Source organism: Salminus brasiliensis, chromosome 2 (assembly GCF_030463535.1).
Source record: "Salminus brasiliensis chromosome 2, fSalBra1.hap2, whole genome shotgun sequence".
NCBI classification, from domain to species: Eukaryota; Metazoa; Chordata; class Actinopteri; order Characiformes; family Bryconidae; genus Salminus; species Salminus brasiliensis.
The window spans coordinates 37311139-37563938 of record NC_132879.1 but is presented as its reverse complement, the minus strand read 5'-3'; the positions used below and the strand labels follow the sequence as shown (position 1 = coordinate 37563938).

The 252800-nt window shown below is 42.2% G+C and overlaps 4 protein-coding genes and 1 non-coding gene across 5 annotated transcripts in view; 3 read left to right on the top strand and 2 right to left on the bottom strand.

Annotated features, from left to right (window-relative positions):
* Window positions 1-16593: 16593 nt before the first annotated feature.
* On the top strand, window positions 16594-154676 carry cacna2d1a (calcium channel, voltage-dependent, alpha 2/delta subunit 1a). The gene is made up of 38 exons (XM_072672571.1): window positions 16594-16969; window positions 39407-39488; window positions 40123-40239; window positions 69316-69375; window positions 86263-86298; window positions 86878-87001; window positions 101492-101623; window positions 102529-102598; window positions 103140-103190; window positions 105729-105828; window positions 110009-110167; window positions 111764-111868; window positions 111971-112049; window positions 112352-112401; window positions 113114-113203; window positions 113308-113385; window positions 115936-116022; window positions 116208-116282; window positions 116794-116865; window positions 117654-117725; window positions 118039-118100; window positions 118240-118316; window positions 125448-125508; window positions 126067-126167; window positions 129768-129849; window positions 130886-130951; window positions 132929-133041; window positions 133882-133953; window positions 134096-134163; window positions 135298-135336; window positions 136314-136385; window positions 139058-139210; window positions 140733-140785; window positions 142399-142454; window positions 144142-144259; window positions 144480-144592; window positions 146216-146298; window positions 147909-154676. The coding sequence occupies exons 1-38, from the start codon at window positions 16875-16877 to the stop codon at window positions 148023-148025; spliced, it is 3240 nt and encodes a 1079-aa protein (XP_072528672.1). The 5' UTR covers window positions 16594-16874; the 3' UTR covers window positions 148026-154676.
* A 25733-nt stretch (window positions 154677-180409) lies between these two features.
* hgfa (hepatocyte growth factor a) lies at window positions 180410-212966 on the top strand. Its single transcript, XM_072673845.1, has 18 exons — window positions 180410-180473; window positions 185122-185266; window positions 187332-187444; window positions 187934-188048; window positions 191656-191798; window positions 192387-192507; window positions 194400-194518; window positions 197189-197354; window positions 199199-199329; window positions 199813-199906; window positions 202519-202655; window positions 206317-206346; window positions 207341-207443; window positions 207750-207824; window positions 210301-210438; window positions 210545-210651; window positions 210902-211044; window positions 211146-212966. Exons 1-18 carry the CDS (start codon window positions 180410-180412, stop codon window positions 211326-211328), a joined length of 2127 nt encoding a protein of 708 aa, XP_072529946.1. The 3' UTR covers window positions 211329-212966.
* Window positions 185554-185711, bottom strand: LOC140550429 (U1 spliceosomal RNA). Its single transcript, XR_011979131.1, has one exon. It is a non-coding gene; the product is annotated as a U1 spliceosomal RNA (small nuclear RNA).
* A 5089-nt stretch (window positions 212967-218055) lies between the features above and the next one.
* Window positions 218056-226291, bottom strand: pax4 (paired box 4). The gene is made up of 8 exons (XM_072673843.1): window positions 226223-226291; window positions 224534-224658; window positions 223908-224123; window positions 223545-223614; window positions 223228-223377; window positions 222486-222568; window positions 219284-219356; window positions 218056-218384 (listed from the first exon to the last, which is right to left on the bottom strand). Exons 1-8 carry the CDS (start codon window positions 226254-226256, stop codon window positions 218056-218058), a joined length of 1080 nt encoding a protein of 359 aa, XP_072529944.1. The 5' UTR covers window positions 226257-226291.
* A 7025-nt stretch (window positions 226292-233316) lies between these two features.
* The window catches only part of snd1 (staphylococcal nuclease and tudor domain containing 1), a 165126-nt gene continuing 145642 nt past the window's right edge, over window positions 233317-252800 (top strand). Inside the window, exons 1-10 of the mRNA XM_072672570.1 lie at window positions 233317-233551; window positions 235533-235682; window positions 235902-236022; window positions 237453-237534; window positions 240441-240601; window positions 241424-241515; window positions 242629-242787; window positions 243503-243609; window positions 243807-243897; window positions 247475-247579. Of these exons, the coding sequence (XP_072528671.1) occupies window positions 233474-233551; window positions 235533-235682; window positions 235902-236022; window positions 237453-237534; window positions 240441-240601; window positions 241424-241515; window positions 242629-242787; window positions 243503-243609; window positions 243807-243897; window positions 247475-247579 (1146 nt within the window). The 5' untranslated portion in view covers window positions 233317-233473. The remainder of the gene's footprint in view (window positions 233552-235532; window positions 235683-235901; window positions 236023-237452; window positions 237535-240440; window positions 240602-241423; window positions 241516-242628; window positions 242788-243502; window positions 243610-243806; window positions 243898-247474; window positions 247580-252800) is intronic.

Sequence of the window (252800 nt, the reverse complement as noted above, 5' to 3'; positions counted from 1 at the left end):
AATTAACACTTACACTTGCAGTGCTTTGTAAGACAAAAAAACATAATTTCACTTGCTAAGATTTGTTTGCCAATTGAGTCAGCATGTGGCAGTGACCCAACTCTAGAGGGAGCCATAATGCTCCCTTTCAGAACTTGGGTTCTTTTCTGTAGACGGTACTAGTCATAGCGACCATACTTTAGATACTGTATAAAGCCCAAAGTGACAATGCTTCATATATTTCTGTTAGTAAACATGGACAAAAGACACAGTATGGGTACATTTGTGTACAAGCAGTACACAAAAGTAAATGAGGCCCTTAAATGTGCAACAACATGGTCCCCCTATAGTCAGTGTTAGAGGTTTACTGCATTCGCTTTACCAAGGAAAATTGCATATTTGTACAGTCTGGGTGTGCAAAGTCAATGCAATGTCAAAAAACATGACAGAAAAGGGAACAATCATATTTTCTAACAAAGGATTCTGAAGACTTCTGATATACTGATATACTTTTTCATTTTTCATTTTCCTATTTTAATCCGAACAAGTCTTGTCTTAGGTGAGAAATTAAGATATGAATTATTTCTGTAAATATGACTGATGTAAACCCATCAGTTAGGTCCTCATAATATACAGTAGTTCACTTCTAATGTAATGACTGACATTGTAAATATGTTATTTTAAAAAGTACGTACTTCCTGGGCTCTTCATAACGCTTTTACGTGCACTTTGAAGTCTAATTAAGCATCCTGTGTGATGTGGCCGCTACTGTTCGGTCAGTACCCTACGTCACTTTTGGAGTTGTGTCGCCACAGACTTGGCAAGGCCTTGTTACAGTTTTTTTCTGCTCAGCTGACCGTGACTAGAAACCTGACACATTTGGACACAACACACACACACACAAACATATTCACGCTACCCTCCACTCTCGCTATGTGCGTCCCCGGGCCACCATTGGCTTCCAAGCCACTATCAATGAAGCTGAAGAATATTTTGCAGAATGATTTGCTGGACAGAGCCGGGTTACATAATTAACAAACAATCCCCCCTCAGACGTTTGGAACAATGGGGGTGATTGACTTGTGCGGCACTCTGGGTTAGTTCTCTAATTGGTAGGCATCTTCTTTTAGGCCGAATGGAGGCAGGCTGCTTAATGAAGAGAAAGGAAGGGGTTGGGTGCACTATGTGTATGTGAATATTTTACTGAGGGTGAGCATGCACAAGCACACAGCCACACAAATGTGCTTCAAGCAATTGCTTTAATCAGCTAATGAAGGAGGATGTGTATTAAAACATCTCCAGTTGCATAACTGAAGAAGAAAACCCAAGTTTGAACATTTAAGTGGTTTGCATTACAGACGTCTCTTTAGCAGCAGCAGAATTAGACTGTAAAGTCCTTTTAAGCAGCATATTAGAAAGAGACAATGTGCTGCCTCTATACTTCACTATTGGCAAGTATATACTCTATTATTGAGAATTGTTTCAGTAGATATCTGTATAGGTGGGTTTGGGGGTTTTCAATCCAACATTCGTGAGTGTGTGCGTCTCCGATTTAGTTTTTATCGCTGCTGCTGGGCAAAGCCCTTACTTTTTGATATCATTTAAATCTGACAGTTGTTCTTTATATAATGTCACATTTTCAAGAAGAATGGGCCAATACAAATGCTCCAGAATTTTTCTTCAGTGGAATTAAATCTTTACTTTGACTTCCATGCAATTTAACCCCAAGCTTAGGCCCGTTGGTGGGCCAAAAGTGTTATTACAAAGTTCACTTACTAAAGAATAGCTCCATCAGGTAGTACTGAAGTCCTTTTAGTTACTGAATAACACACCTTAGTGTTTAATAAGCCATTTCTGTATTAAGTGGTATAAAGTTTTTTTCCTCTCCCTGAAAAGTTGCCCTTTTTGAGATAGAAGGTTTGTATGTAACAGTGACAGAGTTTTTGTATAGCTGTGTAATTAAAGAACTAGGTGACACATAAAAAAAGGTTGCGTCAAGAAAGGTAATCAATCTAGATGTATAGTAGCTGTAGTAGGGACTGTAACTCACTGTCAAGTATTACAGTTGTAAACCCATCCCAAGAATTGCTTGTGCAAATGACCACCGGGTCAGGCAGATTCCAGTAAAACAGATCCAAATGCTACTATTCACATGACACCACAAGGGCCGTTTGGATTATTGAGCGAATTGGGTGAAGTCAAATGTGAAATCAAGAACATAACACACACACAAAAGTATTTCCATGTGAAATCAGTCACCTCACATATAGGTATATGCTGTATATTTGTATCTTGACTGCTGCCTAACTATTGCCTGTAATAACCTCGCTTACATTCTCATTAACCTGAGTTGAACCAAATGGTGGAACCTCTAGCAGACAGGTGTTGGTCTGAACTCTGGATGTGCTCAGTCGCTGAGTTCCTGTGGCGTTGCCGCTCCATGACAGATGTGTCAACGCACCCCTTCAGGACTGCAGCCTGCCAGTCCACCGTGATGGATTGCATCTTTCCTTCCACCTGCCGAGGCCCACAAGCCTCACTTGTTTATTTCCAGCACCTGCAGCTGGAGCTCCTCACCATCTGTGAACATCCAATGAGCCTGCTTTCATCAGAAAGAAAACTTTCTGAAGTTCAGCCCAAAATGTGTCTTAGGCTATAGACTGGCTGATGCTTTCCTCGCAGTGGTACTCAGCCCAAAGCCTGACCAGAGCTAAGCTCTTTGTCTCTTGGCCAAAGGCACAAGGGCCAAAAAGACATAGCACTATGTCATCAAAGAAAGTAAGCACGTTTCAGATCTTCGCTTTGAAATGTACGCTATAGTTTGTGACCGAAACACTTTTCAAATACAATACATTTCGGCCCAATTACGATACGGCACATTAAGCTTTCAATGGAGGTCAATGTAATGCAAAAGCCCATTTTGGAGCATTTCTATTGGTCCATTCATCATGAACTAATATTGTGTGACAGCGGCAATATGCTTGTTCTCTCACTGGGTGAGAGGGTAGGGTTAGAATAACTCTTCGGCAGGCCAAATCTAATGTCCAAAAGAGCCAACTTGGGGCAGCCCTGATCTAAATCAAGAAGCCGGCTATTTGGGACAGGACATAGAGTATGAGTAACACTCAAGATGGTGTCTCATTAGTGTGTGTGTGTGTGTGTGTGTGTGTGTGTGTGTGTGTGTGTGTGCTCATGCTTCTCAGTCAGTGTGTCTCTGACACATACCCAAGATGGCTAGAGGGAGGACAATGCTTATGTAAGAGTGAATCAGTCTTCATCGAGATCTGTGTTATTCAAATCCAAGGGCTTAAAATGTCATAGAACATCTGCACAGCACTGGCATTCTAGTATGTCTGTTCATAGTTCAGGCACCTCTGGTGGAATGGACTATGAACAGAACCTAGATGCTGTGATGTGTAGCAGTTCCTCTAGTGCTACGCTTTGGCTGTGAATGGGCTTCAGAATGCAGTTAGGCCCTCATAGAGAAACCACTCAGTAGCATTTATAAAAGGACGTTGTGAAGAAATTTCACAAAGGCGTGAGACATGAGACGTGAGCAAGGATTTAGTGACTTTCAAAAAGACGATGTCTGTCTTTTTATAACTTTGATTGATTCCGCATGAAAAGAAAGCTGAGCCAGTGACCACGTTCGGCACTTGTAGTAGTGTCGCAAGGTTTTCTTTGTGTTGCAGCCACATGAAAGAGCCTGAAGGCCGTTGAAAGGACTTAAGAGAGCGAATGTGTCCACTTTGATCAGTGGACATCTGTCTCTCCTCTCACTGTATGATCACTCTCTTCCATCTACATTGTCTCTGCCCCTCCTCAGACCCTTCCATCTGGACTTCAGAAGAGCTCCTGGTGAATCAGAGGGCTGCTTCCCGTTGCCGCTTCTGTTGGGAGGTCTCTGTGTTTGAGGTTGCCGGCTTGGTTGCGTTCAGTGTAGTTCGAGCACTTTTCATGTTGGAACACCTGGTGCTAGCTATCAGAGTAAGGCACAAAAAGCAAATTCATGGTGGCCAGCTTCTGTTGCTAAGCTGAGCCCATAATATGTGCAGCTTTATTCCCCCTCGCACAAGCCAACATTTCCAGCTGATGTCACGCCACGGATGACATGTTGGAAGTCCTGCTGGCTAAGGCTGCCCTTAAGAGGACGGAGAGACCGAAAGTGATGATCTTACAGATGAAGAACGCTGTCTGTAATCCGGAGAGCATGTGGGGAGATGTCAGTATCACACACCGTCCACATTACCAGAGCCTCGCCAGTCTGGGCGCTATTCCTTTTCTTGTCAAAATGACGTTTAAAGCAGCAGCCAGATCGTGTTTGTGTGGTGTGATGGGGCGTTCTTTTACCATGCATCTGCTCTCACTCTTTCCTGGCCAGAGATAAGTTGCATGAAGCATTAGAAGCAGAAACACAATTACACCCTGGCTGTGCAGATAAAGGGCCTGTCTGCCTGAGCCTGCACTGAATGAGTGGACCTTTTTGGGGCCACACTATATTTAGAAGAGGAATCAGTCTTGAAGGTTCTGCTGTCAGATAGCAAAGGGTGTGCTGTCTTTTACCCCAGACTGATGTCGGGGGGTGGTGGGGGGTGGTGGGGGAGAGGTTGGAGAATGGTGAATGTCACATGCACTTTTGATCTCAGAATAGGTTTGTTTCAGTTTGACAGGCGAAGCTTTGCATGAAAGTCAATGTCGTTTTTGCTGAGGCTGATCTATGCCAGGTGAATGGCAACAGAGAAGAAAGGCATCTGTTCGGTACACAAGCACAGGTTTCAATCAAACCAATGATGAAATTCTCAAAACCTGTAATCTAACATTCCTGACTTTTGGAATGACTTGAAGTATTTGTTATATTAATACGCAATAATACTGTATACAGTGTGTCAAACTTTGCAGTTAGGGTAATTGAGGTTGTGGGCATTTTAAAAATGGCTACTTCAATTGATTACTTGTGTCACTTTTGCAGACAGTACTACAATCCTGTAACCTCTGGCCAGAGCCATGATGCAAGTCTGACAGAACTTGATACGTGGTATATGGCCGCCCTGAACCCTGTCTTTCAATGTAGAACGTATGAATTCATCCAGTAGGAACGTTCAGCAATGTTTTTATAAAAGGTTCCAGGAAGGTTAGCCTATTATGTTACAGAGGTGGTCCAGAAAACATTTAACAAAAGAAATGCTTGCGTCACATTGTATAGCAATTACACAATACAGCACAGTAATACAATAAAATAATTACAATAATATCAATAAATAGAATAAATGTTAAAATATGAATATATGGAATTAATAATATGCAGGAGGAGTGGGTATCAGCTGATGAGACTGAGATGACAATACTCAATAAATATGTGCATATATTGGTATTCAAGTATCAGTAGTGTCCAGGTGTACAGATTAAACCAATGATTAAACAAAACAGACTCAGTCCTCATCTGTCCTCCTCCCTCTTCTGGCCCTACTGGAAATAGTTGAAGAGCCTGATGGCTCTCGAAACAAAGGATCTCCTGAGTCTGTCTGTGGAGCAGCTCTGTGACAGCAACCTGCCACTGAACTTCCTTTGGTCCATAATGATGTAGAGCAGTTAGTGCAGTGTCCTCCTCTCTACCACCTCAACCATAGATGCAACATTCCCATTTAGTCAAAAGAAACAACATCTGGAACATCTGAAGCAACTTTTCCAAAAGTAAAAACACAATAAACTAAATACAGTACAACTGGTGCATAACTACACTTAGTAATAATTAAATAAGTAATATTAAATAAATGTGTCAAAAAAAGATTTCCAAACACAATTAAAGCATTGAAGTAATGTGAAAAAACTTGTAATTTTCTTTTTAAATTCTACTTGTTTTCAATTGTAAAAATAAACAAATAAACGCAAACAAAAAGTTACAAAACAAAAAAATAAAAGCGCTCTTGGAACATCCAGAAAACTTGACAGATTAAAACTTTCTAGCTGGGATATTGGTCATAAATGTTTGGGAGGTGACCCCCTCAGGACCATAGACGTCCAGACAAGATAACATTGTGATGTGGATGATTTACTTCAATGAAAGAGTCTGATGAAGTAAACCAGGTGAGCTGCTGGTGGAACTGAACAGCTGCTGGTGTGCACAGTGAAGTCAGCAGCCAAACCTGCATGGTCTCTTCTCACCAGCACATCCGTAACTTCACTACATACAACGTTCTGAGAACGTTCACATGAAAACATTTAAGCTGGGACAATTGTCATCAACTTTTTAATAGGTGGCCCTTCGTGACAAGATAACATTGTGATATGGACGATTTACTTTACATAAGTCGCTTCCCTTATTTTTCTCTTGTTTTCTCCTCATAGATTTACAGATTAAACAGGTTATTCTCTCTAAAGTAAAGAAAATCACACTGAAAAATCCAAATGTGACCTTTCACCTTTCACCGATGCATAATTACTGAAGATTCAGTTTGTATGATTAAAGATGTGTTGTCTTCAGCATTTCGGTCTGAAGGAGGTTTTAGACTCCTAGACTGGGAAAATGCATTTAAGGTGTTTCAGAGGAAGAACGCAGCACGAAAGCCATCATGCACAAAATTCTGCATAGTACTCCCTTGGTGCAGCAGACAGATTCAGGTTAAGGTTTAGAAAACAGATCATAAATATCTGAAAACCCTGGAAGAAGAAGTAGATTTCTGTTCTGTTCTGGTGTGTTACAGTGTGAATGTGTGTAAATGTTTGTGTGTGTGAGACACCTGAGTAATCGCTCCTCATGACCTCCCTTTGCGGCGTTTCATCTTGGGTTTGCTGTGAGAGAATGACTTGTATTTATATATTCTCCTCTTTGATCCATGGAGATGGGAATGTTTTCCACTGTGCCCTCCTAGACTTTCCTTCAAAGCTGGCTTTCATGAGAAAGTCAGGAGAAAGTGTAGGCCTTCTCTTTACAGAGGCTTCTTGAATAAGGTTTGCGTATTCTGGTAAACAGGTACTACTGTTGTTAAAAAGACTAAAAAACAATATTTACACTTTTCTGATGGTTAATTATGATTACAGTTCAAAGGTAAGCAGTATACTTTACCTAAGGTTGCAAAGTAAATTATCAGTAACAGTTGCTTTTCAACTACTTTTGTATCATATCTAATTATTTTAGCCAAGATTATACTGCAGTATATTATTTACCAACTATATGCAAGTTTCTCATCTTTAGCTTTGAATATTCCCATTTTATTTCCATGAATTCCTGTTAATTCCTGTTAATTGCCATGGTAAATTCCCCAACTTTGAAAATTCCCAGATTATTGCAACCCTAATTTTTACCACCCCTGAAAGTTTTATTTGACACAGTTATACACACTACAACTAGCAGTGAAATGCTTTAATGCAATACAATACAGGCATAAGCGGTTAAGTGGAAAAAGGTCAGCGAAAAGTCCTGTGTGTGTCAACCGTCTTAACAGCCACAGTCCTGGTGTTAAGCTTATAGCAGACAATACCAGCTGTCTTGCTCAGCTAGCCCCACTTGATTCCTATGGGTACAGTTTGACCCAGTTTTGACCCGCCATCCCTTAAAATGTGCGGGAGATGCATCCAGGCTTTTTTATATCCTGGCACCGAAGTAGTGGAATTAACTTCCCTTGAGCGTCTGAACGGCAGAGTCACTCGCTGTCTTCAAACGCAGACTCAAGACCCACCTCTTCCGAGAGTGCCTGGGCGAAGTGTAGTGTCAAGTACAATGGTCTCCATATTGACTTGTGTTTAGTAGTGTCTAAGCTTGGAGGGATCTTTGAAATCTAGTCTATTTAAATTAGCTAAGGGTATTTTTCTGAGTAAACACTGAATAACTTTTCTCAGTCGCTCTGGATAAGAGCGTCTGCTAAATGCCGTAAATGTAAATGTACAATTTTGTTGTGAGAAGGCATCAACTCCTCACACCCCCTAATGACACCAGGCCTGATATTGCCTCAGAGCAGTGATGAACCAACTAAAGCAACGTTATGCGAGAAGTGGTGTTTCTTGCTCCTGGGCTCCTGCTACAGTGGGGAAGCTGAATCTGCCATTTGAGCAAAAAGGAAATGCTTAACACATGTCTTTCTGGACAAGCTTAGAGATACAGAACAGTCATAGAAAGTAAAAGAAGATTGTGGACTGTCCCAGCTGAGTAATTTTGCAGCATTTCACAAAAACATTGGGTTAACATCTGGTTACGCAAAATTACATAGCGCAGATAGCAGCGTGCTGAGTGTGGCTTTAGCAACAATAAAGACTCTATTCTACTTGCTACATGTCAGTGTATTTTGAAGCTGTTATCATAAGCTACAAATGTCTATGCCCATCTATACATAATGCTAAACAAAATAGCACATCTACTGAACTCATTAGGCTTGTTCTGGGAAACCCTCAGGACCTCTTCTCTCTCTGATTTTGTATTGTCCCTTGTTAAAAATGTCATGACTCCAGTTATCAGCTAATGTTCAGTTCTTTCGTACTTGGACTAAGCAGTTAAAATTGAAAACTGCAAAGGGCAGCAGATCCTTACTGTTGTATCTTTGATTAACAGACATTTTTAAAGACTGACTCGCCCACCATTTACTACGCTGAGGTGTGCTTAATTGGTCCCCCCACTCCCCTTGTACTGTATTTGCCTTGGCTGGTTCACACACATGCAGGCCTAATTGTACTTTGCACTGCAAAGCAATGCACACAGGCTTTCCTGGCACCATGGGAACATCTCAACAGCTCATGCTGTTGAGTGGGTCCCAGTTAAAATGTAAAAGTCCTTAGTTGCCCTGGAAACAATTTCTCTGTGAGAATTAATGAATAAATTTCATTTGGCAGGCCATGTGGGAAAAAGCCACTGTTTTTTTTCTCACAGTGATTTTTTTTATACCTTTCATTTTCAAGCATGCAGATTTGTGAGGTGTTACAAGAACACAAGAAGAGTTGTATAACCGAATACATTTTCTACTCTTTTGTAATCATGGGTCTTGTCATTTTCTAGGTGCTTCAGATTAGTCCATAAGATCTGCTGCTTTAAATATCTTTACAGTTACAGTGAACTGCATTAAAATGACGCCGGACTGAACAGATCCTATTGAGAGAAAATATGGTCTTTTCTAACATTACTTTCATGTGGTTTCAACTTGTTATCAAATGGTTATCTTAATCCTTTGTCTCACCTTTTGTTACCCTTCGTCTGCCGGCCTAAAGTGGTCACTCTCTCTTTGTATACCATCAACCCCCCCCTCAACTTCACCCACCTTCTACCCCTCTTTAAAGTGATAACTATCACCCCCTATTGTTGATACTGCAAGTGACCTATCCTTCATCCCCCTCCTACCCCTCCTTAAACTCCTCTTCATCAACCTTTCTCCTCCCACAATTTCCAATGTATATAAGGCCCTCTCAAAATACCCCTAATCAGACTGGGTTGACCGTGACCGATCGAGTTGTACATCTCTGTGTGTACCAATAAACTCATCAACACTGAAGATCCAGTCTCCTGACTCCTGAATCTGTCTCCTGGACGCCGGATTTCTAACACTATGCATATATCTACACGGTTGTGGCTTGTCAAGATTGTTGTCATCAAATCATATTTGATCTTTAGTCCACCGGCATATTGAGAGCTGTCTCTCAGCTATTCTTTTATATGTGCAAGAGATTTTGCAATGCAGGCAAATTCATTTTCATAATTACTCCCTCGCTTCCGTCCCTAAACCCTTTTCATCTGTCTGTCAACTGACATTTGTTTTGCGTCTTGTCTAAACCTATGGCTTCAAGGCTTCCCCCAGTACTATTTTAAATCAATGCCCAGTGTAAAAACGGGGGCATAAAGGCTTACAAGCTCAGTCACAGACACTCCAGATTACTACTATAGCTTAATAGTCTAGACTTTTAATTTCATAAGCTCAACAAGCCTGGGGAAAATTTCCACCCCAAATCATCACAGAATCATTTTAATCAAATTTAAATTGCTTTATGCCCGGCAAATGTATTTTAATGAGCTGGGGGATGTTTAAGAGGTCCAGTGCTTCACAATGTCCTTTTGTTTACTATATTATTGGCACTTGGAATGAGATATCAGAATGAACTGGCCATAAAGGAAGGGTAAGTGGTCACAACACTGGGGGTCATTCAGTTGTTCTTCTGTAATCACTTGTTTTGCGCTGATTCATAGCTAACTAGCATAGCACAGAAGCATAATAAGGCCTCTGCTAACTGTATGCATGTTCAGAGGATATGCAAAATAACAGAACTGCCATGTGACTGCCAAAATTATGGGCCAATTCATCATGTACGCCTACCATACAGGTGCACTTTGTGGGTTTACAGCAACTATTCACTGTAGCGCTTCTGTTACTGTACAATTTATCAGTCTCACGCTACTGCATTCATCAATGGGAAAGGACCACCATAAGACCACCACTGACTAGATATTCTTTAAATGGTGTACCATTCTCAACACAGTAATGAGACTGACATGGTTCTGTGTGTTGTGCTGGTACGAATGCATTGATTGACAATAGTCCTCCAAACAAAAATATCTAGTCAACAGTGGTCCTGTGGTTAGAAACAGGCCACTGATAAGTCCAATGATGTTCGATTAGTGGCGGTTCGGGAAGATGGTGGCGGTGGTGCTTCATATGCTGAAGCACATGCTAAGCACACTGAATGATAAATATGGGAATATAAAAAGTCATTATTAACAAAAATATATTGCCACTGTTGTGCCGGTATGGCACATGTAGAGCATGCATGTCACTTTTCCTGGAATGCATGTTGTTGCCTGTGCCACTGTGATCAGTGTGATTACAACTGAAAACGTGTGTTCTTCCTCTCACTGCTCTGCTGGATCATGAGTCCAACAAGAAACCCCAGTAGGCATTAGCAAGCTTGCAGACTGGGATAATAAACTGACAAACAAAAATAAGCTAGGGAGAGTTATCCAGACCTACATAAGCCAAGACTCTTTAAACTAAGCCTGAAAAGGTAAGATGATTCATAGATTATGTCCAGCAGCAAGTAGTTTTTGTGGAGCCCAGTGTCAGACATCTAAAAAGCTCTGTTTACAGCCTGGACAGAGACAAGAGGTAGGAAGTTTCATCCTGCCAGCTGGGAAGTTTAATTTTCGCCCCTGTTTTTTTGCAAGTACTGTAGCTGTGGAGGGACTAAAATCAGGATGCATTGCAATGAATAAAAGTCTCTATTGTTGCTGCTCCAGGCTCAGCACACCAAACCCTGCACTGTGTAACTTTTGAGAAGCAGGCAGGACAACACTCATGAAAACTGCATAACGCGGCATAACCTGAGTCATGTTTGTGTAAAATCCTGTATTTATCCTGTAATTACTCCACCACCTCAGTCAGCTTCTTTCACTTTTAGTGACAGTTTTGTATCCGTCCAGAAATGCATGTAAACAGCTTGCCTATTTAGGAGCAGCTCAAAACACAAGTTACAGTTCCTGACTGTAGGGGGAACCTATGTACATGAAATGCATAAAGTTGCTTTAATAGGTGCTCTTACCCAGAGAAACTTCCAGAGGTGCTTCTCTATCCACTCACCCCAATCTAGAGTCCAGAGAAACCTCTAAGCTCTAGATACTGGCAAAAGTCAGTTCTTATACCCAGATACAAAAATACACAATACCCAACATCTAGATATTAACAATTAACTATCCATAATTCCTCAGAACAATATCAGTGTCTGCCGAAATAAGATATTGCATAATTGCAATCACAAGCCTTTAATAAGTGCAAGATTAATGTTCAATTTCTCTCTAAAGGTCAGCAAAACAAAAGAAATGATGGTGGACTTCAGAAAGCTGCAAGCACCTCACACCCTGCCCAGTGGATTGACAGAGGAAATTTCTGGGAGTAAACATCACTGACAACCTTTCCTGGGCTTTGAACACCTTCTCCTCAATAAAAAAAGGCTCATCAGTGGCTCTGCTTCATGACCGGCACATGCACACCCATTCCCTACTGCTTCTACAGTCTACTTCTTAAGGTGCTTTAAGGAACCTTTAGGAAAAGGTTTTTAGAAGAAAAAAGGTGGCCAGAAGAAAAATGGCCTGCATCTCTGACTGGTATGGAAACCAGCGTGTCTTAGACCAAAAGCCCTGGTGCAGACTGCCCAACGCATTACTGGGTCAAGTTTCCCTGCCACCAAGGATATCTACACCGGGCAGTGGATAAGGAAAGCCTGCAGCATCAGGAAGGATTTCTCACACCCTTCACTTGGAGTGTTTACATCCTTCCCGTGTGGCTAAGGCAGGCCAAGGAGCACCCAGGCCAAGCCTGCCAGGCTCATAAACAGTTTCTTCCCCCAGAGAGTCAGACTAATGAGCAGTTCTGCCTCAGCCTCAGCTACTTCATCCCTGTTCCTCACCTTTATTTAGTGCACTGCTACTTCCTGTCACTTTACATTTGAGATGTCACACTAAATTATCTCTAAATTATATGCCCAGACACTTTAATGCTGTACATTGTCCACTCCTTTGACAAGCATCCAAGCTGCTAAGAACTGTTAAAGCACAGTTGGGGGTCAATACCAATAAAACAGATAGTTCTAAACATACCTGTGGTTCGAGATTGTGGTTGACGGAACATTGTTATCAGCAATCAGTCACTCAGAATCGGTGAATCTTTCATATATGCAGTCAAGTAGTGACTGGTGTAAGATCTAAGGCAGACAATGACTCTCAACAGTGTTTCTCACTGCCTCTGACGCTTGTCTGGAATTCAATGTAATTTAAACTGCAGTTAAATTTCGTAACTAGCATGTGCTTTGTTCACTCACCAACTGCTAAGCAAGAGAGGCTCAGCAAAAATAGCTACAAGAAGCTCTCTAAAAAGTCTAAATCCACTGCCAGATATATGACTAGCATTGCATGCATTGCCACAATGAGAGTCACACTAGCACATAAGTTAATGCCTGTTTAAAAAAAAAACAAAAAAACATCTGGACATTTGATCTTCATTGGATCAATATTAAGAGATGGAGGTAATATAACAAAACACATAAAACTAAAGAAATGTCTTTAAACATAATTTGTAAAATTTTATTTAAAATTCTTAAAATTTGGTTCAGGTGCAGATGATTAGAACATTGTTAGAGGGGATTTTGGAGAAGTCTGTCTTATTTAAACCTCAGACATAAACTGCAGTCCATTCCACAGGCCCCTAAGTAGTGCCCTTGTATTCCCTACACACTAATCACATGATATTGGCTAAGGGAACATTTGGCTAAATCCTTTCATACGTGATGCCCTGCAACGGCATCCTGTAAAAGACAGCACGTCACATTGACAGCATCATGATCTTTGAATGCTCCTCTGCTTTCTAAAGAAGCAAGCAAGCAAATGAACTGCAGCGTAGTTTGAAGTTCCCTACCTATGAAGTTCACTATCTATGGTTTGAAATGTCCTGTGGACTTCCTGAGAAGTTTATTTTACAGGGAACTGCTGGGGTGACAGGAGTGCACCTATTTAGTTTGGTTTGTTGAATTGAGTGGTGAAGATCACCATGGTGAGATCCAAAGAGCTTTCTGAGGCCTTCAGAAAGAAGTAGCTGTAGAAGCACAGAGGCAGTCTGGGAAAGGGTTTAAAAAGATGTCAGAACCCTCAGTAATCTGCTGTTTCACTGTCCACAAAGCCATTTACATGTGTAACAACTGCCAACATAGCCAGTTCAGGCCATTCTAGCAAGGCCTTCCGCCCCAGAGCAGCCCAAAATATGGGTAAAGAAGGTAGCTAAATGATTTATGCAGGATAAATAAAAAATCATGGTAGTAACGGTCCATGCATGGACTTAGTCCCCGAACCCCCCCGCCCAAATGAGGCTCAGGCTAAATTGAGAAATCCATCACACTACACAAAACATCTTGCAGTCCTGATGCTACTAAAATGAACTATGCACAGCTGCCAGTTTGGATGAGGTAATGTGGTGTAACAGAGTTGACCGGTTCCACTGTGAGCACATGCTGGCTTAGTCACTCTGTTTGTTCCATTCCTCCAGTTTTTTTTTTTTTTGCATTGATAAAAAAAGGCAGCGCTACACTTTTTCTCTGTTTAGCAAATAAAAGCAAGTCAGCGTCTGCTTGTCCTCCCATGACACCTCTCTCCTCTTCTTTTCCTCCCTGCCAACTCTGAGGTGTGCTTGCTGGCTGACATAAGGGCGTCTTGCTTGATTGTGAGGAGACAGTGTAGTGTTGCTAGGTGATGGCTGAGAGCAGCAAATCCCCTGATAGTGGGCACCTAAAGCCCCACCCGCCCCTGCCACTAAACTCATTCAGCAGAAGCCTGACTGCCTTAAACGATAGGTGACAGGCATCACTCCTTGTTGTTTTCCATTAACACACAGTTAATTCTTTGCACCTGTAGCACAAAGGCCAGGGCAGCTTTTCTCAGTTGTCATTGTCAGTAAAACTCTATACTGTAATGATACCCCAGGATGCCTTACATCACTACATTATATTAATGTAGTTACTGCACTGTTACATTACACATAATTCATTCTGTATATTACATTATATTAATGTAATTATTACTGCACTACAATCACTTTTTACGCTTTTATGCCTCTATCATGCTGCTCTCTTGTTTGATTTTGCTGCTGTAAAAACTGACTTTCCCTGTGGGATAAATAAAGTGATCTATCTATCTATCTATCTATCTATCTAAAGTCCTGTCCATTTGCTACCCGTATCCTGAACACTCGGACTCCTGCCACAGTAAACACTGCTCGTTCATACATATTTAAAAAGTTCCAGCTGAAGCGTTCCAGCCCAGCTCTGCTTTTTGAATAAGACACAATACAAAGCTGCCAATCGGAACATAGCCTGTTTAATGCTAAGGGATGAAGAAAGGTATCTTGACTTCAAATCCAGAAATGGTAAAAAAATGAGGAATAAACCTGTAAACTTGTAAAGTTGCACTTTTGAAGATTTTTAAGAAACAGTGATAATATGTTACACACACACACACACACACACACACACACACATATATATATATATATATATATATATAAATAGGGAGATTTTAGTCTAAGTGCAATGTGCTTGTCTGCTTTTGAATCTCAGCCACCTCTCTCACTTAAGCTACTTACACACACACACACACACACACACACACATATATACACACTAATATGCCCTGATCGCAATCCTCACATTTGCTGAGCACAGAGCAGTCTGCTTATTTGCTTGGTAAATACAGATTTCTCAGGTGGAATCGAAACTAAGGTGAGAGGCTTACTCCTCTTCGCAGGCCGACCCTGGCTGCAAACACAGCACTTCCTTAATAGCACTGAAGTCAACAACTGATCACACCACATTCTCCAGTATTAAACTCACTTTTATATTCAATTGACTATTTCTTATTTCTTACACTGATGTTTATAGCGGTGCACCTTGTGACATATTTGCTTGTTCATTCCTGTTTCATGTTATGGAAAAGATGGTAATGAAATATGAGAATAGGCTGGGAAAAAAACACGTCTGCTGTATATTTATGAAGAAATGTTGCATTTTATAGTAGAATGTTATTTTGTAAGAAACTTCATAATATGGAGAAACAATGGACAATAGTTTCTTCACTATTGAAATTAGTCCCTAATTTCATCCAGAAATTATAACATATTTAACAGCACATACGTACTGTACTGAAGCCATATTTTGAAGGATTTATATATATTTTTTTTACAAAATCATTATTTTTATTTATTTTTTTTTTTTTTACTTTTTTCATTCACAAACATAAATACTTTCTCCTTATATTTTCACTTACACCTTCAAAATATTTTGCTATGTATATTTTGCTCTTTCTAGTCAGGTCAGATCCTGTGAAGTTTATGATTTTTTTTTTTAATCCAGCATTAAATAAAAATTCTATCAGTATTAAACTATGTAAACGAGTCCTTGTTGAAATTTTATGAACATTAAATTGTTGAAAGTGTTAAGCAAGTTTGCTTTTCAGTGATCAGTATGATCAGCAAACTGTGCTTTTCCATTACACGGCCCCTTCTAACATAGGCCACGTTTCTGCATTTTACTCCTCTACACTTGAATGCGTTTAAATGTAGATTTAAACACATGCAGACTTTCTTTCGTTCAGGAATATATGGTTTCCATACCAATTTTACATGTTTTTTTTCTACTAATAATGCTTTCTCATACTTCCTGTTTCTGCTCTTTTTACACCAGAGACAAAAGAACTACATTTCCCATAAGGCTGTATGTTTAATAGTTGATAGCCACTGTAGAAAGTCACCTGTTTGACTCTCACCATCCTTACTGAGCATTACAGAGCAGTAGGATAAGTGCTAATACTGATATTAGATCAGGTCTCTGGGATATAACAAGGTTCACACTGTTCTGGGAAGTCTCCCAAACAGTTCTAGCGGCTTCAGTGAGAGTAATAACCCTAAAAACGGGCTCGCGCGGGACTCGGGGGTGTATCTAAATGCGTTGGAAGCTCTGGGAAGGTTGTGGGAGAGGAGGGGATGGTGTGTGGGGTGTGTGGTCTCGGGGAGCCTTATATGGAGAGCATTGTGGTGGGGATGGTGGTGATCGCGCGCAGATGGGGGTGGGGGGCCTGGGAAGCGATCTGCCCAGTCTGACACACACATCCACACACACACACACACACAGGCACGCACGCACGCGCGCGCTGCCAGCGTTGCCAGAGACAAGGCAGCATCTCCCTCCACCTCCTGTAGCTCTGGAGCGCCGCTCTCTGAGGATCTCCTTCACCGCCGGAGAGGAAACAAAAGCAACTGGCTCTGGAGAGACGAGGCGCCCGCGACTGCTTTCCAAACTCTGTGTGATGGCGGATGGTGGACTTGTTTAGGTGGATTGGTGGACTGTTTTGGACGCAAGCGTGAGACGGAATAGTGGCTCTGCCCAACGCCATGGATGCGCGCAAACTCTCCACAGCTGCTCTCCTACTTCTCCTCCTCTCTTTGTCGAGCTACGTCTCTTCCGTTCAGTTTCCGGACGCCATCCAGTAAGTCGCCGTCACTCGCTTGACTTTGGGGGGAAAAATATTAGCATTGTTATGATTACAAAAGCTGGCTGTGGGAGCTGCCTAAGTTTCCCAGATGCAGCCGGAAGTGCCACAGAAGTCTAACAGCTGTGTGGCTACTGATTCCAGTATGTGTGTGTGTGTGTGTGTGTGTGTGTGTGTGTGTTGACCACACTCAGACTGACTGAAATCACAGCCACCCGGTTGCTACACTTACATCTGTGTATGTATATGTGTGTGTGTGTGTGTGTGTGTGTGTGTGTGTGTGTGTTCTCCAGCCACAAGTTGCTGCTCTGTGTGTTGCTGAGCCATTTCTTCTTCACAGTAAACTTCTGCTTCTCCCAACAGTTTGCTGATTTAAGAGCTCTAAAATGTGAGAGAGAACCCTGTGGAGAATTCTGCACACTCAGGTTTCTTCACAATGGTGGTGATCTGAACCAGGGCTGACCAGCTTGAATTCGATTTACTGTCCGAAACCACCAGTGGACCTTCACATGTGATGTTGATCAAGGGTGGATTTGATTTTGATGGCTGTCGTGCCTCCCATCTTCCGCCACGAATGTGATTTCAAAGTTAGTTTTAGGCCTAAAGCCTTTTTTTCAGGTAGTATCAGTCCATGTTATTGCTTTCTGTGAGGGAGCTTCCAGAGGTTTCTCCCCCCAGAGAGTCTTCATGCAGTCTGTATGCAGTCTACACACCGTGTGTTCCAGCTTTTGCTTTCTCGGACGTTTCTCTGTGATGGCATTGGGAGATGGATTACAAGAATTTAGCATGGCTGTGATCTGTGTGAGCGTCATCTCCACAGTCCACTGATCATCCCTGCTGTAGGTAGACTAAGCTGAATTTCTGCAGGACCAGAAGACGGTGGAAAGGCAGAGTGGTGTCACTAGCGAGACGAAACCCATGGTTTCATTCATAGTCGCCCCCCCTTTAGTTCACAATAATGATAAGAGGAAAAACCCCAACAGTTCTGAGTTTGTTTTTTGGCTTTGTCAGTTCCACCTCCAACGCGAATGGCAAAGCAGGCACCTGTCGCACCTTAAATAAAGCTGCGAATGAGGTTTCCTCCAAGATCTTAGATTATAACAGTGCTTTTTCAATTAGACATGGCTTTCAGTACATATACCAGTGTTTTTTTTTGTATAGGACTGAGCTTTGAACGAGTAGAACAGAAGAACATGCACTGTACTACATTGCGTTATGATATGTTGGAGGGTTGTAAATACCAGTACTTTTGCAGAAACACATTTAACACAAATACATTCATTACACCTCACACTTATAGTTACTTTGGGTTAAAGCAACACTATGTAACATTTTCACATTGAAAATACCAGCTTCAAAATCATTGTGATTATCTGTCGTTGTTACTCCAGCCTTTGCACGCTACTAACTGCATTGCGTAAGTTCTGTGAAGCGAGTAGGGCACCGCAAATGCTGCCTAACCAGAGTCATATTGTGTACAATCCATAGATTAGTACTCTACCGCCATCAATCCACATGCTTCTGTCAATTCAGGTGATGCTTCTGTATCTCTCAACTCCTCCAGGAAAATGTGTTCTCAAGTGGTGGCTTAAAGCATGAATTACATCTCCTGACTGTAGGGGGAGCCCAGGAGCAAGAAATGGCAATTTTACATATTGCTGCTTTAATTAAGCTAAAAGGAGCAATATTGATAGCAACAAGACATTCAATGTTTGTAATTTGCATATTTCCAATACTTAGGTGATATTAACTCATTTAGACATTAAAATTCTGATCTTAGGTTAATTAAATCTAATAAAAAGTAAGGATGCACAGCGATATCAGCATTACTTCAGTATCTGCATGTGATTGCTTAATAAGCATTTTGGCATCAGGCAGATGTTTAGACCTGGATACTCCAAAGAACAGAATGTTAGGTGATGCTGGGAGTCTGAGATTCTTTGCTAATTTACTTAGAACAGAGACAGCATGGAGAAGCGGAGGACAAAAGGAGTAGAGAGACAGAATTCTCTACAAAGCAGCAAAAAGAAAATACTCAGACAAACTGAAAAGCCACGTTGCTGCTAACGACCCGACTTCAGTTGGGGAAGGTCTTCAGGAGATTACCAGCTAAGTAGAAAAACCTCCCTTGTCCTGAACGACCGGCAAACGACCTGAATGAGTTCCACTGCAGGTTCGAAAGGGCAAATGACCTCCAGCCCTCCTCACCCAGTCCTGCTCTCTTACCTCCGCCCCTGTTCATCCCACCATCAAAGATTGTCAATGAGCAGAACGTTCTTCAGAAAAGCTCTGAGCCCAGATTTAGTCTAGCCATCCACTGTAAAGCATTGCTTCATGCCGCATCATCTCAACAGAGAGAACAGCAGGGTCCACCTACTACAGACCCTGATGCTGATGATCCATTTCTGCACAGTGACCTACAGGTCCACCCATACATCATCTAAAGCCATCTGTTTTGGATCGTTCACTGCACACAGAACAAGCCAAACTCCAGCGCATAATCAAGACAGCAGAGAGGATCATCAGGTGAACTGCCAACGCTTCAGGTTAAATATAAAAGCAGGGTCATGAAGTGTACTAGCAAGATGATAGCTGACCCCTCTTAACTTGGACATCGCCTCTTCGAGCCACTTCCCTTTCGTATAGAAGACTCAGGACTATGAAAGCCAGCTCAACTCGGATATCCCACCTTTCCCGGAAAATGAGGGGGGCTCCCGCATATTGAGAGCAACTTCCTGACGTCTGCAAATGATATACATTAGCCTGGAAGTCTACTTTTTGAGAGAGAGAGAGAGAGAGAGAGAGAGAGAGAGACAGAGACAGAGACAGAGAGACACACACACTCCTGGTAGGTTTGCTGATAGCACGGAGAGACCAGAATCAGCTTTCTCAGTGGGCTGGCTTTACGGTCAACCCCTCTCTTTTAGTTCAGTTCAGTGTTCAGTGTCAAAAACCAAGAGTATAAATGCTCTTCACCCCAGAATACGATAGAGAGCCCTCTGCCCAATAGGAGTCAAAATAATGACAAGGACTTTCTGCACTGTTTACAACCAGTAGTGCCCTATTAGGGGGAGGGGGTGAGGTTGGACTTCTAAGGGCCTGTATCTGACTCCTAAAAAGATTATTCATCGAATACTTTGGCATAGGTGATAGTTATGGGACCCAGTGTAATATGTCTGGTGTGTTTATTTTTTTATTTATTTTTAAAAATATAATATATATATATATATATATATATATAATTTTTCTTCTTCCCACTTATATTTATTTTACATCCCCCTACTGTGGCCTCACACTGCTATCCTATTTTATTAATGTTTTTTTTAATACTTGACTACTTGACAGTCTGTATACTCACCTGGCTGTTTGTTTAAAACAAGGGTGCACTCACCAAGCCCGGTTCCTCATCTGTGTAATGAAACAACATGATCCTGCTAATCTTGCAAAATGTACAGTAAAGCATTAGGCATGGGTTTGTACTTTCAGAAGGACATCATGTAGGAAGTCATCTTCAGGCCACATATTCAGTCCACATCTGGACTATGTTTCAGTATGTGGAATTTATTGCTGCTTTATATAGTCAGTGTTTCCACACTGACACCCCCCCCCCCCCACACACACCCTTTTACTTTGGCTTGAGTGATTGATTTGTGACGTTAACCACTTAAGACAGATCCAGTGTATTTTTGTCTTTCCCGATTAATGTCCACGCCCTGTCCGTGCTGGAGTGTAATTTTTCACACCTTCATTGTTCGTACAGTATCACTATGCATCTCTTTGCAGCCTTGCCTCCTTTTCCTCTTTCCTTTTCCCCCGGTCTAAAGCCCCTTTCGTCTGTGTCACAGTGTGACTACATCTTTGTGCCCAGGCCCTAACCTCTACATGGCAGGCTTTGTCTGCTTCTCATGTTCTATAAGTGCATCACTTTTTTTTTTTTTCTCGCTCTCTACAGCTTCCTCCCTCTTTTCTTTGCCCTCGCGCTCCCTCTGCATGATGGTCTTCAAGCATTTGCTGCGCTGAGAGGCAGATGATTAAACATCATCCGAGCTGAAAAGTCTGATGTCATAGATTCCTCCCCGCAAAAGTCCCTCATGATTGGCATGGGGTTGGGGGCAAAAAGGGTGCGGCGAGGTTTGGGGAGAGGTTACATCTGCCTGTTTGCCATTTTGTAGCCGCTATGGCTCCCTGGTGATGGGAGGCTCCGTGATGCTGCAGAACCTGTCATGTTCCAGTGCTCACTGCCCTGGATTCTCTGTGCTGCAACAGCACATTGGAGTGTCCCCATGTCATTATGTGGTTCCCCAGGGCATGTTTAGTCAGTCCACTGCAAGTTTCACATTTCTCTCTCTTTCTCTCTCTCTCTCTCTCTCTCTCTTTCTCTTCCTCCTGTTGGCTTCCAGATTCATGCACACTGACTCCTCTCTGTGGCACTCTGCTCGTATTAGTGTTCATTAAGTCAGTATGTGTGTGTGTGTGTGTGTGTGTGTGTGTCACAGCCTGATCGGGTCCCCATGTCCCTGCAGCCATGGCAGTGGCTCGTTGTCCTGCTTTTGGCTTCTGAAAAGGAGAGATGGCACCAGGCAGCTGGCCCAATCGCAATACCCAGCCGCTCTCAATCTCCCATCAGCATTGTTTCCATTTTGGCCCTTGCCACGTTCTCCTCCGTCTCCATGCCTAATTAGATACCATGCTTTAGCTGCTAAATAGAGAGTGTTCCCTGTACCCCCTTCTCTCCATCATGAGTAGGTTTGTGCTAGTTTTTGAATGTTCTGGTTAATGGAAACGACAACATCATCATTCGATTTGTTTGCCAAACTATACCTTTAACCAGGCAAAGCATAATTTTCCCATTCTTTTAGTTTGAACAGTTCTGTATAAAATCAGAGCTTTTACTAAAGTACCTTTAGACATTGAACTGAATGGGCTTCTCCTACCAGATTTTAAAACCCAGGTTCTTCACGTGCCCCGACGTCCCAGGCTAACGGTACCAAAGATCTTGATATAACACATTAACGAGACACAGAGGGGTTCAACCAGAAGCACGATAAATCCCTTATGTAAAGACGTAAAGGCGCAAAGCTTTGCCTTCAACCCAAGAATTTCAAAGGAATGGAAACATTCAAGATGGTCTGGTTCATTTTTACATGTCTACTTTCACTAGTGTCAGTTGTTGCTACGATATAATCCAGGAGGGTGTCTTGCCTGAACAGTCCACTCCTCACTGCTCCTTCCCTTCTCTTGCGATACAAGTATTGTAGGTATGACACCTTCTGCAAATAAATGGAAATAGTGTATGTTGCAAATGTTGAATTCTGAAAATGTATGTAACTACAAGGTAATGAATTGGTGTTTAGACAAATGCAAATAATCAAGATTAACCACACAACATAATAAATCACAATGAAATATTCAAATATTTATTGTATGACCTACAAGAGAAATGAAGATTGCACCCTGATTGCATCCAATTTTTTTGTACATTTTGTGTCCAACCTAGCAACAGTTACCGTCAGAATGGCCAGTTGGTACACCTGAGAACATCAGGTGCATTTTATATGGTGTCTGTGTCTCGATTTGGTGGATATATATAATATATATATGAGGTAACTCTGAGCTCTCTGATAGCAGCTGAAAGCTATTCATATCACTCAGACATTTAGCCATGTGGTCATGAGGACTTTCCCTGTTTGGAGGTCCCCTACACCTTCTCTATCTTATACCCAGTGTTGTGGTTACAAATAGCAACTGGGTTCTTAGTAATGTAGGCCACTTGTTCATAGGACTATGCTAAGGTCTGTAATTCATACTGTAAAACATTTATACCCTACAAGGCGATGTTCATGACTTTTCGCCCTTTCACAAGTGAGTTCTGGTTGTCTGTGAGGATCCGCGCTGGGGGAGTTCTATTGGAATTTTGGAAGTTTGGAATTTGACCGTTACTCAGCAGCAGTGCAACTGTAGATCGTCTGTAGAGCAGTGTGGGGAATCGCCGAGCAGCAACTGTACAAACAATCAGATTCCTGTGGTATTTTTGATTATTATCGCATTTATTTTTAGTTTTAATAAAGAGGTGACGCCTCAGGAGTTACGGGAATATTTTGATCCACCTTAAATGTTTGAAGATGGGGCTTCTGCATGTAATTCAGGCATTATATTAAGCACACAGCATTAACATTGTTAATATCTTTAAAATGATCTAAACAAGCAAATGGATCTTAGCAGGATTGGTATGACCGGGCTGATTTGTGGCGTTTAACACAGGTGGTGTGTTTTGGTAGCCTTGTTGGGACACGCTGTGTGCTGGGACTAGCAAGTTAGATGAACCAGTGGGACTAAAGCTGATTGTTGAGTCACATTCTATGACGAACATTTCAATCTCATCAGTGGGACCGTACTAACCAGAGACCAGCCACGGCAAATCACACTGGTGGGACTGTACTTGTTAAAGGGTTAATCTTTTTACAGTGTAGCCGCCAGACGTTATGCATGTTCCTCATTTCATACAGGCTCAACAGCAGTTCTGTTATTTATTTATTTTTTTGTTTTCCCCTCTTACATCAACTGACTAACATTTCTTGTGAGTGCTTCAGACATGATTGCATGACATGATTGAGCTAAAATTCATTTTACTTCATTTCGGTTAGTAGAATCATTTGGAATACATTACCCCATGGAAATCAAATTCACCCGGGCACTTCTGCACAGCTTTTTAAATTAGTGCATTCATTGAAATGCCTATTCTGAATTCACTCGGTTAATGAGAAACTGATGATACAGTCTTATGCAAACGTTGGGGCGCCCCTAGTCAAATGACGCATGTGGTTGATTTTCTAAGTGAAAATAAGTGAATGAGTGCTCTGCATTAAACAACCTTAACTGTAAAACCTTTCTGCACAGTTCCCATTTATTTACTGTATTTAACTTATTGGAAATTACAATGCAATGTATTTAATGTGGTGTTACTTTTAGACACACTAAAACTAGGGTTGCAATATTCAATAATAATTTATCATGGGAAATAATTCGATATGATACCAAAACTAAAGGGCTGTTGAGACCACACCCCCCCTGCATGCACTGTCCATTCCTCCATCACATGTACAGCATATGTCCAGATGATTTCTAGAAACCTGTTTTGGGATTATATCTAATTATTTTAGCCATGATTATGAGTCAAAAATATTCTGAGCCAAAATAACAGGGTTGTAAATAGTCTTGCAAAGCCACATCTGTGCAGTCACAAACATGCAGTCCCCTGCTTTCCAGTAGATAAATATCCAATATGGTAATTTAGTGTAACCTAAAGGCTGAGTGTATCATATTAACATGACTGAGCTTTATAAGGTGAACATTTTAAGGTAACTGCATGGCTAAAAAAAAATGAAAAGGAATGCTTTTATAATTTATTTCAGAATCTGCGTCATCTGCTTTAGCCATTAATCATTGTGGCCTTACTGTAGTCTGTACATAACCTTTCAACATGCTGTTGACTCACTGCTCTTTTTCAAGGTCATAGACTGAGGCAGGCAGATTGGCTGTAGCACAATAAAGCCATCCCAGAGCTTCTTAAAGTTAAATGCTGGGGGGTACAACAGCAGTGGTCAGCGAAAGGGCAGACACATTACAGGTACTGAGGCATCAGCCTGGGGTCTGATCAGCTTCTGCTTCGTGCTGTCATGCTCTCACCCACTGTAAAGCTGATGCCCTGGGTTTTTGTACATGAGGTCAAGGTGAACATACTGTATGTCTGACTTGGGCTGAGTGCAAGGCGTGTAACGGAGGGAAAGAGAGGAGAAGAGAGGAAGACGGGGGAGAAACAGATCTGCGGAGACAGCTACAAATGCCAGAAGAGATTGGTCGTAACGCGTAAGGAGAGCCAGAGAGCTCTGACATGTGCACATGCATGCATGTGTTCCTACACACACACGCAAACATGCTCGCTCTTTAACTTCTGAACTCAGGGACACCCTGACATGGAGAGCTCATATTTGGACCTCTGATTTTAATATTACAATTCACACTGACATGTTTCAGCTTCAATCTGGAATTTCCATATCAACACCTCAGGGAATGCTCAATCAAGGAACAAGAGAATAAGAGAGAGAGAGAGAGAGGGGCGCAGGGGCAGGCTGGGCTGAGTTTTCAAAAAACTGCTTTGGTCCTTCTTTTCAGTTCACATACAGATGTGTGAAGTGTTTTATTGTTCCTCACAGATGCCATGTGACTGGGTTTGCTACATGTATAAATAAGCAAGCACACCAGTCAGTTGTAGCAGAGCGCGAACCAATCATGCTTATGGACAAAGGATGCGATTTGACTGATTTTTAGGGTTCTGTTAACCGCTAAATTTATGGAATGTTCTAAAGTGGCTGTAGCAAAGGTGTACTGAGAAATGGACCTTTCCCAAAAGCATAACAGTGGTGCGCAGGGGGGCATTGATCCTAGAGGGGAACCACTCCAGCGAGGGGTATAGTGGAATTGACCTTACACAGTGGAAAAGTTAACCTTTATTATGAACACTTTTCGTCACCTAATCCAGTCCATGCCATGACGTCTCACTAGTGTCATACGGGCTGAGGGTGGTTATTCACATTGTTAGGTAGGTTCACGTTATTAGGTAGCTGACCGATAACCACTCTGTGCAACTGTGGTGAGCAGAAAAGCATCTCACAAAAGCAACACACCCAACCTTAAGGTGAAAAGGCTACAACATCAGAAGCACATGTCACGTTCCACATAGTATTTCCCTTCTGGCTGGTCTCCGTTTGTGCACAAGGTGGACCCTGCAATTGTCCAGGAAGTTCAGTAACTCCTCTGCTGCGTTCTCTTTACTGGCTTCCTGCAGATTTAAAACCCTGACGCTGGCCAAGAATGGACCATACTTGATGGCAGTGGTCAAAAGCCGATCTGTACGAAGAGCCCTTCAAGCTTCAAGTACGGCTCGGCTTGAGCCACCGTCCTTTAAGATCCACAGAAGACAAACGTCCAGGCTTTTTTTTTTTTCTGTCCTGGCATCCAAGTGGTGGAACGAACTTTTCCTGGGTGTCTAAACGAAGTGCCTTGAATGTAAATGTAATAAAGAGCCTAGTGAGTGTTTGTGTGTGTTGAACTTAAAGAATAATAAGTGTGCAAATGTTGAACTCCCTACTTTGCCAGTGCATAGTAACACCCACCTTTGGAAGATATCACAGCTTGCAAACAGTTTTTGTAGCAGCTAAGAGTTTTTTTTCCGTTCTTGTATTAGAAATTGTCACCTACTCTTCCTCACAAAACGCTTCTAGTTTTAGGAGATTCTTGGGCTGCACAAAATATTTGGCATCTGCCCTCAGATTTTCTGTGATGTCCGGTAACTGTGAGGACCATTTCAAAAGATTCGGCTAGTGTTTCAAATAGAAGCTTTGAATCAGTGTCCGGTTGTAGACCATTTTTAGCTTTATGTTCATGACTGATTGTGTCATCTGCTTCAAGAATATAAGCAGATATTTAGTGGAATTCATTCTTCCAATGTTTCCCGTGCTCTTGGTTGCCATACGACCCCCAAAACCAAAGGCTGGGGCTAATTCTTAACAAGTCATGCTCCTTTTTTACCCTCCAAATAAACCTTAATGGGGAATGTGGCAAAAGAGTTCAAATTTAAACTGCATTGGCCCACAGCGGTCCTTTGCAAGATGCCTCTGGCTCATCTAGATGCTGTTTTGCTGCTTCACACGTTTACATTTGTCATTACTTGAAGGATTTCCTTTTAATGACTCTTCCATGCAGATTAGATGTGGTTTGTGTGAACAACGCTGCACAGTAGAATCGTGCTCCGCCACTTCTGTGTTGGATAAACCTTCCTGCAGGGCCTTACCGTTCCCTCCCTAGTAGCCTTGACACATTGAGCAACTTGAGACCAGATGTAGCATGTGGGTCTAGCATATCACGTGTAGGAGTTTGCCCAGTTCAGCAGTTCAGAGCATTGTTGGTCACTAAAGCTATTTTTTTGTCTCTGATCTGCTTTTCCTCTGCTGCAGTCTTTAATAGCTCAGCCAGATCTGCACTTGTGTGCAGGTTTGGTCACATAAAACTCTGTGGCAATGGATGTCCACACATCACATGCAGCTGCAGTTAGAGCTATCCAAAGAGAGGCAACATTTATAGTTGGCTATTGAATGGCAATGCCTTCTAAGGTTTCGCTTTGTCGTCCAGAGATTTAGTTCATACCCCTGTTATTATATAATGATTTTGCTAAAAACGACTTGAGGTCACTAGTAGTAGTATGACTTGAGGCCATTTTAAGTTAAAGATCTTTTTTTGAATGAATGGTTTTGGAATCTTTTAATAAATCTTTAAATAATTCAAAAAACTAAAATCAAATAAAACTATTGATTGCTCAACAAGGCATGAGTATACAGTAAATATGTATCAGGCACAAGGTACACTTGTTACTCTAAGCTCCAACTACAGTCCCTTAGGCCTGGTGTTGTAAGATGCATTGTGTGATAACAAGCTCTCAGCTCTAGGCCCCCTAGCTAGGGGCTGTGACCAGGCTCCTCTGCCTGCGTATGCTATGAATGCGGAGGAGAGTGTTTCTGGGCCTGACCCCAATTTGAACAGCGTCTAATAATACACTAGACCCAACGTCTCTGGCCATTCCCAATGTCACAGTGACTTTGTCTGCTGGCGTACCTTTCCCTTTAGTACAGTCAAGCTGGCTGAAGTGTAGTGATGCTGTTGCACCAGATTTGGTGGAGAAGCAGAATTTGGGGCACAGCCGAGTCAGGATGCGTTGCTGCTCACGCGCCGTGATCTCGATGTCATGGTGTCACGGCAGTCTCTTCGGGGGAAAGTAACACAAAACAGAATGTGATCAGTGTGTGATTTGTACGGTCTGACAACCCGCGCACACACTCGCTCACACGTGCTCCCTGTCTAACCCTTTGGCGTGCCGTCGTGAAGTGGGGGAAAAAAACACTTTTGCAAGAAGGACTACATGTGTCTCTTGAGATAGTAGTACATAAACACTGTTAAAACTTCCAAATGCATATTTTAATCATGTCCATTTGGCTTATTTATGGAACCCAAGTTACAAAAACTGCCCATTTGAAATTTACTGTTTTTGCGATATTACAAAAACCAACACATTTGCATATAAAAAAGGTCTTCATGTATATAATAGATGGAGGTAATATAACTAAACAAATAAAACTGTAAAATTCATAAAATGTAACAGCAATTTTCTTGTGAGGGGGAAAAAGTTAGGACATTCTATGCCTGAATAGCTGGTATTTCCCCTCCTTGGCTGAAATAACTTCAGTTAGACGTTTCCTATAATGATCTACCAGTCTCTGACAATCAACTGGGAGAAAGTGTTTTCCATTCCTCCATGCAGAAATCTTTCAGCCACGTGATCTTTCAGCTTTAGATTTTAACCAGATGGTCTCACTTTTCCTCAAGCAATCTCTGATACAATAAAGAATTCTTAGTGGAGTCTATGTTTGAGAGCTCTCCAGACCCTACTGCAGAAAAGCAGCCCCAAACCATGACACTTCCACCCCCATGCTTCACAGCTGGTATGGGTCCTTGTGCTCAAACACTTTGCCTGGTTCATGCCAAACCTGTCCAAATAATTCAGCTTTGGATTAATCTGTCCAAAGCACATTGTTCCAGATGTCGTGGTCTTGGCCTGTGTTCTCTCTGATGTTCTACACCTTATACATCTCCCATGAAAATCTAGCTTGTGTGGTCACTTTTGGAAGACAATCTTTTTACATTGACTTCCATTGAAAGTTAAGACTATTTTTTTTCCTTCTCCTGTGAAGTCACCATTTTGGCGCATTTTACGTTGGTCCTAATGGCACAGTAACAAAAACAGCTTGTTCCATTAAGCGGGATAAAGAGATGATGAAAATGAGCATATGTAAAATGACCGTTTTGGTGCATCACAAACACACGAATCTCATAAATACAAGAAAATGAAAGTTCCACTTGAGCCTCTACGGTATTTGAAGCGTGGTTTTCTACCAGGAATTTATAGAGTGACTTGCTGGAGGAGGAGCTACAGCAGTGTTTATCTCATTGCAAGCAGTAATAAAGCTCACTCGTCACAGTTTTGAACCTGCAATTACTCTCGGCCCGAACCCCGCTAGATAATGGGCTGCTGTCTCTTCATCTGCTCCTTTCTTCCCCTCACAAATTACACCCTCAGAGAGTGTGCGAGAAACAAAGCTTGAGAAAGAGAGAGTGAAAGAGCGAGAGAGCGAGAAAGCCAGAGCATTTGTCTTCGCTGCCTTGTGTCAGGTTGCTTATTAAAGTTGTGCTCTTCTGCGTTGCCTTTTATTACTTATCTCTTTGAGACTCAATTAAATCCCCTGCATCAGCCTCACTGTGCCTTCATGTCACTCTTATCTGCTTCTAAGAGCACATTAAAAGCCTGCATTACATCTATTTAGAAGGATTTGAGAGGGAACGAGAGAGGATCACTTCCTTGAGGTGAAACCGAGCGCTTTGGGTGTGTGTGTGTGTGTGTGTGTGTGTGTGTGTTGGAGATTTCCCTTCGTTCCCTCGGCTCCACTTTGTCACTTCTGACAGTATTTTGAACGATGCGCTGTGGATACAGGGACAGGCTTTGAGTGCTAAGAGTACTAAAACTCAGTAGACGTCTGCAAAGAAAGGGCTGCTGTTTAAGTGCCTCCAGCTTAACGGAGGTAGGCTTGAGCGACTGGAGCTGCTCGGAGCTGAGACCGCAGCGGTGTCAGCAGTGCTGCTGTGACGTTCCACCTCAAGACCGATGGAGCCGCTCAAGTTTACACAGCATTGAGCCTGGCCTTAATGCGAGCAAGTAAACAGGCCACAAATGCGAAACTGTATACAAACGCGTGCCGCTGCTCGCTGGAGTCAGCACAGGCAGGAGGAGTATGTGTGTGTGTTTGTGCGTTTGCTTAATTTTTTTTTTTTCTGCACCTTAGGGTCTTATCTGTGAGGCTGAGTAGTTGTGAGGTCCCTATGGCAACAGACAGTGTGAGGTTTACTTAATGGGACTTTAGTGTTCGTGGGTGAGCGTTGGCATCGCCACATTAAGGAGGACTTCAGGTGTTTTCAGACTGCGAAGGACACACACGGGGCGCCGCAGACAGAGCCCAGAACAAGAGAAGACCCTGTCACCACGATTTACTTCACTTTGTGTTTGGCGTCATGGGAGCTCGCTGTATGATGAGTTCAGCGTGTTCTTGGAGTCACGGATGCCTCGTTTTTGTCTAGTGAGGACCGTACAGAATGTGAGGTTACCTGTATTGTTTGACATATATTGCACCACATCTGAGAGTGTTGAATGTCCATTTAGAGGTGGGCTATAGGATGATATTTTATCGTATCATGACAAATCTTTAAAAATTGTGATACACAATATGCATTTCTGAGCATATCGTCCAGTTAGTCTGGTTTTAATTGGAAGACGTCACCACATGTGTCATGATGAATATTTTATACTTTAAATATTGCCACAAAATATTTTTACAATTTCACCCAACCCTTACATCCATGTCCAGTGACATCTTGCCCAGAGAAACTGCGACAAAATGCCAAAGTGAAGTGAGAGAAACCCAAAAACACGCCCATGTGGGGCCTGTATGGTTAGCCTGACTTTGAGCCAGAATGTTTTGTCAATGTGTTCCATGTTGGCCCCACATGTGGATGCCCACCAGAGTCAGCAATAGGACCAGGATGGGTTAAACACTGGCCTCATCTGGGTTGCACACTGCACATAGGGTCTAAATGGGACCCTAATGTGAGATTAGGGTGTGCTGTAACAATGGGACCCATTTGGGAAGCACAACTAGGTCCCAGTAACAACACAGGTACAAGCCAACCTGGAACCTACCTAGCCCACGTTCCAGCCATGTGCGCCCCACATGAGCATGTTGGCTGGGAGGAACGGAAGGGGAATACAAGGTGAAAGAGAAGAAAAAAGAGAAGAAAGAGATGATGGAGAGGAGACGCAGAGAACTGAGGAGAGATGGAGAAGAGAGGAGGAAAAGAAAAAGCTGAGGAAAAGAAAAAGGGTAAAGAGATGAAGGCAGAGAAGAGAAGGGAGAAGGTAATGTGGGGAGAGAGGAAGTGAAACGGGAGCTGGCATGAGACTAGTGTGGGTATATGAGGGAGCGAGATGCAGAGGGAGAGGAGGAGAGAAAAAGAGAAGAAGAAGGGGGAGATGGCTGCAGCCAGGGGTCAGAAACCAGCCCTGTGCCTGTGACTCACACGCTCTATTTTAGGACACAGCTGTCCTTCTGTTGGACTGGCGAGCTGAAGCATTAGCTGAGCTATTGTGCCCCATCAGCGCTGTTTAGAGCTCCTCCCTAATCTCACTGAGTGCTTATATTAGTCATTGTGCTTGTCTTTGTGTTCCAGCGGTTCTCTAGCTCGCTGTCTCCGTATCGCTGCTTGTTGTGATTGGTTGGGTCAATCACCTTCTCTTAAGAGCAGGCTCGTCTGTCCTCGTCTGACTCCACGTGACGATCGGCTCTGTAAATTGGCCACACCTGCTCCTCTGACCTCTGACCTTTCGCTGTAATGAGCCCCCACAGTAGCCTCCTATACCCACACCCACTCCTATACTCCTATATCTTGCAACTTCCCCTGCTGGTACTGTTTCCATCAGACAACCAGCTGTCAGTCTCCTCAGAAAATGTTAGCAAGCGGAACTTGACTGAACTGTAGCGGGCTGCCTTACTAGTACTACGTAAGTGGAAAAGCGCCAAAATACACCTAATAAACCGTTCGTTTGTACATCCAAGAAATGATTTCCTCTTAGAACTTAAATACAGAACACACCCCTCCTTTAGATTGGATCTACGGAATGATTAGGCGAGATTAGGCCCACAAGCAGAACTTTGCATTAAGTGGTACAAACGGTACAAACACACAAAATGCTGGAGATCAGGTCTAAAAACAGCATATATTGATTACCACAAAGTGCTAATTCAAAATAAAGCACTCAGCTGCTCTCTCTGTATCCTTTCTTAAAATTGGATTTTAATGTACTGCAGAAAACGTGTTGGGAAATTAGGCACAGCTACACTAATCATATATGACTTTGCCTAATACACTGCGATATTGGCCGGCTTACGGCACCGTGATGACTTACAGGAGCCACATAGGGTAGCATAGCTTTGTTTTTAGCATTGTAACAAAAACATTGGAATTATTTGTTAGAATTATTTCCAAGTCTGACTAGATATGACACTATTTTATCATATTGTGATAAATTTTATTGTGGTACACAATATGGTTTTATGAGTGTATTGTGGATATATTATCAGTGTAATCAGTCTTGTTTAATTTAAGTGAAGCAAATATAAGGAAAAATCACAGTACTCAGTATGGGAGAATATTTGGATAGCATTTTTGAATTTTATTTTATACATAACAAAATATTGCGATAAATATCGTAGATCATAAATAATGTCTTTAAACATCATCCAACTCTATCCAATCTCCTCTCAATGTTTGCGGTGTCCCCTAGCTAGCTGACTAAAAACACCATTTTCTTCCAAGGTGGCCGTTGAGTTTTACAGAGTAGCGGTAGCTTTTGTTGTGGAAAGGTCGTCACTGGTGCTGGACGTCTGTACATTTGGGGCTTTTCCAGTACTGACACAGGTACTCACACAGGTTTTGCTTTTTAAAAAGAGGGCACAGCAGTATTTGAGGTTCACGATATGTCAGTTCCATGTTCTGAACTCTCATTGTTCAACCAGGCCAAGCTAAATACAGGGCCCCTTAAAAACTTTCCATACAAAGTAATTGCTGTGGTTTTCAGTTTCAGGAGAGGACTCCTAATCAGTACAGTGGAGGAACAGTGGATGAAATGGAAGAGAATGTAGCATCACCTCGATCTGTTTGCCCCCATAAAGTGTCATTTTTATTTGTGAGTGACCCTTGATCCTGGAAAAGGCACTAATCATGCAAATCTACACTCAAATAACACACTCTGTTACTCTGTGTGATGTGATGGCTTTGGCTTGAGTAGTTTAAACATAATAGCCTCCTTGAAGTCACTCCCCTAAAGGACTCCACGCGTTTCTGGACAAGCTAAGAGATACAGAGCCATCACTGAAAGTGAAAGAAAGCATGTGGACTGAGGCGGTTGTAGTAGTCGCACTGGCTGTTCTCCCTCTCTGTATTATTATTGTGAGGTACATGGTCATGGTATTGATGACCTATCAGCACATTGCCCCCACTTACAGTAGAGTACAGTGAAACTCAGCCAGACTGCAGTCTTTTTGTGGCTGTGACCACAAAGGCAGCTCCTCAGGCTCGCTCAAGCAGTGAAGTGTACATAGACAGAGAAAAGAAGAGTGCGCGCAGAGAGAGAGAGAGAGAGAGAGAGAGAGAGAGAGAGAGAGAGAGAAAGAGCGAGAGATTGTTTTGACGTGGGATAGTTTTAATGGGAGCAATATGTTGTGTAAGAGAGGCCTGTTAGAGACACAAGCGGTTCAGCAGACTTGCTGAGACACACTCCAGGCCTGAAGCCCATCCAAGCAGAGAGGACACGATGATTCCTCACTTCTTCCCGTCCATCTATGCGTCCGTCCATCCATCCATCCGTCCATCCATCCATCCATCTCTCTCTACTTTCTTTCTTAATTGCAGTGAATGTACGCAAGTTTGCCAGTTTGGGAAAGCCCCTCCTCCTTTGCTTTCATTCCCTCAGCGGGGGAGGGGGGCATAGAGGGACGTTATCTTCATTTTCCATCCACTGCTCCAACATTCCCTCTCTTCCTGCTTTCTGTTATTTAAACTATGCATATGGTGGGAGTAAGCCAATACACTGCCATTAAACACTGGTTACTTCCATGATGCTGGTTTGAACAAAAACACTATATTATTATAATATTAATAACATAAGAAACCTAACATAAGAAAATTGTACATATTTAATATAGATGTGCGAAAAGGAAGTGTGTGTGTGTGTGTGTGTGTGTGTGTGTGTGTGTGTGTGTGTAAATGTGTATGTGTGATACAGTCTTGCACAGTGCATTGCTCTGATATGTTCATATGGCAGAAATATGCTGACACGGGGCCAGTCCGAAGCTGTGGCCTGCGGGCAGCTGCCTCAAACTGTGGCTAAATTTACAGTCTCACACACATCCAGTACGCACGCTCACTCCTCTCAGCTTACACAGTGTTTATAAATACGAAAACTCCGCCAGAGTCCAGTTTCAGACACCATACCAGGCCTGCAGCCCCAAGCGCAAAGCTGTTACTTTCCTTTATGCTCTGCTCATGAGTGCGTTCGTGCACCTGTTGATAGAAAAAGTGTTGGTGTGTTTTGTTTTCCTACATTTTCCAGGGTTAAAAAAAAAAAGGAAAAAAAAAAAAGAATGTTTGAGCTTTGTTGGAACTGTGGAGAAAGACCTGCAACCCCAGGATCAACCTCACATGGATACTTCTGGCTTTGTAGAGTTCTTAGTACAAAAGTGACCTCCTTTAGTGTTTAGACCTGAAAAGGGTGAAAGATGGGAAATAACTGAGCCCGGGTTTAGGATCAGGTTTAGAAAATCATCACAGGAAATATAATATGCGTATTACTGCGTATTACTGTCAGCTCCCTTTGATAATGTGTGTATGTTAAATTTCCTCTTTCTCCACAGTAAAAAAGCTCATTTTAGTGTCGTTCATTGAATACATTAAGCTATTACCTCCTATTGCTTGGGTGAGCTTTTATTGGCTGATGAATATATTAAAAATGCCATGTTTTGTGTTTTGTAAATACACTGAACGCATTATTACCATTATACCGTTTTATAGCTGATGATTTAATCTGAAATCATGATATGATTGCTGTTATTTTATTGAACTGACTTGGTATATTGTTTGCTTACATGGCCTCATGTTGAATTGAGAATTTGTGATCGTAATAAATGCCTTTGTAATATCACACGTATGTATTTTTAGATTATTTACAACGTGAATAAGTTTAATAGACACAACTGAAATGTTCCAAAGTATTTTTTTTCTGATATTTGTAAAGTATACGCTGTTCGTCTGCTGAGTTGGTTGGTTATTTGCGTTGGCAATAATCACTCTTATTGTATTGTAATGAAAAGACTTTGCCACATAAGCAGAATTAAGAAGAAAAGTGTTAATGTTTATTTTGTATTTATTTTTACATGACGGCTGTAACCGGTGTCTTTGTCTTGCTATGCCCTGCCTGTTTGCGTTGTCCTTGTCGTCTCCTTATTTTACCGCAAGTGTCCCCGATTTGTCATTCGTCTCCCAGGTTTTCTCCATTGTAGCCCTGCCCTTTTGTTACCTCCTCTCTGGTGTTCCTCATTTGTCTCAGTGTATATCGCTGCTGTTTAGTGAAAAACACGTGTCTCTGTTTTTTGACTGGTTTTAGTTTTCTCCATGATTTGAACTAGAGTCGAATTGTGATACATTTTGTTATCGTGGTACTCAATATGCAATTTTATGTGTATTGTGGTTATCGTCAGTGCTTAAAGAATACTGATCAACTGCACGTTTCTTTACAAAGCGTGTAATCAGTCTTCTTTCATTCAGTGGAGTGAAGCATAATTTTGAGTAAACATCACAGTACTTAGAGAGTATTTGGACAGCGTTTTTAACACATTTACGCTGTTGGTTTATTTTGCCTACATGACGATAAATTTTTATATTGCGATAAATATTGTATATTGTAATAAATGTCTTTAAATATCGTGATTTATAAAATTGTTCTATATTGCCCAGTACTAGTTTGAACCCTGAAGTAAATACCCTTAATACAATACACTGTGTTAATAATAATAATAATAATAATAATAATTCTGGATGAATGGACCGGTAGCAATGCTCTAAGTAACTTTTTATTTTACATTGACTTCCATTCAAAGCCAAGAAGGGTTTGTATTTCTCCTGTAAAGTTCACATTTTGGAGATACACATTTTTCACTGGACAGTGACGATATGTAGTACTTTTTGTCGCCTGTGGTTCTTGTCGGTTATTGTGTTATAGTGTTGTTGAGTGCATGTTGTGGTTTAGTTTAGTTTAGTCTGTTGGCTTTCTCTGTTTGCTCCAGTGTTTGCTTTGGTTATTTCCTGCTTTTGTGTTGTGTTTGGCTATCTTTACTAAAACCATTACCCTGCACTTATGTCCTCCTCATCCCTGCCTACCTCCCAAACAGCACACTTTCATTGTTTCGTAGCTTGCTGGGACTTTGCTGGAAATGAAAGGGAAATAGGAATTATGTGAATATTGTAAACCAGTAAATAATGTGGGACATGACCTCACTAAATTGACTGATAGTAAAAATCGATACTTTCATTCAAATTGTTTTCTGGCTTAATGGCTTTGATGAAATTGTTCACGGAAATGGATTAAAAAGGTATGAAGGATTTTTTTTATTTAAGGAGAATGTTTATTGACATTTTCTTTGACATTATATTACAGAACTGTATCACTGAATCCTCAGGTTAAACGTGGTCCTTATAACCTTTGCTATGTATTATAGTCTCACAAAAAGCTTAAATACAAAAATAAATATAGTGGTGTCAAACTATTAAAAAGGGTTAGAGATTGTTAGTTATAAGATTTAATTCATATTTCATCATAAATAAAGTTTAATCCAGTCTCTGAGCTCAGCAATAGTGACGCTGTGTGCTAAATAAAACTGCTAATACGTCACTAGGCACTGTAAGGAGAGTTTAAGATGATTAGTCTTAAAGTTTACAAATTAGTCATGTGTGTGTAAATGTTGACAGCAACATAATTAATAAATAATAATAATAATAATAATAATAATATATATATATATATATATATATATATATATATATATATATATATATATATATATAGAGAGAGAGAGAGAGAGAGAGATATTAAGTTCACCTTTATTACTGCTTTTGTTCAGGAGACTTCACAGTTTTGTTTTTGTCCACAACCTACAAAGTACAGTCTTGGAGCATTTCCTTGGACCATCCAAGAAACCCCAAAACACATTTGGTGAAGTAGAGGTCTGGACTCCCACTGTTCTGAGACCAGCATCTGCTTCAGCAGTTTGAGCTTAATCAGCTCCAGTCCTTTCAGACCCCAAGTCAAGTCTGGTTTGTTAGCCTTATTGTGGCACAGACCTTTTTATGTCATATTTTAGTTACTTTCATATGTGGTCCCATATCCGATTCATGGCTATGCGCTGAATGTGAACCGCCTGACTGGATTTCCTGCATCTTCTTGCCTGTACACATGAGTTTATTGGTCAGCATCAATGCGCGCATGCGAACCAGGTTTCAGGGACCGATTTGTTCACATTGGACAGATACGGATTACTTACGTTTATGAATGCGAACAATGAGGCTCATAATGTGAATGTAGCCTAATTAAACTCTGTTTGATGAAACATGCTGTTGGTTTCTTTAAGTATTGTAATATTTACAATGGGAACATGGAGTCTGCACAGTACTATAAAAAGTATAAGTCAATGTACAAGCAGTTTATATATATATATATATATATATATATATATATATATATATTCTCCACTGTCTCTTCTCTTCACCTTTATCACTTCTTCTCACAGTCCAGCGCTCTCTGTTTCTTCACCTCACATAGGCTTGTGTGAGGCTCCTCGGGCTTTGTGTCGCTTGACGTCAGCCTGAGATTTATATTCAGAATACAAAACAGCAACTGGCTGGAAAGGATTTTTTTATTTTTTTGGTAGAATGACTGTGACTCTCTGTGGTAAATGCAACTCCAGATCCCTGTTAAAACATCTCTTTTCATATATTAATATATCATATATTTGACTTTTTGATGTAGCCTTTCAGATTAGTCCATGAATGTCAGAACCTACCTCTGCAGTCATGCCTTCAGTTCTGCTTGTTAAGTCACAACCAGTGGGAGAATTTGCATGCTTAGACAGTTAATTCAGGCTTTTTTATTTTTATTAGTTAATTTTCATTTTAGTTCATTAGTCACTCACAGCAGGACAAATTCTACTGGCTCCTCCAAATGCAGTAGCCAGAGGAGATGGAGTGCAGGGCTGTGTTCATGAAGCAGAGTGGAACGTACGTTAACCGGCCTCTGACCCCAGTGGCATTTCAGATCGCACCATTTCAGTTCTGCACAGATATCCTTGCCCACCCCTACAATTCTGGAAATGTATTCTTTTGGATGGGACTGAGTGTATTGTGGGGTATCCTTGCCAAGTGTCAGTTTTGCTGTGAAACATGAGCAGAAACAGATCCCCCATGAGGGACTGCTCTGTAGAAATTGTTTGAATGGTTTTAGACAACTCTTTTTGTTGACAAGCCAAAGGATGCGGATCTATGAAAGATTTACATTACAAGTCTGTGTGCCATCAACATGACCTTAAAGCTGTATTTTTAAGGTACAGCTGCTGCTGTAAAAAATCTTCCATAAAAGACTGAGAATGAATGACAAACTACTAGTTTTTGATGACTTGTAAATGAATAAAAAAAAATGCTACCTTGTCAGCATGTCTAGCAGCTAGTGAATTAATTTCACTTACATTAGAAAATGTTAACTAGCTATCTCCCGTATTAAGTTAGCTTGACTGCCAGAGACAGAATATAGTATACACCCTCAACCCACTTTTTTGGTCTATGTTTCGGTCAGCTTTGTACAATCTGTCTCTGCTGAATCCTAAATCTACTCTTTGAGCCTGTTTACACTTTTACGCATTAACGTGTTTATGGTAATCGGATCACATTTGGATTTCATTTGACCTCATGAAAAGCCAGATGTAAACACACCCAGGATGCATTTGTGATCAAATTACGATCAGATCTCTCGAACCACATTCGAAGATGGTCTGAAACAGATCTCGTCCACATATAATATAAGTGTAAACGGGGTGCGTTTTCTCTGTCGGGATACACCCTGTGAAAATTCCAGCTCAAGACCAGCTTTTGCTGTTAGTGGATGGTCTTTGATGGTCAAAGTGGTTGTAGAAGCTGGTCATCCGGGTGAAAACAAACCGTATGCTGGTAAGCTAGCGGGTTAACCAGCCCATGACCTGCTTAGTATATGTTGCATTTGATTTTGGTCATACTTGATCAAGCTGGTTGACCATTCTGAGTATATTCTCTCGGGCTTTAAAAAGGCCATTGCATTTTATGATACAACCTATATGGGAATGTATAATCCATCTATTGTTCCACTACTTCTCTGAACTGCTCAATACTACAGTACTATCTGAATACAGGGTCAAACCTCCCATCACTTATCTTGTTCTCAAAAGCTAGCGTTGTATTGCTCCAACTCTAGCTCACACACAGTTATTTACAGTGAAAGTCATTTGAATGACAAAAAGGGGAGCAAAGGGGCTGCAGGTTCTCCACCTGTTGCATCTACCGGGTTCCGATAGTTGTGTCAGCCACTGTGAAGGAAAATGTCTGTAAACTTTTGAAACTGATTTGGCCTTTTCTTGTCACTAGGGCTCGGGAATGGGCAGACCACATACAGGAGGACCTTGTGCAGCTGATTAACGCCGAGGGCGACATACAGCACCTCACACAGGTAAAGTCATGTGACCCATCCTGTCCAAACTGCTCTACTGTTCTTTGTAAACTGGAAATCGACTCTCAACCCCAGAGGTACTTTGTAGGACTGTGTAGATGGTCTTGCCTGCGGTTCTGTTGCTCCTTGTTCTGTTGCTCCTGACGCTCTGCTTAGGCTTATTTACCATGCTGAGCGTCTCCATCATGTTGGCTCGTGACTCAGGAGAAAGACTCGTCTCCTGCGGTCATAAGCGTCAAATAATAAAGAAAGACTCCCGTCCTCTTGGAGGTTTAGCGTCAGATGAGTAAAGCCCCCCCGGCTGCTAAATAATTGGCAATTTGCCATTTCTGAATTTCATGTGCCACTGAAATATTCCATGATACATATTTCACTCGTACTTTTCTGTAATGTATATGAATCTTGCATATCAAGTCAAGTCAAGGCATATACACATCGTTTATATTTTATGTCTTTTGGATTTTCATGAGCAGCTTTAGGGTGTTGTATATGCACCCACATATAATTAGTAAGTAAGTAAATGTCGAAACCTGGGGTCAATTCTCACCTTTATGTGCACCATCACATGACTTTCTTGTTCTTGTTATTGTCTTGTTCTTGATTCCCATTTTTTTCTCCTCTATCTCTCTTTCAGATTTTTAGGGAGCTTAAAACAAAGTACAGAGTGGAGAAGAACAATGCCCAGGAGATGGTGGCCAACGCTGCCAGCAACATTCAGAGACTGCTGGCCAACCGCTCTAAAGCTCTGGAGGTGAGAGTGTACTGTGTTCTGTTCAGACAGTAGTAGCACGCCCCTGTAAAGCCAGCTACAGCTGTGGATGGCTACAGTTGGTCCAGTTTTGGCCCACATAGGAATATTCAGTTCACACAGTGGTGCGCATGCATGCCACATGGGATTCAGAGTTTCATGTCAAACCTTTTATATCCTCGAAAAACCAGTGTCCGTGTGAATCTGGCAGTTCTTCTTTACTTTGTTTAATTTGCTTTATGGCGAATGGACCAATATAAATGCTCCATAATGACATGACTTTCATTGAGAGTTTAAAATTTTTGTCCTTTCTCTGTCAAGTTGACATATTGGAGTTGCAAGGATTTTTGTCTGACAGCTACAGTATGTTGGTCCCACTTATGGATGCCCACCAGGCTCCTACAAGCGGAACTGATGGGACCAAAAGGGTTTAAACATGTGCACCATCTGGGATGTTCACTACACATGGGGTCTAGTTGGGACTTAATGTGAGATTTAAGATGGGCTGTTTCGATGGAGCCCATTTGGGAAGCCCAACTAGGTACAAGTAACAACACATGTACAAACCCATTCCAAGCCTATGCCCAACTGGAACCCACTTGAGCCCCACATGAGCTGGTTTGCTGGGATAGGGCCAGTTTTGGTTCACAATACTTGTGGCTAACAACACTTGCCATTGCCTTACCTGATCCATAAGTGTGTTTACTGGGCCGTGTTTGACTGTGCTGTCTGCCCAGAGAGCAAATGAGTCATGGCCCACGGTTCTGGCCTACGCTTTTGTCCACAGTCTGGGAACGGCAACACAGCCACATCTGGCTACAGTTGGAGTGGATTTGAGCCACAATCAACATAAAACATAACTGGCTTCATTGTTTTTGCCCGCAATACCTGAATTTGCCATTGCCATAAATGACCCACTGGTTTCTAAACTAGACTGTATTTGGCCCAGCATTGTCTGCTATCTGGCTAAATAAAGTCTGCAGTAAAAGTTTATGCTCTGAGCAAGTTCTGAGCCTCAGAGTGGTTCAAAAGAACAGAAATAATTTTTGGGGGTGGGTGGATGGGTGTTACAAAAATTAGAGTAAAAAAGGTGAAATGTAATAATGGCCCACATTTTGAATTACGTATATGTATAACCAACTAATTTTACCAACCAAGTCTCTCCTGCCTAGCATGCATCCAAGTATTAAATTTTCACTCAGTTACCAAGCAACATATCAACAGTCTGATTGGTTGCCATTCCATTATACGGCCATAGCAGTATAACTTGTTCTATTTGATGCAAATAACCTAAAACCTATTATTTTGCATTACATCACTTGTACGGTCCTTCAAATGTCGGCACCCCCAGCTCGGGAAAGCACTATCTCAAACCTGATTTAAGCCACTCATCATTTAGCTGGGTTCAGATCCGTGCTCTGTTACATCTGTACGGTTTGCGAGACGTCCTGTGTATTGTCTATTCAGCATTGTCTGTTTCGTGGACATGCGGCCTTGTAGTTTTCCCTCATTACGAGCCTCAAGTCCTTGCAGAGCCAGCCTCGCTGTAACTAAATTAGGAGCTCCAGGCGCTTCTAGCCTGGATCGATCGGCATCGATCTGAGCGTGGCAGCAGAAAGAAGTCTAGAGCGCGGGGGTCGTGCTGTCCAGACCGCGCCCATAATTATGCTGGAGATGAGAACATGCCTTTGTAAGCATCTGGAGGTGGAGGGTTCCCGCCAGTGTGAGAGTGGACACCCACGGAGGGGGTGCGTGCTGATTGAGATTTTGAAATGTACAATTTGCTCAGGCAGCAGAGAAAACACCATCTGTTGTTGTTGTTGCACCTGTGTGTATGTGTGTGTGAGAGCGCGTGGGGTGTGTGTGTGTGTGTGTGTGGGTCGATGTTCTGAATGTTTAACTCCTGCCACTGTAGTCAGGGTTATGTATGTTCCAGACTGGGAGAAGGTGCTTTTATAGGTGAGCATTAAAACACATCACTGACAGCTTACCCTGATGACTAAATGAAAGTATTGACCTTTCTCTCGCTCTCTCGCTCTCTCTCTTGCTCTCGCGCACTCTCCTTTTATATCCGCAGGGGAGTGGGCATGTGCAGTTGTGAGGGTAGTGGTTATTGCAGGTGGCTGCAGTCACACCAGTGTGCAGTGACTGAGAGTATAGCGACAGAGTGCTCTGTTTGTGTCTATTGTGGGAGCTAATGGCCTTGAGGTGCGGTCAGAACGGCCCAAGAGTTTTCACTGTCCTCATTTGAACCAATTTGGAAAATTACTCTTATCTGCCATTTCTTTCCTCTCTGACGCGCGCACACACACACACACACACACAGACACACAGACACACACACACACACACATGCACACACCCACATAACACCCCCCACACACACGCTAAATGAGGTGACCATGAGAGTGCTTTCAGCATGTCGAATTTTAAAAGCAGTGAAGAGGACAACAGTAGCCTCAATCTCTCTCTCTCTCTCTCTCTCTCTCTCTCTCTCTCTCTCTCTGTGTCTTTTGTTCTTCACTCACTCTATCTCTCCGTGACCCTCTATGTACTCCAGTCCAGTAGAAGTGAAGAGGACAACAGTAGCCTCAGTCTGTCTGTCCCTCAGTCTGTCTCTCTTTCTGTTTCTCCCTCTTTCATTTTATCATTTCTTTTCTCTCTGCCTTTCTGTCTATCTATATCTCTCTCTCTGATTCTGTCTCTCTCTGATTCTCTCTCTCTCTCTCTCTCTCTCTCTCTCTCTGCGCCACTCTGTGTATCTCTCTCTGACACTATGTCCATCTCTCTCTGACACATACTTCTCTCTGTCTGTCTATCTAGCAGTCTCTCTCTGCCTCTGTATCTCTGCCTCTCTGTCTATATTTCTCTCTCTCTCTCTCTCTGCCTCTTTCTGTCGGTCTCTCTCTCTGCCTCTTTCTGTCTCTCTGTTTGCCTCTGTATCTCTGCCTTTGCCTCTTTGTCTGTCTCTCTCTGCCTCTGTATCTCTGCCTCTGCCTTTTTCTGTTTCCCCTTTCCTGTATATCTATCTGTTTCTCTCTGCCTCTTTCTGTCTGTCTCTCTCTGCCTTTGTATCTCTGCCTCTTTCTGTTTCCCCTTTCCTGTATATCTGTCTGTCTCTCTCTGCCTCTTTCTGTCTATCTTTCTCTGCATCTGTATCTCTGCCACTCTCTGCCTTTCTCTCTGTCTGCGTCTTTCTGTCTGTCTCTCTCTGCCTCTCAGCCTCTGTCGCTCTTTTGTGTTTATCTCTCTTTGCCTCTCTGTCTGTCCATCTCTCTCTATCTCTCTCCGATTCCCTCTCTCTCCCTCATTCTCTCTCTGTCTCTGCCCATCTCTCTCTCTGTCTCTCTTTTTGTCTGTCTGTCTGTCTCTCTCTCTCTCTCTCTCTCTCTCTTTCTCTCAGCGGAACGTGAGTACTGTTTTTTTTTATGATCTGAGGAGGCAGGGTGGTGAATGGGGATGTGATTTCTGGGAGTGCTGGGATTGAATTACACTGATTGATTGACAGGACGGTTAAGTTGATTAGGGAGCGCCTTTAATTCAGGCCTGTCCGTCAGCGGTCGTCTTGGGGCTCCATCTGATGTCCGTGGGTGTGGCCGGTGTGTGCTGGTGAGGCCGTGCTGTGTGAGAGGGAGGTACAGCACTGCTGAAGAAATGGATTATGAAGTGTAGTGTTTCATGCCTCTACGCCTCCTCTCTCCACATGCTTCTTTTTCATTTGGCCAAATGAAACATTGTGACTGCACTCAATTAAAAAAAAACAAAAACGGCCCTTTTCAGCCTAATCTCTATCTGCCAAATCTGAAGCGTACAGTCTGTTACCATAGACAGTGTTCAGTCTTATGATAGAAATGGTGGGCAGGTGCTGCAGTGAGCTTTCTCAACACCAGCTCCCCTGATTCTATACCATCCCAACTAACATGTCCATGTGGGGCCTATATATTTACCCCACCTGGAAACTTATCAATGTTGGCCTCACATATTAGTCATGGATCCCAAAAGGGGTTAAACATGGGTTGTACGCTGCACATGAGACCTAGATGGGACCTATGTGAGATACAGGGCCCATGTGGAGGATGGGCTGTAATGATGGGGCCCATTTGGGAAGGTGTGCTAAGATGTTGCTATGGTATATGAAGTTGCTTGGTGGTTACTGAGGTGTTGCTAGGTAGTTGCTAAGGTGCCCTGGCACTACGGTTTCCCTCATCATAAAGGCACCTGTCAAGGAGTGGGACCTACATATTAGGCAGCGAGTGAACAGCCAGTTCTTGAAGTTGATGTGCTTGAAGCAGGAAAACCTGGTCAAGCATAAGGATCTGAGCTACTTTGACAAGGACCAGATTGTGTTGGCTAGACGACCAGGTCATCAGAGCATCAGGTATTGGACCAACTGTGCTCTGAGCTTCAAGCGGTGACAAGGTGATAAGAGCCCAAGGCTCAATGATGCACATGGGGAGGGAAGGCTAGCCAGTCTGGGATGATCTCACAGAAGGGCTGCTGTACAAAACGTAACGCTGTTGATGTCTCGTGGAGCTCGTACCTCGACGGGTCCGGGCTGTTTTGGCGGCACAAGGGGAACCAACACAGTGATCAGAGTACAGTGTTTATGCACAGAGAGACAGAGAGCGAGAGACAGATGGAGAGTACTAGAGAGAGAAAGAGAGATAGGCACAAAGAGATGCCAAGGGAAAGGTACAAGTTTCTTGTGCCTCCGTCCGCAAGAGAAAAGGGAAGCGGAAGCAGGGAAGTGCGTTTGTGCTCTCTGTCTCTCTGCCTGCGTTCCTGCAGCTCTTTGATATGGCAGATAAAACAGAGGCAGATGGATGAGTCAGCCTATGGGCTGTTTTTTTAGACAGCTAAATATCATTAGAGCAGTGCTTCTGTAAGCAGGCCTGCGGATCACTGCCCTTAGAGAGTGCCTCTGTAAACACCAAACTTTCCTTATCCCCCCTCCGTCTCTCTGCCTCCGTCTCTCTGCCTGTCTCTCTTTCTCTGTGTGTTTGTATATGTGTGTGAAGTGTGTGCCTGTGGGCTAGGTGGATGTGGCTGATAATAAACACTGCTGATAGAGGAAATATTTCAGGACTGTAAGCAGCCTCTCAGAGGGGCTTCTGAAAGGACAGCCGAGGCAGTCTTAAAGTAGTTAAAGTAGCATCTAGCTTCTACTTTCCTGCAATTATGCGCCTGTCCTGAACACACACTCTCCAGATACACATATAGATACAAAAGTGTGTGTGTGTGTGTGTGTGTGTGTGTGTAGTCCTGGCTTTTTTTCCACTAACTTCCACTAAACCTTTGTAGACTGACTGTTTGCAATCCTCCAGTACCACTACACAACTACAAATAAAGGTGCTACAAAGGGTTCCAAATGTCCAAATGTTTGTGGACACCCCATGTAATGAATGCATTCAGCTACTTTTTTTTAACATGTGCAAATGCTCGCAAGCACACACACACACAGCTTCTGTAGAGAAGTACTGCCAATAGTATAGGACATCAACATGAACCTATTAGCACCATGCCTAATGCCAGGTGTGGGCTAAAAGGGGTATAAAGCCATAGACAAAGACATTGAGCTGTGGTGCAGTGGAACTGCGTTCTTTGGAATTGTGGTGCTCCAACATTGGTTGGCAACATCTTGACCTCACTAATGCATCTGTCACTGAATGCAATCAAATCCTGATAGCAATGTTTTTTTTGTTTTTTTTTAATCTAGTTGAAAGCCTTCTTCTCTGTACAGTGCAGACAGTTGCTCCAACAAGGTCATTAATTTGGGGCAGTGGTGGTTCAGCGGTTAGAGCGCAGCACTATTGATAACAGGGTTGTGGGTTCGATTCCCGGGCTCGACAAGCTGCCACTGTTTGGCCTTTGAGCAAGGCCCTTTACCCTGTCTGCTCCCCAGATGCTGGAGTTGGCTGCCCACTGCTCTGGGGGTGTGTGCTCACTGCCCCTAGATCACTAGTGTGTGTGTGTGTGTGTTTATTACCACAGATGGGTTAAATGCAGAGGACACATTTCGCTGTACAGTGACAAATACGTGCACCTTTACCTTTGCCTTTAATGCCTGTGTGCAAAGCAAGAGATATGAGTTTTCTAGATGTGTTCTAGATGACCGGCAAGCCGGCGTGTCCTACTGCAGAGTTTTACGCTCACTGGTTGTTGTACATTTTGAAAAGAAGCCAACAAATGAGTGAATGTATGTCGGAAGTGGCGCGTAATATCCCATCTGACCTGTCTCTGCTTGCTGTGCTACAGGCCACTTTCTCCCTCTGATATCATGTGTGCCCTGCTATCATCAGCCTAATAAATTATTCAGCTGTCTTCATGCTGTGTGCTCTGAAGTAGGGGAGGTGTCCAGTGTTAAAAGCTTTCTCTGAAGCACCTGTATGTAGCCCTGACTGGTGACATCAGAGCTCTTATGTGGGTTATTCATCAGCGCTAACGTCATCGACTGCACCCCTACCCCACCTAAACCGACTCACATGTATAGACACATCGAAAGCATAGAAAGCCTAATTTAATTCCATTGCTACAGACCCTTTTTTATTGTAATAATTATTACATTATTTTTTTGTCTCTGAAGCCCTCGCAATGTACTTTTGTAAGTTTTTAGAGGTCATTTTTTACTTTTACTTTTTATCATTACACAGATGTGCAAATGTGAGCACACACACACAGCCTATCTAGTCCCTGTACTGTCAGTAGAGTAAGACTCTCTGGAGCAGATTAACATGAACCTCTTGGCACCATGACTAGAATCAGGTGTGGGCTAGAGGGGTAGTATAAAGCCCCCCCAGCATTTGACCTCTGAAATGATGGATTGTGCTCCATCCAATACTTTTGGGATGAGTTGGGGATGAGGTGGGATGGTGATCATCCTGACCTCACTAATGCTTTTGTCGCTGACTGCACTCAAATCCACAGCAATTTAAAATCTTTCTTTTTAAATCCTTTAAAATCTTGTAGAAAACATTCTCTGGACAGTGAAGTTTTTTTTTTTTTTTTTTTTTTTAATACTTCTGATTTTAAAAGAAGCAATGAATGAGGCAGGTGTCCCAATACTTGTGTCCATATAGAATATGTACATAGCCAGGACCTGCCAAGGGTAAATAAATATATGAATAAATATACTAAATCACAGGAGTCTTTGGGTCAGTCCTTGGGTTTTCTGGAACGTCCCCTTTGCTCATTTACAGTGTAGTGTGTTTGGTGTTGTTGAGTTCTCTCATTTATGCTGTTGTCAGATGATCACATTGCATATAAAGCAGGACGTCACGAAGCCACGACGTCTCTCTACGTCTCTAAAAAAGACCGTAGGGTACTAACCCACGCCCACCTCTCACATGCCTGAATCCAGTCTACAGGCCAAAGTCCGTCCAGTTTCAATCCCATTAATGTCTAGACTTGATGAGATCTCAGAAAGGAGAGCCCCACCTTGAGGATTTTGTTAAATTAGCCACTCAGTGGTACGAGGTGGCAGTGTTAATGTTTGGAACGTAAAGAAAGACGTGACATCAGACTGCATTATCCTTAAGTGCTCTGATGTTGTGAGTTTTGGTGGCCATTTGAGGTCAATGCAGACTTTGGAGGATACAAAGAGGTCGTGTGTATGTGTGTGTGTGTTGTTGGGCATTTAATCATTGATTTGTGGTACGCTCTGAGCTTGGGGAACACATTTTTTTCTCTGGCAGCGACTTTAAAAGGTTTTGGCTGCCTACCAACTGCACTTGTCCGTCAATGACTGTTCTGCTCCAAGTAATCTCTCCATTCTGAGCCTGTCATCTAGATTTAGTTTCATTTAGCCATGTGAGCTGAAAGAGAAATTAATGGCGAGCTTAAGATTTAGTTCTGGCTGTGCAGTGAGTTGGGACAAAACTGAGCCGTTTAAAACTTTGAAGCATTAAATTAGTAAACTCAATATGCCTGTGTGTTCAGAGTTCTGACAGACAGCGCAAGTGGAGGTAGTGATGATGGCTGAGTGCTGAATACACTGTCCTAAATGTATTGGGAAGCGTACTTGGTTACAATATCTAAACAAGGACTCGGATTGGACTAGGATTGGTACTCTACAGCAAAGTTCTTCCAATCTGGACCTTTAGACTTTATACTGCTTGGTAGGAGTGACACTACGTGGCCAATCAAAAACTGAATCCAGGCCTGGAGACTAGATTCAAGGTTCAGATTCAAAGACCGAAGTTCTTCAGCAGCAGCATTAGCAGAGCTAAATCCCCCCTTTCCTTCACTCGCTCAGTCTTTGTAAAGTCTCGGGTTTGCTGTATTAGTCTTATTCATACGGTTCCGATAGTTCCGATTCCAATTCTCAGCTCTCTTCTCTCTTTTATACCTCAAGTGAGTATTTTTAACAACATAACCTGAGTGACAGCTAATCAAAATCGACATGTTAATAAGCTCCTGCATGTTAACGACCAACAAAGCGAAGCTATTGGGTAAGCATTAAATTTAACAATCCAACCACAATCAGAAGTGGCAGTGATCGCAGATATGGGTGGGGAAAGATGACGATATTTTATCAACCTAAGGAACACTGACCAACTGCATGCTTCATTAAAAAAAGAGTGTAATTATGCAATGTTCCCCATTCACAAGCCTCATTAATCAGTTCAGATTTTTCGCTTAAATCGGACTTGGCTATCTTGACTGTTCACTTTCATAAATGGAAGTGATCTGTGTGTGTTTTGTAATGTGAAGGAATCCACCCCTTGAAACATTTCACCGATTTGACCGTTCACATTCGTGTCATACATCCACAAATCGTGTACCTATCCGATTAAGGGCCACATATGAAAGTATGTATAAAAAACTTAACGAAATAGTAAAGAATCAGAAGTGACTGGTACATTTTGTCTGAGTGTCAAAATGTCGCCTTAACTATTGTGTATTGTAAAAAAATTAAATGTCTATTATATTTTTACCCACCCCTATTCCCACATATACAGGCAGTTTCGGTACTCAACATAAGCTGCCAGGCTATAGTGCTGGATTGATCAGCTTCATTATTTTTAGTCTTAACTAGGCTTAATGGCTAGGCCTTGTGTCATTCTCTGAAACTCCCCTCAATAAAGCCGGGCTTATTTTAATGGCAGGTGTAATGTTTGATGTGATGCTTATCATGTCTTTCTTGTGAGAGTGAGATAATGAAATCAGTATTGGGATATTTACCATCAGAGACGTTCAAGTGGATTGTTTTGCATGATGCTGTGTGTTAGACATTAACGCACAGGCAAGTTAGGGGAAAGCGTGTTAGCGCCATTTCTCATGCAGATAGTAAAATACAGTGCTAGCCTGATCATTGTTTGTGAAATCAGGGTTACTGCTATTTGCTCTAGTTGGGTATAGTCAGTAAATGAGTTAGTCGGTTGTCTAGTTAGTTAGTTAGTTAGTTAATAGCCAGGCCCATTAAGTGCTTCACACCTTAAAATCAGCGCATTCAGAATACAGTCAAAATCTATCACATATATTTATTCTGAATTGCTTATTACACACAAAAGTGTATTTTACAGTCACTACAGGGACGTCTGTACAAACTGGTGGGGCTATTCTTTGATAATAGAAGTTTACAATAACACTTTCGGCCCACCGGCGGGCCATAGGCTGTTTAAGTGGTTTTAAGGTCTGTCTCCTTACTAAAACAATCATGTTGTATTCTACATCCCAGCGCACTGTGTCACACACAGCTTGAAACGTTGTCTTTCCTGTGCGATGGATGTTGCTGGCTCCTGGTTGCCATGGCACTGGGTTGCTATGCTTCCCTGGCTCCATAAAGCGATAAATTGCTCAGTTTCGTGACTCATACCTGAAACAAGCGTAAAGAGAACTCTTGGTAAAATACATCCTTACCATCTGCACAATGGACAAAATCAGGTGGTGAGACAGAACAGGTGCTAGTGTGCCTTCGTTTGAAGTGAGATGCTGGAGTGATCATATTCTAGCCTTCCCACGCGAGATAAGGGTGTAAATCTGAGATCTGGGTGTTCTGCGTGAGGCACAGCTACACACTGTACTACGATGGGTCTTTAACAGCCCAGTTCCTCTTCTATATCCTCTCACCTCCTCTAATGAGGAGCTGTTTATGAGCTGTGTGTATGTGTGTGTGTGTGTGTGTGTGTGTGTACACATCTGCATTTTCACATGAATAGTTTTTCAATTTCAATTTCCCAATCTCAGAAAATAATTTTAATCGTTATCATGGGTTTAACTGGGAGTTTTGGAGTAGGAGGGGCCTCTGTTTTTCATAGGTCTCTACAATGTAGGGACATATTTGTTGAGTTTATTATATAAATGCTATATGTTATGTTTATAAGCATGAGAATAGGGCAAAACATTTTAGCCTATCCATTTTTTTTATTGATTTGCTTGTTTTTTACTTTTACTTTTTAGTTTTTCCTTTGGAATGCAATCATATGCAAATGCAAATCATAGTCAAACTACAGCCTTTAAATAATAATAAAATGAAAAAAAGTGTTCCAAACAAAATATTCCACTTATCTGAGCTCAGTAACCCTTCCTTCCTTTTTAATTGAATGCTTGGAGCTGCTGAGACTAGTAATAGATAACAAGACTACGGGACATTTTACTGTCAGGTGTGCAGTGCTATCCAGTCAGATCCAAAACCCCAATCCAAAACCCCATCCTAGGGGAAATATTTATCCATAATTAGTAATAGTGAGTAATTAAATTAATTTTATGAAGATTTACCAATCTTGAATTGTGCATCTGAAGTATAAGAGGTATTAGGTACCTGATTATTGGACTTAATTTAGTGAAATGTATGTGTGATTTGAAATATGATCTACTGGCCTAGAATGATACGTCAGAGCCAAAATGTAAGCCTGATTGGGATAGGATTAAGTCTACATGGGGTCCTGCGGTAATTACCTCTTCTAGGAGCTATTTGGTGATCGTTTTTCTGGCGAATTGACCAATTTACCATACTTGTGTTTTTCACCCTCCTCTCCTGAGACAATTACAGGAACAGTCACCTACAGTTTTTTGGCAGTGGTCTGAACATTTTAGTACTGTCAAGAGTTTCTTTGATTATTCAAGCAGACACCTACTCACATTTCTGACTGCTGTTACTTGCTATATTAGGTCTCATTTGATGCATATCCATATTCATCACCTCCAGAAGCTCAAAATGCTGGATGCTTTGGAGGAGTCTCTTCACCATGTATTTGGTCTTGATGGTAGAACTTGGTCTCAGTCCTTTATACACTTTATATTGAAATCTGCACAGTATCATCAATCCTTTGTTTTTATATACGCTATATGGCCGTGGATAGTAAAGGTAATACTAGGAAAGCAGTGAAGTAGCATATCATCACTGTACAGAAGTACGTTTATAGTATTTAGCTTATGCTCTTATCCAGAGCGACTTACAAGGTTACTCATATTACAGGGGTTCTTATCGGTGTGGTGTAGTGCAGCAGTCACCCAGACTGGGAATCGAACCCCTGTCTCCCACTTGGTGGAATAGCTCACTAGTACATATATTCCACAACTTTCTGAAGTGTCTCTGTGTAAATTGGGAGATAACTGGAATATCTGAGAAAAAGTTTTTTTGAAGCGAACTGGTCAATCCAAGCCTTTTATTTAACCCCACCCCTAAGTATTACCTGGTGAGGAGACCCTCTCACAACAACTGCCTCAATGGAGAGAAATGAGGAAAAAAGAGATAAAAGCCCTGAAGCTCTGTGCACTTCTATGTTGTCTAATGCAAGTGCTATGGGTTAGGATGTGCTGTGGGTTATGGGTTGGGATCATAATGATCGCTGTTGTGGGATTGCTTTTTCTGCTGCTATCATCAAGAACATTAAGCACTTACTGTATATGGACTTAACTATGTGCTAAGTGCTTATCTGCTCAGGAAGATAGCCATATTATTTAAAAGAAATCTGTACAAATATTACTCAGACGCTTGGTTTCCAGAGCTGTTCTTTGTCCTGTATTATTTGTAGTTATCTTCCAGTACCTGATTTGATTTATTAAATAAAGTTAAAACTGGTGTGCTGCTGGTGCAACTGAACAGATACCCAGTTGTATGTGGAAAGCTTGGGCACCCTTGGCCAAGTGACACAGCTGATCAAACATAATTCGATATTGTCAGCAAACCCGAATAAATAGTTGCTTAGAAAAAAAAAACAAATAAAAAAATGGCCTTTGTGAAAGTTTGGACAACTTACAGCGATGGTATTTAATAAGTAGAAATCACATCATGCAAACTTTACAGAAAGCCTCTAGTGTTGAGATATTCTTAGGTGTTCTAGCATGCAAAGCTTATTTAGGGGCTATCTACAGATTTTAGGACGTTTAGGTCACAGCACTGTAAAGGCCATTCCGTGGTACATTGTGGGTCATTGTCCTGCTGTAGAAGCCATCCTCTTTTCCAGTTCAGCCTTTTAACAGATACTCTGACATGTGCCTCCAGAATGTATTGGTATTCGTTGAAGGTCACAGGTGGCAACACAACCCCCAAAACATGATCGATTCACCCCCATGTTTTACAGTTAGCAAGGTCTTCTGTTTATAAAATGCAGTACCTTTTTTTTCTCCAAACGTACCTTTTGATGATTGTGGCAAGTGTGCTACTTTGATGCTATCAGCCCTCTTCAGCACTCAATCAAGTTTTCCTTTTTATGACTGTTCTGTGAAGATTATATGAGGATCTGTGCACCACCAATCTGGCCTTATCTAAACCTTCCTGTACATTCTTTACAGTAATATGCAGTTTTGACTTGCCTTTCTTACCAGCATATGAGCAAAAAAAAAAAAAATTACTTTCATTTTAAGACTTTTTTTTCTAGGTTGTAGCTCAAAAGATGTCTGGGAGGTGTTCCCATACTTTTGATATGCATATCTGCGTACACTGTTAAAAGTATATAATCCTTGAGCAACCTTTTGGAGGTTCTTAAATTTCAAATTTTGATGAACCTTCAGGAAAAAGTTCCTTGACTGTTCCTTAAAGCACCTTAAGAGGTTCCTGCACAGTTTCAAACTGAAGAACCTTTTGCATTTTCTTATGCAGCTCTTTGGCGGATACGATCAATAAGCTAAATATACAGATGCAGATTAGCATACACCTGCATATCTATACCCTAAAGCGCATACCTGCAGAAACACACACACACACACAGAGAAGGCCATCTGTTTTTTTAAAGCATGAGCTCACTCAGCATAGCAGATCTTCTAGCCTTGCAGTATGCTTTCAGTGGTGGGAGCCTGTTTTTTTCACACTGGTGTTTGGCATGACGCTAAGTGGCACAACCCCAACGAGCGCAAGTCTTGCGCCTTGAGCCAAGATGGCTCTCCGCTAGTACTCCTTTTTAAACCTGCCAAGATAACACACAGTTTACCTTGCCTCAAGCCAAAATGGCTCCCGTTCTCTGTAGCACGTGCCAGGAGGAAACGTTTTGTAATGAATGAAGTCTTTAGAGAACAACAGCTATCCCAGTGCGAGTGCTGGTGAACTCTGGCGAATGGCTAGTTCCTTTTGGAGTGAATTCTCTTCACAGATGTGTACACTATGTCAAAGAAGACTCGTTTAAATGTATCATGACTGTAAGAATAGATAGCATTGCTCATTCAGAAACCGGTAAACTGTGGTTTTACCAGAGCATTTGCCCTTCCCGTGAAATCTGGCGCTCTTTTCCTTTATTTGTATGTGAGGTCTATAATCTTGTCCTGGTCTTTTTTCGGCAAGTTTACAGACATACATGGTCTCACAGGTAAGTCTTGTGTGAACATTATTGTAATATATGATATAAAAGTGTGCTATCGTATACCTAATATCTCTTTCTGATCTGTATGGATTTAGCATCTTGGCAAACGTTGCTCAGTTGCACAGCCAGTTTGTATAATATAATAGAAAAGCACCACCAATGGAATAAGACGTTCCTTAGCAGCAAAACATGAGCATAAGCAAACTTTCCACCACTTCCATGTCCATGTAAAAGCTTTAGTCCTCGGCCTGGGTGACCCAGTTCCTGAAAGCTTTGGTGTTTCCCTGGTCTAAATCCCATGGTCCAACTAATCAGCTCCTAATCAGCCCTTCCTGAGTTGACTGAAGTGTACAGGGCAGTGAGGCCTGCAGGACCAGGATCAGGGACCTGTACAATAGTTACAATTATTCCTAAGCATTATAATACACCCATTAACTTGCTTTTCCAGCAGATCTAATGAGATTTCATGTGGTATCAAAAAGGTATTTTAGGACCTATGGATATATATTACACTGGGCCCCACAACTCTTCAACAATTTAGCCAAGATACTAATTTTATACAATTTTAGGGCTCTTGTCAGTCACAGGCCGTTAGAATGGTCCTAACTTCCCCCACCCGCCGCCACCATATGGTGACTGTTTGCTGGTGATCTGTCAAAATGAGTGAATACTGGAAAGACAGAGCTTGTCCCGAGTTCACTGCTTCGCTCACCATTTTACGACTTGTATTGTCAGCTGTTTGAGTGCTAATCTTACTCTTTGGGTAAACTCAGTGATTCACAAGTTTACAAGTTTATGAGGGCTGTTCAAATGCACCAAATACAAAGTGTTGCTCACAGAATAGCAGTACATTGTTGGGGTCAGAATGTCATGGTTAGTAGACCAATAGAAATGCTCCGACTTCTATTGAAAGGTGTTCTTCTCCTGTACAGTTACCATTGTGGAGTATTCCTGCACTGTACACCTTGTTGTGATGCATGCGATATCAGACTGCTCTACCTCAGATTACACTCCCGAACTCCCTATTTTACTCTACATTTACACCTTTTGGACCTTACCCAGCCTTAATGCACAGACTTGTATATATTTGTGTTTATTGTATTCACTGTCTTTATACTTATTGTCTATGCATCCTGTCTCGTGTTTTGTCTACTGTCCTTGCACTATTGCATCACGTCCTAACCGATTCTGCCCTGGAGACTTAGCCTAATGGAGTTTCACTGTACTGTACAACCCTGTATTAGTATAATGACACTAAATTTGAATGGAATTTAATTATACAAAGACTGTGACCGTGTCAAGGCTAATTTATGGAATGAGGGAACCTCTAGACTGTACTCATTTCACACACAACTTTCACTGTCATTAAGAAAGAGCAGCACTACAACATATGGCAATATGCCCTTCAAGCTTCAAGTACGGCTCGGCTTGACCCGCCATCCCTTCAAATCCAAGGAAGACAAGTGTCCAGGCTTTTTTCTGTCCTGGCACCAAAGTGGTGGAATTAACTTTGCCTGGGTGTCCGAATGGCAGAGTCGCTCGCCATCTTCAAACGCAGACTGAAGATCCACCTCTTCTGAGAATACTTGGGCGAATGGTCACCTTATCGACTTGTGTTTAGTAGTGTCTAAGCTTAGAGGTATCTTTGAATTTTTAGTCTATTCAAACTAGCTGAGGTTATTCTTTGGTAAATAGCAAAGCACTTGCTCTGGATAAGAGTGTCTGCTAAATGCCTTAAAGGTAAATGTACTACAACATGGGGTTCTTATGAGAGCTATTCCGACCCTGTTTTCCTGTTTTTCCTTTTATTGTTCTGGATCCTCCAAGCACCTTTTTCTTCTTCATGATCATGATCACGTTTTAAAAGTGCGCAGTTTGGAATGAACGTAAGTGGGATAAGCAAGGAGCATCCACTGCTTTGACTAAGTCAGTTTTTAAGAGGGGAAACCTGGGGCGAAAGCAGGAGTGAGACAGATTACCAGTCGGTTAACCATCTTGTTGTGTGTTGTCTCTTGAAATAGTAACACTCCCGCTCCACGCTCCTCCTCGTTTCACTGACGTCTCTCAGGCTCCCTCAGTCGTATCGTGTTTGTTGTTTTCCTTGTAAAACTTTAGTTTCAAAGTTACTCCAAGCCAACAGCACTGCCGAATCCAAATGTTTGCCTAGCCAGAAGCTGCTTCTCTGTTTGCTGAACCCTAATGAGATGAGATGAGATTATTCATTTGGAGTAGATTGTAGAATGAAGGCCTTTTCACAGGCAGCCAAGTAATCGTGGCCATTAATGCAGCATACGTCTTATTACTTTTTTTTATGATGGGCCTATTCAGCTTGGGTATGGATTGTTGTTTGGTTGCACAATATGGCATTTGTATGCAGTACTGATATTGTAGGAGGCTGCAATATGCAAATGAGCATACTTTTTCTTTGGCTATTTTAATGGATTAAGGTAACTTATTTCAGGCTGTTCCAAAAACAACCACTTAACAGTATGATTGACCAGTACCTTTTAAGTATATCAATAAATTATATATATATATCCTCCATTGGTTGACTCACTTGGGTACCGTTGAAAAAAAAAACAAGTTTTAATCATCATAAAGTAAGATTGTTGTTGTTGTTATTATTATTATTATTATTTTGATATATATATATATATATATATATATATATATATATATATATATATATATATATATATATATATATATATGTGTGTATATATACACTGGATATCTGTCCACATCCCATACAAGCACACTCTGCCCTCTGCACTTACTTACTGGAACTCCTATGCTCAGTCCCACTGCACCCACAAAGACATCTGTCCACACTACACTGTAGTTTTTCACTCACCTTTACACCTGTGTTCTTATGGTAGCTAAGCTGGCTCTCTGTGGTTTTCATCTATCACTCTATGAAATAAGCCTGTAAATACAGCTGGCTTTAGACTAACTGAATATAGCAGAAATGTAATGGATCCTGGATAATCCATGATCTGTATGGATCGCCTCCCACAGTTTGGGACCCAAGTGAACTGAACGGCTTGCCTATTGCAGTGTGGAATACAGCGGCTGCCTGGCTGCAGTGAAAACCTACAGACTGAGCAGCTGTCTGTCGCATGAACGGAGAGTGTGGATAAAACTGGTACGGTCTGTGAACACTGAGCCCTGAGAGCCAGAAATCAACACACTGAGCATGGCCACACATCTGCAGCTCTATCACTCGGCTGTGTAAGTGGAGAGCAGAGTTTTTTTAGTGTAAGGTGTGGGAGTCAGATACGGACAGCTAATACAAAGGAACAAGCAGACTGTCAAAATAAAAGTCGATCTATGACCTAGGATGTTTGGATCTATGTTCGGTGTGGACCGGCTAAGCAGGGGAGGGCCCCTTTAGGCACTTTTACACAGGTGCTAAAATGTGAGGTTTCCGTTTATTAAGTTTTATTATTAACCCACAATTTCTGTTATCAGTTAAGTTAGAAATGTATTTACAGTACAACACAACATCCTTTATTGAGTTTAGCACATTTTCAAAAACATCATAGTCATTTTTATTTCATTTAATTTACATTTTTTTTAAAGATACAGTATTAGCTGAACAAACATTTGTGTTAAAGTTGTTACTTAATGATTTGTTTTTGGTTACTTTCCTCCAGTCATCAGTATTTAAAGGCCCTAGTATCATAGCACCTGATTCAGCTGCCACACATCTGTGATTATTTGTGATATCCCTTGACCTAAAGTGTTTTATTGCTTTTATTAGCCAATTTAGTAAAGGAAAGAAGTTCTTCAGCTTCCTCGAGCAAAAAAGTAGGTCCAGCTGAATTGAATAAAGTGGTCATTGGTGTTTCTTAGCAACTGGTTCAGTCAGCGAATTGACACCGGCCTAGTGGTAAAACAAACAGGTTGCTATCTGATATAACAACATGGGTAGAACGCTTTTCACTCAATGAGACTATGTGAGCAAACTGCTTGCATGAGAGCATTTTATCCATATTATGCAGCCCTAATATACTGTATTGTATGCATGTCTACATCTCAGACTCCAGCTATCTGGGTGGTGTGCTGATACATTCAACCATCAGCTGTTGGAAAACACTGCTTCCCTGCTGGCAGTGCAAATGCTTTGAAATGGAGAGAGGGGGTCTCATTATTATTTACTGTTTCCCCTGTCCTTTGTTTGTGCATGATTTTATAACTGTATGCATGTGTGTGTGAGAGAGTATGTGTGTGTGTGTGTGTGTGTGTGGTTGTTGTTTCTTTTTTCTTTTGTCCTCCCAGCTGTCGGCTTCTCTTTCTCTGGGCCTCTGTTCTGTCAGACTGGGTTGGCTATAGAGACAGACAGCTACAGCAGCTGTCGTCCTGCAAATGGACTGAGTGAGGAAGAACTGATATGATCTGAGAGCTTTCCTACCCAGGCCATGCAGATTTCAGCCCTAACGCTTTGCTGCTTTTGCCCATGTCATTAAACCAGGTCTGCTCTGTCTGTCTGTGTGCGTGCTCTGTGCTCCCTCACACACACACACACACATACACACACATCAACAGGCATATATATATGTGTATATATTTTTTTTTTTTTTACTATTTCACTTTTTGACATAATATGAATCTGGTAGTTGTTTCCAAATGTCATGGTGAATGGACCAATAGACATGCTTGGAATAAAAAATCTTTTCCTTCTTTAAAGTTGCCATTTTAAAGGTGCATGACAGTAGTAATATACAGTCTTATGCAAAGGTTTGCACATCACTAGTAAAATTACGCGAAAGTTTTGCTGATTTTCTAACAGAAACCATATTTTTACTCTTTATTTGCTAAATTAAGCATACTGGATTTAAAGGTCATGGTATTTATTTTATTTCACTACATTGTTCAATTTCAGATTCAGATTTTAAAATGCTGCATTTTAATCAGCCTCTATCAGGTAAAACTGGTAAATAAAAAAAAAATTATTTGTATAGAGCCATTTACAACTGTTGTTGTCACAAAGCAGCTTTACATAATTAGTAATTAGTAAAATACAAGAAATTAACAACATAAAAAGACATGAAAAATCTAAGACCCCCAGTGAGCAAACCAACGGCGACAGTGGCAAGGAAAAACTCCCTCAGAGCTGGAGGAAGAAACCTTGGGAGAAACCAAGACTCACAAGGAGGACCCATCCTCCTCTGGTCAGAACTATTTATAAATTCTTGATAAAAGTTACCAAACCATCTATACTGCTGTACTGCCCAGGTGTGAAACATATTCCTAATCATAATATAAAAAATCATGGTGTAGTATAACTTAATATAGTCATAGCAGTGATGGTCCGAGTAATGAGAGTAATGACAGTTAATAGTGGTAATATTAGTAGTGGCAGATAGTTAAGAGTCCATTTAGGTTTTAACATGGTCCTTAGGCAGGTAGCAGTGATAGGGGTGTTTGCCCCCCACTGTGCCAGTGGTCAGTCTTCCAGCAGGTCGGGCTGGATTAGTGGGCGACCATTTACTTGGAGAAGGTCAAGAGACAGAATTAGTTCTGAGAGGATTTATAGAGAGCAGAGAATGTTGACTTCGGCAGGTCTGACTATTACAGCCTAGTTAAAGGAGAGAGCAAGAAGGTAACACAGACACGGAAGCACCCGGAAACGCTAGCGTCCATCTGCTCAACTGTCCACAAACCTGAGTGATCGCGTGCAAGCAGCGAGACGACAGCTTTATCTAAGGGGAAACAAAAGCTAAACTAAACCGATGAGTTTTCAGCCTAGATTTAAAGATTGAGACTGTGTCTGAGTCCCGAACATTATCTGGAAGGTTATTCCAGAGTTGGGGGGGCTTTTCTGAATTTTGGAAACTACTAAGAAGCCAGCACCTTGAGATCTAAGTAATCTTTATGGTTCATAATATGTAATAAGATCTCGCAGGTACTTAGGAGCAAGGCCACATAGGGCTTTGTATGTTAATGGAAGAGTCAATACGGAATTTAACTGGGAGTCAGTGCAGAGCAGAATAAGGCAACATTAATATTTTCTGTTCTGTATAAGTTTATATTTTGCATGTTCACGTGCACCTATAGATATATCAAGGTTAAATCCCCTGGTCTTTTCTCTGTATCTTTTTTTTTAAACTGCAAGGCACATCATAGCCAGTAGCTCCTGAAAACTTCTCCAGTATATAAAAAAGATGTGAAATGTAGAGCATGTATGCAGACTGAGCTTGTCTGAATCCACAGCAGAAGGACACAAGAAAGATGGGAAAGGTCAGGCATGTAGTGTGCGTTTTTACTTAACGTTATGGCAGCACTCTCAGCTAATTGGCTTGTGTTCTAAACCATTCATTTTTTGGGGGCTGGTCTTACTGACACACTCATTAAGGCCTAGCTGCGATGGGGGATGGATGTTCTTGAGTAATGTCAAAGGGTCGCCCTCAAACAGAGGAATGCTACAGCATTTCATAACCATGTAGTAATTAGTGCAGTAACGAAGTAGCATAGCTCAAAGCAAACTAAATAGATGTGCTTTCTTTATCGTCTGTATACGTGAGTGTGTGCATGTGCGAGTGTATGAGTGTGTGATAGCTGTTTTAGCTGGTCTCCTTTGAACAACACCCTGTCTGCGTGTGCAGAAGGAGATGGCTAGAGGTGCTAGTCATGGCAACAGTGGTTGATGCTCTTCCTGTGTCCTGGGAGGGCGAGTGCGTCCACAAGAACGGAAGCAGGAGAGCTTTTGTTAGTGACGAACCTGTGGGAATCTGTCTGTGTGTGTGTGTGTGTGTGTGTGTGTGTGTGTGTGTGTGTGTGTGTGTGTGTGTGTGTGTGTTGTACTTCCGGTAGGTAATGAAGCAAAGAAAAATCTCTTTTCAGCCACTATCTGTCTTTTATTTGATTTGCCTTTATGACTTTTCTCGAGGAGTGACTCACATTTCTGAGGAGACTTGCAGTCTTTCTTAGTAATGTTTGTTGCTGTCGTGAACACACAGATCCATGAGATGCTGTGAGATGCACCGATACAGATTTCCGAGGCAGGTTATGATGGCCTATAATGAATAAATTTAGTGCTGATGCCAATTCCAATTAGGGATTGTTTTCTTTGTTAGCACCACACAGGCAGCATGTCCTTACAAAAAATAAAGAGAACCCAATAAAACTAATAATACAAATCCAATCACATTTTCTTGGACGTTGCAAATCTCGCTCATGCAGATTTCCCCTCTACAACACCCAGAGAATTCAACCTCTCCTACTGCAACTTCCTTATGGCTGGTCTTCCTATGCACACCATCAGGCCCCTGCAATTAATCCAGAAATCAGTGTTTCTCAGTTCAGCCATGTCACTCCACTGCTGCGTTCTCTTTACTGGCTTCCAGTAGCTGCTGCCAGCATCAGATTTCAAAACCCTGACGCTGGCCTGCAAAGCCAAGAACGGACCAGCCCCTCCGTGCTTGATGGCAGCGGTCAAAAGCCGATCTGTACCAAGAGCCCTTCGAGCTTCAAATACGACTCAGCTTGACCTGCCATTCTTATAAGATCCACGGAAGACAAGCGTCCAGGCTTTTTTCTGTCCTGGCACCGAAGTGACTGTCTTCAAATGCAGACTGAAGACCCTTCTCTTCCAAGAGTACTTGCATATAGTGTATGTTGCGTATTGAAGAATCCAAAGGTATCTTTTGGATCCTAGCTAATACAAATTAGCTAAGGGTATTTTCTGAGTAAACAGTAAAGCACTTTTGTAAGTCACTCTGGATAAAAGCATCTGACTTAAATGTAGTGTGCTCTGGCGACTGTCCAGGAACATAAAAAAGAGATTAGGAACCTTTGAAGGTTCCTTGAAACCCCTTCAACTTGAAGGACCCCTAAATGTTCCTCAAGGACCTTTTTTATAGTTTTAACAGTAAGGCCTTTTCGTCATCACCAAGGCTCAACAAAGCAGTCCAACCAAAAATGTCCCTGTAGACAAACATCTGTGAACTCCCTGTTTTTAGTAACTGGTGTGAACTCCTTGAGTAGAAAGCAGAACAAACCTTAACCTCATACTGACTTGGAAACATGTTGACCCATTTTTCCTTACAGAACTGCTTCAGCTCTGTGATTGTGGTGGGCTTTCTTGCATGTATTCTGTGGTTCAAGTCCTGACACAACCTTTCTACTAGATTAAGGTCTGGACTTTGGCTTGGCAATTTCCTTCTGCCTCGGTAGACTGGCTGGTGTTCTTAAAGGTATGGTTAAACAGCCTTCCCCTGTACAAATCCCCTGATACAGTCCAGAATTCATTGTAACATCAAATAATGACGAGCTGCCCCATCCCATGGAAGCAAAACAGCCCCAAACTGTCATACTACCACATTTAACATTTTACAGCTGAGGTTTTCATGCGGGAATGCGTTGTTTGGTTTTCCACCAAATCCAGTTTTTGACTTATCTGTACAAATTTCCAGCAGGCTTATGCAGGCTCATCCAGGTGGTCCTTAAAACACCTTACAAAGGCATCACATTATAATTACTTTCTACCAGAAAGCAGATCTTATAAGTTCATCAACATTCTTTACCAAACTCAACCTATGTGCTCCAATTAATTATTATTAACTATTAATATTATTATACTCATTTAGTTATTGTTATTATTATTATTATTAATAATAATAATAATAATAATACTGCTACTACTGCAAATGTGGAGTGGTGGTATTATCCTAAATGCTCCACTTCAGTGATCTGAAAAGAATGTTAGCACCTCTGTGTTACTATGCATGTGTCCCTGCATGTGCAACTGTAATGGCAACGTTCAAAATGATAATGATAAAAAAGATAATTGATAAAAAATTTATAATTTTCCCATTTTTAAAGAAAGTAATAAGTTGTGCACCCTTAGTAGTCCTAGTAGGAGGATTCACTGATGAGCCTTAGTGCTTTAACCTTTTGGACACACACTGTTCCCGGGAGAAATAAGCAGTGACCTGACCTGTACCAGGATATGTGTGTGTGTTTGTGTGTGTGTGTGTCTGGGGGCGCACATTTGGGCTTGTGCATTCGCCTGTGTTTGTACACACAGAAGAAAATACGAAGAGTCTGTGGGTAGAGGGTGCAAAATACTAAAACAGCCACCCTATCGGTGTATATTCAACTTGTCTATATATTTGGCCTCAAACTGATCCTTCACTCACAAGTCTGGTATCTTGGACCATCTTGTTGGATTATCTATGTCTTTTTTTTGGTTTGGTGAAGTTAAAGCAACATTATGTAGCATTTTTACCTTGAAATATCAGCTTCAGGACTCGTTGTGATGCTCCACTGACATGTAACAGGGAGAATAGCATATCCGGGCTCAGCTCGCTGCTAACTGCAGTATGTAAAATGACTGATGTACTCAATGGCGCTCTAAAATGGAAATGGGTAACCATCTCCAATCTCATCTCTGTAAATGCACACCCAACAACGCCTCTCAACACACTTAAAATGCATCCAGAACACAGTATGATTTACCTAGTTTGTGGTTTCACTTGGCACTGCGGTCCAGTTTAAAAGTGTCCATGCTGTTTTACTCATCTTTATTTATTTATTTATTTGTAGCTTTTTTTTTGAAGCAAATGAGTGCTCACTGTTTACTGTGTGTGTGTTTGCTCACTAGTGTGTATGTGTGTGCTCACTGCACGGATGTGTTAAAGGCGAAGTGGTGAATATGGGTGTCTTGTCTTTATGCAAGAAGTCATATTGACAAATGTAGAACTAAACAAAGGGTAGTTGGGACTTAAGTATATGTAGACGTTTCTTTTGTGTATGTGTGTGTATGTGTGTGCATATGTATGTCAGTGACGGTGTGTGTCTAGTGTAGATTGTAATTGATAATGATCTTGATAACATGGCGCCGCCTTAAACACACTTCCTATATTGCCGCTGCAGCCAGAGCCCACTCCATGACAACCGTCCAGCCCAGCCCAGCCCTCGCTAATGAGACCCAACTATCAGGGTTGTTATAGCAACAGCTCATCAAGTTTGGAGTGTGATTGGCCGAGCGTGTGTGGACGAGGCTGGACGCTGGTCTGCTGCGAGCTGTTTAGCTGTTGCCGAGCAAGGAGTTGATGAGAGTTGGGAGATGATGCTCTCCATGTTCATCGGCTCTGGGTCAGAGTGCTCTGGATTTGTTTGTGTTTCCAGCTGTAACTGCTACTCTAAAAATGATCAGGATCCGTTCACCGTTTACTCATGTGTGATGGATGGATACTTACTTAAAAACCCAATTGAACTGATTTGAATGATTTTCCAACTGATATTCGATTATGAATTTATTGTGCTTCAGAACCTTCAGATATACGTTGATTATTTATTTATTTATTTATTTATTTATTTACACTTTATTTAACCAGGTTGGTTCAGTTGAGACACAATGATCTCTTTCCAAGGGAAGCCTGGCCAAGACAGCAGCCTAAAACTTTCCCAATTGCACCATAAATCACAAATCAACAGTAAAATATAGTTATTTAGTTGGATCAGTCGGGTTGAATAACAAACCTTTCACACAAAGCAAAAGCAGAAGCGATAAGAGATCGCTTGACGATGCTAGGTTCCCTACAAGATTTCTATATGTTCCAAGAGAAATACATTCAGTACAGTGCTCTCCAGTGAATTCCAATTAGCGGGTGCAACATGCATAGAGGAATGTTGCCGAATTCAGTTCGAACTTTGGGAACATTAAGCAGATAACAATCATTGGAACTTAAGGAATAAGTACCCTGGGTTTTTGAGATATAACCACATAAAAATTGAGGGAGTTGGTCTAGGATGGCTTTACATATAAAAGTATACCAGTGTGAAAGGTCACGTGCAGCCAATAAGGGCCACTCAGTTCCGCCATATAAGGTGCATGGCACCGTGGTACACAGAGTCCAGAGATTGCAGACATGTTGCAGGGGCATGCATATAAATAAGGTCGCCATAATCTAATACAGGAAGAAATGTGGTGGCAAACAGCTTTTAGGACTGGGCGATATGGTAAAAATACTATATCATGATATTTAAAGACATTTTTCAGACTGAATACATCAGTAGCGACAGATTCTTACAACTACAGTGATTTTTATTTAACATCTCGTGCACTCCATCCAGTTAAACCAGTCAATTTACACTGTAATAAAAACCTGCAGTTGATCTGTGTTTATTAAGCAGTAACTGTATCCTCAATATGCTTAGAAAAGCATATTGTGTATCACGATAACAAAATCTATCACGAGACGAGAAAATATCATCAAATTGCCCAGCTCTAAAGTTGATGTGCATTTACTTGATAAAAAAAAGAATGTGATCAAACAAAGAGGAGGTTAAGAGCTTAACTTCATTTTGGGAGCGAGACCATGCCCTTAACCCCTCTTTTTCCAGGCTTTCAACTGCTTTATACACCCACACCTCACAGTCTATCCCCGTTCGAAGAAACGTGGCGCTTGCTTCCACCCGGTCTTCTTCCTTTTCTTTGGACCACCACTCTACACTTATACAAATACAAAAGTATGAAGAACCTTTACAAGATTATTAATCTTTATTAATGTAAAGGCCACATCCTCATTACAAAAATGGTTCTTTAAGGACCCAAAAGTGGCTCATCTATGGCATCACTCAAAGTTACCTTTTATTTTTTAGAGCTACCGGGGGCTTCACCAGGTTTCACATGCTGACCACAGAAAGTCTGACCTGGACTCGGGAGTAGCCAAAACACCTCAGGGTGTGGTCCACACTAGCAAAGCTCAAAATTGACCGATTTTAAAAAAGAAAAAAATTTGTGTCATTTGAAAATACACAACATAAAAAAACATGAATCTATGTACAATATGTACTGTATCTTTTCTCTGATTTAACAAAGCAAAACAATGAAGAGTTCTCACTGATTCAACCTGTGCTGAATTTGTTTCTGCACTTATTCTGGAAAAAAATACAGTGTATCCAACAAGAATGAAACCCTTGTACATACAGCAGTAAAGCCTGGTAGCGCACACACCCAGTGCCTGTTCCAAAGACTAAGCTGTTTTACTGTGTGTAGCATGGCAGATGAATGTGATAATATATGAAAATCAGGAAATCTCACTTAAACTCCAGTGAAACTAGCCTACAAAACAAAATGTAGAAACTATCTTTCACCCACTGCTTACAGTCTGCAGCACTGTATTTGCCTCAGTGGCAAAGATCTCAGCCTGGCTTAGAGCACTTAATGTTCAGATGCGAGTTGCGCAGGATAGGGCTAGGATAGTAACACTAACTGAGATAGCTTGGCCTTAGCATTTGTTTGTTTACCAAAAGACTGGATGCCTTTCTCTGTGTAAATTTCAAGTCACGTATGACCTCCTGTGGCTTTCTGTTCTCGATTTGGCTTTAATTGGATGTAGCACTGTCAGAATGCTGCGTGACCCCTTGCGTCATGAAGCGCCTTCGTGCGCCAGCACGTATTTCCGGTGCCATTGTGCGTGCCTCTATTATAAACAATAATTTAAAATTTGTGTGCAATTGGCTTTATGTTCCAAGACAAGACGACCATATTCACCATTAGTGTTGGACACAGATGAAATCTGGCCTCCGTTTCAATGCCTGAATGCTGAGTTGACATTTCTTCTGTTGTTTTGATGATTTAATGTACATGGACATTATTATTGGTAGAATCCACCATATGCTACACATGAACTAGATTATGCTGGACCACTACTTTCATATACACCAAAAGAAACACCTGTTCCTCTACCTACCACGTCCTACATGACTTCTCCTAAAAAGCCCACAGTAGTGTTGAGTCGTACCAGCAATCTTGACACAGCAGTCTGTTAATAACAGTGTTAAGCTCAAGGCAGAAGACATACTAATTATTGCTCTGTTTAAAGCTTGACTGGCGTCTCCAGATCCAGCATTCCTATAAAAAGCCATTGTTCTGTTGTGTCTGTGTTGCTTTGAATCTGTGGCATTAATAATGCGCTTCCTTGCCGTCTTGGCTGGCAGCACTAATATCATGCTAATGGTAGCCTGCCACCATGCTGGTGTGAACCGGAACAAAATGGGGTGAAATGGGGTTAACGTGTAATCTAATGTGGATCTGCTCTCCTTGTTCGCTCTCAGTAACAAACAAAGGGTGTGAAAGCTTTTGCTTTTGCCCTGCTTTGGACTGGGTTCATGGTGAACGAACAAGGTTCACGTGGCCTGAGGAGCACTCTTCCAATGCTGGACCAAGACAAAAACTGACACCGTGCGCACAGCTATTCAGTTTTAGCACTGAATAGAGCTGCAGCCAGGGTCTCCTTATTCCTCTCATATTAAAACTAAATACATTCTGTTGCCCAGTGAGGGGCCCTCGGGGCCTTCTAGGCTCCCAGAGAAGGTCTAATGACTTTGGGTAATTCATTTTTTTTGTCTTCTTCTTCTTATTATTATTATTATTAAATCCTATGGTATTAAAATATAGAAACAGCCAAGTGAGCTCGTCCATTGGTTAGGCCTTCACAATCTAGACTGACCCTAATTATTATGTTAACTACCGACACAATTGGACGATGACAGAAGAGTCATGTCGAACAAAAAATGTCATGCTGGGCCTTCTGGAGGTCACAGATACATCTCTGACTGTGAGTACCAGCAGTAATCTAAGCAGAATTTAGTTGGCAACTCTGTGCTAGCCTTCTTATTGAAAGAGTCACTGTTACACTGTGACATATGCGGTGAATAGACATAAATATATCCATTATAAGATATTGGTGGTTAGTCTAGAACCAAAAAATGCTGTAGACTACAGCTGATGTTGTCTATAGACTATACTTTTAACCTTTAGAAGCTGCAACTATCGCGGGAGATAACTAATAAAAGCAGGGTGGATATTTAGAGTAATTGCCTTACAGTTAAAACCTGCATGGTAATATGTGCAACTTCTTATTTCTGGAAGACATATTTTATATTCTATGATTAGGGTTTAATGAAAGGTTATTGTTACATTTGCAGTCTCGTTTTGTAGAACAAATAGGAACCATGTCACATTTTGTTCCATGTTTTTGTTGTTATTTAACTTTGTAACAAATGGAAAAGTCACAGACACAGCCTTTAACATGTTGCCGCAGGAAGTGAAAATAATTAATTGCTTTCTAATTACGCCTAAGAAGTACAAGGAAACAACAGAAACCAAAGGTTGGAGCTGCTAGATTATGGACTGCTCCTCTTCATTGTGCTATTTCTTATGTATTCTATGATAGATTTACGACCACCCCTTTTTTCTAATTTTGATAGAACTCCAATAATGGTCTTTACTCGACAGGGTAAGAAATTAGATGTGGGTTTTCTCCGGGGAAATTAAGGCAACAGTCACTTTCTAGATCAGCCCCTATTATGTACCATTAACCTAGTCATTAGAGGAGATGTGGGGCAGAGCAGCATGTGATCTAATTTTAGCGTGACATCCTGTTATGCCGAAGCCTGCCTTCCCTCCTCAGGGTGCTAAACTTAATGTGGCTCGTACTGAGGAGGGCCATTCCTCAGCTGCTGCTGAACAGCACATTGTTCACTCTATTTTTGGGGCTTGGTCCAAAGTTGGTCTTGGATCGGGAGGAGCAGGTTGTCTATTGGTTGCTCAAAGCCTGCCCGGTGCAGGCAGATAACACAACTTAATGAGATTATGAATGTATTAATAGGGGTCGAAGAGTTGTATGATATTCTTTTGACAATCTCATAATTACATATCATGATCATGGAAAAACCTTGTATCTTCATTTTTTTGACATAATGTGAGTCTGGCTGAGGTGGGAGGACTGGGAATGTTGTTTCAAATTAAAATTATATGAATTTTGTAATTGCAATTTCACAACATTTAATCACATTCTTAAGCAGCGACGCCAATAATAATAATAATAAAAAAATAAGTGTTGTTCTTTACAGACCAGTAGGAATGTTCCAGAATGACTTGGAATAAAATCTTTTTTTTTTTCATTCCCTGTAAAGTTTAGTAAAGTTTTACTAAAGTTTAGTTTTCTGTTTTTGGATTCATTTACCTGCTTAATTTGAACAGTGGAGTTTCCTTTACATTGTTTCAAGGCTTAATGATGATTGGACCAACAGAAATGCTCCAAAATGTCATGAAGTAAAACCCCAATAACTGTAATAAGATTTATTTTTTTATTCCACTGTAAATGTAAATGACTGTTTTGGACTATTTTGTGCAGTGTAAGCGTTCTGTAGATTTTATTTGAAAGTGTCACACCTGTGCCTTTGTTTGGTTTCACCATGTGCTTCCTAGTACAAAAAAGCTGAGTATGATTTTGACAGAAATTGAGTATAATTTTGTGTGTCTGACAGTGTGTATTGTTTGAATATAACGTATGTAACATTTTCTCTTCTTTTCTTCTACTTTCAGTCTCTGGCCACAGCTGCAGAGAAGTTCCAGGTGGAGCACCAGTGGAAAGATGGATTTGAGGTAACAACACACACACACACACACACACACAGACACACACAAGAGATAGTATATTGATAGTGATAGATATAGGAATTCAACTGACATTAGCAGACAAGGTAGGAAATCAGAGTGTAAAGGGTTGTTGGATAGTGGGGTAATGGTAGGTTGGCTACCATAAAGGAGTGTCCATTAAAACACAGGAGGATGAAAGGACTTGCAATTGGTGTTTATCCACAATGGCTAGAAGAATGGCTGTATGTATGGATAAATGAGGGATGATGGAAAGATACATAGGTGATTCAAGAATGGATTTTGAAGGACAGTTGTAAAGGAAGGATGGTTTCATTTAACTACACATCCAAAACCTAAGGAAATGGCTGGCTGTGGCCTTTTAAACTTTGCACCCGCTCTGTTCTATTACAAGCAGACCTGCTCTTTGGAGTAGTCTACCTGCTCCCCAGGGAATTTCCAACAGAGGGCACAAGTACTTCATCTGATCTAATCCTTAGCAAATCTAGTCTACAACAGAACACTCCCACATTTTGTGATGTGGTGATTTTAGCTTCTAGTTTCTTCCTATGAGGTTGTAAAGTCTTCAAGTAGTTTGAGAATGGTAGCCCACTTTTTAGAAGCCTAGATTAAAGCACCGTTATGTGAGAATTTATATTTATTGCTGCTGAGCTCCCCCTACAGTAAGGAAGTGGAGTTCACGCTTTGGGCCACCACTAAAAGAGATTCTTTACATATACATTTCTGGACGAGCTAAGAGCTGCAGAACCATCACTGAAAGTGAAAGAAGCATGTGGACTGATACAGTAGAGTGATATTCTCAAGATTTCAGCGTCTCGTGAGCATTGTCCTGCCCACTTCACCATAGAGTTGCATAGTGCAGTGTGCTGAGCCTAGAGTAGCAACGATAGAGATGCTATTCTCTCTATTACAGGTCAGTGGAGCGTCACAATGATTTTGAAGCTGGTACTTCTAGGGTAGAAATGCTACATAGTGTTGCTTTAAGTGACAAACAACGGCTGGCAACTTGCCTAAATATTGCTAAAATAGGGCCCATAGGCGCAGACACCTGCTTCTTGATGTACAAAGTGTCAGTGTAGTCCAAGTTATATGGACCTCTTAGGGCACCACAGCCCATCTGTCTAGCACACACCCGTGCCAATTGGAATCCGTCAGCTATCCACAGCTGATCCGCAGCTAATCAATGCATTCCTGACAGCCAATGTAATCTTCCCTCATTTCTGACCGCTGTTTCATTGACCCACCTCAAATTGACTGCTGAATTGGAATACCGATCCTAATTTGTGGGTTTACAGATGCTCCCTGCCTGCTGTAGATTTGTCTATCGGGTGTTGAGCGATTTCTGGTTTATGGACTGAATTAGGTATAACGAGGGAAGCCTGACAGTACAGGCAGTTGGTTTGATTTGAAGCGCTCTATTTTTCCGGCTGTGAGATTGAGCTCCATTCCCACTCGTATTATCTCATTACCCTGGCAGGCCCCAAGTGGAGGACATAATCACAGACTTCAGCGTGCCATTAATTATTTTCTATTTTACTATTAAAAGTTTCTTCATTTATCCAGGCATGTCTCCTGTTCTCGCAGCCGTGTCGGAGTGGGGATGACTTACGGGAGTGAGGGTGGAGGGGGAAGGAAATTAATCTCTGTTCTGTGCTGCAAAATGTATGTGTGTGTGTGTGTGTGAAGAGAGGTGTGTTGGATTGCTTCAGGATATATTATTAGTTAGTTGTAGTCCATTTTCCTAAAAGGTACCTCAACAAGCAGCATTCGTGCTCAAGCATTTTAAGCAGGTACTGACTTTTTTTTTTAGGGTTCTTCCTTCCATGTCAAACAAAATATTAATCTTTGGAATAAGACAAGTGTGCTCCCTTTGCTGAGATATTGAGATATTCAGTGGTTCTCCATCACGCCAGAGAACACCACAGTTCCCCTCCTCCACAGCTCAGTGCTGGGGATCTTTTATACCCCTGTAACTGATGATTGGCAAGCTTGAGCAATTCAGTGTATGGTGATTACACAACGTATGTGCAAATATAGTGTCCACATTTTTCAACTGTTCAGATGAGACTGAAGTACACATTCCAGACCTTAATTTGCATACATTTCAGACCCAGATCACCATGTTACAACACTTTTTACACAGTTCCCCTCATTTCAGGGAAGCACAATGTGGGACATTTGGACGTTCCATTGCCTCATTAGTGCAGGCATAAGACACTAGGGCTGCTACAACGAATCGATTAAATAAATAATAATAGATTATTGGCGATTATTACTCGCCTTATGTCACCTGTGGTGCTTTGTCTACTCTGGAATAAATAAATAAGAGCGAGTTGAGCTGAGAGAGCCGGAGTGGAGGCGTAATATTCCAAATAAGTTCAACATCAAAATGAAACCTGACCGACGCAGAAAAGAAGGTTCAGCTTAAATCCTCAAAAGTGTGGGAGCACAGTCACTACAATATCCTGAGCTTGTTCTGTTTTGAAGTGAGGAAACGTAACAGTGCACTCACACTACGCGAACCAGCACAGCACGGCACGGCACGGCACATGCTGTTTTCTGCTTGGTAAATGAACATTGACAGTGATAGTCTGTGTGTGTCTGTGTGTTACTTTTATTATCAGTTATTATCAGTAAATGTGCTTTATAAAAACATGTAACTTGTACACAGTGGTGGTAATTAATGATTAAGCTTCGAGTTTTAAGTATGAGTGAAGACACTACATACAAACTATTGTTAACAAATATAGTTGCACAAACTATACAAACAGTTCATCCTGTCTCACTCCTCATTCCAATACAGTGCGGTGTTTGCATCAGCAATGCACTTATTTTTCTTCATTATTTAATTTTTAAATTTTTAATTTATTAATAAATGTAATGTATTTTAATGTAATATATTATTGAATTATTGTATGCACTTTTTTGCTCTGTTATTCAATGTTCTATTTTTCAATAAAGATATGGAAATGTATATATTTTTATCCGATTCAATGATTAATCAGAAAAATAATCGTCAGATTAATTGATTATTAAAATAATCGTTAGTTGCAGCCCTATAAGATACCAAAGTTTTTTTTTCTTTTTCTATAGACTCTTAAGACTCTAGTCTCTGATAGCACTATATCAGTTATTACCAAAGGATGAAATAATATGTCTAATAATATGTCTAATATGTCCCCTCTGAGGTATAAAAATGGCTGTTTGGGGCAGTGGTGGCTCAGCGGTTAGAGCGCCGGGATATCGATAACAGCGTTGTGGGTTCGATTCCCGGGCTTGGCAAGTTGCCACTGTTGGGCCCTTGAGCAAGGCCCTTTACCCTCTCTGCTCCCCGGGCGCTGGAGTTGGCTGCCCACCGCTCTGGGTGTGTGTACTCACTGCCCCTAGTGCACTAGTGTGTGTGTGTGTGTGTGTGTGTGTGTGTGTGTGTGTGTGTGTGTGTGTGTGTTCACTACCACAGATGGGTTAAATGCGGAGGACACATTTCGCTGTACAGTGTACACTGTACAGTGACAAATACGTGCACCTTTACCTTTAATATGTATGGACCATTTTACCCGCTTTTAGGCATGGCAGTAGTTCACCAATCAGTGCTGCTACAACATCACAGCAGAATCAGAGCTTTATCCTACTGTAATCTGAGGAAAATACAGTAGCTCTGTGGGTAAGTCTGAAGCAGATCATAGGGAAGCACTGTAACCATAAATCCTGGTACATGGAGAGAAATAGTGCTTCCTCCACATGGCTCTGCTTAGGCGCAGAGTTTGAGTACGAGTAGGAGTGTTACTCTGTGAGTGACGGTCTGTAAGAGTTCTGCAACGAGTGGCTTCATTCTGTAGTGCTTTCACTGCTTGTGGTCTGAGTCAGCATGTCACTAAAGCCACGCCGGGATCGTGATCACACCCTCCATATGTAACATTTCCACACAGAAAATGGATGCAGATTGCTTTACAAATGTAACTGTCTCTGGTCACCACAGCTTCTTCTTTCATACGGTCAACTGTCCTGACAGGAACAACAAGCCAGATTTCAGAGAGAGGCGTTTGCTTCTGCTGTGGTGACGCGCTGTGTGTAGAAATGGTACGATTGTTGTTTTTAAGAATTTATCATGGCATAAAACTTTTTACTTTTCAAAACTTTCAATCTTTTAAAGGCCAGTGTTTCTAGGTGACCAAAGTGTGCTAAATGATGCAGTATGTGTTTATAGATTTGCAAAACTGTCACTTTGAATGATATCTGAGGGAGAACAAATGGCCTTAGAGTTTAGTCGTTTGCAGGTTTTTAGAATTGTGTGTGTGCAATGGGGGGTAAAACTGTAAACGCATAATATTCCAAAAAAGTGAACCTTGAATTAGAGTGTGAGAGGCAGACACCTTCAGACTACTTCAACTCGGCAATGCTGGGTTTTGCTTCCACAAAAGCAGCATTGCTTTTTTGAGATCATTGTCATTTAGGAAAGAGCTTTACTTTAAATCTTTGTCATTTTATGATGATTGCACAACCAGATGTCTTGCATCACTGACTGCCCACATCAGTCATCAGTAGGGCTTATAGGCTCAATAATGCTGTAAATCTGGCTTAGAAAGCAGACCGCGCAGTACTTTTGGAGCTCACCGTCTCTCTAGGTGAAAGCAGTGTAAACTTGCGTATTTGGGGAAAAGTCTGTTTACTACAGCTTGAAATAAGGACAACACTAATGTGAGAGCGTACGTATTCACTCATTAATCACTTTTTATATCTGATTTTACCCTTAATTGTCCTTTACTGGTGTTATCCTCTTTACAAGATCCCACATGGGACTGGATTTCAATAACTTTTAGCCAGTCTTCATCCATTCCTCTTGATTAATCAGCATCTAAACATGGAGTGTAATATGTGGAACTGCACCTGGCAGTGTCACATTGCAGTGTTCCGTCTTGTCATGACATAGAACATGCCCAGTCTTGATCCTGGAGCTCTACCACCCTGCAGAGATCATCTCCAACACTAATCTTGACACAACTGATTCCTTTGATGAAGATCTTCAGAAGCTGAAGGAATCTGAATATTACAGCAAAATCTGTTAGATCTGAACTTTCCAGGATACGTCGTCTTAACTAATGTCCCAACTTATGTCATCTTAGTACAGCAGCAACACCCTTGCAACCATGTGGATAGCATGGGACAAAAAGGGAAGAGAAGGGAAGTGACGAGAGACAAGAAGAGGAGAGATGGGAAGTGAGAGGGGAGAAGATAAAGGAAGTAAGAAGAGATAGGAAGTAAGAAGAGGGGAGAAGAGATGGGGAGTAAGAAGAGGGGAGAAGAGATGGGAAGTGAGAAAATGGGAGAAGAGATGGGAAGTGAGAAGAGGGGAAAAGAGGTGAGAAGATGGGAGAAGAGATGGGAAGTAAAAAGAGGGGAGAAGAGATGGGGAGTAAGAAGAGGGGAGAAGAGATGGGAAGGGAGAAGAGATGGGAAGGGAGAAGAGATGGGAAGTAAGAAGAGGGGAGAAGAGATGGGGAGTAAGAAGAGGGGAGAAGAGATGGGAAGTAAGAAGAGGGGAGAAGAGATGGGGAGTACGAAGAGGGGAGAAGAGATGGGGAGTAAGAAGAGGGGAGAAGAGATGGGAAGTGAGAAGAGGGGAGAAGAGATGGGAAGTGAGAAGAGGGAAGAAGAGATGGGAAGTGAGAAGAGATGGGAAGTGAGAAGAGGGGAGAAGAGATGGGGAGTGAGAAGAGGGGAGAAGAGATGGGAAGTGAGAAGAGGGGAGATGAGATGGGAAGTGAGAAGAGATGGGAAGTGAGAAGAGGGGAGAAGAGATGGGAAGTGAGAAGAGGGGAGAAGAGATGGGGAGTGAGAAGAGGGGAGAAGAGATGGGGAGTGAGAAGAGGGGAGAAGAGATGGGAAGTGAGAAGAGGGGAGAAGAGATGGGAAGTGAGAAGAGATGGGAAGTGAGAAGAGGGGAGAAGAGATGGGGAGTAAGAAGAGGGGAGAAGAGCTGGGGAGTAAGAAAAGGGGAGAAGAGATGGGAAGTGAGAAGAGATGGGAAGTGAGAAGAGATGGGAAAGGAGGAGAGATGGGAAGAGAGAAGAGGGGAGAAGAGATGGGAAGGGAGAAGAGATGGGAAGTGAGAAGAGGGGAGAAGAGATGGGAAGGGAGAAGAGGGGAGAAGAGATGGGAAGGGAGAAGAGATGGGAAGTAAGAAAAGGGGAGAAGAGATGGGAAGTGAGAAGAGATGGGAAGTATGAAAAGGGGAGAAGAGATGGGGAGTAAGAAGAGGGGAGAAGAGATAGGGAGGAAGAAGAGGGGAGAAGAGATGGGGAGTAAGAAGAGGGGAGAAGAGATGGGAAGTAAGAAGAGGGGAGAAGAGATGGGAAGTAAGAAGAGGGGAGAAGAGATGGGGAGTAAGAAGAGGGGAGAAGAGATGGGAAGTGAGAAAAGGGGAGAAGAGATGGGAAGTGAGAAGAGGGAAAAGAGGTGAGAAGATGGGAGAAGAGATGGGAAGTAAGAAGAAGGGAGAAGAGATGGGGAGTAAGAAGAGGGGAGAAGAGATGGGGAGTAAGAAGAGGGGAGAAGAGATGGGGAGTAAGAAGAGGGGAGAAGAGATGTGAAGTGAGAAGAGGGGAGAAGAGATGGGAAGTAAAAAGAGTGGAGAAGAGATGGGAAGTGAGAAGAGATGGGAAGTAAGAAGAGATGGGAAGTGAGAAGAGGGGAGATGAGATGGGAAGTGAGAAGAGATGGGAAGTGAGAAGAGGGGAGAGGAGATGGGGAGTAAAAAGAGGGGAGAATAGATGGGAAGTGAGAAGAGGGGAGATGAGATGGGAAGTGAGAAGAGATGGGAAGTGAGAAGAGGGGAGAAGAGATGGGAAGTGAGAAGAGGGGAGAAGAGATGGGAAGTGAGAAGAGGGGAGATGAGATGGGAAGTGAGAAGAGATGGGAAGTGAGAAGAGGGGAGAGGAGATGGGAAGTGAGAAGAGGGGAGAAGAGATGGGAAGTGAGAAGAGATAGGAAGTAAGAAGAGGGGAGAAGAGATGGGAAGTGAGAAGAGGGGAGAAGAGATGGGGAGTAAAAAGAGGGGAGAAGAGATGGGAAGTGAGAAGAGGGGAGATGAGATGGGAAGTGAGAAGAGATGGGAAGTGAGAAGAGGGGAGAGGAGATGGGAAGTGAGAAGAGGGGAGAAGAGATGGGAAGTGAGAAGAGATGGGAAGTGAGAAGAGGGGAGAGGAGATGGGAAGTGAGAAGAGATGGGAAGTGAGAAGAGGGGAGAAGAGATGAGAAGGCGAGAACAGAGGGGAAAAGGGAAGAGAAGTGAGAAGGGAGAAGAATTGAAGAGAGGGAGAAGAGGGGAGAAGAGATGGGAAGTAAGAAGAGGGGAGAAGAGATGGGAAGTGAGAAGAGATGGGAAGTGAGAAGAGATGGGAAGGGAGAAGAGGTGGGAAGGGAGAAGAGGTGGGAAGTGAGAAGAGGGGAGAGGAGATGGGAAGTGAGAAGAGATGGGAAGTGAGAAGAGGGGAGAGGAGATGGGAAGTGAGAAGAGGGGAGAAGAGATGGGAAGTGAGAAGAGATGGGAAGGGAGAAGAGGGGAGAGGAGATAGGAAGTGAGAAGAGATGGGAAGGGAGAAGAGGGGAGAGGAGATGGGAAGTGAGAAGAGGGGAGAAGAGATGGGAAGGGAGAAGAGATGGGAAGTGAGAAGAGGGGAGAGGAGATGGGAAGTGGGAAGAGATGGGAAGTGGGAAGAGATGGGAAGTGAGAAGAGGGGAGAGGAGATGGGAAGTGAGAAGAGGGGAGAGGAGATGGGAAGTGAGAAGAGGGGAGATGAGATGGGAAGTGAGAAGAGGGGAGAGGAGATGGGGAGTAAAAAGAGGGGAGAATAGATGGGAAGTGAGAAGAGGGGAGATGAGATGGGAAGTGAGAAGAGATGGGAAGTGAGAAGAGGGGAGAAGAGATGGGAAGTGAGAAGAGGGGAGAAGAGATGGGAAGTGAGAAGAGGGGAGATGAGATGGGAAGTGAGAAGAGATGGGAAGTGAGAAGAGGGGAGAGGAGATGGGAAGTGAGAAGAGGGGAGAAGAGATGGGAAGTGAGAAGAGATGGGAAGTAAGAAGAGGGGAGAAGAGATGGGAAGTGAGAAGAGGGGAGAAGAGATGGAGAGTAAAAAGAGGGGAGAAGAGATGGGAAGTGAGAAGAGGGGAGATGAGATGGGAAGTGAGAAGAGATGGGAAGTGAGAAGAGGGGAGAGGAGATGGGAAGTGAGAAGAGGGGAGAAGAGATGGGAAGTGAGAAGAGATGGGAAGTGAGAAGAGGGGAGAGGAGATGGGAAGTGAGAAGAGGGGAGAAGAGATGGGAAGTGAGAAGAGATGGGAAGGGAGAAGAGGGGAGAGGAGATAGGAAGTGAGAAGAGATGGGAAGGGAGAAGAGGGGAGAGGAGATGGGAAGTGAGAAGAGGGGAGAAGAGATGGGAAGGGAGAAGAGATGGGAAGTGAGAAGAGATGGGAAGTGAGAAGAGGGGAGAGGAGATGGGAAGTGGGAAGAGATGGGAAGTGAGAAGAGGGGAGAGGAGATGGGAAGTGAGAAGAGATGGGAAGTGAGAAGAGGGGAGAAGAGATGGGAAGTGAGAAGAGGGGAGAGGAGATGGGAAGTGAGAAGAGGGGAGATGAGATGGGAAGTGAGAAGAGATGGGAAGTAAGAAGAGGGGAGAAGAGATAGGGAGTAAGAAGAGGGGAGAAGAGATGGGAAGTGAGAAGAGGGGAGAAGAGATGGGGAGTAAAAAGAGGGGAGAAGAGATGGGAAGTGAGAAGAGGGGAGATGAGATGGGAAGTGAGAAGAGGGGAGAGGAGATGGGAAGTGAGAGGAGGGGAGAAGAGATGGGAAGGGAGAAGAGGGGAGAGGAGATGGGAAGTGAGAAGAGGGGATAAGAGATGGGAAGTGAGAAGAGGGGAGAAGTGATGAGAAGGCGAAAACAGAGGGGAAAAGGGAAGAGAAGTGAGAAGGGAGAAGAATTGAAGAGAGGGAGAAGAGGGGAGAAGAGATGGGGAGTAAAAAGAGGGGAGAAGAGATGGGAAGTGAGAAGAAGGGAGATGAGATGGGAAGTGAGAAGAGGGAGAGGAGATGGGAAGTGAGAAGAGGGGAGAAGAGATGGGGAGTAAAAAGAGGGGAGAAGAGATGGGAAGTGAGAAGAGGGGAGATGAGATGGGAAGTGAGATGGGAAGTGAGAAGAGGGGAGAGGAGATGGGAAGTGAGAGGAGGGGAGAAGAGATGGGAAGGGAGAAGAGGGGAGAGGAGATGGGAAGTGAGAAGAGGGGATAAGAGATGGGAAGTGAGAAGAGGGGAGAAGTGATGAGAAGGCGAAAACAGAGGGGAAAAGGGAAGAGAAGTGAGAAGGGAGAAGAATTGAAGAGAGGGAGAAGAGGGGAGAAGAGATGGGGAGTAAAAAGAGGGGAGAAGAGATGGGAAGTGAGAAGAAGGGAGATGAGATGGGAAGTGAGAAGAGGGGAGAGGAGATGGGAAGTGAGAAGAGGGGAGAAGAGATGGGAAGTGAGAAGAGGGGAGAGGAGATGGGAAGTGAGAAGAGGGGATAAGAGATGGGAAGTGAGAAGAGATGGGAAGTGAGAAGAGGGGATAAGAGATGGGAAGTGAGAAGAGATGGGAAGTGAGAAGAGGGGAGAGGAGATGGGAAGGGAGAAGAGATGGGAAGTGAGAAGAGGGGAGAGGAGATGGGAAGTGGGAAGAGATGGGAAGTGGGAAGAGATGGGAAGTGAGAAGAGGGGAGAGGAGATGGGAAGTGAGAAGAGGGGAGAGGAGATGGGAAGTGAGAAGAGGGGAGATGAGATGGGAAGTGAGAAGAGGGGAGAGGAGATGGGGAGTAAAAAGAGGGGAGAATAGATGGGAAGTGAGAAGAGGGGAGATGAGATGGGAAGTGAGAAGAGATGGGAAGTGAGAAGAGGGGAGAAGAGATGGGAAGTGAGAAGAGGGGAGAAGAGATGGGAAGTGAGAAGAGGGGAGATGAGATGGGAAGTGAGAAGAGATGGGAAGTGAGAAGAGGGGAGAGGAGATGGGAAGTGAGAAGAGGGGAGAAGAGATGGGAAGTGAGAAGAGATGGGAAGTAAGAAGAGGGGAGAAGAGATGGGAAGTGAGAAGAGGGGAGAAGAGATGGGGAGTAAAAAGAGGGGAGAAGAGATGGGAAGTGAGAAGAGGGGAGATGAGATGGGAAGTGAGAAGAGATGGGAAGTGAGAAGAGGGGAGAGGAGATGGGAAGTGAGAAGAGGGGAGAAGAGATGGGAAGTGAGAAGAGATGGGAAGTGAGAAGAGGGGAGAGGAGATGGGAAGTGAGAAGAGGGGAGAAGAGATGGGAAGTGAGAAGAGATGGGAAGGGAGAAGAGGGGAGAGGAGATAGGAAGTGAGAAGAGATGGGAAGGGAGAAGAGGGGAGAGGAGATGGGAAGTGAGAAGAGGGGAGAAGAGATGGGAAGGGAGAAGAGATGGGAAGTGAGAAGAGGGGAGAGGAGATGGGAAGTGGGAAGAGATGGGAAGTGAGAAGAGGGGAGAGGAGATGGGAAGTGAGAAGAGATGGGAAGTGAGAAGAGGGGAGAAGAGATGGGAAGTGAGAAGAGGGGAGAGGAGATGGGAAGTGAGAAGAGGGGAGATGAGATGGGAAGTGAGAAGAGATGGGAAGTAAGAAGAGGGGAGAAGAGATAGGGAGTAAGAAGAGGGGAGAAGAGATGGGAAGTGAGAAGAGGGGAGAAGAGATGGGGAGTAAAAAGAGGGGAGAAGAGATGGGAAGTGAGAAGAGGGGAGATGAGATGGGAAGTGAGATGGGAAGTGAGAAGAGGGGAGAGGAGATGGGAAGTGAGAAGAGGGGAGAAGAGATGGGAAGGGAGAAGAGGGGAGAGGAGATGGGAAGTGAGAAGAGGGGATAAGAGATGGGAAGTGAGAAGAGATGGGAAGTGAGAAGAGGGGATAAGAGATGGGAAGTGAGAAGAGGGGAGAAGTGATGAGAAGGCGAAAACAGAGGGGAAAAGGGAAGAGAAGTGAGAAGGGAGAAGAATTGAAGAGAGGGAGAAGAGGGGAGAAGAGATGGGGAGTAAAAAGAGGGGAGAAGAGATGGGAAGTGAGAAGAAGGGAGATGAGATGGGAAGTGAGAAGAGGGGAGAGGAGATGGGAAGTGAGAAGAGGGGAGAGGAGATGGGAAGTGAGAAGAGGGGAGAGGAGATGGGAAGTGAGAAGAGGGGTTAAGAGATGGGAAGTGAGAAGAGATGGGAAGTGAGAAGAGGGGATAAGAGATGGGAAGTGAGAAGAGATGGGAAGTGAGAAGAGGGGAGAGGAGATGGGAAGTGAGAAGAGATGGGAAGTGAGAAGAGGGGAGAGGAGATGGGAAGTGAGAAGAGATGGGAAGTGAGAAGAGATGGGAAGTGAGAAGAGGGGAGAGGAGATGGGAAGTGAGAAGAGGGGAGAAGAGATGGGAAGTGAGAAGAGGGGAGAGGAGATGGGAAGTGAGAAGAGGGGATAAGAGATGGGAAGTGAGAAGAGATGGGAAGTGAGAAGAGGGGATAAGAGATGGGAAGTGAGAAGAGATGGGAAGTGAGAAGAGGGGAGAGGAGATGAGAAGGCGAGAACAGAGGGGAAAAGGGAAGAGAAGTGAGAAGGGAGAAGAATTGAAGAGAGGGAGAAGAGGGGAGAAGAGATGGTAAGTAAGAAGAGGGGAGAAGAGATGGGAAGTAAGAAGAGGGGAGAAGAGATTGGAAGTGAGAAAAGGTGGGAAGTGAGAAGAGATGGGAAGGGAGAAGAGATGGGAAGGGAGAAGAGGTGGGAAGTGAGAAGAGATGGGAAGGGAGAAGAGGGGAGAGGAGATGGGAAGTGAGAAGAGATGGGAAGGGAGAAGAGGGGAGAGGAGATGGGAAGTGAGAAGAGGGGAGAGGAGATGGGAAGTGAGAAGAGATGGGAAGGGAGAAGAGGGGAGAGGAGATGGGAAGTGAGAAGAGGGGAGAAGAGATGGGAAGGGAGAAGAGATGGGAAGTGAGAAGAGATGGGAAGTGAGAAGAGGGGAGAGGAGATGGGAAGTGAGAAGAGATGGGAAGTGAGAAGAGGGGAGAGGAGATGGGAAGTGAGAAGAGGGGAGAAGAGATGAGAAGGCGAGAACAGAGGGGAAAAGGGAAGAGAAGTGAGAAGGGAGAAGAATTGAAGAGCGGAGAAGGGAAGGGAAGAAGGCAGGAGAGAGGCACAGCTGTGCTGTGATTTCAGCCAGTCCTCAGTGCCTGGAGCATAATTCTCAGTTTCACCACCACTCTGTGTGATCCTGCCACACTGCTCCCAGCATTGTACGTGTGTGTGGTTATACTGCAACCCTTTATGTGACCTGTGACCTGGAAATAGCCAGGCCGTTGTTTTCTGTCACATAGCTCAGAGCTCCCTGTGTCTGTGTGTGTGTGATTGAAAGCACAGTGATACTGAGCTCCTGTATTACACTGGTTAAGTAACTCCTCTTTTGCTTTTGCCAGCGGGGTCACATGAGTTTACACCTCCCTCATTGGCACTTTATCCAAGAGCTCCCAGGCAGAGAGCCCTCATTAATGTGTAGCAGACAGCAGCTTTATCAGAGAGATGACACTCAGAGCTGTCAAACTCACACCATCCATCACACACACACACTCGCACTTAATTCTCACTTTATTAACAACATACATGTGCCCTTAGGACCCATGACTAACTGGCAGATGCATTTAGTGAAGCCCTTTGACTATAATGAGTTTGTATAAATTACTCACATCCCAGAATCAGAGTGAGTCTATTTGCACCTACGTGTTTTAGATGGAATTGACTAATCAATGATCTGCCCACAAATGTGCTCATAGCTGCGTCTCGGAGACTCCTCAAGCTTTTAAGAACACTGGGAAAAAATCCAATTCTGCCTTATGGGAAACTGTAGTAAACCTTTTCTGACACAGTGACACATTTAGTTGGATAATTCTGCTTTTGTAAACTACCTCAATGGATCTCAAATGAACCAATTAAAATGCAGTTAAAGTAGGGTTGGGCTGTATCCACTTTTTGAAAATGATACCATATCAAAAAGCATATTTTACAGTGGGTCCATACAATCTCATCTGACCTTATTTTAAAACGGAAAAATATAGCATTCAGTTCGCCTTTGGAGGATAGCATTAGCTCAGCCAGCAGGATAACCGTCTGCTCACCACAGAACAAATCCAAGTCTGGCTGACTGAAAGCCCACTTATAGACGTTTAGCTGAGAACTAATCCGATTAGTCTGGGGGGGAAAAAGCTAGCCTTTGCTTAACTAGTTCGGCTCAGTATCAGACAGCCCAATACAGCTACCCTTGTGTTGGGAGTAACAGAAAGGTGAAATGAGACTGGTTGTGTTTGGACTATCAGTTGGCTATGGAGGGTTAGATAAGTTAGCTTGCAGGCTAAACAGCACAGGCCATGTTCCAGTAACTGAGGCTCGAATCACACACGTTCAGAAGATAAAACCTCATATCTCAGAGCACAAAGTCGAATGAAAGGTCTTAGGAGTGCGTTTGACTAAACTCTCAACTACGGTGGGCTTGTTTTGACTCGAGCGACTGGTGACTATTTATCAGTTGGTGGTTGGTGTGGTGCAATGGATAACACCAGTATCTGCCATTGGGCTATCACACCATGTAAAAGACTTTGGTTTGGTTCCTGGTTTGGTTCACCATCCTGCACTACACCAGTACGAGTCTCTGGGCAAGACCCCTAACACTACATTAGCCCACCTCTATTCTAAAAAAAAAAGCGACTTACAAGGTTACTCATATTAGTGTCAGCTAAATACTGTAAATCCATAATTTTTGCCCCCCACCCCACCCAGTGGCTCTGGATGCCCAGTGGCTCTGGGCTTATTTGGCCATGTACTAGATAGACACAGAACAGAAATTTCACATTAGACATGTTGTAATTTTGAAACACCATCTTCATTTTGAGATACCGTCAACAGTTTTAAATACCGAAGTATATGGTATTACAGTTATACCGCCCAAACCTATACCGGGTAAGTCCCAGTGCAGACCTGCCCAGGTTTCTGTGCTTTAACGTCTTCTGTCTGACGTTTTTTCTAGCGGGGCTGTGTCCCAAACCACACCCTACGCAGCGTTTCAAAACCTAGGATACCATTAGAACTGCATTTATTAGTCTAGTTGCCTCAGTGAGGTAAGGTGTGTGAGAGTTGGGATGCAGCCACAGTAATGTCATATTTTACAGCTGTAATCTACATTGTTCAAGATGAGGTTGTTTTAAAAGACAGGTTTAAGGATCCAGTGGTTAGATTTATTATTTTTATTGCGTTATTGCATTGATCTCATAGGGCCCATGGAGCAGCTGCCTTATGCAGACCTCTACATCCATCCTACATGCGTCATGTTTCACTTTTTTCTTTTTGGGATGGACTGCAAATACTTCAGAATTAACGTAAAGCAAACCAGGACTAAAATCTATGCTAAATCTATGTTTAATTTTATAGCTTGGACTGGACCAAGGAAACTGAACACACCCTTAAGTCCTACTTTTTGTCAATCATTATACCCCTAAATGTGACTCAAGGCCAAGTGCAGTACACTTTGGATAGGCTTTTGGTAAAGATAGGACGGACCCAGACTGTCCTGGACTGTAATATAGTATGCAGTACTGGCTATGCAAGGCTGTTTTATCAGCTGACACAATGCCAATCCAAAGTTTTATTGAGTGTATGATTTTCACAATCCTAAAGACATTTCTGTCTACAGGCTTATACGTCAGTGCTTGACATTTACTAAGCAGTGATACCTACGCCTACGTATAAATTGATTTCCCAGCCATTTATATTGACACAAACTTTTTAAATGTCTCACCGCAAGTAGCTTTCAGCAGCAGTCATGTTTCACTATATGTGAGATGCCTTCAAGGTCTGTTGGAAAAGCATCCTCTCCATACAGTCGTTTAAGAAAACAGCAAGAATGTGTAAAGCTACAAGGGTAAGAGTGAGCTCATTAAAAAAGTTTAGTATGTCTGTGAAAACAAGCAAAATGAGTCTGTGTTTGCGGTTTAGGGGTAGAATTCTCGCTTGATATACGAAATCCCAGCCAGTGCAGCGATTGTGAGCTTTTCAGTGGCATCTGTGGCCTAAAGGTTAGAGCATTGGCCTTGGAACCAGAGGTCGCTGGTCTAATCTCCTGCATTGGCAGGAAGTAGAGGTGAAAGTGAAGTTGAGGTGGGAGTACAAAGGTATGTGACGTCTCCTCTTTTAACGGTCATGGCTGAAGGGCCCTTAAGCAGGGTATTTAACCCCCAGTTGCTCTCTGGGTGCTGAGGTGGCGTTGCTCCACTCCAGGTAAGAGTGCTCACTTTCGTTTTCAGTCACCTAGAACACTGTTCGTGTGGACCGGAGGCCAAGACGCAGAGAAGTGAGGTGTGGACAGGGTCTAAGTGGAGGTGTTTGTGAGCACAGAGTGCGTCTAGTGTGTGTGTGTGTTTGTGTGTGTGTGTGTGTGTGTATGTGAAGCTCCCATGTTATTAATACTATTGGTTAGTACTATATCCACCACAGTTGAGGTGCAGCTACCCCAGTGACTTCAGCGCTCAAGACCAGAGCACCATGCCAGAGAGAGTGCCAGCACACTCAGGCTCTGAGCTTCATGTTTACTGGAGACTGAACCGTGCTGGCCTCAAGGCACTGATTAATATGGTGTTTGTGCTTTGTTTTGTGCCAGTGGGCTGTGCTGTGTGTGGGAGTTAGATTATAACCCAGTGTGAGAATCAGACAATGAGCTTCCTACAGTCACTCGGCCCTCCGTTCACGTCTACTGATATTTCATCCTGCCCTATCCCCCCACACACACATACATATACGACAGCTGTTAACCGCTTCCATGAGATCAAGAGTGATTGGTATGAACTTCACAAACTTTTTCAGTCCATTGTCTCGGTCTTACTCTGGAAGGTTCACAGCTTTCTCATCGGACTGGTCGAATCCCCTGCATGAAAGTGTGAAAAGATGGCAATAATAATTAGATATTGTATTAATATTATATATTATAAATACATTGTGTGGTTGGCAAGCTAAAGAGATTGTACTAGGTTGCTCTGGTTAAGTTAGCTTGTAGACTAGCACCTGGCTTACACCAGCTCTCCCCAGTCCTCGGGACTCCAAATCATTGACTCTCTCGCCAACCATCATTTGTGGCTTTCCCCTCAGCTTCCACCTGCAGCAGGCAGGTGTTTACCCAGTTGGCTAATGTTAGCTTTTAGCCTCTGTAGTCTTGCTTCAATAGTCTCACAAAGTAGTTATTGTGGTTACAGTGTTGCAGCTTTAGGTGTGGAAAAGCTCGTTGGCTAAATGTCTGTACATTTGGGGGTTGCAAATCAGTTTGTGGAATTGACAGAATCCTAATTTATGGTCTACTTAATTTACTGTAAATATTAAACTCTCTACAAAGTAGCAAAAAATTATTGTGTGTGTGTGTGTGTGTGTGTGCTTTGCTGCTTGAAGAAGCGAACACCGCACAAATGCAGTCGGTAGTTAATGCTCACACCAGCAGCTGTCACAGGTGTTCCTCATTAAGCTGTTGCCGGGGCAGCCGTTGTCATGCTTGGTCTGATAGACAGGTGGCGCTAAGCGGTGTCTCCAGGGCAAGCGTATGTCAGGCAGAGAGCACACTCGTTAACGCCTCACTATCTCCAACCCTGACAGAGCCTTCACAGTGCGTGCAGAGTGTGTAGAGCAGCAGAGAAGAGACAGACTCCACACACACGCTCAAACCTCCCACTCAGTGAACAGCAATCCATTTCCACACACGCAAAACCTCTCCACACAACTGTACAAAAGACACAAAGTCATGTCACAAAGTGATGTCATCTGAAAGAATACCTTTTGTCTTTTGTTTTCCAGGAGAACGGCGTTCAGTATTACAATGCAAAAGAAGAGGTGAGTAGGTTATTTGGTTTCATAGTACAGCATCAATTTAGCCTTTGTTTACATTTTCTCACTTTATAAACAACTAAACATGTGACTAAAATGTTTGACAGGTCCAGTATTAACACATATTAGTCGTTGCATCATAGATGCACATCTTACAGGTGTTGACACCATTCTACATGTTAACTACAATGACCACAATATCCATATATATATATATATTACACTTACACTTTGCTTATATATATATATATATATATTAGAGCACCTTTATTTTTAAGAGTGTAATTATCTATTTACATTAGTTACCGGCATCTGGGTTTGATTTTTCTGGATATTAACCTCATTATAAAGTCCTTCTTGGTGTACTTGTAGAATCATCTGCAGTTCTGTTCATCATTCTGAATATGTCCTACTGATTATTTGAAAGCAATGAAATGTCACAGGACTAATATGCTGTATTGTGCTCATTTTACACACATGTCTGCAATCAGACCGGGCTTATATCTCTGAAAGCATTGATTCCACTTATGCTTTTGAACATCAGTGCATGTGTGGGTTCAGTAACGCTGTTCTTTGAGTCCACAGATCAACTTTAACAACACAGACGACAACAGAATTATACCAGAATTCAAAGAGGATCCGGCCTTTAAGCGCCTTGTATCGTACAACTCTTCAGCAGTCCATATCCCTACAGACATCTATGAGGGCTGTAAGTACGCAAAAGGGCACACACACATACACATGCGTGTATGCACATACACATCAATCAGCCATAGCGTTAACACCACTGACTGGTGAAGTGAAAAACGTTGATTATCTTCATCTGCAGTGGCATTTGTCAAGGGGGGAGGATCAATTAGACAGCAAGTCAACAGTCAGTTCTTGAAGGTGAATCCTGTTAAAAGCAGAAACACTTTTGCAAAAAAAGCAGGCCGCTTTGGTGACTATATTTAGAGCATCTCCAAAACATCAAGCAGGTCTCGTGGCGTTTTTTTCGGTATGCAATGGTCAGGACCTACCAAAAGTGGTTTAAGAAAGGACAACCGGTGAACCAGGGACAGGCTGCGATCCATCCATGGAAGTCCCACCTCACAACTTCATCTCACATGCTAATGTCTTGGTGCCAGATAGCACAGGAGGTCTTGTGGATACCATGCCTTGAAGGGTCAGATCTGTTGTGCCGGCACAAGGGGAATCTACTCAGTATTGGACAGGAGGTATTAATGTTGATGGCTGATCAGTGCGCGCTCACACACACACACACACACACCCCTGAAAATAATGTGACCAAAGGGACAAAAAAGGGTTAAATCAAGGTGTCTTCACTAATTAGCATCACAGGTGTCTACAATCTTTTAATTAGACATATATATCAGTATAGGTGAGACACTGACATATGGCTCACAAATCAAAACTGCCCAAACTACAACTCTAAAGCCGGTGACTAAAATGTTGTGGTGTCAGTCTTTCCTTGCTCCTTTTGGTCACTTTTATCACACTGTCATGTGTGGACAGCTGAAGGCCCGGCAAAGTCCGCAGACCAAATTTAGTGGTTGGGCGTGGCATGGGTGCAACAGGCCTGGCCTCTGATTCACCTCAGCAGCAGCTGCTCCTTCTCTCACCACTCTCAAACCCTGCAGCCCTGTGACCATCAGAGTCTGTGAATGTTAATGCACATGTCCCTGTTCTCAAGCACCAGCCAAAAAAACACTTTCAGTCATATATGCCCCCCCATTACTCACAATATTCTCCAGTGGGATATCGGATGATATTACTATTTGCAAGCCTTTTATGACCTGTATGCCTGCAGACTATGAAACTATTTTGTTGTGCCAAAGAATTTACAACCCTGTTATTTTGCCTCAAAATGAAACTGAATTTTCTTTTAGAAAGAGCTCATGGGGGGGAAAAAAACAAAATAAGCTCTGCTTTTGTTGGCTGATTTACCACACTTACAGAGAGCCCATGTTAGGTTTAACACTAAAACATTTTACCTTATAGTCTTACCAGATAGTGTTACTGACCTGTCGTTGTCCCCTTAGTGCAAGGTGATGTTGGCAACCTTCTGATGTGCGATTAGTGCTAGTTTGGTTCAGCTTAGCTAGTCCAGTTTTTTTTTCGAAGCAGTGGATGTTGGGGGGAAAAGGAGCCTTACGGACTCGTGTGCTACCCCTGGCTTTGAGCTTAAGCACCCCTTTCCTCAGACACTAGTACAGGAAAAGTCACTAGTGGGCTGGGAGTATGTATATTTTGGGTGTGTAAATAAATTGAGTCAAGAGTGTTATGTCAAAGTTTTGGGATTTTGGAATTAGCCCTTTTTTTCTCTGTTATGAAGGATTTTCTTTTAAATGGAGAGACAGCACTGTCTGTCCAGGCCTGTTTCATTTCTCTGTACTGAACTCTCATTATTCAGATATGCCAAGGAAATTTCAGTTTGACATTCTAGGGCCTCTTTTTTTTACTTTTGGCTTATTGAAACAAGTTGGCATATTCTTTCAAAAGTAATAACTCTAGGCTTCAAAAGGCTGCTGCGTCCAAAAATACAAAAACATTGTTTTAATGAGACCGCACACGTTTGCACCTGGACCTGGTGTTGTCATGCCATCAGTAATGCTATCATTACCCCTACTACAGTTATACAGTTCATGTGCACATTTTCATTTCTATGTCTTTTCTGTCATCATCTCTGTTGACCTTTATCTTTGTCTTTGACTGTTTATGCTTCTCCGACTGAGTCATCATTTTAGACCTTGTTATTAAGTAGTTAACCATGGCCATGGTTTGTTAAAGCTGTTTAGCAGCACCCTTTATTTTCCACTAGTAGTCTGGGCAATACAGGTCCCTTCAAAGGTAATGGTAAAAGGTAACCAACATTTCAAACATGTTTGTGGTACTTGGATGGTGTGAGGCTGTTATGCTGCTTTAGGACCTGGACATTTAGCTTATAATGAAGAAGAACCCTGTATTAGAGTATTCGAGTGTTCATCAGTCCATGAGGTCCATACTCATGTCATGTAGCAAGACAATAAGGCAAATACAATCTGAATGGCTAAAAAGAAAGTTACTCCTAGTGTCAGGGCCTCAAGCAAGCAGTTAATGCTCAAATGAATTCTAGGAAATGTTGCTGGCAGTTATTAATTTTAAGTAGACAAGTATATTTTCCCACCCAGGTGATTTCCATGTTGGAGAGATTTTCCCACGATACCGATCCGCTGCCATTGTTGAATTAATAAACGTAATAATAATAAACCAAATTGCCCTTATTATCTGATACCCCATCCAGCTAATTTTGTTAGTATCAGGACCAGTATCTGATTCTAGTATTGGATCGGTGCATACCTACTCCAGAGTCCACACCTCAACATAATGGAGTGTTTATGGAAAGTGTTTAGGATGTTTACTTGTATGGTGTAAGGCATAAAAAATTGAAGATCTCACAATCCCATTAATGTTATGCCCGCCTGTGCTTATTGGGAGTTTCTCATTCATTCTAGCATGATCTCCCTCATGTAGACTAGTTAATTTAATCGACCTGCCTTTACTCTGGAATAGTGCAACACTAAATGCCAACATTATTGTTGGTCTTTGCTGGTGAAGGTTTAAAAGCAACAGCTCTGCTTACAACCAAGTGCAGTTCTTCACTTTGTCCTGGATTTGTAGAGGAGTAATTTCGACTTCAGGAACAGTCCTCCCTCTAGGGCAAGCTGAAGACTCCTGACATGGATCTACTGTACAGCAGAGATGTGTAATGCCCCCTGCTGTGAGTAGCTGATAGGGGTGAGATGTCCTGCCGAGCAGTGTGTGTGGGAGACAGCGGGAGGGGGTCTTGTGGGTGAAGCTGCAGGGGTCACACAGCAGGACCTGCCAAGGCCATTTTCACAAGCCTGCCTGTGTCACGTGTCTGAGGAGACATGCTGGACTTGATGTGCAGCGCTGTGACACGCTAAGTTAAGTCAAACCCTCAGATTTGCTTTTTCTTTTATTACAGATGTACGCAGAATTTTGAACTGGGAAAAAAACTGGTTAACACAACTTTAACTGGTCGTGTTGAAGAAATCTAGCCTACATGGTTCATTGCATGGAAGAGGAAGCCTAACTGACCTGCTAAGTTACAAACTTGCGTAGTTGTGATTGCTCCTTGTCAAGTTCCAGTAAAGTCCCAGAGCTACTACCACCACCATGCTTAACAGTTGGTTCTGTGCTCTTGGGGTTGAAGGCCTCACCTTTACTTTACCTTTATGGTCCCATCTGACCTTTCTTCAAAGAAATTTTGAGTAGGGCCTTCTTTCTTGGACAGCCAACTCTCAGTCCTTGGCAATGTAAAACTCACCTGACTGTAGACGGTGACACTGGTCTTCCAGCAGCAGTATATTGTGGCGTGGTGGTTCTTGGGTTGTTTCCTCCAAAAATAAAAACTTGTACACCATATTATTTTCTAATATATGTTGACAAAAGTCCAACAATGCCATGACACTCATGCCCTTGATGAGTGTGTATGTATGAGTTAAATTATTTAGAATAATTAGGTAATACTAGATTTTGTGGGGAAAAAATCCCCCACCCCCACCCCCCCCCCCCCCCCCCCGGCCTTGCAAAAACACCTATAACACTACCAACAAAAGGCATCTACAGGAAACAAACGAGATGGTATTGTGTTCATACTTCAAATGAACCACACCAGCGACCCACAATTGCTCTAATGACCCTCACTAACGGAGCAATCACACCAAGGTTCGTTTTAATCCAACCAAAGCTGACAAGCACAAACACACCCTTAGTGCACATAGCTGGGTACTGACCTTCTCAACGCAGTTTAACCGTTTATTATTATTACCTCTGTAGGTGTCGCAGGTTGTCAGGACATAAAACCCAGCAGCTGTAGGTTGCCAGTACGTTCAGCTGTTTGTAATGAGAAGCATTGGTGGTTCCCGGCTGTCGCGTTTGGTCATGGTGCACTGGGGCCGACGACCAGTCACCCATTTGCCTAGCTCTCCTCAGCTCTGTCATTACTGAAGCACTGCAATTGCAATATTTCACAGGCAAATGAGCGCAATGTGACTTCCGCGTGCTAAATGCTGATGAACACGAATGGGCAGCACTTTGCATAATTCATCTCTCACTCGTTGCCTTCCTCCTAATCAGGTTCTGCACATTTTTATTTTTTGTCGGATTGTTCACACCACAACAGTGACTCAGTCACTCCTGGCCTCCATCTCCCACATGGCTCAATATCTCTGCCACATCATCTCTTTCCCAGCCATAGCTTCATGAGTAGAACCGTGTAGCAGCTCTGGGAATGACTTTCAATATCATTCAATATTAATATTTATTACTAATTATCCAAATGCATCAGTAACTACACAAAGGCTAACACTACCCTAACATTTTTTTTTTTCTAAGGCTTAGTGTTTACTCCTGAATCCTGAGGAAGGTTTGTGCTGATTGGCCAGTCTCTAATTGGGCAACCCATTCCACACTGCAGGTGTTGTGTGGCTATTTTTGGATGTTTGTTGGGATCTTGTTGGTAGGTCAAGATTAATTTGATTATAGTCTGCCTCAATCTGTTTGGCTAGCACGGGGCTATTGAAGACTTGTTGTGGGTTCCATACCCTGGCTCGACAAACTGCCACTGCTGAGGGGGCCTTGAGCAAGACCCTTAATCCTCTTTGCTCCCCAGGCACCGCAGCGATGGTATGTGTTTGCTCACTAGTGTGAATGTTTGTGTGTTCACTGCACAGATGGGTTAAAGGTGGAGGCCCAATTCCATCTGTGTTCAACACAAATGGTGAATATGGGTGTCTTGTCTTGTCTTGAAGGGTGTATGTCTACATCCTACAAAATGGGTCAACCTTCAGTTATGTAACTGTAGAGAAATGCAGCCTCCCACAGCTGCACCCTTACCTTTGAGACTTCAGGGCTTGTGAGTGAATGGCTAGACTTCTTCTCCCTCTCTGGTTAGTAAGAGATAGGTACTGTACTGAAGTAGCAGTTGTTTTAAATGAACCCAAGATTCAGGAAAAGGACAGCGCAAGCTGGTCAGAATCCCTCAATCATAGATTATTATTGAAATGAGACATTTTCACAATATCCATCCTACTGTACTATTCTTACTGCTTTAGCATCCAGACAGAAGTCCAGGCCAGTGGAGGTTGTATGGGCAAGTGCTCTTGCTTGCATTACACACAGCTTCTGAACACTACTCCCTTTTTTTACTTCCACTTAATCCTCCCTCCATTATGCCTCTCTGTCTTTCTTTCTTTCCGCTCTCTCTGAAATGAAGTGTATTAATAGCAGTGCTGTTTGTGTGCCTGTGTGTAGTTGTAGTAGTAGTTGTAGTAGCTCTGCGAGTCTGCTGTGTCTCTGCGCCTCATTAAAGGTTGGGGCCATGTTGTCGTGTTGCCCTGATGCCTGTTTGCCTCAACGCTGTGTCATCTGTCACCCCAATCACGCTGTAGACACGGATGCACTCACGCTGTGTGCGGCTGTGGGTGTGTGTGCACAGGATTGGTGTGTGTTTATGAGCGAGGAATGATTACATTTGTATGTATGTGTGCATATATATGTGTATATGTAGGCTATTGGTGTGTTAGTCAGTGGGTGTGAGATACAGAAGGGAGAAGATGCTTAGCATTGTAAATGTATGACTGAGCTTGTGTGTGAAAGGAGCGAGACAGAAAGATTAAAGCGTGAACAGGGGGTATATTTGTGTTTGTGCAGTATGTGGGTTTCACGTTTAACACTTGAAGGGCAATGCCCTCAAAAGAATTGTTTCTCCATCTTTCTCATCAATACGTGCCCAAATCAATGAGCTTGCTTTGGTGTTGGGCTGCTCTCCAGTGTGCTAATCAGCTAGTCATGTAAAATGTTGCTATGAAAAGTTTAATTTTGCTTAAAAAACACTTGTTAAACAAAATGCATTTAAAACTGGTGAGCAGTTGCTATGTTTAGCCTAAAGCTTTAGTCTAAAATCATGGTGCTTTCTAACCAGCAGGGGGGAATGCATGGTGATGATTCCTGTGCAAGCAGATGCTTAAAAGTCAATGTTTGCTCAATTCCTTGCTCCTCATAAGGCTCATCTAACCAACCTCCATGGGTATTGAAATACCTATTATTAGAGAGGGCAGAGAGCTAAAGAGTTTAAGGGCATTTAACCTACCTCGCATCTCAGTCATTTGCCACCAGTCCCGTAAAATACAGAATCGTCCTTTATTTGGCTCTTAAATGTTGCGTCCCGTATTAAACCAATTTTGTTCCGTATTTCCATAAATGTCCAATACAGACGCAAGTGGGGAGAGGCACATCTTTGGCTGGACAGCTTCAGTGGAGATGATTTTTACTGAGCAAAGCTTATTTAGTAGACTGTTGAATAGAAAGTTGAATGAATGATCATTTATTTAATATTCAGTAGTATTAGCCAATATAAATATTATATATGGTCGTTTAAAAAACAAATCATACTAATGGAATAATGGTTAATAAATAAATACATTAGTTAAGAGAACATGTATCCTTTCAAAATAAATAAATAAATATGATAAATATATAGTCTGGCCCATTGTGACCATGGCCCAGAGGAGCCGTGGTGGGTGTCCTTTATTTTCATTTGGGAAAGGTGGCAACGCTACCTCCCACTGTCGCACTGTTAGCCGTTGTGGGAGGGTGAAGGCTAGCATGAGTTGCATAAAGCCAGCCAACTGAATACTTTTCAGGAGGACGAAAATGGCCAGTTCTTTTGCGTTAGCTACCAGACACCTGCACTGACTGACTAGCATCAAGGTCAACTGTGCTTTCTGCGACTCCTGGCCAGAGATGGCTGTGGCATCAACGGAGATTGAAGCAACGATTGTATAGATGGCTGTCTTTGTATCTCTTATGCTTGTTAAAATATGTCCTCAGAGCATAGAACTTGACCCTCTGAGCCGGCTTCATTGACTCTTTTCAAATACTTCACCTTCAGTCCGTTCCTGATTTCATCTCGCTGAGAGAAAAGAGTGTATCCGGCGAAACAGTCGTCCTCTGGTGTGTTTTTAGATGTTGTCGGGCAGGGGTCGGTTTTGGACAGTGAATCGGATCTTTGTCATCGATATTATGATTAAACTATCCCTTGATTGTCTTGTTATTATTGGTATGTTTACATATGGTTAATTTGTTTCATTAATTAGTAAATAATGTTTATTATAATAAAATTGTATATATTTTTTCAGAACAGGTTATTTAACAGCAACACATACAGTATATGTAATCTGTATATTTAAGGTGGCCCTTGGTATGGGTTCCCCTAGATCAGATCAGGTGGATGATGAATTAGTTGACCGTAGAAGACCGTAGAATGCTGAATGCTGTGGGGTTATTTGCTGCGTGAAGGCATTGAAGGTACTGAAATGGGGAGTATTTAACATCACGGTTAGATGTTGAGCTTTTATGAGTTTGGTAGTAATTGCAACACTCTGGACACATTGGATTACATTCAGAAGTGGTTTTGTTTGCTTGTATAGTTCCAAAGGTGCACTTTCCCACAGACTAAGAAATGGTACACAAAAGACAGGCAGAATGACACATGCAAAGGTTTTTTACCACTAGATTGACTTTTTTGTCATCTAATGATGCTGCACCAACCCCAGCAGTTGCCACCCAACCTCATCGTCTGCATCGGCAGAGGATTAGCGGAAGGAAGGCATATCTGACAGAAGTTTCAATGCACTTTTCATGGAGAAGTGAAATTGGATCTTGTCTGATTAATATGTGGAAGCTTTTTAGTGAAAAGTGTACAATTACGGATGTCCAGATATGGTCCAAACACGAAACCCATGCTGATGCAAGATGTAAACAGCTTCTGTTTATGTTACAGTAAGAGAAACTGCATGAGCGTATATATGCATTATTTACTTTTTGCCTACATTAACTAGGAAGAAAAATCTGTACATGGGTTACGGTAGGTAAAAGTGAGTAGCCAAACTACCAAAAGGGGCTGGTACTTGTGTGCCTGTGGTGATTGACCCCTGGTTGACAGGCTGATTGATTATTGACAGAAGGCATGAAACCTCATCTGTCTCTCACACTCACAGAGTCTGCTGCTAGAGGCAAAACTGCACCTGCACACATACTGCACAGCATATGGACTGACAGAGTAGCACTGACTGAAGCCCATTTCGAGGATGGAGATGATGTTTTGTACCTATAGACTGGGTCTAGCTCATCTTCAAGAATGACACTAATTGCTTTAAAAGGTCTTTATTTTCAGTGTTTCAACTGCTTATGTCCTTCTAATGGCTTATATCTGTTGTTTAAACCCCTATGAAAAGAACAGTTCATGTTAGCATGCTTTATTCACTTCCCATTCCTGTTCACTTCAAACCTTGGATATGATTATATGTGTAAATAGTACGAATAGGTGTAAGGCTGTGTAAGCATAATTATACTGAAAGACAAATGTACTTCCCTGTTAATGTAATGCAGAAGTAAGCCTTCTTTAAATGACACAGAAAAGACCTCCTTCTGAGCGCTATGGCTGAATCTCCAGTAGCGCCCTATCCTTTGCGTACTGCACTCCATAGATAATGAATATTGGCCTCTGCACCCCAACGGTGCATTGTAGGGAACCGTTTAATATTCAGCTTACTTCTAGAGAAGCTGCTGAGCTGGAAACTGAAGTCATGCATTTTATGATAGAAGACGGCAAAACATTAAAATGGGTGAAGTTGTGGCGTGTAAACTTGCGGAACAATTCATTAGGAACACTGAACACTGGGATGGGCCTTTTTTTCTCAGAATAGCTTCAGTTCTTCATGGCTTGGATTCCAAAAAATAGATTTACAAGATGTTGGGAACTGAGACATGTTGACATGATTGCATCATGGAGATCCTGCAGATTTTTCAGGAGCACTTTCATGCTGCAGATCTCCCGTTCTATCATATCTCAAAGCATATCCGCTGACTGAGAAGACCACTGAAGAACACTGAACTGTTCGTGAGCATTATTATAATGGCCGTAGTTGTTTCAAGATGGGTAAGTTGTAGCCATGAAGGACTACACATGGTCAGCAAAAATACTCAAATAGGCTGTGGCATTGGTTGGTATTAACAGGCTCAGAATGTGCCAAGAAAACAGTCCCCACACCATGATACCACCTCCACCAGCTTGGACTGTTGGTCCCTGGATTCATACTGTTGGCGACAATCTGTGACCCTTACCATTTGTGTGCCAAAGCGAAAAACCAAGATTCAACAGGCCAGGCTGCATTTTTTTGGCTGGTGAGCCGGTGCCCACTGCAGCCTTAGCTTTCTGTTCTTGACTGACCGAAGTGGAACTCGACATGGCCTTCTGTTTTTGTAGACCATCAGCCTTAAGGTTTGTGTTGTGTATTCTGAGATTTCGATTTTCTCACCTTAATTGTGCAGAGTGATTATCTTAGTTAGCGTAGTATTTCGGTCAGCTCAAGCTAGTCTGACCAATCTCCATTGACCTTTATCATCAATAAGGCATTTCTGAGTAGACTTTAGTGACCGTTATGCATGATAATCCCAGGATATCAGCATGGCATGGCACCAACAACCATGCCAACAAGATTTGTGATTTGTGTTGCGAACGTTACCCGAAGCTGTTGACCCGTATCTGGCAAGTAGGTGTGCAGAAGGTGAATGTGTTAAAATGATTTTAGAAGATAAGCACTCTGTGCAGTTGAGTTGAGCAGAAAATCTTAATCTTAGTCTGTAAGCTGTAGCGAAAAGGGTTAAGAAGGTTATAGATTGGGCTAAAAAGGGGTTCTTTGACTCGTTACTGAAACCCTTTTTAGAGTTTGAAGAGCAACAGCCAGTTAACCAGGTGACTGACATATAGAATTATTGCTTTTATTATAGAATCCCTGGTAAATATTATTCAAAGACGTAGGTGCGTTCAGACCGCTGAAGAACCCCCCCGACAAGAACCGAGAACTTTAATTTCTTACATGGGACAATTACAAGCATTTTCTAACCTGCACTGATCAGTTTAACTGAGTGAGACAGCAGCCATATCATCATCATCATCACCACATTCTCTGTCTGTCAATGGGTTCATGGTGCTCCACTTACTTGCCATAGATCATGCAGGTTACACACTTGGAACAACAGCCCCAAGGTGTCGGATATGAGCACTATAAGGGGGCAGAGGATGGAGGCACAGGAGAGAGATATGGAGTGATGGAAATAGAGGGATGAATAGTGACAGCTTGATGGATTTGGAGAAGTGTGGAGGGGAAGCAGTTTTAAGCAGAGTGAGAGAGTAAGGGATAGCGAATGAAGGCGTGAGAGAGAGAGAGAGAGAGACGTAGAGGAGATTGATGGAGCCCCCTGGGTGGTGTCGTTTCTCTCTCTCTCTCTCTCTCTCTCTCTCTCTCTCTCTTTCACTCTGGCTGGAAGCTGGAGAATAGCTTGGTTCGGCCGTTAGTGATTTCATGGCCCTCTGCCACCCACACACAAACACGCGCACACACATACACAGGCATGAGTGTTACAAGAGGGGCCTGGTCGATATAAAAATGTTAAATATTTGAGAAGATTTCTAGAAGATAAAAATAAAATGACCGCATAAAACAATAGTGCTTTAGTGTCTATACTTAAAAATGTAGTAGTTTTAGTAAACAGTGCTTTCCCAATTGCATTAAGGGTGTAACAGTTTTATGTATTTAAAACACTATCAAAATTCAAATGAACAAATTTAAATGGCCGCTGCCTATGCTGCTGTGTGAAGTAGGCAGGGTGTATGTTATGCGCACTGAACCAACTGGGCTCATTTATAATGGTTTAAGCGTATTTTTGGAGGACTCTTTGATTGGCGGGTGGTACAACAGGCATTGAAAAGGTTAATAATGATCAAATTTGAGCTCTCTGGAAACCTTTTAACATACAAATTTAAAGTTTAGTGAATAATATACATTTGGGCTGAATCACACCATATAACTTCAACACTGATTGGGCGAAGCTAAACTGATATATTCTGAATAGGTGTTGATTTTCATCACATCACTTAATGATGAGGGGATTCCACAGGGGCTGTATTATCTATGAGAAGTGTGGGCCAGTGCTGAACATGTGTTTTATTGTTCATTTCTAAAATATACCAATTTTATTGTACATTTCTGTTGAATCTGATACATAAGCATTGTTTCTGCAGGGGTAGAAATGCAGGAAAAAGTTATTTTAGCTCTGTAGACCAGCATCACATTGTGCTCTTCTGGAGTTATATCAGTTTGAAATATCAGTCCAATCTAAGCATCTGTCCGATCCCAGTAAAATGTGATGAAATCCCAGGTCAGCAGGTATCAAAATTATTCCCCAGCAGAAATGAAGAACATGAGCTCATGCCCACTGCAGCCTCAGCTTTCTGTTCTTGGCTGACATCTCTAATGTCTATTGAGGAGAGAACAGTACTTCACTGATGAGTAACAACAATGTTAAACTCTTCAGTATATATTTGAGATGGATCCACAGATCCACAGGGAGCTGGGCCTCCAGACTTGAATGTGTGTTTGGGGAGTCTGTTGAGCAGTGCTCCTGGCTGGGATTTTGGCCGGCTCGTTTGCCCTGTGACTCCTGTGCGTCTCCATCAGTGGGAACAGACGGAATGTGACCCCTGGGGGGAGACTGTACTTTGCCTTTTGGAAGACGGATGTGTTTACAGGCAGCCTGCTGGGCTCTCTCATTAGGGCCTGGCGCTGGTCCGCTGATGGACCACTTAAACATGATCAATAGAGCTGCCGCTGACGGCCACGGCCCCTGGGGGCAGCAGCGATGCTCTTATTGATTAGCAAGAAACACTGTGGAAGCCCGAGATGATGAGAGAAGAGTAGTGATGTGTGTGCGCGTGTGTGCGTGTGTGCATGTGTCTGTTTTCCTGAACCGGAGGTTAATGAATGAGTTGTCCCATGGGATGCATCACATGAACACTTTCTCTTTCTCTCTCTCTCTTTCTGTTTCTCACTCTTTTTCACTCTCACTCTCACGCACTAGGCTTTGAATGCTCTGTTGGGGTTTTAATGACCTCCTAACGAATTGGTACTGCAATTAATTGGATTTTGTTACAATTCTGAATGTGAAATTCTCAAATGTGAGCGGATGGACTAGTTACACAATGAAATATCGAAAAAACAAACAATACACCCAGCTTATTGTCAGACTTTGCTTTTAGCATGTCCAAAAAATGTAGTCGTTCCTATCCACCAGTGAGGATTCCAGCACTGGAGGACTACTCACTCTGCCACCAGCACTGGACAAGTCAAGGCTGGCATTTGCTTCTTCAGAGACACGTAAAGCCAGGCACAGCCTTTCTAATGCACTTCTATATCCATCACGATGCAATCCATTTGCTGCTCCTCAACTGGTGGGCTCCATTGCTTCTCACACTGAAAATGCAACATTAGTGTCATTTGACAGCTCAACGCGCTTGGAGGAGATCACTAACTGACTATTCTGACACCTACACTGGCTAGCTTTGACATGAGTGATGTGGAAAGAAGGAGCACTACCCCATCCACCCAGACAGAGTGAGGACAGTTATGCCAGGGATTACACTTGCAATGTCCCAGTGATGGAGCCAATGTTTAGCTGGGTACACCGCTCAAGAGTACACCGCTATTGAATACTGTTATGATCAGCTCTAATTGATTCTAGTTAGATCACTAACTTCAGACTGATGCATCATTAGGGATCAATGTTATTTTAATACCTGTAATAGTAAAAGGTGTTGGCGGTGTGTTTCTTGCTGTGTGGTAGTCAAATATTTGGGGAAATATAAGCTTGATGGTCTACTGTTAGATGCACATCTTAGGTAAGGAGCTTTAACCGCTCATTTTAAAGCTCAGATAAAATAAATAAATGAAAGATCGGAATCTGTTGATCTTCAAGATTAGAATGTTGAGTGTTATTGTGTAATTACTAATGCCTTGATGATACAATAACATGTACAACATACATGACTCTGGGAAAACTCCCATATGGAGAAAATCCTCATTAAAGGTTCTCCCCAAACACAGGACCCACTACAGGCAGCCCAGATGTGACAGAGACGTGAGGGAGAAGAAATGAAATTGTGATTTGTTTGTTTTTTCCTGTAGACTTGTGTAAACATCACTTGGTCTTTAACACAGCGCCTATGGGCTGTGTCTTGTCAGCCTGATCTCTCGATTTCTCTGGAAAAGGGCTGCCATTTCCCCCTAATCACATTTAGGCTGCATTAGCTAATAGCCTCTCTGCGAAAGTCCTTTCCCTTCAGACTCAACATGCCCTCCTTGCTGCTTTGTATTCTGAATGCTGCGCTCATACCGAACACAGCTCTTAGCTGGATTAGCTGAGATACAGGGAGACACATTTAGTGTGCCATATGTTGGTTGAAAAGTTCACTATATGCATTGATGGATTTATTAAAACAATGCTAAAATTATTAAAAAGACCAGGCAAGGAAAATAGACGTGTGAACCACAAAACATGCATAGATTTTTTTTACAATATAATTTACTGAAACCTAAACCTAAACAAAAAAAAAAACATCTTATTCTTTCTTTAAAATGTTTACCATTGGTCCACCGTTTGAAAAGTTGTAGTTCCTTTACTTTTAGACCAACAGTGTAAACAGTTAAATATACCACTGAAATGTTGACTGCAGAGCATTTTATTGCACATACAAACATAAGCTAGTCTAAGGAGGTCCAAATAAATTCTGAATTAAAATGGAATATGGTGTTTAATATATGTTAAATGTACATTGATGTACAGAAATCTAATATATATATATATATATATATATATATATATATATATATATATATATATATATATAGAATGAAAACTGATCTATATGGAATGATTGATATATATGGAATAAGCGCTGATGTATATAAAATAAACTTGGATATATATAGAATGAACGTTGATATTAATAGAATGAACACTGATATAAATTGAATGAAAAAATGAATAAAAAACACTTTTTAGTAATATTGGTATTTTAAGATAAGGGAGAGAGAGACTTCTCCAACATACTTTAAGGCCAACTCTCTTGAACTGAGATCTTGGCATGTGATCTCAGCCTTAGTGTAGTTAAGAGCGCCTTGAGATGATTAGAGGGTTTTAGACAGCTAATGGCTCTGCTGCACAGTCCCAGCATTCAACACGCCACCTAAACACTGGCAGTAACACAGTATGTGTGTGTGTGTCTGTATTGCAGCTAATATTGTTCTGAATGAGCTGAACTGGACACAAGCACTGGATGCAGTGTTTAAGAAGAATAAGGAGGAGGACCCCTCGCTGCTGTGGCAGGTGTTCGGCAGCGCTACTGGACTGGCCAGATACTTCCCAGGTCAGTTTCACGCACTTCAACTCCCTCAGATCAAAAGTTTTGCCTATTTTTTCTTTTTTTTCATGTTCTTCCCAATTTGGATTGCCTATTACCCAACCCTTACATATTGACATGCAATGCTCCCAATGCATGCCAATCTGCCGCCGATGCAACGTCATCGTTTAACCAACATGCTTCAGAGGACAGCGCTGTGTACCCGGCTCTGATGCATCAGCCAGCAGACGGCAGTGCTGGCCAGCATTGCTCTGGAGTGATGTGGGGAGAAAGTGACCATCTGACCACCCTGGAGAGAGCAGGGCAAATTGTGCTTTCTCTGGGCCCTAGCAGCATGACCAGGATTCAAACAAGTCGTAGTGACAGCGCCTTATTCCTCTGGGACCACTGGCCCCAGGAAAAAAAAACCTTGAGAGGAACCCAGACTCATAAGAGAAACCCATTCTCCTCTGGTCGACTCCTCTGGTTATTAGTAAAACAAATAATAAAAGCATGAAATAACGGATAACTAATGGATACACAGTAATAAAAACTTAATAAAGAAATTGAAGGGAGCTTAATACTACACTGAAGAACTTCACACACTCCCAGTGCTTTATATAATGTCACATATAAAACATGCTTTTTCATGTGCATGCATATGCACCATGCACATATGCTCTCTCTCTCTCACACACACAAACGCATACACACAGTAAACACTGAGTCATGCTAGTGCTCTTTCAGTGTGCTGTCACGCGTTGTTTTTTTGTTTTTTGTTTTTTTAAGGCGTTCAGAATGTTTACTGGTCACATAATGTGACCCATTAAACTCTCCTACCCAGATCTAATGACTGTAGGGCACCTGGAAATCACTACAGTGCCATAATAAACTCTCTTAATGCTCTGTGTCTCTCTCAATACCCTCTTCAGCCTCCCCATGGATGGATACAAAGAAAACACCCAATAAAATCGACCTCTACGACGTACGGAGGAGGCCATGGTGAGTATGGAGCCTGTGTATGTATACAGTACTGTGCAAGTTTTAAATACCTGTGACCATTAGTAAATATGTGTTTATTTACCCAGTAAAACATTCATATTAGAATAAATACAAATAACATAAATACAGAAAGTGGTAGTCTTACATCAATGTGGTCCTTAAAACATCTCCAAAGCTCTCCTTAGGGGTCTAGTATTACTGATACTTACCATCCAGTACCTGGTTTGGTAAATTGGTGCATAATGATGTTAAATCAGGCCTAGGACACTGGCCTTCTACACAATACTGTCTGTGTATTGCCTGTGTAGTCTGTGTTCAGCTCTTTTAGGGACAAAAGGAAAAGCATGCTGATGTTATGGGGACATTTGGAATGTCTTTATTTTACCCAACATAGAGCCACACACACACAGTGTGTGTGTGTGTGTGTGTGTGTGTGTGTGTGTGTGTGTGAATGCTCAACTGACAGCTTAACTCTTTAATTCTGTCCCACTTGTGACCACTTCCTTTGACTGTGTTTTTGTGTGTGTGTGTGTGTGTGTAGGTACATACAGGGTGCAGCCTCACCTAAAGACATGCTGATCCTTGTGGATGCGTAAGTGAAACCTTTCATCCTTGTGTTTTCTACCTCATCATCAGTTTAGCAGTGTGAGGCATTCTGGGTATTTATTTTAGTTAATAAACATCTAGAATTTTGTAGAAGCCAACACACCCTATGTTAAAGGGGGAGTCAGTGATTCTGCGGAGAGATTGTCGATATTTAAACTCAACAGCCGAGACAATACCCCCCCCCCTTCATTGGTCCTTCTGGTCCTTCTGAGTGGCCCACCCCACTGTGCTTTTTTTTATTTTTATTTTTTTATTTTTTATTTTTTGAAGGTCTTCAGGGCTGTAAAAAAAACCCTGAAGTCATCAAAGTTATGGTATAGTTAGGTATTTTATGATCATTTAGTAAGTTTGTGTTGGTCTCAGAGACTTTTGAACTGTCTGTGTGTGAGAGAGGGAGAGCGACGGCGAGAGAAAGAGCGAGAGGCTGTGAAATTCAAAGGCTGAACATAGCGCTCACCGTGGCACTGTGCCAACAGAAGTCAAATTTTACCTTTTAACTGGGAGCGCAGTGCAGATAATTGGCAAACGTGATTGACGGACTGTTTAATTTTAATATTGCTCCTGAGCCGTCTGGTATGAAGCGCTATGAATATTAAACAGCTGCGTATACATGCAGAGGATTTGAACAAGTGAGACAAAAAACAAAACAAAAAACAATGGAAAAAAACGCTGAGGATACTACTACACACTGAAAACGAGCAACAGGTGTGGATTTGATTGCATATAAGCATGACCTTGTTCTTTTTTTTTTCCAGTTGTAGTATTATTCAGTTATAGTGGCAGGCAAAAGGTTGGGCACACTGGGTCGAAAAATCTGTTACCGTGAATAGCTAAGCATGTAGGAGATGACCTGATTTCCAAAAGTCATGAAGTTAAAGATGACAGATCTCTGTCAATTTTAAGCAAAATTATTATTATTCTTTATTTCCAAACTTTACAGTTTCAACATAAAAAAGTAAAAGGCCAAGACGCAAAGGTCCGGGCACCCTGCATGATTAGTGCTTAGTAAAACCTTGGTAAAACCCAATTGCCAAGTATCACAGCTCGAAAAGGCTGTTTATAGCCAGCCATGTCTTTCAACTCTTTTGACATTTAGGTCGATAGACTGTCAGGGCCATGGCAAACCACTCAGCTTGTACCTCTTGCAATAGTCTGATTCTGCTCTTTTCCTTTTTCATTGGACAAAACTGAAATAATACACTAATGTGGAAGCTCAGCGATTAGAGCTCTGAGCTATTGATGACAGGGTTGAGGGTTCGATACCTGGGCTCGGCAAGCTGCCTCTGTTGGGCCCTTGAGCAAGGCCCTTTACCCTCTTTGCTCCCTGGGCGCTGGAGTTGGCTGCCCACCGCTCTGGGTGTGTGTGTGCTCACTGCCCCTAGTTCACTAAGGAGTGTGTGTTCACTACCACAGATGGGTCAAATGCAGTGCACACATTTTGCTGTACATAGCACAGTGACAAAGATGGCATCTTTACCTTTTACTTTGCCTTTAATCTTGCTTAAAATGTGGAAAAGCATGGTTTATCTTTAACGTCACAGGTTTTGGAGGTCAGCTCAATTTGTGCTCATTTAACTATTTACAGTAACAGACATTTTGACGGATTGATGTGGACGGATTTCCACATGAATCAGTTTTTTAAAAGAGAGAGACGCTTAAACGGTGCGCAGAGCATATATTCTACTGTGCTGGTACACAGACTCGTGTACAGTGATCGTCCTCTGGGAGCGTGAGCTCTCCTCTGCATTTAAGCATTAGAGTTATTACATTCTGGAGCCATTTATGACCCTTTGACTCCCTTATTGTGTAATTAGTCTTGCGGATAAAGGCTTCATATGGTGATGGCTTAAGTGGTCCTTTAGAGCCTTTCAATTTAGCTTAATGATAAATGCTGTAATCCCACACACACCTCTCGGTCAATGATCAGACTACAGTTATTAGCCTATAAAGTTGAATATAATAGTGTAGGCCTTTGAGGCTTTTTAGTACCGCTAAAACTACCTCTCCTTGTATCCGATGCCATTTGACGGCCTTCGGGATTATCATTCTCAGTGCTCAGTTTCAGCCACTACGTCAGAGACAGGTTGACATCATAGGGTCTCTGATTCATCTGGATCATTTTGATCAGACTAATAAACCAGTTGCAGATGAGACGCTCTATTATCTTGATGTTTGTGTTTTATTGGGTAGGAGACAGTGAGCCATAAAGCAGCTCTGTTCATAATAATCAAGTGTTATGAGGTTTTGGTGAGACATCATTCCTTTACAAGTGGGCCATGAACCTAACACTTAATAAAAAATCTCATTATATGAACGTACATTATATGTTACTGAGGTTTTGTCATTTCCTGTAAAGCTTTCAGCATTTTGGAGATTTTGGAGGTTTTGATTGGACAGCAGTGATATGTTGTCTCATAGGGTCTCCGAGCGTGTCAGTGCCTGTGTTTGTCTGGGAATAAACTGGTGTGAACTGGTGTGACTGTACAGTGTGAAGCACTGAATTGGACTCTGCTGTTGTGTGTAGGAGTGGGAGTGTGTCGGGACTGACGCTGAAGCTGATCCGCACTTCTGTTAGTGAGATGCTGGAGACGCTGTCCGACGATGACTACGTCAATGTAGTTTTTGTGAGTAAAAACAAAATGCTGCTGTCTCTTTAACTCTTTCTATCTCTTTCTCTCTCTCTCTCTCTCTCTATCACGTGATGCTCTTTCTGTTTGTCCCTTTCTGTCTCTCACACTCTCTCTCACACTCTCTCACATGATGTTCTTCATGTGTCTTGCTTTTTGCAACTCTTTTTCACTGTCCCTTTCTTTATCTCTCTCTCTCTCTCTCTCTCTCTCTCTCTCTCTCTTTCTCTCTCTCTCTCTCTCTCTCTCGCGCATGGCACTCTTTCTGTCTCTCGCTCTTTGCAGCTGTCTTTCTCTCCCCTCCCCCTTTCTCTCTCTCTCTCTCTCTCTCTCTCTCTCTCCTTCCCTTCATCTCTCTCACAGTCTCTTTCTCTCTGTTTCTCAAACTCTCTCGCTCTCCCTCTTTCTCTGTCTATCTCTGTCTTTTTCTCACTTGCACACACACTCTATTTCTCTCTCACAAATGATGCTCTTCCTGTCTCTCGTTCTCTGCCTCTCTCTCTCTCACTCTTTCTTTCTTAATTGCCCCTTTTCTGTTTTTTTTTCTTTTTTTCTCACTTGCGTTTTCTCTCTCTCTTACGTTAATGCACTTTTCTTCTGGAATAAAAGAAACTGTGACTGAGTGTATGATGTGTGTGTTTAAATGTGTTCTTACATTGAGGCTCCTGTTGAGGTGCAGCTACTTGTGAATGATAAACCATTCATCCACTTGAGATGCTGAATTGAATATCCTGCAGGTAGCCAATTGAAGGTCAGAGAGTAATGGAGCCCTCAGGGGTTCACTAAGCTTGGTGGGTAGAGGGCCAAGGACACATTTGCATGCTATAACACCTACCTTAAAACATCTCCCAGTTTCAGACTGATCTATTTTTTTTAAGTTGGGCTCCAGTGAGATGCAGATGCGGACCTGATGAGGTGTTGAACTACATTTGTCAGTTGTGCGTCTCTGAAATGTAGGTTAATTTAGGGTCGGCAGCAGGTTTTTCTTGTGAGGTGTAGAAATGCAGTGAAAATGAGATTAAAAGCACTGTTTTGACCCTTCAAGCCATCTGTGGTGGTGGAGTCTGAAGCTCAGCAGCTGTATATTCTCTATATTACTGTCATAGATTCCACTGTTGTAGCTCTCTTGTTCCAATACTGATTGTAAATGAATTTTTTCATAGATACTTCGAGCATCTTCAGCAGATGATGCTGAACAGGGGTATCAATGAGCAACAAACTAACAAAAGCAACAGCAACGTAGAGCTCCAGTTCCCCTCTAGATCCTCAAGTGTAACAAGATTATGCAAGCTGTGAGACAGTGCAAGTTGAACCAATGCTAGAATATTTGATATATTTGAAGGGATTTTGTTTAGTTTTTAGTCTTACTTTTAGTGTTAAGAGTCTCAAGTAGGAATTTTTACAGTCATAATTAATGAGATAAATCAACCTGAAGCTCCTGTTAAATGACTATATTAGCATCAAACTAGTAATACGGCTATTTTGTTTTGATTGTTTATATTTTAGATGATTTTTTGTTGAGGATTTATTAACCAAAGCATCAGAATGTGTCATGTGACCTTTAATCCAAACTATGTAGATTATAAGCTCCCTGGACAAAGAATTAGTCAGCTAGCATGTTTAAGGTGGTAGGAACTTCAGGCCCTTTCAGATTGCGTTGCTCGAGGATGATCGGGCAATAAAAACCTGTAGGATTTGCGACAGGATTCATAGATTGAGGACAGGTGGTACAGTGCAGTGAATGTCTCATTGGATGTGTGGACAATGAATTCACAAAGCAGATGTTAATGATTGGCAAACATGAGTAATTGTATTTGGATACTGCAAAGGCCACAGTGTGAAGGAAGTAGCTGAATTTACAAGTGTATGGAAGCGTACGGTCATACGGGTCTACCAGCAGTGGCAGAAATCCCAGTCGATAGGAAATTCTTGATTCTTTAGAAACTGGTTGTGAAGGACCTGCTAGAAGCAGTTCTCGCCTGAAAGCGAGCCGTGAAACACTACAGTGATCCCTGTCCGCCAGTTTCGCATTTCGGCCACAATTCTGACAAGTGTCCTGTAAAGAGGTTTTTGTCACTGCTGCTAGACCCGTATGATCGTACGCTTTCATATGCCTGCAAATTCAGCCACTTCCTTCACATTATGAAACTTTGGCACGATCAAATACAATCACTCCTTTTTGTCAGTCATGAACATCTGCTTTGTGACACCTTTTTCCACACCTCAAACAATACATTCACTGCACTGCACCACCTCTTCTCAGTCTAGGAGTCTGATCACACACCCTGCAGTTACACACTACAGCTATATAAACACAAGGTAACTTTTTTTTGTGTGTATTATATATACATATAAAACGTATGTTTGTATGTTATAATTTAGTATATATAGACTGGCATAGATAACTGTTTATTATCCGGTGTCGACAAGAGGAGGTTGGGTCCCCCATTTGAGTCTTGGTTCCTCTCAAGGTTTCTTCCTCTCAATCTGAGGGAGTTTTTACTTGCGACTGTTGCCACTGACTTGCTTAAAAGGGGTGCACATTTAAAACACTAAAGCTAATTTCATCACTAAAACCTTAGAATATGTGACCGGAGCTCTGTATGGTAAATTGATATGGTAAGTTGTGTGTAACAACGCTGTGTAGAAAACACATTTTCACACCTAAAAATTGCCTAAATTATACATTGCCCACCAAAGTCATGGGTCAGGGTTTTCTTTCTCCTCAGATTCTCTATACTACTACAATAAAAATAATAACATAAAATATAATGTGTAAAAATGTGCAAAAAATTTAAATTCAGACAGGGAGCTAACACAATTTCATAGAACTGGAGGCACAATTGACTAATTTCCTGAAATTGTTTTGTTTGATTTCATTTCTTACGCTAGTGACAGCAATAAATGGAAGCTATGTTTTCATGAAAATAAAGGATGTGTGTAATGTACGATTTCGCTTTCCATTTCTCTGATTAATTAAGGGCTATATTTTACGCTGTGAGGTCAGGAGTATGATTCTGGCTAATGAAATCTGTCAGTAGTGCCGTAAGTGTATTGGTGGCAATAAACCAAAGCAGCTTTAGCTGTAAGTCATTTATCAGAGTGTTGTGGAATACTTCTGTTAGAGGAGGGACCCTGAGTTAGGGGGTGCATGTTGGTTGATGTCTCAGTCCATCAGCCATTTGTTAACCACTTTCCCTGCCCCCACCCCTGTGTCCCATTCTTGAGATTACCCACAGTCCTTTGCTATGGGAGCGTGTGCCGTAGGGCGAGGGGAAAATGTTGAGTCTGTCTATATCACTGTTAAGACATATGATAATCACTGCTTAGATTAGACATAATTAGACCGTCCTTTTATAGGACATATACTGTGCTTGCAGCCCTCCCCCATCATTGATACACAGTTACAGAGAAAGTCATGCATACTTAAAGATTCATGTATGCATGCAGTCATGCTCATAGATGTGTGTGGATAGTTGTGTGTCCAGGCTGGTGTTTCAATCCTGCAAAGATCATTTTTTAAAATCTGCTCCTTTTACCTCATTAAACATAGGCATATTACTTAGTATCTATGATTGATTACTCAAGAAAATTGTTAAACATTCATTATCTACTATACATTATTCAGGATCTACTGTGAATCATTCAAGATCTACTGTGAATCATTTAGTATCTACTGTACATTATTTATTATTTACGGTACATGATTCAGTATCTACTGTACATGATTCAGTATATACTGTACATTATTTAGTATACACTTTACATTATTTAGTATTTAATGTACATTATTTATTATCTACTATAAATTATTTTGTATTTACCTTGAATTATTCAGTATCTACTGTTCAAGATTCAGTATATACTGTGAATTATTCAGTATATACTGTGAATTATTCAGTATCTACTGTACATTATTTAGTATCTACTGTATATTTACCAGTGTATATATTATATATTCTTTAGTATTCTTTAGTTAATTATTATTCCACGTCTACTATGAATTATTTAATATGTATGATGCATTTTTCATTAACTACTGTTCATCCATCAGTGTCTGCTGTGTACCTCAACAAAGTGGAGCTATGACAAACAAGATGTTTTTGCTACAGTAATCAGTGAGCTATGCTTTGTTGTGAGCACTGATGTTATCAGCACTGTTTTTTTGTCGTCTCAGTTCAGTAACGAGGCCAAGCCAGCAGCCTGCTTCCATAACCTCGTCCAGGCCAATGTTCGCAACAAGAAGATCCTAAAGAAGGCGGTGCAGAATATCACGGCCAATGGCACCACTGACTACAAGAAAGGCTTCAAGATGGCCTTCGATCAGCTTGCTTTGGTCTGTGTTGCTTTATTTTAAATATATTACACCTACAGTGTTTAGTGCTGCACAAAACAGGGTATATGCAATGTTTTTATTTCACATGTTGTCATTGCTCAAGTTTGAGGACACAATCTGCAGTGTTTAAAGACTAACCAGGTTTATTTGGTCGTAAGCAATATTATGTATTTTGATGTTTGTGACAGCATTTATTAGAGAATAAAGTCTGTTTGTGATGCCGTACTACATTTGGGGCAATGGATTTTACAGAATATAACAACTGTAGACTGTAAAAGAAAACTGAAGTCTTCAGTGTGGAAGTCTTCTGTTATTCTTTTCTTTTACCTAATTGATTAGGATTAGTAAGATTTTTACATTAGACGGGAAAAACACACCCCTAAACTCTTGACTGTACAGTTCAGCTTCAGTTCTGTTCAGTTAAAGGATTTGCTACCGAGAACAAAGGAAATCTATTAGCTAGAAGTGAAGCCTGGCATATTCCCATGGTATTTCAAATGGGATGGATGATCGCAGAGTAGATAGCGCCATCTGTTGGTTGTGAAATGTTACATGACTTGGTTGTGAAATGTTGCGAGGCCTAAAGCATTGGTTTGCCCTGGAGTATATCTGTGATTCCTTAGTTGGGGGTTATTTTATCCATCTTAATTTTTGAAAACTAAAATGATCAATAGTTTTGTTTTAAATATGTATAATTATGTATTTTCTATTTGTTTGTCAAGTTGTAGTGCAGAAATCTAGAAAAATGCAAAGGGTTCCCTTACTTTTTCTTTCTTTACTGTTTCCTGTATTCTCTAGAGCTCTCTACTAATGTGTTACGGCCTTTTTGCCAGAACGATATAAATGGGAAAATCTACTCCATGATCAGAAGTAAAATTCAATTCAATTCAGCTCACCTTTCCAGACATCAAAGTGTCACTCTTATCTGCTGGCTGACGTGCTCCCCTGTCAGTCTTTATTTCCTTGGTGTTACAGTGTTACATAAAAAAAAACATCCTTATAGAAGTGGTTGGCGGCAATGATCAAAAGGTTAAAGAGGGTAATATATTGTTCAAAATATATAAATGTTGAAAAGATATAAGCATAAATAATCCTAGTCATTATAAAAACTCACTTTGGGATTATTTAATAAGAATATTGGGCCATTTTTATTGTATATAGAATGGAGATCGTAGTGATTTTGATGCAGATTATCTGCTGACGCCACAGATAACATGAAAACATAACCTAAGGGAATTCAGTCCCTTCCCAATTGGAAAATCGCCCACCCCTACTTCCCACATTCTAGGCTTTTCCTTGCTCTCAAACTAAACGTAATTAAACTCACTGGTAATGACCCAGCCCTTCCTGAGCTGCAGTGGTGGGTAAGAGCAGGGAAACACTAAAAATAGGCAGAGCAGGGCAGATCCAGGAGCAGTGTTGAAAACCACCTTCCTACAAAAAAACAGAAATCTGCAGCGTCTGCTGTGTTCGCTTTAATTTGTTTATAGGTGACCATTAGAATAAGGTTGTCAGGATTACGTATGTCATTTTACAGAGCTATTTGCTTGAGCTTTGCTGGTGAAATAAGTGTGTGTTTATGGATTTGTGTTGTAGTCGAATAATACAAGGGCAAACTGCAATAAAATCATCATGCTCTTCACGGATGGAGGAGAAGAGAGAGCGTCCGAGATCTTCGATGAGTTGAACCCTCAGCGCAAGGTAATTAAGCCCAGGACACACACACTCATACACACTTATGCAGATGTAAACACATATTGCTGGAGGAAAGCTCTAATGCCCAGTCGCTCTTACACCCCTCAGGTCCGCATATTCACATTCTCTGTGGGCCAACACAATTATGATAAGGGACCTATCCAATGGATGGCCTGCACCAATAAAGGTAAAGCTGAGTTTATAGTTATAAGTGATGTAGATTTATATATAAGTGATATAAATTTAGATTTTGATATTGATACAGGTTCAATATAACAATGGAAAAAAATATTATGACATTAAATCAAAAACACTCATCATTGTCTAAACCCAAGTGTTTATTAGATTGGACATTTAAATAAAGTATTGAATTGTTTGCCAAACTGCAGTATTAAAAAGGTACTCACATTGTAAATACACTATAATAAAACAGTCACTTCCGCCTTAATTGTATCAGGAAATATGATGTATAATGTCTTCTTTCTCAAGGGTATTACTATGAGATTCCCTCCATTGGAGCAATCCGGATCAACACACAGGTAAATGTTGCATGATTATTGTCACTGCCAGGTTGGACATTACTCAACGCCTTACTCCTAGGGCAGTGGCTTCCAACCCTGGTCCTGGAATACCCTCTTCCCTGCATATTTTAATGTTTTCCTACTTCCAGCTAGGAATATGCACGGGTGCCTGTGTACTCAAGGTCTCAGTATTCGAATACTTTAACAGGGCTATAACACAGGGCAATTTTGCTTGTATTTGTAAGTAAGTATATATGGTTTTACACTTTGCTGATCTGAAGTCCAGGTGATCAACACGAGCATGTTGCTGTGTATGCATTGGGAACCATATGTTGTTCAAGACTGAGAAAGCATAGCTGGAGCGGCTTTATCGCTGATTGTGCTAACTATTTTAGAGTTAGCTAGAGCCAAAAACAGTGAAAATACTTTCTCGGACTAACTACTGTCCACTGAGGAAGAAATACCTTGTGTAGAAGCACATCCTCCTTGTCAGCATCCATTGTATTGGTCAGCTGTATTTAGCTTATTTAGCTTAGAGTATACAGTATAGGATAGGCTAATTAAAGGAATAGCCCACCCATACATGCTGATACTGTTAACAGTTAACGGGGGCTATTACTTTTTTTTTTATCATTCTAATTGCTGGTCATTCACATTCATTCGTTGTTCATGACACCAGCATTATTAAATTGGTCATTCTTTTAAAATCCATTAATTGCCATCCCTGCAGGAGTATCTGGATGTGTTGGGAAGACCTATGGTGAAAGCTGATAAAGCAGCCAAGAAGGTGCAGTGGACCAATGTCTATCAGGATGCGCTGGTTCGTCATTTTCTTTGTTTTGCTTTCATGTGTTTGTCTGTCCAAATTTTTTTGTGTAAATAGCTGAAAGTGAGTGTCTGTCTGCCGTGGCTGTGTTTTCTTAGGAGCTCGGGCTGGTCATCACAGGAACACTGCCGGTGTTTAACAAGACTGGCACAAAAAACACCAAGGACAAGAGCAAGGTAAAGTATACAGTTGTCTTGGCACATGTCTCGGTCTTCAGCCAATGCCAAAACACCAACACTGATCTCACAGTATAACCTCAACCCAACTAATAGAGTGTAGTTTTAGGTAGGAGACACATCTGAGGAAAAACCCATAGGAAAATGCATGAGTAAGGAACACTCTGCTTTGCATGGATAAAGTTACTCCCTAGAGGTTGGCAGTCAAATGCTTATACGTCTAGAGGTATTTCTGATGATCTGTTATGCTATTTAAAAGTAGTAATGCGATTGTCTGATTAAATTACAGGTAAATGAATGTTCATAATTAGATTTAAAGCTAGACATTAGCTTCAAACTTCAATTCCCAGCGCAAATGTGGGATCATTTCTAAAACTGATATATCAGCACTTTAGACATACAAACATAAATGCAATTCTAAACATTTTAATAAGTGTAGAGTCACAGCAAGCAACTGCGCTGTTGGTTTTCTTTACCAATACAAGAGTTCTTCAGCTCTTACTTATCTCTCTTACAATCATGGTTCTTTAAGGAACCAAAAGTAGTTCCTCTATGGCATCACTTGAAAAACTAGGGGAAGTACCTTTATTAAGGTGTTGGTTTTTACCATTGTAACCTGGTTGGGCAGCTACAGGAAGCCATGATACATTACGCTTTTTGTTATTGTCAGTGATATCAGCAGCTTTTCAGGGCTGACATATCATGACTTGGCTTGATTTTTCAATGGGGAACCTGTGTAAGCAGTATGAATTTTGTTTGTAGCACAGCATTTATTTCTGATCATTGCTATTAGCTAACTTTTTACTCCCTACTATCCAACCTAGTACAGAAAGGTATTCTTTTACCAGACAGACTCATTTGAGGTGAAGCTACATTACATGCAGTTTAACATCAAGGGAGCAGAACCAATTGTTATTGGAAAGCCCAACATTATGGCCTCAAAAGAGGTGTGAAGTTCTTACTTTGTAAATGAAGCATTGCAGATCAGTAACACCTTTCGGATAAAGTGGACTAATGGAACACAGGAGCTGACTGACTGGCAAACGCTGACTTCTTCTGACTGATTAAAGACCAGTGGTCCTCTGACTGAATAACACTAACAGCTGTTCATACAAGTTCTGTCAATTGGTTATATAATAATATTCCCCAATAAACCTGTTCATTCATGGTTCATTAACAGTGTGATTGTTCAAACAGTGTTTATATTAGCCCTACATAGTTTGCTAGCTAACATCTCTGAAGAACATCATAGTTCCTGTCTTAGTGAGGTAACAGTTCAAAACACTGTGACGGGCATTAAGTACATTTCACATTGTGGAACGTGAACTCTGACCTAGTGTAAAAATAGTAAGTGCATTCGCAGTAACATCATTTATCGAATTAGTGAGTTGAATCAGAATCAGGCTGCTTTCACTGAATCTCCATTTCATTGGTTCTACATCCGAGTTTGACTTATCCCACCCTCAGCTTAAATAGAGATTCCAATTGGTTTTGCCTCGGAGTTTGACTGTCTGTTTTCCAACCCTCAGCTTAAATAGAGATTCTGATTGGTTTTGCCTCGGAGTTTGACTGTCTGTTTTCCAACCCTCAGCTTAAATAGAGATTCTGATTGTTTTTGCCTCTGAATTTGATTCTCTGTTGTCCCACCCTCCAGCTAAAATATAGATTCTGATTGTTTTTGCCTCTGAATTTGATTCTCTGTTGTCCCACCCTCCAGCTAAAATATAGATTCTGATTGTTTTTGTCCCTGAATTTGACTCTCTCTTGTCCCAACCTTAGCTAAAACAGAGATTTTGATTGGTTCTGCCTCAGAGTTTGACTGTCTGTTTTCAACCCCCAGCTAAAATGACGAATGTGGTTGGTCCTGCCTTGAAGTTCTGATTGGTTTTGCCTCGGAATTTGATTAAATCTGTTGTCCCACCCCAAGCTAAAATAGAGATTCTGATTGTGTTCATAGGTTTGTTCGTGTCTATCAGTCAGTGTCATTGCGGATTAGAGAGAGTGGAGTTCTTTCAATAAGTGGCTGAGCTCAATTAAACAGTCTCCAATGAGAACATGGATTTACCGTTTATTGTGCGAGCTGTATCACAACCATTATCAGGCCAGGGTTGTGTTGAGTTGTGTTACCCATCGAGATAATATGCAATTTATTAACTGACAAGAAGCAACATTATGTCACATTTATCCCACATTTTCACAGTTCTCGTTTTATCGCTAGCTGGCCAGTTTGGTTATCTTATTATAGCAGATAAGTAAAAGTAGGAAATGAAGAAGATAAGGTAAATCAGTTGGCTAACCTAATTTAAACACAGGCTTGACACACATACAACCCACAGAGCCTGAAACCCTGTTCTGACAAGTTGTGCCACCTTGTCAAAGCATGCTAGAGTGTATATTTATTGGTAAAGATGCTAAATAAAATAGTAGGTAGGATATTTCAATAGGCTAAAAACACCACATGTATAGGTATAGACAGGATATTTGGAAAGCCTGAGTCACTGTATCATGAATGTAACTCTGTGGTAACACCTGATTTCTCTCATCTTGCAGCTGGGCAGTGAAAACCAGCTGATACTTGGAGTGATGGCCATCGATGTGTCGTTGGACGACATTAAGAGACTGACTCCACGCTTCACTGTAAGACATGCCCAGGCCTTGTTCTAATAACTGCTGTGATTAGTGTGTTTTCATAGTCACATCACCTGGCCTACATTTGTGCATTATGCATTGCCCTATGGCAGTCTACCTTTTCCTGCCTTATATGATTGTTTAGTTGATATGAATCTTAAAAAGTCATGATCTCACTTCCTTTGCCCCAAAAGCTCGGCCCCAATGGATATTACTTTGCCATTGACCCGAATGGATATGTACTGCTTCATCCCAATCTTCAGCCAGAGGTACTACAAAACAATGTTCAATGTGTTTTTTTTCTCTCTCTCTCCCTCTCTCTCTCAAAGTCTGCATATCAGTGACCTATCTCCAGCGTGGTTCCGAATCTAGTGGATCACTGTCACCGGCTGACTAATGTGCTAATCATGTCTTTTGGTGACACAGTCTAAGCGGAACACATATGTCCGTTTCTTATCCATTGCCACAATGACCGTTCTTCTAAAGTAAACCACAGGTTTTCTTGTTTATCTGCTCCATCAGAAGGTCATATAACTTTGCCACATCATTTATCCTGATCTCCTTATCCTCAACTGGCCAAATATTTACAGTTATCAGGCCTGCTGGTAAACTGTAGTTACGTTACAAAGCTGCCTCTTCAAGAGAACTGTTTATCAAGCCTTTGCCAGGAAACCAAGTGAATCACCTTCAGATGCTTTTTCAGAATGAGAACTCTGCGCCGAGCCACATGTAGAGCATCCTTGCTTTACCATGCCCCTAAAAGTCTCTTCCGTTTGACAGAACACCAAGTTTCAGGAGCCGGTGACATTAGACTTCTTGGATGCAGAGTTGGAAAACCAGATCAAAGTGGAGGTAAACTTTTGTTTTAGAGATTCGTTGATCTTCTAATTGCCAATCACTCATTGCCGACTGGATGATGAGGCTGAGAGTTCAAAGAGTTCCAGTCAAATCAGAATATGGTAGGAGTATAAAGCTCATTCATGCCCTGGAAAAACAAGATAAATACTAACTGCAAATTTTTCTTACGGTGTAAAACTGGTTAAATCTGGCCACTTGCATCACTTTACATTACATTACCCCAAAAACCATGACACACCACTAGAGGGCGTGTGCAAGCAAGTCTGTTGAATAAATGGTGTTAAATAGAGCTGAACAGATAAAGCCAAAACAAACACTGTTTGTGCAGGAAAAAATAGTATTTTATCCCTTTAGGATAAAGGATAACTAGGATAGCAGTTGTACTTCCTGTTTTCTTTATCACACACATTTTTAGGGAATGCTGGGACAGTGTTGATTGGTTGGTGAGCTCATGATCTCTTTGGCTGAATAAAGCAGTTTGCACTCGCTGGTGTCATGAATGTTCATAAACCACTGTTAGAAACTTAACTGGAGTTGGAAAGCATTCAGAGGTATGACTACAGCGAAACTGATTAACCACTTGCAGATCTGTCTATCTATCTATCTATCTATCTATCGACCAATCGATCTGAAGTTTTTGAGGAGCACTGTAGAAGATAAGGTCATCCCTTTTTGACTCTCCAATCAGGAGGAGAGCACTGAAATGGAGCTGAAGCTATTTCTCCCATTTCCTAAGAGTATCTGTTTATACCTCTTTATACCTCTTTCCTGTCTGTATGTAGATCAGAAGCAAAATGATCATGGCGGAACAAGGCGAACAGATCATCTACACGCTGGTGAAGTCCCAGGATGAGGTAATTGTACTTTTGTGTGGATTTTCCCACACACAGTATCCAGTCATAGCTGTTATGTGGCAACCAGTCCAACTTGTTAGAAAGCAAAGCTGTTCATTATTTGTCACTCACTGATTCACTGCTTTCACTCACTGATTCACAAATTGATACTGCTGCTTGATTCTAGATTCTCGCTATGCTGCTAATCCCATGATTGGTAGCTCACTAGAGATCTTCACTAAAGCCTTTACAGCATAGATCATGAATACACTGGATGAAGAAGGCGGATGTGGTGGGTCTGATATTTGTGATGTTTGTCATTTCTCATCTGCAGCGTTACATAGACCAAGGCCTGAGGACATACACTTTCGGCCCTGTCAGTGACACCGATTACAGGTAGGAGCAGTGGTCTTTGATTCAACCACTAGGGGGTGCCATTTACACCACTAAAAATTAGTGAGAAGTAATACCAAGACTAGAATTAAAATCTAGAAATTCTTCAAAAGTTCTTCCTTACGTCTCTTTCTCTCTCCAGCCTCGCCTTAGTGCTCCCTGATTACAGCCATTACTACATCAAGGCTGATTTAGGAGACACCATCACCCAGGCCAAATGTAAGTGGCTTCAGGTTTCTGTTCTCCAGTGTAACTAAATGAATACTTCAGAGTAATCTCTTGCCAGAGCACTGTACAACCACCACCCACCCCTCCAACACCAGCACCACACACACACACACAAACACACACACACGTCCCTTTCAATCCCCCCTGCTCCTGCCCCGTAGAGCTGGGCCAGCGTGACTTCTCAGTTGTGGTCGGCTTCCCTGGGCTTTCAGCGGACGAGGCGGCATCTCACTAAAAGGCTCAAGTGTGTATCCCTGCACATTTTCAAAGGCTCCTCGCCTGTAAGACAAACCTCCGCTCCCATGTTTTACCCGTACCGTACCTCTCCCCTCTCTCATGCGGCTTTAGAAGTAGGAAATGAATCTGACATGGGTTTTAGGCTTCGGAGCCGTAGCCATTAAAGAAATACTCCAGTGTTTTTCAGTCTCAATCTCTGTCTGCCATGTCTGAAGTGTACCGTGGATTGCTTACCAGTGGACAGTCGTTTCCCTGTACTACACAAAACACGTTCATAACGTGTAACCAATGGGAAGGTGTCTAACCGAGTGCTTCAGCACCTGCCTGATTGTGCTGGACCTTTAATGAGCTCTGTTGGACCTCAAAGACCATATTGTGCCTATTCATGATAACAAGTAATTGAACTGGGTTTATTTACCGACAAACCATTTTTACAGTGCAGCACCAGTTTTTCTGACTGTGTAAAAGATACAGAGATATGTCTCCATGGTAATCAGCCTCACAGTGTCGTCGTAGCAGATAGAGATCAACTGTAAAAATGATTGGAGTATGCCTTTAAGCTTGCATTCTCAATACAATATTCTTATTCAAAGCTTCTGGAGTTGAATAAAATATTGGTTAATCCCTTATGTTCTTTCCTATTTTGTCCCCTCCCATTCTTGCCCCACTTCTCTCTCTCTCTCTCTCTCTCTCTCTCTCTCTCTCTCTCTCTCTCTCTCTCTCTCTCTCTTTCTCACCCACTCTCGCCTCCTCTCTCCTCCCTGTCTGTTTGTAGCCTGGAAGCCCTTCAGTGATTCTGGCAAGTATTTTACTTCTGTTCTCTCATTGTCACGCCGGCCAGTCTCGTTCTCTCTCTCTGTCTCTCTCTAATATTTCTAATATTTGCACCTCGTCGTCTATTACTAGCTTATGGCAACTGTCACAGTTGAAGCACATACACAGTTTATTCAAACCCACTCACACAACACACACACGCACACAAGCACACGTAGTACATTTGAGTTTTGGTTGTGCTTGGTGCTATACTTTGGCCTTGGCGTCGTATTTGTGTGTGCAAAAGACCTCTGTGACTGCTTTTATTAGCCTTATGTGTGTGTTTGTGTGCGTGCTCAGCAAGGCCAGGGATGTTGAGTGGATGTTTGCATGTTTGAAGGTGAGTCGTAAAAGCTATGACTGATCCAAACACTGATCCGCACCAATCCAGCTTTTTATGTACTTCTGTGTCATTTCCCTAAGCACTGAGTTGGTCTGACAGCCCCATTTGTTTCATGATGCATTGGTTTTATATGTATATTTACAGGCAGGGCCACTTACAATTCAGGACTACAAGATAATTCGCATTATCATTATCGCAATATGAATTTATGTATTACACAATAACCATATTGTCGCTGTGCAATGAAAAACATGTATCTCCAAATACATGGTAAAATGGTAAAAATAAATAAATTACAAACAAAAGTAAAATATGAGTTTATTTTAAGTTATTTAGAGCATTTGTATTGGTCCATTGATTATGAGTTTCCTACACAGGGAACAGAGCAGCTACAGGGTTCAAACCTTGGAGAAAACTAAAAATGGACAACAATGGGGATACATGTTTTTCATTGGGCAGCAGTAATATGCACAGCTGCACCACTGTAAGAAGCTTCTGAAGAAATACAATCTGGGTGTATTTGCATTATAGCCCTTTAGTTATATACAAGGGTTTGTGCACCCCTTTTCAGAAGTCAAAATCCTATACAGGAAACAAAATGGCATTTTCTGCACGTTTTAGATGTTTTTGTTAACTTGCTGAATTTAACATGTTGTTAACTGATTGATATATAAGTGAAATATTAATCAATTGTGCCATAACCTTTGTACACAAACACATATTTTGTGTTTGATTTTCCTCCCCAATATGTTAAATTTAAGCACATGAACAGTAAGTGTTCATTAAAGTGAAGCATAAAGAATTCATAACATTTCAAATTAGAAAATTAGAAAATTAGACCAGGGGTGTCCAAACCTTTGCATACGACTTTTTTTTACAAAACTAAATATATTTACTGTCAGAATATACTTTGTCGTCTTTCACTTGATGCTGTAATTTAAAACATCTAGCAGCCTTAATATTGAACGAAAAGTGCCAGACTTACTTAATGTGCCATTAGTGTGTCTGCTGAGTCTGTTAATTAGAGACTATTAGTATTTCTTAACTTTCAGCATACACAAAAGTGGATGATGCTTCATTAACTGGGTGTGCGGTTTTAATCACACTGTACCACTTCTCATATTGTTGTTGTTGAGAAATTCAACAGCTTGATCCAGTATCATATGTCCATAATGTGCAGCTCTATTGATTAGAAACTCCTTCATTTCAGTTCCATCAGCTAACTGAAAACGTGCTCAGATTGTTCAGGGTAAAAGGTTCCAGGACAGTTAGCCTAAAGCATTGAGGTTCTGAGGTTATGAAAATGTATGTTATAAAAACTGTTTGGATCACAGCGTTATAAGAACGTTTCTCACACAGCATTACCAGTTAGACAAACACTAACATCATGGAAATGTTACATGAAGTAATACACTGAATAAGTACATATATTGATCTGATATATAATCACACTGATGTAATATTTAATGAATGTGATTCTAATCTAAAAGCATTTATTTAAACAGAGAATATAATACTTTCCTAATGTTATTAATAAAATGAATAAAAAAAGTTGACACTGAAAAATGATAAGTTACCGGAATGTAAATAAAATACATTTAGAAAAAAAGTTCTAGGAATGACGCACTTAAACTAAGCGGAGATGAAAGAGCGTAGAGTGTTCAGTCTTATCCACAAAGAGCTGATGTGGCATGCCTGATTCCACTTGTTTACTCCCTATAGTGCCCATTTAAGTAGAAGATTTGTCAGCCCTGGTGTCGAGGGCTCCACAGCCTGTAATTGGACACTTACACAATAGGTGTACAATTACATATAGAGGTGGATTGACCTACTAAATGGCTAGTGAATGGTCAACCTACCTTGTTGGTGAAGTGTATGTGAAGAGTTTGGACGAGTTTTCTTCCAAAACCCTGTATAGTTAAATCATTTACACTATGCATGAATAGTGTAAAAACAAAAATACTCTGTCTTTTTCTCTAATAATGGGAAAATGATGATCATGTTATACTGAAATACCTTGTGTATGAACATAAATGCTTAAATGCATTTTGCAACTAAACTTGCAACTCTTTTTTTTCAGGGAATGTGTGTCTGCAGTCCCTATTGGGACGGGATTCAATTTGCATAGGGTCCTGGGATAATTCTCTCTTTCACAGGAGCTCCACAGTTTTTTTTTTTTTTTTTTCTATCCAGATTAGCCATGTCTGTTTTTTTTTTCTCCCATGTCCTTTGTACAGGCACAATTGCCTGCTCATTTTAGTCCCATCTGGGACTAAAATGGTCACATCCCTGTGTTGTTCCAGGCAGATGTCACCTAGCATTGGGAAAAATATGAGAAATTGGACACTGCTGTGTGGCATATTTAGACTCTCCAAGACCCCCCGGAACATAACTTTCCACAAATCACATATTTTAAGAAACCAAAACATTCCAAATGGCAAAGAATCTGAAATCAAGCTGTTGTTTAGCTTTGCTTCCCTCCGAACTGAAAGAAGAGCCATTGTCTCTGACTTTGGACATGAATTTAGTGAAGGTAATCATGTGACAGCGTGACGTGAAGAGTCAGGTACTAGAAACTCACTCGTCCTGCGGTAGTTTTATTGCCGTCTGGAAGCAAGAGTCTTCTCACTGAGTAGAGCCGTCCAGCTGATAACCCTAATCCAGTCCAAATGGGCCTTATCTGTACATACTCAACAGGACAGTTGTTCAGAGGTTCCTCTGCAGTATTCCCCTGCTTTTCATCTCAGACTCTGACTGAAAGTGACAGCAAAACACTGGGAGGTCTTTTGTTTCTGTCTCTTTGTAAACTGTCCCACACTTCCCAGTCTGTACCTGTAACTCTTCAGCTCTACAAGAGCTGAAGAGGAGACCATTGTTCATTGGTTTTAAGGCAGAGACGGCCTCCTCTTTCTGGGCAATAGGAACAGTTTGGTGTTTCACGGTATGAACAAACCGCACCACTCTTTCCACATCCAGCATGTTTTGGGGCAAATAATGTGAGCAACTGAAACCGTAATCCTTTCCCTTCGGTAGTTGCTCTGTCATCGCCTCCGTAATTCGTGCCGAATGGGAAACTGTTTAATTTCATATGATGCATAATTCATGAATGATGCCGTAGCACTGCCGTGGAGATTCACGAGGCTGGATTACCACATTTAAGCCCTTCCTCACTGTGTTTGGTTTCCATGTGTGCTGAGAGAAACCCTTTTGATCAAAATGCAATATTTTTATTCAAGGCTTGCTCTGTGAATAAAATATTGGCGACTTTTAACCCATGTGGTTTCACCCCTAATTCTCTGTCTCCCCTTCCCTCCCCCTGCCTTGGTCAATCGCCACCCCCTCCCCTCTCTCCTCTCCTCTCCTTGTGGGATTTGACCCTCCAGAGGCACTTGGCAAGTATTTGTTTTTCCTTTTCTCTCCTCATGTCTTATCCTTCTTGTATCACATGCATGTCTGCTGTCTGCTGCTGGTCTTCGGTTATGTAATTTACTAGGATTAACCCTTCAGATAGCCTTAAAATAAAATAAACTAAATAGTGTTTAATGTCACCTAAATGGACCAAAAAAAGGGAATTCCACACCTATGGACACGTCAGAGATGTACAAGGAGGCAAACTCTACATTGTGCTGTTAAAAGGCTCATAAATTGATGTTTCTTTACTTTATTATTGATCCAGATGAGTGTAATGTACCGTGTAATCACAAACTACACCAGTTACTACTCAATCAATACTGTGCATGTTAGGACACTAAGCTTCAAAAACAGTGTACTTTGTTTATTGTGTTTGTGATGCCACCTTTACATATTTGCATATATTCATACTGAAGAATAGGGCCAATGTACACATACGTATCATATGCCATATACATTTTGGGTGCATAACACTATATCAAATGTAGGATATGGGTATTTAAAGAAATACTGCAGCAATTTCTTATGTTTTCTTGCTGCAATTCTACCACTGTTTACCATGGAAAATACTTTTAATGTGATTTTCTATGCTGCTAAAAAACGAAGAAAAAAAATATTTATGCCTACTTTTAATAAAAACCTAGGGCCGTTGCTTAATTCTGTTTGTAAGTGAATGTTTGAAGTAAGCTCCCCAGACAAAACATTTGTCTTCTTGTGTGTTTGAGGTGGTAGCACCTTCTGGCTCCTGTTGATGGCGTTGCATAAGGATAATCAGGCTATAAATACCTGTTGGATGTGTGATGGGATTGAGAAGAGGTGGTGCAGTGCAGTGAAAGTCTCATTCAATGTGTGGAAAATGGGTCGCAAAGCAGATCAGGATTGGCAAAGATGTGAGTGACTGCATTTGGGTCTATCGAAGGCCACAGAGTGAAGGAGGTAGCTAAATTTGCAAGTGTATGGAAGCGTACGGTCATACGGGTCTACCAGCAGTGGCAGAAATGCTCCTCATTCTTAAGCAAAAGTCAGCAAAGGCCTTCTCCATATGTTCAGGTTACGTGGTTCAGGTTGTGAAGGACCTGTGTTGTCTTCTTGAAGCAAATCATGCACAAGCGATGAAACTTGTCTGCGGTCCCGGTCCGCTAGTTTTGTATTTCACCCACAATTCTTACGAGGATTTCCTGTAGACTTGGATTTCTGCCACTGCTGGTAGACCCGTATGACCGCATGCTTAGAAACTACACACTATGGAATTTGCACGCCCAAATGCTATCACTGTCTTTTCCCTGTCATGCACATCTGCTTTGCGACCCATTCTCCACACATCCGACGAGACATTCACTGCACTGCACCACCTCTTCTCAATAAATCTTGTTTTACACACCCACAGGTATTTATAGCCTGATCATCCTTGTGTAACAAACACCTTTAACATGCAATGTGACCCATTTTTTGTGCCTATATAACACAAATTTGAAACTTCAGCATTCTCCTAAAACTATGCAGTTCTTAGAATGAATGATTTAAGAGAGCGCATATGTTTTACCGAACTGTTGAGCTCTTCCAATGACATTTTATTCAACTTTATTTCCCTCCAAAACACAGTAACAAGCAGTTCTGGATACTTTTGATTTCCCCAAGGTTTCCTGGTATCCATGTTGTGAAAACATCACCCCCACCTCTATGCTGATAACATGTTGCCAGAAATTCCTCCCTCGAAACGAATGAATTGCACAGATTTACAGTGTTTTACGTAAAGATTTGCTTACGGAATTCAGCATCTGCCCATTGGTTTCTATGTTAAGTGCATTTAGAGTTACACAGGATTCCAGTTCCTTTCTAAGTAAGAAACCAATGGCTTTGGTAATTGACCCTACACTACAGATGTGGCCAATAGTGAATAGGTTAAAAAGTATATCCTACTACTAATACTCTGACACCCAAGCTAGAACCATACAGCCTGTAAAATCTTCCCTGTGACTGCCGATGCATGGGTCTGTGAGTATAAGTCTTCTTGGATGTGAAAGCTGGAGGGTAGCTGTGGCGCCTCCAGGCTAGCGGTGCTGTCTCAATCCATCAAAATGTGTTTCAGCCAGCGCGCCGCTAAATAGCATCCCTGTCAAAAAAAGAACGTAGGCAGTGAGAATGAATGCAGTCAGATGTTTGTGTTAATGTAATTATTCATGTCAGCCTCCAGCGCCTTTCTTTACCTTAGTATACCCCATCATATATGTCTTTTGCCTTTATAGCAGCTGTAAAACTCAGAGGCTGCTATTTAAATGAATGAAACTTGACTCTGATGTGTTCTTTTTCCATTTTAGTCTCCGAAAGTCTGCAGGTGGATAAGTTTGAGGAGTACGGATATACTTTCATAGCTCCCAGGTGAGTCACCTAGAATGATTAACGATACACGCACATCTTTATCAGGCTTCATCCCATGTGTTAGAAATGCAAATAAGTGATTTCGCACTTGATAGGATTTCATTACTGCCAGTGTTTAATAAAGCAAATTGGCAGTTTTCGGCCATTTAGTCGATGCACGTTTGGAGTCAGAAGCTGGCTTTAGTTTTGCACTGGAGCTCAAGCGTCATGCCCAAGTCATCAGAAACTTATCTGAAACTGTGTCAAGTTATACAGTAATCTCAAATTTACTTTCGTATATGTATTCTGAAACTGTACCAACAAATCTTTAGACTTCAGTGTGGCTGACACTGCTTTTTAAGATCACACAAACCTCAAAGCTCAGTGTGGTTTGAGATAAGTGTGTGGTGATTATTATTGATTGCATGTTGTTTACTTGTGTGCTCCCTTAGCCTCGTTGCTGCAGTGCAGAAGCAAACTTCGGACGCTGAGCATCTCTGACTAATCGACTGAATTTGATTGTTTTGTTAAACTGTTTCTGTGTGTCTTTAATGGTTTTCTTGTGACTGACCCTCGTAGAGAGTACTGCAGGGACCTGAAGCCGCAGAGTAGCAACAACACAGAGTTCCTGATCGAGTTCAATGAGTACATTGACAGGAAGACGCCCAACCATCCGCTATGTGAGTGCTGGACAGATGGCTGTCTGTCTTTCCTGGGTTTATTTCTCAGCAGTGGAACAGCAGCAGAAATGTAGTGGTTAAGGCTGCCAGACACACTTTCCCTCTATATCCAACATGTCCAAGAACATGTTTTCATGAACAATTAGAAAGGTTCTTGTCCACTAAAGTACTTTAAAGATTATGTAATCTATTACTAAGTTTGGGATAGTTCCTGCTTAGATTAATTTAAGAGATGAAGATATCCTTGCTGTCACACAAAAACTTGGCAGTTTTCCACTTTTTGACACCACTTGAATCTGGCAGTTGGTCATTACATTGTGTCAAAACATCATGATGAATGGACCAATAGAAATGCTCATAAAACAATCTACTGTGAAGTCGCCATTTTGGAGATGCAAGGTTTCTGCATGACAGCAATGATACAGTATTGTCACTACATGTACATTGATGATTAATTACATAATGAGCAAGACGTTATTCAGATTAGTTGATAACGGCCTTTGGTTATCTCTCATGATGCACTGTGGCCAGCACCACTCTGCACTAGCAGGCCGTTGCTCCGTTGATAGATTGGAGGATAAAACTGACCAATCTGACACTTAATTGAAGGATTGGAAGTCTCTAGAGTAAGAGTAAGGCAGGCGTCTGCCCTGCTTTGTGGTGTACAGATTGCTGTGGATGAGGTTTAAACCTATAGACATGGATTTCTCCACTGTTGCTTCTAATGTTATGAAGGTTTGAAGAGGTTTAGAGATGCTTCTGTGCTATTTGAACTACTTTATTGGGAGTTAGAATAATATATCAACTATTTAACAGTTTATTATTCAGTGTAAATCATTTGGAATAGTTTAAATGACACTTCTGCTGTGCTTTAATACTCTCTCGGGCTAACAGCTTGGGGTTGCTGGTTGGGTCCTATATATTAGTTGGAGCTCTCCTGCCCCTTTGTTGATCGTTGAGGTTGCAGCCTGGAGAAAGTCACCCTAACCTCCTCACCCCTTTCCCCCCCATAAAGAATAAGCTGTCCTTGAGCCTACCTGATTAAATAAAGCTTTTGATTGAGCGTGCGCAGTAAGTGTGTCTCTTGAGATCCATTATTAGGCATGCATATTCCAGTGAATAAAAATCTAGTGATATTTATTGCTCTCCCGTTGGCTATTGTGGTCTTGTGGCCATGCACAACCCCCCCTCTGCTCTAGAGCCCTTTGATCCTAACGCTGGAGGTGCGGTAATCACTCGCTTCGGTGCACGTGTTGGGCGTGTGGGGGGCTGGCCTTGTACCTGCACACCCGAGCAACTCCAATTACCCTGTGTGAGTGAGAGAAAGCAGGACATGCCACAGAAAGAGAGAGAGAGAAAGAGAGAGATATGGATGTAGTGAACCAAAAGGCACGGAATGTGGCCGGGGGGCACGTTGGGTAGGGTTAACCCATTCAGAACATTGCGCGAAGAAAGGAGTCGTTCAGCGGGCTGATTACTATTTCAGACACATGAACAGACCACCAGCTGACCCAGAATGTTTGTAGTGTGTGTGTGTGTGTGTGTGTGTTAGTGTTTAGTACTTCACTGTTATTTACCATCATTTCAAAACTGGCTTTAATGACTTAAGAGCCTTTTTAAGTGTATCGTGTGCTTTTGTGTATACTCATTTCAAACCCATCTTTACTCACTTATGGGCCTTTTATATGCAGATTAGGGCTCAGTTCATTATTGTACAGTCTTATCCATAATCACAAAGCTGAAAACTGTTTAATCCCCCCCAAAAACACACACACAGCTCAATTTAAACCATTCATATTTGTAAAGATTTGTCATGGAGGCCCCTGTAATTGTGGCGTATGATCTTGGTATTATAAAGGCGGGCCACGGTCAGATCGGTTGAGTAGTACCCGAATTCCAGGGCTGCCTTCAATAAGGCCCTAATGAAAAGCACACAGTACCGAGAGGGCACGGAATAAAGTGCTACACCAGCTGCCCTCTGTGAAGTGTGTGTGTGTGTGTGTGTGTGTGTGTGTGTGTGTGTGTGTGGTGTCATAAAGGAGTTACCCCGGCCTTTGCATTAATGAACTGCAGCGCAACATTTTTAAAGCGTTCAAAGGAAGCTGAACAACTTAGAGGAGGAAAAAAAAACTAAACCTTTGATGGGCTGTTGCAGTCATATGCAGCCGTACAACACAGGCATGTTCCACGTCGCGGGGAATTAATCTGCACATTACTTTTTCATTGCTTGGTTTCGCCTCCTCTTTTTTTATGAACTCCTACTGCACTAACTCCATCCGAGGTCAGGATCTGCAGGCTGTTCTCCGTAGTATGATCCAAGCAGGCATTTACACATGTTACGTCAAAATCCACTTTACTGTCATGAGAATTATGTATGAATTATACTGTATGATATAAAACCTACACTGACGATCAAGGAGTTTGTTGTTGTTATTAATGCTGTTGTTTAATTGAGGGAAGTTGATATTTTTAATAAAGATTCTACACTATTTCTCTGTAAATGTTTAAAGCAGAATTTTGAAGAAATGTATAATTGGCACTTAGAGACATCACTAAAGAACACTCTTTACACATGCATTTTTGGACAAGCTGAGAGATACAGAAGAAATAACTAAAAGTGAAAGAAACATGTGGACTGGAGTGGTAGAGTAATAGTACAGGATCTTTAGACTCAGATTATGCAGTTCTAGCAAAAGTTGTAGCTCAGTTAGCAGCATGCTAAGTCTGGAGTAGCAATGATAGTTTCAGTGGAGCATCAACATGACTTTGATTCTGTTATTTTAAGGTAAAAATGCTGTATAATGTTTTGTGATCATGTTAAACCGCTTATCATGTAAAATTGTGTACATTTTATTAGTCTTAATAAGATGTAAGATCATGGTCAGATGACTCTGAGGTGGATTGGATCTACTCATCTGAGTCCATCCAGCTTAGGCGTCATTAAAGCAAAAATTCTGTATTTCTTAAGAAATTCTGTTTTTCCTAGGCCCCACTGTACATGCAATGGAATAAGTCTTCAATGCAGTAAATAAGACTGGGCCAGTGTTTAGAGAACCAGTGTTTACTGGACAACACAGTACCAACTGACCAATACTGCACATGATGCAATTAAAGCATTACTCCAGCTTATGTGGTGTGCCATCAGTTACAGACAATCATTTATCGTGTGTTTATGCAAAAAAAAAAAAAGAATATAAAATTGCCCCAAAACTAAAACCCCTGTAATAGAAGCCAGGTGAGAATTGCTTAGCATCTGCCCATTTGCTTCAGTTATAAGTGTGGCTCAGTTGCATTGGATAGAAGATTGACAAATACTAGAGCATTCCTTTAGTACAGTACAGTACAGTTCCTAGAAATTCCAAAACCAGGTCCATACCCAACAAGTAATACAGGGCATGGCGGTAAATATGCAAGGTAGGGTTGTTTGAGTCAGACAGTAAATGTACAAGAATGGGACTAGTGAAAAACACTACAGACTGTGCAAATTGTATGGACACCAAATAAAGTCTAGATGAACCATGAATAGGAATGATCGTGTACTGTAGTTTGGACTTTTACGTTTTGCTTTGGTCTCTCACACCCACTTTTATATGTGCTTAGGCAATGTGGATCTGGTGAACAGGCTGTTACTGGACGCTGGCATTACCTCCAAAATAGTGAAACACTGGACTGCACAGGATCAGTGAGTCATGCTAGCAGACAAACACAACACACATGCACACCCACACATGTTCGGATACTGCCGAATTGATTACGTGAATGTCAGCTTCAAACGCATTTTTGCTAATTTGTTACATATGCTGTATTCCATACAAAAACACTTCTGTAGAAAGCCTTTTAATAGATGGATGAGAGGAGCGCTTGTGAAGAACCTTTGTAGGATTTAAAGGACTCCATGAATTTTGACACTGAAAGTAATTCAGTTATGTCTTCAATTATACTAACTTATACTTAAAGCAAAATGCTAATATTTCAGGGCAATTATTTGGCCTTATTTGGTTCAGTGATGTACTTTTAATCCTTTATTTAAAATAAGTTAGTTAGTTAAAGGCTAAACATTAAGCAAAACATATTTTCAATTAGTCAAACAAGTCAGACAACCCTGTCGGGTCATTTTTGAACAAAAGTCACCATTCTTGGTGTATGTAAAGAACCCTTAACTCTAGCACCTTTACTAGGTTTGGTAACACTGTAATGGACATAAACAGTCATGATGACATAATTTGTTACTGGTAGTAACATGACACTATTATATCAGTGGACATAATCTGCCATATGTTATGACACTCTTTGACATCAGACATGACTTGTCATGTCAAGTTTGTTCTTTAAACCTTGTAAAAGGTTTGGCTCACTCACAGATCAGTCATTTAGCTTGTCTGTGGCATCACTTAAAAAGGCCTTTATTGCTTTACATTACTGTAAGAGCCTGCAAGTGGAACGGCATTTCAGACATTTCACGAATAACAACATAACTTACAAATTCATTGGTTTACTGCATTTTAAATGGGCTTTAGATGTTCACGACTTGCCTACAGGTAACCTGTGATATCATATTGCTATAGTTCCTGTGAGGATAAAAAAAGGGCATATTGTACAGCCTTACTACAGGGCTACAAAAATCCTAGCAGTTACGAAATGATACGTCTAATTTTAGTTAAAGCAGTTTGTTGAGTGTTAATCATGCTGTTGTGTGTGTGAATGCATGTGATTTGCAGAAGTGACAGAGTCACCGCTAAGTTCGTGGCCACAGATGGAGGCGTCACCAGAGTTTATCCCACAAGGTACAAGTCTGCTTTAAATAGTGCACGTTTACATCTTTGTCTGGTCGCTTAAACAAGTTTCGTTGAACTGGACTCATTTCTGCTTTTTCACCGTGGTAAACACATCCTTCAAAACTGTCACCTAGTTTAATTACACAGCACGAATGTGATTTAGATTCTCAACGTGAGTGTAAACAAGATATATGCCTGTGTCTGTGTTTGACTAACACAGAGGGATGATGAAGTGTTTTCTACTTTAGAATAGTTAAATATGGAAATCACATGGAGGCAAATCCCGCAGTATCCTTGTAGGCTTTTTTTTTTTTGTATATTTGCAGGACAACGGTATTCTGAAAGTAAAAATGTCCAGGAGTAAAATAATATGGGCCAGATTTACCGTGACATTACAAGGGAAAAGATGTTGCAATTACACATATGCTGGTTCATGACCAAGGAATTCCAGCTGTTTTACCTTTTACATGGAATGTGGCATTATCACTGGTTTCCCTCATTTGGATGTGGCATTAGTGATTCGAAACGCCACATTCCAGGAGGCAGTTCTGGAGCTCCTTCAGGTCAGCCTACCCAGGTCATCAGTGCCTGACCCCGTCTACAGATGAATCATGGACGAGCAGATCAGCAGATGCGGTTAGGAAAACACGTTGGACATCCGGTCCCTCCGTACTGGAGTAGCACAAGGCCGTGTGCGCTCACCTGTTCAGAGGTGTTTCTCCTAGGACTCCTCTGTGAAAATCCTGAAGTTTGGGCACAACGAAGAATTTGAGCAGTTGGTGCAGTACTAACCACCTGTACCACCTTCTCACTTTCTGTACCCCCCCCAACATGCACTCTGGGCGGACTCTGTGGCTTTCACTGCGGAGTCACTCAAGGCACTACCATATCCATTGACCTGAAGTGGTGGAATACCATGATCTCCATATCTAAGACAGGTCTTGATGATCCAGTTCTACACAGCAATCATCGAGTCCATCCTCATAAAATCATCTAAAACCATCTGGTTTAGATCATCAGGACAGATGATCATCCAACAGAAGCCAGCACAAGTATACAAGACAGGACAAATATAACAGCAGGGTCATAAAGCGTACTGGCAAGATTAGAGCTGACCCCTCTCAAACCGGACATGACCTTTTCCCACCACTTGGTAGCTCTCTAATAGCTTCCCTGGAGCTGTGGCACTCATCAATGGCAGTGGACCCCTTGCACTTTACACAGCCCATTACTGTGGCCCAAAACTCTAACCTGTGCAATAAATGCACATTTGCTTACATGTAGAAAAATCATATAACTGTAATGTACTGTAAATAATAGCAGATTTTTCTTAGAACCTGCTCATATTCTCATACTCCGCTTCCTTCACTGTTTTTTTTTTATTGTCTAGCACTTTCTTGTTGTTTGATTGTGATTTTAACTTACATTTAATACAGCGTTGATACAGTTCAGAGCCTTCTTTTAATTGCTGCATATTTACCAGTCCTAATCAGATGGCTTAGGAGCTGAGCGTTGGTCATTACTATTTATTAATGTATTAATGTGAATATTCTGGATTGATTTTACTAAGAACATAGAAGGAGAAATGGTGATTACCACTATGGAACTGTATGCACATTTTGCGTTGTGTTGTGTGGTTAGCACAGAGCTGGATGAATCTGGCCCTCTGTTCAGACCAACAAAATGTTTTGTAAAGTCCCTTTTCGTTGCAACTGCTTGTGTAACCATTTCTTTTTAGTTACAGGTGAAGGTTAGAATACAATTTATAGTTTAGCTTAGAAAATGATTCCATATAGGGGCGTATATACAATATTGTGCAAGTGTTTAAGATAATTGATACAATTCTATGTTAAGCAGTACAAATGGGCAGGAATTCCACTGCGAATAGAGTAACTACACATAAGCAAATAAACAGTGTCTTGTGTTTTTATGGGTATATACATGCAATACATGTGTTCTGACTGAAATGCATCCTGATTTCTACAGTGCTGGTCTAGAATGGAATGAAGAACCAGAGACATACGACTCCAGTTTCTATAAGAGAACCCTGGACAATGATGTTTACATCTTTACACCACCATCACCAGAAAACGGAACTCGTAAGTAAAGTCGTTTGTACATTGGGTGGCCTTGGGAACACTGAGTTCTCTCAACTGTAATATTTTAGGCCATCTTAAACACTGATGCTGGGAGAGCTCAAGAATTTACAGTGCCTTTCCAAAGAGAGAGTTTAGAGAATTCTGAGGGAGAATCCCTCCTTTTCTCAGACAGAGCACAGCAGCAGCTTGCAGTCCTTGTTTGCCCAACCAACCTACATCTTTTTTTATGAGACAAAACAAAAATAGTATTACTGAAATGTAAAAGGAACCATATGTTTGGATTTTTTTCTTCAATAGCTTCTTAATAGGGAGAAAAACATTCAGTTGTGTAAATGATCATTGTTATGCCCCAAGATGATCGGGAACTACCGATATTTCGCTTTTATTTGAAGTTGATGTTAAACACATTGGTCAGTAGACTATTAAATGAGCGTCAGTGTACAAATGAAATGGTGATCATTGGGGCCCAATCAAACTTTTTAGAATGGACTAATTATTATACATACAGGGTCTCCAAAACAGCCACTTTACAGGACAAGGAAGAAAGCTTATTTACTTTCAAAGAAAGTCAATGTAAAAAGATTTTATCTAATGCCTCAAATGTAAGACAACTATAACAGTCTGTTGTAACACGTAACACCCACATCTCTAGCATTAGTCTAGGGTTTGTAAAACCATTAACGTTGTAAATGGTAGAATTTCCAAACATTGGATTGCACATTTTGTTTTAAGTGTTGAGAAGTATGTATTACATGAATTAGTGTAATGTAGAGATGTAGATTTATTGGTCATGACATCTGTGTGTGTTTGAAAACTTCAAAAACTCTTACCTTGTGTTAGGTGCTGCTGAGTCCATTTTAGTGAGCAAAGCAGTGGAGTTTCCCATCAACGGCAGTAAGCTCAAACCAGCAGGTAAGTCTCTCCGATGGACTGGTGAATGGTCAGACACACTACTGTGCAACCATATTTGTTTTGTTGTGTGAGATGATTGCATAGTGGGAAGCTTTTTGAGAATGGGGAGTTGATCATGGACGTCTGCTGTTATTTGTTCTAGTGGTTGGTGTGAAACTGGACATCTATAATTGGATGGAAAGCTTTACAAATGCTGCAGAGAAATCTAACGTGAGTAGATCATGAGTTTTCAGTGTCATTTAGCCAACTGCTTTAACATGCTAGATTTTTCCTTAAATAAAAAAAGATATTGTGTCAACAAAATCTTGCCCGGAAGCACATGCATGGTCTGGATGCGTCTTCCCTGCTGCCAACCCAAAGTGCTTCCATTCAGATAAAAGCACATAATCACTTTTATCTCTGGGACCAAGTCATATAACTACAACATGCTTATTCTTAAACTTAAACTAAAGAAAGTATTTAGCAGAAGTTTTTAGAACTTTCAAGAACATCATTGCTTCTGTTCATAAAGACATTCTTAAAGCCTCTGGGAAAACATTTTGATATGTTGAATTTTGAGTATAATACTAAATGTCAGTGTTAAGTGAAACATTAAAAGTTTAAATAGATAACACCAAGCCTAAATATGATAAAACTCTCCTCAAAAAACAGTAAAACGTACTCATCAGAGCTCTGTGAGAAGGTTGGGGGCATGGGGAAGTTGCGAGAGGCGTTTTTTGAGCTTTTTACTCTGAACTACAGTTGTGATTTCACAGATCTTTAGGGTTTACTGAGGTTCTGATGTCTGTAATCGAATTACCAGCCCATATGTAAATACTAGCTAGAGCCACGACTGAAGGGGCAGCTGCCCTGCGTTTGCTGTCGTGCCTACAGGTGGTTCAGGACCCTCAGCTCCCCCAGTTGCGGCTTGAGTTTTAGCTCGCCAGGATTAGCTTTAGCTCTGACTCAAAGAGAGGGTGGAGCTATGTTAGCCTTGAGACTGTTCAGGGGTATGCTGACGTAAACTTGACCCACTTTTAGGGCCGCCCATTTCACATTCTGGTGAAAGGCAGCAGACTTTATTAGACTTTGGGAATATTTATATATTATGAGATTCTGAAGATCATTTGAGGTATAAAAAGCATGCTTAACTTTTTTAAGTCAGAAGATAAGATTCCCTCATCTAGCTGTTAAACTAGTAACAGGGTCTGGTAATCTAGTCATGAAGGCTTTGCAACTAACAAACTAATATTTGATACATTTTTTATCAGATAGCATATATTTTAGATAGGCTGTTTTAGTTATTTTGATGTGCAGGGACGGTGGTAATGATGAGGCAGTGTGCTTTTCATCTTTTCTTTACAGTGTAATGATGAAATCTGTGGCTGCAAAAGAAACGATCAGGTGAGACATTATATTACATTGCTTGTATCTACAGCTGTATCAGAGTCCTGTCTGTACCTGTTCCCATAGTGTACTACTGTATTATGCTGCTGGAGGCTAAATGTCATTTGGGATCAATAAAGTATCCATCCATCCATCCTAACATTCTTTGGAGCAATTAGTAAACTCTTAAATAAATACTTTGGGTTGCTAATTTGTTACTGCCAGTTGACCCACCTCCCCTAAGCACTAGCAATACTCCCAACACTAGGAGGGTGAGGACTTAACATGTCTCCTCCAATACAAGCAAAGTCAACCTCCACCTCAGGTCGGGCAGCCGACATGCTCGAAGGAAAGTGCAGGGTCCCCAGCTCTGCCACACCAGGTAACAGACGCCTGTGCTGGCCAACATCGCATTTAATGTGATGAGAGGGGAGGGCGCCATCTACCCACCCGGAGAGTGCACAGCCAATTGTGCTCTCTTGGACTTCGGCTGCTGATGGCAACGCAGCATGCCTCTGGATTTAACTCTCAACCCCCGGCAACTAGACAACTAGACATGTTGCTCTGACAGTGTATATCAGTATATTGAAAATCCTTCTTTGGTCTTGGTGAATGTCTCAATCCGCTCAGTCATATTTGTAATCATTTTCTAAAATGGGCCAGATAACCTGTTTCCCACACATTCTTCACTGCTGTCCACTCACCTCCTATAGTGGTTGGGTTTTTAGTCTCGACTGACATTTCCCAACACACTTGTTTTGTCACTTTTAAATGTTCTGAAGGTCTTACTTCTACACAACTTCTGCACCTATTTGGTTTCCTTCTATTTGGTGAACTTTAAAACTAGAACAAAAATGTAATGTGTGCATTTGCAAAAGTTTAGACACTTAATTATCACATCAGGCCTTAACTGACTCATTAGGACTGGTTAGGCAGGAGGTAACAGTCCATAATCCATGTTAACTGTGTTTCTCGCTCTTTCTCTCTTCCCACAGAACATTGACTGTGTGCTTTTAGACAGTGGGGGATTCTTGGTTATGTCCAACCAGGATCATTACGTCAATCAGGTAGGATTTAATCTTATCTGCCAATCACCCAGAATGCTTCTCTCCCTACAGACAAATCCCTGCGCTCCCCCTTTATGCCCCACCAGCCCTCCCTGCTGTTGCAGAGTAAATGTTTGTGGTTGGGCTTAGTGAGGGAGGCCCATCGGAGTGGAGTGTGTGCAGGATAAATTACAGTGCTGAGCTAAAGCCGGCCTGGCCCTAACCCTCCTCTCACAGCCTCTCCAGGGTCCACACTGACCGCTGCCAGCACCAACTGCCCATTCGTTAGGAGTGTTATTGCTCGCAGAGAGGGCTAGGAAGAAGGAGAGCGCTTTTATACACACCCAGATTTATGCTTCCTCTGGACTTGTAGCCAGTACATGGGCGCACACACACACACACACACGTCGTTGCTGACAGGACATTGTTTCTTCTGGACCTGAGCTGGGAGCTATTCGCTGTGTGTTCTTAACAGTAACCAGAACAAGGGCAGGCCAAGGGTATTTTTTTCTTATCCCACATGCTCTCTTTCTCTCTCCCTCACACACACAGACACACACATACATACACACTGTATCACACCTTAGAGATTTTCTTGGCTCAAAGACAACACTTCCATCAAGTTAGTTTATGGTAATGTAGTGAGCTGTGTTAATGAGATTAGTACAGATCCTGTTGACCTCCCCTGAGCTCACACACTCCTTCAAGCTCACAGCAGAATACCTGTGGCCTATAAAGGCCTCAGAAAGGCATCTCTTCATACTGTATACCTGAAACAATAAGAATAATCATACTAGCACCCATCTGACTATATAGTCATAGATAATATTTCTTATATAATGTATTATAGATATATTTGTAGTAAATGTATACATAGGTAATCTGGCCTATATATATATATATATATATATATATATATATATATATATATATATATATGTGTGTGTGTGTGTGTGTGTGTGTGTGTGTGTGTGTATAGGATGGTACCATCCTATACAGCAACCTACCAGCAACAGGTACCAGCTAAACAGTAGTGCCATGTTTAAGTCCCTGACACACAAAGCTAACTGTCAGCCACTGGATGCCCTCAAGCCATTGGTGTGTGTATTGGTGGCTGACCATTGCCTGTAGTCGAAGTGGTGTGTCTCCCACTGTTGGCCATAGTCAGTTCTCTGTCGTCAGCAGAAACTGTAAAGCAAGCAAACAACACTTTCAGGGCGAAGTCACCCGAAGTGTACAGTTGTGGTTGAACATTGCTTTGACATAAGTTCATGGACGTATAATGAGTACTTCTTTCTTGGACAGCATCTCCCCAAGTCCATGGTCATGTAAAACTTGTTTGACTATAAACAGAGATACAGGGGTTCCCACAGCTCCCCGTTTATAGTAGGCCTATGCCTTGGTGGTTCCTGGGTTATTCCTGACCCCCCAAACCAATTTCCTCTCAGCTTAGGGTGACCGTTTGGGTCGTCTTCTTCCAGACCCTGAAGTGGATACACCTTCCAATAACTTGCACTTACATGTAGTTGTTTGAAATCTGCAGTTGCTTAGAAATGGCTTCAAAAGATATTCCTGACTTCTGGAAATCTACGACCATCCTTCTCAGATCTGCACTGCGTTTGTTTGTACTCCGTGTTGGTCAGTCCAATGAGTGCTGTCAAACAAACCCCTTTTCATGTGGGCACAGAGAAGCTACCAGCTGTAGTCAATCATGATCACTAACAGGAAGTTAAGAGGCCTTGCCCTTAGCAAGTTAAAAGACATTTCAGCACCACTGAATAATGATGTAAGTGGGTGTATGTGTGTTTTTTGACATTGTGTTGATTTTAGAAAACCCCTAAATTATTCAAACTCGTGCACCAGATTCGTGCTTTTTTCTGTCAAAGATGTATGCTGTCACTCATTCTGCCCCAGAAAAGAACAGTTCAAAGAAAATATTGAAAGCCCAATATCGCGATGGCATTCATGTTCGTGATGAGTGTATGTAAACTTCCGACCACAACTGTATGTGCATCAGCTGTAGTCTGTGGTGGTGTTTGTTGAGTGCAAATTTCAACAGAAGGCGGAAGGCGATCATCAGTCGCCCATAGTTGGTGCTACTTCTTCCTCGTCAGCTTGATGTTTCTGGGCTCTTGGAGTACAGTCCAGTGCATGAAAAAACAATGGTGCATTAATGGTACAATAATAGGCTAACATCCAATCAGCTTCCCATTGTCAAGTTTTTTTTTATTTTATCAAAGATGCTTCTTGATTTTCAGATAACATTAATTGCATGATCCAACCCTAACTGTACCCTTGTAACCTTGGCTTTAGCCTCATGTTTGTTAAGTTAGACATACACAGAAATTAGCGTTGCTTTCGCCTTTTACCATGCCTCCCTTCTTTTCGCACTTTTGTCTTTCTGCAAAAACTTGCTGAAAAACCAGTGTGTTCATACACTGAGACGGGCTAATAAATTTTAATGACATGCTTTAACCATAACATCTGTTTGCGCACACTGTTGCATTTAAACCTGCTAGAGAGAGGCCATGTCGTTCTTGGTAGCTTTTAAATATCAGATTAAATTGCCATGAATGTTGTAGATCACTGGGAGTTCTTACATGTGTGTCTTACTGAACTGCAGCAGCCTAATGAAATACTGCTCCTTTGCGTCTGTGTTTGTTTGTGTCTGTCTGTGTTACCTGTGTGCGCAGATTGGCCAGTTTTTTGGTGTGATTGACCCCATTCTGATGATGAACTTGCTGAATGACTCGCTGTTCTCCTTCAACAAAACCTACGACTACCAGTCGGTGTGTGACCCTACCAAAGAAAAGAAATCAGCTGCAGGCCTCAGATCAGTTTATGTGGTGAGTTTACAAGCAATGGTCAGTATTCTTTTGGGGTGTATCTTTCAGGAAGACTCAGCATGACACACCGTCCTTAAAGAGGTATTGAAGCCAAGTCTCTAGATGCTTTTTTTCTGCCCTGACATCCAGGTGGTGGAATAAACTTCCCCTGGATGTCTGAACAGCTTAAGATGCTCCCTGTCTTCAAACACCGACCGACAGAGTCCATATATGGAAACTAAGCTGCAAAAACAGCCCTTTTTTTAACTTAGTCTTTTTGTGATGTCAGAAAATATAACACATTAACAAATACCAGCCTGTTTAGCCTACAGCAGTTTAACCACGGCCATTCACACTGAAGCTACAAGGAGTGTTTCAGGACAGGACCTGTTTTTTGAATGATGCAGGATGGCCAATCAGAGCAGAGGTCATTTTAAGGTGCAGTAACAGAACCAGCCTGAGAGGTTAGAACATAACCATGTCAAAAGGGATTATGACTTTTTTTAGTACAGGGATAGGATAGCTGACTTCAGAGCTAAAAATACTTGAAAAATACAGGATATTGATGTGGGTATTGTTGCATCATGGGATGAAAAATTGTGTATCTAGGTATTAGTGCTGACTATTGTGTCTAGCAGTATTTTAACTCAAGGGTATCTTTAGACTGTAGCATATTTGTACTAGTTAGTGTATACATTCTCAACAAAGTGGACAACAAAGAACTTCTGTAACAGACTGTAGTGGTCAAAACTATTTCCATATTGAAACCATTAAAGGATTCAGCTGAGCTGCTGCTTGATAGTTAAGAAAACAGGCCTCGAGCCTACATGATAATTTTTTTTTTTTTTTTTACAGGGTTTTAATCAAAGGCCTTTAATGTTATGGCACCACGTCTACTACCCCCCTTTTGAAAGTTGCTTGGACTGCTAAAAACGTTGTCGCCTGCTAAAAATAGCTGTTTGTATGTAGGCCTCGTTTCAACCGGCTCTGTAAACTTTGGCAGACCATAAAGCGAAAGTGAGCCTGCAGCCATCAGTGGCGTGTGATGGCTTCATACTGAACCGTCAGGACTGGCTCACGCTCCCTCCTCTGATCTTCCGTGAGTTTAGACTCATGGATCAGTCTGGCCCCGGTGACTAAACCGCCCAAAACACACACACTCAGCCCTGAATCAGCGTGAGGGGACGCGTACTCTCCAGTGTTAATTAAAGCAGTGTGTGCATTCTCGCTAATCCAGCCCAGATCTTGCTGCTCCTCATTTTGCCCGGTTTGTAAATTTACACTAGCGTCTGTAGTGGTGCGCTCTGAGCGAGTTCCTCCAGCTTTTTTGGCCTCATGTTCCTTCATTTGGCAGAGCCTTCAGCAGAGCCTTGCCAATGAAAAGCAGGATGTTTGGGTGCTCCTCCGCTGAGGAGGGGAGGCTCATGGAGTCAGAGAAGAACGCCTGAGCGAATATTGGGCTGCAGAGCCTAGAGCGCTAGTGCTGTGTACCTTGGATCTGATATTATGTGCTACGTTTCATTTATTCTTTTGTCTCTTGCAGCCGACCATAGCAGATATACTGAACGTGGGCTGGTGGGCCTCTGCAGCGGCCTGGTAAGTGGAGCACTGATCTAAAAACACTGTTTGTGACAGATAAAGCAAATGTCTTTCTTTTTTATCACTTTCATTACCTGGCTCCAGTGTTTCTCAACCTAGGCTACTCTGGCTGTGTAGGAAACCTAAAACAGCTGACATGATGCCTTGCTGCCCAGGCTTTGACCTTTAGAAGGCAGTGTAATGATGCGGCTCAAAGACAGCAGTACGTCATTAGGTTGTCAAAAAGCACAACTCAAGTCCCCATCGTCATTTCACTCCCTATTGACCCTTGGCAACTCTATTAACTACTGCACTATTAGCTAGGATTAGTCTGTGTTAGCCTGAATTAAACCTGTTATCCAGAGCTGGGTTAGTCAGTATTAACATCACCTGTGTTGACACAAAGAATTATGAAATATAAGGCAATAAAAGATACATCTATGATACCTTCAGGAAAATTTACAAATGCAGACGACATTTGCCAACGCATGTTAGACACTTCTGTAGGATACGGGCAATGGATGCAGACAATAATGTTAACATATGTTTCTGTACTTCCAATAACACCAGAAAACCTATTGATTTAAAACTCACTTACAATCAAAGTGACTGAATCCCAACTGGCATGCTCATGCAGGGCTCACATGGGTGGAAAGTACACTAGGTGGGTTCCAGGTATGCACTGGCTTTGTATATGTGTTGTTACTTGGATCCGGTTGGGCTTCCCAAATGGGCCCCATCATTACAACCCATCTTAATATCATATGGGTCCAATCTAGGCTCCATGTGCAGTGTGCAACCCAGACGGGGCCCATGCTTAACCCCTCCTGATGGAAGCCTACTGACCCTGGTGGGCATCCATATGTGGGGCAACATGGTACCCGTGGACAAAACTTTCTGATCCCCAATTGGGCTAAGCATACAGGCCCCACATGGGCATGTTATCTGGGATAAGTAATCTTTTGAATGCAAACTCAAAATTACAACCATAGATGAAGACAGACCTGAGAGAAGGCTAGGTAACCGAAAATAAATAAATAAATAAATAGTGGTTACATTTTCCTAAGGTCTTGTGGCATCTGTGCATGATCAGGCACATCCGGGAAAAATCACTGCACTGATAATGTTTCCTCAGATTCTTCCCTCTGGAAAAATAGTAGCATCCATAAAAGAGCAAATTATGCATGGGGTTTTAAACAGAACTAGTGCACCTACATTTTTGCTGATGGTATTCAGCAACTGCCCAATAGCCTCTATTATAAGTACTATTGTGAAGTGCATGTCTATTATAAGTAATTTTTAAGTCAGATGCTTTTTTTCTGAGCACAAGGAAATTAAGATGATAATGCGTGGTAATTGACTGTAAGCTACAGATGCAGCAGATAGACACTAGGCTAAAAAACACTGGGGTATTATTTGGTGTCCCTGTCCTAAAACTACGAACTCGCCACTTAAAGCCCATCATAATCAGCCGACAGCTGTTCGAACCTGCCTTCATGGCCTCAGCTTCATTTTTAGACCCATTGTTTTGAAGAGTTATTGTTTAAGGCAGACATGTGAAAGTTTAGTGTGTGGCTCTGTGCTGTGTTATTGTTTTACACAGTCGTCTGCTGCTTTGTTTTGATTTCCAGGTCAATTCTGCAGCAGCTGTTTGTTAGCATTACATTCCCTAATTTCCTGGAAGCAGGTAAGAAAGAGGACTCTGAAAGTGATTAAGGACAAAGTCACTGGCGCTTGATAGATGTGCGTCCGTGATGACGTGTGATGAAACACTGAGAATGTTAGTGCTAAATGACTGGATAAAAACACTCTCCCACATTCATGATCAGGTTGTTATGAAATGCCAGATGTGATTGTTTGTGGCTGTGTCAAGTTTGACAGCAGCCCATGTGGGGGATGAAGTGGGTTTTCCTAAGCCCTGAAAACATTCACTTTGGAGACTTGGATGAAACGCGGGGCGGAAACAGTTGTGCCACTGAGACCTCATCCACACATATACGGATATCTTTGAAAATGTTTGTTTTGGTTTTTCACGCTGTTGTAGATCACTAACCATGGAGCTTTCGGAAAATGCTTTCCAGGACGGAAATTTGTGGATGAATGAAAACATGGTTTTTATTTGAAGATGCTGACGTCACATGGCTCACTTTTCACATGGTCGTTGCTATTATGCTGTGTTGATGCTCACAACTCTGCAAATAAGACATGGCTGAGCGACTGGGTCCAGCTTTCCTAAAGCTTTATAGCGTTAAAAAGAGAGAGCTTTTTTTCTTTTAAAGTGAAGCTCACTCTACCATTTAGCAATGAAGATGGTTTTGCAAAACCCAGCCCTGTTTTTTGTCTGTGATGGGTAATGTTGAGCTTGATTACATTACATGTTTAACCTTATTCAGCTTTACGTCAATATTGCTTCAAAAGTCCACACGCATCAGTTGTAGACACCTGCTCATACAACGTTTCTTCTGAAATCAAGGGCGTCGATAGTGGGTCAGTTACCCCTTTGCTGCAGTAACAGCCTCTACTCTAGTAGAAAGATGTTGGAACATTTGCTGTGAAGAATCGATCTTGATTTCACGAGGGTGGACCATGCCCTGAAGTAGAACGGGATAGTGGACTCTGAGTAATTTTGGTTTGGAGTGAAGCCGGGCCTGAATTGGTGTGGTGAACGATTGAAGGAAAGGAGGAGATTGGGTGGAGACGGGTGCCAAATTTAGTTTGACGCATGGTTAGACTGAGAGGTGGGGTATCTATAAAGGGTAAGAGGATCGAGAGGAGGAGTTTAGGGGCGTGGTCCTCCTCCCAAAATTAAGTTATGGCATAACTCCACGTAGCCACAAGAGCATTAGTGAGGTCTAATGCTAATGTTGTATATGATCAGTTGTGAATCACAAACTACAGTCCAGCTCATTCCAGAGATACTGGACGGAGCTTTATCAATCCAGAGAACTTTGTTTGTTTAATTGCCCCCTGCAATGATGAAAGATAGCCCTCGTTTGGCACTGGGCATGGTGACCTGGTCTGTGGATGTGCCAGAGTGTGCCATTCTATTGGTTATACAAGCTTGTGCAAGGTCTTCCTGGGCTGGAATGCTCTTGAGCATTTTCAGATTTTTTGTGTTCTCATATTTGATAGATTTTTGGTTGGTGTGTATGTTTTTTATATGGGCCAAGGGCAAATATGCATTTTTTTTTTTATGTCTGGATACATGTGGATGAGGTCTGGGTGTGTTCGTCTGCTAAATGAAAAATTAAGCTTCAGATACCAGGAGAAGCATTTTAGTAGCATTAACCTAGAGGCTGTTATCTAGGTTTTTATTAATTATTTTAGCATCATCCATGATTTTTGTATTCCAAACACTGTACTTTGGTGCATAGCGGAGCCAGATGATGACGTCTTGGAGAAAGAAAGCTGCATCACTGAACAGACTCAGTACTTCTTTGCGAACATTGAGAAAAGCTTCAAAGGAAACCTGGAATGTGACAACTGCTCTAGGTGAGAGCCTGTTTCACAGTGTTTCACACATACACACAAGTACATACGGGCATGTGGGGGGTGGACTATCAGAAGGGCTGGAATCAGCTTGGCCACACTTTTGTTTGAATTGATCATGATGTGTCTTCATCTCTCTCCCTCTCTCTCTTGTTCTGTCTTTGTGTGTGTGTGCGTGTGTGTGTGTGCGTGTGTGTGTGTGTTCATGGATGTTTACCTCTAGGCAGTACATTGCGGAGAAGCTGTTGAAGACCAATCTGGTGCTGATCATTGCAGATGCTAGGGAAAGCTGCAAGACTTGTAATGTAAAGCCACTCATCCAGGCTGAGCAGCCCTGTATCCTACAAACACGCACATGTGCACAAATTCACACAAGAATACACAATAATGTTTCATTATGGTTGCGGAGGAATAGATGACCAGCAATGCAAAAAAAATCCTTAAAAATGGTAATTTCTTGATTGTATAGTGGAGGCTTAAACGATTGGAGTAGACTGGAAAATCTACAGTGTAAAAGATTTATCTTAACAAACTACTTCATATTTCAGGTTTATTGAACAGCAGACAGACAGTACAGAAATGTTAATGACATTAGGCGTTATAAAAGTGCAAGTATCAGCCCTATAATTGAGAGGTTAAGAGTTGACATAAGAGTTGACCGTAAGTCTTTTCAGCTTTCATTTTCAACCATAATAAAACCGATTCAGCAATGGTCACACATTCATTGAATAACATAGCGTAATATCCTGTAAAATATTCCTGCTAATAAAAAAAGGTAGTTTACTTGAACGGAAAAGGAGGTAGGCATTTACTTCCAGTAGCAGTTCATTTCGGTTTAACCTTGCGGATTTGTGAAGCAGCCAAAAGAAAACTAGACGATGAGCTGTGATATCATCTGTCTGAAAAAATCAAAGATCAAAAATAAACTGCTCCTCAGTTTATATGCCGTTTGTCGCACACAGCTGAAAAAAAAAAAAAGAAAGAAACCACAACACAATAAGACCACCCACCAATTTTTGCTTTAGCCTGACAAAGAAAATAGATTCAAATAGATATAAATCAACACTATTGTGCTTTGGAAAGTGTGACAAGGCATAGCCATGAGTTATACCGATAAAGCCAAATCGCACTTCACTAGCAACAAGAGCTAGGGTTTTGCAGAAACTGCAAATATTAAAGACACTTATGAAAACCAAACAAAAGGGTTTGGCATATTTGTCGTTTAAAGCGTGGATTTCCAAACCAATACCAACTATGAACTTTATTTTTTTGTTAGTTTGTTTTCCCTTTTTCTGTCTTCATCGAGACTGTGAGGCGAGATTACATTTCCCTGCCTTATAAGACTCTTTGAGAGCTTTCCATTTAGAAAAGCTTTTTTGGACATTTTTTCTGTAAGTGCTGAACAAGCACATCGTTTATGAAAGAGCTAAAATAAGTCTGTTATGACCAAAAATGTGGAGTAAACAGTGGTTTACTCCAGAACATGTCACTGGGTTGAATGGAACTTTGTTGCTAGCTATCAAATATGTGTATAGCTATAAATGTTATGCATCTATAAGAGTCCTTGGGCAAGACACTACTGTTGACACTTTTTAACATGATTCAAATGTAAATCACTCTGGATAAGAGCATCAGACAAATGTCGTAAACGTAAAAGGTGCTGGAACTACTGTCCGTCTGCATGATTTCGAACATGCCTTGGTCCCCCTGGTTGAGTTGAGGGAATCCAGTCATTCGCGCGAGTGAACCTGTTTTGTCTGAGAGCTCTCCTAGACATCAACACTGACTGAAGATTGAATTTACATCACGGTTGATAGGGGGTCAAAAAAACAGGCAAAATGTAAATGTGTCCCTTCAGAGTGTTTATTTTGTTCTGGTGATGGACATCTGGGATGCTTTGAGCTATGATGCTTTCAGATCCAGTGTTATTCTGGGCTTTTCCTGAGCTTGCGGTCTCAGCTTCAGGTCCAGATCCCTGTGACATAGCCAAGCAGCCGAGATACCGGAAAGGTCCGCTAGAGTGCTTTGACGACAACACAAGTGTAAGTCCAACACAGTTCCTGAAAGATCATTGAGCGTGTGTAAAGCTGCAAACCTGCAAGCACCGCAAGCGCTGAGGCACTGCATGTACCTGTAAGCAGCTGACCAGATCTGTCACACAGGGAGCCGATTGGTTTATTGTAATCATTGGAGAGCAGAGCGCTAAAGGCCATTACTGAGGTAGAAACGTCTATCACATCATCTGTCTGTACATACGAGTCAAAGCTTTATTCCTCAGTAGGCCTCTGTGTGACAGATCTGCCTGAATGCTTGTTTTTACTTTGGTCTCCGCAGTTTCATGTCTTTATTAACGTTGCTTCACACTCCCACGCACACGTTTGCACATGTTTGGATGCTCTCACTCTTTCACTTTCTCCTCCTCGTTTCGCCGAACTGCTGATTAACGGTCTTCTTTTCTCTTCCACTTCTCTTGCACTTCTTCACACTGTACTCTCTCCACTGTCGAATGTTTTTGCTGCATGACTATCTCTCTCTCTCTCTCTCCCTCCCTTCCTTTTTCTCTCTCTCTCTCTGCTGTGCGCTGGGCTGTGTAATTTGTGTTAGGATGAGGCCATGTGTAGGAGAAGCGCTGGCTCTCCACTGCTCTCCTCTCTGCTCTTGTTACTGCTGCCAGTGTTCATGTGCTGTCTCGGGTCAGTCCATTTCTCTCTCTCTCTCTCTCTCACTCTCTCTCTCTCACCCTCTCTCTCTGTCTCTCTATCACTCTTCTTTAGCTCTCTTGCACTTTCTATATTCTCAGTCTCTGTTTTCCCTCTTTCATTCTCAGTTTTTTCTACTTTTTCTACTTCTGTTTTCCTCTCCACTTTCTCAACTCACTCTCTCTCTCTCTCTCTCTCTCTCTCTCTCTCTCTCTCTCTCTCTCTCTCTCTCTCTCTCTCTCTCTCTCTCACACACACACACACACACACACACACACACACACACACACACACACACACACACACACACACACACTAACTAACTCACTTACACTCTCTCTCCCTCCCTTGGTTATTTCCACTTTCTCTACTATCTTACCTCTCTCTTCCTTTCTCCCTTGGTCATCCTCAATTTCTCTACAGTTTCACTCTCGCTCTCTCTCCCTTCATCACCTCCATTTTCTCTATCTCACCCTCTCTATTTCTCTCCCTTGATCATCTCTGTTTTCTCTACTTTCACCCCCCCCCCTCTCTTTCTTGTTCATCTCCACTTTTCTCTTTTCCTCTTTCTCTTGCTCTCTTCTTCACTCTCTCTACATTCGCTTTGTTCTTTTCATCTCTCTCTCTTCTCTCACCCTCTCTCCTTCACTTTCTGGATTTTCTTTATTTCTTTCTCGCCCTCACTTCTTGGCACTTCTCTTTATTTCCGGCTTATCTCTCCTCTTTTTTTCTTTGATTCTTTTTCCCCCACGTAGTTCTTCACCCGTTTTTCTCTCTCTGTCTCATTTGCTTACATTTGCATGAATCAGACTAATAAGCTTAATATAGTGCTTTTATAATCCTAAATCCTAAACCCAGCTCTCATTAAATGGTCTATACTTAGTATTAGGCTTTAATATATGTGAGAGACCCTTGTTGTGACTTGCTTACTCTCTTTCTTACACTGGATAAAGGAACATGGGGTGGACTGTGGAGGGGCATCCGGTCTGACTCCGCCCGTTTGGCTCATGGCCATCTTTCAGCTGCTGCTGCTCTGGCTCCTGAGTGGAATCGGACGCTGCCCATCGTGACCTCAGCCTAAAGACGCCCCACTCATCGATTTCGCCAAAACCCCTCGACCGCATCCTGCCACACAAGTCTTTTTTTATTCGAACCCTGGGCACCAGCGCGCCTGCTCACGAGCCTTCGACCCGGGAAGCAAAAGACTGATGAAGTGTTCGCTTGTTGCCCTGCGAGTCATGGTGGGTCAGCAAATGATAAATGAGCTACAACCTTTGACCCTTGGCCTCTGAGGCCAGTCTCGGCCTACGTGGGCAACATGGTGGACAGCCTTGCCTTTACCCCAGCAAAACAGAGGTCCTCTACCCATGCTCTACAGTTACACCAGTCATGACTGATATCGTCACTGCCAAATACAGCGCTCTGTCATATGCGTGTGTCGTGTCAATTTGATGAGATCCGTTTTTTTTGTTGGACAGCTGCTCAGTGTTATCAAGTGTCAGAATGTTTTATTCATAAGTTTTTAAGTTGTACCTTTTGCCCATCTGGTTAGACATAATGTAAACTGGGCCAACGGCTAATTCAGAAAAGTTTGCTGAAATAAATGATCGAAACCTCCAAGTCCCAGTATAGACCTCTCAGGACATGCCGTCATTTTGCAGGGCAGCATTAGCATGCAGACAAGCCCAGAGTATAAAAATGAAATGGCCCATATCGCACGTCATAGCTAAGCCTATGTATTTTGCTACCTATGTGCTACTACAAGCTAACGTTCCTATGCATTTAACTGATGTCATAAAACTGGCAACCTTACCAACATGCTCAACACTAACCAGCAAGCTTTGTCAGATGTGATGGTCAAGTTGCCTTGACTTTGTGTACAAACATTGTCACAACTTCGTTTAAGGGTGCAGGAGCGTTGGCTTTCTTGTAGTAGTAGTTAAAAGCATAGCATTAGCACCTGCTCAACGAGCATAGTATTAACATCTGCTGTAATTCAGAGGACAAAACAAGATTCGGAACATTTGTTATTATCAAAATACATGCTTTTTTTCAAGCTGATTTACACCAGAAGTCATTAGGCACACTGCCATTTACACTTGCTGTTTCACACATTTTGTAGCCCACAGCTTTAAGCTATTAACTGTTTTGAAGAGGTTCATTGCCTAATATTTCCCTCATCAGTCCAACAGAACCGATACAAAGTTTATACTAGTGTGATGCTGCTGCTACAACTTAAATTACAGATGTTTTCATTATCATATCATATTTCTTTAGCAGTGGATTTTACAATGTTTCTAGGTAGAAAATGCTAGCATGCCATGTGCCGCATGGGGCAAAATGGACCCAGAGCACAATATTGCATACAGAAGGTATCAAAAAAAATGAAGAGTACATGGGTTAACTCAAGAGCGTATCATGTAGGGTGAGGAGTGGTGCTGCAATCTGGTGTGAAATGAGTTTGAGAGTGCTTATTTGGGCATGTTGCTGACCACAAAATGACGCATGACCTCAGAGAGGGGGGGTCTGTTCCCTAGTGGTATCCACCTCAGTGCCTGTGGATTTTCTTTTTCTTTTTTTCTTTCACTTATAGCTTACTGCTCTGTCCTCCATCCCTCTAGTCATGGCTGTTCTGTCTGCCTTCTACTCCATGGCCCTGGAACAGTTTACATCCACCTACTGTGCATTAATGAGTGCACCTGCCAAAAAAATAGCACCCTGTCCGCCCCCTTCCATGTGTGGACTTACTGTGTAGTTTGTCTGCCCGGTCAGTTCTGTTGAGCTTGTCCAAAGGGCTGATTATTGGCGTGGTATTAAAAGCTTGAGGTGTTTATCTGTGTTTGAAAGGCGTAGCAGTGTTTAATCAGGATGAGTGTTCTTGCATGTGAGTGAGTTTGACTGGTGTTTCTTTAAGTACAAAAAACAAACACATTTTGATCAAAAAGCCTTTTTTTTATTATTATTTATATTACTAATGTCCTCCTACTGCCTGAATCAATCAAAAGAGTGTAAATCAAAGTTAGAAAGCTATTTTACTAGTGTAGGAATTGTTCTTTCTCGCTCTATTTATTTTGTTAATTTATCCCTTTTTGGGGGACTTCAGTATGTCTTCTAAATTATTGTGTCTTTGCTGTGTGCCTTGATGTGTCGTACTGGAGCACTTCACACTTTTGGAAGTGGTCGAAGGATATTTCACAGAGATGTTGGTTTCATTGTTCATGAAGTATAATGCATAATGTTATGCAATGGAGCCCGTTCTACAGAACCCACTGCCCTGTTTAGTGTTTATAATCCAGCACCATCCCTAACCCAAGACAACAGTCACATACTTTGAAGACTTTTAAGTGGATATAGGATTGCACATTGTGAATGCTTTGTGAAAACTGCATGATGGGTTATAATGGCCACTTTGGGTTCCCTACAACCTACAGATTTTCACAGAGTGAGGATATTGCATATATGCAGTATGCAATGGTAGCAGTAGTAGTATCAGCAAACATGGCTGGTTTATAGTAATGGCCAATTCATGATACAAGCTATGTACCTAATGTACAATGTGGCAAAATTCTAATCATTTGAGTGGAGCCAGGTTGCAATACGTAGTGTGTGCTTCAGATCCTGATGCTTAATTCTGAATCTAACAGGCTGGAAAACTGCCAAATTACTGGAAAAAGGTGACGTGCTGTATTTACTTGGTATAAAAAAAATAAAAAATAAAAAACACTGTAAAATAACAGTGTGTTGTCTATGTTATTCCTTTGAAAATGCTGTACATATTTGAATCAATGCAAAGTAAATTCAATGCATCACCTTTTTCAGTGTAACTAGATCTGGTGTGCCTCATTGAACATGGGACCAAACTCTGAAATCCATGACATAATCCCAAATAACATGAGGAAAGGTCATAGGCCATGAGAAATGGGTAATTTGTTAGTGTCGCAGCGTGACTGTTTATCGTGTGCATGTTAATATAGAAAGATTAAAAATGACAATCTGTAGCAAGTCACTGGATTATCCACATTTCGGTTGTTGTTGCTTTTTGAGTTTGTTTTTCACTGGGGAAGAGAGGCACTAGATGGTACGGTGTGCATATACTGTGTGTGCTTTATGTAACAGTAGTTTGATTGAAATATATATGCAGTACCGGTGTGGACACTCGTGGACACTCAGGGTGTTGTTTTCTGCAAAGTTTATGTTTATGCCATTATACCTGACGACCTGATTGATTGGCTTTGAAAGTCTCTGATGAGTCCGTTCAGGGAATTCAGTGAAAGTTACACTGTGGTACTGGAAATTCTTGATGGTAGCATCAGGGCTGTTCGAGGCACCAATTCCTGTAACACGCAGCTGTTTGATGTAGCTGTGTTCTTAATGTGGCATGCACGCGATTGAGCAACGTGGAATTATTATCGATGACTGCACTGTAATTAGGCATGCCATCTGGAGTCATGCTGAGTAAATCCGAATTTTCCATTCTCCTGTTTTAATTCCTGAGAGTTATGACGTGTTCCAAAAGTATTGGGAACTATTCAGGACTGAATTATTAGACTCACAAAAGGAAGTTTTAACTGAGATAACTGAGCATTATAAAACCGAAGTACATCTGTGTTATTATAATGTTTATTATTTAATCGAAGCATACTATGTATTATATGTATATTAGTAGTGTGCTTGAGTCCAACAAGCATTGAGTTAATTTCAGGCTTAAAAAGTATTGTTTAAAAAAAGTACAGTTAAAAAACATGTTTCTAGAGAGGAGTCTTCCTTTTAATAACCCGAGAGGCTGTTCCTCTATAGCATAGCTCCAAAAAAACCCATTCAGGCATATACTTATTATTATTTATCATTGCAGGCATCTTCCAGACTATGATTATGTAGGATGCCTTCAACAGTCAGATGTTGCAGTGCCAGACAGTGCCATATTCGTGGCAGTGAATCAAGATTCCATTGAAATGTGTGTCTTCACCTGTATCGGTGTTGTGTAACGAGATCACAATATGATAAAGCTCTTCAAGATCTATTGGAGCTCAGAAATAGTAAGTGCCATAAAACTCTCTCTGTCTAACTCTCTCTCTCTCTTTCTGTCTCTCTCGCTCTCTCTCTTTTTGACACAAAGAAACCTTTATGAACATGCTACCATAGTTAAAACCTTTAAATGCAAACCTCTTCGATCATCAGACCTTTTTTATATGCCCTTGCTGGTCTGCATGTCTTGTGGTGGCAGGGAGAATACTAAACTTTGAGTGTATGTGTGCTTGTGCACGCTTTAACCATGGTTTGTGTGATGTTGGGATGTTTACTGCTGTTGGTGTTTTGACAGTGTTAAGTCATTTGGGTCTCAATTTTACTGCCTTTCCCTTGCGGAGACATTTGGTTAGGAGTTTTTTATAGACAAACTCATCAGTGCGGAGGACAGTCAACCTAGCTTGTAGGTTCAAACATCTAGCAAACTAATAATAGTCCACCAGACAAATAAGCTCAGACATCTGATAACCAAAGAACAGTTCACCAAGCTTGTAGGTTCCAATGTAACCTAGCAGTCCATCGAGTTTCTAATCTTGAACATCTAGAAACCTGGAGACAATCTGTCAAGCTTGTAGGTTTAAACATCTAGTGGCCAGTCCACAAAGTACTGTAGGTTCAAACATCTAGTAATCTAGGAACAGTCCACCAAGCTTCTGAGATCAAATATCTAGTGATCTAGAGAAAAGTCCACCTAGCTTCTAAGCTCAAACATCTAATAATCTAGTAACAGTCCATTACGCTTCTAAGCTCAAACATCTAATAACCTAGAAACAGTCCACCACGCTTCTAAAATCAAACATCTAATAACCTAGGAACAGTACACCTTTCTTCTAAGCTGAAACATCTAATAACCTAGGAATAGTCCACCACGCTTCTAAGCTCAAACGCAAAGTTACCCAACAGAGACAATCCACAGAGCGTGTGGGGTCAAACATCATGTAACCTAGGAACAGTCCACCAAGCTTCTAAGCTCAAACGCAAAGTAACCCACCAGAGACAATCCACAGAGTGTGTGGGGTCAAATATCATGTAACCTAGGAACAGTCCACCAAGCTTCTAAGCTGAAACATCTAATAACCTAGGAACAGTCCACCAAACTTCTAAGCTCAAACATCTAATAACCTAGGAACAGTCCACCAAGCTTCTAAGCTCAAACATCTAATAACCTAGGAACAGTCCACCATGCTTCTAAGCTCAAACATTTAATAACCTAGGAACAGTCCACCAAGCTTCTAAGCTCAAACATTTAATAACCTAGGAACAGTCCACCAAGCTTCTAAGCTCAAACATTTAATAACCTAGGAACAGTCCACCTTGCTTCTAAGCTCAAACATCTAATAACCTAGGAACAGTCCACCAAGCTTCTAAGCTCAAACGCAAAGTAACCCACCAGAGACTATCCACAGAGCGTGTGGGGTCAAATATGTAACCTAGGAACAGTCCACCTTGCTTCTAAGCTCAAACATCTAATAACCTAGGAACAGTCCACCTTGCTTCTAAGCTGAAACATCTAATAACCTAGGAACAGTCCACCAAACTTCTAAGCTCAAACATCTAATAACCTAGGAACAGTCCACCAAGCTTCTAAGCTCAAACATCTAATAACCTAGGAATAGTCCACCATGCTTCTAAGCTCAAACATCTAATAACCTAGGAACAGTCCACCAAGCTTCTAAGCTCAAACATCTAATAACCTAGGAATAGTCCACCATGCTTCTAAGCTCAAACATTTAATAACCTAGGAACAGTCCACCAAGCTTCTAAGCTCAAACATTTAATAACCTAGGAACAGTCCACCAAGCTTCTAAGCTCAAACATTTAATAACCTAGGAACAGTCCACCTTGCTTCTAAGCTCAAACATCTAATAACCTAGGAACAGTCCACCAAGCTTCTAAGCTCAAACATTTAATAATCTAGGAACAGTCCACCTTGCTTCTAAGCTCAAACATTTAATAACCTAGGAACAGTCCACCAAGCTTCTAAGCTCAAACGCAAAGTAACCCACCAGAGACTATCCACAGAGCGTGTGGGGTCAAATATGTAACCTAGGAACAGTCCACCTTGCTTCTAAGCTCAAACATCTAGCAAGCAAGAAACAATCCACTATGCTTGTAGGTTGTCAGCTGCCAAAACTGACAGATCCATAGAAGTTTTTCTACAGAGTACAGTCTAAAGACACTGTAGACACAGTTTAAAAAAAAAAGTCTACAAAAAAACCCAAAAAAACAGGTTTGCCACTTTGGATCCAGTTGTTTGCAAATGTGCCACAATCATGTGCTGTCTCCTAAGGAACAGAACACTTGCAAGATGCTCCTGAAAGTGTATTTGATGCTGATGGTATTGGTGCTGTCTTTCTCTGGGTTTTGCTCTTCCTGGACTTCTCTCTAAAGATTCTATTTTTAGTGGATTGTTCCACTCTGCTCCTGGCTGGCATCGTTGTCAGCAGTCCTATGCCGATTGCCCAAAGGCAGATTATTAGCCAGTCTGTCCATTAACCTTTCTTGACCAGTCTCCACAGGCTCGGTGATTGGTGGGGTTCTGGTCCGTCTCTGTGCTTTACTTAATACATTACTCTTTTCTGGAAATTTGGTTTGCCTGAATCAAGACTGTGTGTACATTTGTATGATAATGTTATAAAAACTGTAACTATTTATACTCCCAGAGTTGTGTCGATTCATGTGCAAATAATAGTATATTCCAAATAAAAGAGGTTTATCATTATTAGCGGTGGAGTCATGTGTGTGTGTGTGTTACTGTGAAGCTGTTATTTAGATCTCTGCTTCTCTTCTCCAGCTCAGCTTGCAAATGCTTCAGCTTGCATTTGTCCTGCTGCCAAAACACATTTCCCTCTCTCAATGTGTGTGTGTGTGAGAAGGAAGCCAGGGTCTTGCGATCTCTCCCCTGTGGCACCGTTCAGTCATCGGAGGGGAAGACTGAGGCCAACCACAACACAGCCACCATAATACAGAAATCCATCTATATCATCATATAACTTACAGTGATTATCACTCCATGCCATTAGTTATATTACATGCTGCTATTTGTCTCTGTGAACATGGTCACAGCATTGCCTCGGATGCCTCTAGAATCTTAACTATACCGCTTCTAGCTTTACAGCAATATTTCTGGTGGGAAAAAAACAGTATATACACTGAGTCATTGTATATAAGCTGGGTCAAAAGTATACAGACACAAACAAAATTGAGGCTTTAGGTTGGCTGATTTTGTTATTATCTATGTAATTCATGGCTACCCGAACCATAGGGCAAGCAGGCTTTTCAAAGGCACTGAAGAAAAATCTCTACTCCTCCTGAACTGCATGACGGGAAACCTGCAGTGAATCTTTACAAATCTAATAGTCATAATACACTGTTATGTTCCCATTTATTAATTTACTAATTACTGAGACCTACAGTTTTACTTACTGCGACCGGAACTAAGCCCGCCGTTCCCAACGTATCGTAAGACATGCTATATCCTATAGGTCTGACCATGGCTGTATGTAGGTCTAAAAATTAGCTTTAGCCAATCAGTCAATGCTTCAGTTGTCCATTTGTAAGTCAGTCAATTCCACTATCAGACAGGTCAGTTTCTTGCCCCACCCCTTTTACATCGGACCCCAGTCCGATGTACGTTTTGCCTATTGTATATTTTGAATAAGTTTCCATTTCGTGTTTCCTAGACCAGCCTTGTTATGCCAGTGCTGAACAAATTGAGATCTCAAATATGGCAAGGCTGATTGACTGCGTTTGGGATAATGGGGGGAAAAGTGGTCAAATTAGATTTGGCTGAACTTTCGCTGTAAGAGGTTCAGTAGCGCAGCCTCATGTTGACCATGAAAACAGTTGAATGGAGATTCTCAAGAAGAAAAAAAAAAGCTCCCATTATCTCCTCTCCCGAGAACAGGCCCCGTCAGCCTGGTACACTGTTTATTACTGATATTTAAACAACTCCTTCTGCTGGATGTGATATACTACATGGCTGTTAAGTGCGCTGCTTGAGGCTATATGGAGCTCAGGGACATTTCAAATAGGACCAATTACAATACCTCCAGTATTTGCCTTTAATAACACGAACCGCTCAGGTTTGCAGAGCGGCTGGGGGAACTTCTACGAGGACACACACAATATGAAATTACATATTTTACTGACTGGAGGCAGGAAATTGGCCATAATATTAACGGCCAAGGCATTATTAAAAGTGTCAGTCTTCTCCTGCCGCCCCGTTCGGAGGAGAAATGTAAAATATCTTGTGGACTGTAAAGCAATGCCATAAACATTTGATTGTGTGTCGAGGTATGCATTAAAAGTGCAGTGGTCAGTGAGTTGTGTGGAGCAGGTGTGGGTAGAAATAACATGCTGAAGTGCTGCACTCACTGTAGGCGTCCACTGAATGGCTTTTTACTGCTTCTTTCCCTTTAGTAAGATTTGGTTCTTGTCTCAAATAAAAGAAAAAAAAAAGATGCTGTACTTCTTGAACATTCCTTAGACATCACCATTGAATGGAAGATGCTACCAAATTGGCTTGACTGTAAGCAGTAGATTGATCACAGACAAACTGATGGACATTAGAGGATGTGTGTCCATATGGTCTGCATATATTTTATTGAGAGCCCAGAAAAGACCATGTCTTTTTATAGAGAGCCCAGAGGAAAAGGAGAACAAGGACCACGATTGCAACCGTGTTCTCTTTTTCCCGAAAGACAACGCCAGCTTACCCACAGACCTGTCATCTCTGTGGCTTGACTATTTGCTTTGTGTTCTGCCAAATCGGCACCATGGCTGGAGTCAAAGACTTGTTGAAACCATATTTACTTCTCTTGCTTAATGCATTTGACCATGCAGTGGCTTACAGATGGACTGGGTCCAAGTCTTTTCCTGTCTCAGCAAATAACAGCAGACCAAACAGACTTCAAACTGTTGGACTGAGAGCTCTACATGCGTATTTACAGACTAGAAGAAATAGTTTGACAAAGAATTAAGTTTACAAGTTATTCCATTTACACATCTTCATCTTCGCCACAAATGTAGCTGAAGCCATAGCCATGAAGTCGGTATCTTGTAGTGAGTAACGCTGCTACCCCTGCCTGGAACTCATCTAGAAGCCTAAAATGTGACCACAATTGTGTTTGTTTTTATTGGCTATTGTTCTAAACGTAGCCATGCAGTTTTTAAAAGTTAAAATAAGGAGAAAAGTATTTCAGTGGACTGGTAGCATCTGTAGCACTGGCTAAAAAGCTCAGTAGCACAAAGGAACCCTCAGAAGCACAGAGAAGAGCACCTCTGAGAACAGACTTGATAATATATTATACTAAAAATATGATTCTTGGAACCTTCTAGGACTTTTTAGTAACTGAATGTTACTGCGGTAGGTTGGCATGTCTAATAAAGTGGAGGTTTGAGTTATAAAGCAGCCCCTTCTGAGGAGATAATGGAAAAGTGAACTTTCTATATGAGTGGATTAATATTTGTTCTGTTTAATCTGACAAATTTATTAATAGTACTTTATCTGTCAGCTGCTATTTACCTAACTGATCGCAACACTTGTCTGTAAAATTACTTGCAGTCACATGAAACATCAAATAATGTATATTAAAAATAATGTATATTATCAAATATTACAACAGACATTGAGCTGTGAGTGTGGTCTTCCATCTAGTTGAATGTCAAACTTTCAGCTTTAGGAAGGAACTAAAAACACCACCCTTCTGATCTGCGTGACAGCATGTATCTGATCTCCTTAGTAACATTTTTTTCAGCTCTTTGGGGTGTGGGGTGGTCGTTATTAATTCTTTTACAAACAGTCAATTGCATAAAGACAGGACTGGAACTGTGGTACAGTCAACTGGTACTGCTTTATACTAATATTCCTTAGGCTGTTTTGAAGCCAAAACAGTAGACCCCTGGGATTTGTGGAGAGCATCTTTTCTGACCTCGAATGTAACCCCAGTGAAGTATTAAACCTCCAGTCCTCTGATGAGGCTTCTGATTCAGGCTTTGTGGTAGATGTTTGGATTCTTGATTGTGAGAAACTTTTGATTGCTCCACTATTTGTATGTAGATTGCTTGAAGAGAGGCCACCTGATTTCCATTCTAAAGGCTGAAAGAGGACACATTTTGTCCATCCAGTCCCAGATTTGGATTAGCTGGTAAATGCACAGTAATGCCAGTGGTTAAGGCTTTTCTGTATTAAGCACAAACACTGAGCGTCTGGAAACGTGAAGAACTTTGTGAAAAGCTTGATCGTCTAATTGTTAAAAACTATTCCTTGTAAAATCCTTCTCCTCAATGCCCATGTTATCAGCTCAAGTGACCATCTAGGAGCACTGTGTAGTTTTACAGTTCCAGACTGTAGTCCATCAGTTTCTCTGCATACTCTGTTAGCCTCCTTTCACCCTGTTCTTCAATGGTCAGGGTCACCACAGAGCAGGTAGTATTTGGGTGGTGGGTCATTCTCAGCACTGCAGTGACACTTGCCATTGACATGTTAGTGTGTTGTGCTGGTGGATCAGACACAGCAGTGTGTCCACTTATTGTCCACTCTATTAGACACTTCTACCTAGTTGGTCCACCTTGTAGATGTAATCTCAGAGACAGCGGCTACTCTGTTGCTGCACAGTTTGTGTTGGTCATCCTCTAGTCCTTCATGGGTGGTCGCAGGATGCTGCACACAGGACGCTCTTGGCCGGGTATTTCTGGTTGGTGGACTGTTCTCAGTCCAGCAGTGGCTCTAAGGGTTTAAAAACTCCAGCAGCACTGCTGTGTTTCATCTCAACTCATACCAGCTCAACACACACTACTAACACACCACCACCATGTCAGTGTCACTGCAGTGCTGAGAATGACACACCACCCAAATAATAGCTGCTCTGTGGTGGTCCTGTGGGCTCCTGAGCATTGAAGAACATGGTGAAAGATGGCTAATGTAATAAGTATGCCTAGAAATGGAATTATTATAGAGCTATAATAAATAATTAATTATAATTATAGAATTACAAAGTTCCTGAGTGTATATAGTTTCTTTGTAACTCACCATCATGCTGATGTTAGCTTAATTACACTTTTCAAAACAGGGTTTTTTAAGGGATCTTTAGTGAAAGAGCTGGTTCTATTTAGAACTATACCTCAAAGGATGCTTAAATGGTTCTCTGCCTGATTAAAGTGTTCTTTGCATTGTTGGAAAGCTTATTGTAGATGGGTCTATAACGAACCTAGGAGTTTCTCCTATTCCTGAGAATTGGAATTTAAAAATGCCAGGCTCTGGAGATGTGTCATTCAGTGACGCATTATTGTGTGTTAGAGTTGTGTGTTACCATATCATAATTAGCCAAGGAAAACAATCTAAAGGTTCCAAGAACATCTGCTGTTGCATCCAGCAGGAGGTTTCTGCAGCAGGATGTTTTGTGTGTCTCGCTCTATGAGCTGTCCTGTGCAGATGTTCAGTGGTGTGTTCTGCAGGTGCTGTGAACAAAGTGTACAAAGTGTCTACATGGTGGATGGCAGCTCTTCAAACACACACTAAACCCCGACACTGATGAGCAACAGGAAGTCCCCCATCAGCTAATTCTTCTCAACCTGGGTCTTAGTAATTCAGGAGGAAAAGTATCTTTCTCTGTCTTTGTGTGTTTGTGTGTGTGTGTGTATGTCTGTGCTGCTGTGTGGCCTTCAGACTCAGCGTCAGTGTGCTTCAGCTCATCTGCAGGCCATTTAATGCTTTAATGACTGGAGTCTGGTAGCGGTCTTGCTTTTCATGTTCTTTTATGTCCAGCCGATGTGAAAGTGAACCGGCCCGGGCGCTCCAGCGGCCAAAGCACTCCCAGCTGTCAGCATGGCCGTGTCCAGCTGAGAGAGGCACGGGCAGCGGCACAGCAGGTCTGCACACACTGCGAGCGCTCATGAGCCAAATGAAAAGCCTATGAAACTCATTACAGCCAAAGGCATGATTCCCTGTGTGTCCAGCAGAAGCCTTACACAGGACCACAGCCAAGGACTGGACAGAGGAACAGGTGGATAGGTGGACAGTTCAATACATGATGAATATGAGCAGACAGTCCAAATGATAGATGTTCTGCTGATCAAAGGAGCTGGCTGATAACAGAGAATAGATAATGGTGGAAGCAATTACATTACATGCCACATTCAGTGATGGACACAGCATGACTTTACTGCACATGAAAGGACCTAGAAATAGAGAGATAAAGAGAGAGAGAGAGAGAGAGAGAGAGAGAGAGAGAGAGAGAGAGAGAGAGAGAGAGAGCTGTGGTCTACACGTATGTGCTGTCCAGCATTTTCTTGGCTAGGACATACATATGCTCATTTATATATGCATATAAAACCTACACTATATGTCCAAATGTTTGTTGTCCAAATGCCTTTAGCTACTTTAAGTTGCCCCTGTTGCTAACACATGTGCAAATGCACACATACAGCTTGTCTAGTCCCTGTAGAGAAGTACTGCCAACAGAATAAGATTCTCTGGAGCAGATATGGCACCATGTCTAATGGCAGGCCCCCCAGGAACAGCGGAACTGTGCTCTTTGGAATGATGGTGCTCCGTCCAATACTTTTCATCATCCAGCATCCTGACCTCAGTAATGCCCTTGAATGCAATCAAATCCTCACAGCAATGCTCTAAAATCTAGTATGAAGCTTTCTCTGGACAGCAGAGACAGTTACTCCAACAAATGCAGGACAAACTCTTGTAATACCTTTGATTTTAAACAATGAAAGAGCAGGTGTCCCAATACTTTTGTCCGTGTAGTGTATATTCAGCTAACATTTCAAATGAAAAAGTACAATCTTTGGCAATAATGGAACATTTTAAGAGTTCATTAAAGATCCACACACAACAGGTTCTTATCATAGATAAAAGATGCAATCAAGGAAAGAACCATTCAAATGTTAAAAAATGGTTCTTTAGGTTCTCCTGTCACACAGGAGGAGCACCATTTAACCCGGCAAAGAACTATTTGTGCCTTTAAAGGGTTCTTTGATTTGGTGCACGTATTTGTCACTATACTATGTACAGCGAAATGTGTTTTCCACATTTAAATCATCTGTGGTAGTGAACACACACTAGTGAACTAGGGGCAGTGAGCACACACTTACACACCCAAAGCGGTGGGCAGCCAACTCCAGTGCCCGAGGAGCAGAGAGGGTAAAGGGCCTTGCTCAAGGACCAAACAGTGGCAGCTTGCCGAGCCCGAGAATCGAACCCACAACCCTGTTATCAATTGCCCAGAGCTCTAACTGCTAAGCCACCACTGCCCATATATATATATACAGTGGGGAGAACAAGTATTTGATACACTGCTGATTTTTCAGGTTTTCCCACTTGCAAAGCATGTAGAAGACTGTAATTTTTATCATAGGTACTCTTCAACTGTGAGTGATGGAATCTAAAACAAAAATCCAGAAAAATACATTGTATGATTTTTAAATAATTAATTTCCATTTTATTGTGGGAAATAAGTATTTGATACACCAGAAAAAGAAACTTAATATTTGGTACAGAAACCTTTGTTTGCAATTACAGAGATGAGACGTTTCCTGTAGTTCTTGACAAGGTTTGCACACACTGCAGCAGGGATTTTGGCCCACTCCTCCATACAGATCTCCTCCAGAGCCTTCAGGTTTCGTGGCTGTCGTTGGGCCACACGGACTTTAAGCTCCCTCCAAAGATTTTCTATTGGATTCAGGTCTGGAGACTGGCTAGGCCACTCCAGGACCTTAAGATCTTTCCTACGGAGCCACTCTTTAGTTGCCCTGGCTGTGTGTTTTGGGTCGTTATCATGCTGGAAGACCCAGCCACGACCCATCTTCAGTGCTCTTACTGAGGGAAGGAGGTTGTTGGCCAAAATCTCACGATACATGGCCCCATCCATCCTTCCCACAATACGGTGCAGTCGTCCTGTCCCCTTTACAGAAAAGCATCCCCAAAGAATGATGTTTCCACCGCCATGCTTCACAGTTGGGATGGTGTTCTTGGGGTTGTACTCATCATTCTTCTTCCTCCAAACATGACGAGTGGAGTTTAAACCAAAAAGTTATATTTTTGTCTCATCAGACCACATGACCTTCTCCCATTCCTCCTCTGGATCATTCAGATGGTCATTTGCAAACTTCAGACGGGCTTTGACATGCGTTGGCTTGAGGAAGGGCACCTTGCGTGCACTGCAGGATTTTAATCCTTGACGGCGTAAAGTGTTACTGATTGTTTTCTTTGAGACTGTGGTCCCAGCTCTATTCAGGTCATTGACCAGGTCCTGCCGTGTAATTCTGGGCTCATTCCTCACCTTCCTCAAGATCATTGATGCTCCACGAGGTGAGATCTTGCATGGCGCCCCAGACCGAGGGAGATTATCCGTTATTTTGCATTTCTTCCATTTTCTAATAATTGCACCAACAGTTGTTGCCTTCTCACCAAGCTGCTTGCCTATTGTCCTGTAGCCCATCCCAGCCTTGTGCAGGTCTACAATTTTATCCCTGATGTCCTTACAAAGCTCTCTGGTCTTGGGCATTGTGGAGATGCTGGAGTCTGACTGATTGAGTGTGTGGACAGGTGTCTTTTATACAGGTAACGAGTTCAAACAGGTGCAGTTAATACAGGTAATGAGTGGAGAACAGGAGGGCTTCTTAAAGAAGAAGTAACATGTCTGTGAGAGCCAAAATTCTTACTGGTTGATAGATGATCAAATACTTATTTCCCACAATAAAATGGAAATTAATTATTTAAAAATCATACAATGTATTTTTTCTGGATTTTTGTTTCAGATTCCATCACTCACAGTTGAAGAGTACCTATGATAAAAATTACAGTCTTCTACATGCTTTGCAAGTGGGAAAACCTGAAAAATCAGCAGTGTATCAAATACTTGTTCTCCCCACTGTATATATATATATATATATATATATATATATATATATATATATATATATATGGACAGTGTATATAAAGAACCACTGAAGAACCACTTTTTAAAAAGATGTACATACATGTATATACAGACATGGAGGTCACTCCATGGAAATCTTTTTTACATATTAAAACACTGATCAGCCATAACATTAGTACCAGGTGGACAGGTGACAGAAGGAGTGAAAAACATTGATTATCTTCATCTACAGTGACATCTGTCAAGGGCTGTATATATATTAGCAAGTGAGCATCCAGTTCTTAAAGGTGATATGTTTGTTAAAAGCTGGAAAACATCTAGAAAACATCAGGCTGACATTTCTGGTATGCAGTGATCAGTACCTACCAAAAGTGCACCAAGAAAGGAAAACCAGTGAACCAGGTAAAGACTCCGGTAAAGTCCCAGGTAAGACCAGGTAAAGTTCCAATTTTTACATGACTGCAGTAAAAAGTTCTTTAAAAATGATATGCAAACATTTCTCCATCACAGAGAAGAACCACTTAAGCATTCAAATGGTTCTTTGAATTGCCATGGTTTCATATAGTACCATTAGCTTTACTAAAGAACCCTTAATTTAGTTACTAAGGATGTGAGATTAGGTTAAGCTCATAAAAAATGCAGCGATTGTGTCTGGAGAAGTCGAGTGAATTTTCTGTTCAGGCCACAACAAACACTGCCAATGTGGCATTAGATAAAACCAGCGGCTCACAGACCATTAAAGAAAATACCAGTTAATCATACAAAGCACAAGTAACTAGCCTTTCGTGCGGACCACTGTTGTTTGCGTGGGTGGGTGTGCGGCATCTTTTTCAGAATTCCGCAGGTGTGTGATTCAAGTGCACGTGTCAGCATTTTCACTTTGTGACTCACGCACAGCAGTCTGCCGAGGGTGAGCGTGTGTGTGTGTGTAGATAAGGATCCTGTGACATGTAGGGGTGCTCATGTGGTCTAGACTCACTGAAGTCTATACATCATACCCAACTCAACTCAAGCTGGACTAAAGCCAGTCGACACACACACAACCAGACCCCCCCCCTCCTGCCCCCACACAAATGCACCCACTCAGTGTTTGTGTGTGTGTGTGTGTGTGTGTATACACAGGTAGGTCTGCGCGTTTGGATGTTTACTGGTCCCTGTGGGGTTTTCTGGGCACATGCCTGCAATTCCATAATCTGTGTGGGGCACGTGGGGCAAGCATATGTGCTTTGCTGCTTGTGAGATGTGCATATGTTCTTTACATACGTGTGTGTGTGTATGTGCGTGTGTGTGTGTGCATGTGTTTTTAGAGCACACTGTTGTGTGTGCCTGTTTATTTAATTGAAATGTCGAAAAAGGAGCAGGGCACAATCTGACACATTGAAAATAATTAATAATATCTGAGCAAGATTAAGAATTAGATTACTTAAGGAACCCACATGTGTCTACTACAAACTTAGTACACAGCTCCTACTGTCTATGAACAGCTCTGCAGTAAGTCAAGTATGTGAAAACGTTTCAACTCAGACTGAGGGGCTTTGTTGTCTGTTTGCTGTCTTGGCTGTAGCAGTCGCTGCAAAGTCTGACAGGATGCAGCAGATGCAAAACGTAGTTAATTGAGTTCTATGTTGTTTGAATCAGATGGGTTTCCAACCTAAACAAAAAAGAGGCTAATATCAAACTTTGAAAGACGGCTATAGCATGTTTTGGTATCACTTTAGTTGGATGGTCCGTTATAGGTGCCTGGTAGATGCTCACCTGACATTCAACTAACATTCAACTAACATTCAACTGAATATGTATTAAATGTAACTGAACTCACATTAACCTTACCCTTATATCAACCCTAACCTTAACCTTACCCTTATATCAACCCTAACCTTAACCTTACCCTTATATCAACCTTAACCGTAACCTTACACTTATATCAACCCTAACCTTAACCTTACCCTTGAATCAAGCCTTAAATCAATCCTAAACTTGACCTTACCCTTATATCAACCCTAACCTTAACCGTACCCTTAAATCAATCCTTAAATCAATCCTAACCTTACCCTTAAATCAATCCTTAAATCAATCCTAACCTTACCCTTAAATCAAACCTAACCTTAACCTAACACTTAAATCAATCCTATCCCTAACCTTACCATTAAATCAACCCTAACCTTACCCTTATCCTTAAATCAATCCTAAACTTTACCTTACCCTTAAATCAACCATATCCTTAACCCTAACCTTACCCTTAAATCAACCCTAACCTTACCCTTATCCTTAAATCAACCTTATCCTTAACCTTACCCTTAAATCAACCCTATTCTTAACCTTACCCTTAAATCAACCTTACCCTTAAATCAACCCCAGCCCTAACCTTACCCTTAAATCAAGCCTAACCTTACCCTTATCCTTAAATCAACCTTATCCTTAACCTTACCCTTAAATCAACCTTACCCTTAAATCAACCCCAACCCTAACCTTACCCTTATCCTTAAAGCATCTCTATCCCTAACCCTAACCTTACCCTTAAATCAACCCTATCCTTAACCTTTCCCTTAAATCAACCTTACCCTTAAATCAACCCCAACCCTAACCTTACCCTTAAATCAACCCTATCCTTAACCTTACCCTTAAATCAACCTTACCCTTAAATCAGGCCTAACCTTAACCTTACCCTTAAATCAACCATATCCTTAACCTTCCCTTGAATCAACCCTAACCTTAACCTTACCCTCAAATCAACCCTAACCCCAACCATACCATTAAATCAACCTAAACCTAAGCCTAACTTTAACCATACCCTTGAATCTAAAGTAAATACTTACCTCAACCTTACCCTTAAATAAACTTAACCTCACCCCCCGCCCCCCCCCCCTTACCATTGAACCAACCCTAATCTTAAAAGGGTTAGGGTTAGGTGCAGGGTTATACAGTATTTATTAGTCATTTACACTTAACCTAGAGTCTGGTTGCATTTTATAGCTATTCAGTTGAATGTTAGTTGAATGTCAGGTGAGCATCTATAACACATCAACAAAGGACCATCCAAATAAACCATGGCCACAACTTCAAGAGCTGTGTGTTCACTTGCTGCCTAATATATCAGTCCCTTGACAGATACCCTTGTAGATGACGATAATCAATGTTTTTCACTTTAGCTGTTATGGCTGTTCTGTGTATTAATGTGGAAAAAGTCTATTTATTTTAAATGAGTAAATTAGTTATTATCCCAGTGTTTAATCTACTAATCTTGGCAGCACGTGTGTGTCCTTGTATGTATTAGAGCAGCCATGTTGAGAGTGTGGGTCAGTTAAAGTGGGGGTCAAATCTGAGGCCAAGTAATTTGTTGCAGATGAAACTGGCGCTCAGAGTGGCAGGAACAAAGCCATCAGACATGCCGTAGAGGAGCTTTACGAAACTGCAGGAAATCTATTAGCACCTGCTGTCCAGTTATTCTCTCTCTCTCTCTCTCTCTCTCTCTCTCTCTCTCTGTAATAATGCCACACAGAACCACAGTTCTTCCCCCTTCACTCTGAAGCTGTCCCAGCAGGGTGCTAGGGTGGCCGTATGTGTGTGTGTGTGTGAGAGCTGGCGGGTGTGGCAATTTATTTAGACTGGTTCCCTCACACGTGGAGCCACTTAACAGGCAATGAGGTGCCAGACGACCCCGCAGCTGCAGCAGCAGCAGGACTTCAGCCCTTCAATGCGACCAGCAGCGTCCCCTTTCTTACTTCTTTTCCAACACACTGTGGGCCATATTTCACCCTGTCCACTCCACAAAGGCTGTGCTGGCAACGTGTGTGACTTACTACAACTGCCTCTTCTCTGCATCCACCAATGGATTAACCATTCTCAGAAGCTCTGTTTCAATGCAGCACCGTCCTGCTTCTGTCTGTAATACAAGCGGGGGCCTGTCACTGCAGAACTGGGACCAAATCCAATGCAGGACAGGATGTGGATTTATTAGATCTGACATAATCAAGTAAACATCCACTCCTGCAATACTCCAGCTTTTTTCTTCCTGAAAGCCAGATTTTTTTTATTCCACTTTCCAAAATTATGTGTTGTGATGCTCCTAAGGAGAGATTTAGCCCAAAAAGGGAACTCTAATATACTGCTAATTCAGAGACAAAGTATTAATCAATAGCAACAGTGTCATTTCCATCTCAGTCTAAGTCTACCTGATAAAGAACAGAGCGCATGTGTACCTTACAACTCGCCCGGGACTATTTTACTGCTCTGCACCATGCGTTTTCACCAGGGCTCAGAATGAATAGGCTATATGTAGGCCCTATAGACTGGAAACTGTATTAGACTTAGTAGCTGTGTTTTATCGATAAGCACACGTCCACACGCAGGATATTGAACTGTACTGTTTTGATAAAATGTCTATAATTATCACATAATCCCTAAATATGTACCAGAAGTTGATATGATAGCATAGATAACGCTGCAAAGTTCTCGATAGGCTAATTATGCGATCATCACCGCCAACAAACAGGCCTCATTATCTAGCTAGCTAGCGATTGAAGCTAGTACAGCTATATACTTGTTTATAACACATAGTCATGCAAAAATATTGGTGTTATTATTTGTGCTAATTAAACTTTGGGGCAAATAAGGCTAATGCTTGTTGGCAAGAACCACCAAAAGGTTAAGAGTTGCTTCAGTGACCCCATTTCATCCATGTCTGTGCTAGCATAGGATTGGCATTAGCAATTTGTGGACGTGCTTCGGTTTCGTCTTTAACCTTGCTATGTGAGCAAACGGGAGTGCTTCGGGCAACTGGCCGGTGGCGCGAGCGCACGAGTCGAGATCGAAGGACCTGCTCGTTCGTAATTGGATTTATGTGGAGGAATGTTTTTCCAAGGCGCGACTTGTGAAACGGTCCGCCATCTGCTCCCCATTAGAGTGCGGGACAAGACGAAAGACACACAGGCCAGGGGAAAAGCCCCTAACACTCTGATTCATGGCGCTGTAGGGCTGTTTTATTGCCAGGCGCGAGAGCCAGAACTGTTTCGCGCGCTCTTACTCGAACTCACGCTTGCATTCTCCTTTTCCTTCCTTTCTCGCCTTCCTTCTCTCACAAAGTTTACGCCTCTTCACCCCGTTCTGTCCTATTCCCCTTTATTTTCCTTGGTCCTCTCACCTCGTTCATCCTCTCCTTGCAGCTATTTTCCCCTTCTTTCCATCCTCTCTACATCAAAAGCCATCCTTTCAGCTCCATTTCCAGACGTTTATTTACCTCGTCTGTCGAGCTTCTTTAAAAATCTCCCGTCTTCATTCCCACAACCCGTCCCCTCCAGTACTATCTCTCAGCATCTCCAGTTAGTTCCTCAAAGCAGATTGGAGATGGTCGTTGCTTTCTGCCGTCTCCTTTTCCAGGCATGGCATGCTTACTTCAATTCCTCCATCTCTATTTCTTCTATTACATTTTCAACAGTTTCGGTTGCTTTCTTCAAACTCCAGGCTCATAGAGAGGAGTGGAGGGGAGAGAGAGTGTGACCTTACATCAGTCATCCTGCTGTAGGGCCAGCCGTCTTCTAATTGGAAGGGGTGAGGAAGCTGTTACTCTGACATGGCAAAGTCAAAGGTCACAGCAAGGTGATCGTACTTGAGATTAGGTTGCCCTTTGTGAGTTTCAAGTTCTCTCCAGAAGGAGTAGACTTGGGGGAAGGGTGGATTAGGTGATTGGGGAGATGGCAAGTGTGTGTGTGTGTAGGGGGGGGGGGTTCACTGTTTATGAATGTGGGCTAACATAGCCTGCAGGCCTAGGAGAGTAAGCATTGTGCAGAGTGATCTCCCTGCTTTTCTGGTGTGGGAAATCCAGCCATTCTTTCTCCATTTCGATTTACTTCATGGCCTCTCTGGTCTTCTCAGTTCTTCCAATGCTCTGCATCCTCTGAGGGCGTCCTGTGGTATCTCACACCAAGATGTTGGCAGCAGATCCTTTAGGTTCTGTAAGTTGTGAGGTGAGGTGGGACCTCCATGGATCACATCAATGAGTCCTAGGTGTCCATGACCCTGCTGCTGGTTCACCGGTTGTCCTTTCTTGGAGCACTATTGGTAGGTACTGACCACTGCATACCAGGTTCTGCCTGATGTCTTGGAGATGCGCTGACCCAGTCGTCTAGCCATCACAAATTAAGGTAAGTACCGCATTCAAGCTTAACCAGAAAACAAGCAGTCAACTTTTAGTCTATACCCACCACCTCCAGTGTGCTAGAGATCAGTCTGTATAGTAGCCTCTTGTGACCAAAACACACTAGATTGGACAAAACGTCCTTTGCCAAAAGGTGGTTATTATGAAGTGCTTTTTAAGCACTGTCTATTGTCATTCCCTTTCATCTTATAGTTATAATATTACTTTTTCTTCCAACACTTTAGGACCACCCAACGACACCATAGTAACCACCTGGGACATCATAGCAACTGCCTAGCAACACCATAGCAACCTCCTAGGTTGCCATAAGAACCACATAGTGACACCATAGCAAACTCCTAGGGTGCCAATACAACCACTTACCAACCCCATAGCAACCACCTAGCAACCCGCTAGCAACCACCTGGGATGTTACAGCATCCATTCGGGACACCACAGCAACCACATAGCAACCATCTGGGACACTATAGCAAACACCTAGCACCCCAGCATAGCAACCATACAGCATCTACAATGCCCAGCTCACATTCTTTCTACTTGCCACATTTCAAGCTCTGATGCAGTTCGATTAGCTGTTTAGTTAGTAAATGTTGTCCAAATTGTGCAGCTCATTTCTGCTTACTTGCTACCAGGGCTACTAATACTGACATATAAGGAGATTAGCATATAGAAGGGGACTGCTAGTGCAAGCCCATGTGCCTTCTTGATCGGTAAGAAAAACATAGAATTTGCTTGGGTATTAAAGCCAGTACACTCCAGACAAATCCACATGGCTATTAGATCAGACAAAATCTAGGAAAGACTGTTTCAGTAAAGTATTTGGATGTAGCCGGCCGCCAGTGGGTTTGTGCCAGTGGTAGAAAAACATCAGACAAAACCAGTACTCATAATTTTTCTCTCTTCCAAAAAAAGAGTCATGTCAGAGTGTAATGCTGCTCCCGAACTCCAGGATGTCCAGCAGGCCCTCAGCCAGGGCTGGGTGTCCCGAAAGCATCTTGGCAGTAAGATGATTCTTAAACAGTGGAGTGAGCATCGCCCTGAAAACTCTTTCTACCAGTTAAGGTGATCCTAACACTAAGATGCCAAGAGGTTTGGTGGAGAGTGTAAGATTAAACAGGACAATGCTTGCAGCTGTTAGTATAAATGTTAGTGTAGTGTGTGTGTGTGTGTGTGTGTGTGTGCGTGTGTGTGTGTGTGCACCTCAGCTGCACTCTGCACAGTTTCTGAACATATCCGTTGTCCCAGTTTTCGTCTGGCAGCTCGAAGTGGACAAGTGTTTGTCCTAAAGTGACTCCGGGGCCGTTTACCTTGTAGTTGAGATTTCCTCCCCAGACACTTAACTTCATGTTGTCCAGCTGAAATACAATGCCTGAAATCACCTCCTCTTCCTCCTCCTCCTCCTCCTCCTCCTCTCCTCAGTGCACAGATGGGGGGCTGGACCACAAGAGAGATGTGTTGAAAAGAAAAAGGAAAAAAAGAAAAAGGCAAGAGAATGAGAGTGTGTCATAAAAGAGCCTCATAAAAAAGATATGATGAGACAAGAAACAAGAGGACAGAGAGAAAAACAGGGAGTCCCAGCCTTAGTGAGCGATCCAGAGGGAGGGAAAATGAGACTTTAATGAGGCATTTCTCTTAAAGACTTGGAGCGCTTTGGAGCAAGATCACATGCGCGCATATCTCCGGGCCTGCTGGCGCTAAGCCAGGCCGTTCCGGCCACACACTTGACTGGGTCATCCAGAAAGAACAAGTAATAGAGGTGAGGGGAGGAAGAATGAGCAGTAACGGTTCTGGCCTGGACGTCCATTTGTCTGTACTTCACTGCCAGATGAAGATGCTGTAAGCAGGGCTGTTATAGTTTTTCTCAGTTTTCTCAACACTTTTATGTCCTATTCTCTTAACCAGTGGTTCTCGACAAGGGAACCACAGCCAGAAACCCGGCAAGAGCAAAAAAATATCCACTGAGCCCCACAGATTTATTTTATCATCTCGATCAAAATACGCCTTGATGGGAGTACAAGCTCTTCTCCAATGATGTGTGGCTTCTGCTTTTTAGTAATCTGCTCAGCTAATAGAGTCTCTGGAGGTTGTACTCCTCGTTTGTACGTTTGATAAATGATTTTGTTTTGCTGGTATAATCATGGTGCTTTGTAACACGATTCATGGCCTCATTTGCTAGAACATTGAGACGGACTGCATTTCAGTGTCTACTGTCACTGTTCTCACTAAAACCAGCCTTGATGTTGTCATTGTATTTTTGATTGATTAACTGAGTGACGAACGTAGTAATGGGACGTTGTGGCATATATGACATGACATTTTATTACATACAGTCGTGGCTGAAAGTTTACGTACACTCATCATGGACGTAATGGCACAGCAATATTGGCCTTTTAGTGGTTTCTTTGAACTGTTCTTTTCTGGGGGAGAATGACTATGCAACGCACATCTTCAGTAGAATAAAAGATGGGGTTCTGAAATCAATTCAAAAATATAAATCTAAATATAGCACATCTAAATATTAAGATAAATGCTCCTTAGCAAGTTGCACCTTGGCCAGATGTGTGTGGTAGGCATCATCAAGCAATTCTAGTTGATTATTCTGGCAGAACTCTTCTTGGCAAAATTGGAAGAGTGGTTCAATTAAATGTGTTGGTTTCCTGGCATGTATCTAACGTCTAAGCACAGTTCACATATTTTAGTGCAGGACATTGGGAAGGCCATTCCAATTGCTAGCTGGATTCAGACATGTTTTGTGTGTGTTTAGGGTCATTGTCCAGTGGAAACACCCACTGAGTTAAAGTTTTAAAAGCCTAACTCAGGGGTGGGCAATTCTGGTCCCAGAGGGCCGGATTCCCACAGTTTTGTGCTGATCCTGCTTGAGCACCCGATTCAACTTACCTGGCTAAGTAGGTCTGTTAGAATCAGCAAACTGTGCCGGACTCCAGCCCCTGTTGCTCACCCCTGGCCCAACCGATGGTGGCTGGATATGTGCCCACTTTTCTTGGCAGAACTGGTAGTGCTAGAGATTACATTTGTTGGTTTCCTGGCATGGACTTCGGTTTTAAGAGCAGATGACATATTAATGATCTATTTGTGAGTAGATATATTTTACTGCCCTCTATAATTATTATCAGTTTCTTTTTCCATTGAGGATGTATGTTAGATATCAGTGTTGTACACCTTCAGACCTCACTGTTCTGGTTGCATAAACGTTACTCAGATTTTAAGCACATAATGGGGTGTTTCTTTACTATTATTTTAGATAAATTACCCAATTACCTAATCCACTCGCTAGTACTCTCCTTCTATCACATGTAAAGCCTGCATCACACTGGAGTGTGTGTGGGAAGAGAGAGCAAGGCCAGGCTGTACAGCAGACGGCAGGCAGTACAACTCACCTAATGATCCAAATCTGTGATTCTTGGGTCACAGTGGCAGTGCCTAAGTCGACTGGACCACTCAGAGTCTTGTCTGCACCAGAAAAAGAACAGTTTAATGAAATCACTGAATGCCCAATATAGTCCTGATATTCATGTCCATGAGGAGCTAGCTAACCGAGACATTTTCTTTGGGAAATGTTTTAGATTAAGCACCTTCAATCATAGATGCTGGTCTTCTTCCTTCCATAATATTGTATAAGATCATATAGTATCATATTATACTGCTCATTGAATGATTCTTATCAATGTGGTGCTGTTCAGCTTCTACCTTGATATGGTGGCCCACACTACTCCAATGCTTTTGGGTTGTTTTGGAAATGCTGGGTAAGCATAGTCTACTTTACTTTACTTTACTTTAGTACTTTATGATCAGTGTCCACAGCAGTAGCAGAAGCCTTCAGATTGCAGCCACTCTGAATATGACACAACCCTAAACCATTTGATATAAACGGACCAGATATTCTAACACAAAAGCGGAAGTAACAAAGTCTTACAAGTGGGCGTGGCAAAGCAAGGAGGAGCCTGTGTTATTTCAACCTCATACTAGGAGGGATTTTCAATTCTCACGAAATACGCCAAGTTCTGGTAGGACGGACTTGGCCAGGTCAACTTGCTAGTACAGACTCCAGACCGGAGGTGGCTGTGAACTGCATACTAAAGGGACCTTACATCTCAGAAAACCAGAATACTGGAGCTTTATCTGGATAAATCAGCTACACACGCAAAGCCTTAACAACTAAGTTCTCTCCTTAAATCAACAGCAGTATCTTACAGTATTATTCAGTAGCATTATAACCTACAGCTGTGAGTTTTCTCCTCAGCCTGTAGCACATTGAGACTGGTGTGAAGTGCATTCTGAAATACTTGGCTGCATGCAAGTCACCTCCCAAAGCATCCTCAGCGACTGATGATGTATCACAAGAACATAAATACACAAGTACAGAGAAGAACGGCGATTAAGAAAGGCCTATTTCCTTTGGTTTGCTCTTGTTTGTTGGAGTGAACAGTTCTGCTTTTTTTCTTATGCTGTTTACAGTTAAGACAGACAACTGTGCCTCACCAAATGTATTATTAGTTCCTGAAAACTAAAATGTTTAAACGTGTATTGTCTATTAATTTTTTCTAAAATGTAGAAAAAAAAATGATTTCTATTATTGTATTAGGAGCAGCAGCAACTCACAAGGCCACACAAGCTCACAGAACGGGACCACCAGGTGCTGAAACACAAAGTGCAGGAAAATAGCCTGTCCACAGTTCCAAACTGCCTCTGGAAGCAACATCAGCACAAGAACTATTTGTCAGAAGGCTCATGGATTGGGTTTCCGTGGCCATGCAGCCGCGCACAAGCTTAATGCATCACGCAATGCCAGAAGTTGTAGAGTGTTGTAAAGCACATTTGGACGCTGAAGCAGTGGCAAAGTTTTGTGAAGTAATGAACTGTGCTTCACCATCAGGAGGTCTGACGGACAAATCTGAGTGGATCGGTCAGAGAATGCAGGAGAAGGCTGCTGTCCCAATCAACAAACTGTAAGGTTGGGTGGAGGTGGAATAATGGTGCTGTTTTTCATGGTGTAAACTCTTAAACTTTAGTTTCAGCACAATCTTAATGTTATGACATACACAGACACACACAACAAGCTTACAGTTTCCAGTTTGGGAAGGCTCTGTCCTTAAAGGAGTACCTTAACCTCATCCAACAGCTTAAGTTGGAACTGACCTCACTGATGCTCTTTTGACGGAATGGAGGTGAAGCTCTGCAGCAGTGTGTCAAAATCTACAGTAGAAGCTGTTTTAGCAGCAAAGAGGAGCACTAACTCCATATTATTGCCCCAGGGATTTAGAATGAGATGTTCAGCAAGAACGGATGTGATGTTTGCTTGTCTGTATACTTTTGGACATATAGTAAAAGATTGCAACATCATTGAATGCTGAATTTTTTTTTATCCGTATACCATCTGTATTACTGTAGTAAAGTGAATGGTAGGTTTTTCATTGTTAACAGGACACACACACACACACACACACACACCGTCCTGTATCTCCTAGCTGGGCACAGGGCCAAACCCACTCTAATGGATTAAGCTGCAGTTCCACTCTCGCTCCAGCTCCGCAACACAGCCTCACTCACACTCTGACTGACGTGACATACTGACAGCTGGAGTCCCGCGCTGCTGTCCAGCGCACACCTCGGACACACCCGTGTGAGTAAGTGGACGCCCCTTTTAATAAATGCATTCAGCTACTTTAAGCTGCACCCATTGCTAACACAGCTTGTCTAGTCCCTGTAGAGACGTATAGCCTATAGATATTGGCACCATGTCTGAACTGTGTTCTCTAGAATGACTGTGGGTGGGAGTTGGGGAGTCACTGAATGCAATCAAATCCTCACAGCAATGCTCCAAAATCAAGTAGAGAGCCTTCTCTAAACAGTAGAAACAGTTCATCCAACAAAGGCAGGGTTCACTCTTTTTAATACCTTATCTATCTGTGTGTGTACAGAGAGATCGAGGGGGGGGGGGGGCAGAGAGGAAGAGAGATAGAGGGGGGGGTGGAGAGTGAAAAACTGATCGAGCGAAAGAGATGGAGAGAGAAAAGCAGAGTGAAGGAGAGAGAGAAAGGGGGAGGAAAGTGGGAGAAACAGAGAGTGAAAAGAGAGAGAAAGAGCGAGTAAAGAGAGAGAGAGAGAGAGAGAGAGAGAGAGAGAGAGAGAGAGAGAGAGAGAGAGAAATGCATAGAAAGAGTGAGTAAAGGAGAGAGGCAAAGAGAGAGCGAGAAAAGGAGAGAGAGAAAATGAGAAAAAGAAAGAGTGAGTAAGAGAGAGAGAGAGAGAGAGAGAGAGAAATGCATAGAAAGAGTGAATAAAGGAGAGAGGCAAAGAGAGAGCGAGAAAAGGAGAGAGAGAAAATGAGAAAAAGAAAGAGTGAGTAAGAGAGAGAGAGAGAGAGAGAGAGAGAGAGAGAAATGCATAGAAAGAGTGAATAAAGGAGAGAGGCAAAGAGAGAGCGAGAAAAGGAGAGAGAGAAAATGAGAAAAAGAAAGAGTGAGTAAGAGAGAGAGAGAGAGAGAGAGAGAGAGAGAGAGAGAGAAATGCATAGAAAGAGTGAATAAAGGAGAGAGGCAAAGAGAGCGAGAAAATGAGAGAGAAAATAAAAAAGAAAGAGTGAGTAAAAGAGAGAGAGAGAGAGAGAGAGAGAGAGAGAGAGTAAAGCATAGAAAGAGTGAGTAAAGGAGAGAGGCAAAGAGAGAGAGAGAGAGAGAGAGAGAGAGAGAGAGAGAGAAAAGCATAGAAAGAGTGAGTACAGGAGAGAGGCAAAGAGAGAGTGAGAAAAGGAGAGAGAAAGAAAGTGAAGGACAGGCTAGGAAAGAGAAAGTAAAGAAAGACAGGGAGAGAGGAGGGAAGGGGAGGAAGTGAGGAAGACGGGAGGGAATGAGAGTAAGAGGCAGAGCGAGAAAGGGGAGAAAGAAAGAGGGGCGCAGAGAGGGGGACAGAACGAAAGACAGACGAGTTTAAGAGAAACAGAGAGGTCAGAAGTGTCTCGTATTAAAGTCACGCACGGCCTAAAAAGCCAGCCTCACTTATAACACACTCACAGCACCGTGTAGTGGTGTAGCAGTGTGTGTGGTTGCACAGGTGTGCCCGAGGTGTGTGCTGGACGGCTGCGTGTGTCAGTGTGTCACGTCAGTCAGAGTGTGAGCGAGGCTGTGTTGCGAGAGTGGAACTGCAGCTTAATCCATTAAAGTGGGTTTGGCCCTGTGCCCAGCTAGGAGATACAGGATAGTGTGTGTCCTGTGTCACTTCTACTACAGCGCTACAGACCGTATACGGAGACTAAGCTGTAAAAAGAGTCAGTGTAGAATTCAGCTTTAGCAAAAGGTCTGCTGGCAGACTCTAAACCTTGCAATCTCGCCTTTTCCCTGTTCCTCCCTGCTGCCACCTGTTTGGTCCAGTCTGGTTGCCCAGCCCAGAGGGTTGGCTCCACCCCTGCCTTCTCGTAGGGCAGGATGTGTGAGGGTTCAGATGTTGCAAGACCTGAGCTAAAGACTAACCTACAGATATTGCTTCTATCTAAAATTGTTTAAAGTTTTCCATAATAAAGGTTTTCCTTTCTTCATATTCTGTGCCTCTATCTCTCTCTCTCTCTCTCTCTCTCTCTTTTTCAAGAGGGCTCCAAGAGGCATGTGTTAATGGCCAACGTGTGGATTTCCTGTGAAATAATGATCGCGCCCTCTGCAGGGTTCATGTCTAAAAACTCACCAGGAACACTCGGTTAAAGCCAGCGAGCGGCCAGCGAGCGGCCATCGGGTCGGGATTGCTTCCAGCTGTGGGCCCCTGTGTGGGGCCACACAACACCGACTCAGAGAGAGAAAGAGAGACCTAGAGGCTAAAAAGGAGACTGCTGGTTCAGACGCGATGTCCTCCCAGCAGGGTGGCCTACATGAGTGACGCCTCAATATCAGACCCCCCTCTTTACTAACGGAGGTAAAGAAAAGACCTATCAGAGACCTAATGGCATTTCTCTGCAGCACCAGTGCGGTTATGAAGTGGTCAGCCTCTCACATTCCACCTCTCCTCTGTTGTGTCTGAATGCAGATGTGCTCTTACCGATTACCATCTAGCCACAAAGTGCCTGAGAGAAGAAGTGGTGGACAACGGCTTTAATGTCTCAGATGGTTTATTTTTATGACCAAGCACTTTGAAGAGCAGCTCCTTCACAAGTCCTCTATATCCTCTCCAGTGGCACAGCTTGTATATTTTGGCCCCGGCTAAATCCGGCGTAGTGTAGTCCCACGTCTCCTAGGGGGCTTCATGCGCTTGTGGCGCTTTTGTGGTGTGTTTCTATTCGGCCCAATCACTAAAGCCTCGAAAACATGTCCATGCATGGCTTTCCCACATATGCCGCGCAAGACGGCTCTCTGGAAGGGGTTTCCAGGCTCTACGGACCCCACTCAGATGCTCCTTTTTGTTTCAGCGACGTCGAAAATGTGTGCAATTCATCAGCGAAGAATGTGGCACAGTGGTTTTGCAGGGATGGAGAAAGCTAAACACCAGTTGTTCTGCCACGTATGCCTTTGAAAGTCGGTGGAACAGGCTTTTATGGAACATTCCTCGCACTCGTGTTTGATTAGTAAGCAGCACACACCTGAGTGTAGACACGGTACCACCTCCACGGGCCTTGCAGGAGTGTAACTTCTGCCTCGCTACAAAGAGTCCTGGCACACAGGACACACCTCAGCAGACCTACCCTTTGCTGTCCTACTGCCTGTTTCATGGAGAGCATCTGTTAGCTGTGTGTGCGTGCCAGCATGTTGTGTATCGCTGAGTGAATGTCAGCGCATGTGGTGTGTGTGTGTGTAAATGTGCCTGGGTGCTGTTTTGTATTTAAGCATGTGCGTTGTGTGTGCATGCATATGTGTCTCTGCATGTATGTGAGTGCATAGAGATGTGTGTGCATGCGTGAGTGTGTTGTTGGGGATGCAGTTTGTGACCAGTAGGAAACTCACAGTAGGGCCAGTAGGGAGCTCAGAGCTCTGCTGTGTTTTAAACTCTACTCCACTTCAGACGTGAGCTCAGATTCACCAAAAATTGTACTCACCTGTGCACTTGATTTAATGGGTGATGATAGCATGTGTCAACACTAAAAAAGCGTGGTTTAGTTCAATCTGGATAAGACCATCTCTTTTTGATGGACCAAAAATTTTTTTTGGTTCAGACCAAACTAAAACATCAGAAGGTCTGGATCCAACACGGTAGCTGTGAAATCATTCTCAGTAAATACACTGGCAGAGCTGACTAGCTTGTGGAGCTACACGAGATCAGACAGCTCGCCAGCGGTTCATTCCAGTAACCTGACGTAAACACTGCCTCACTGAGCTCCAAAATTAAACCATTTTTATATACATGCACTATATTGCCATGAGTATTCACTCACCCATCCAAATCATTGAATTCGGGTGTGCTGATCAATTCCATGGCCACAGGTGTATAAAACCAAGCACCTAGGCATGCAGACTGCTTCTACAAACATTTGTGAAAGAATGGGTCGCTGTCAGGAGCTCAGTGAATTCCAGCGTGGTACCGTGATAGGATGTCACCTGTGCAACAAGTCCAGTCATGATATTTCCTCACTATTAAATAATCCACAGTCAGCTGTCAGAGGTTTTATAACAAAGTGGAAGCGCAAAGTGGAGCGACAGCAACTTAAAATGAGGCCTAGTAAAATGACAGAGCGGTGTCAGCGAATGGTCGCCAACTTTTTGCACAGTCAATCACTACAGACCTCCAGATTAGCTCAGGAACAGTGCATAGAAAGCTTCATGGAATGGGTTTCCATGGCCGTGCAGCTGCATCCAAGCCAAGTGCAATGCAAAGCATCGGATGCAGTGGTGTAAAGCACAGCGCCACTTGACTCTAGAGCAGTGGAGACGTTTTCTTTGGAGTGATGAATCGCACTTCTCCATCAGGAAATCCGATAGACGAGTCTGGGTTTGGCAGTTGCCAGGAGAATGGTACTTGTCTGATTGCATTGTGCCAAGTGCAAAGTTTGGTGGAGGGGGGATTATGGTGTGGGGTTGTTTTTCAGGAGTTGGGTTCAACTTTGTGGAAAGCCTTCCCAGAAGAGTTGAAGCTGTTATAGCTGCAAAGGGTGGCACACAACCATATTAAACCCTATGGATTAAGAATGGGCTCTCAAGTTCATACGTGTGCAAAGGCTGTGTAACCTTGGTGAAGCAGGACAACACTTGCGAGAACTGTGTAATGCTGTGTAATCCACATGCTTTCAGTGATGGTTCTATAGTTCTCAGCTTGTCAACAACGGCGTGTCCTGTGGTAGTGGCACTAAGTCCAAATTACACTTCCAGACTGTAGGGGGAGCCCAGGAGGAGAAAATACCATTTCTGGCATAATGCTATTTTGGAGGCGGTTTAGCCACGCCCACTTCAAATCCAAATACAGATATTCTTAGCACTACACATTCAAGGATGTTGAGGTCTGAACTCTGGCTTGATCATAGCTTCTTGATCAGTTCCTTTCAGAGCCACAGTGCTGAGTCGTCTTCTGGACAGAAGCACATGTTTTCAGATCTGAAGTGAGAGTGAAGCTTGTGCTGCTTATCTGTGAGGGTGGGGGACAATTTTGGTGGTCCACTAGGTCGCTGGGTGGGGGCAGAATTGTTGGGGGTCCTGTTATCTCTGTATCGTTTAAATAGTTTGGAACTCCCATTTTGGAAAGTTCTCTAGAGAAACTTCGGAAAGGCCGTTTACTTTTGCACAATACAGCACATGACTGTAATGGTGTGTGTGTGTGTGTGTGTGTGTGTTTGTGTGTGTGTGTGTGTGTGTGTGTGTGTGTAAGAGAGAGAGCTCTTTCTGCATCTCTAATGCACTCCACACATTATATACATACATGTTGTGCAACCACCATTTAATAGTTATCACCCAGTCACACACACACCCACACACACACACACAGACAATATGTGTAATTTGTCTACCAATTGAGCATGTAATCAGTAAGAGCCCCCTGGCCCCCATACATACACACACACATACACATACATCAGGTGCTGAGATACTGAGTAGCAAGTAGATGTGGGACAGAGGGTGTGTGAGTGTGCCACAGTTGTGTGTGGTTGGGGGGGGCGGTAGGGGTAAAACCATCATTGGGGTTTAACCAAGGACACCTATTTTTCACCAAAAGGTGTGTGTGTGTGTGTGTGTGTGAGAGAGAGAGAGAGAGAGAGAGAGAGATTCACAGGGAAAGTCTCTCTCCACAGTCCGTCTGTGTTCAGACCCCCCCCCCCCCCCCTGAGGGGACGGACTGTGGAGAGAGGCTTTCCCTGTTAATCACACACGCGCGCGCGCACGCAGTGTAGTGAGTGCTCGGACCTTATAAGCAGGTAGAAACGGCGAGGAACGCGCAGCGCGCTCCACTAAGGAGAATGAGACCAGGAATAATGTGGATTTTCCAAACCGTGTTGTGCGTCCTTCTCTCCGCCAGCGTGGGTGAGTGCCTGCAGCAGGAGATCATCTCCAGATCATCTCCAGTTCAGGATTTATTAACACATAAAACGAGCGCGTAAACTTCGTCTCCAAAGCGCAAAATTCCACACACAAGTTTAAAACGTGGGCTGGTGTCTGCGCGCCTGTGCCGTGGGTAGTTGTTGATGGATGGATTGATGGATGTATGGTCGTTTAACGTTAATGCTAATGGGAATTATGTGGAATTATTATTATTATTATTATATGCTGAAGTGAAGGATTTGTGTTTGCTGTAGAGAACAGTCATTTTGGGGTCACATCTGATTGCTGGTTGTATGGTTTATTCTGCTCAATTGGGAATCGGAGTGGAATTGTAATTTTTGGGAATTCTTTTTGGAATGTGATTGGGATGGAGTGGATGTGAAATGGACAAGGGAATAAATTTGGAATGTGGCTGGAATGGAATGGAAAGTATATGGATCTAGAGTGGACTGGAAATGGTATTGGAATGGGACGTATGGGAATAGGATTGGAATTGGAATTTTTGGGAATTCTTTTTGGAATGTGATTGGGATGGAGTGGATGTGAAATGGACAAAGGAATAAATTTGGAATGTGGCTGGAATGGAATGGAAAGTATATGGATCTAGAGTGGACTGGAAATTGTATTGGAATGGGACGTATGGGACTAGGATTGCTATTGGAATTTTTGGGAATTCTTTTTGGAATGTGATTGGGATGGCGTGGATGTGAAATGGACAAGGGAATAAATTTGGAATGTGGCTGGAATGGAATGTAATGGGATGTATATGGATCTAGAGTGGACTGAAAATGGTATTGGAATGGAACGTATGGGAATAGGAATGGAATTGGATATGACTGAAAAGTGATAGAACTGGAATTAATTTTCATAAAATTGGAGTCATATTTGCTATGGGAGGGGTTTTGGATGAATTAGGGAATGTGTTCTGAACCCATGTGATGGGATTGGAATGGAATGGAAAATCACTCTGGGCTGAAAATGGGATTGGAATTGAATGGTATGTGGATGGAATTGATGTGGGCTGGTAACAGGACTGGAATTCCGTTAGAAAGGAACGCTCAGCTTTATTTACATGATCCGTCAGAATTGTTCTTAGTGTCAGGAATTTTATTGACTGTTTCCGCTGTGATGCAGAAAATTCCTTAGTGATCTGGTGGAAAACTGTAAACCTGCTGCAGGCTACATAACCAAACATGGATGCTTAGAGTATATGTTAAGGAGACTGCAGCTTTCCTAATGTCCTCATTGACATGAACGTATATTTGTCCTGGAGTTACATAAATACGTACATAAATCCAGCTGCTCTCTCTCTCTCTCACTCACTTTTTCGTGGCTTCTCACAGGTCATTGTCTGTGTTTCTTTGCATTGTGGAGTACTGTACAATCCTAGCATGGAGAGGCCTCATCCTCAGTACATGCTTTCACAACAGCTTAATTAAATAAATTTGTCTTGTAGACCAACAGCAGTTTGCTTGACTCTCCCATGCATCCACTTAAGCGCTCAGTATGTGGACACTGAGATCCTGCAAGGAGCAGTGTGATTCCTGGAAAACTTGTTTCCAGTGCAGCATCTGTATGTCAGTGTGCTGCGCATGCGTAGATACGTCACGCGTGGACTCACTGACGCCAGTATCTGCCCACCCACACTTCAAGAGTCCCCAGAGGGCCATCTCAGATCCTAACTCACCTGAACCAGACCATCAAGAGCACTAAATGCCGGGGTGCTGTTGCACTGGGTCTGGGACAGAACAAAAACGTGGACTGTCTGGAGGCCTCCAAGGACTGGGTTAGGGAACTCTCCTGTATGCAGGCGTCGGCGGCAGGCTGTGCAACATCTGCATGCAGTCCCTTCTTCCATATTTCACCATCACAAATGTTCACTGGACCAGATGTGCAGTGTAAACATATGCCAGACCCAAAAGTACCTCGGACCTGCTCTCTTTTTTTTTTTCCGTGTTTTTTTCCAGAAGGAAGGAAAGATGCTTGCTGGCAGATCAGCTCCATGTTAGGGCCCGGATGAGTCAGACTGGAACTATTAATGTAAATGTCGAGCTGATGTCTTTCCTCATTACAGCCATAAACATTATCTTCAGTAAACCCCTCCCCCCCACCTCCTCCTCCCGTCTCATCTCAGAGAGAACAAAATCTAATAAGCAGGGCCAGAGATAAAGATGTGTACGAGCGGCACGGGAGAGGAATTTAAAGAGGAGTCTAATTGGAGTGCTGAAGGAAAAGATCAGTGTTAGAATAGCGGCGTGATCCAAACCAGATGTTCTCTGAGGCGGGCCAAGCATTAATAATGCGCTCTCATCAAACCAATATAGCCACGGGAGTCGCAGCCCGACAACACCACTTCAGAGAGACGTTCAGAGAGAGCTTATTCACATCTGTCAGACTGCAGTCCTGAAGGGCCACAGCACTGTGGAGCGTGGCGCACCTGATTCAGCTCACTGGCTAATTAACGAGACCTTCATGACTTCAATTTGTGTTAGACAAAGGAAAACAGCAAACACTACTCTTTGCAGGCCTGTGTGCCTCCAGGCCAGGGGATTGGATTGCATTGTCTAATTATGAAAACCATGTGTAGACTACAGCTCACTGTAAATAAACCTAACGACGTGCCGGATCCCCTCCTCCATGGCATGATAATGAAGGTACTGAAGTCAGATAGAGTCGCAAACCCCAGATGATGAGCGGGGTGCTAATTTATGGGGTGGTCTTCTATAGCCACAGGATCGTTTATCTGTATTAAGTGTTAAGTGTGGGTTACTATAGAGGAGCCATGCGGTTGTTTTACAGCGGACACCATGTGAGCCTGTAAGATGAGCTTATTGTAACTTTCCAACAAGCCTGCAGGTAAATTCAGTAGGGACATGCCTTGGTGTGGGGCAGTGGTTCCCGACCAGACTGCTTAAATTGTGTTAGATGCCAGAAAAGTAACTCCATAGATGTTAAAATGACCAGTTTTATTTATTTGCTTTGTTGCATTAATTCTTTACCCAGTTTTCTTTGTCTCAAAAGAGTAGTTTGTGTGCATTGCGATTACCCAAAGAGTTCCCTGCATAGTGGACTATACAGTCTATTCAGACATTTTAAGGGTTTCAAACCACAAGCAGGGACTGAGGCAGTGAGCAGTGAACAACAGCTTAGCACCTTGCAGGAAGGTTTACCAGTCAGTCTTTGCGTGTCTCTTGAAGAATGGGTGTTGCTTTGTGGTGATGTTGCAGGACATACTGAAAGATTTATCAATTACAGCCAGGGGTTACAGCCATTTCTCATGCTTATAACTTATAATAATGCATTATTACAACCAGGAATGAACAGTTTGCAGTTCACTTCCCTCGAAATTGCTCAATTGTTTCTCAATGCACTTGTTGCATTTTCTGTAATGAAATTGATTTAAAAACACCGGCAACTGACAAATTTATTTGTTAATTGAATCAGAAACTATCTTGTCTGCCACAAATCTTTTCCCCAATTTTGTCACAGGTAATTCCCATCCTCAGCCAGGACTTTCCCTTTCTTATTAATATGTTCAGTGTTAGCTTAATCCTAGGCCTAAAAGTACATTACTTTACAAATTTAACTTTACTCTGATTAAAAAAATCAATAATTAGCACTCACCGATCTTAACTGCAGTTTGTGGGAGCTCACACACCCTGCTCAGAAAATATCTGTGCATCCAACAATAAAGGAAGCCTCATGCATCTTTTTTATACAGGAAAATGGAAAGATAGACGAGAAACTCTACAAGATCATCTGGTTCGCTTTGGCCAACGTGAACAAGCACGCCTGTAGCTCCTGTGGCGGCAGATTTAAATTCACTAAATGAATCTGAAGGGTTAATCAACTGCAGGGATGTGTGTGTAAGGTTTATAAGGAGATTGCATAGGGACAATTGAGCTGAAGATTTCATCAGCCAATCATTGTCAATAGTCAGCTCTCTACCCTTCTAGCGTGGTCAGTCTTGTGATGTTCATGGCGTCGTGTCACTGGTTCAGATTTGAGTGCCAAGAGAAAAGTGCCCATGTCCAGGACATTGTTTCCAGTGCTAATGACTCTCTTCAAGTTCACATTCCTATCCCTTGGCGACCCCTGCACAGTTTTCCTGTTTTCCTGGATCTCACAGCTACCTGATCAAGCAAACCAGCTCATTATCTAGTCCTAAAGTGCGTGTATTGGAAAAGGAAAAATGCTAGAATGTGCAGGACAGGGGTACTCCACTGGTGTGCAGCCGTATGAGAGCAACACAGGGCTAATTCGAGCACATTGTTTTTGTGGCAGATGCTAATGACTTGTCTGCGAGTGAGATCACTCATGTTCCTGCATGTGAGATAAATCATGGTTCACACATAGTTGTAAGCTGACATTGCCAGTGTCTTTGAAGCCGAGCACTGATGTGAGGAGTCTGTGTGTGTGTGTGTGTGTGTGTGTGTGGGGGGGGGGGGGGTATGAGTGTGTGTCAGGGTTTCAGGAGTCTTCAGGGAGGGAGAATTAACCTGATATGTATAATCGACCAGGAAGGACACCGTCAAGGGTGTAAGGCAATCTTTTTTATGAAGAGTGTGTATGTGTGTGTGTGTGTGTGTGTGTGTGTGTGTTTATGCGTAACCTCTTGCGACTTTCTCAGGGTGTAGGAGGCAGACGCTGCAGCGGTACCAGAAGAGTGAGGACAGCAGACTGGTGTGTTCAGACTGCAGCCAGTCGGCTCGAGGCCGGAGGCTACCATTGGAGGACTGTGCTCAGAAATGCAGCAAGAGCAAGAAATCCTGCAGGTAACACCCTTGCTAAGTTTGTAAATCTCTGCCCTTACATATTCAAAGACACCCATATTCACCATTTGTGTCGGACACAGATGGAATTTGGCCTCCTTTAACCCCTCTGCGCAGCGAACACACACACATACACACACCAGTGAGTAAACAGTGAGCACACGTCCTTGGGCAGCCATTGCTGCTGCGGCGCCCAGGGAGCGAAGTGGGTTAAGGGCCCTACTCAAGGGCCCAACAGTGGCAGCTTGCCGAGGTCCGGGTTTTGAACCCACAACCCTGTCATCAAAAGCCTGGTGCTCTAACCACTGAGCCACCACTGCTATTATGGAGTTGAGATTCCCACATTTGGGAAATTTGCGATGGTCAGCATAACCGGAGTGCAATGGCTGAGCCTCACCCTGAGTGAACCATCTTCTTGATCATGGTATCTCTCCTGCCAGGTAAATATCCTCTGCCCTGCAATGACTTGATTCCAATCAGAATAATTAGGAAACTTAACAAACTCAACATTTACCACAATTTAAATGTGGTAATTGAAATATCCCAAATTAGACAGACAGTAAAAAAGAACCGCTCATCTGTTCATATGTAACTGATGTTTAGCAGCTGTTTTAGATGTGTTTGAGAGATCTATGCCTTCTCTTTTGGTGGATAACCACAAAGAAATACTTAGCATGCCAACAAGACAATGCGACATCAAGTAATGCAGTATGTTGATGAGTGAAGACGTTCAGGTGACGTCATGAACAACACAATCACCAGATTTTAACAGCCTTGAGAACTTGTGGGACTGTGTTGGGAATTATGTGGAGAAGGAAATCCCAACCACTATAGGAGGTGTGTGAACAGCGATGAAGAACATGAGGTTCATTTAGATCAGTTTTAGGATGCATTCAGTCAATTACACTCTTTAATGTCAATATTTATGAGTGGTCTTTTGAACAGTAGGCCCAAAATGAATATTAGTATGATTTCTAATCAGTTTTAACATTTCAAAGCCTCTGCAGTTGGACTGTCACCTCCAGATCGCTGCATCAAATCAGAGAGAGTACATATCCTGTGGCAAGAATGTGGTGATGCTGTATCACAACACAGGGAGTATGATTCAATATATTGTGATATATCGCAACACTGTAATTTTAGGAAAGCTATCATATCAAAAACACACCATCTGACATCAGCAGCCGGAGCCTGAGAGAGCACAGTTGGCCTACATAACCTCATCGTGATGATGGCTGGCTCAGGCGTCTGCTAGCCAAGTGCATTGGTTGCCCGGAGATACTGCATCGGCAGTTTGAAAAGAGGTGGTGGCTGCTTGCGCGTGTAGCCCCAATTTAATATAAGGTTGTAGTGTGAGAAGGTTGTAGTTATGAGAGTACCTCAAGAACTGAGACATTGGGCTGAGGGGAGTGGCCATTTTACTTATTACATCACACGCAGGGTGGGAACAGGGTAGTTCTGAAGGCATTGGGAAACTGGCTAGAAAAATCCTTTCCCATAACTGCTGACTGGTGCGATACATGTCTTTTTAGACTTGAAGTCATGAACCTCTGATTTTACCACAAGAATGTTGTGGGTGAACTCAGGCCAGTATGTCTTCTGATACAATGTGAACGCGGTACACCAAGTTTGCGTTGGTCCGTCCCAGTGGATATGTAGAAGGCCTGTTCAGTGGCAAAACGAGGCTCCTAAAGATGCCAGTGCAAGAAAAAGTATGACAGTAAAAGTTAAGGAGTTGAAGAGGACTGAAAACACACCATAGGTATCTGGTTGGCCCTCCATGCTTGACTTAATAAGCAAAACGGACACCACGGAGGATGGGGAAGGTAGCGGGATGCACAAACAGATTGAATGATAAACAGAACGTTCAGGCATGGTCCCTTTCTCAAACGCAGAATCAGGAAGCTCCAGAAATCTCTTCCTGACCCTAGTTGACCCCTAGCTGAACGCTTACTAAATTCACCCCCCCGCCCCCTAATTACCTTCTACTGCCAGGCTACTGCTTTAGGATTTCCTCACCTAGCTTTCATCTCCAATGCTTTCTTTCTCTGTCTCTCTCTCTTTGCAGGGCGTTCAACTATGACCACATTAACGGGACATGCCACTTGCTTTCGTTCGACCGCTTCACGGAAGGAGTGCAGAAGGAGCGGCGGGCCAACCATGACCTTTACGAGAAGAAAGGTAAATATTGTTGTCTTGGACGTGCTCTTGTGTGCTTGACTTTTTCGCTGTTTCTTCGAGAGCCTGCAGATGCCACAGCGAAAGCGGTGGCTGTTTGTTTTTGGCGCCGAGACCGCAAAGTGTTAAGGTCCCGGACAGCTGTGTGTGCTCTGTGCAAACTCGTCCGTCTATGTAAACAAACTGCAGGTCTCTTCCACCAATTTAAAGAGCTTTGGAAGCTTAAAGTAAACATGGAAGAAACCCCAAGGCAAACAACCATGGTTATTAACTAAGTGGCTGCTGTTTATGCTTCCATCAAGATTTTACTTCTTTTTTTTTTTTTTTTTCTTTTTTTAAGGACAGGAAGCGTTCACCTGTGGATTCACTTTTTTTAAAATGCAAAAAAGCCACTTGTGGGAAATCTGGTGTAGACGTCAGAGAGGCCTGTGATTAGTAAACAACATCTTCAGCCTTGGATTATTAACATGTTTGTGTGCTGTTCCTATACAGACTATGTGCGCGAGTGCATTGTTGGTTCAGGTGTGAACTACAAGGGACGAAGATCGGTTACAAGGAGTGGAGTTTCATGCCAGGCCTGGAATGCATCAGTACCCCATGAACACAAGTAAAACTCTCTCTCTCTCTCTCTCTCTTTCTCTCTGTAAGCTCAGAGCTTTCTCATACTGCTGTTATTTTCCAATCCCTCAAAAAAAGACTCATTTGCACATTTTCACAGGAACATACTGTGTCCCTCTGACTCATCCTCATCCTAATGACTTAGCCTAATGGCTTAATCACTCAGAATCAGCTGGTGGAACTCTGTAATAAGCCTACTGACTCTAGTGTAGCATAGACGTAAGCATAGAGCAGAAACTCTACTCAACTAGTAAGTATAGAGGTAACCCACTCGTTCAGTTGTTTGAGTCAGTGCTGAAATCAGCTATGTGACCGTCATTGAACCTATGCTTTATTTCATTTTCGACCAAAATACAATGACGGCCGCATATTTTGAAATCATGCAAGGGGCTGCTGTTAAATGTATACATTACTATGGTTGGAAATGAAGTTTGGAGTGAACCACACAACCAAAAGTCACTGCATAAAAGTCTGCTATGCCACTGCCAGTCCTCAAACTCTCAAGGTCTTGACTACAGACTGCTGCTCTACTCTGGAACATCTGAAATCATTAAAGTTTCTGTGGTTTAGTCCACAGAACAATATGTGTCTTAGGTTCTGTTATATAACCTTTTTGTCTAATTATCTATTGTTCAGTGGACTTTAAATTGTTCGGCAGTCATGTGACTTACTTTTCAGACTTTTATTTGTATTAAATTTGAATACTGTAAGTTATTAGACTCCAGGTGTCCTACAGTAGCATAACTTGCCCCATATCCAAGAAATCAATATTTGAGCCCATGCACTGTCATAAGCAGGGGTGCTGCCAAGGAGTTATGGCCCCATGAAAAGATATTGCAGAAGGTCCCACCACTCCGCTCTCAAAAAATGCTCTAATGTATTTTGAGGCTCATGTCAATAGTATGGGAGGTGCAAACGTTGACCTGTCTTTATGCAGATACTCATCCTGCACCCTGGAGAGAGGTATAGGGAGTCACTAACATACAACAAAGACACCAGTCAGGATAAGGCATGAAAATCTCTGCAACAACCAAATATGAATGGAATGCGTACAGAATTATTTCAAAGTGTAACAGGATGCAGATGTTGTACAAGCCTATTTACCACCCTGTTATCTTGTCTCTGAAAGAAACTGATGATATTCCTATGCTGATATTCCTTTTATGGGCTTGAAGAACAAAACTATGAGCTCTGCTTTTATTGGTTGGAGAGGTGATAAAGTTGCTTGGTTAGGGTTAACTTCTAGCCTGGCATGGATACTGGCTCGCTTTTCTCCAGCATTTGCCTCATAGTGTGTGTAGCAAGTTTGAGCTCCACTTGACACTGGAACAGGAATAGCCTCGATCATGAGGCCTGGTTCACATAGCAACAAGTATTCCCATTACTAGCAGAGTCTAATAGTGATATAAGTGCTCTCCAGTGTTACAAGTTTCAACAACATCACATTCTCCTAAAAGGGCAGTTGCGTTTTACCGCTTCCCCAGACCTGAGAAGCGCTAGCACGGCTCTCGCTGTTCTGTATGTGTATCTGTATGGACATTTTGGAGATCTAAATACAATGGGTTACATAATCGTTTTGGAATTGGCATCTGTTTCACCTCCCTGCTTTGATTTTCTTAAATTGTATTATTAAAAGTCAGAATCCCACCTTAGTGCTCCAGGGCTGTCTCCCAATTAACATTTTGGCTCTGAAAGTGGGCCTGGTGTATGTTAGGGCTACAGTGGTGCGTGTGAGCTGAGTCAAAAAGCAGGAGCTAGGTGGGTTAATGTGGTCGGCCACCGCTAAGTTATCGTTAGCCAGCAGTTAGTGCTGTAAGCTACACTGCTTTTGAGCTGTATTAAGAGTTTTCAGGGGGGGAAGGATTTATGGACTGAAGTCATGTTCTGTCTGCACTCCAGCTGGGCTCACGAAGCCGCAGACACAAGAAAACACAAGCCTCAAACACACATGCTAGCATGGTCCACCCCCCTCCCTAAGGACTGCCTCCGCTCCTCTCGCTCCTCGCTGCACTGGACCAGACTGTTAGTTATTCATGGGACATCAGCACTTTCTGCCGGTTTCTGACTGCGTTAATATCTCTTTCTTTCTGAGTGACTCACTCCTTTGTGATAAGATCACACAGACTCCTCAAATATTACAGCATTCACTTAAAAGGCAGTCTCATTTAATGTACTGACCTGACCCCAGCCTCGGCCCCAATTCAGCAAAGCTAAGCCAAACCAAACCAGTAAACTGTGCTAAACGGATACAGCTCAAGACGAAGAAGAGTGACTGCATTAGACGTAACGTGGCAACACCCCAGGCCTTCCATAAGGCTGTTTCTCATACCGTAGCAATACGCATGCAGGTCAGATTTCTCTGGAAACTATTCCTTAAGAAACAAAAGATGCCAGATAAGGTCACTTTTAATGAATGTATACTAGCAATGGTGTAGAGCTGAAGGCCTCTTTGACCTCTTAGTGTTGAAACAAATGCACTGCTGTGCTGTGTGAACGGAACGATAGAGATTTGGAGCGTCTGCTCGGGCACCAGAGGGACTGGGCCTTTGGCAGATGCAGCGGAGTCACTGGCTAACATCTGTTAGCACAGAATCATTAGCACCGGAGCACTCTGGCTTCATGGAGATGCAGCTGCTGGCTCCATGTGCAGCTTTTAACAGATACACTCCAGTACAGCACTTTTTATTACACTGGCAATGAGGATCCACTGGCACTTCTCTGCACTGTCTCACATGGGTAGAGCTTGTGCTTCGAGTGTCTTATAATGCAATGGAGTAGGAACTGGAAAAAGAAGCCAGTTTGGCTTAGAGCGCAAAGAAAAGGCCCACTTAGATTGATTACCCATCGACCCTGAAATCATAAGTCCTGCATATGGAAAGCTTAGCTCAGAAGAGTAACATCACTGCTGTTGAATGAACTCTTTTAGGGCTTAATATAAAGAGCTAAGATCATTTACTACTATTAACCCTGCAGAGCAGACCTGATTAGTTTCTTAAATCCATTTGAGTGTTGAGATTTCCCATAACAACTGCCTGTGACTGTAGTCATGTTTGCTGGCATAGACACATTGTATGCCAAAATACCAACGCACACATGAATGCACTGACTATGGGATGACTCTTTCAGTGATATTCAGAGACAGTACATATGGTACCTTAATGTCTGTTCAACTGGTTGCATTAGCACCATTGCCAATACATGTACTTGACTGCATTCATGTGCCTTGGAGGAAGCACATTCTAGCCTTTACCCTTCAGGCACTGTTAGCACTGTGTGGTCTGGAGAGTTGGCTAGTGGGTGGAACTTGGAAATGACTCAATTGGTAGCTTTTTGACATTCCAGCTTAATTGATACAACTGTACTTACCCAACATAGATACAGATGAGGTTGATAAGCAGTTTTTCAAGGCATAGATGGTCAAAAAGGGGGTTCAGCTTCGAATGTCAGAGCTCAGAACTTTAGAACTTTGATGCAGTAAGGTAGGATCCACTATACTCTACCAAGATACACTTTCAAGGATCCACTTTGTATATCATTGTATTGCTATTTTGGTGGCACTGTTATTCACTCATATGTTTTCTCTCTTTCTTTATCAGTTTCAAGCCTGCCAAGCACAAGAAGTTTGATCTGCGTGAGAATTTCTGCCGTAACCCAGATAAAGATGTGAGTGGACCCTGGTGCTTCACCAACTCCTCAGAGACTCGGTATCAGGAGTGTGGACTGCCCCAATGCTCAGAAGGTAGAGGAGCGTACTTTTAATGTTGTGTTAACGATGTGGAACTAAGGTTTAGTGGGTAGTGCCGAATGTGTTTGTTTGGTGAGATGTACAGCATGCTGGTGAGCTTTATGAAGGGAAGTGGGACCCAACACTTTCTCTGTGACCTGTGACATCTGACCGGTCACATTAACCAATCAAAAGCCTAGAGTAGGTTATAGTTAGTCCCAAGGACTTCACTTTATAGGGACCACCTACCAATCAGGCTCAAATTTATAGACAGAAGTCCATCTCACATCTTGCACAATACCCCATTCATCATGGGTCATCACTGACCACATATTATTTGTATCATGGACCATTCCTAGCACAGCAGTTTCACTTTGACACCATGTGGGTCACTGGTATGAAGACAGCAGTGATGCTGAACTTCTAACATCCATCAGTATCACTTCTCTCTGTGGTCAGAAACTGACCACTCATAAATATTTTGAGGGTGGGCCACTCATTGGGATACTGAGGTATTTCTTTGGTGTATTATGTGAGCGTGCGTCTTGTAGCATGTCCATTTGAATGCGGTTGCATGTTGTTGTGTGTGTATTGTGTGTGCAGTGCAGTGTATGCGGTGTAATGGGGAAGCATACAGAGGTCCAATGGACCACACTGAGAGTGGGAAAGAGTGCCAGAGATGGGACTCACAAAGACCTCACAAACACAAATACCAGCCTCACAGGTATCACTTACACACACACACACACACACACACACACACAAAGAGGTACAACGACCAATTAGCACCCATAGTAAAATGAAAGGGGAGGTCACTGCTGTTTGGCATTTTTGCCTCATTGCATTCATAGGAATTCTCCCTTTCAAAGTGCTACATATTCAAGAGGAGATTATTATAATAAAGCACCTGCTGGATCTACTGAGATCAGAAGAAAATAATATTAATTGGTATTTTATAATATTTTATAAAATATTATCAGACAAATCAGCTCCATGTCACAATAACGATAAACTGACTTCTGGGTGGATTACACTGTAAGCGCTACATTGATACAATAGGAACAATCTTTTATTTAATATTATTTAAGAATGATTATTATTTACATATGATATTGTAAAAATGATATTACGTGCTCCTCATGTTGCTGCCATTAATATCGGATGATCCTGGGGCTTTCTATTTCCTTATCTGGGTTCAGCACCACAGCTCTGGGTTCGGCTTAGCATTCCGTATTGGAGTTCATTTGGCTGGTGTAACCATTTCACCAGTGTTGTGGGGAAAGTATATGCCCCCTTCCCAATTTCTTCTATTATTTGTCACATTTAAATGTTTCATACAACAAGATGAAGACAACTTTTATTCAAAACCTGTCACCCATGGGAAAACGTATAGGCTTCTTTAAGCATACTAACTGTGGTCGTGCAACCCTTGGCAGTAAGAACCGCAGCCAGGTGGAGGAATTTTGGCCCACTTGCCTTCCAGATTTGTATTATTTCAGCTACACTGGAGCCTAAATCACTGCCTGTTTAAGGTCTTAGCTCATCTCAATGGGATTGAAGTCAGGACTTTGACTTGGCCACTCCGAAACCTTAACTTTGGTTTTTTGAGCCATTCAGAGGAGGTCTGTGCCTGTGTGCTTCACCACCACCATGTTTGAATGTTGCTATGATGGAATGTGGTGTTAGCTTTTTGCCAGACATTATGGGATGCATGTCTTTCCCCCTTTTACTCATCAGTCCACTTTGTTATTATTATTAGCCCAAAAGTCTCGGGTTGTTTCTGACAAATTCTTTCCGGTCAGCAGGGCTCTGCCCAGTGTCTTACTTAATGTGGAATTGTGTACATTGACCTTAACTGAAATGTTCATCTGGGTTATTTTGTGACCTCCTGGATGACTTGTCGAAGCGGTATTGGTGAAATTGTGGTAGGCCGGCCACTACTGGAAAGGTTCAGTACTGTTCCAGGTTTTCTCCACTTGTGGATGATGTGCTATCACTGTGGTTGCTGGAATACCAGATCCTTAGCAATGTGTTTCTTGTCTGCTTTATATTTCCAGGCAGGTTTCATCTCAGTGATGTTTAGGTTCAACAGACCTGACAGTAATCATGCCTGGGTTGGCTAGTGAAATTGAATCCAATTGTCACTGGAAGGGGCAATTACTTTTTCACATGGGCAATAAAGGTTTTGAGTAAATTTAAGAATTGAATTTTATCTTCTAGTAAAATGTGACAAAAAAGAAGGCATTTCCTGGCCAGTTTCTTTTACACAGCACTGAATATGTAAAACACTGCATGGGTACACAGCATTTACTGGGCATTTTACAACTCAGATGGATTACATCTGTATTCCTGAAGCTATTAACCATACGTACCACAAACCTGTAAAGTTTACAAACATTATAAATGGATCTATTGAGTACATTTTAAATTCAGCTCAGACCACCAGCCAGACATAAACATATTTATGAAAATAGAAACTCAAAATAGTCATTTTATCACTTATTACTATATTTTTATACTATAGGTATTTATGATCAAAATAAACAGAGTGTCCATAGACCTCCTTTAGTAAATCTTCCTTTTCATTTCTGTTTGTTTGGTTTTTTTCATTCGCAGGCACTCAGGCAAAGGACTGGATGATAACTACTGTCGTAATCCCAACAATGACGTGCGTCCATGGTGCTACACCATGGACAAGAACACACGCTGGGAATACTGCAACATTAGTCTGTGTGGTTAGTTTCCTTTCACTTTCTCACACATACACATGAAACCAAGCTCTCAGAGGAGCCCTGACCCATCATTTCACGCTGTGCATTTTTGTCGTACATCCATCATAGGCTGTGTTGGCATGTTATGATGTATTGTGAGATGATTTAATTGGGTTCGAGACTTGAATTGTGTTGCAGTGCTTTATGCTGTAGCCTCAGATGTGCTTTTGTTTATGTGCACCATGACTGGTATGATTGACTGTAGCATTAAATGGGAGGTTTTTTTGGGGGCTACATTGCATGTGCGTGTGGGTATACCCCATGGAGCCTGTGGCTAAATGAAGCTGAGCTTTGAGGCGTTGTGGGCTGGGTGATGGACTGTGTGGACGGGGCACTATGAACGGTGCAGAAGCTATTTGTTTTCTCCCTGAGTGCTGTGTATGGATGGTTGCACACAGCTTTTTGACTGGCAAGGCAACACTGTAAAATATCTGCTTACTACTATACAGTGTCTGCAGAGTCACTGAAGGCTGTTCAGTGTTGGAGCCACATTTCTCCTTACACCTAATATAGCTGATTAAGGCAGTTAGTTAAGCTTGTTGACCAGCTTAGATCAAGGCCAGCATGAAAAATGTTTGACCAGCATGATCAAACCATCTTGACCAAAGAAGTCAAGCAGTATGACCACCTCGGTCAAGTTAGTTATGGAGAGAAACCAGCTAGTCTGTCAAACCCAAATGGAAACATTCCCCCCAGTGGTTAAGACTTAAGTTGGTCAACCAGGTTAACCAGCACAGGATCGTATCACCTAGATGACCAAGAGCTGGTATTGGCCTGGATTTGTCAGCAGAAATGTGCTGTTTTACTAAAATTAGCATGCTACAAACCGTAAGCCTAATCAGCATACATACACACACACACACACATTTACTTAAAATAATCTCAAAGAGAGATTATGCTTCTGTCGTTACTGACACTGGGTCTACAAAAATGAACATGCCCAAGCCACATAAAAATGCAAGTGAAAACACACCCAAGTTGATCGGACCACTTCAGAGGGTGATCTGAGATGCTTTTGAGCCACATTGTCACATTCGTCAACCAAACCCTCCCAGTACAACCCAAACACCAGTAATAATGACTGTGCAATGAGTAAATTTGCATATTCCACCCCACAAAGCAATCAGATTCAGTCTGACCAACCGGAGGCGCACTTCTAAAATCTTAAACTAGTCACATAAAGTGATCAGGTGTAAACAGTGTCTGATGTTATTGTTTTTGTGATGCACGTCTGTGCATTTTAATATACAGCATATTATTGTGTCAGAAAGCACATGAGCTCATCTAACAAATCCACACAGTTTTGTGCACAACGCTTATTAATGGCTAATCGGTGATGAGTGTCTATTAAATGTTGTAGCTCCAGTACAAGGCTATAGAAGCAGACGTAATCACTTGAAAAGACACTAATTTTAGCCCCAGATCCTCCGCAGTCACTCAAACAGAGCATCGGACACCTATTGTGCAGTAAGCTAGTCACAACTATTTGGAAATCAAGGTTCTGTTTTCTAGCTAAATTCTAGTCAGCAACAGTGAACAGCTGCCTCCACAGGACATTGTGATGGGCTGTGATTGGTCTTTTTGCATGTTGGCCAAATGCCCTCTTCCTGTAAAGCTAGACTCTCAGTTGCCTGTAGTGGTCTGCTTGAATGAGGAACACCAAGGTGTGGTACCCATAGACATAGATGCATTTTACTGCATTGCACGATGCTGCATGGCCAGCTAATTCAACAAGATATGCTAATGGGCTGCTTACACACTCTGGGACATGTCATTTTTTAACTTTTTGGATTGACAATCAAGGAATGACTGAGAGCGGAGTGAAATGGAGATGTAAAAAAGAAAAATGTGAGGGCTTAAATGAGAGTGAAAGCTGTAATTAGTGAATGGAGATTATTTCTTCCATAACTCTGGTGTCATGCGGATTTGAAGGATCGTGGAGGCTTTTAATTCGAGCTGCGATGTCTCGGGTTTATTTACAGCGACGGAATTGGAGCAGCAAGGCGAGAGCTTTATGAACTTAATTGAAGAGTGAAAACAATATGTGCGTTGAAGACATGTCGCACATCAGTTAAAAGGAAGACCTACCATAATTTATGCTAACAACCCTTTCTCCCCTTCCACAAGTGTTTCACATTAGACGGGGGATGAGACAAAACATAAACGAGAAGCCAAGCCCAGTGTGTGTGTGTGTGTGTGTGCGTGCGTGTGTGTGACGTATGATTTACAGTGGAATTCCAGCTGAATGTTTCAAAGGTTTGGATCTGAACCTTGTGTGTCTGCCTATGTCAGTGTGTGTGTGTGAATATATATATGGTGTGTGTATGTGCACACAGTCATGTATAATGTTTAGTTTGGCACATCTCAGCATCCATCAGAGTGCATTGCTGTGTTTTGGTGGCTGCGTACAGGTGCAGCGGCATGCTATAAATCACACTGTCCGTTTACTACGTGGATTAAAGCTTAGAGCCCTGCAGCTGAGTGGGCCTGTCTAGATTAATGGTGGAGCAACGTGGGAGCGAATGTGGTCTGGCAAATATGTTCCTTCTGTATCTATATCTATTTGTCTTCCAGTACGGGAAGATATGCATGCTCTGGTGAATCAATCTGACCTCCCCACTTCTTTTCCTGCAGATTCAGACCACAAGGCCGACGAGGATGTGACCACCGCATGTTTTCGGGGTCAGGGGGAGCGCTATCGGGGAGCGGTAAATGTGACCCCCAGTGGAGTATCCTGTCAGCGCTGGGATTCGCAGTTTCCACACAATCATTCCTACACCCCGCACAACTACAAGTGCAAGTGAGCCACCATTTACCATCCTTCCTACACCTACACTTACATACACACACACACACAGTGCTGTCTGGTATACCAGCAGCATGTACCAGACTGCACAAGACTGTTAAATTCCTTGACCCTCTTATGTTCTCTGGGCATTAAATACTATGAAACCTGCTTTTTAGAAGTCTATTGAAATAAGAGGGGAAATTACAGAGAGTTGAAAGCTGAAAATATCAGATTTGAGTAGACAGTGTAGACAGTGGCATATCCAGACCGCATTTCTTTTTTTTTTTTTTTGGGGGGGGGGGGGGGGGGGTGACTTTTGTGATAAAATAAGCATTTAATAGCAAGGAAAAAATACCAAAAAAATTATATTCAATTATATACTTCTATAGTCCTGTTCAAGCTCCTAAACCCTTCACCCTTGAGCCTTCAACCCAATGCTATTGATGCTATGTTGTAGTTATTAGTTATAATATTTATTTAGCCAAATACATAAGCAAACTTTGATAGTTAGTGAGTAGCATCAAAGGGTGTAGTCTGTTTGCTGATTTATTATTAACATTTACATTTACATTTACATTTACGGCATTTACCTGACGCTCTTCTCCAGAGCGACTTACAAGGTTCCTCGTATTACAGAGGAGGGCCAATGTAGTGTTAGGAGTCGGGCCCAAGGACTCTTATTGGTGTAGCTCACTGGCAGGTAGTGGTGTTATCTGTTGCGCCACACCAACCACATATTTTACTAATTGCTAGTAAAATATAACCACTTTCTCACTAACCAAATAACTGCGGACACACTGGTTTTGAGAAAGAGGCTTTTATAATTATTTTAAAAATGGTTATAGTGCAGATAGTAAAGATTTGCTTTACATTGCCATGTCATGTTTTCAACTTTTTAAACAAGCAACTTTTTTCCTGTTTTTTTTTTATACAAACAAGCAACTTTTAACTTTTTAAACAAGCAACATTTGAAGATTTTTCCTGTTTTTGTTTTTCATACAAACAAACAACTTTTTACTTTTAAGCTTTTTGCTCCTTTTTTTATTTGAACATGCAACATTTCAGCCTTTTAAACATGTGACATAAGTTTTTCCTGCTTTTTTGACATTTAGACAAGCAGAAAAATGCATTGAATGTTGCTTTTACCTAAAAAAATCATTTTAGATAATGCAGATGTTTTAATGCAATAAGTTAACTACCCTATTTTTAAAACAGACCCAACTTAGTCAATGGAGAACTCAATCAAATAAAATGTGATTCATTATATAACTACACAGCAAAGTGCCAGTGTCAAATCAGATCAGCGCCATTAGTGTTAAATTACCACTGTGTGTGGATAAACTGTAAAACACACAATGTTAAATTAACGCTAGAAGTGCTAATTTGACACTGGCCAATTTGCTGTGCATGTAATGAATTGGGTCGTCATGTGGTTTCTTTGAAATAATAGCTTTACAGCAAAACATTAACAATGACTCTTCACTTCCAGCTCTTAACGGCCCTTACATACCTACAACACAAACGGCAACAAACATTTGATGCTGAATTGATGTGAACCGCCTGTGTGGGTTTCTTGGGAAGCCTTTTGACTGCCCCCCCCCCTTCACATTCACACTGATTTATTGTGTTTGCCTGTTGAACTGCCAGCTTGAGAATGTTTGTTGGTGTTTGTTTGATCAGTATGGAAGGGCTTGAAATAGTCTTTGAGACCAAAAGGGTGAGCTTTGTGTGGCAGGCCGGCTTCGAGTTCATGTAACTAATGAGAATTTCTTTCTTTGTGTTTCGTGTGATTTCTTTATGAAATGCCACTATAGTGGATTGTGATCTTTGTGTGTGTGTGTGTGTGTACATTTCAGAGATCTGAAAGAAAACTACTGTAGAAACCCTGATGGCTCTGAAATCCCGTGGTGCTTCACCACAGATCCGAAAGTGCGTAAAGCCCTCTGTACCAGCATCCCCAGGTGTTCAGAGACCCAGGAAAAGCCAGGTGAGACCACACACACATGAGCATGAGCACACGTGGTTTGAAAAAAGACATATCTGCCCAGTTTGGTATAAATTCTTTCTATTGCAAAAGTATCACAGCTTAACTTTTCAAAAGACACTTTTCACACCAGAGGGTTCCAGGTCAAACAGCAGGACGCTCAGACTCTCTCTCTCTCTCTCGCTCTGGTTCTGCTCAAACCAAAGTCAGATGTTGGCACAGAGGAAGGCTGTTTTTTTCCACAACCACCAATTGTAAAGTGGTCTCCGACGTGAAATTGGCTCTAACCGCAAATAAAACCCTCTTTCAAACATGCTTATTTCATGACAACATGAATACAGTCCGCAAATCCATGAATGCCCGAAATTTAAAAGTGTTGATGGTGTGGATTTTAGTGCATTTCTATGTGTTTGTGCGAGCGTGTGGTAAATATGGTCTTGGTGTATTGTTCTCGTTACATTTATTTCTTCTGCGTCTGTGTCCTAGAGTGTTACGAGGACAATGGGGAGAGCTACCGAGGCAATATGTCAAAGACCAGATCGGGCATTCCCTGTGGACTCTGGTCAGACCACACATACAGGTACACAACCGCTCACCAACCATTTACGGTAAAAATATCTGTCCTTGTCTTTCCTGAACTCGTTTGGCCGACTTGAGCGCTGCCAACCGTGGAAGAGTTCTTATCCATATGGCTTTGTTTTAGATTAGAGCTCAAAATGAGGGCTAGGAAGCAGACATGGAAAGGAAGCAGCATTAGAGGACTGGAACACAACCTCTGTCCGTAATAGTGGCTTGTTTTTTTCTGCATATCTTTTGGCCAATACATCCTTATGGTCTTAACAAATACACTGTTAATAGTCATGAACACAAACTAAATATAGAAGCATTAGTAGTAGCTAGAAAACATTTGCCAGCTCCTCCTGGTTAGTTCTGTTGTGAAAATAAAAAAAAACACTCCATCAAATATAAATTTATTTATTAGGAAATATGGACATAGTAATGTTTGATTATTTTAGACAATATAGATAAAGGAGGTGTAATATCATCACAAAGAAAAGTTGATATTTATCATATATTTATCACGTATTTAACTAAAAAGTGTTACAATGTGGCAGTTTGTACTGAGGAAAAAATTTAGGACAACCTGTGCCCTAATAGCTGGTATTTCCTCTTTTGAGTGAAATGACCTCAGTTAGACATTTCCTCTCGACATTGACTTGGAGAAAGTTGTTTCCACTCTTCCATGCAGAATTCTTTCAGCTGTGTGATGTATAAGGAGTTTCTTGCATGCACAGCCTGTTTCAAATCACCCACACTATCTCTGTTGAATTATGGCCTTTGACTATGCCAGTCCAGAACTCTCTAGTTCTTTCCTCTGGGTCATTCCTTGGTGGATTTACTGGAATGTTTGGGTCATTGTCATGTTGCGTAGTCCACCTTCATGTTGCTCCAGCTTCAGTTTTTGGACAGATGGGTTCATGTTTTTCTCATGCTCTGACACAATAAATGATTCATTGGAGAGTCTGCCAGGGCCTGCTTTTGTGGTCGGGCTGAACCTTCTAGGATGACCTTACCTGGTTGTGTTGCCAGTTGTTTTAAATGATCTCCACTTAAAACTGTTTTTCCGGACAGTGAGTGGCTGATTTCTAAGTGCTCTGAGATCTTTTTAAATCCCTCCCAGACTCCTTTGCACCTACAACCTTTTTTCCTGGAGGCCTCAGAGAGCTCTATTGATCTGGCTATAGTGATCCCACTTACTTCAACAATCAAGAGCAAATCAAACTAAATGTCTGAGGCTTAAATAAGACAGACTTCTCCAAATTCCCTTCTAATGATGTTCTAATCATCTGCATCTGGTGTGTAGACAGCAAACTAAAATAGACAGTTTACATCCATTATATTTATAATTACATAATTCTAATTACATCCAGATAAATTGATGCAGGTTTATTGGATACAATGATAAAAGCTTTTCGATCGGAACTGCATATGCATAGCTCACAAAAAACGCTCAGCACATCCAACAATAAAAGAAGTCTTGTGCTTCTATTGTGATGGGACAGTGATGGGAAAGCCGCTAGCGAACAGACAGTTCAGTGTCCATTTGTTTTCACATTTGACTTTAGCCAAGTTAAAGGTTGGTTTAGCTTGGTTTAAGATCAATTACTGATATTAATTAATAATAAAAAAGCCAGAGGATCGAAGTTATGGGGACCACTGCCTTACTGCCTCTCCTAATCAGTGATGAGTGTATAGTGATGGCACACACACAGACAGCTAGAAGAACCAGAGGAGGCCTCTATCTTTCCACATTTATCCAACTGACAAAATGAAGACTTAAAGTACCAAGTAGGGCTTCTAGAGAGACTCACTCCAACACCGAACCGCTAGCATTTGTTAATTTACAGGAATTTTAAAAGCCAAAATTGCACCGACGGATGGACATGTTCCAGAGGCGACCTCGACCCCAGGAAGCGCTTCCCCCCTACTCTCGCGCCATGGCCAGATCAAAGCCAATCAGCTTCCTGGTGTGGCGGGCAGCCAGAGAGTCTGCATTGGCCAGGGTCAGCAGGTCGGCTCTGAGAAAGCTCAGCCGCTGCTCGCGTCAGGGAGGAGGAATTACCCTCTCCTTCTTTATCCATCATTTCTTCCTAGCCACTGGGATGGGTTTTCTCAGTTCAGGGCTGGTGTTGTGGATCCTGCTTAGTGAGCAGTTAAAGGAATAGTTTGGTGAAAATCTTAATTATCATGTTTTTTATTACTTAAGGCTCAACCAGTACGTGTGTATTATACAAAGTTTCCGTCTTTAGTTTACAATGAGAGATGCAGACTAAATAACCTGTAGAGCTGTATGGCAGCTATTCAGAGTAACCCCTTTTATTTCTGGACTGTCTAGTGTTTGTTAGCAATGTTAGCCTTGCATCCCCTGTAGTAAATTGAAGAAGCACATGTCAGATGGCGAGCACGTCATGGCTGATCAGCTGCATCTAGGATAAATGATCTTAGTTTAATTTTCTATCAAACCTTTCTTAGTGAGAGTACAGTGCAGTCAATTATATCTGCTTACTGCAGGCTTAATGAAGAACTGCAGACTTTACCTACCTGCCTTCTCTGTTTGATTACTCTTATGGACAGTGAAATTGATTTTCTGTGTGTGTGTGTGTGTGTGTGTGTGTGTGTGTGTGTGCGTAGCAGGGATACACGCTCTGAGACGGCAAGTGCAGGGTTGCAGTTGAACTTGTGCAGGAATCCAGACAGAGATAAGCATGGCCCATGGTGCTACACTTCCAACTCCTCCATTCCCTGGGATTACTGCGGACTAGAGCGATGTAAGTTTCATCACCTCCCCTTCCTGTCTCTTTTCTTCTCTTCCATTCTCTTCTATTTCCTTCTCTTCTCATCTCCCCCTTTATCGTCTCATCTCTTATCTTCTCCCCCTTTATCTTCTCCTCTCTTCTCCTCCATTCTCTCCTCTTCTCGTCTCATCTCTTATCTTCTCCTCTGTTCTCTTTTCCTCCCTTCTCTCCTCCTTTCTTCTCCTCCATTCTCTCCTCTTCTCCTCTTTTCCCTTCTCTCCTCTTCTCCTCTTTTCCCTTCTCTCCTCTTCTCCTCTTTTCTCATCTCTTCTCCTCCATTCTCTCCTCTTCTCCTTTTTTCTCTTCTCCTCTTTTCTCTTCTCTCCTCTCCTTTTCTCCTCTCCCATCTTCTCCTCTGTTCTGTTTTCCTCCCTTCTCTCCTCTTTTCTTCTCCTCCATTCTCTCCTCTTCTCCTCTTTTCTCATCTCCTCTTCTCCCCATTTATCTTTGCCTCTTTTCTCTTTTTCCCCTTTATCTTCTCCTCTCTTCTCTTCTCCTCCATTCTCTTTTCCTATTTTCTCTTCTCTTCTCCTATCTTCTCCTCTTTTCTTTTCTCTTCTCATATTTTCTCTTCTCTTGTCCCCTCTTCTCCTCTTTTCTCCTTTCCTCATTTCTCTTCTCCTCTTTTCTCTTCTTCTCCCTTCTCTCCTCTTCTCTTCTCGTCTCTTGTCTTCTCCTCTGCTCTCCTCTCCTCTCCCCTCCTCTACTCTACACTCCTCCCCATTCTATCTTCTTTCTCCAGTCTTTTCTTCTCTCCTTGTCACATCTTCTATTTTCTTATCTCTTCTTTTCAGAATCCACATTTTAAACTTTTATTTATGAAGCAACATTACGGAGGACAGTACAGACACCAGACCCTATAGACAAGAACATATTCATTGGACAGAAAGAAAATAGATAGAGTAGATTTATTGTGCCTCATTATTCTGTCTGTGGATTTAGGACGCCAAATGAAATAAAATAAAATCTACTTCACATACAATATCTACCCAAGCCACCCATGTCTGCAGTGGCAGTGTCCTGATCTTAATATATATTGTTTTTTTTTTTGTTGTTAAAATATTTGGTAACACTTTACTGAAGGTCACCATTTGTAGGGCTCCATGACACTTACATAAGCCTTCCATGACAACTGATAGAAACCTACATAAACATTTACTGTATGAAGACTTATTTCAACAAACGTTCCCCCAGAAAGTGTTATGACAGCTGACGCTTGTTGGAATAGGCCTTTAAAAATGGTTGTGTAGGTTTATGTGAGCTTATGAATGGTGCCCCACAGTTAGGTGCCTAAATCAGTGCAGTGACATTAAAGTATACTAGAGCAGAAGAGACAGAAGTAACGTAATCTCACTGTTTTCTCTCATTACATTTATTCGGATTGGATTTGTTTCTCAGGGAGACTTGACCTAGATAGCGATAAAATGACGAGCGAGTTAGTGTTAACAATGCTAGATATAATAGATATAGATAGATATGTGCATCCAGAGACTAAATACAGTGAACAAACAGCATTGGTAAGAAAATCATGAGGATCTGCCTGGGAATCATGGAGATATGAACCAGAAATGATCAGATCCCCACTCAGTTCAGTACAAAAAACTTAACCTTGAGTGCTTTCCTTGACCTACATCCTCACATATACACATCTGGACCTTGAAAGTCTCTTTCATTTCACACTTCTTTACAGCTTTCTCACTGGTTAATTGCACCTTTAGAACTGTGTGTGAATGACCGAGCTTATGTAAATCACAATAACAGTGTCTTCTTAGCGTTTCATTATAATGACTAGAATCTTTTGTATTAATTGGCAGTGTTTTCTGCATGAATACATAAGGCTTATTGTGCTTTGTGCAGTTCTGTGTTTAGGAGGTTTGTGATTTATGTGCATCAAGAAATGTCTGCACAAAGTTCTGCCAACAGAGCTTTCTTTAGCTTTTCTTTTTAGTATTGATTGATTGGGACCTTGTTGGTAGCCACTGCTCTTAATTTCTAGAATTCCTAATTCCCTTGTCTTGTAAAAGCCTTGGGCAGAACCCCCAAGCAAAGAACAGAAAGTTGTCACAGTGACTTCTCAAGCAGTATGATCTGCTTTGTTCTTCATGTTTTATTTTTTTGGGTCACACACTTCTCCGCTTTGACCTCACTCTAGCTCTTGTGAGCAAATAGTAGTTACAGAGTCCACGGCACTAAAACGAGGTTGGAGTCAAGCGTTATCAGAGCATTCTTCTCCAGCTGGCCTCTGGTCCGTGTGAACTGTGACAGAACGTCAACTGATCCATTCCACAGCAGAGCACATGAACTTGGTTTGGAGTCAGAGCTCTTCAGAGTGCAGACAGACCTCTTCAACCCATTACACAATCTAGGAGACTGTCCTTTTTGCTGAGCACAGACACAAGCCTAGATACAGCCTAATCCTGCCTTCATGTGTGCAGGGGATGGGCTTATTTCCTACTTGCATAGTAGAGTATTTCAGATTCATACAATTCAGACTATGATATGATACAGTCCCCAATGCAGTCAGTTCATTCAATGATTATTAAAGAACAACATTAGAAACAAAAGCTGTGATGGTGTCCCTATCTAATGCTCTAGCCCTAATGCCACTAGTCAAACTGACATCCTAGTCACAATACAGTGATACAACAAGATACAGTAGAGTGCATTGTATTGGTACATACCTTCCTTCTCTGCGTCTCTAATGCACCCAGTTAAATGAAGAAATGGCTTATGAGGAATTAGCTGTTTAGCTAAATCGGGTATGTTGGGGGAACAAAGGTGTTTTAACTTCAATAGGTAGTTAATTTGTTCAGAATAAGGCACTGACATTATGACCCGAGGATCCAGAGGATCGCTGGTTTGAATACCAGGTCATGCTGCCTGCCATCAGCAGCTGGAGCCAGAGAGAGCACAATTGGCCTAACTCTGAAGAGAGAGTAAGGCCAATTGTGCTCTGCAAGCTGATGCATCAGAGCTGGGTAGCTGGCCTTCTCCTCTGGGCAGGTGGTGGCTGGCTGCGCTGGTTGTCGGAGAAGGCATGTGTCAGTCCTCACCCTCCCAGTGCCAATCAAGTTAACTAAAAAAAAAAGCAGCCATTGTTGTTAGAGTGTAAAATGTGCAGGGCATCAGCTTGAGAGCGTACTGTCATGGTAAGAGCTTAGAGTTTAGCTATGGTTGTGAGCGGTCTGTACAATGAAAAGGCAGTGGTTTGGGTTAGGCTCCTCATGCGCGGCGTCACGCTCTTAACACCAGACAGATGCAGACCTGTGAGCTGCGGTCACCGCGCTGCTCCGCCAGTGCTCCTCTCAGCTGGCCTGTAGCTCCTTACCCAGGCTTTTGGCACAGCCTTGGCATTTATCTTCCTAATAGGGACAGTGTTCTCCTTATATTTAGGAATTTATAAGACAAATTAGTTTTTCTGCTGGCTACAATCCAGATTGTTGATCTTAACAGTTGAAAGTTACGAGCGTTTACCATGTGAGGAATCGGGGGCTGTGTCGGGGCCATGCTGGCTTAACTTCTAAGACTGTATTACTGTGTATATTGCTTTGCTATAGCAAGTCAAATTGTACGCTGAAACACTGAAATATGCAATGATATATCTTCTCTGTCTTCTCTGTGTTTTTTTTTTCAGGTAAAACATCAAAGATTGAGCATGTAAAGAGTAAGTAGCTTAAGTATCTTTCTATCAATCTATTGTAAACGCAAATTAAGCATCAGCCTGAAATAAATGAGGCTGTTAATGATGATTCTTTATTAAATCAGGGTGTGGAGCCTTCATCCACTGAGGACTAGGTTTATTAATTATATATCATACTGTATATAGTTATTATGGCAGATTATGTCCAGTAGTACAATAGTGTAATGTCACCATAACCAGTAATTATCATAATAGGTATATAGCTACAATGTTTATTATCATGACAGTTTGCACTCAACAAGGACTTAGGAAGACACTAATACACTAACACTGGGCTGGGCCTCCTTTTGCTCCTTCAAATCTTCAAGGCATGGATTCCTCACTAGATGTTGGAAACATTCCTTAGAGATTCTGGTCCATGTTGACATGATCGAGTCATCCAGTTCCCACAGCTTTTTTCTTCCGGAGCACTTTCATGCAGTGAAACTTTTCCATTCTCCCACATATGTGTTCTATCTGAGTCAGATCTGGTGACTGGGAAGACCATTGCAGAGCTTTGCATTATTTTGATCATAAAAAAAGTAAAAAAAAGTTGTCATGTTGTCATGCTGAATGTAGGTTGCTGTAGCGTTGAAGCGATGATTGGTATGCACAGGCCCAGGGTGTGCCAAAAAACCTGGTCCTCTATTCTGTTATCTTCTGTGGTCCTCAGTTATTGGCAATGGTAAGATGATGCTGCAACATAATCTGTCAAGGCAACTCATGACAGTGTGCGACACCTGCCATGAAACACGGCACCCATGTCACATGGTTCCTAGAATGCCAGTCGGTCCAATGTCAGTCCATAACAATCATACATATTCCTGGGTTGCTATACATCATATGGGACAGTGGCAGTGTGAGTACTCGGTCAGAATATGCACTTTGAAGGTCTAACTAAATTGTAAGGAGTAAAAGCATGTACAACTATTCAGATGTCTGAGTAACCCTTCTCGCTTTGTCTCCGTCACTTCTCCAGCACCGAAGCCATCCTGCTTTGTGCATAAAACCACGCGGATTGTTGGGGGCACGCAAGTGCAGCGGGCAGAGGACGGAAGCTGGGTGGTCAGCATTCAGAAAGGGTAACTGGTTCATAGTCTCTCGCCACTGTGGACTGACCCAAGGGGCAGTTTTCCTGCAGTTAGGCTCGCTTAGATGGCTTTCCTACATAAGATAATGAACAGCTATTCAGATGCAGCTATGCTGAAAAGACATAAACCATACTCCAAATATGTAAGCAAATGTAAAAATTCATTAAATAGGCCATGTATGTTTGTGAGGATATTCCAAACATAATCACGTCAACCAGTTGTTTTTCTTACAGTCAGAGTTAGAATGTTAGAGGGTTGGAAGTCTGACCGCGTCTGTTGTGTGTTGTGTGCTGACAGGAACAAGCACTGGTGTGGTGGATCTCTTATCCGAGAGGAGTGGGTCCTGACAGACCAGGAATGCTTCCCTTCATGGTAATATCCATATAGTTGTTTGAATTATTTACAAGCATTTAAATTATTTTCTTGATGTCTTGTCTTTTCTATAATTTTTTTATAAACCACTTTTCAGTTTGTATTCCTCTCTATCTTTTAGTTTTTACATTGTCCCCTGCCTTTATTCCTTTATACCTTTATATAAAGGTATAGTCGAAATGGTATTAGCACCTGAAGGTGGAGTAAACAGAGAATGATAAAAACACTGATCGGAAAACTACACGCAAGCCTTATTCATAATCCAGCCACGTAACTTTCAAGTGGGCTGAAAACCTTCGCAAGGCACTGTACATCATTTACCACACTGCTGAAAGAGGTGTGCATCTTTCTGTCCCTGGCCGTCTGTCTGTCCCTGGCCGTCTTTCCTTGCGAGGCGCGGATGCGGTGCTTCCTGTTTATGAGTGGGTAGTGACAGGCTGATGTTCTGGCTCAGAGTGAGCCAGCCGATGGTGCTCTGTTGGCCATGGAGCTGTTTAGCCTCTGTGTGTTTGGCATGTCTCTGCTGCCGGTGATGTACGCCTGGGGATGTGCTGTGGCGCTCTTCAAGAGAAAACCTTGTTGACCCAGAGCTGTTCTGGACAGAGAGAGCGCGGGTGTCTGTGTTTTAGATCAGCTCTACATAACCCAGACCCGCTCCCTCTCGAGCTTAGCTATCTCACGCATCTCAGGAAGAGGCAGGCCCATCCGCATTGCTGAGGACTCACCTCTGTGGCCCAGATAGAGAAAAAAAGGGGAAGATTGCTTTAGCAGGGATGCAATCCAATGCATTGAGATATCTTTTCCCTATACATGTAACATCGACACGTGGCTCTTTGTTCTGGAGAACATCTCTTCTCCTACTGTATGGCTCGAAGTGATGCTTTGGTAGGGGGAAGGAAGTATTCTACAGCCAGACCATGCTCGAAGCTCAAAGTTTGCTTCTCTAGCTTTTGCACGGCAGCTAGGAGGCTAATGAAATTAATGAAATATTCTACATCTCAATTGGCATTGTGCCAGCTACATCCCTGATTCGTCAACCACTTTCCTTAAACTAAACCAAGACGTTGTTAGGCCATCTCGAACTAGCCTATTGGTTTCTGACACTTTGTAATGGGGCTTCAAATCCAACATTTCATACATTTGAAGTTTCAAATGAATTCATTCAATTAATTATGTTTTAATTTATTTTAAATTAATCAGCATTTCCATCAACTACTGTTATGCACAGATTTTTTCGGATGATGTCACATACAGGGCTTCCGAGTGGTCCGGTGGACTAAGGCGCTGCCACTATGACCCAAGGATCACTGCTTAGAATGCTACCTGGGTCACGCTGCCTGCTCTCAGCAGCCGGAGCCCAAGAGAGCAAAATTGGCCCTGCTTATTCTGGGGGGGCCAAGATGCCGCTCTCTCTATCTCCCCACTTCACTATAGTGTGATGATGGCCGATTGGGTATCTGTGACTTTCTTTCCCGCTATGTCATCACTTGAAATAATCTGTTTTTTCCATCTGTTTTCCCCCTTGGCCATAAACCACCTCATCCATGTGGAAAATATTTTTACCCCTTATTTGAGCGTTTGTCCTAATTTCTGGCTTTTGCAATTTTGTTTAATTTATATATATAATTGAATCAAGTGGGGTGGAAGAAAAACCCTCATCTCACACGTTAACTATATCACTGTTAACTATAAATATCAACAAAGGTATAGACAGGCCTTTACTCATGCTTTTAGCAGTGTAATTAGCTTGTTAGGGCTATGGCTTGTTTACAGTTTACATCTGTAGAAGAAAAAAAAAGCTGCCAATTGATCCCAGTTTCAGAGTTTTATAAATACTGAGCATCCTCTAAACTTGTCCCAGCAGTCAGCAGCCATGGTCTCACCTCAGCAGCTGTCCTGCTTTCTGATAGTTAAAATATTCAATGCCCACAAAGCAAGAGAAGGCAATAAAAAGAAAGCAGAAAAGCGTTTTTTTTTTTAGGCAGTTGTCTCCACCATTTGTAAGGAGTAAACAGGAAAGATGGAGGTCAAGTTGAGGTCTGGAAGACCAGGAAAACTGCCTGAGAGAACTGCTTGTAGGAATGTTAGAAAGACAAATCAAGACCCCTGTTTGACTGCTAAAGATCATTAGAAAAATTAAGATGACTCCAGAATGGTTGTGCACTTATCTACTGTGCAGCGACACCTACAAAAAGTGTCCAGAATTAATTGATAAGCCTCATATCTCCAGTACCAAACTAAAGAAGCAAACAGCAGATATAAACCATGTCTTGGCTGATTGGCTCCAATCGTGCGAGGGGGAAAATTAGGCCTAAATTAGGTTTCTATCCGAAGCTTTACTTTTGGACAGGTGGACACACCGCTGTGGTAGTTCAGTGCACTGCTGTTTCTTTATGTTCGCCATGGCATGTGGCTGCTGGGTTTTGTCATGCGGTGAGATGAGATGAGTCATGTGCTTTGTGTGTGTGTTCTTCAGTGTTCCTGATCTTTGGGAGTTCAGCGTGCACGTGGGTCTTCTACACCTCAATGTCTCCTCACACACTAAAGGGCTCCGCATCGCACACATGGTCTGTGGACCTGAAGGCTCCAACCTGGCCCTGCTCAAACTCGCCCAGTATGAACTGCAGAACGTCTCACCTAGTCACGCATTCATTCATTTATTCACTAGTTCGCTCATTATCTTAAATGACCTATATATGTTGTGCACATGTTTTGTCCAGTCCAGCCCCGCTGTCGGAGCATGTGTGGACCGTGCAGCTACCTGTGGCTGGATGTGAAGTTTCAGAAGACTCCCAGTGCCTCATGTATGGTTGGGGAGAGACGAAAGGTACCGCACCAGCATCAGTCTCCTTGGGCTTTTTCTTCCTTTTGTGCCAACAATGAATGTCCATTCTATTCTCCACTGCAATTGATAAAGATTTCCACATTAAATACATTTACAAGTACACCAATATATATATAACATAATATAATATAATATTCATTCATGCTCAGAAAGTCAGCCCACCCTATAAGTGTGTCAAGACTATGAAGTAGTGCTGATGACTGTCCTAATCTGTATTTGATGGTTCCTTTAGCCACAGGTCACGAGGGAAGTCTGAAAATGGTGCGTCTTCCCATGGTCAGCAATGAGAAATGCTCTCAACTCCACAATGGCAGCCTGCCTATCACAGAGACCAAAGTCTGTGCTGGGGGGCAGAAGGACCAGGGTGTGTGCGAGGTAAGCACTAATACCCTACTTTGAAAGGGTTGGTTTCTTTTCAGTGGCTAAATTGGAGCATTAACAGTATTACCCCTCTCCTGCTGGTTCATCCCTTACAGAAAGACTACGGTGGCCCACTGGTGTGTCAGGAGAGAGAGAGCAAGGTCATTATCGGAGTGAGCATCCACGGCCGGGGGTGTGCCATTGCCCGGCGGCCTGCTGTCTTCATCAACGTGGCCTATTACTCAGAGTGGATTCACAAAGTCTTCAAACACTATTCGGACATCGAGACACCTTACTAGAACGGCCTTCCTCATTTGGTAATCGCTGCAGGTGTCCACTTACTGTGATGTACTGCGCTCAACATGTGGGGACATGCAGTACGTATGGCATCCTGGGGTTCCTTAGCAAGTACAAGACCACGACAATGGCATAATCAATGGTAAGCCATACTACTGATTTTGCAGCTTGTGCCAAAGCAAGTGATATTTCAACAAGTGAGTCAGGTTGAGAGTGGATGTTCCGGGCACAGACCGCGAAGAAACCTCAACTTGTTGCTTTAAGAACAGAGAACGCTAAGAAGAGAGAGTTCAGTGAGTTCAGACAGCGTCTGCTCAAAGACCTTTTTTTTTAAATCACTGACAAAAAAGTCTTAGTTTTGATTATATATATTACTTTTTTCTGGCTGAGTGCTCATAAATCTGGACATGCATGGACAGATTTAGCAGGAAAGACGAAAAAGGAACCGATGAAAGGTTCACAGCGATAAAAGATAAGGCCTGTCAGAGGCATTAGACCAAAGCATTCTGGACTCACTCTCTATTGTTCTCCTGGAGATACTTGAATACAATGATAACCAAAAGTATCCGGATTCAGGCCTGAGGTTTGGTTATTCACTTTGAGGACCACGAGGGCTTCCTTTCCGGATTCCTGGACGCCGCTTAGGGGTGTGGAAAGAGGTCAAACAGTTCTGGGGAATTTTTCAAGAACTGCTACAGTAGTAGTAGTACTAGTAGTAGTAGTAGTGCATGCACCACCAGGGAGCCATGCCACTACGGCCAGTTCAGAAAGTCAGATTACAGTGTCACTATTTACCTGAGAACTGATGCTGTAGATTTGGAGTATGTTCAGTAATGGAGAGTGTTACATAGCTTGCCTTACTCCAGTATGGAGCGTACACTGGCCCTTTTTGGGGCTGTGCTTTTACTATGTTTGGCTTATTTTTTGCTCTTGTGAGTATATTGCTGGTACTCTATAGGTCTCATAGATCTGGCTAGCTTACAAATATGTGAAGGTCTATCCATTCTCATGGTGTGTTGTGCGGAAATGGTGAGGTATTTATTTATAATGAAATCTTCTGGATAGAGGAAGATTGTTCCAACAATACAGTATTATGTTACGTAAGTGTTAGTGTTCATTTTGGCATGAATGTAGAAGACGTGTCTTTATAAGAGGAACGAAGGGACAATATATGTTTCACAAGCACATCATTTGTTTATGTACCATGCTTCAAAACTCAGACTCCCCACAGGTCTATAAACCATAAAGATTTCACTCTCAGCAAAGGCTAATATTAGCTGCATAGCTCTGATTGTCTAGGAAAGTTTTACAGGTTTGCTTAACAGACACGAAACATGCCATATTTATTGTGATGGTCATTTATTGCAATGGTCATTTTATGAGCTGAATAAACGCCAGTGTATCGTAATGTAAATATAATTTTATATAAACTGCATTCCATAATAGTCTTTCGTTGTTTCGGTTTTGTACCCATTTCTCTTTACTACATGTTGTCATTCACTTTATGAGCTGCTACACTAGACTGACATGTCTCACTACAGCAAGTTATGTTCATTTTTTAATTTATTTTAAAGGGACGACTTCAGTGACTAAGTTTTCTGGCTTTTTTTGTAAATAATTGAGACCTTTGTCAGACAATATGTTAAGAGCATCTGTAATATGAAATTTTGTAATAAATTAAAATGGTAATTAAAATATATGTTAATATTCTCAGTGTGTTTGATTCACCCATTCAACAACAAACCTTATTTATTTCCTGCTCTGGGACTCTTTTCCTCTACTTCTCACACTGTGTTTGCAGTAACCCAGATAACATGCCCATGTGGAAGCCTGTATGGGCAGCCAGACTGGAAACCAGACAATATTGTCCACAGGTTCCATATTGGCTCCACGGAGGGGAGGGGGGTCAGTAGTGGGACCTGGAGAGGTTAAACATGGGTCCCATCTGGTTTGTACACTACACATGGGCCTAAACGCAACGCATGTGAGATCAAGGTGGGCTGTAGTGATATGGCTCCTTTGGCAAGCCCAACTGAGTCCCAGTAACCCACTTAGTGCCCATGCCCACCTAGAACCCACCTAATCCATGGTCCACCCATGTGAGCCCCACATGAGCATGTTGGCTGGGGATTATGCGAGTTAGGAGCATTTTGAGTGTATTATGTGAAAAGTGTATTATCCTGACTGCTGAGGTGTGGGATCATAAGACTGATTAGTGGAATAAAATATGACAACATGGAAGAAGCCCAGAACCCAGGCCCGACCCTCTTAGCTCATAATACGGCTTCATGCGAGTGCAAAAACTCAAAAAGTAGACGTGGGCTCTCAAGTTGTGCAGTTGTTTGTTAGGTGGGTGACTAGGATAGCCCTCCCTCTACCCCATTGCTTAGGAAGGATGCTAATTAAAAAAATAAAATAAAATAAAAAAATTGCTAGCTAGAATGGATGTCTATGAGCTGAAGTAATTAGTAGTTAGCTCCACGCTTGTTTAGCTGCCCAAAGAACCTGCATTAAGGTCGAAAACATGTGGTTGCTAGCCTTTACCTCCCAGCACTGTAGCACTAGTAGAACTGTGTAAAGGGTGGGTCCTATCTACTAGGGCCAATGAGACAATGAGAGGGGGGTTCACTCTGTTACAGTCACTCTGGAGGTAACACTCTAGAATTCCTTAGGAATTAAAAATAGCTTTTCATACTAATTTGTTAACCTCAAATGTATTTTTCCATTCGTCATGAAGTTTCACATATAAAACTGTAAATGGAAGGGAGCAGTTTCAAATAGTGTACCACAAACAAACGATACACTAAAATAAATAAATAAATAATTAGGATATATAAATCTATGTATCTAGGCAATGGTTTGCTTTTGGTTTTTGTTAGCTTTTTTTAAGTAACATTAAAAGAAATAAAATTAACAACATATTTGATCCGTGTGAGAGTGTTAGCTTGTCCTGGTTTTAAGGAATCCTTCGCTGAAGGTAATCAGGTGAGCTGCAGGTGGAACTACATAGTCTGACTATTGGCTGCTGTATTTACGTCTATTTGTACTTATTGTTCTATTGTGTTTTTACATATTTAATAAACATGCTCTCCAGTGCACATCGGTCGGTAAGTTTCCCTGAGGATAAAACCGTTCACCCGACTTGATGTACAAACTGCGCATTATTTATTATTTGATATTGTTTTTTCCCCCAGCCATGTTGGAGGTAGCGTTTATGTTACAACTCGTCCAGTTTGTACAGCATGAATAAAATCTGTGTCCGACTTCAGTGGGTGTTCATGTGGTGCTTCCTGGTGGGAAACCGACACCAGTGCAGCATTAGTACCCGGTAGATAACCGCAGGATTACAGTTTGTTCCCTTTACCATCTATTGTTCCCCCACGTAGAAGAACCACCACCGCTACTCTAAGCTGCTTAGCAAGTCACTCCAGAGAGGAAACTGTAGAATTTCTGTCAGACTAAGATGTTAAGTTTTAATAAGTTTTACACACAATTTAAAGGGAAGTGAGCAGTTTCCAATATTGTACACATAACACAAACAAATAAACCACCACAATAATAATAATAATAATAATAATACAATATAATATAATACTTTATATGGGCAATGATTTATCTTTGTTTAACATTACAAAAAACAGGAAGTAAACAGAAATAAAATGGAAGGTAACATCTCATCTGGCCATACTGGGGCCACATTTTAGTGACCAGTGTAAACAGAATCCGGTCAAAGTAGATCCAGATACTGTCCAGATACAAAACGCATGTTAATGCCAGGTGTAAACAGGCCTAGAGATGTAATACATGTACACGCACACGTATTTCCAGCTGTAAAGCCGACATGCCCTTCTGCCCAAGACCCAATACTTCAGTTTCCTGTTCCTGTTCTTGACACCTAATTGACCCTGGCACAGAGACCAGGGTTCACACCATTGAAGAGTGACCCGGAAATATAAATCTGCTTTTACAAAGCGTCTTCAAATAACCTGAAGCAGCCGGCGCACTTGATTCATTGTGGACCAGAATACAGGGTCAGAGGCCTGTAACTCCAGAAATGGGAACACTCGTTGTAAACGAATGCTCAGATCCTGTGGCACGTTTTTTTACCGTGTTTAATTAAGACTGGAAATATGTCATTATTTCCATTGTTTGGCTGATACTGCATTCGGTCTTAGCTCATTCTTTTAGCAGAGACAAACAGCTGGACTGAAGGAAATGCCAGAGTGCTATTTCTGACACATGTGACAAGTCGTGAAAGAACCCAGGGCTGATGAAGACTGGACTGTTTTAAATGCTGACCTTAAAACGTATTGTGCTGGCCTGTTACAAAGTCTGGCCTGACCAATTCTCCAGAGATCCTTTAAAAACTGTTGGTTACACTGCCCTCTCCCTGCAAAAACACAATATACACTTGTTATTATGTGCTGGTTTTCCCTGTAGCGTGCTGAGGAGTAAACAAATAGCCTAGTTTTCTCAAAGGCTAGATTGTAACTGACTTTATTGTAAGGCAAAACGCATACAAAGAGCCACACAAACTCAAGAGAAACACTCCATGACGCCCTGCAACCTTATATTTCTTCATTCGCTCTCGTGATTAATGGGATTTATATTAGGGATAAGCTTGTAGTGTTGACCTCCTCTGAAGGTTAACGTTAGACAGAGCAGCTGTGACTCCCTCATATAATTTGGAGCATCCTGGTTCGTGTCCATCTGTTGATCTTGTTCAGTTACGGTGCAGAAGTATGCGAGTCCTGGCCAAAGACTACAGGAGAGATTTCTTACCAGATGAACCTTCACTGACAGAGCTGATCTCTCAGTGAGAGAGAGGGAGCGAGAGAGATAGCGAGGAGTGGACAACTGCGATGAATAAAATACAGAGGGTAGAATAACAGAAGATGGAAACTCCAGGCAGCACGGTTTATGGATATATCAGAGAGAGGGAGCCGGGCTGCTGCTGTTTGTATTTAGAGGCACTTCAGTCCATCTTGGAATGCCGCTCCACACTTTTTGAAAACTTTCTACTGGGAAACGGAATCATTCTTCAAAAGCAACAGCTTTGCCATCATGTTGAATAACTTGCTTGGATGAAGCCATGATGGCCAAAGGCTTCTCTTGGCTTTCCAGATGGAGCAAAAAAATATATATATATTTTGAAAATGTTTTATTTTGTTCCCACTATACGAGACTTTCTTTTTTTATCTTCTGGTGGTCTCCAAATGGCACCCTTTACATATAACATATAAAATATGAGCATCTTGAAGTTAGAAATGATAAATTGGTTCATACCCAGGCAGAAAGAGCATTTGAGTTGAGGTCACCACTGTTCCGAGTTTCAGCAGTTACTCTCAGCCCACCTTTGAAGCATTAACTGGTTCTGTACAAATCAGCTACAACATCAAGTAAGGTGAGCACGAAAACATTTGGGTATTTGCATTTAAAAAATAACACATCTTAAAAAAGCAGTACTTTGCAACAGTCCAAACTAAGCGGATTACTGCTCCTGGTGATCCACGTTCCTGGAGGTTTCACCTCCAACCTAATTCTCATTCAGCTAATCAATCACTTCTGAAGGGTGTAATTAGATGGATCAGGTGGGTTTGATTAGTGTTGGAGTTAAAGTCCGCAGGAAGGTATGTTGTAGATCTTCAGAAGCATGGTTAGTGACCACTGGTGTAAACCATTTCTCTTGTCAATAAGTGTCTATGCTTGTAAAAACACTAAGTAATCAGATTTCTTTGTTGTTGTTGTTTTTTTATTTTAAGTAGTTGATATCTTTGGAGCTGGTAAGATTTGTTTTCCAGATGAGTCAGCTGTATTCCCAGCTGTTGCATAGATTTGGTCTAGTTTTATTTGTTGTTTTAAAATTGAGACTTATTATTCAGCAACTGCTATGAACTGTATATACCTGTATAACTTACACTATATGTCCATATGTTTGTGGACACCCCTTCTTATTAATGCATTCAGCTACGCAGATGTACAAATGTACATACATCTTATCTAGTCCCTGTTAGGGTATAAGGGTATAACCACCGCCCCCAGCATTGAGCTGTGGAGCAAATGTGGGGAAATAATGGCGCTCCATCCAATACTTTTGGAATAAGCTGGGGAGATGGGTGGTCAGGTGGGGTTGTGGTTATCCAATATCCTGACCTAAGTAATGCTGGATAAAGCAGGATAAACATATATTCATACCTTTGCTTTGAGAAGAACCAATGAATAAGAAGTGTCCAAATACTTTTCCCCATATAGTGTAAATTGGATAGAAATTGAAATAAGGGCCAATACAAGTCCTTTAGAGTTTGAAGGGTTAACCAAATCACTATAACCACTATAACCACCATAACCATCCATAACCACTACTTACTATAATTCTATTTGTATATGATTTTCAGTTATTGCTTTTGTATGAGTAAACAAACACCACTCAGTGTTTGCCATTAATACTATGTGGTATTGTACTGTCAAAGTCAGTTTTTGCAAATAATTTATAAAGAACTTTCCAATTTTATAAAGCTTTAATTTTGATAATTCATAACTGCCTGCTATGTGTAAAAGTGCACAACAGAGAACTGACCTTTGGTTTGAAAGCTACTTTTTTGCTTTGCTGCCCCCTGCTGTTACAAAAGCAGACTTATTCTGAAAACATAAAGAAATGTCTTGAAATGTCTCTATAACCCTCAAAGAGTTGCCATAAATATGTCATCTCTCCTCAGGAATTCCTCCCTGTCAAATATACTGCCCAGTGAATGAAGGATGAGCCGCCCATTCAGTGAAATGAGCCGGCCTGTATCCGCTTTCTTCCTCTCTGTGCTGGGAGCGGAGCATGTTCGCCTCATGCAAGCGATGATCCAACAGGAAGCTTGTTTTCATATTTGAGCTGCAATGAGCCAGTGAGAGTGTGCTGGTTTCAGTATTTTGGGCCACTGGAAAAGAAGCCAGTGAACTTCTGCTATCCAAATGACTCGCCACAGGCAACGCTGTTCTCTCGCAGAGCCAGTTAGCCGACAGAGAGTTAGCAACAGCTGCACTTCCTAGAGAATGAGACGGCACCAGACCTGTGGAAGAGTCTAATGATTTTATCCCTAGACAGCTGTATATACAAATGTGAATTATACAAATGTGACTGGTAAATGATATGGCATTGATACAATAATCTGTTTTATCCTGTTGTTTTTCTAGCTGTAATAAATGCACCTTAAAGAAATACATGGGTCTTAAACTGATCAACTGGACAAGAACATAGACAGATATTTGTCAGTTCACTGAAAGGAAGTTCCAGGTTATAAAATTTTTTACACCCATTTTGGTGGACTGCATGTAGGCTGTGTTTACCTTGGATATAAACATGCCCAGCACATATAAAAAGTAGTCAGACAGAAAAAACCTTGACCACAGTCAAACTGTTAATACACTGTGTGTTCTACTGTATGTCTGCATACGATTACTCAATTACTGACCAGCACTCACTAGCAGGTGAGAAGATTGGTCCACCATTTCAGGCGATTCACTTCCTAATATTTTGCAGCGTGTAATACGCTGGTAGTTTCAGTGAGAAACCATGTTTGCAGTATTTTACTGTAAACAGAAAGCATGTATGTGTTGATGGTCTGGTCAGACTGGGGGCAGGTTTTTGTGAGTACTGTAAATAAAAAGTATATCCAGATACACGTTAGTGCAAGGGTCTAAACTAGCTCTTACTGTTCCCTAAACTCTAATCCAACATAAGGCCATCAAAAGGTGTCTAATTTAATGGTGCATATAAAGCACCTATCTAGAGAGTATCTATGAGTCCTTTTACATCTTTTGTGCAACAGAGAGAACCTAAATCTGGGATGTGAAACACATCAGTGCTACACAGATCAAATCACATACAGCGATATTGATATTTTTCTATTTATCTTTACATTGAGCACAACATGAAGAATAAAGAGGATTAAAAGGTAGTAAAACCTACCATGTGAGGGCCAGCTAATCTCTCCTGTCTTCATCTCCCGTCTCATTTTTGCTCGTCTGTTTGAGAACCACACCTTAAGGATGCAAAAACATGCCATTTATTGCTCAACACGTATTGAAAGACTATATATGTATATATGACTGTATATCCAAATGTTTGTGGAATGGAACTAATGAATGCATTCAGCTGCTTTAAGTTACACCCATTGCTGACAGATGTGCAAATGCATACACACAGCTTGTCTAGGTCCTGTAGAATAGAATAAAATATTACTCTCTGGAGCAGATAAACATGAACCTATTGGCACCATGCCTAATGCCAGGCATGGGCTGGAGGTCCATCCAGTATTTTTGAGATTAAAAGTGGGGAGGAGATGGGGTGGTGATCATCCAATGTCCTGACTCCACTAATGCTCTTGTGGCTGAATGCAATCAAATCCTCACAGCAATGCTCCTCCAAAATCTAGTAGAAAGTCTTCTCTGGACGGTAGAGACAGTAACTCTGACAAAAGCAGCATAAACTCTTTTTAATACCCTTGAAACAGTGAATGAGCAGGTGTCCCAATACATTTGTCCATATAGTATACATATTACATGTTACATGATGTCAGCCATGGAGAGCAGGTGACACAGATCAGTTGATGGGTTGCCAACACTTTCTTGAACATTTTTCCAGATTCCTTTCCTGCAACAAGCCTTGCGGCCAGTCGAATACCCAGAAGAAACCCAGTGGCACAATTATATAGGTGCACTAAAGTGTTTGTAGGAAAGGAATAGGAAGAAACGCTCATAGTGGCCCTCCCTACTTGCAACCCATCAACCCATCGGCAATGCAGTGTAAAATAATTTATCCAACTGTTCAGCAATATCATCCTAAAAAATATTCATTTGTTTTTGAGAAATGTCTTAACATAAAGTCTGACAGATTCACGATGGGTTTTCAGATTCATGACGCAGAACTGTTCACAGCAATTAACCGCAGCTTTTATTATGATGAATCCCATCGCTCTCATAAATTGAACAAATCCCAAATAAGAAAACATTGGTAAATGCCTGAATCGAACTGACTATCTGAACCAAATGACAGGCTACTGTGACAGTTATAATGGTTACAGGAGGTACGCGTCACAACACACAGTGTATTGCACCCCGCTGTGTATGAGGCTGTGTACCCTTGTCCACCGCAGGCCACAGTGGACACATCTGAACTGGACATTCGAGCAACAAAAGAAGGTTGCCTGGTTCAATGAGTCTAGTTTTTACATCATGAGGACAGTAATATTCCTATGGTAATGATGGAACCCACCTCGCAACGTTTTGGTGCCAGATACCACACGGCACTCACAGAGTGAGCTGTTTTTTCGCCATGTGACATACCAAAAGCATATCAGGCAGATAATGTTCTATCGCCCTCCTCCAGCTTGCAGTACACAGGCAACACATCCACAGCTTGGTACAACGATGTACTTCCAGAATGAGGAAAACAATGTACAGTGGGGGAAAAAAGTATTTAGTCAGTCACCAATTGTTCTCCAAACTTAAAAAAATGAGAGAGGCCTGTAATTGACATCATAGGTAGACCTCAACTATGAGAGACAAAACGAGAAAAATAATTCTGAAAATCACATTACACATGATTTTTAAAGAATTTATTTGCAAATAATGGTGGAAAATAAGTATTTGGTCACCTACAACCAAGCAAGATTTCTGGCTGTCACAGACCTGTAACTTCTTCTTTAAGAGGCTTCTCTGTCCTCCACTCATTACCTGTATTAATGGCACCTGTTGGAACTCGTTAACAGTATAAAAGCCACCTGCCCACAACTCAAACAATCACACTCCAAACTCCACTATGGTGAAGTCCAGAGAGCTGTTGAAGGACACCAGAAACAAAATTGTAGACCTGCACCAGGCTGGGAAGACTAAATCTGCAATAGGCAAGCAGCTTGGTGTGAAGAAATCTACTGTGGGAGCAATAATTAGAAAATGGGAGACCTACAAGACCACTGCTAATCTCCCTTGATCAGGGGCTCCACGCAAGATCTCAGCCCGTGGTGAGCAAGAACGGTGAGCAAACATCCCAGAACCACACGGGGGGACCTAGTGAATGACCTGCAGAAAGCTGGGACCAACGTTACAAAGGCACACTACGCCGCCAGGGACTCAGATCTTGCAGTGCCAGACGTGTTCCCCTGCTTAAGCCAGTACGTATCCAGGCGCGTCTGAAGTTTGCTAGAGAGCATTTGGATGTTCCGGAAGAGTTTTGGGAGAATGTCTTATGGTCAGATGAAACCAAAGTAGAACTGTTTGGTACAAACACAACTCATTGTGTTTGGAGGAGAGTGAATGCTGAGTTGCATCCAAAGAACATCATACCAACTGTGAAGCATGGGGGTGGCAACATCCTGCTTTGGGGCTGTTTCTCTGCAAAGGGACTAGGACGGCTGGTCTGTGTACATGAAAGAATTAATGGGGCCATGTATTGTGAGATTTTGAGTGCAAACCTCCTTCCATCAGCAAGGGCACTGAAGATGAAACGTGGCTGGGAATGTGAAATGTAGCTTTCAGCATGACAATGATCCCAAGCACACTGCCAGGGCAACAATGGAGTGGCTTCGTAAGAAGCATTTCAAGGTCCTGGAGTGGTCCAGATCACAACCCCATAGAAAACCTTTGGAGGGAGTTGAAAGTCTGTGTTGTCCGTTGACAGCCCCAAAACATCACTGCTCTAGAGGAGATCTGCATGGAGGAATGGGCCAACATACCAGCAACGGTGTGCGCCAACCTTGTGAAGACTTACAGAAAACGTTTGACCTCTCTCATTGCCAACAAAGGATATATAACAAAGTATTGAGATTAACTTTTGTTATTGACCAAATACTTATTTTCCACCATTATTTGCAAATAAATTCTTTAAAAATCAGACAAATCAATGTGATTTTCAGATTTTTTTTCTCATTTTCTCTCATAGTTGAGGTCTACCTATGATGTCAATTATAGGCCTCTCATCTTTTTAAGTGGGAGAACTTGCACAATTGGTGACTGACTAAATACTTTTTTCCCCACTGTATGTATAGCGTACCTTGTGCTCCATTAAAAGCCTGTTCACATGAAGACTTTCTCTCCACTTTCTGGGATAATTTTGGATGCTTTTATTATTCTAAACATAGATTGTGTGCATTGTAGTTATTGTGGAACTTTACCTTTATGGTGTCTTGCGATAGATTAGTGTCTGTAGACAGCTTCTCTCTTGCAAACAAATCTGGATAATGCCCATGGAGAAATTCTGAAATAATTCAAAGTAGAATGCTCAAACGTGTATGTGTGTGTGTATATATATATATATATATTGTGTGTGTGTGTGTATATATATATTATATGTGTGTGTGTGTGTGTGTGTGTGTGTGTATGTGTATATATATATATATATATATATATATATATATATATATATATATATATATATATATATATATATATATATATATATATATAATTTTTTTTTTTTTTTTTTTTTTTTTTTTTTTTTTTTTTTTTGGTGGAATAGTTAGGTGAAAAATCAAATGACCATGATTTATCCCTTATTCAAAAGCAGTTGTTCAGTCAAGTGCTTCTTTAGTTTTGAGCTGATGATGGTAGGATAATGTTGCTAACACCCATTGAACAAGGACTTGATTTTAATCTCTATTTGGTAAATATGGCTATCCGTGTTATAAATTTCAGCTCTGTGAAAGTTTTGAGCAGGTTTCTCTGCATGTATTTATATAGATGACATGGGTGACAGTCTAAGTCCAGTGTTAGCCTTGCACCTTCTGTTCTGACCTAAAAAAGCACATGCCAGATTTCAAACATGTCTTGTGAAATCATGGTCATTGGATTTTTTGTTGAACTATATCTATAAACAATGTAAGCAATAACAAAACAAAATAAAACAAAATGAAGCACCTTTCTCTAATATTTTGCATTGTTCTGGGCTGAAATTTGTCCTGTTGCGCTGCTGAATGTTTGGAGAGTTGTTGGCCGCCGGCTGCTTATCCATTTCACCCAAAGTGAAGAAATTCTGCCTCTCCTCACCTATTTTATCAGAACTATTCCCTGCATGGAAGGCAGTCATTTATTCACTTGTTTTGTTCATTCATTTATGTGTTTTTGAACTATCTATGGTTAGTTAAAACTAACTGTGACTTGCCTTTATATTATGACCTACAAAAAGGCATACAACTTTTGTTACCTGTGCCCGAGGGTTGTCCTAAGTGTATTACCTTCACATGTGGTTTTTGCAGTGTCCTGGTTATGCTGAAGCTTCTTTAGAATGCGGTTAATAGACGACACCTGCAAGAATAGAAAGGGATCACGTATCTACATCCTGCACAACAATTCTTTATCAGCAAGGAAAGCGTGAATCACTGTGGATTTTTAAAGGCTTATACATTCATATTCATTTAAGATAATAAATCAGTGTGATCAGCATGTGCTATTCATTTATCAATGACTTTCATCGCCACACAGTAAAATCTCCAGTGCTTAATAACTTTATCTGAGTCTATGTGGACACTAGTGGACACTTTCAGTGAGAGTATCACTTATATTAAGCCTACAGAAATGTACAAAGGCACGTAACTCACGCTAGGAACTTTGTCAGCTCTGCAAACACGCTCTGCTGAGAGCTTCTCACGGATCTCCCAAGCGAAGAGTGATGGGCTGATGCACTTGTACCGGGCAATGGTGGAGATAACCTGAGGCGTAAGGAGGCGTGGTCTGCTGCCTCCTGTGGATTTGGGCCCCATAAGGCCAGTTCGCCAGTACCAGCGCAGTATCTTGCTGACGCAGCCGCTGGACACCTGCACATCGTGCTCTGTTCAATGCTGTGCAATTAACCTCTTAAACCCAAGGTTTATTATTCAGTTATGAATCCTTGGAAACTATACTTACTACACTACACTATACTTTTGGTAACTGTTTGTTTTAGCATATCTTGTGGAGTCCCACAGGGTTCAATTTTATGGCCTATAAAACTAATGTTAATTATGACAGTAATGTAGAAAATTGAGAAGTGTGGGCTGACATACAGGGTCATCATTGTCCAAAAAAACATGTATCTTCAAAATGGTTATTAACATTCACACAACAAAAAAAGGTAGCTGCTGTGTTCAAATAATGCAAAAAACAAAAAATTGGGGGAAAGGAGACTGTTGTTTTAGACAGTAACAAACTGCACAAGGCAAGCATGCTTCATGAGTACAAGTCCTACCTTAAGGATTCTGGAGATGTGGCATGGACGCACACCCTCTGATGCCAGCTTGATCATCATCCTCCTTGTGTGTGCAGGCAGGGGCCGTCCATTCAGAAACCTCCCACCAAGCTGATTCAAGCTGCCTTGCTCAGAGATAGGAAAGGGCATACAGAAAAAAATGCAGGATACGTTCAGGTATTGTAAGGCATTTCCTAGTATGGGAAAAGTAAATTCTCACTCAACATTTTTTATTGTTTCTAATCACAGTATTTTCTTATCTTACAAATAAACTGTTTCTTTTCTAAATAAATTATTTCTTTTTAGAACAGATCACATTATTTTGGAATACTGAAACCTCAACATTGTTTGGAATACACAGTTTGTCTGATAGCCAATGATATCTGATTATCAATAATAATACTAATTATTATTAGTAGCATTATTATTATTATTATTATAACATAGATCTGGACCATTTGTAGCTTAAAATTAGTTTTTGGAAATATTTAATGATACACACAGACTAAAAAACTGTTTGTCATGTCATTACTGTTTTAAATATTATTTTAACAAAAGCAATGGCATTAGACCAGAGTCCCATGGTGGATGCTATAACCTGACAGTGTTTGGCTCCCCAGAGTAAGAACATCCAAAAAAGAAATGCAAAAAGGCATATTTCAAAGAAACACTGGACTCTTTTCTGGCTGCTGGTGGCCAGACCACTAAAATGTTATTTTTATGCAGATATAAAATTAAGTGTTGAACTGAATTTTAGCTTCATGTTTCTTTCCCTTTCTGATAACAAATGAGCAAAAAAAATCTGGATCATCATATTACTTTCTCTGTGACTTGACTTTTTGCCATGTTCCCCACATCATATAATCTAACAGATTATAAAAAGCCTAAAATAATCCACTACTCAGATGCGAAAATCAAAAAACAAAACTTTCTTAGGAAAAGCTTCTCAAAGGCTCTGTTGTTTAAAACCATATCATTTTATTTGTACTAATCTTGTGGATCATCTTTACTGTAACAAAATGGACACATGCTGACCCTTCAGAGGACATATTTAAATGATGATGCGCATGCATATGGCTGATCTGCGTGTCTGTTGAAGAACTTCTCAATCTAAAACTGAGCAAGTTCTTTATATTTTAGACAACTCGAACTCCAGATTTTGGATATGGGTTTGGCAACTCTGATGACAATAATTTGTTATTTTTAAAAAATGCAATCATAAATGATGACATATGACAGAAATCATGCAAACAACAACAACACAACAACTCCTGCCCCTCTTTGCAAATAAATTACTGGTAAGGTGCGACTGAGGAAACATTAACCATTATTCATTTCGACTTTTACTTTAACTACTAATTCTAGCTATATCTATATCTAACTATATTCAGCCTTTGTTTTATGATTTTATAACGTGAACATAATTTGCCTCACATTGTTAGCTAGCTAGCTAGCTCTGTCATTTTCCTACACTCACCCAGAAACGCCCTGAGCCCCACCAGTTTAGCCTATAGTCTCCCACTTTATCAATATTTACCCTCCCTGTAAACCAAACCTTTCGCAAAACAGAACTTAAACAACACAGAAATCCTTCAGTTCGTCTATTCATTACAGTAACCGTTATTTTTTGACATCTGTCCTTAGTTATCTATGAATAAGCTCACAAACGTGCATGAACGCGATGCTAACCTTCGTGCGTCAGACCCACTTCAGTGCCGCACATCCCAGTTTGTCTGCCGTGTGCACCCAGTTTTCTGCTGTTTTCTCTTCTTCGAGTCCCCTGTTTTTATTCTCTTTTAAATACTGAAGTATCCATTATTTACAATATTTGAATATTCGACTGTACTTTATAATAAAATCAGTAAACCGCCGGTCACTCTCTCACCAGCGTTTCCTGAGCGCTTCTAGTCAGTGCGGCTCAGTGCGCGCGACTCCTCAAATACAGCGGCGCGCGCCCGTGGCTGTGACGTGGCACGCGCGGATTGGCTGAGCGGGAAGCGGGTTCTGAACACACTTCACTCCCAAACAGAAACGCTCCTCTGTAGCACCCAGGACGCAGCAGCGCTGCCTTGTTGGAGATTTATAGAGATCAAAAACAATAAATCTACAATTTATCTATTGTACAATCTACAATAAGAGCCATTTAAGCATTGAAAAGGTTATTTGAGTTTAGTCTATATATACGTCTCTATATAAGTATTGCACTTACTAAAGAACCCTTGAAGAACCTCAGTTTTAAAGGTGGACGATAAGTAGAATTACTTAAGTAAAACCAGTACATTAAAACATTTTAGATGAATAAAAAAAAAAAAAAAAAAAAAAAAAAAAAAAATATATATATATATATATATATATATATATATAAATTATATAGGCCAGATTTGTCATTGTAAAATACCACAGATACAGGTCAAACCAGGTCAAACCAATCACATAGAGAAAAACACACTCACTGCTAATGGCAGAGATGCAAGTTGTGAAGCTGTGAAGAAAATGACTCTCGGTATTGTGGCTTCATATTCATCTTATGATGTAAAATTCTAGTTGCTCTACCTTATGAGTCCTTATGCGTTTGTATTGTGTAATTGAATAAGTATGTATAACACTGGGCTTCTATATAGTACACTTTTTAAAAACGGGTTCCTCCTGGGGTCGTTGGTAAATGGAATGGTTATATATATATGTTACATGTTCTTTGCCTGGTTTTTGCTTTGTTGATTTGTGAATACACGTTATAAATAGTTCTTTAAAAGTGTCTATATAGCATCAAATAGGGCTCCGCTAGTTTTATAAACCTTATGCAGAACTCTAGAAGCCCTTTTGCTTTTAAAAAATGGTGCTATGAAAAGGTTCTTTTGAAGAAGCATCTACAGCATCTTCTTGGTTGCTCTTGTAACTGAAGAATCATTTAACCAAAAAGCCTCCGAATAGTTCTCCAACCTCCAGGGCCTGAGCAGAGTGGAAATGCAATGCAGCTCATCCTTGTAGTATTAAAGGACATTTTCACACACCTCCTGTAGAGTGGTGGAAGTGTTCTTCTCCACACGTTTCCCAACACAGTCCCACAAGTTCCCAATGCCCGTTGTTCATGACGTCACCTGAACTTCCTCACGCCTTTATCAGAATGACCACTGTTTTGGGGTGTTCAGAAATTGGGGAGTTCTGAAGGGCAGGCATGACTGGGTGGGGATAGACCACTGGTTTATCTGCCACGGGTTGTGGGTTCGATACCCATGTCTGCACACTTAGGCCCTTGAGCAAGGCTTTTAACCTTCTCTGCTCTAGTAATGCACCATATGATGGCTGACTCCAGCTCTCTAGGTTTGGGTATGAGAAGAATGATGTGAGATAAAGGTACTTCATTTAGGAATTCTGCCTTTTTGAAATCTGCATGTAAACTGCAGTAAAAGAGGGCATGGTCACCCTACCTCAGCCTACTCCATCACCAGATCAAGTCATTATTGGTGGATCTCCGTTACAAAAGTAGGACTGGTCCCTTCACAAACACACCCAAAACAGCTGCTCAACATCAGCGTGTGAACACCGGAGCAATAGCATCAGCCGAGAGCTGTCAACACGGTGTACCACTTGCTAAACCATACATAGCCATAGCACAGAGTTTGTGGACCCCAGGCCCCAGCGTGTGCAGGTGGTCACGTGACCGGAGCATCCTTACGTAGCAGGGCTGAGGGTGGCTCATGCTAGGCTAATCACATCGAGTTTCTTCTTTTTTTTTTTTTAAACAAACATTTGAAAATCTGTTCTAAAGACGACTGCCATATGGTAAAGTGCTTTTGATAAATCATAAATCCATCATCCGGCCCTCTTTTATTACATTTTCTTTCAAGCATGAGCAAATAAGAGCCGGAGGGGGGCGAGCGTGGAACAATTGGCTTTTTTTTTATTTAGAAAAAAATACGGAGGCGTAAAACCCTCACAGATGTCCCTTGTCCAGCCCAGCAGATAAAATGCGCTGTAAACGTTTCAGAGGAAATATTTGGTGAGCAAATATTAGCGAGAGAGAATCCACGCGAGCCTCGTGTTTAATGACTAATTGGGCATCATTAGGTAAATCCACACGGATCGAAGGCTGTGAGAATAAAGGTTGGAATTTAAAATGCCATATGGCCCAAATTACACATTAACTCCTGCTTACAGCACACGGTCATATTCGTGAGCGTAGACCCTTTGTGTTATATAGCTGGGGGGGCGGGGGCGGGGGAGGGGGGTTTGGTGTCAGCCCTGAACGCCAGCATCTCCATGCCAACGAGAAGTCAAGACAAAAGGGTTCCCGGCTATATTGCTTCACAATGCACATCAAACACTAGCCCGGGAGGCGAGCTTTATTAAAGACGCTACTCTCGTACACGGTGTTTGTAATCCTGCCCGCGGTTAGCATGAATGAACCCCCGTGTTAAACCTGGTCAGTGCGCAAAAGCTGTGGGGCACTCGTTGTGCCAGGCTGGCGTGAATAAAGACGCCGGGGTTGTTCCGAGATGTAACGCAGCAGAAATGTTTTATGGTGCCTGAGGAATGCGTTGTGCCGCCTCGTGGTCTCGGTCGCTGGCGTTAGACAGTTGCATTACACTCGCGTAAAAAGCTCTCCAAGTGCGCACAGACGCGTCGGCTCCGGAGACAGCGCTTTGTCGTCACACGAGGCGTTTAACCCTTTTAAACCCGCGTCTTCTTCCATACATGTGTGAGCGTGTGGACCTTACTCCTTGGACAGCCCCATGCCAAACTGCAGGCTCTGTCTTCTCAGACAATGTTTTGGAAAAAGGTGAGTTTGAGCTTGGAGGACGTGTAAGGTTTCCTATTGATCACAGTTGTAACCAGTTGGAGGAGTCAAACCATCCACCAGTACAAATAATAATAATAATAATAATAAAGTCTTTGTAGTCCTGCAGTACATTAGCAGCATTTGATGGCTCATCACATTCAGACGCAGGGCAAAGTATGCCTCATAAGGATGTTTGATTTGGCCCACCAGAATAGAACCTTCTCAGCTAATCAGAGAACACATTTTTATTCTGCATATGGTGGAAATTCCTGGGTTCATTCTATATTTTCCTCAATTTCCATGTTTCTTCTTAAGCATGTTTGGTTCCCAGCCAACCAGAAACATTGCACATCTGCACTTTGCACAGCTCTCCCCCCCCCCCCACCCCCCTCCAAGATAAAACGCTTAGGCGGCAGCCCTGTCCTAGCAGGTCCAAAACCACAGATATTATTATTATTATCAGCTAAAGCAAATGTGAGCTACTGTTAATCCACCAGACAGGACTGTGCACATCTCCTGTGAGTATGTTAGAATATCGATGATGAATATCAACTCTATAAAGGTTATATGTAGGCAGAGTGGTAGTTGTTGCTGAATTCTGAAAGTCTTACTGATTTTCTATCAGAGATCCAGTGCAGACATTGCCTGTCTCAGGCGCATGCTTGAATAAATGGGACACATGACAGTTTACACCACAGACGTTTTCATATGGAATCAAACAAATTACAACCTGTAATTTAATTTCTAGTTTGGGGATCAGTATAAATCACACGTACACTTTGCCTCAGTCTGTAGTGTAGTATAAGCTCGGGCCCACATTTATTCATTACTGGGTCAATTTCATGGATCAAATAAGTCAATAGGAAGTTCCAGCTTGTAAGTTGGATGTAACTGTCTTTATTGTTATAACCAGGCCTGTCTTCGTCCAACAAATGTGCCTGTCCTAATACTGAATGTGCAGAGCTAAATGGGCAGAGCTCAGTAGGCATGTAAGCACAAGACTGCCTTGTTGTGATTCAGAGTGTGTTGTGTTGTTATATGGCCCTGATTTACTGTAACTTAAAAGGGACACTCCAAGTATAAATGAACTTCTTGGTGGTCTGTGAACTTTAGTGACAGACTGGATCACACCTGGATGAAGGTCCTGTATGTTGCACAGGCCAAAAGCCCAAAATACCACCTTAGTGATGCAGGCTTTCCAGCGTCAGAATCCTCTAAGTGTGTTAACGCACAGGTGCATTGTTTTGTTGTAAGGTAAAGTTAGGAAAACTCATCAGACAGTAACTGCATTAGTAGAAGCTTGGTGATCGGACGGAAGGATGACGAGCTTCTGTCCAAAAGTTTTCACAAGCAGGGAAATAGCGCCACCTGGTGTCTAGCAGCGATGATGACATTAGAAAAGGCTCTCCACGTGATTTACGAAGCGATGTAAACTGTGGCTTTAAAGTGGATCAAAGTGGACTCTTGATCGGGAGTGCGATGCCACAGGGTGGTTCACTAGTTAACAGACTGTTTGGTCCAGGCTTAGTCCTAATCTGGGTTTGTAAAACTGGTTAATAGTGTACCTTCCACAAACATAAGCAGTGAGTCAAGTCAAGTCAAGTCAAGTGGGTTTATTGTCATTTCAACTACATACAGAGTACACAGTGAAACGAAACAACGTTCCTCCCGGACCATGGTGCAACATAGACAGTGCATACAAGACACAAGTGCAACACAAACAAACAAGTGCGGACAGACAACACAGTACAGACAGAGGATAATAAATAATGACTGTAGTGTGCAAGTTGTGCAATGTGCGATAAATAGAGTCCAGTGAGGTAGTAAAGTTATTAGTGCAAATGCTATGTGCAAAAAATGCTTCCCATGTTATCTGGGATAAATGGTTGGAAAGAGAGAGAGAGGGAGAGTGTACATGTACCAGAAAGATATCAGTTCAGAAGTTGAGTTGTGTTGAGGAGTCTGATGGCTTGGGGGAAGAAGCTATTGCAGAGTCTGGTCGTGTTGGACCGGATGCTGCGGTACCTTCTTCCTGATGGCAGGAGGGAGAACAGTCTGTGTGAAGGGTGGGTGGAGTCATCCACAATGCTGGTTGCTTTGCGGATGCAGCGGGTGGTGTAAATGTCCATGACGGAGGGGAGAGAGACTCCGATGATCTTCTCAGCTGTCCTCACAATGCTTGGAGGGACTTGCGGTCAGAGGCTGTGCAGGTCCCAAACCAGGCAGTGATGCAGCTGCTTAGGATGCTCTCTATGGTTCCCCTATAGAAGAGGGTGAGGATGGGTGGAGGGAGACGGGCCTTTCTCAGGTCAATGTTATTGCCAATGTGCTGCAAATGCAAGTATTGGAAGGATTTTGAATGTGTTTAAAGAAATGTGAATGGTTTTCTGTGTTAAGTCCAATAAACAGTTGATGTTCAGGTAATGCTTAGTGTTTTCATTTTCATCATTGCATGGATGAAAAGACAGATTTGAGATAAAGAAGAAGAATGAGATGTGAATTAGTGTAACCTTTTGGAATTGCAGTGCAGAAGAAAACTGAAAGAGATCAGATTTATAATATTGTCTGTCAGTAACAGTAACGTTGCGCATTGAGCATGCAGCCATTCAGAGATCTGTATTTAAGTAGGCTGATTGGTTGCCCCCTGCAATATGGCTCCTGACTGTCAAAGTGTCAACTTTGAGTACTGAAAATCCACAAACCCCAAAATGTGTCTCCACTCAAAAAGCGCTTTCATCCCAACATTTCTTTATTTCTTTATTCGTCCAACTGGATGTATATCGTCTACTGAGTCGAGTTACTTTTGCACACCACGGCATGCACTGTTTTTCATACATTTAGTGTACAAGTATCTATCTTAATTCTATAATTGATGTATTGTAGTAGTATGCGTATCTGTATCTGTATCAGAGTTCTGGCTGTACCTGTTCCTATAGTGTACTATTGTGTCACGCTGCTGGATGCCAAATTTTCTTCGGAATCAATAAAGTATCTATCTCTAATCTATTTATCTGTCTAATAAAGTACATATATTACATTTTTCATACAAAATCCCTAATAATTAAATAAGTTTGACTGCCATTCTGAAAGCTAAACACAAGTTGAGGGGCACCATAAAATACATCCGTTTTTAAGATGATAAATTTGAGTTTTTGTGCAAAAATACAGTCTTTGCCATTAGAACGGCACTCGAGTGCTTCACCTGGTCACATTTTCCAAACGTCTAAAATGACTTAAATGGTATAACAGTGACAACCAATCCAAAAGATCAGAACTGCCCTATGGCTGATACACAACTGATGCACAAACACTACTGTTTAATAATTCTATTGATTGAAATGTCATCATACATTTTATACAGTGGGTATGTAACATCAGTACGTTTTTTTTTTTTATAAATAAGATTTAATCACATTTTAAATCCATGTTTTTGGATGTTAATTATAATTGTAATACACTTATAATAATATTATAATACACTTGTTAGTGAGTGATCCTATTGTATCAATTTTGACCCCGATTACTTTGGAAAGTCGTTTCATACAGATCTTTAACAAACTGGTTTATATGACTGACAACAGTGAGAGCAGCCAGTCTTGCCCAGGTCAAGGTCTAATCTGATACTAAATGGCCCTCGATTCGCTTATGAGGCAGGAGTCTTCCATATAACGGGATAATCTACGCCAAGACTCAGTCCTGTCCAATGGGAGGTACCTTCCCTTTCCCTGCTACTGCACAGCCTTAGCTTTTGGCCTAGGTTACCTGGCTAACTTAAACAAAACTATCGCTTTATGAAAGACCTCTCGGCTTCGCGCTGCGCCCCCTCCCCTCTCCTCTCCCACCTCGAGCTCTTTCTGCGGTGGGACGCTTTCTACTTTTAAATCTGTGCTGACGTGTCGCACCGTCCCGCGACCCGGATGTTTCCGCGGCGTCCCGCCCACGTCACGGTGAAAGCGCTGTATTCGCGGCCCGCATTCGCTGCTTTGACCCAGGAAGAGGATCTCTTTGACGCGTACATCCCTCGCATGGTTCCGGTTAAGCGAGCGTGATCCGCCGTGCTCAGCCTCTTTTCTCTCGTTTTACTAAAACAGTCGCAGCAGACCCTCGCGTCCCCGCCTGTTTCATCGCCCCCTGAACGGACTCCTTCAAACCCAGCGGACATGGCGACTCCCGTCTCTGGCTCGGCTCAGTCTAGCCCGGCTCCAGCTCCGGCGCTGCAGAGAGGAATAGTGAAGATGGTAGGACCACCACAGCACAGCACAGCACATCACACCACAGCACAGCACTGCACTGCACTAACCCCACTCAACACCACTCAACTTTCTTCACGGACAGCCACAGCCAGTTTCAGCTCCGCTGTCTTACACACTCTTCTCCTCTCAGGCAGCAGCTAGTCAGCAGCTGCTCGCCCTGCCCGGGCTCCTTCTGCAGGGCTGGAGATTCTCACCCGAGTTTCAAACACTGTGACAGAGGTGTTAGCTAGCTCCGCGGCTAGCGAGAACGCGTAGCTGCTTGCCTCATTAGTCTTTAAGTTGTGAGGTCTCTTAAAAATACATTTCCCACATTGCTTTTCAGCGGCGAGGGCTCGGCTCTCTCGGAGTGCTGCCCCAAAGTTTCAGCTGTGCATCAAACTTGTAGGATAAGAGCTTGGGAGAGCTGAGCACTAGCAGCTGGTCAGCGTTACTTCTCCGGCAGCGGCGGCAGCGGCAGCAGCTCCTCTCCAGACTGGTGGTTATAAAGTACAGGACTAGTTAAAGTGTGAGACTTGCAGCGCTGCTAAAGTTGTAAATGCAGTGTTGGTTGACACCGGCTGGTCTCAGGTCAGCGTGCAGCCGGGTTGACTCTGTAGGAGCTGGTCAGACGGAGGAGTTAGGCTCCGTATTTGAACGAGGAGAACCGTTAAGAGTTTTGGCCGGCGGCAGTTTGCTAGCTAGCCGTTCAAGCTAACGAGCTCACACGAGCCGTGTCGGCTCAGCGGCCCGGGCTTTATTATGATTAAGTGCTTGTGTTTAGGTTAGAAATGCTGGTCGTCTTTAAGCACTACAGGTTGGCGTCGAGCTGGAGCTCACACTGCGCACATGGGACGTCTTCCATGCTGAGTGTTTACTTTGCCAGATGTTGAACCGTTACCGCTAACTTACGAGAAACTGACACGTAGCTGTTAGCGGCAGATCTTTGGCCCGGCGGGCGAGGAGCCCTGTGTTGAGTGCGAGTTACGGGGTTTAGTAAAAGGGGGTAAAAGTGAAATACAGTAGTTAAAATGAACAAAAAGCCTTACTTTGTAGATAAATATTTCCCAGTGTTCTTCCCATTTGTTTTTGAGGAAGTTTTGGTTAACGCTACGTTCTTCAGCTGCAGGGGATATTTGATGAATTTCTCAGAAGACTGGCCTCACTTTCCAAACACTAGCACTTTTCAAGGCCAGAGCTTTCTCAACTGGTTCAAAACGTATTTATTTTATTATTTTTTCTTCTAAATAAGTTAAAATGAAGGTTTTCAGCACGTATAAATAAATTCTTTTTATTTTTTATTTTTTTATTTTTTTTGGGCCAGTGCTTCATACATGAGGGGAGTTCTGTCACAGCCCTGCTGTACAACACTGCAGTTTTCACCGGGGACCTGACCTCGAAGTTACACTGCAAAGCACACATTGATTTTCCAGATAGGCTCGCTTCTAGATTAGTTTACATTTTTGTCTGTTTATCATTTTGGTCCTCTGATAAATGCCTGGTTTTAGAATTGGGATGTGCACTTTTAGTAATTGTATTAAAGATTATTCTTGACGCGCTCACTGTTCCCTAAAAATTCCCATTTTGTGTTATCTTGAGTACTCCAGCAAGTGAGTTTACATAGATAAGGCTTTACCTTCTGCTGCCTACACAGGACTACAGAATGCAACTGCTGCACCATTTAAGGTGGATTGGAAAAGCTGAACTTTGATTTCGTAACCCCAGTCAGCAATTGCCAAGGAACTCTCTTGCTGAAGTGGAACTGGGCCTTAATCGTCAGGATCTGTAATGAGCAGGGCTGGGTTTCCCCAAAAGCATCTTGGCACAAAAATGATTCTTGAGTAGACAAACTAGCATCATAGCAAACTTTCTCTATCGTTTGAGATGATCTGAACACTAAGGTACTTGTGTAGAAGCTGGGCCAGGTTTCTTGTCCAGTGTTTAATATGAAGTCATGTTAAGAGAATTTCTCCTGGGTGTCCTCTTGCAGGTCTTGTCCGGATGTGCCATCATTGTAAGAGGCCAGCCGCGAGGTGGCCCTCCCCCAGAGCGACAGATCAACCTCAGCAACGTCCGTGCTGGTGCCCTTGCCCGCCGTGCCATCCAGAACCAGCCTGAGACCAAGGACACACCCGACGAGGTGATCATCAGTGGTGTTCTTAAGCTTGTTTTCTGTTGAGGTTGAGGTTTTGTTTAGCTGTTAGAACTTGACATGAAATCACTGTCAGATCACAATGTCAGATTTTTTTTTTCTTCTAAGAAGGAGCTGTTTTAAAAGTTAATAAATTACAGGGTTACTCCCTCTTGTGGTTTGTGGATGTAACCGCTGATGACTGAGTGCCCTGCTTATGTTTTGCAGCCCTGGGCCTTCCAGGCTCGAGAGTTCCTGCGCAAAAAGATGATCGGAAAGGAGGTGTGCTTCACTGTGGAGATCAAAACCCAGCAGGGTAGGGAGTATGGCATGGTGTATCTGGGAAAAGGTAAGCAACAGCTGTAGTCCTCCTTGTTTTCATATTTTTCAACCACTGAAGGCTCTGGACATTACCAGTATGGTTACCGGTAATGTGTGGGGTTTGCGTTGTTCTTGAGGGGTTTTTGGCAGAGTTGCATGGCATCACATCTGACATTAAGGTCCCGTTAAACCAAATTTTACACCCGTGAACTATAATCACATCAAGCATTCAAGAGGTGTGAATTTGATAGTTCTGTCAAAGGCAACAGGTTAATATTGTTAACACCTTTTCCTAGTTTAACCCTTTGAATCATTCGTAGTTCCAGGCTGAAGCAGCTGCTCAGGTGCTGTATGTTGCTCTGCTATGATCTGTGAATCTCAATTGGCTCCTTACTCCCAATTTAGTGCACTGTATAAGTAGTTCATGTGACTGCTGCTGTGCACAAATGGTGTTTTTGTTAGACCTATAGCTTTTAATTGTTGCAGTTCTGTATGTATGGAGTTTTTTTCCGATTTAGATCTGCCATACCATGAATGACCATGAATGCCCTGAAAGTAGTGGAACGTCTGCTAATGATTTTTTTTTTTTGCACACACTCGAGTGTGATCACCATGAAAGAAAAAGTACTAAAAGAGTGATATGACAGTGCCTGCTCATAACGTTAGCTTGTGTGATCTCTTTTAAGAAGCACCGTCCAGCAGTTAGTTAGCTAGTTGAAAGATGGTGTAATGAGTGTTCCATATGACGAACGCCTGCGTTTGTGAACATTAGCTGTAGAAATTACCATTAGGTTCTTGATTTTGCACAGTAAACTCACCAGTCAGAAACCAAAGTAGACTGCAAGTTGACAAATTACAGGGTACCTCCCTCTTGTGGTTTGTGGAGGTTACTGCTGATGACTGAGTACCCAGCGTTTGTGCTCTGCAACCTTGTACTTTGAAGGGGAGTTTCTGTGCAACCCTATTGTGATATTCCAATACAGAAACCAGTCAGATGGCTCAAACATATAGAGCTGAACCACATGGGCCCTGTCTGCTGCTTAATGCGGACTGTGGGGCTCATCATTGCTACCACCTGTTATTTTGAGTCGCTACTGTCCATCTATATGTGATCTGACATGGCTACACAGTTCTGAGCAGACAGGAGCTCAGAATCTTGGGAAGTAAATGTCTGCTATTAAAATGTGTTAATCTTTCTCTCTCTCTCTCTCTCTCTATATATATATATATATATATGATCGTATAAATCTGGGTGTACTTAGGATCATTACATCCATAAAAACCTCATTCATTAAGCGATGAAAGGCAAGAATCGGTCAGACAAACATGCTGAAGAAGCATTTAACATGCACCATGCCCTGATCTGATGAGCTCCTGGCCCTCTCAGTCTACTCTGAAAGTGCACTTTCTGGGTTTTATCAGTAGTATTAATGTTGCTGTTTTTGTTTCTCCCTTCAGACACGTCAGGAGAGAACATTGCTGAGTCGCTGGTTGCTGAGGGGCTTGCCACAGTCCGCAGAGAGGGTATCAGAGGCAACAAGTAAGTGTGGTTGTGCGTGTGCGAGTTATGCAGTGTCTGAGTGGATGTTCACATTGGAGGAAGACATATCTGGGGTTATTTATTTAGCTTGGGGGGAAAAAAGACAGGCTCATATTAAAAACCACAACCCCCAATCCAACCACTCTTCAGCAGTGGAAAGGCATTTCCAATGCTCTGCCCTGCTTGTCCATTTGATGCACCTATTTATCTTTGTCATGCTACACAGTAACCTTTTAACTCTTTGAGGTTTTATCTTGATTAAACGATGTGTGAGGAGAGTATACTATTAATCACACTCCCTCAGCCCTCAACAGTTCTTTCTGTAGATGATGGTGTGATGTAGGCCTATTCGGAGGAGTGCAAAGGCAAACCGAGCCATGCAGGGACTAGACTGCATATATATATATATATATATATATATATATATATATATATATATATATATATATATATATATATATATATATATATATAGAGATAGACCAGTCCTGCATATTTGGAAACAAATCAAACTCAAAGATCAGATTAGCTTGACCTTGCATTTGGTGTTGACGCCTGGGTAACAGTGATTGTGCTGCTGTTATGGAAGCACCGTTTCCCATAGTTTCGTTTATACTTCCGAACTGGAACCGAACATGTCTGTGATCGGTGAAATGTCATGTGAGCGGTAATGTGATAGCACTGATGTGGAGCAGCGGGAGGGCCTCTTTGTGGTCATGCATGATAAAGCATAATGGGCATAAAGCTGTGATTGTCTGTATGACATTTAAAATGCAGAGGTTGTACTGGCACTAATGGAGATTGCTAATGGAAGGTGTCACTGGTGTTGCGATCTTGTGATTTACACTGGAGATTAACTGCTTTATGGAGTGCTGGCACACTGACGAGAACATGAAATGTGCCACACAAAATGCAGATGTATAGATATGATGCTCTCTTTACATAAGCTAATCACGTCTAACTGTGGGAGTTTAGTCAGAATTGCCCATTTAAGTTTCAGCACTTGAATCCTCACAGTAGCGAAACTGTGACAGATCTCAGGTGCTGGAGGCACCGTGACAGGGTCTGCATCAGTGTAGACCGGCCCCACTCTTTTATGAACACGCACACATTTAAAACGCCTTCTCTTTATCATGTCCTTACCTTCCACAAGCACTGTGCCACCTCCTGCCCTGACAGACTGATGATCAGTCCACCAGTTCCATGCTTAACAGCAAATGGCGATCATCACCCCTGTGCTCAGGCCCCCGGGACCTGAGAACATTACCATGCTCCACTCTCTCTGTCCCAGTTGGAAGGCGAGATTTGGCAGCAGCAGCATCCTTTCCCTTGCTCAGATTTGGGGATGGGCTGCATAAGTGAAAGACAGCTCTTTGGGTTATGTAAAGCGCAGTAGGTGGCCAGTAATTTCCTGCGGTCGAGTGGGATGTTTGAATCAAAGTAATTTTGCATTATGCAGCGTTTGAGCTCGGCTTTGTAACATCCCTTCAGGGGTTTGGAGAATAGACACTCCAAAGCTGAGTTAGTCCCCTTCAACTGGAAGTGATTGATTTAGGTAGGGGTTCTCTCCGTATCAGATGGCTCATTGTTTATTCCAGCCTCACAATCACTGCTCTTTATGCTCATTGATCTCGGAGGCTGATCAAAAGCGATTAGTGCGTAATAGATTCTGAGGGCTTAGTGTCTTATTCCGTTTTTTTTTTTTCTTAACACAGCTGTAAACTGGTTAGTTTCCATCTTTTTCGTCTCTCTCTTTAGCTGTCTGTCTGTGTCTCATCTGTCCTGTGTCGGTGTCACCCCTGTTGGTCTGCCCTCTCTCTCCCGCTCTCTGTGTCTCTCTCCCACGCTCACCCCTCTTGGTTGGTTGCTTGGTCGACCTTGCTTGCTCACTCTGTGACTGTCTATCCACTTCTCGCTCTGTCTCTGACGCTCTTTCACCTCTCTCGGTTGGTCTGTTTCTCTCTGTCTGTGTCCCCCTCTTGGCTGTCTGTCTTGTCTGTGTCTCATTCACCCCTATTGGTCTGTCTCTTGCTCTGTTTTGCCTGCTCTGTCTGGCTGTCGATTCCCCTTTCTTTCTGTCTGTCACTCTTTCACCTCTCTCGTTAGCTTCCTGTCTTCATTTACCCAATTGGTCTTTCTTTCTTTCTTTCTTTCTTTCTCTCTCTCTCTCTCTCTCTCTCTCTCTCTCTCTCTCTCTCTCTCTCTCTCTCTCCTACCCTTCTTGGTAGGTCGGTCTGCATCTCTCTGTCCATTTGCCTTGCTCACTCTGTCTCTTGTTCACCCTCTCTGTCTATCTGTCTTGTCTGTGTCTCCTTCACCCCATTGGTCTCTTGCTCTCTCTTGGCCTTTTTCTGTCACCCCTCTTGTTCGGTCTGCGCCCCCCCCCCCAACACTTCTCACTGCATTAGTTGGGCCTACGTGACTTAAACTGATAGGAGCTTATTAAAAATCTTCTGACGGCAGTCTGTCGTGGTCAGACATTTTAATTCCCCTTCAAGATAATACTGGTTGTTTGAACAACAATGAACCTAATTGAAACATGTGTTGGGGTTTGATAATGAACTAATGTATTTGAAGGGTTTATCAAAAGCTGCTGGGCTCTCAAAGGGGACTGATCTTTTTGAGCCGCCCCGCAATCTGGGCCCCGGCACTCCGAGCGCAGCAAAGACAAACTCGGTTAAGAGTCTTCTGATGGAGTGCTGGTATTTGATCTGAAATGTCAGAAGATGCTTTATTCTATCATGCTCTGTTTTAAATATGCTTTGATATGATGGTCAACTTTTGGTATATACTCAAGTTAATTAGCCACCCTCTGTTGCCTCCATCTCTGCTGTAAAACTGCGGTGAAACAAAGTGAATATACAAGGAGGTGGCTGAGCTGACTGCTGTGTGTATGTGTGTCTCAGTCCTGATCAGGCCAGACTGTGCGATTTGGAAGACCAAGCTAAGTCTTCTAAGAAAGGACTTTGGTCTGAAGGTGGAGGGGCACACACGATTCGTGACCTGAAGTACAGTATCGAGAACCCCCGCAACTTTGTGGACTCCTTGCACCAAAAACCTGTCAACGGTGAGGCAAAGTTTATTATTTCATTTTTTTTTTTTTTTTTTTGGTGTATGACTGCATCACACAACACAGACACAAACCCACACATTTCCCCAGAAAGAGCTCACTTTAATAATAAAAAAAAAATAAAACCCTGGATAACCTCACAAGCTTGGGTGAAGGTCAAGTATAACGCCTCATGTTGTTTACCTGTACTAGTCAGTATGAGTCAGTTTCTAGCTGGGCTGTAAAGCCTTCCATGAGGAAACCTTTTTATTTCATCTTTCAAACTCCTAATGGCTTTCTGCCTCTATCACACCGCGCCACTGTGTCATTCCTTGCGACACTTTCCCCCCTATTGCGTTCCCTCATCCAGATGAGCGAGGGCTTATTTCTCTCAGTCAAATTGAATAGTGACTCAGATACTGTTCAGAGTTGACCTCTGTCGCCCAGCCAGGCGGCACACTGCAAATGAGAGCGAATGGGTTTAAAGAATTGGTTGTGTTCTGCCTTCTGTTCAGGGAATGCATTCAGCATTCAGCTTGAGCTCTGAAGCTGCTCTGCAGAATGAGAGTAGTGACTTACTGGGTGAAGTTTTGGGCGTTATCAGTAAAACTTAGGGTGCCATGTTTCTCCTGAAGGCCTGCTTTGTAAATACAGAATGCTGTCTGCCCTTCAAGACTGAGAAAACCAGAAATTCATGTTGTGTTTGTAGTTGTAACAAGGTTAGCGGTGATGTTCAACAATAGCATAGATTCTGGAGTAATGCCGTTCCTAATGTAGTGTTTGCTCTTAATAACTTGCTGTTCTCTATCTCTCTCTAATCTCTCTTCTGCGTACAACCAGCAATTATTGAGCATGTTCGAGATGGCAGTGTTGTGCGAGCACTCTTGTTGCCTGACTACTACCTGGTCACAGTGATGCTGTCTGGAGTAAAGGTGAGTGTCCAGAGCCCTGTTTTCAGGCCTTTTGTTTATATATAAACACAAGTGGGGAATTCCTCTTTTGCATCCCTCCCAGTCTGATTCTTGAAGACAATTCGTATCCAATCTGTTTATAATTAACACAGCCACATAAAAAGGGTAAGGAATGCCAGGCTGCCAATTAATACTAAACATAACACTTTTACATTCTGGACTGATACTGGTTTATTTACTTTATGCCTAAAGAACATCTTAATAGTTTTGCTCTTTAACATTCTGTTGTGTTTACTTCTGTGTTGCTTATCAAATGTTTTCTGCTAATGTGTTGATTAGATCTTTTCTATATAATTTTTGCACCGATTGAGCGATGCGGTGTGAACTGGGCTTGGGATTTTTCCCCACTGTCTGGGAGCTGTGTGTGTTATAAAACGTAAACTTGGATGTTGTTAATAATTAAATTGCTCTGTATATTCAGAGCGATTTAAAAGATGCTTCAGCTTAAATACTTTCAGGAAGTGGTGCAATCTGTAATCCATAGCCGAAGACAGATGTGTAGGCAGTCTCTACTTATCTTGAGCCTGGCTCTTCCCTCATGTAAAGAGTTTCTAGGATGCCTACTGCAGCCAAAATCCGAACCCACCCATAAGCGTTACTTAGTTTTATCCAAGAGTTTTGCCCTAATAAACCAAGCTTTTGACGACAGTCAATGTTGTTGTAAATGACCAGTGAAATAATCAGTGAAATTAAGAACTTGGACTTGATTACAGCAATAGCAAAAAACCCAGTTGTATATCAGCAGTCATGTCGGATTTGGTTAGGTCCTTTTTTTTGAGCTTTTGGGCTCTGTATGTAACATTTGAGTTTATGCTGAATGTTGAAAGCTGAGACTTTCACCATAACACTCACTCATCACAAGTACACCTGCACCTACAAAAGCGAGCTTGCAAACAGGCGAGCAATTTGTTCCCTTTAAGTTTTCTAGATCCACTGTCAGACTTTTCCACTTAAAATATCGCCTTACTTATTGAGTAATGTCTGTTTAGGACTTATCTAACAGCAATGCAATCAGATTGGGACATCCCTAAAAAGTGTGTATGTTTCCAAGTCATGTAAAATTTTCTTCCGTAGTGCCCAACGTTCAAACGGGAAGCTGATGGGACGGAGTCTCCTGAACCGTTTGCAGCAGAGGCAAAGTTCTTCACTGAGTCCCGGCTACTTCAGAGGGATGTGCAGATCATTCTGGAGTCTTGTCCCAACCAGATAATCTTGGGCACCATTCTCCACCCGGTATGATCACCACTCTCATTTAAACAACATTTTTAGAATTGTGGAACTGTCAGTATTGAGTAACTCATGCAGATTGTAGATGGTAAAGTAAACGTCCAGGATAGAAGAAGGAAGCAAGCTTGAGAGGAACCAGGCTCTAAAGCAGAACAGCAGTACAGTTGATTAGTCATCAACAGTCAGTAGAGGTTGGAGATTTGAAGAGAGCATAGGACATTTTGACCTACTCCAGCGCTTTTAGCAGAAAATCTTTCTCTTTTTTTTTTTTTTTTTCCCCTTTACTTCTTTCAATAGGCCAGTCTCCAGTCTAATCTGTACTGTAAACTCAGGCCCTTACAGTATATAGCAAGTTCCCTTTCAGTCTGACTTTTCTCAGTCAGTGCCCTCATATGGGTAACACTGGGCAACCTTGTTATGGAAGGTAAATGTGAATGTGCTGACGGTGTGTCCCCATGTGAGTTTCAGGGCCGTGCTCTTGCAGACCATTTCTCATCTTTTTGGGGGTGGGCTGAAGGGCTTTGGTTGACTCTGTCAATACCATCTCCTGATGATAAAGACGTGCTCCAGGGCAAACGTCATACAACTTACCTATCTATAAATATACATACAACAAGTCAGAAGCCTTGACCAAATAAGCTTCCTTTTACGATGCTACCGTGCCAATTGCTTATTTTCTCTATTGGAGTTTAACCTCTTTGATTACTTGTGTTTTGTTCAGAATGGAAACATCACAGAGCTATTGCTGAAGGACGGCTTTGCGCGCTGTGTTGACTGGTCCATGGCAGTGTACACCCAGGGGGCAGAGAAGTTGCGGGCAGCAGAACGGTCAGTCCATGTCAATCATAGGCAGTCGAATCCTTCAGGACAGCAAAGGATACAGCTGGTCACATGAGATTAGTGGCTAATGATAAAGTATTTAACTACAGTAGCTTAAATTGTGTTATCTATTAATTTGTAACAGTGACTTCATTTTCTCAGTATCCCAGAGGAAATATTCTAGTTGACTTGTCTTTGTTCTGCAGCTCCGCAAAAGAGCGTAAAGTGAGAATCTGGAAAGACTACGTTGCTCCCACTGCCAACCTGGACCAGAAGGACAGACAGTTTGTGGCAAAGGTGAGTTCACCACTACACAAGATACAAATCCTAATGGCTCCTAATCAAGAGTTTATGTAAATAAACTCCTGGATTTATTATGGGATGTATGCCTTGCAAAAAAAAATAGCCTTGAATGCTGTGTGAAGGTGTGATTATGCTTGGCATTAGAATGGACTCATGGTTTCCAGCGGCCATCATCGGAGTCAGTGACCATCATCAGAGACTTTATAAATGAAGAAGCTGGCCACTGGATGTAATATGTATCCAAATTTAATTTTAATGCCCAACATTGGGTCTGTTTATGGAGAAAGTACTGCCTTTCAGCAAAAAGAGCCAGTCAGCTGGCTGGTTACGCAGCCAGTAGAGGAATACCTACCTCGATGTAGAAAGTAGATAAGTATTTTGTAACGTTCTGCTTAATAATGCACAAAAAAAAAGATTTTATCTGTGATTGTAAAATCTTTGCAAGTATACAGAATTGATCAGAATGATAAGAAGTTATCATTCAGCTAAATGGCCAGTTACAAAACACACTTGCACAGTCCTGTATAAAAGCTTCTGTCCTTAAATGTGGTGATTATTCTGCCTCCAGGAGTTCAGAATGATGCTGATGTTTATTTTTTTGTAGACTTATAGAAAATGCTGTTCAGGGAGTCCTGACTGTTTTTACTGACAGTACAGTAATGTAGTTATTAGTTTGTGTAGAGTGGTGGGTAACGTCACTTTTCCCATGGTCTTATTTATTTTTATTTTTGTTCTTTGCTTTAACAAGAGTTGTTAGATTTCTTTTTAATTAACAGTGAAAACGCATGATCAGTGACTGTGCTTGTTGCATTCCCAGTCAGTGACTTTAATCATGATTGATTGCTTCATTTAGCTAACAGTCATTATGCTATTCATCGACTTTATAAAACATCGCCCGTTATGTCCCTATCGTGCAGACGTATTGCATTATGCTCTAGTGTGCTGTAGTGCGACAGTCGAGATGGCATAAAACTGGCTGGCATATGCCAGTACGTTGTCTGTAGGCCACTGTTCGACGGTAGCAGTGTGTAAAAGGCTTAAGAGAATTAGTACTGACTGACAGGAGCCTGGGAATCACGACCCGAGTCTCGAAACCCTCAGTCAAGCTCTTGGTTTCTAAATATAGTTTTCTTTCTTTTTGCTGCAAAAGGGAGGAGAGCTTAAGCCTTTTCAAAACGATCTATTTATGACAGCTAAAGCTGACATTTCCAGCTCTGCGTCACACTCTTTAACAACTGACCTTTTCTGCTTTCATTTTCTCTTTACCAAACTCTCTTCCACGGCCGCTTTCTCTCGCCGCACAGACGAAGCGTGACAGTCGAGCAGTTGTGTGTAGACTGTGGGCGCAGCTGGTTTGCCATTAAGCAATCCTTGCAGGCCTCAGGTGTTCCATTTGGTTCTGCCTACTCTAGTGCGGCCTGCCTTGTGTCTCCTCTGAGTCGGGACCCAGCGTTCCTCTGTTAAATTACTGCTTAAAGGCCCTCTCTCCAGTCTGGGGCCAAGCGAGCGAGAAAAGGAGTGCCACATTACTCTTAGAGTTCATTGGGAATAACAGAGCAGCGATGGCTGCTGCTCGTTTGAAACAGCAGAGAAACAGAGAAAAAGCAGAGGAACAAGCTCTCCTCTGAGAAGTATTAATGAGGCTTGATTTGATGAAGTCTTTGTACTCTGAAGACGTTGCTAAAGTCGAAATGCTCTTTCCTCTGCCCAATGAGTCGAGGTCGAGGCTTATTTAATGTTCTGCGATTCACATCTGCACTGGATTTCTAGACCCCTAAAAGATTTATCTCTGGCCTTTGGTTACATAAAGGTGTCATTTTGCAATCTGCTTACGGAATGAGTTTTAGAAGCTGCCCACAGGAGTATTTTTTTTTTTTTTTTTTTTTCTCCCCCTTCTCCCGTTTTTCCTGAGTCAGAAACGACCAGCAAGAATAAAACATTTATATCCGCATCGGCTAACCTCAGATCTCCCGGAGTCCTGAGAGAGGGAGAGAGAGGATGGACTTTGAAATTGTGTGTGCACGTATGCACCAGAATGTCTATGAATGCATTTCTGCAAAGAACTTCATATAATAGAGAAAATGTGCTTAATGCCTCTTTCTGCCATAATGAAAAGGCTGTATTGAACTGTAAATAAGCTTGTTTTCAAACCATATTCAAAACTCCCCTTTTTGGGGGGGGGGGGGTGGTGGTGGTGGTGGTATCTCAGCCTTTTAGCCTTTGCTAGAGGTGCTGGAGCAAACACTGTAAAGGCGTAGTTCAGGCGCTGGACTGTGGGTGGCAGTATCTTCCCACCAGGCCATGATCTGCCGAGTCTGAGTGAGTCACAGAGCTGAGCTGGATGTCCCTGTTGGCAGCTTGCAGTGAGGCGCTCTGCATATGCAGCTGCTAATTAACCAGCAAATGTGCTGGCCAGCCATTTTACAGCAACATCCACATTCATCTCCACATTCGTTTCGAGAGAGGGAGAGATGGAGAGTGGAGAGAGGGCGGAGAAAAGGGATATGACCTTGCTGTTTTGGGCTATATATATATATTTTGTGTGTGTGTGTGTTTGTCCCTGAGTTCTGCCTGTGCTGTGCTGTCTCCATGGAGAGTCTGAGGTAGAGTTGCTGAGTGTCAAGGCGGGTGCTTGTTTTTGTATGTGGGCTGTTTTCATTTCCACGCTGATGGCTCAGCTAATAGCTGAATGATCTGGTGCTCTGTGCCATGCTAATCTTGCCAATAACAGCCTCGCCTCTTCTACCCATCGCCAGCGGAGACTGATTTGGTCTTCATGCGTTTAGTTGGAATGAGGGGTAGGGGTGTGTGCGGTGTGGAGGAGGGGGGTTAAATAATGTTCCTTCGCTGATTGAAATCTCTTTGTCTAATCTATTACCTGCACCTGTCCAAATGTCTGTTCTGCTCCTGTTGGAGTGCTAAGCTATTCATAATTAACTCAAATTAGATGTTTGCATTTGGGGTCCTCTTTGCACACTTTAAGTGCAGACTTTGGGTCCTATTGATTTTCCCACTGGCACAGTCGTCTACAGCAACTGTTCTGCACACATGCCCGTCCCTATTATGGAGCAGCTTTAACTTTCAGGCTCTCTCCGTCTAACCTTCTGTCCCTATTCCCTCTAGCAGCTCTGTTTGCCTGTAGCTTTGTAGTTTTCTCGCTCACTCTGTTGTCCAGCTCTGTTGTATTTTTTGGGGGGAAGGGCCGTGCACCTTTGTTTACCTGGAACAGCATGGCTGATAATTCAGTGCTGTGAAACACGTATAAAGGATAAAGCAGTCGTGTAATTGTGAGATGAGCGGCTCTGATTGCTGAAGAGGGGGAAAGAAGTAGAGATGTTTGTCAGCAGAGAGTGGGTGAAGTGTTTATTTGCTGCTGTCTTTTTTTTTTTTTTTTTTTTTTTATTATTATTTTTTTTGTGTTCGCTTCATCAGGCTGTGCTCATGGTGGATGTACAAAGCTGTTTCTCTGGCAACAAGCTCTATGCTCCATGTCCTTCAAGTGGAACAGTGACTCGCTTAACCTCCCTCCCTCCCCCTCTTTCTTTCTCTCTCGCGCTCTCCTTCTCCACAGGTGATGCAGGTTGTGAATGCAGATGCCATTGTTGTGAAGCTGAACTCTGGCGAATACAAGACTATCCACCTGTCCAGCATCCGGCCCCCAAGGATTGAAGGCGAGGTACGCGGAAGTGTATGTGTGTATGTGTGTGTCCTTGGTGCTCCCTGTCACTAAGGCCATTACTGAATCCACTGGGTGCAGGCTGTCAGATACACCCTTTGCAAAGTGCTGATGTAGAGAGCCAACCCACCCCGTTTTAAAAGGGCGTTCCTAGTCACTTCATGCATCTTTCAAAGAGTCTGCAGAGTACAGTCTCCTTCAGCTTCAGTGCACTCATCTCAACACCAGGGGGAGCAGACTGGGGCTGAACCCTACACATCTCCCTGCTTTACCTGATTCTAGCACTGCTGCAGTGCAACTACAGGCCATGCTTACCTTTTTATATCTACATCACATGTGCTTAATAGAAATACACATTATAAAAATGTTTTAATGGGCATCAGAAACTCAACAAGGGCTTGGATTCCACTGTGTATAGATTTGAGAATAATGTTTCTCAAAGTTCAGCCAATTGGGTTTGATTCATTCATGCCCCCACACTGAGAATCTCCATGTTCATACCCTTTTAGGCTTAGTGCTGGAAAGGTAATGAACCTAGGCTTGCTACGCGCAGATACTCTGCACTAAAAGGACGTTGGACCTTTTTTAATGGGTTTTTCTTGTTTCTTTAGTCTTCTCCTAACATTATACCAAAGGGTCCCTGAAAAAGTATTGTTAATGTTAGCCAGGGAAAAAGGAAGGATTCATTATAATAGATATTTCATCATGAAATTTGAAATCTGTTCCTTTAAAATAATCTGAACCACTCAGCAAATGATGTCGCTGTCCTAGGTCCTGGATCCCATGTGCACAAAACACTTCGCAAATATTACGAGCAGCTCCTCTTGTTATTTTATTTTACTATAATCATGGAGAGAATACTTAACGAATTTTTATTCACTTAGCACATTTAAGCACAAGTCATCTGCTGAACAGTTTATTAGGCATACCTGTACACCTACTTATTCTAATAATGGTCTAATCAGCCAAACATGTGTTAGCAGTGCAGTGTGTAAATGCATGTAGATACAAGCCAGCAGCTTCAGGTAATCAACCATAAGAAGGGGGGGGGGGGGGGTCGTCATCTCTTTGATTTTGAGTGTGGCATGAGTGTTTGTGCCAGCTGTGTAATACAGGTTTAAAAAACACATCTGGTGAGCAGCAGTTCCTCAGACAAAACTGCCTTGTTGAAGTCAACAGAGAATCGACACACTGATTGGAGCTGCCACAAAAGCTACAGGCTGACAAATGGGCTACAGTAGCAGAAGACAATCGGGTTCTACTTCTGTCAGCCAAGAACAGAAAGCTGAGGTTGCAGTAGAGACTGGCTCACCAGAACTGGAGAACTGAAGGCACAAGGAAAAATGTTGCCTGGCCTTGATGCATCTCCATTTCTGTTGAGGCACACAGATAGTAGGATCAGAATTTTACGCCAACATCATGAAACCACAGACTCAACTTGTGAAACAAGTCTGTTAGGCTCAAATTTGTGGTGTTCGGTTTTAGTAAGCCACTGCTTATAGTTCAGCATCTCTAAATATGCTGGAAGTGCCACGTGGAAGTCCGCCGCACTCACTCAGGGTTTCTCACATTCATAACCCATATATACCACAGTGCCTTTCCATTCTAGCATTCACGCATCCTAGAATCGGAATTACTGTCCATTTGGCTAGTTGTCCTCATCCTTGTGTGCACTAGAAGAGCGATCATGGCGAGTGAAAAATGCTGAATGCTCAAGTGTCTGCATGAGCAGGAATCTCTGTAATTGGCTTCCTTGCTTTTGACCCCTGACCTATCCGTAACAACTGTTTTGAGTCAGCAAATTAGAAAAGGAGCTTTCTTTAGCAAGACTGGGTTTAAGCCCATTAGCATACGGTAGTGCAGTTATCCTACAGGGCTTCCGTCTTTGCCAACAAATTACGGCTAGAAATAACGTGCTTATTATTTCTCCGACTGGCAGCGCTGTATATTTGACGCTCCGACGCAGTAATATATTTCAGCTCTTTGATATAAGAGGATGAGTTTGAAAGGGAGAATAAAGAAGGGCGTCATTCAGAGCTGTTAAAAATACACTGCCACGCTGTGCTGGGGCTCCGTATCTATGGATACAGGTTTCTGACAAGCAATGAGATCTGAAGGCATGTAGATTCCAGTAGCTTTTAGATTGTGATTAATCAGATCAGCCACTGTTCAAAAACAAATATTGGAAATGTGTTTCAGGACGCGCACACATGCTTCTGTGGCAGGGGATGTGAGCCAGAATTGAAAGGGAGGTGTGTGGGGGGTGGGGGGTCTCTTGAAAGAGTGCTGCAAAGCTTTGGTGGAATTACACAATATTGCCTTGTTTTCTCACTGGTGCGAGTTAGAAATGAGAGAGAGAGAGAGAGAGAGAGAGAGAGAGAGAGAGAGAGAGAGAGAGAGAGAGAGAGAGAGAGAGAGAGAGAGAGAGAGAGAGAGAGAGAGAGAGAGAGAGAGAGAGAGAGAGAGAGAGAGAGAGAGAGAGAAGTATTTACTGAGACTGATACTCTCTCTGAAATCCTCTTGATGCTGGAATTTGTGCTGAGATTATTGTACATCTGCCTGAAGTGAAGTGTTTCCTCTCATTCTCACACGCACACATGCACGCTTTCCCCACATTGCCATGATTATATGGACGGTCGCCTGTGTGCCCAGTCCTAAAGTTCCAGGGCTTGAGCAGTCAAATGCAGTCCAAGGCTTGAGCCTGATCTGTGTTAGTAGACCACACTATGCTACGCTAAGAACGGTGCTGTGGCTGCGGCACTGATTGGGTGTATTCCATGTACATGCAGCAGCGTTTTACCAGTCCCTCGACGGTAACATGCAGCCCTGATCTGCTGTATCGCCGAACTGCGCCAGATGCTTCAACAGCATGCTTCTTGTGCTCTGCTGCACTCGGTTATGTCATAGAGATGGATGAAGAGGAGGAGAGGGAAGGGGGGAGGGGGATGCGTTATCGCTGTTGATGGTGCTTTGGGTGCTCTGCTAAAGGAGTATATGAAGGTCATGGGGTCACTGCATCTTTGAATCTCTATATGAAACTGTTCGTTCCCAAGTTTTACGCAGATTGTTCATAAAGGGACAAATTTAAGACCAGTGGGTAGTAGTACTGTAGTAGCGTGAGCATATGTATGTACATGAGAATATGGATGGATTTACAGAGTTACTGTTACAGAATAGGTAATGTGTGATGACCGGCAGATCACTGGTTCGAATTTCCGGGTCGTACTGCATGCCATCAGCAGCTGCAGCCAAAGAGCGCCCAGTTTGCCTTGCTGTCCTGGTGGGTGGATGGCTCTGTCTTTTTCTGCAGACCTTTAGTCTGATGTTGGCGTCTGGGCAGCAGTTTGAAAGGAGGCATGCGTCAGTTGTCACCAGTGTCCGGAGCATTGCATGTGATTAGGCGAGAGTACTAATGAGTGGGTTGGGTAATTGGCTAAAATTGGGGAAGAAAATTGTCCTTCTTGCCCTCTTTTGTGCTCTCGCATTCACATGCTTTGGCACGCTTATGCCCCCTCAGTCTCTCATAGGCTTTCTGGATATCAGCCTCACGCTTTCTCTCTCTCTTGCTCTCAGTCTCAGTCATTTCATGCTTGTGCTCCTGCGCGCTCTCTTTTATCATTGTCTTAATGATGAAAGTGATCTTGGTGCAGCCTGGGTGTTTCCTTCTGGACCCTTCCTCTCTTGTTGCTGTGAGCTCTACAGGGGCTTTGTTGTGTTGACCAGTGCACAGATGAACCCTGACAGCTGCTGTCCAGTCTTCTCTCTCCATCCCCATCCCTCGTTTCTCCCACACACAAACACAAGCGCACACTCCAAAGAGTACGCAGTGACTGACAGGCCGCTGGACCATTTACGCAGGCTGCAGTGAAACGTGACTTCATGTGCTGCTGATGACCTGTCCCTCTCCTCCACCCCCCCCTCCCACCCCTTCTTTTTTGCTTCCTGCCTCTCTCTGGGCCAGACTGAGGCTTATTTTGCGCTGTTGGGAGCTATTTTGAGCTATGTGGTAGTGTCAGCTTTTTTTTTCGGGATTCACATGAGGACACAAGGAGAGGGAATGGAGAGGGAGGGGTTGTCAGAACAGCTCAATGACTCATAGCTGCTTCTACTATGTGTGAGTGTGTGTTTTGTGTGAGGTCTGCAGGGTAATTTCGGGATCCAAATTTTGAAGTAGAGCCAAAGTCTTGTCTTTAGAACAGTGGGTTCATAGCTGCATGACTTTGCATGATTTACCTTCTATGTGCATGTCTTGTGTGCAGCTTTCTTTTTTTTATGGGCTGTGTGTATTTAATCAAGTCCTGTTTGTGTGCTTTGTCTTTTATATGATTTATTCTGTCTAGGGTCCTTATATGGCTTTGTGACTCATCTCTCACATGATTGGCTGAGAACTCTGCTGCAGAGCTCTCTGACCTGGTCATTGTTTTGGTAATGGTTGATGTAGGAACAAACTTTCCTCCAATCAGATGTTGGATCAGGTCTTTGTTTCAGTGCTTTAGCTCAGGGGTCACTGAACTGTAGTCCTCTGAAGCTGTCAAATGTTGCATGAATCATTTATTTCACATCTGGCAGCTATTTAAACATGCCAACACAGTAATCTAAATGTTATGAATTAGTGATGTGGTGTATCAGCCTAATGTATCGGTTATGAGCCACTAGAACTCTCCAGATATCAACTGTTCAATTTGTTTTTAATTAAAACTTTGGGATTATGAGTAAGCAGTGCGTTGTGCTGGTATTGGCCTTAAACAGTTGGACAATCCCGACAGATTTTATTGGGGTTAAAGATCAGATGCCCATATGGATGTAATATAATAACCTTTTTTTTTAATACATCATTTAATGGATTTAGTTGCCAGCTGCAGACTAATTCTTTTTTGTGGACCTGTTAAAAAGGTCTTCGTAGTGTCCACGAAAAAGTATGCAGAACGCTTACCGAATGGCTTTATGAAAAATAAATTAAGCTCATATGCTAAACAGCTTTGCTTCTTTAATAAATATTAGGCTGTTTTTTCTGGTGTTTGTGATCGTGCTTTCTGTGTGTAATGTTGTGCAGTAATGGGAAGATAATGAGTGGTCTTCTGAGAAACGGAGCAGTGCTGGACGTTTTAGCTGGGTATCGACTGACGATGTTTTTGTTTGTTTGTTTGTCAACTTTGAACGAGTGGCCCTTTATTAAAAACAAGGACACAGTGTCATTAATGTGAAGCAAAAGGTGCGAATA

What these genes read in the sequence shown, in the direction of transcription:
- pax4 (XM_072673843.1), bottom strand. Translation starts at nt 226,256, where the DNA reads ATGTGCGGCACTGAAGTGGGTCTGACGCACGAAG. An exon ending in AGTGGGTCTGACGCACGAAG is followed by an intron (nt 224,659 to 226,222) that starts GTTAGCATCGCG and finishes TCTCTGAGCAAG; the next exon opens with GCAGCTTGAATCAGCTTGGT. An exon ending in GAGCTGACAAAGTTCCTAGC is followed by an intron (nt 223,615 to 223,907) that starts GTGAGTTACGTG and finishes CTATTCTTGCAG; the next exon opens with GTGTCGTCTATTAACCGCAT.
- cacna2d1a (XM_072672571.1), top strand. Translation starts at nt 16,875, where the DNA reads ATGGATGCGCGCAAACTCTCCACAGCTGCTCTCCTACTTCTCCTCCTC. An exon ending in ACCGCTCTAAAGCTCTGGAG is followed by an intron (nt 40,240 to 69,315) that starts GTGAGAGTGTAC and finishes TTCTACTTTCAG; the next exon opens with TCTCTGGCCACAGCTGCAGA. An exon ending in CATCCAGGCTGAGCAGCCCT is followed by an intron (nt 144,593 to 146,215) that starts GTATCCTACAAA and finishes TTGCGGTCTCAG; the next exon opens with CTTCAGGTCCAGATCCCTGT.
- hgfa (XM_072673845.1), top strand. Translation starts at nt 180,410, where the DNA reads ATGAGACCAGGAATAATGTGGATTTTCCAAACCGTGTTGTGCGTCCTT. An exon ending in CAGGAATGCTTCCCTTCATG is followed by an intron (nt 207,825 to 210,300) that starts GTAATATCCATA and finishes TGTGTTCTTCAG; the next exon opens with TGTTCCTGATCTTTGGGAGT. An exon ending in TGGTTGGGGAGAGACGAAAG is followed by an intron (nt 210,652 to 210,901) that starts GTACCGCACCAG and finishes TGGTTCCTTTAG; the next exon opens with CCACAGGTCACGAGGGAAGT.